The sequence below is a fragment of the Chionomys nivalis genome, chromosome 3 (genome assembly GCF_950005125.1).
Source record: "Chionomys nivalis chromosome 3, mChiNiv1.1, whole genome shotgun sequence".
Taxonomy (NCBI): domain Eukaryota; kingdom Metazoa; phylum Chordata; class Mammalia; order Rodentia; family Cricetidae; genus Chionomys; species Chionomys nivalis.
The window spans coordinates 97,024,697-97,309,139 of record NC_080088.1 but is presented as its reverse complement, the minus strand read 5'-3'; the positions used below and the strand labels follow the sequence as shown (position 1 = coordinate 97,309,139).

General features: G+C 49.6%; 7 protein-coding genes, 1 long non-coding RNA gene and 1 pseudogene across 14 annotated transcripts; 7 read left to right on the top strand and 2 right to left on the bottom strand.

Moving 5' to 3' along the window:
• Positions 1-5,141: 5,141 nt before the first annotated feature.
• Col26a1 (collagen type XXVI alpha 1 chain) lies at positions 5,142-149,379 on the bottom strand. 4 transcript variants are annotated; one of them, XM_057765534.1, is made up of 13 exons: positions 149,217-149,379; positions 111,033-111,155; positions 98,679-98,782; positions 27,726-27,787; positions 20,410-20,566; positions 16,901-16,999; positions 16,197-16,349; positions 13,701-13,784; positions 11,796-11,848; positions 10,891-10,926; positions 9,640-9,687; positions 6,289-6,373; positions 5,142-5,401 (listed from the first exon to the last, which is right to left on the bottom strand). In XM_057765534.1, the coding sequence occupies exons 1-13, from the start codon at positions 149,372-149,374 to the stop codon at positions 5,241-5,243; spliced, it is 1,323 nt and encodes a 440-aa protein (XP_057621517.1). In that variant the 5' UTR covers positions 149,375-149,379; the 3' UTR covers positions 5,142-5,240. The 4 variants fall into 4 exon arrangements, with proteins under 4 accessions (XP_057621517.1, XP_057621515.1, XP_057621516.1 ...); XM_057765532.1 differs by having other exon boundaries at positions 98,679-98,776; XM_057765533.1 differs by lacking the exon at positions 10,891-10,926.
• Positions 149,380-174,159: 24,780 nt separating this feature from the next.
• Ift22 (intraflagellar transport 22) lies at positions 174,160-182,420 on the top strand. Its single transcript, XM_057763425.1, has 5 exons — positions 174,160-174,309; positions 177,791-177,867; positions 177,993-178,082; positions 178,332-178,534; positions 179,712-182,420. The coding sequence occupies exons 1-5, from the start codon at positions 174,271-174,273 to the stop codon at positions 179,858-179,860; spliced, it is 558 nt and encodes a 185-aa protein (XP_057619408.1). The 5' UTR covers positions 174,160-174,270; the 3' UTR covers positions 179,861-182,420.
• Positions 182,421-187,493: 5,073 nt separating this feature from the next.
• On the top strand, positions 187,494-206,258 carry LOC130872136 (uncharacterized). Its single transcript, XR_009056885.1, has 4 exons — positions 187,494-187,732; positions 189,901-189,992; positions 192,863-193,080; positions 200,729-206,258. It is a non-coding gene; the product is annotated as an uncharacterized LOC130872136 (long non-coding RNA).
• Positions 206,259-219,661: 13,403 nt separating this feature from the next.
• Positions 219,662-233,207, top strand: Fis1 (fission, mitochondrial 1). Of its 2 annotated transcripts, none has more exons than XM_057765560.1 (5): positions 219,662-219,923; positions 229,642-229,774; positions 232,159-232,235; positions 232,659-232,764; positions 232,886-233,207. In XM_057765560.1, exons 1-5 carry the CDS (start codon positions 219,900-219,902, stop codon positions 232,981-232,983), a joined length of 438 nt encoding a protein of 145 aa, XP_057621543.1. In that variant the 5' UTR covers positions 219,662-219,899; the 3' UTR covers positions 232,984-233,207. The 2 variants fall into 2 exon arrangements, with proteins under 2 accessions (XP_057621543.1, XP_057621542.1); XM_057765559.1 differs by lacking the exon at positions 219,662-219,923 and adding an exon at positions 228,773-228,929.
• A 1,617-nt stretch (positions 233,208-234,824) lies between these two features.
• On the top strand, positions 234,825-243,635 carry Cldn15 (claudin 15). The gene is made up of 5 exons (XM_057765537.1): positions 234,825-235,254; positions 239,947-240,111; positions 242,346-242,427; positions 242,514-242,630; positions 242,712-243,635. The coding sequence occupies exons 1-5, from the start codon at positions 235,038-235,040 to the stop codon at positions 242,812-242,814; spliced, it is 684 nt and encodes a 227-aa protein (XP_057621520.1). The 5' UTR covers positions 234,825-235,037; the 3' UTR covers positions 242,815-243,635.
• A 4,299-nt stretch (positions 243,636-247,934) lies between these two features.
• On the bottom strand, positions 247,935-254,232 carry Znhit1 (zinc finger HIT-type containing 1). 2 transcript variants are annotated; one of them, XM_057764402.1, is made up of 5 exons: positions 254,066-254,232; positions 251,678-251,848; positions 248,525-248,604; positions 248,234-248,403; positions 247,935-248,143 (listed from the first exon to the last, which is right to left on the bottom strand). In XM_057764402.1, the coding sequence occupies exons 1-5, from the start codon at positions 254,082-254,084 to the stop codon at positions 248,122-248,124; spliced, it is 462 nt and encodes a 153-aa protein (XP_057620385.1). In that variant the 5' UTR covers positions 254,085-254,232; the 3' UTR covers positions 247,935-248,121. The 2 variants fall into 2 exon arrangements, with proteins under 2 accessions (XP_057620385.1, XP_057620384.1); XM_057764401.1 differs by lacking the exon at positions 254,066-254,232 and adding an exon at positions 253,479-253,675.
• Positions 254,112-264,756, top strand: Plod3 (procollagen-lysine,2-oxoglutarate 5-dioxygenase 3). 2 transcript variants are annotated; one of them, XM_057764400.1, is made up of 19 exons: positions 254,112-254,379; positions 254,660-254,751; positions 254,850-254,986; positions 255,067-255,230; positions 255,345-255,457; positions 255,581-255,644; positions 257,516-257,613; positions 257,810-257,911; positions 258,070-258,195; positions 258,305-258,426; positions 258,601-258,705; positions 258,839-258,964; positions 259,205-259,346; positions 259,452-259,565; positions 259,663-259,731; positions 260,863-260,967; positions 261,710-261,856; positions 262,819-262,944; positions 264,152-264,756. In XM_057764400.1, the coding sequence occupies exons 1-19, from the start codon at positions 254,262-254,264 to the stop codon at positions 264,305-264,307; spliced, it is 2,226 nt and encodes a 741-aa protein (XP_057620383.1). In that variant the 5' UTR covers positions 254,112-254,261; the 3' UTR covers positions 264,308-264,756. The 2 variants fall into 2 exon arrangements, with proteins under 2 accessions (XP_057620383.1, XP_057620382.1); XM_057764399.1 differs by having other exon boundaries at positions 259,205-259,565.
• A 3,792-nt stretch (positions 264,757-268,548) lies between these two features.
• Positions 268,549-269,936, top strand: LOC130871398 (2-acylglycerol O-acyltransferase 2-B-like; annotated as a pseudogene).
• Positions 269,937-269,938: 2 nt separating this feature from the next.
• Mogat3 (monoacylglycerol O-acyltransferase 3) lies at positions 269,939-274,809 on the top strand. Its single transcript, XM_057764734.1, has 9 exons — positions 269,939-269,943; positions 270,079-270,206; positions 270,412-270,606; positions 270,815-270,922; positions 271,340-271,410; positions 272,052-272,265; positions 272,886-273,060; positions 274,316-274,518; positions 274,607-274,809. Exons 1-9 carry the CDS (start codon positions 269,939-269,941, stop codon positions 274,759-274,761), a joined length of 1,254 nt encoding a protein of 417 aa, XP_057620717.1. The 3' UTR covers positions 274,762-274,809.
• Positions 274,810-284,443: the final 9,634 nt, after the last annotated feature.

The following is a 284,443-nucleotide window of genomic DNA, read 5'->3' as shown; positions in this document are numbered from 1 at the left end:
AGAAGGCAGATGTTTTGTCTTGAGACGTCATCTCGCTACATCACCTGGGTAGCCTTGAACCCTCAGTCCTCCTGCCTCTGCCTGAGTGTCTAGATGACCAGCGTGAGCCACCGTCTCCCCAGAGCTCATTTTTCACAGGCAACCCGGTCAATCCCGAGCCTCCTCCTGATGTCGTCCTTATCGAGTTCTTATACACCAAGCCAGTACTCCCCTGCTGCAGAGCTTCCCTGGCTAGACGTGAAGCAGGCAGACTAAAACTTGACGTAGCTTAGGATGACCTTGAACTTCTGATCCTCCTGCCTCCACCTCTCTGGGGATGGGATTTCAGCTTGGTTTACAAGGTGTGGAGATTGGACTCAGCCTTGTGTGTGCAAAGATCTGCCAAACCCTGACCTGTGGCTGGAATTCTAAGGGGGCCGTGAATCCAGTCAAGAGGAAAGTGGCGTGGGATGAGGCGACCCAGGCCTGTAACCTCAGCAACTGGGAGCTAGAAGCAAGAGGATTGAAAGATTGAAGCTAGCCTGGGCTATGTAGTGAGTTCTGGAGCACCCTGGGCTACATATAAAGACCTTGAATCAAACAAACAAAAGAACTGTTTGCATCACCCCCTATATACCCAGAGTAACATTGGATCAAATACCGAGGTACTTGGTGAGCCGTATAGAAGGCCACGAGGCCACACTGTCCTCGCTGTGTTTGTTCTGGAGCAGTAACCAATATCAACCCTAGGTACCCGGAACCCTGGAGGAGACGGCGTGACCCTCCTTCAGTGCCGAGGATGCTGGGCACACTGTCGTCCTTTCTCAGCTGGGGAAAGAAGGGACATGTATCCCAGCCATCTACCTCAGCACACGTGATAGGCTCCTCAGCTTCACCAGCCCCCACCGCAAAAGTATTTAGCTTGCCTTTTTACAACGTGCCAATTGCAAGTTAATTAACTGGCAATTGAGAGTTATAGGCGGCATTAGAATTTATTAATAACATTGGAAGTAAATCTCCCTGGGAATTCAATTTTAATTGAAAATCTCGTGAAATTCTCCATAAAGCAGGTCTGCGAGAGCTTGGCAGTTGGAAGTGCAGGTGCTGGCTCTCTGCGGGGTGGAGAGGGCTGAGGTTCTGATGGAGGCTGCTTTGGGAAGCCCTCGTCCCTCTCTCTGCCCACTGCCTTCTCACGGGGCCTGGACAGCAGGTGATCTCACTGCCAAGGCCCTGTCACGTAGGTGTCAGTGATTTGACACAGTGATTCCCTGTGCTGCACCCAGGTCGGCTGGGGACTGGAGACAGGGATGGTTCCTGCACCTGGACGGTCACAGCTGAGTACGGGAGGCTGAGCTTGGGGGTGACTGTTGGACTCAGTGAGTCATAGGTTTGAAAGGGGGACCTTCATCACCCTTGGCTGGGGCCCAGTGCCAGGGTGTTTCCACCCCTTTCCCTCATGGTTTGGGGGCAGTCAAGAAGAGGGGATACAGGCAAGATTACTTAGGGACAGAAGGTCTGCAGTGGGAGGGGATGAGGATAGGCAGGTGGGGCTTCTGGGGTGGGACAAGAAGCCAAGAAGCTGTATTCGGGCCATCAGGCTGTGTGTGTGTGTGTGTGTGTGTGTGTGTGTGTGTGTGTGTGTGTGTGTGAGGGGCTAGAGGAAAGGAGAGGAAGGGATGGAGGAAGAGCATATGTTTTAGCTGGGTGGCGCACGCCTTTAACCCCAGTGTTCAGGAGGCAGCGGCAGGCGGATGGATCTCTGAGTTTGAGGACAGCCTGGACTACAGAGTGAGCTCCAGGGCAGTCAGGGCTACACAGAGAAACTTGTCTCAAAAAACCAAATCAAACCAAAACCCCTTATGTTTCTTTAGCTCTGTCCCTTTAACCAGGGATAAAGGGGTGTGACCATTCTCCATTCTCAAGCCCCCACTTCCTGTCAAAGTCCAGCCTCAAACCCTTGTCCTCCCCCAGTCTCCCCAGGACGGAGTGGTCCTGGGCCAGCTGGTCCAGGACCGTGTGTGCAGAGAGAATCACACACCCACCTGGCTCATGAATGCGGCTGCTGCCTAAGGAGGTAGAGGCATGTTCATCACCTGGAGAGGGCAGGTGACGTCCCCAACTGTCTGTCTCGGTTCCGTTTCTCACATCCTTAGCTTTTGGTTCCAGGCTACGTAAGTGGCCCAGAGTCTCTGCCTTCTACATCTCCTGGGTATTTGATGTCCATCTTCTCCACTGGATTTTAACTCCTCTGGTTTCAACTCTGGTTTGGAGAGGCCCAGGCACGCAGTCAGCGCCTGGTGGTACCGAGGTCTGTAGTGATCCCGCAGCTATTCTGATCTAGGGGGCTTGCTTCTTGAGTATTTGGGTCTCTCTGGAGTTTTAAGGAGGAATTAATTTATCACTGACCCAGGTCTGCACAGGCACAGAGACAGGGTAAGGGAATCTACACTGCCCTGGTATGATGTGAGCTGTCTGCTAAGCCCTAGTCAGAATAACTCCACCTCAGAGCACACCACCTTTCAGCCGTTCCCGTCCCAGAATGCCACAAAAACAAGTCGTCTCTCCCATGACCAGACACTGCTTGCCCAGAGCAGCAGATTCCTTGAAAGGGCAGAAGCAGACTCCACATTAACACATAACATTCCTAGATTCTGAGTCTTTATAGTGTTGTTATTACTTATTGTTATTGTGTATGCACGACGCACTGTGGGATGCACGTGTGGAAGTCAAAGCTGTCAAAGGGCAACACTGTGGAGCTGGCTCACTCCTTCACCTTGATGCCGGTTCCAGGGATCGAACTCAGGCCCCTGGGCTCGTGTAGCAAGCTCCTCTCACCAGCTGCCAAGTCTGGTTTGTTGTGCCTTACATTGTCTGAGCCTGTGGTCACCTCTACTGCTTTGACACTAAGTGTATCCCACACTCAAGCTGGTACAGACTGTGTTGAGACTCAGAACCTGTGAAATTGGAGCGTGGTGGGTGGGTGATTGACACCTACGAAGGAGGAAATGGAGCTGTCTGTATTTTTCCCTTCATGAACTCATCAAATCTGTCAAGATAAGCTTGTCTGAGTCATTCTTTAAGCTGCTGATCTGTCCCAGTTGGGAAGCAGGCGTCAATTATACATATTCCCCTCCCTCACGTCATGTGCCACTTGGCGTCCCTCAGTTTAACTCTCTGCCTTCTACTACTGGCCTGGTGGTGCGTGCCATTAATCCCAGCACTCGGATGCAGGGCAGGCAGAAATCTGTGAGTTCAAAGCCAGTCTGGTCTACATAGTGAGACTCTGGTCAGCCAGGTCTTCATAGTGAGATCCTGTCTCAAAAAAAAAAAAAAAACCAAAACTACAACTTTTTGCCTTGCAGGGCTGGGGCCCAGTTTAAAGTTAGCCTTGCTGAAGAGTGAGACCAATCTTTTCTCTTCCTTCTTTTAAAAATTATTTTTTTTAATTTATGTATACTCATGCGCATCGGAGTGTTTGTATGTGCACATGTGTGTGTGGCTAACTGCAGAGGCCAGAAGAGGGCACTGGACACCCTAGAACTGGAGTTTCAGGTGGTTGTGAGCTGCCCAATGTGGGTGCCACACAGGACCTTGAATCCTCTTGCAAGGACAGAAAACCATCTTAGGTGCTGAGACATCTCTCCAGCCCCATCTTAAAAAATATAGATTATTTATTCATTTGTGTGTAGGGGTGCACACGTGGAGGTCAGAGGGTAACTTGCAGGAACCAGTTCTTTCCTGCCACATGGGTCCTGGGGACTGTACTCAAGTCACCAGGCTTGGTGGCAAGTGCTTTTACCGACGAAGCCTTCTCAGGTACTCCAAACAGCTATTTTTGAGGGGTCCCTTTCCTCTTCTAGCTGAATTCTTGGGTTCCTCTGCCCCAGAAACCTTAAAGTCACCCCAGAGCTGGATACAGTTGTTCATCAGTTCTCTGGCTGGGTGAAGGTCCAGCCTCCCGACAGCTGCCAAGTCACAGGAAGGCCACAGTGGGGAGAGCACCTTTATTTGAAATAACATCACAGGTCTCAGATCACCTCTTGGTAGGGACAGAGAAGAGCCCAGGGATAGCCAACAGGGCCCAAGGGGACAAGGACACAGCCTTGCGTAAGCACCAAGATCTTTAGGGATGGTCACTCCTGCCAAGCAGGGAAACATACCTGAGGGTGGTTCCAGGCCTTCTGCTCTCTGAGTGTAAGGGGTTGTGGCCCAGTGGGAGGAGCACCAGGGTAGGAGGGTCATAAGAAGCCAGCAGCACAAGCCAGAGGCCTTCAGTGCTGTGGGCCAGCTCTGCTAGGACCCAGCCCCAAGGCATGGCCTCTAGCGAGCCTAGGACATGGGCAGCTTAATTTTCAGTCAAGGGAACATGGGCTTGTGTTCCATCCAAACAGAAGGTTCTAGAGACTTCCATGAAAGACTGACAGAGATGGAGGCTGTAGGCCCTACCCTGGCTGGACAGACCCATTAAATGCTCTCACCTTCTCCATGGGGGAGGACAGGTGAGGGCCAGTGGGCTCAGCAAGCCTGGGAGACAGGAGGGAGCACTGCCAATCATATTCAAAAGCCTTTGCTTCTCTCATCCCCAAAGACCCTACCTCTTGGTCCCCAAATCCCCTTGGAAGCTGCCCCTTGTTCCCAGATCTAGGAAGAGACTGGAAGAAGAGGGGTAGGACCAAATCCTGTAGTGCCCCGTGTCTTCTCAGGTGGCCCTGCCTCCCAGCAGCCCCGCTGCCTCAGGAGTGCCCTGGGCCACGCACCTCATGAAGAAGGGAAGAAGCTAGCCAGGGTCGTAAGTCATGGCTTCGGCAACAGAGAGGCCTGGGTTACAATACCATACCCACCCCCACTGATATCCAGGATCTGGTCACGTGTACTCTCCACACCTCGGTCCCCACACTGAGTGGGGCTCACAGACCTACCTTTTAAGGGTTAAATGAAACAGTATAGCGAAAGCACCTGGGCTGGCCCTGGCTCCTAATGGGGGGGGGGGCTCAGCCATTGAGAATCATGATTATTCTCCCGCCTGCCATCCAGCCCACCCAGACCCCGTCTCCAGCCGGGAGTGGGAGGGAGGGGATGGGGCAAAGAAGGGTCCGGTCAGGATGCTAGTCTGCGCTGGGCCTTGCCCCTTGGAGGCAGCATCTGTCCCCAAGGTCCCCAGGCTCCCAGTGTCTTTCACAATTGTCCCTGCCTGATGCCCAGCCCCACATGGGGCGTCTTCAGGGTGCGGCAGCTGTTGAGCCGCAGGGCTGGGCTTGTTCTTACTTCCTGTCGCCAGCACGGTCCACGCTCTTTTGTGCAGGGTCAGGGTTCAGCAGGGCAGCCAGGATGCCATCAGGTTGAGAGCCTCCACGCTTCATCTTGAGATTGGCTCTCAGGGCCGCGTCCTGCCCAGAGCCTCCTTCAGGGGAGGCCAGGGGATCTGGAAGGAGGGCAGCAGGGGTGTTCAAGTCAGCCTCAGTTTACCCAGCGGGCTCTGCCCCCAGAGCCTGGGCAAGCCCAGTGAGAGGAGGCAAGTAGGCCTCGCTCACTCATTCACTAACAAACGCACTCACTGATTTGTTCATTCAGCAGCACACACACACACATTCACCTATTAATTTACTCACCCATTCATACATACACTTCCCCGTCAGCTTCCCCTCCCATTCATCTTCTTTCCCATTCATTCACCCCTGTAGTCAGGCTCATTCACTTTCCCACTGATCCACGTGCTCACCCCTGTGCACCCTTTGGTCCACCTCCTCGTGCCTGCATCCATCCCTTCATTCCCCCTCCCCCCTCCCATCCACTCTTCCTCCTAGTCACCCTCCCATCTGTTTGTTCCTCCGGTCACTACCTCTCGACTCACCCACCCACTTATTCTTTAACCAACAGCAAGTGGCCTGAGCTTCAGACCCTGCAGAGGAACCAGCCACCCCCAGCTTAGATAAGGACTCCCCAGGGTATCAGGAAGATGCTGGGGAAACTCCTTCCATGGTGACAAGGACGATATGGGCGAAGAGGAGGACCCAGGACAGCTTTACCACATTCTGATGTGGTCAGTGGTCAGCAGGTGGAGGGACTGGCCTGGGCAAGCCATAGAGGTGGGAGGCAGCCTGGCTTGTGTAGGCGTGGCTGGCCATCCCCTGTGAGGCCGGGGAGTGGGGTTTGACACTGAATGTCCTTGAGCAGACGAGGGACAGGAGCAGAGGGGTTTAGTGCAGGCCATCTGGCAATAACACGGTGGAGCCTCTGAAGCAGGGGACCACACAGCTTGAGCAGCCCCCACAAGGTCTTGGGAAAGTGGGAGGCCTGGCTGCTACTCACCGTGGACCCCAATCATGTGTTCCAGGATGAGCACCCTCTCTGCCAGGATCTTCAGGGCTTCTCGAAGCTGCTGCACACCCTCACCCTGGTGCAGATGAAAAGCCAAGTTCAGGGTCTCAGTCAGGCTGGGGTGGGACAGGAGCTATGCAGACACAGTGGACACTCCTCACAGCCCTGCCTCTTCTGCAATGTCCACACCACTACAAACAGACATGGGAGCCAAGCACCAGCTGCGTCCCAGGCTGGTGCTCCAAACAGGGTTCACCAACAACCAAGCCAAAACCCAGTCAGCTGGCATCCCCACAGCAACACAGCATGGATTGCGCCGACTGGGGCTTCAACTCTAGACCCATGGGCTCAAGCCTAGGTTCTTCTCCTGCCGTGGTTTTCTAAGGGCTCCTTCCCAGCGTGCCCTATGATGATTTTGTTTGTCAGTTTGACACAAGATAGAGTTATCTGGAAAAAGTACCCTCAATTGAGACAATGCCCTCATCCAGACTGGCTTCTAGGCCAACCCATGGGGCATTTTCTTGATTTCTGATTGATGTGCAAGGGCGCAGTCCACTGTGGGTGGTGCCATCCCCTGGGCAGGTGGCCCTGGACTGTATCAGAAAGCCAGCTGAGGAATCCACGGGAAGCAAGCCCGTAGGCGGTACTCTTCCATGGCTCTGCATGCCTCCAGCTTCCTGCCTTGAGTCTCTGCCCGTCTTCCCCTGATGATAGACTGTAACCTGTAAGCCGAAACGCCCCTTTCCTCTCCACGCCGCTTTTGGTCACGACGTTTATCTCAGCAGTAGAAAGCAAACAGACGAGCAGCCTGTATTAACGGCAGAGCCGTCTCTCCAGCTCGGACTCGTCCTGAGTTCTCGAGAGCCACGGCTGGAGCTCCAGCAGCCCTCTGCCTCCCACCACATAAAAGATCATCTCAGAAAGGTCCTGCAGCTAAAAGCAAGAGCCCAAGCCATAAAGCCTTTAGAAGGAAATGCAGGTGTCGGTAATTGTAAGCTTGGGTTAGGTGGTGGCTTCTTTGATGTAGCACTTAACATACAAAAATGACTGGGACAAAGACCAATCAAGCGCCTTAAACGAGATACTCTTCCCCGATGAGGGAGCTGTTACAATGAAAACTCACTCATAAAATGGGAGAAAACTTTTGCAAATATTGGACACACGATTGGATTGCTTTTTGCCCGGATATACGAAGAACTCTTACAAGCTTTGGCTTCCCTGATGACGGACTGTAACCGGAAATCCAAACGAACCCTTTCCTCCCCAAGTCACTTCGGTCACAATGTTTATCACAGCAACAGAACTCTAACTAGGACACCATCTTGCAGAAAACCCAAGAGGCGGGAGCACGCAACTCCGGACCTGCAGGTAGAGAAAGTGACGGCGCCTGCCTGGACTGTCCACCTGAGAACATTGGCCACAATAGCGTTGTGGAGCAGGCTGAGCCAAGCCAGAAGGAGACTGGAAACAGTCAAGCCTCCCAGAGTGCTGGTAGGAGCCAGCGCCAGCACATAGCCAGAACTGCATTCCACGTGGCTTTGTGTGTGGAGATACCTGACCGTGCCAAGGTAAGCTGCTGACCTTGAGAAGATGGACACCAAGGCCAGCAAACCAGGTGACCAAGGGGCTGGAGTCAGGGCGGCTGTGTGGCTCTGCCTGTGGAACACGGCAGATCTACTGTTCCACTCAGAGTCAAAGAGAGTTCACTGGTTGGTAAGAGTGAAGTCCCCAGCTATGGGCAGGGTCCATGTTTCTTAGCCGGGGAAGGACTCTGGGTGAGGGATGGGGTCTTCAGGGTTTCTCTGTCTGAGCTCCAGACAAGATGTCCTTCTTCCCCTCTCATACCCTCCCTCCCCTCTCCTCCCTCCTCCTTCCTTCCCCTCTCTTTTTACCCCTTTCTTTTCTCTCCATTATTCCCCTCCCCTCCTCTCCATCCCCTCTCCTCCCTCCCCTTTCCTTTCCTTCCTTCCACTTCCTCTCTCTTTTCCTTTCCCCTTTTCTCCCTGTCCTTCCCCTCACCTCTCTCCCTCTCCTCTTCCCCCTTCTCCCATCTTTCTGCTGCTTCCTCTCTCATCTGATTTCCCTTTTCTTCACTTCCTCGTGTGCTTTGTTTCATTGTGATTGTTTTTTACATAGGGTCTCATTATGTAGCCTAGGCTAGCCTTGAACCCATGTCTCTTCTGTCTCAGTCTCCTGAGCACCAGGGTCTCCCATTCCTTAAGCACAGCAAGAATTTCCCAAAGCTCCTATCCCACTCCCCATGCCCTGGCTCAACCTCACCGCAGCAGCCCAGGCCTCCTCTACCCCGCTCCAGCTCCCCCCCCCCCCCCCCCCCCGCTCATCCTTCCACACATACCAGGCACTTCCCTTCCCAGGTGATTTTTGCTCTTGTCATTTATTTGCTTTTTGATCCCCATCCCACTGTACCTCCACCTTCCAAGGTCCCCCATGCTGGCTGAGGACAACCTTGAACTTCATCCGTGCTGGGCAAGTACCCTACCAACTGAGCCACGTTCCCAGCCCTGCTTTTACAGTTTCCCAGGGGGACCCCGGCATGAGCCATGTTCCCAGCCCTGTTTTTACAGCTTCCCCTGGGGACCCCGGCACCCTAGTTCCCTTTTCTCCACCTCCAAGCTCTTGGCCCAGTTTTCTCTTGCTTGCCCCAGGCTTTTCTTGTTCCCATCCTCCCTCATTAGGATCTGAAGTTGAAGCCCCTTCCTCCACCTGTCGCACCTCACATCCACCAGCCACTCCAGAGAAGGCTCCTCCCCTGCCAGACCCCAGGGTCAGTTGCCCCAGATGTGGCATGCCCACAGTTGCAAGACTGTTCACACTGTCACCTTGTTAGGCTGGGAATTACCTGAGGACTAAGAGAGATTCTGTCCTCAGCAGCCAGTACCCAGCTCAGGGTTGGCCTTGGGGTGGCCAGCTTTCACTGCTAGTACAGGATGCTGTGGAATAATTCTTTTGTACATTGTGAAGATGTGTTGCTATCATTGGTTTAATAAAGAGCCAACTGGCCAATAGCTAGGCCAGCTGGTTAGGTGGTTAGGCAGGAGATCCGACTGAGAGAATGCTGGGATGAAGAAGGGCGGAGTCGCGAGGAGACACAGGAAGAAGAAAGATGAACATGCTGGGCTGAAAAAAGGTACCGCCAGAACATGGTAGAACGTAGATAAGAAGTGTAGGTTAATTTAAGCAGTAAGAACTAGTTAGTAACAAGCCTAAGCTATCAGCCAAACATTTATAATTAATAAGTCTCTGTGTGGTTATTTGGAAGCTGGGCAGACAGGATGGAAAATACTACCCACAACAGAAGACACTTCTAACAGGCACAGTTACCTCTGCAGCAGTGGCTTTGTCCTCTTCTTCCTTCACACTGGGCTCACCCTAGGAAGCAAGTCTCATGGTCAAGATATTGGATGACATGCAGAGACTGAAGACAGACAGTCTGGGGTGAGACAAGGGAGGGAGGGCATACATCAGGACATTACTTGTGCAGCCCATCATACAGACGTGTATTGGATCTGAAATGGGGGACTTGGGAAACTCATGTGTTAGCTCTTGTGGGTGTTCATTAAATCGCCTTTGCTTCTGGGCTCTGTTTCTCTGTCTATAAAATGGAACCAGTAAGACTAGCCTCATAGCATAGCATATACATGGCCAATGACTACTTTGTGACTTTGAGAGGGTTGCTTAACCTTTCTGTGCCTCCACTGCTCACCTCTAAAGATGATTAATAATGATACCCATCTCACTGCTACAAAGGGGTGGAGTAGATTAACACTGAGCAGGAGCTTAAACTAGCCTGGGTTCTAGAAGTGTTGCCAAAGCTGTTGCTGCCATTTTTTTTCACTAGGCAGAGGCACAGGAGAAGGTAAGTTTTGGAGGCTGACACTCCTGAGTCCAAAATTCCAGCTGTACTATTGTGTAGCTGTGTGACTTTGGGGGAAATATTTAACCTCTCTGAGCCTCACTGCCAGTTCTGATAGGTCAGTGTAATAAAGTGTTGTCCGGATAGCAGGTAGTGAGCCTTAAACACATGATGGAAGCTACTCCCTGATACTGTGCGTATCGGCACACAGTAGGTATTCAGCAGAGACCATCCTCCACCCCCTGACCCTGATATCAGGCTTGAACATGAAGTATCAGTCTCTTTGGCCTTGGAGACTGGAGCTGAGACCCATAAATTCTTGTGTTTGAGAAGGGACATGGAGGCCAGCTGTCTGAGCACCAGACTCTGGGAGGTCCAGAGAACCAAAGACATATTCCCAATCACACAGATTATGAATTAATCCATACAGTATTAATATAAAACTCCAGACGACTTGGTATATTAATCCAGGTAAGCTGTGACTAGACCTTCCCAGGACAAGTCCAAACTTGAGGTCATTCCCACTCTTGCCACACTCCCTGGCAGGAGTCCCGGGTGACCTCCAAGTCACCCCTTTTCTGTTGGGGCAGCTTAGGCTGTACCTGGTTCTTGCCCTCCAAACCCTCTCCTAGTTGGGATAGACAAGCCTATGTGTAGGGACACTATGGGGTTGAGCACAGACATGGCTCCCAATTTCCCAGTGCCCAGCCCATACTTACAGATGACCTTGCCACAACCCACTCATCTGTCAGTCCCTGGAATAAAAGGTCAGTGGGGCTCTCCTGCCTTTGATGTTTTCTACCTCTGGCCCCACCTATACTGGGTCCCGGCAGAAGAGGAAACTAGAAGTTCAAACTTGGGACCTGACTGTGTCTGCAACTCATCCACAGCAGAAGTCTGACACTGAGTCTCGAGCAAGCTTCTGATCTAATCTCTTATACAGTAAATCAATGCCAAGCATGAGTACTAAGCAGAGGAGGGAAACAGTGACTTAGCACTTGGGCAGAAAAACCTACAAATGGCCAAGGCAGGAAGGGCCTTATATGTGCTGATCTAGCGTTTACATGTGCTGAACCCAGATCTTAAATATGGAGCTGTCTCCTGGCACCCAGATGATAACAATGTTCTCCTCAACCTTTCACCAAATTGGAACCCTAGTTCCCACACTCATACAGTGAGCCAGAGGAACCTTCTAGAAATGCAAACAATTGCATAAGAAATCACTCCCAGCTCAATCAGTTCCACCCATATGACAGAAACCTCCACAGAGATAAGACCCAGACACCTCTCCTGGTCCCACAACCCACTCTCCTTTCATTACCAGCCTTGTCCCTAGATCAGGGCATCAGCACTGTACTCTCTTCTCTAAACTGATGGACCACATGGCTGGAGAGGCAGAGCAATTCTAGGCTTAGGGCCTTGCTTCCTCTCCAATAGGTGATCTCCAGGTAGAAATAGGGGTTCAGGCATTGCTGGGTGACCTGCTGAGAATGTCTATGTGGCTTCCAGCAACATCTAAGCTCTCTGGGACTGAGCTCATCAAAAGAATGAGAGTTGTACCACACTGGGAGATTAACACTGCAGGCTATCCCCTGTACTACACTAGAAATGGCTGAGTCCTTACCTGGGATCCAGGTGCTCCTGGAGGTCCTGGAGGACCATGTGGTCCTGGGGGACCTGTGGGCAGAGTCACTGGTGAACACTTAAGGACAGAAGAGCTCACTGCTCCCCCATAAGATCTGAACAGGGGCATTCCCGGCATTCTGACCTTGCCCTGGGTCTTCCCCCTGCCCACTAGTAGCAAATGAATATTTGGTGAATATCAGAAAAGACTCAGATTCTCCATACCCCTCCCACCCTCAGCTCTCAGAGGCCCACCTCCATCCACCCATCTCCTTCCCTTCCTAACCCACCTGGTCACCCCAATCCTGAGACCTGGAGACTGAGCAGGGAGCACACTCACAATGTCCCAGCCCAGCCTGTCAGACTTCTGCCAATTTGGAAACCTAGAACCAGCCCCTCTGAAGCCCCATCCATTTCGCCTTGGTTACCATGAGCACCCACCCTGCCCATTAAAATCTCATACTTAGAAACACTCTGTCGGGGTCTCTGAAGCCCCCTTGCCCATTTTGAATAGACTTGTTAACTTGACAGTCATCTTGAGAATCATCTGAGAGGAGATGCCCCAATTGAGGGATTGCCCAGATTAGAATGGTGTGTGGGCCTGTCTAGGAGAGTGTCTTGATTGTTAGTTGACGTAGCAGAGCCAAGCCTATTGTGGGCGACAGCACCCCCTAGGCAGGTGGTCCCTGCTGTGCAAGCCTGAACCTGTGAGGGAGCCAATAAGTAGCATTCTTCCATGGTTCCTGCCCTGGTTTCCTTCGATGACAGACTGTGTCCCATAAGCTGAAATAAACTTGTCCTCCCCTAATCTGCTTTTGACCACGCATGGTGTTTGTCAGAGCAACTGGCTAGAAACTGCACCACTCCCAAGTCTCAAGTCAGGCCCTCTTCATCTTTACCCCACAGATACCCTTCTGGAAAGTTCCACTGTTGCTGTTTCTTCCCATCAATTGATGAGCAAGCTCCCTATTAGTCTTCCCTGGTTCTCCTAGGCAGCACTGGCTAAGAGGAACCCCAGAACTCCTCCCCTTCATTCTCCACAGATCTTTGATGTGAGCCAGCCCAGGCTCATGGCCATCATGGGCTCCATGCCTATCTCCCCCCACCCCAGACTTGCACTTCCCAAGCCTCGTGGAGCCCTAACCAGAGTGTGTCAATGTGGCCACTCTCAGGAGCAGACATCCCAGACCACAGCCTAGTTATAAAACAAGTGCTGTCCTCGTATCCCAAACATGCCAGAGACATGGCATGTCACCCAGAGTCCTCAGTACCCCATGAATCGGCTTCCTCGCCACTCTCAAATGTAACCTTCTGTATGGACTCATTCATCTTCTTTCCAAATCTGTCTCTCACCATTGCTTTCTTCTGTTTTACAGAAGCGTGGGGAGGGAACTCAGATCCTTGTGTATGCTGAGCTGTGACTCTACCACTGAGCCACATTCCTACCCCCTCACTGAGCCGTAGCCCCTGTTCCTAGAACAGAGGGGAGCAGGGAGGCAGTGGCCACCTGCATTGCTTGTCTGTCCACTTATGGAACCCGTGGGGCACAACACATGTGCCTCTGTGTACACAGAGGGTCCGTGAAGGATGGGACACAGACCACCCATCTGCCCTTCAGTTGCCCCAAGAACCCTGGGCTCAGTACTAAGGATGAAGCTAGGTAGTGTGCTTGAATGGTTGGGTTCCTAGCGTAACACAGACCAGGTGGAGTGGGACACTTCAGCAATCCCAGAACTTGGGAGCTAGAGGCAGGAGGATTGGAAGTCAAACATTATTCTTGGTCACACAGAGAATGGGAGGCCAGCCTGGGCTACATGTTACCTTGTCTCAACAAATAAATAGCTAACGTAGGAAAAAGACCTTTGTTCTCAGGACAAGCCCAAGAAAGAATCTTCAATCCACTCACCAGGGGGGCCAGGGGGACCCCGGGGACCTGGGACACCTGTCAGCACTGTGTCAACCACAGCAGGGTTCAGCTGGGAGTCTCCATCTGCAGAGAGAGTCACATGATCAGTGATCGGGTGGGGTGAAGGTGGCCAATCTGGAGGCCAAGTCTGAGGGGTTAGTGGGCTCCCCAGAGCTGAGTCCAGCACCCTCCCCCTGTGTGTGAATGGACACCCTACATTTATTGCTCAGAAGCAGTCAGGGTTAGGGGTGGGGAGGTGGATCAGTGGTTAGAGCACTTGTCACACAAGCTTGAAGATCTGAGTTTGAATCCCCAGCATCCACATAAAAGCTGGGAGTGGTAGCACTGGCCTGCAATCTCAACACTGGGGCCTGGAAACACCAGCTTTGTTGACCACCCAATCAGCACGCTCCAGGTGCAGTGGGAGACCCTGTCTCTAATAATAACATGGAGAGCAATGGTGGGGGGCACTTAGCTCAACCTTTGTCCTTTACACACACAGGTACACACCTGCACAAACACATACATAGCACACACACATGTTCATGCATGTACACATGCATGCATGCATACATGTACATCAGGGTGGACCCTCTGTTGGGCTCCTCATGGCTTATGGGTATATTTTAGTGGCCATTATGATCATTACCTGCTTCTCAACATATCTGCCTGTTCCCTAACTAGGGGTATTTCTTTAAGGAAGCCCGAGCTACAGACGAAAGTCAGAACTGGCCTTTGACCCACCTGCGACCCTCTGAATACACCTAGACTCCCATCTGACCTTGGGGACAACCCCAACTTTGACTGTAAGCACTCAGGGACTGTGTGTTTCAACCTCCAGAGTGGCTTCCTTAGGGAGCATGGCTTTACAACTGGGGAAACTGAGGCCTGGATGCAGGAAGTTATCAGTGCAGAGGTGAGGTTTGTGTTATGTGTATTGGAGATGAACAGGGGTCTCCCCCACTCCATTCCTGTGACAGCTAACATGAACGCCATACCATACTGTCAGTCACGGACCCTACCCATCCTCTTCTTTGAGATTTCACTTTGGAAACTGGAAAGATGGCTCAGAGGGTAAAGGCATCTGCCACCAAGCCTGACGACCAGAGTTTGAGCCCCAGGAACCGCATGGTAGATGGAGAGAACTGACTTCTACAAGTGGTCCATCCTATGACCTCTACACGTGAACGATGGCACGCCCCTACTGATAAGTAAATATAGTAAGCTTACTTTAGATTGCTCTTCTTCTGATGCAATTGTTTATTTATTTATGTGGTACTGGAGATTGAGTCCCACGTCTCATGCATACTACATAGATGTTCTACCACTGAGCCACACCCCAGCCCCTCACTGGGGGATTCTAGGCAGGGGCTCTACCACTGAGCCACACCCCAGCCCCTCTCTGGGGGATTCTAGGCAGGTGCTCTAACCACTGAGCCACACCCCAGTCCCTCACTGGGGGATTCTAGGCAGGGGCTCTACCACTGAGCCTCACCCCAGACCCTCACTGGGGGATTCTAGGCAGGGGCTCTACCACTGAGCCACACCCCAGCCCCTCTCTGGGGGATTCTAGGCAGGGGCTCTACCACTGAGCCTCACCCCAGACCCTCACTGGGGGATTCTAGGCAGGGCCTCCACCATTGAGCCATGTGCCCCAGCCCTAATTTTTTAAAAATACACTTAATTTTTTTTCTTTTGAGACAGGGTTTCCCTGTGTAACTCACACAGGCCTGAGTTTGTTATGTATTCCAGGCTGGCTTAAAGCTGGCAGTATTTGTCCTGCCTCAGCTTCCTGAGAGCAGGAATCTAGGTTTGTGATACCATGGCCAGCTTCTCCAAGATTTTAAAATAACCCTAGGGTTAGGGTTAGAGTTATGGTTATGGTTAGGGCTAGATTTAGGGTTAGGGTTAGGGTTAACATTAGGGCTAGGGTATCATTTGGGTTAGGGACAGGGTTATAGTTAGGGTTAGGTTTTGGGTTAGTGTTTGGACCCTATTCAAGCTTGCTGGTCCTTTCAGAGTGACAGACTCCCACCCTCAAAGTAGTCCCTAGACCCAGAGTCTTTGACACCTTTGGGCTGTGTCCTCATAAAGCTGGTATGTTTTGTACTCTTTGGCTCACAGCCACCCTGAGGTCCCTAGGGACCACGTAGATTTATTTCGTCACATTTTGTGCTCAATCAACACTCTTGGGAGTCTCATTGTGATGAGACCTTAGAAGGAAACGTGACAAGGTGCGTCCGATGTGGGCCGCCTTGCCAGCTAATAGAGCCAATTGCAGTTGTAAGTGGGATGTGTCAGACCCAGCCAGGTGAACCTTGATGCCCAGAGCAGGGTTGGACACCACGCCATTTTCTCAGAACAAAGTCTCATGTCCTGGCTGATCCCCACCATGGTGGACTCCCAGCTTCTCTAGGATCCCTAGGGAAAATCTAGTTTTCCCCAACAGACAATTTAGCTCACCCAGTCTCTCCCACCCCGGCACCCAGCACTCACTCTCCTTGTCTGTGGGTGGCTGCAGGGAATACAGGACACCTTGGGGGCTGTTTGGCAAGAGGCTGGGACTGCCTGCTGGGCCAGGAGGGCCTGGTGGACCAGGACGTCCCATCTCTCCTGGAAGCCCGCGTGGTCCCGGTGGCCCCAAGAGACCTACAATGCAGAGCAAAGGGTTTAGGTGAGACTGACCAGTGTGACGTCACAGATGGGTAACCAAAGACCTGAAAGGGCAGAGGAGTGGCTGGGGTCATTTGGGTACTCAGTGACAGGCCTCTGCACCAAAGGAGGGTTAATGAGAAGGGTTCCCCTTCCAGGTAGGGGACACAGGGACAGCAGAGGACAGACATGATAGCATTTGAAGAAGTGGGATCAGGACTCTAGAGGAGTTGAGCTCTGGAGCAAGGACTGAGGGTGGGCCAGTTCTGAGCAGGGCTGGGGTTCCGCAGCACTCAGGGGATCATGGGATTCCTGGATGGTGTTGCGGGTGCTTGGGACAAATCCCTAGTCCTTAGCAGTCCCATCCCACCCTAAAGGCCCTTGTAGATTTTTGTCCTGTGGTACCCCAAGATTGGAGAGGGAGAAGGGTGAGAGGAAATGCAATGGATTTGGGGCTAACAAGCAAGATTGGGGTGCACGGAATGTTACCACTGCTCAGGTACAAAGCAAATCACAGTCTCTTACTCTAGGGGACAAAGGTTCCTTACCTGGAGGTCCCACTGGTCCCTTTTCTCCTGTCTGACCCCGGTCACCTTTGGAACCTGGGGGCCCTGCAGGCCCCGGTGGTCCCATCTGTCCTGGAGGCCCTGGGGGAGAGAATAATGGACGAGCATTGTGGACTCAGAGTGCCATGGAGGCTCCAGTTCTGGGCACATAGATTGTGTGCTCAGATGAGCTGTTAACAGGGGCTCTCCCCCTGAGCCACGCCCCAGCCCCTCACTGGGGGATTCTAGGCAGGGGCTCTACCACTGAGCCACACCCCAGCCCCTCACTGGGGGATTCTAGGCAGGGGCTCTACCCCTGAGCCACACACCCCAGCCTCCTGGGTGGACCAGTCATTAGAGCTGACAAGCTGTCTTTCCCTTCTGGGATCCCAATAATAGCTGTGTTTGTTCTCCTCTTTTCCACATGGGTAAACTGAGCAGCAGAGAGGAATGAACTCCTGCTCCTGACTACAGAGCCAGGCTATAGCTTGTTTTCACATGTCAAATCCGTTCTTCTTTCTTGCTTAAGTAAATCCGTCCTTCTTGCTATCTTTTTGCTTAAGATCCAGCACTTGTGGCAGCTGAGCCCAAGCTTCCCTGAAGGCTCTGCAGGGTCAGGCCTCCTGCCTTGAACCACTATCCTCTTGAAATGTTCTAGAGGCCTGAGAGCAGCCATAGTGCAGGTCCAGTTATCCCAGAGCTTCAGAAGCAGAGGCAGGAGAATCAAACGTTCAGAGATAGTCTGGTGACGGGAACTTTGTCTCACGGTCAAGTCAACTGAGGGTCATTCATGGTGCTCACCATTTAAATTGCATTAGAACCTGGTCCATGAGGAAGAATTTGGCGGTGTGTGTGTGTGTGTGTTCTAAAAAGTGCCTCTTGCTGGGGACTTCCTCAGGTCAGGGAGGCAGGAGTCACCATTAGTAGGGAGTGTCTGCCACCTTCTGGCCATTGCTGGAACTTCACTTTCTCTGATAAAGTCCCAGCCAAGCGCATCAGTGAGTGAGTTTTGAGACAATCCACGAAGGAGATTTGGGGCCTGTGTCCTTGGGGAGATGGGATAAAGGACAGGAGTGTGAACTCGGAGGTGAATCCTGAGATTAGCTGGAAGGAGAAAGAGAGGTGCAAATCGTGCCCCCGGGGTCTTGTGGGGCTGTGAATCACCAGCAAACTGGGTGACCGTGGGGCAGTTATCTCTGTTAACTTGGCTGTCCACAGGCCTTGATAAAGTCAGGCCTGACTGTCTGCCGCTGTAACCCCAGCACTATTGGAGTGGGGTGCCAGAGACGAGGGGACCATGGGGACTTGTGGGCCTCCAGCTTACATCCAGGTTCAGTTAGAGACCCTGTCTCAATGGAGTGAGGTGGAAGGTGACAGACATCCTCCTATGGACCTTGTGTGGGGACACACATGAACTTACGAAAATATCTAGGGACTAACCCAGAGGAGACATTGACCCTGTCAACCTCTAGTTAACTGCCCTCCCCACCCCCACAGACACCCCACAGTCAACACCTGAAGCCAGCACGAGCCAGGTGTCCACCACAGTCAACAGCCTGAAGCCAGCACGAGCCAGGTGTCCTAGCCAGCTTAAATGTCAACTTGACACAGCCTTGAGTCACCTGACAAGCCGGTCTCAGCTGAGAACTGCCTAGATAAGATTGGCCTGGGGCACATCTGTGGGGTTTGTCTTCTTGGTCGACTGAAGTAGGAGGCCCCAGCACACTGTGAGGTGGTGCCAGCCCAAGGTGGGTGGTCTGGTCTGTGTATGAAAGCTAAGTAAGCATGAGTCTGGGAGTGAACAGGGAATGTGAACTGGGAGTGAGCCAGGAGTGTGAGCCTGGGAGTGAGCCAGGAGTGTGAACTGGGAGTGAGCCAGGAGTGTGAGCCTGGGAGTGTGAACTGGGAGTGAGCCAGGAGTGTGAACTGGGAGTGAGCCGGGAGTGTGTGCCTGGGAGTGAGCTGGGAGTGTGAACTGGGGGTAAGTCAGGAGTGTGAGCAGGGAGTGAGCCAGGAATGTGAGCAGGGAGTGAGCTGGGAGTGTGAGCCGGGAGTGAGTTGGGAGTGAGCCAGCAAGCAAAAGTCCTTCACAGTTTTTGCTTCATCTTCCTTCCCTGACTTCCTTCAGTAATGGACTGATCTGTAAACGGAAACAAACCCTCACTTCCCCTAAGCCGCTTTTCCTTTGGAGTGTTTCATCCAGCAACAGGAAAGACACCAGGACAAGCAGGCACTGACAACTGCAACCGAGTCGGCTACAAACGACAGCGCCTTCTGCTGCCTGGTCGCAGAGCCGCGACCTCCAGGGAGAATCTACAGAATGACAAGAAGCCAAGTATGGTGGCCCAGGTCTACAATTCCAGCACACAGAAGGCTGGAGCAGGAGGCTTGGAAGCAGGACACCAGAGCTTAGAATGGATCTATAGGGCTCCACATGTCTTAGGAGCAGCTGAATGCTTCCAGACCTTCCTTTTTTCTTTTTGTTTATTACCATCCTGGGACATGAACCCAGAACCTCACACATAATAAGCAGGGGCTCTACCACTGAGCCACGCCCCCAAGTCCATTTTATACTTTGAGACAAGGTAGTGTTTTGCCAAGTTGCCCAGGCTGATCTTAAATTCACTCCACGTCTCAGGCAGACCTTAAGTTTATAATCCCGCCCTCCTTTTTTGAGATAGGGTCTTTCTGTGTAACAGCTCTGGCTGTCATGGAACTCACTTCATAGACCAGACCAGGCTGGCCTCGAACTCACAGAGATCTGTCTGCCTCTGCCTCCTGAGTGCTGGGATTCAAGGTGTGCAACACTTATCCGGCTCCTCAATTCTCTCCTTCTACCTGTGGGGCTGGAGGACTGAACTCAGGTTCTCAGTCTTGGTGGCAAGTGCCTTTACCTGCTGAGCCATCTTGCTAGCCTCAAACTACCTTTTTAGAAGATCTTTCTGTTGGTCCTGATTGAACCCAGGACCCTTCTCCATCACCAAGTTATACCTACACCCTTCAGCTTATGCTGTAAATGGGATAAATGGTGAATTCTGTGTTTGTGGATTTATTTCATTTAGAAAAAGAAATAGAAACTGAGCAATGGTGGCGCACGCCTTTAATCCCAGCACTCGGGAGGCAGAGGCAGGTGGATCTCTATGAGTTCGAGGCCAGCTTGGTCTACAGAGTGAGTTCCAGGACAGCCAAAGATACACAGAGATACCCTGTCTTTAAAAACAAAACAAAACAAAACAAGAAACCTTATAATCCTCCTGCCTCAGCCTCCCAGGTAGCTGGGATCACAGACCTATGGCACCAGACCTGGCCAGATCTTACACTGTTCTAAGAAGAATGTGAACTCCTGGTGTTATGCTTAATCCACCATTTTTTAAGCAATTACTTCAAGTTTCAACACACTACATGAGCAAATCAGACCCAGGAGGCCAGGGCGTGGCCTATGTGTGGAGGCCCTGGGCGCCCACTCTGACCTCATTCCCTGGCCGGATTCCTCCCCGGTGGGCCTTGCTCACCAGCTGGTCCTGTGGGTCTTCTCCTTCGGGGCCCTGGGTGAGCAATGGGAATGGCATCTGGCAAGAAGTCCTCATTCCAGGTTGGCGGGGTGCTCTGCGGGGGTGGCAGATCATTGTCTGGGCCTGAAGGCTGCTCAGCGGCTTCCAGCAAGAGGACCTAGTCAGAAAACGGAGAAAGGTCAGGCCCTGGCCAGCAAGGAGGGGGTAGATAACAGGCAAAAAGAATGGGGTCTAAGCACACAACAGGGTATTATTCAGCTATCAAGAGGAGCGCTGTTTGCAGAGAGATCGTTAGGCTAAGCAAAATATAACAGACTCAGAAAGACAAATACTGTACATTTCTCTTACACTCAGGATCTCTCTCTCTTTCTCTCTCAATCTCTCTCTCTCTCTCCCTCCCTCCGAGTTGAATACAATTAAAGTACATAAAAAATACTTTCAGACAAATAAAAACATACGTGGGCTGGCCAGATGGCTCAGAGAGTAAACACACTTGCCACCAAACCCGACGACCCGAGTTCAATCCCTGAGACCCACACAGTGCAAGGAGAGAGCCGACTCCTACTGCTCGTCCTCTGGCCTTCAAATGCGCACTGTGGCATGTGCCTGCCCCTAACCCCGCATCCACAAAAAAATAAATAAAATTAAAACTCTTAATGACAATGGAAAGAAAGTTGGGCATGACGGGCACACCCATGTCCTCATGGGGACACCCATGTCCTCATGGGCACACCCGTGTCCTCATGGGGACACCCATGTCCTCAGTATTTGGGAGGTGGCGACAGGAAGATTAAGAGTTTGAGGTCACCCTGGGGTACATAGGAGTTCATGGCTAGCCTGGGCTACATGAGACTGTGTGTGTGTGTTGTTGTTGTTATTGCTGTTGCTGTTGTTGAAGCAGAACAGGGGCATGGATGTGCAAGGACACACGCCCCCAATGGTTCCTGAGACTCAGCTGTCCCCTGAGCAGGGACACATCCTTTGGTAGGTACATCCCTGTCCTTCCTCTCATTAGAGAAGTTGTGACTTTCCGGACCCTCTAGTTCATTCTATAGCCACTCGTCACTGTGACTGAGTGACGCCAAGCTCCCCCTTCACTGACACGTGAGACTGTGAGCATGCACTGTGTCCCCTCTCTTCGTGGCTTGGTGCTCACATTCCTTCACTGGGGAATAACTGAGGATGGATGAATGGACAGACGGATGGGAGGAAGGATGGTTGCTATAGGGATGGGTGGATGGGTAGATGTGTGGGTGGATGGGTGGTTGGTGGATGGGTAAGTGGATGGGTGGGTGGATGTGTGGGTGGATGGATGGGTGGATGTGTGGGTGGAGGGGTGGATGGATGGGTGGATGGTGGGTGGAGGGGTGGGTGGTGAGTGGGTGGGTGGAGGGGTGGGTGGAGGGGTGGGTGGGTGGATGGTGGGTGGAGGGGTGGGTGGAGGGGTGGGTGGGTGGAGGGGTGGGTGGGTGGAGGTGTGGGTGGGTGGGTGGGTGGAGGGGTGGGTGGAGGGGTGGAGGGGGGTGGGTGGGTGGAGGGGTGGGTGGATGGGTGGGTGGATGTGTGGGTGGATGGGTGGATGGGTGGGTGGATGGATGGGTGGAGGGGTGGGTGGAGGGGTGGATGGTGAGTGGGTGGGTGGATGGGTGGGTGGAGGGGTGGGTGGGTGGGTGGAGGGGTGGGTGGGTGGGTGGAGGGGGGTGGGTGGGTGGATGGTGGGTGGGTGGAGGGGTGGGTGGAGGGGGTGGGTGGGTGGATGGGTGGAGGGGTGGGTGGAGGGGTGGGTGGGTGGGTGGAGGTGTGGGTGGAGGGGTGGATGGTGGGTGGGTGGAGGGGTGGGTGGAGGGGTGGGTGGGTGGGTGGAGGTGTGGGTGGAGGGGTGGATGGTGGGTGGGTGGAGGGGTGGGTGGAGGGGTGGGTGGAGGGGTGGGTGGATGCATAGATGGGGAAATGGATGAAGAAGGAAGATGTACATGACCTTTTTGGTTTTGGTTTGTGGCCCTTGGTAACCATCTAACAAAACTACAAGGAGACAGTGGCTCCCCAGTACTCCTTGCCCTTCCCTCTCCCCTCAATGAAGGCAGGGTTCAAAGATGCAAAAACCTGTGCCTGGAACTCTTTCCCTCAATTCACTTTTTAAAGGAATGTATGAGAACGCCACAACAAACTCCATAACTTTATGTGTTGACTTTTAAACAGTTATTTATTTTTATTTTATGTATGTGAGTATTTTTTCCTGCATGTATGTCTGTGCACCATGTGTTTGCTTGGTGCCCACGGAGGTCACAACAGGGTATCAGATCCCCTGGAAATGGAGTTATGGAGAACTGTGAGCCATCATGCGGGTGCTGAAATCCAAACCTGGGTCCTCAGAAATAGCACCAAGTGCTCTTAACTGTTGAGTTATTTCTCCAATCCTTTCGTGTGCGGATTAAAGATCAATAATCAATAAATAAATAAAATTAAAATGTCCAAACCCAGTGGCTCCTGGCTATTCCTGCTGTGTCCAGCAGAGGGTGCGGTGTGTCTGAGCTGAGCACAGGACAACCACTGCTCTGGGCGTTTAGTCTGGAGTCTGGTGGGCCCTCCGGCAGAGAGGGGTACACTTGGGAACGCTGTTACTCCCACTGATGCTGACAATCAAAGGGATAAACAGCCCTCTGGGGCCTTGGCTAGCCTGAGGTTCCACAGGCGGTATGCCTTTCCAGTTCTGCTGTGTGAGACCCCTCTCCACCTGGTACCAGTGCCACTCCCCGAATCCACTCTCTTTGATCCTTGAGCCAGGAAGACTCCCTGGATCCTCCCCATACAAGAACTGGAAATGGAGGCTCAGGGACTGCACTTAACTCCTTTGAGGTCACCCAAGGAGCGAGTGGTCAGACCAAGGCCTTAGATCTCCTGCCCCGCCCGCCCCCGCCCCCTGCCACCTCTCAGTCCGCAGGACAAAGGGAGGGTTCTGAATCCTGCTCCACCCCGTGGGCATCCCAGACCTCTGGCTACTGTTGGGTGTGCTGCAGAGGTGCGGGGGGGGGGGCGGGTAACGGAAGAAATGTGCGTCCATGGATGGCATGAGCTTGGTGACTCAGCGCAGTGCGTGTGGTCATGGCATGACAGGAACCTGAAGCCCCTGTGGCGGATGGTGGAAGGCTGTTCCCCACTTTTGCCTGGGTACTGAGACCATAAAGATCTTGTCCATTAAACAGGGGCAGGCTTGGGGTACAGTTGACAAGCAGTTGGGGTGCACTATATCCCAGTATCCCCCAGGCTTTAGAGATGGGCAAGGGGACAGTCCCAGGTACATGAACCGGAAGTAGAACCACGTGAGAGGATGGGGAGACGTGGGATGGGGGAGGGAACTGGGGCAAACAGCAAGCCAGAGGGATCCAGGAAGAAGTGTCTACCCTGTGTCTCTGAGGATTGACCCCGATACTCTTTCCTGCTAAATTCTGGGCTCCTTCTAAGGGATCTGCCACCAGCTCTTTGCTTTGGCATGAAATGCTTGGCTGACTCCTTCTAGATACTTCCACATGGCCATCATGGCCCACAGAGCCCATGAACCTGGGCAGAGGTGTCCCAGCCTCGGTTAAATTTGAGTCTGCCTCAGCCTGAGCTCCTGCGCTCACGGCTTGGCAAGGCTGACCTCCCATGGGGAAGAATTCCACCTGTGCCCCGGCTGAGTTTAACAGGACTGACATGGAGCACAGTCCAAGAAAGCCAGACTACGGGCTGGTGTGATAGCTCAGGGGGTAGAGGTGCTTTGCTGCCAAGCTTGCCAACATGAGCTTCATCCCCAAGATCCACATGGTGGAAGGAAAGGAGCGACTTCTGCAAGCTGTTCTCTGCTTACACACACAGACTGTGGCATTCGTGCCTGCACTCACGAGCATATGTGTGACCATGCTCACACCCAGTGCAACAAGAAAAAGAACAGTAGGAAGGAAGAGAGAGAGAGAGAGAGAGAGAGAGAGAGAGAGAGAGAGAGAGAGAAGAAGGAAAGAAGAAAGGAAAAAGGGAAGGAAGGAAGGAAGGAAGGAAGGAAGGAAGGAAGGAAGGAAGGAAGGAAGGGGAAGGGAAGGGAAGGGAAGGGAAGGGAAGGGAAGGGAAGGAAAGGAAAGGAAAGGAAAGGAAAGGAAAGGAAAGGAAAGGAAAGGAAAGGAAAGGAAAGGAAAGGAAAGGAAAGGAAAGGAAAGGAAAGGAAAGGAAAGAAAAGCAGACTACAGATCTTGTGAGACAGTGGCCTGATGATGTCATGACAGTCAGGCCCCCACCTTCCTCCATCAGAGACCTGAGTGCTGGGATTTGTGTAAGTTTCACTTCTTGGGGTCCCCCTCAGTCCTTAGGGCTAGTGAAGTGGGAACTGGAAAAGCAGAGGACAGAATGCAGAAGAGGAGCCAGGCCCCTGCTGGCCTCTTGTCTTCCATCCTTGCCCAGGACGAGAGGAAGCCTACCCTAATGGCTGCCTGTCCCTCAACTTTCCCTTCATACCTTGCTCTTGATCTTCCCACTGTGCTGAGTCTGTGTGTGTGGTCCAGAGACAGAAGCACAATTAGATGTTAATCATGTCTGTCTCTTTCTCCTGGGTCGGGGGCTCGTCTTCCTGGCTGGTGACCCCTGGGGAATCCACTGCCCAGGGCTGACCTGTGGGACACTGATTCTGTTGGAGCGCTCGGTCTCACCGAGCAGGGTGATGATGGGAGAGCGTGAGCTGCGGCAGCCGCTTTTAACACGAGGCGTCTTGCAAGGCCGGATAAATTGGGGAGGCAGCGGGGAAGGGACAATGACAGGCACTGAACAAAATCCAAGACATCCAATTCTTGGACTTCCATCTGAACAGATATATGTAGGGCGTCCGTTGGCTCACTTTTGTTGGCTGGGTCTGTTTCTTACAACTTGATGCACCACACAGAAGCTTATTCTGAGGAAACGGAAGCCTCAGGCTCTAGGCTTCTGCGTTGCGACTCTTAGGCAGGCTGCCTCATTAGGCCTGGTTTTATTTTTTTGTTTGTTGTTTTCTTTTGTTGTACCAGGGATTGAACCCCAGGCCGGGAGACACAGGGGCACTGTACAGGCACCTGGGAAATGACACTGACAAGAAGCAGTGTCCTCAGCCCCTACCTGAGCACTCAGGGGTCTGTTTGAAGCAACCTGGGCTGAGGAGCTGGGCTCTGCTCCAGGGTGGGCCCCATGCTCCCCAGATTCAAGCTACCTCCCTGGATCCCACACCCCAAGCTTCTGAATGCTCCACCCCATCTTGAAGCTGGCTATTTCACAATACCCTGAGGTCCCTCTGCCAGCCTGAAGGATGGAGGGCAAGCCTTTAGCAGCGGCTGCTTACAACTGTTGAGACCCTTTGTGGCAGGGGTTGTCAGGAGCGAGGAGACGGGGGAGGAATGGCTCCCAGCCAGAGAGCAGGCATGAGGGCCAGGTGCAAGGGAAGACAGTTGGCCCCCAAAAGCTGTGACTTTTAACACCCAGAATGCTGAACCAGAGCCAGGCCAAATCGTCAGCTTTTCCTCCGTGCCAAACCCTACCACGGCTTTGGAAAGTGCCCATCAGGCCGACTCTCCTCCCTGGCTCTAAAACCTCAGGGGCAGAAGTTCGTCCCAGCCTGGTCCCCTGCATCCTACCCACCCTTTCCAAGGTTGACCTGGTCCCGGCTGGGGAAACCTTCCACCCCAAAGCCCCCAAGAGATCCTGACTCCGGAGGGAACAGAGGACCTCTCAGTCCCCACAATGCCCTGGGCCTGGGCTGGGAGACTCTGCCTGCTCGTATAGGGGTTTGAGCACAGGCGGCTGTGCATGTATAGGGGCCTTGAATATTCTAGGTTCTCCATAATATCCCCCACAGCCTGTCCCTGAACTTCTTTTTTTTTATTACGCAAGTGTGCGAGTGTTTGTACAAGGTGTGTGGTGGTGCACCTGTGGTCAGCAGACAGCTTGAAAGAGTTGGTTCTTTCCCTTCACCATATGCATGCTGGGAATTGAACTCAGGCCATGGGGCTGGGCCGCAAGCTCCCTTACCCACTGGCTCACTGGTCCTCCTCCTCCTCCTCCTCCTCCTCCTCCTCCTCCTCCTCCTCTTCCTTCCTTCTTTCTCTGTCTCTCTCTCTCTCTGGAGCTCAGGTGAGTCCCGCCTAATCCTGCTGGCTCTGTCTAGACAGCCAAGCTACTACAGAAGTTCCTATGCCTTCAAAAGGCTCTGTGACCCCAGCAGGACACACGCACGCACGCACGCACACGCACCACCCCTCCTGCTCTGGGTGTGGTGGGAACAGAGCATGGCCCTCTAAGGGGCCTGTCGTAGGCACCTTTGATTTTGCCCGCTGCTTTCTGGCTAGCGAGGTGCTGTGATTCAGGATGAAAGCAGGGTCGTCACGGGAGAGGGGGACTGACTCTGAAGAAACTTCACCCAGTGTGGAACAAGAGAGGCTGCTGGGCTTGTGAGTTCCCAGCATTTGCTCCACAGTGCCCCCAAGAGGAACCGTAAGGTAGACTCCTATTGCTAACGGGATGAGCTGCCTGCAAGCTGCGCAGTGAGCTCCAGGCTCCCAGCTTTGTGAGCTGTATCACCATCGCTGGGCTTTGGTGATGCAGTTGTCTTTGAGCCATTTCTGTTCCCATAGTAACCCTTCACTTATATTCCTATGAGTAACCCCAATAAAACCCATCGGCTCATCAAGTTGGACTTTGGTGGTAGTTGTTCTGGGCTCCATGTCTAGGGTGAGTGTGTCGTGTCTCCCCAGGAATGCTTGTTACCCAACACACTCCCTAGTGGGACCACAACATGGAGCCTCAGGGTTTGTGCAGGTACCCAGACAGTGAGACAAATGTCCTATGCACAGGGTAGGCACCCAGACAGTGAACACACGTGTCCTATGCACAGGGTTCTCTGCACCCTTAGCCCTCTCCTGGCACAGCGAGAGGGCACGGGGTGGGGGTGGGGGCTCGAGCCACAAGTCCTTAGGTCCCTGGAGCATCCATTGAGAACTTGCCCCTCATCTGACAGCCCCTCCCCCATGTCTTTCCCAGTACCTTCCCCTATGCCCAGTCCCGAGCAGGTCCTCTTAGCTGGGAGGAGCGGTGGGAACTGGGGACAGCGACTCCCTGAGACCTTAATCTCTTCCTATCTTAGGAGGCTGCTCTACTGAAGGCCACTCAGAGCCGCTGGGCCTCAGAAGGTCTCAGTGCCTGAGAACAGTCTGCCCAGGCTAGCCGGGCTCCTGGGACAGGGACATTTTCTAGCCACATCCGGCATGTGTCGCATGTCCCTCCCTCCCCACTCGCTGTGGCTCCCCAGGCCCCCCAGACCATCTAACCTTGGCCTCCAGCGTGGTCAGGCGCTCACTCATATCGCTAAGCCGGGTACAGTTCATACACTCTGGAAAGAAAAAGAAAGAAGAACCAAAGTGAGGTACAGCATAGGACCCCCCATCACCCAGAAGGGGAAGCCCGACGGCAAGGATAGCCTCTAGTGACAGCTGGGTAAGACATGTCCAAGATATCGCCTGGAAAATCCTCCCCATCATCAGGGCCTTGTCCTTGAGACCTATCCCCCTCCTTGCATCCCTCTATGCTTGGGTCAGCCTGGGTGGGGGACAGTCAAGGAGGACATGCTGGAGACAGTGGCATCTAACGGGAGGTCTAAAGCCTGCAGTGTGGTTGATACATCCGGAGACCCAGATGGGAGCAAAACTGTATCCAGCCAGCTCATCTGGGGGCTGGGAGGAGGGGTGGCAATGAGCCTGTCCTCACCCCAGAGGGTCTGGGGGGTAGGTCTGGCAGTGTTCAGAAGCCCATGGGTAGCACTGGAAGGAGAGCTTCAAGAAGGTGAAAGTCGGGTTTGCAGGCTGTAAGGCTCCTTCCGAGAGCTAGGTTAGGGCTCCGCTGGGAGGGAGTGCACTGGCCAGCCAGCCTGCACTGCAAAATCCAGGCATGGTGCAGGCCTGGGATTCCAGAGGACATGCTCAGGATCACCCCAACTGTATATCAAGTTCAAGGCCAGCCTGTGATACATAAGACCTATCTAAAAATAAACAAAACCCCTGTAAATTCTTGGGGTCTGTGCATAGTGGTTAATACCTATGATTCCAGTATGTGAGAGGCTGGGCAGGAGGGTCAGCGAGAATTCCAGGCTAGCCTGGGCTACAGTACAACTTTCAGGCTAGCCTGGGCTACACAGCTACTCTCTCTCTCTCTCTCTCTCTCTCTCTCTCACACACACACACACACACACTACACTCTTACATACATACACACACCTTTTTCTTTCCTATACACATACCCTTCCTTAGACACACACTTCTCTGTCTTACACACAACTCTCTCTCTCTCTCTCTCTCTCTCTCTCTCTCTCTCACACACACACACACACACACACTCCCTCCCCTTCCCTCCCCTCTCTCTCTCACATACACAGCCACCAATAATGAAGCTCCCCAGGCCTTCACCTCTTCTCACTTTAATTATCTGTTTATGTCAGTCTCCCCAGACCAAAGCTCTTTAATGGGAAAACAGACGGTCAAAGCTGCTCCTGAGAGCTTTGATTGCTTTAGACCTCAAGGCTTGTCTCTCGGCTCGGCTCGGTCGCTCTGTGTTCTTTGCCCAGTTCAAAGCCTAGATTTGTAGGAAGGAACCTCCTTCTGGAGAAACAGATGCCCAGAGACATGGGGGGCATTGCGGGCTGACTGAATAGTTGTGCCCACGTGGGTGCCAGCGCCTTGGACACAGGCTGCTGAGAGGTTGCAACCCTCCAGGAGGGGTGTGGTAAGTCCTGGGGTAACGAGTGTTAGGACAAAAGCACTAGCTCTCTGAGTGTGCACAGGCTAAGCTGGGCACCGGCCTGGTGCCCCATTTAAAGAGAAAATAAAATGGGTATAGCACACACTTATAATCCCAGCCCTCCAGAGGCGGAGGCAGGAAGGTCGAAAGTTCAAGAGCAACCTGGGATACAGAAGCCTCTATCTCAAAAAAAAAAAAAAAAAAGTAAAGGCTGGGGAAGAGGCTCAGTGTGCAAGCATGAGATTCTGAGTTCAAGTCCCCGGAACTCTTGTGGGGAGCACAGACAGGAGGATGCTGGGGCTTGCTGGCTGCCAGCCCAGGCAGGAAAACAGCGAGCTCCCGGTTCAGTGGGGGACTTGGTCTCAAGAAAGGAAAGTGAAGAATAGCAGAGCGGAACAATTGATGTCTTCCACAGGCCTCTGCAGGAAGTGCACATGTGTGTGAACCCGCACACGCATGTATACATGTGTCACACATACGCATGCCCCGACGCATGTCCCGAAACAATAAAACAAAATAAGGAGAGTAAAATCAAATGCAAAGAGACGGCGAGTAATAAGGAAAAGCCAAGAGGGGACTTGGCCAGTGCATACCAGGAAGGGAGCAGATAAAGGGGTCACATGCCCCTAAGTCCATCTGTGGCCCCGACATAAACTCTTGGTCTAAGAGGAAGGGTCAGGGCAGGGAGGGAGAGCCATGTATAATTACACAGTTCTGGTCAAGGTGGGGTCTGGGTTGTCACTGTCTCAGTCTGGTTCTGCGAAGAGGTCCAAGGAAGCCTTGTCACTTGAGGGGACAGGTCAGTTCTCAGAAGCAAGCTACTTCAGCACCCTCCTCTTTACGGCTTTGATCTTCATTTTCTGGAATTCAAGGTGTCTGTAGGTTTAGGCTTTTTAAAGATTTATTTTACTTTCATTTATGTGTCTGTGTGTATGACTGTATAAGAGTGTGTGTGCTCGTGAGTGCAGGTACCAGCACAGGCCAGAAGAGGGTGCACTATCTCCTGGAACTGGACTTACAGGAGTTACATGAGTTCTTGGAACTGAACTCTGTCTTTTGCAATGATGGCGAGTGCTAACCACTGAGCCACCTCTTCAGCCACACAACTACAGGTCCACAACAAAGGGACGCTCTGTGGGTTCTGGAACAGGAGGACATAGACACTGACAGTAAGGTGTCTCTGTGACTCTAGTCTCACCCTTCACTTCACTATGAGGGTGATCAGCTAGATCAGGTATCATCTAGTTTTAGATGGATGCCCCTGAGTGACTACTGGACCCATGAGCAAGGGTAGCAGCTGACCCGGGTAAAGGATGAATGCCGAGTGAAGGTGGAGATACCAGGCTTCCAGCCTGCTTTTTCTCAGTTACCTTACAGGCCCAGGTGAGGAGGCTGTGCTTTTCGGCACAAGAAGCTTGAAGTGTCCAGTTGTTTTGTTTTGTTTTTGAGATACTGGATATTGAACCAGAGTAAGAGCTCTCCCACTGAGCCACACCCCAGCCCCTCACTGGGGGATTCTAGGCAGGGGCTCTACCACTGAGCCACACCCCAGCCCCTCACTGGGGGATTCTAGGCAGCTCCTCTCCCACTGAGCCACACCCCAGCCCCTCACTGGGGGATTCTAGGCAGGTGCTCTACCACTGAGCCACACCCCGGCCCCTCACTGGGGGATTCCAGGCAGGTGCTCTCCCACTGAGCCACACCCCAGTCGCTCACTGGGGGATTCCAGGCAGGTGCTCTCCCACTGAGCCACACCCCGGCCCCTCACTGGGGGTAGAGCAAGTGCTCTACAATGGAACTCCTTATTGCAGGGTGGGGGAGGGCTCTAGACAAATGCTCTACCACTAAGCCCCATCCCCAGCTCTCTTTTACCTCTGTATTTTGAAACAAGAACTCATGAAGTTGCTCAGGCTAGTCCTGAACTTATTCTGTAGTCCAGCCTGATCTACAATTTTCCATTTCTTTGCCTCAGGCCCCAGAGTAGCTAGGATGACAGGCGTGTGGCACCTGGCCCAGCTCTAAGTGTCTGCTACAGTAGGATTATGAGAACAGGTGAGTGGGGCTTTGTCCTCCACCTCCTCCTCCACTTCCATCCCCAGGCTCAAGCTGACAATCACTTAGCAAGAATAATGGCGCCCAGGGCACCTTCTGCTCCCCAGCTCTACTTGACTTAGTGGAAAAAAATTGTAAGGCTTGCATGGAGCCTTCCCTGCACCACTCAGGCGCTCAGACACACAAATACACACACCCCAGTTCCTCCCTCCTACCAAGGGCTGTTCCGCATCAGTGGTTTATAAACAGGTTTTAGGAACAAGGACTCTTTCCCCCTCTCCATAAAACCCTGTCGCCCCGATACATAAAACAGATTAAAGATGGAGCGATAAACACGGAATATTAACACAAGCAGAGGAATGAGGATGTATACAGTATCCGAGGCCGAGACCGGCAGGACTTTAGAAAGGAAAAGCAAGTGGGAAGTGGTCTTCTGGTTTAACTTGGCAGATTAAATGCACATGTTCCCTAGAGGGGGAACCGGAGGTAAAGAGAAAAATACAGCAGACGTACAACAGAGCGAAAAGGCCGAGGCTACCTCGGCAAACGCCTGCCGCCAGTGATGTCTTGTGAGACTGAGTGCAGTCCGGCGTTCAAGCTCATCCTTGCAAACCAGTGAGAGCCAGGTCACAGCCATTGGGCCCAGCTAACCCTGGAGCAGACAGGGACAGGTCCTCTCTGGGATGGGACCAGCCAAAAAGGAAAGGGCCATGGACACTGGAGTTTAGGGAGGCCACCGATCAAACACTGGGTCCCAAGAGAGCTGCTTCTTGGGGCGTGCATGCATGTGTGCATGCGTGCGTGAGTGCGTGTGTGGGGCCGTGGGGGTGTAGGGTGTGGGGGTGTGGATTTGGGTGTGTGTGTTACGTGTTGGTAAACTGTGTCTGCAGCAAGAGCAGGGGCCCTGGAGGATTCCTGGTGTCTCTTTCCTCTCTCCCAGCCCAAGATTCCTGGGCCATTTAAAGGAAAACCATAGCAGGGTGGGCAAGACCATCGTCTGTAACTCCAGGCCCTGTCTTGTGCCGGACAGCGCTCTTTGCTCGTCTTTCATCCATTTCCCATGCACCCTCACCCATCCCTCACTGAACCCCCACCCATCCCCCATCTCATCCTCTACCCATCATCTACTTTTTTGGTTTTTTTCCTGAGACAGGGTTTTCTGTAGTGCAGGCTGGCCTTGAATTCATTGTGTAGCCAAGGAGGACTACGAACTCTTGATTCTCCTGCCTCCACCTCCTAAGTGCTGGGACTAACAGCACACACCACCACACCCTACTTGGCCGTTGTTGCGAAAGTGATTTTCACCTTGAACCTTGGCACCCCCTGCCCAGATTGGGAGGTCCCCACCCTACCCCAGGGGGCCACCACAAAGAGCCAGAAAGCCACAGCGGACCTGGGTCGTGGTAAGTTAGTATCTTGGCCCTTCCAGGGTTCTGGGTGAACCGCCCATTCCTGAGGCCTCTAAAGGCTTCTAAGGGCTGTTTCCAGGGTCCGGAGCAACAAATAAGACCCTTCACAGGGGGCAAGGGCAGCCAAGGGAGGAGCCTTAGGTCTGTGGGGACCCGTTTCTGGAAATGTGTTGAGCCCAACCCAGTCTGCTCTGGCTTCGGCTGCTTTGGCAGGTGTGCAGTGCCTTGGCCCTTGGAAGACAGGGTGGGTGAGGCGTGTCTCACGCTCCAGCCTCAGAGGGGTGTCCTAAGAGACCCAGCCAGCTCGGACACCGCATGCCACCAGCCAGAGCAGGCCTTCCACATCTGGTTGGTCTATGGCGCCCCTGGAATCTGTCACCAACAGGCAGTTAAAGCCTGTTTGTTTAACTTGTTCCAATTATTAAGCAGCGTAGGTGGGGACTGGTCCTGTCCCCTGGCTCTGGGACCCAGACAAAGATATTTCTGCCTTGCTCTGTGCCTCGGTGGCCCTCTCAGTAAGATTCAGGCTTTAACTTGGGGGACTCTGAAGATTTGAGCCCATTCTGATTACTGTCAGAAAACACTTAGGCCAGGAGGAGAAGCTGGGAACAAGGACATTCCAGGCATCTAGAACATGGGCCGGGGGAGGATCTGTTGATCCCTGTGAGTTATCAACACCCCAGGTGGCTGGAGTGATGTTCTCAGCAATGAGCCTGCCTTACAAGTATGAGGACTTGAGTTCAGTTCCCAGAGGCCACACAAAAACGACAGGCATGAGGTGGTGCCCACCCGTGGGCCTTTAGGGCCAACTGGTCACCTAGCCTATCAAACTTGCTAAGTTCCAGGCCAGTGAAAAACCTTGTCTCAAAAACTAAGGCAGCAGTGGGGCGGTGGTGGAACACACCTTTAATCCTAGCACTTGGAAGAAAGAGGCAAGGGGATCTCTGTGAGTTCAAGACCAGCCAGGTCTACAAAACGAGTTCCAGGACAGTTAGAGGCACAGAGAAACCCTGTCTAGAAAAAACAAACAAACAAACAAAAACACAAGGTGACAATTGTGGTGGTTCGTACCAGTAGGAGATGGAGAGGTGGAGGCAGGACTGTGAGTTCCCAGGCCAGGCCGGCCAGGACTAACAAGGTGGCTCACTGGGCAAAGGTGTGCCGAGTTCAATCCCCAGAACCCAAATAAAAGTGGGAGAACTGAGTAGTCCTCTAGCCTACACACACACACACACACACACACAGAGAGAGAGAGAGAGAGAGAGAGAGAGAGAGAGAGAGAGAGAGAGAGAGAGAGAAGTACCAGGCATGTTGACACACACCTGTAATTCCAGGGCAGAAGGATTACTGAAAATCTGAAGTTAGCTTGGACTACAGTGGGCTTTGGACCAGCCTGGGCTACATATTGAGAGCATGGGCTTGACCCCTTTCTTGCTCACTGAAGGATGACATCAGCTCCCCCATCTGTAAAAGGGATCGACATTGGATCAGCCCCAGGGCCTTGGTCACGATCCTGAGGTCCTTCTCCGCCCTTAGCTGACAGACTCTGCCTGCACACACCAAGAGTGGCCGATGGGTCCTTCTGCTGCTGGCGTTTGTCCAGCACTGCTGCTGCTGGTGGCTCTACTCTCAGAACTCAGGCCTCACCTCCTATGTGAGGCTGCACTTCAGAGGCTGGGCTCTGAGAAGGGCTTTGTCGATAAGGTAGGAGTTGGCTACTGCAGGGAGCTTAAAGAGACAGCGCAATCTCATTGGGAGGCTTTGTCATAGACCCTAACAGGGAATTTGAGGGGACAGTGATCTTGTTCCCCTGAAGTCAGCTCCCTCTGTTAGAGGCCCCAGAGTGGATGTCAGTGGGCACCGCCAGGGTGCTGTTACCAGTAAGCCAGCGCAACCAAGGACTATTTCCAGGAGATTCTTAGACTGGGGAGACCCTTGTTCCCAGCCAAGACTCCTGGGCCCTGTTGGGAGACGATAGATCCAAAGCCACAGGGAAAGATGCTGCCAGGCCAGGGCGCAGTATAGCACAGTGGCCCCAGGAAAAAGCCCTAGTGTGGGCTCAGTGTCTCCAGTACGACAGGCAGAAGGCAGAATTAGGCCTGTCTTAGCTCACAGGCCCTGGTGGAGGGCAGTGCTTATGATGGACTTGGCAGATCCTACAAGCACCTGTGAGATGGACAGCTGCATATGTCTGAGGGGGTCACCATGGTAACGTTAATTAATGCAGAAAGACCCAGAGTTCACCCTGGGCAGGAGACAGTGAACCAAGCTCTAGAGGATTCCTGGCTGTTTCCTGACAGCTGGGTACGTGAACATCTTCTTCAAGTCCCTGCTTTTGTGACTTCTCGCCCATGATGGTTGTACCTTCAACTGTGAGTCAGAAAAACAAACAAACAACAACAACAACTACAAAACAAACACTCTTGCTTTTGTCAGGGTGTTTTTTTTTTTTATTACAGCAAAGAGACAAAAAAAATGCACATTTGGAAATAAATTTTTTTAAAAAGCGAATAGAAAAGTCAGTAAAGGATTACAGATTTAGGCTTTTGTTTTACAAGATTGGAAGGGAAAAAAGAGTGTGAAAATTGACAAGAAAATAAAAAGGAAATTTGAAGAATAATAGGAGGTCGGCGGTTAAAGGAAAAGGAACCAGACAAAGGGAGTGAAAGGAAGTCACCAAGAAGTTATTGGAAAAGTTTACCTAAAATGGAAATGTTTTGGGGGATTTGTGAATTGAGGGCTGGTGAGACAGCTCAGCAGGTAACGCACTAGAGGCCAATCCTGAAACACTCAATCCCTGGAACCCACAGGGTGGAAGAAGAGAACCAATTCCTGCAAGTCGTCGTCTGACCTCCACATGCATGCCTCCTCCCATAAACATAACTTTAAAAAACACATCAGGGGCTGGAAATGGTTTAGTAATTTAGGGAAATAGCTGCTTTTCCATAAGACCAAAGTTCTGTATCCTACAACCATATCAGATGGTGCACAACCCCCTATAGTCCAGCTCCAGGGGACCCCATGCTCTGTTCCAGTCTTCATACACACACACACACACACACACACACACACACCACAGAGAAAGAAATGAAGACAAATCCTTAAGAAGGCATAGGCATAATATTGCAAAATTTCAGAGTCTCAGAGGTAAGGAAAATACGGTTTCCAAAGATCAAATGAGGCGTATGGAAGATGTCAGAAATCAGATTGGTGTTGGAACCCTGAACAGTAACAAAGAGATGGAAGTAGAAGGTGGGAGCTAGCAGTACTCTTTTGAGAAAGACGGTTTTCTGGCTAGGATTCTATACCCAGCACAACTGTCCTTCAGGATCTGAGACTAGAATGAAGGCCTTGGTTTCAGACACGCAAAGCCTTGAGACACAAATTCATACTCCACATCCCTCCTCTCAGAAAGATGGTGAAGGACAAACATCACCCAAAGGAGAGAGGAAGCTAGAGAGAAGAAAACAAAGCATGAATATGCGAAAATGGGGAGTTCAACTTGGTTTTGAATCACAGAGCCCAGAATGACTTTTTACTCCGGATCCTCCTGCCTAGGTGCTGGGGTCACAGGTGTGTGCCACCCACTGTGGTTTATGCAATGCTGGAGATGATACCCAGGGCCTCAAGTATGCTAGGTAGGTCCTTTACCAACTGGGCTACATCTTCAGCCCCCACTTCTCTTTTATAAAAGTTCAAAGCCCTAGCCAGGTGGTGGTGGCACATGACTTTAATCCCAGCTCTCAGGAGGCAGAGGCAGGCAAATCTCTGAGTTTGAGGCCAGCATGATCTACTGAGCAAGTTCCAGGATAGCCAGGGCTACACAGAGAAACCCCATCTTGAGAAACACACAAACAAAAAATTTGAAGCCTTAAAGAACTGCCTTTTTCTCATATGTGATATAATTTGAAGAATGTTATTTTTGGTTGTTGGCATTTGAGCTCAGAGCCCCGTGTAGGCTCTGTGTGCCATCCTTCCACCCCATTACACACCAGCCCAAGGACACAGTTACTTTTTTTGTTTTTGTTTTTTTGTTTTTTTGTTTTGTTTTGTTTTGTTTTGTTTTTGAGACAGGGTTTCTCTGTGTAGCCTTGACTATCCTGGAACTAGTTCCATAGACCAGGCTAGCCTCGAGCTCACAGAAATCCACCTGTCTCTGTGTCCCAAGTGCTGGGATTAAAGGCGTGCACCACCACTGCCTGGCTCAATTGCATTTTTTTAATGGGAAAAAAAATCAATACTATAGGAAAAGATGTACAAATTGTATCTGTATTGCGAATGGAGCAGGTGGGATGCTCACACTTCACAGCAGTGTACAGTCATTTTTGAATTAACTTATTTTGTATACTGATTATTTGTGGGGGGTATGTGTGTGCATGTCATAGCATCAAGGGCAGAGGGCAGAGGACAGGAACCAGTCTCTCCTTCTACTCAGGGTGTCTGGGGATTGATATCAGGTCATGAGGCCTGATAGCCAACGCCCTTACCCACTGAGCCATCCTACCAGCCCACGGTGCAACCACTGTTAAAAAATGCCCTGCTCGTTTCTAGCAAGTCTAACTGTAAGATAACTTGACTAACATGCCAAACAAAATGAATATATGTATTCGCCAAGACGCATGCGTGCGAAGGAGTGTGGCCGGCTCGCTCGTGGTAGCCCAAGCTACAAATAATTCTGACTTTTTGGCTTAGAGAAACGGCCCAGTGGCTAAACAGCTTGGCTCACAAGCGTGAGGACTTAAGTTTGCATCCCCAGAACCCACATAAATCGGGATGTGGTAGCAGACATCTGTGATCCTGGCTCTCATCTGGTGAGATTAGAGGCAGGAGAACCCACCAAACCTCTCAGGCCAGTTAGCGTGGCTTATACAGACCACAGTCAGCAAAGGACCTGCCGCAAACAAGGTGGAGGGGAGGAATCCTTTCCTGAGGTTGTCATTTGACCTCCACATATGTGTTCCATGGCATACGTGTACTCACATAGATGGAGAGAGATCAAGCAAGAGAGACAGAAACAAGGAAAAAAGATTGATTCCCAAATCAGAACCCAGCATGATGGTTCAGGCTTCAATCTCAGATACCTGGGAGGCTAATGCAGAAGCATGGCCAGTGAGGGGCCGGGGTGTGGCTCAGTGGTAGAGCCCCTGCCTAGAATCCCCCAGTGAGGGGCTGGGGTGTGGCTCAGTGGTAGAGCCCCTGCCTAGAATCCCCCAGTGAGGGGCTGGGGGCGTGTCTCATCAGCAAAATACTTTCTTAGTTATGTAGTAGGCCCTAGATTCAATTCTCATTAAATAAATAATAATAATAATGAATAATAAACATTTCTAACTATAAACACAAGTAGGAGGAGGCTAGCGTGCAGAACGCTAGCACTGTGGACATCCTATTATGTACAAAGCCGAGTAGCAGTAGAGACAGGGCTCACGCCTTGCTCACAGGTTTTCCAGTCAGATCGGCTTTCCCTGTCCCCTCCCAGCAGACCCTCAGCAGACCCAAAGGGTAGCTTGCTTCTCTGAGGCTCCCTGTCCCAGTGTGTCCTGGGGGCTTAGCACTGGAACTTCCTCTTGTGCACAGGAAGTGCCTCCCTGCCCTGCTGCACCCTTCTGTTTTGTCCCCTCGCCCCCCCCCCCCAACAGCTGTTCTCCATTTCCTGAACAGCTCAGGCTGCAGGCACACGGATTAAAGATGGAGATAAAGATCTTTGATAAAGAGGACTGGCGGCCCTCCATCCTGGCTGTGTCGCGAGACAGGAGAGAGCGAGCAGGCGGGAAGGGGGGACGCTCACCCCCAATTGCCCGAGAGGACCCAGGAGCAGCCTAGGCAGAGAGGATACAGGTTAGAGTGAAGGAACTTCACTGGACGATGTCTCAAGTGCCAAACCTATACTCATGCCCCATGTTCAGTGTGAACGCATCTCATCCTGAAAACCACCACTGAGGCCTGAGCCTAGATCAGGCAGCCATGATGCTTAAGGCTGTGGACCACCTAGGTTTCAATCAGGCTGTGTGACATTGGATGGGTTAATTAACCTCTCTGGGCTTAGTTTCACCATCTCTGCTTTCTTGGGTTCTTGTGGGCAGGATGGTCTTGTGACACACACACATGCACAACCACCCATACACACACAACGACTCAAACAGCAGCACAGTCCCACCTGTTGCCTGCTTCCCCCTGCCGGCTAGGTCAGCACTGAAGTCAAGCTGAGCCTGAGCTGTGGGAACTACCAGCACCGTGTACCCTGCCTCCCTCATCACGTGCTGGAGATGTTGGGATTCAACATCTCTGCCAACCCGGTGAGTGTGAGGAGACATCTCCTGTGACTTGAATTTGTATTTTCTTCTTACATGTTTGTAATCTCACTCCCGGGGAGGGGAAGGTGGCAATGTCATAATTTTGAAGCCAGGCAGGGCTACACAGTAAAATCCTGTCTCAAAAGAAGGAGGAGGAGGAGAAGGAGGAGGACAAAGAACCCACAATTAAACAGAGTGCAGTGATTTTGTTTTTAACTATGTATGTATGTTTGCTTGTGTATGTGCCCATGAGTCCAGGTGTCCTCAGAGGCCGGAAGAGCGAGTCAGATCTGGAGCTGGAGTTACAGGCAGGAGGGAGCCACCTGCCATTGGCGCTGGGAGTCAAACGCGGGTCCTCTGGAAGAGCAGCCAGTGCTCTTAACCACTGAGCCGTCTCTCCAGCCCCTGAATCTCTCTTTTCTGCGCTGCCAGAGAGGCAGGTTATCTTCTAACAGTGCGTGAGGCTTTTCTGTTCCCTCCCGTGTCCCTTTGTGTCCTTCAACGGTTTCTCCATTGGACTGTTCTAGTTCCCCCTCACATTGGCTCATAGGTGTTTGCTTTTGTTTGAGACAGAATCTTATGTGGTCCAGGGTGACCTTGAATTCACTATGAGGTGGGATCTGACCTTGAACTTCTGATTTTCCTGCCTCCATCTCCACCATAGGATTATAAACATGTCCCTATAATAAAAAATAAAAAGCCCTGATTGGCTTTTTTAAATGTTTTTTTTTCATTTATTGATCTCTTGGTGTTGTGTGTGTGTGTGCGTGTGTGCATGCATGCATGCATATGTGGGTGCGTGCGTGTGTTTGTGTGTGTGTGTCTGTGTAGGGAGGTGCACTGGGAAGGTCATCCTAAGTATCAATCTTCAGATGCCACCCATCTTCTGTTTGAGGCAGGGTCTCTCCTTAGCCTGGAACTGCACCATGCAAGCTAGGCTAGCCAGCCAGTTAGTTTTCTCTCCAGTTCTGGAATTACAGGTGCAGGCCCCTGTTGTGTGGTTATGGGCTCCAAGCTGTAGCACTGCACCCCTGAGAGAAGCTCCAAGGAAATAAATGACTCAGTCTCTGGAAGTCCCTGAAACTCGACAGACTCTCTAAGGCCCTTCCCAAGGTCAGAGAAACAGCAGGTCCTGCGAGGGAGGAGAGCCTGATACATGGAGCTGCCTGCGAGTTGTTCAGAGAGCGCCAAGGATGCAGCTTTTGTGAGCTGGCACCCAGGTTGGCGAGGGTTTTTCGGCAAGACTTGTCTTGTCCTACGTCTTGTCTTGACCCCTCTGCAGTCATTGATCCACCAGGAGACGGAATCAATCATGTCTTCAGTTTCTCACTGGGAATCTACCTGGGGGCAGGTGGTCTTGGAAACAGCCTGCACCATGCCTGATGCTTTTGTGTGTTCAGAAGATACAAACTTGGGTCCTTCATGTGTGAACTCAGCGCTTTACCCCCTCAGCTTCGTTTGGTTTTTCTTGTGTTTTTGTTCTGTTTTGTTTTGAGACAGGATTGTACTAAGTAGCTCAGCCTGGCTGCAAAATCATGATCCTCCTGCCTCGGCCTCCCAAATGCTGGGGTTACAGGGCTGTGCCACTGTGTCTGCCTTGAAATCTCTCTCCTCCTCCACCTCCTCCTCCTCCTGCACCTCCTCTTCTTCTTCCTCCTCCTCTTCCTCCTCCTCCTCATCATCACCATCATCATCATTATTATTGATTAGCTTATTGGAGAGAGTTCACATGGCCCAAACAGACTTCAAATTCACCATGTAGCCTAGGATGATTTTGAATTTGTGATCCTCCAGCCCCCACCTCCCGAGCGCTGCGTGAGAGCTGTGATCTCCATCTGCAGCCCCCACCTCCTGAGTGCTGGGGTGACAGCTGTGACCTCTGTCTCCATCACCCACCTCTTAAGCGCTGGGTGAGAACTGTGACCTCTGTCTCCATCACCCACCTCCCGAGTGCTGGGTGACAGCTGTGACCTCCATCTCTGGCCCCCACCTCCCGAGCGCTGGGAGACAGCTGTGACCTCTGTCTCTGGTCCCCACCTCCCGAGCGCTGGGAGACAGCTGTAACCTCTGTCTCTGGTCCCCACCTCCCGAGCGCTGGGGTGAGAGCTGTGACCTCCATACCTGATCTGCGTGGTGCTGGGGGTCAAACCCGGGGTTCTGCGCACACTAGGCAAACACTCTACAAAACGAAGCTGCATCTCCAGCTGCAGCACAGCTTCTACAAAGGCAAAACTCCCACCCCAGGACAGAGCGCAGGGACAGCGCGTTGGATCAAAGGCTGCAGGATGCAAGGGCGGTTCCAGGTGCCCTTTGCGCACTGTGAGAAAGGAGGATGAATCTGATGTAAGATACAGACTAGGAATCAGGGAAGAGATGCAGCTTGGTCAAGGGGACACAGCCGGGGTCATGACCCTAGCCAGGCTTCAAGCCCAGCTGGCTGGTGACTCCCACCACCTTCCTCCTGCCTCTTTTCTTCCTTCCTTCTCTTATTTCTTTCATTACTTCTCTGTATGTAATTCATGTGTTCATGTGCATGCATGTGTGTAGATGCATGTGTGTTCATGTGAGTGGAGGCCAGGGATCAACCTCAGGGTTGTGTGTGTGTGTGCGTGCGTGCGTGTGTGCACGCTCATGCACACACACACACACACACACACTGTGGCACGTGTGTGACTCTATCCTTCCACCATGAGGCTCCTGGGGATTGGATGCAGGTCATCAGCCTTGCCCGCAGGCACCTGTTTTCACTGAGCCGTTTCACCGCCATCTTGTTTTTAGAGACAGCATCCCTAACTGGCCTCTGACCTGCTGATTCAGCTGGACTGGCTGGCTAGGGAATCCTAAGGATCCTCTTGTCTCGTCTTACCCAGTCCTGGGATTACAAGCAGGCACCACCATGTTCAGCTCGCCCCACCTGCATGGGTTCTGGAGGTTTGAACTCAGATCCTCAAGCTTGCAAAGCAAGCACTTCAGCCACTGAGCCGTCTCCACCGTCCGTCCGGCAGTAGGTGTCTTGTACACAGTACGGCTGATTGGAGATGGCCTCCTGCCTTTAGCGGACTTTCCCAGGGCAGTGCACAGACAGGGTGACAATGGAGGACACAGGCATTTCCCACAGAGGAGCGAGCACCTCGTCACTCTCAGCTCTAGTGCTATTGTCGGTGATGATCCCAGTGCATCTCCCAGCCCCACACCTCGCCCTGTGGGACAGGCGGCTGCAGGGAACCGTGACACAGCCCGCCTCAGAAAGAACACGACAATTCAGTCTGGCTTCAGTTCCCAGAGACTAAAATTAGGCAGGAGAAATTTAGGATATACTTTAGATGTCCAAAGAAAATAGGGGTGAGGGCCAGAAAATGGATCATAAAAGAATTTGGGTGACTCAGCCCCAGCTGCGGAGCAGGCATGAACTCTGCCTAGGAGAAGGAGCAGCGGATACTCTTCTTCCTTCACAGCCAAAGGAGACCGAAGGTCCCCCGGATCAATACATTCCCTCAACAAGGCCTTGGCTCAGTCTCGTGTCCCAGACAGAACAAGAGATGCTGGCTCCAGAAGGTGCTCCTGGTTGAGAGGAAGTGAGCTGAGCTTTTATTTCAAATGGTCCTGTTTCTTCTCCTCTTAAGGTCGCACAGGGGAGCGAGTCTTACATTTTAAATTATTATTGCGTGTGTGCCAGACACAGGTGTGGAGGAGAGAGAGCACGGAGCATCATTTCTCTCCTTCCACTTTTCTCTGCATCCTAGGGATCAACCTCAGTCCACCATGCTGGCACGGCATGTGCCTGTACTTGCTGAACGGTCTCAGCGGCCCGTGGCTGGGGTCTTGAATGAACTGCTGCTCCATTTGAGCTAAGTGTATCTATTTCCAAAGTCCAGCTGACTAAAAGATAGTTTAGGAGAGAAAGGGAGTTTATTTGGTTTATCCTTCCAGGTTATATCCCATTCTAGCATGGAAGTCAAGGCAGGAAATTAAAGCGGGTTTTTTTTTTGTGTGTGTGTGTGTGTGTGTTCACAGTCAAGAGTAGAAAGAAACGAACGCTCCATGCTGCTGTTCAGAGAGCTTTCTTTAGATCTAGGGAATGGTGCTGCCCACAGGGGCTGGGTCTTCCTACATCAATAAACAATCAAGATGATCCCCTACAAACAGGCCAACAAGACAGTTTGGTTTGGACAATCCCTCAAATGAGATTCCTGTCTCAGATGATTCTAGGATTTAGCACATTGACACTTTAACCGACACAGTAGTCAAGTATCTGGGACTTCGAAAAGCAACCCCAGATGGGTGCACACCTATAATCCCAGCGCTCAGGAGGCAGGAGGATCATTCGCATGCTTCAGGTGAGTTTAGGTCAGCCGGGCTACATGAGTCCCTGTGTCCATAAAACCCAAACAAGAGAAACAAAGAAAGACGTGGAGAAGAGGAGCAGAACGTGAGAAACACAGACCCCACAAGAAGTGAGACCCAGCGAGGAGCCGGGCTTTCTCTTCATCCTGGCATCTTTTCTGGAAGACCCAAGATCTAGATTTAGTGAGAGAGCATAGAACCCTCTAGGACCCCAAGAAGCAGATTCTCTGTATGGGGTGTGTTTTAATACACAAGGCAGAAGGTTTTTGCCGAATTTTCAGAGAAATGGAGTACATGACCCCTGAAGTCTGAGACTATGACCTTGTTTATTTAATTGGACCTGTCCTTTTGTAATTTTATTTGTGTGTGAATGTATGTTGGGGCCAGAAGTCAACTCCAGGTGTCTTCCTCAGTCACAGCCACATTACATTTTTTAAAAGATTCATTTAATTTGAGTATATGCACGTGAGCACAGATGCCCACGGAGGCTTCAAAGCCCCTGGACCTGGCGTTCGCTGGTGTTCACAGGTGTCCGGTGGGCTCCTGACATGGTGCTGGGAACCTAACCTGGGTCCTCTACACGCGCAGTGCACACTCCAACAGCCTGGGTCCTCTACACGCGCAGTGCACACTCACTACAGCCTGGGTCCTCTACACACGCAGTGCACACTCTCAACAGCCTGGGTCCTCTTCACGGACAGTGCACACTCAGCTGCTTGGCCCCCTCTCCGATCCCTCTGGTTTATTTTTGAGACAGGATCTCTCACTGAACACAGAGCTCACTTTTGTTAGTTGTACATGGTGGTACATCCCTGTAATATTCAAGGGGCTGAGGCAGGAGGATTGCCACAAGTTTCGGGCAGTCCAAGCCACACACAGAGTACTAGGTCAATCAGAGCTTTGCAGAAAGAAATCTTGAATGGATGAAACATAGAGAGGAAACTCAATGAAACTAAGAGGAAAACAGGGATTCTTGTACACCTCAAAACATCACAACAGAAGTGGAGAGACAAGGTATAGGATGAGAGGACAAATTAGTCACAGCTCAACAACAACAAAGCAGCTCAATTTAAAAGAAAAGAGTGTGTGTGTGTGTGTGTGTGTGTGTGTGTGTGCATATGCGGTGTCTGTCGAGGCCAGAAGAGGGCATTGGGTTCCTTAGAGCTAGAATTAAAGGTGGTTTGAGCCATCTGACATAGTTGCTAGGGTCTGAACTCAGATCCTCTGAAAGAGCAGCAAGCACTGTAAACCACCGAATCATCCCTCCAGGCCCAAAAGCTCAATTTAAAAATGTTAAAAAGACATTTCTGTATAGATTTCTCTTTAACAGACATATCAAAATCCCCAAAATGTGATGCCACTGACTCTTTAAATTGTCCTCTGACCTTTACACACATGCTGTCTCTCTCACACACACAAATCAAATTTAAAATAAAAACAATTTAGGACAAGACACAGGTAGCAATTAAACAATATACTGGGGTTTTTTTCTGTTTTTTTTTTTTTTTTAACCAAACACATCTGAGTCAGTTCAAATGATTAGTTTTGCACTGTGTGACTCTAACCTCAGTAAGTCATTCTAAAAACCAAGTCTCTCCCTTAGATGAATGATGTTTCAAATGCTTGGAGTTGAGATTTGAGAATGTTTGCCTACACTTTATCAGTTGAGCTTGAAAACCCGAAATGTTCCTTACCCAGGCTGGACCGCTCTTTTTTTTAGGTTCTTCAACCAACACCTTTACCCCACAATCCCTGAGCAATACAACCAGCTTTTTCCTTTAACTAGGCAGGAAAAGAGAGCCATCCAAACTGAATGTCTTAGGCGTTGTTTTGCATGTGTGAGTTCTGCATCAGAGGCAACAGAGAAAGAGCACCTTCCAGAAGAACCAGGGCTTGATGGGACGCAACAGTATTTCCAGTTTAAATGATACTGTTTCCGGCTTTCAATACGGCTGTTTCTGGTTTAAAATCAGGCTACTTCTGGGTTCAAGGCATCCATTTTTGTTCAAAAATAGCGCCCTTCCTCATGTGAGGTTTTATCACTCGGCTCCAGGCTTACACTCCCTGTCAAAGGGACACTCAACAAGCTTCCTAGAGAATTTCACCAGGGCCGCTCCAGGAGGGCAGCTTGTCTTTGGAGCCAATTGACAAAATCTTCATCCCCCAAGGCAGACATTAGCGTGATGAGGCTGTCTGGAGAGGTTAGGGACTCTCCCCTTACCCTGCTGAAGCCAATGGCAGAGCTGGAACTGAGTCCAGGCTTAGCTTCATCTGTCAATGCGACGGCACCTGGCAAGGCAATCTCAGTTGAGGACTTGCCGCAGATCGGACCGTGTGCATGCGTCTGTGGGTGATCGCCTTGATTGCTGATTGACATAAGGGCCCAGCTCACTGTGGGCAGCTCCATCCCTAGGCAAGTGGTCCTGGACTATATAAGGACGGTAACCACTTGCCTAGGGATGGAGCTGCCCACAGTGAGCTGGGCCCTTATGTCAATCAACAATCAAGGCGATCACCCACAGACGGCTTCACCACGCTAATAATATCTAAGAGTGAGCCTGGGAGCGAGCCAGCAAGCAGTGATCCTCTATGGTTTCAGCTTCTAGCTGCTGCCTGAATATCTGCCTTGTCTTCCTTCAATGATGGATCGTGACCCTCTTGGTCAGAGTGTGTCAATGCAACAAATGAAAGCAGAGCACCGAACTCTGTGTGTACAATCCCACAGTCCTCTAGGGACAGTCTTGCTACAACAGCAAAAACGACAGGCATGTCCCTTCCTACCGTGCCTGCCTTACTCTCCTTTCCTTCCCTTCGACTCCAAGCTCTGCCTGCCCATTTGTTTCCCTTTCATCTCCACCCTTAGGTCTTGAAGCAGGGACCAGGAACCCTAAGAGACCAGCATGCTTCCCTGCGTCTCCCCCGGAAGGTGTCCAGAGCATGGGCTAACCCAACCTTTGCAATCAGTCATACTAGGCAGGAACCCAGATTTTAGAACCCATTACCTGGCTGAGGAACCCCAAGCAACTTAACCTCACCCCCAAAGTGTCCTGAGATGTGAAAAATAGGCCTACATATGAAGTTGTTATTGATGCTTTTTGTTTTAGAGGGTTTTGTTGTTGGTGGTTTTTTTTTTTTTTTTCTGAGACAAACTCTCACTAATTCAGTTAGAGAAGTCACCAATGTTCTTTGTGGTGGTTAGTTCATGTCAGGCCTTTGTGTGTATATGTGTGCATTGTGCATACAAGCATATGTGCACATGCACATTGCGTGTGTGTGTGTGTGTGCATGCTCGCACACACATATGGAGGCCAGAAATCTTTCCTCAGGAGCTATCTACTTTGTGTTTTGAGATCAGGTTTCTCTCACACTGGGTCCTAGGGCTGGACAAGTAGCTATGCTTGCTGGCCCGTAAGCTCCAGGAATCCGTCTGTCTGCCCGACTCACAGTGGGTTCACAAACACACACAACCATAACTATCATTTTAAAGTATGGGCTCTGAAGATCAAACTCAGGTCCTTATGCTTGCGTAGCGAGCACAGGCAGCTATTTCCTGCCCCCGGGAGCTGTATCATTCAACCTGCCTTCTGAGATCAGAGGGAATTCAGAGCCAACCAAGGCTTCATCCCTGCAGACATCAGGCTCACAGAGACATCAAAAGGCAATAAAGCTGGGCATGATGGCACATGCTTGTCATGCCAGCATTTGGGAGGCTGAGGCAGGGGGATCCTGAGTTCAAGGTTAGCCCCAATTACATAGTGATACCCTGTCTCAAAAAAAAAAATCATCCCCACAAACAAAAGGGCATATAAGGGCCAAGAGCAGCTGTCGTGGGATCTTTGCTTAGGAGGCGTCCAGAGACTGGGAGCAGCGTGGAGGCAGCTTGGAGGGGTGCTGGGGCTCAAGTGACGAAAAACTTTCTGAGTCTTGAGCTAGAAGGAAAAGTCAGTCATAAGAGGCAAGGTGTGGTGGGGTAGACAGCTCCCAACAGGAAGAACGTGGGAAAGAAGGCGGATGGGAGCTGAAATGGGGCAAAACTATTAGAGCATTTGTAATGGTCAGGCCCTACCTATCACGTCGTCTATCCACTATCTATCTATCTATCTATCTATCTATCTATCTATCTATCTATCATCTATCCATCCATCCATCCATCTATCTATCCATCCATCTGTTATCTATCTATCCATCTATTATCTATCTATTATCTATGATCTATCTATCTATCTATCTATCTATCCATCTATGATCTATCTATCTATCTATCTATCTGTCTATCTATCTATTATCTATCATCTATCTATCAATCATCTATCTATCTATCATCTATCTATCTATCATCTATCTATCATCTATCTATCCGTCTATCATCTATCTATCTATCTATCTATCCATCTATCATCTATCTATCATCTATCCATCTATTATCTATCTATCTATCTATTATCTATATATCATTTATCTATTTATTATCTATCTATCATCTCTCTATCTATCACCTATCTATATCATCTATCTATCTATCTATCTATCATCTATCAATCACCTATCTATCTATATCTATATCTATCATCTCTCTCTATCTATCTAGCAATCAATCATCTGTCATCTATCTACCATCTGCCTATCATCTATTTTCAATATATAGATCTATCTTCTTATTATCTACCTATGTATCTATCTACTATGTATACATCTTCTGTTTCTCCACATATTACATCAATACAAAAATCTATACTTAATAATAATTACCATGTGAATTGTGCTAATATTAATAAATATAATAGTATATTCATATATTAGCATATTTAAAACACACACACAAATATATATACATCACAATGCAGTGAATGGAACCCAGGGCTGGCCAAGCACCTACTAGTTAAGTGAGCTTCCACTGAGCTATATATACCCCAGACTCTTGAGGCCTATTTTAAATACTTCACAAATATTCACTCAGAGGAACTTCACCACGGCCCTATAAGGAGGTATTACCAGTATTCCCATTTTATAGCAGAGGAAATTGATTGCTCACAAGGAATGCAGCATGGTGGGACCGAGGTTTGTTTGTTTCGCTCTTGTTTTAGACAGTGTCTTACAGTTAGTACAAACTGCCCTCGAGCCCCCACGTGCTCACGGATCACTTTGATCTTTGATCTTTCTGCCATTGGGGTGTGAGATTTTTGGGTGTGCACCATCAGATCCAGGTTATGCAGTGCTGGGCAGAACCCAGGTTCTCCTGAATGACAGGCAAGTTCTCTATCAGCTGGATCGCAGCCCCATCTCTGACGCTAGGGTTCTGTCTCTAAAGTATTGCACGTGCTTATCTGCCATGTGCTTACGCCTGTGGCGAACCAGCAACAACTCCGGGTCATTGGAAGAGAAGAGGTGAGTGGGTCCCAGGCACCGACTCCGTAGGACTGGGCCTGCACAGTCCCCTCCAGGTATCATGGATTTCTGTGGTCATTACTACAGCTCTCCAGCAGATGGCAGCCTTGCACCTCTGGGGGGGAGCTGTCTTTTCTTGCGTTGCACAAAGACATCTGTGTCCTAACGTAGTTGCTGTTTGGCTTGTAGCCAAACGAGTGGATCTCCACTGCAGGGACTCCAGTGGAAGAGTGGGATGGCTGGCTTTCCATTTTAGACAGTTCACTCTTGATGGGAGGACGCTGTTATGGCTGGGAGACTTAGCCCCACCGACAGCAGAACAATAGGCTAGCAACTGAGAAGGAACCAGGGCTTTGAGATTTCAGATTCGGTAGCCAATGGGTTAGATTGGGTGGTGCGGGTCACCAAGCAAGATTTAGAAATGGTTTTAGGGAACAGGGTGGAGTAACTTGTTTGTTTTGTTTTTATGGGACAGGGTCTCAAGTAGCCCAGGCTGGCCTTGAACTCACTGTGTGTCTGAGGAGGACCTTGAACTCCTGATCCTCTGGGATTGTACGCCTGTGCCAACATGCCTAGTTTTACGTGGTGCTAAGGATGAAACCCAGAATGTGCTAGGGAGTAGCTTCTCAAATGTGGGGGATGAAGGGACTATGGAACACCCAAGAAGGATGCTCAGAGGAGGTCAGGATGCAGAGATCTGAATCTTTGCTCATGGTGGTTGCTAGCTGTCTGAAACTTCTCAGAAGTCTGCTGCAAGTTCTGCAGCCCAAATCCAGACTCAGACAGAATGCCTTCCCATCCTGCTACAGTGGGACTCCAGATTGCTGTCCATTTTCTGGCCTAAAACCTTATTTTGCATATGCACACACATATGTGTTCACCTTGCTTTTGGAAACAGGGTCTCATACTGCACTGGAACTAAGTGGATTATGCTTTCTGGCCAGTCTGCCTGTCTCTGCCTCCCCAGTGCTGGACTTATAAGCACACACGGCCATTCCTGACTGTGTGTGGGGGGAGGGGTTAGAGGGGAGCACCTACTACGTGGGTGTGGTGTATGTGCACACGTGCATGCACGCGGAGACCCAAGGACAGTGTTGTGGGTCTTCCTTTATTACTCCTTTCTGTATTTTTTGAGTCAGAGTCCATCCCTGAACCCTGACACTTGTGTTGTTTTTACAGCCAGGCGAGCGTCCTGCAAGCCCCAGCGATCCTCCGCGATGCTCGAGTTAAAGGCGTGCACAGGACCATGCCTGACCTGTTATGTGGGATTCTAACCCAGGTCCTCATGGTTGTGAGCAAGCGCTATTGCCCACTGAGCCGTCTCCCCAGCCCCCTGGCTCAGGGTCCTTTAATACAGTCTCTCCATGGAGCCCTAGTGTCTTGTGACTGAAAAGGGGCTTGCACTTCCAGAAGTAAACTGAGTCCCCACCACCATCCTCACCAGCCCCTGTCTCCCCAGGAACTCCTTCTGCAGTATGGGGCACAGACTGGGACAGCAGAGGAAAGGGATCCAGTGTTGCTTGGACAGAGACCCCAGGCTGACATTGAAAACCCCAGCTGATAGACCAACCACGGTCTGGGGGAGCCGCTCTCTCAACCACTTCACGCTGGAGCCACTGTCCCAAGAGACAGGCAAGAGTGACTTGGTTTCTGCTTAGAGTCTCCCACCAACTCTTTGATTAGCAGCCAAGACGCGTTTCTTTCCAGGTCTGAGCGAAAATAAAATAAAGCATGCTAGAGAGTGCCTCCCTCTCCTCGGATTCATTTTAATGTGGTTTTCAGCGCCGGCTTACTGTGAATAGGCCTGTGTGCGTGAGCACATGTGCTCGCAATATGCCTGCGACCGAGGCCAGGGGCCCGCGAGCAGCAGGAGGAATCGGCAGGAAGGAAGTTAGAGGCAGGGCTTGGAGGATCAGGACACTGAGGGCCGAGGTATCTGTCCGAAAGGCTGATAGGATGGGAGAAGGATGGACAGATGGACGATTCAAGAGCCATGGCCTCCAGGGTAAGAAACAGCTCACGAGTGTGGTTTCTGTTCACTTGTGAAGTCTGGGCACAGGAGTGCGCCTCTGTACTCCCGTCCCCTAGGTGAGAAGGGAGGCAGAGACAAAGGGACCCCTGGTCTAAGCCTGGCAGCTTAGACTCTGTTTTAGACAAGAAGGAAGGTGAGGAAGTTATCATCTGACTTTCACGTGTGCTTTGTTGCCCGTGTCTGCGCATGCACACGCGTACACACACACAAACACACATACTCACACATACACAAGCACTCACAAACTTCTTAGAGCCATGAGAATCAGCAAGGCAGGCAGGATGCTCCCCTGCAGAGGTGGCTTAGGGTCTGGCATGTCAGAACACTGGGTCATCTCAGGCAAGTTCCTGTCCATCCCTTAGTTGTTTGGCCTCAATTTCTCCACCCTTAAGAGTTACCTGTTGGCTTTGGAAACCAGTATGGCAATTTCTCAGAAAATTAGGAAACAACCTACCTCAAGACCCAGAAATATCACTTTGGGGTGTATACCCAAAGGATGCTCAATCATACCACAAGGACATGTGCTCAACTATGTTCATAGCAGCATTGTATGTCATAGCCAGAACCTGGAAACAACCTACATGCCCCCCCCCACCAAAGAATGGATAAGGAAAATGTGGTACATTTACACAGTGGAGTACTACACGGCAGAAAAAATGATAATATCTGAAATTTGCAGGCAAATGGACTAAGTTAGAAAACATCATATTGAGTGACCCCGGAAAGACAATTATCACATGTATTCACTCATAAGTGAATTTTAGACATAAAGCAAAGGAAAACCACCCTACAATTCACAATCCCAGAGAATCTAGACAACAAAGAGGACCCTAAGAGAGACATACATGGATCTAATCTACATGGGAAGTAGAAAAAGACAAGATCTCCTGAGTAAATTGGGAGCTTGGGGATCATGGGAGAGGAGGGGAGGGGAGAGGAAAGGAGGGGAGCAGAGAAAAGTATATAACTCAATAAAAACAATAATAAATAAGTAGACTACATCTCAAATAAATAGATAGATAAATTAATTAATAAACTTAAAAGAGTTACTTGTTGGTGAGATGGCTCAGTCGGCAAATGCGCTTGTTTCCCAGCCTGTCAGCCCGAGTTTGATCCCAGGACCCTCGTGGAGGAAGGAGAGAACCAACACCCACAAGCTGTCCTCTGACCTCCACACATGTGCTGTGGCATTTGAGCCCCCAACACACACAAGTACACTAAATAAATAAGTGGATAATTTAAAACTTTAAAGAGGTATTTGGCTTAGTTTTTAAATTTTTCTTTTTTTCTCTCTTATTTTTTTAAGTTAATTTTTTATGTGTATGAATGTTTTGCCTGCATGAATATATGCATGCCACATGCATGCAGCGCCCAAGGAGACCAGAAGAGGGCATCAGATTCCCCGGAATTGGAGCTACAGAGGGTTATGCGCCACCATGTAGCTGCTGGGAACAGAACCTGGGTCCTCTGGAAGAGCAGCCAGTACTCTTAACTGCTGAACCATATCTCCAGTCCCTTCTTTTGTGCATATGTGCATGTGGGTTTGTGCACACGTGTGTGTGTGTGTGTATCTCAGGAACACTATCCTCTTCTTTTGAAAACAGCTCTTTTATTCGCCGGGAACTCACCACTTAGATTATGTGGTCGGCCAGTGAACCCAGGGTTCCAACCGTCTCTGCCTCCTTGGCCTGTGTACGACCATGCTCAGCTTCTTACTTGGTGCTGGGATTGAACTCTGCCCTTGTGTTTGCAAAGCAAACATTTTATTGACTGAACCATTCCCCCAGCCCCTGTTCCTCCCAGTTTCTCACAGTCTCTGCCTTCCCTAGGTGGGGGGGATGAGGGTAATTTCAATGCTATTCTGTAGCACTGTAGGGTGCCTTAGATATCACCAACACCCTCCCCGTGTGTTCATTAGCTCTTTGTCAGTTTCTCCCTCCCACTAGCTTGGTGTCTCTGGAACCTGAAGTTCTTGCCTCTCTGGGCCCTAGCCAAAGCTTCTTTTAGGCCCATGGCAAACAGTAGGTTCCTCTGGAGAAGATGGTGGAACATGCTTCTGGGTCATTACTCGTGTGTGTGTGTGTGTGTGTGTGTGTGTGTGTGTGTGTATGGGTGGGTTTGTGGATGGGTGAGTGGATGAAAGGATGGGTAGATGGGTGTGTGGGTGGATGGGTAGATGGGTGGATGGGTAGATGGGTGGGCAGGAGAGTGGGTGGGTGGGTGGATGGATGGGATGGGTGGGCAGGAGAGTGGGTGGGTGGATGGGTAGATGAGTGTGTGGGTGGATGGGTAGATGGGTGTGTGGGTGGATGGGTAGGCAGGAGAGTGGGTGGGTGGATGGATTCTGTTGTATGGGATTGAACCTAGGACCTCAGGCATGCCAGGCAAGTACTCTGCCACTGAGTCTGTCCTGTTGGTGCAAGCTTGGGTTAAGAATGTACTTAAGGCCCAACCGGTAGAACTTAGTGGGATTCTGTCTCAAAATAAAGTTTTTCTTAAGAAAGCTGAGATAGTTTGGCTCAGTGGTGGAACGCTTGCCTAGAATCCCCAGCTGGCGTGTGGTTCAGTGATATAGTGCTTTGCCCAGCGTGCATGAGACCCTAGGTTCAATCCCCACCACCACAAAAGAAATAACTAAAGAATCAATCCCAGCTCGGGCCTTCACAGGCACTGAGTGGGTCATTGAATTCCTCTGAGCTCAGTGGCCTCATGTTTGAAACGAATAAGTAAAAACATCATAAAAATCCTCCCTGCCTGCTGGGCCTCCTGAGGCTCTGCAGAAGGATGGAGGAGATGACAGGAGGGTGTGTTTTATGCATCCCAGACCCCCATCATCATGCCTCTCAGCTACAGCTTCAACAGATTCCCCACATATGGGAACGCCGGCAACTCAGGCTCGGGGAAGGGCAAGGTGCGAATCTCAACCCAGAAACTCCTCAGGTGAGAGAGATGGCTCAGAGGCTAAAGGTGCTTGCTGCCAAGGCTGATGAGCTGAGTTTGGTCCCCAGGGACCCACGTGATGGAAGGGAAACAAAACCAAACCCGTGATTCCCAGAAGTTGCCCTCTGACCCCCACACTTGTGCCACGGCACACGCACCAAACTCCACCCCAACCCAAAGTAAATAAAAATGTAATAGAGAGGGCCTTTGTCCCGAGTCCCAAAGAGACAGGGGTGGGCTGTGGCGGAGAAGGTGGCTGCCTTACGTAGGGCCGCAAACCCTCAGTGACCCAGGCCTCTGTGCTCTGGAGGAGGCCTGCAGAGTAAAGGCCTGTCGGGCGGAAAGCCGCCTGAACCGCAGCTCTCCAGCTGCAGAAAGGCAGGTCAGACCATCTGTATGATCCATGTCTGAGAACCCTTCCAAATGCCCATATCATAACACGACTGTTGATGGGCCCCTGTTGTAGACCCGTTGTGCCCATAAGGTTTCTACCATGCTATGGGGCTGTGTTTGGTATAGTTAAGGCAACGGTCTCTCCAAGGAGAAAGATGGATGCTACCCTCCCACGGCCTTTGCCAGGGGCCACCTCTCTCTTCTCCAACCTGCCCCGGTGGTTTCTCACAGCGAGAGGCCCAGAGTCAGCCTAGAGGTACCATACTGACACCTTGACTGCCCTCCCCCCACCCCCCCAACCCCCCACCCCCGCCCCGTGTGGTCCAGACCAGTGGCACGTGCTGGAAGCTGGCTAGAAATGCAGATGTGGGATGGGGTGGGGTGAGGGTGGTGCAGCCTTTAGTCCCAACCCTTGGCCCTCAGGAGGTGGGAACCAGATCACAAATCTCAAACGCCAACCTCAGGTAAGGTAAGGTTTAGCCAATAAAGCCCTCACAATGCATGTTTGCATGACTCGAGTCTGATCGCCAAGTAAAAGGGCCACTGATTCTGCAGTCACGTGAGCTCTAACTCCTGCATGTCCATGTGTCCCCTGTCACACACATGTGATTATAATAAAGTTTTAAAAACTTTAAAAAAAACAAACATGTTGGAGCTGGGCACAGCGGTACCTGTCTGTAATCTGGTTGCTGGGGAGGAGGGGATGGGAGGTTCAAGGCCGGTCTCAGCTCATAACAAGTCTAAGGCCAATCTGGGCCGTGCGCAAACCTGTTTCATAACAAAACAAGCAAAAACCCGTAACAACAAAACCAAACAAACTAAGAGAGACTGGAAGAATTTGCTTTGCAAGTATGTGGACCTGAGTTCACTCCCTAGAATACAACAAATAAACAACAACAACAAAAAAATCACGGGGTGTGGGAGTGTATGCCTGTGATGCTCGGGAGGGGAGACTGGGTCCCTGGGGCCCACAGGCCAGCCTGCCTGCCCACTTGGTGAGCTCCAGGTCACTGAGAGATCCTGTCTCAAAAACAGCATAGACTGGGATCTAAGGGACAACAACAGCTGAGGTTGTCCTCTGGCCTACACACACACATACACACACACTCACATATACACACACGCATACACACACAAGTGCACACACACTTATGCACTCCCGCATGCACACACCCACTCACATACACACACGCACACTCACATACACACACACTCACAGACTCACTCACATACACACACTCACGCACACACCCACTCACATACACACACACACACACACCAACAATGGCAAATGCAGGCTCCTAGGCCTTGCCCCCGCCCTACCCACTCTGAATTTTGTCAGTGGCTCTCTTAGGTGATTGCTGTGTAAGGACAGTTTGAAAGGCACTGTCTCATGTGTCATTTTCCAGCCAAGAGATGCCAAACCGGGAGCGTGGAAGAGACACTCTCCTGTTTCAGGGACAAATGGGGTGTGGACTCCCCAGAGACCTGACAATAACATTCCACCTTGTTTGAGATGAGCTCCCTGCTTTACAGATGGGGAAACTGAGACTCAGAAACTCAGGAAGGTGATGACTGACACTGGGTTGTCCTCTGACATCTACAAGTGTCCTGAGGCATGCACACACATCTGTATTCACACACACACGTCCCAAGTTGTTTGTCCCCATTCCATCTGGGGCTCTGATTCTAGAGGTTCTGCTACTACCTTTTCTTTGCTCGACTCTAAACAGGATCTCTCTCTCTCTCTCTCTCTCTCTCTCTCTCTCTCTCTCTCTCTCTCTCGTTTCTGTCTGTCTATTTCTATCTCTCTCTGTGTCTGTCTGAGTCTCTATGTCTCTTTCTGTCTTATTCCTGTGTGTTTGTCTCTCTGTGAGTATGCACACGTGAGTGCAGTACTCCTTACGACCAGAAGAGGGCATCAGCCAGACCCCCCCCCAGCTGGAATTACATGTGGCTATAAGCTTCACAGTGTGGGTTCTGGGAACAGAACTCTGGTCCTTTGCAAGAACAGTAAGCACTCTTAGGCATTGAGCCACCTCTCCAAGCCCCTAAAAATAATATAAAGTGGGGTTTTGTTTGTTTGTTCAGTGCTGGGGATTGAATCCAGGGACTTGGAGCCAGGGCCTCACACGGTGCATGTTTGGTGTCCTAGCTAGCTTCAGCTGTCAACTTGACACAGCTCAGCCTCATCTGAGGGAGTCCAGTTGTGCAATTGCCCAGATCACACTGACCTGTGGTCATACCTATGAGGAACTGTCATGATGGTTGATTGATGTCCAAGCCAATATGAGCGGTGTCATCCCTAGGTCATACCTATGAGGAACTATCTTGATGGTTGATTGATGTCCAAGCCACTGTGAGTGGTGTCATCTTTAGGGAGAGGGTCTGGGTTGTTTGAGAAAAGATCTCTGTGGTTTCTGCTCTAGATTCCTGCCTTGATTTCCTTCTGCCCCAGCTTCCCTCGGTGCTGCCCCATGACCTGTGGGAGTGTAAGCTGAAGTAAACCCTTTCCTTCCTTAAGCGGTGCTTGGTCATAGTGTTTACTCCTGCAATAGAGTGCCCGAATAGTAGGCAAGTACACTGCCCACATCCTCCATCTGAACAGGACCTTAACGTCAAGATTAAAGGGGAGGAAAGCTACAGATGGACCATGTGGGGTGACCACTGTCCTGCATCTACCCAGGGAGCTCCCTCACCCAGCAGCCTCTTCCTCTCAGCCTTCCTTGCTCAGCCCGTCCTCCTGGAGAAAGGTGCCCCCAATCTGGAAAGCATTGAGAGCGAATGGCTCCATCTCAGGCGCAATCATTACAAACCCCCTGGAGAATGTGTCTCCAAAATGAAATCCCCTGTCAAAACTTTTGTGAATGCTCCCTCCGTCTTTGTACTGGGATTGGCCTACGTTCACATTCTGCCAGTGAGCACTTGATGGGGACCAGATTCTCAGGGTGCGGCGCAGAGGGTAGCCAACCCCCAAGCCTCCTTCCTCCCTCTGCAAACCCTTGTGAAGCCTGTCTTCAACCTGGTCTCCAAAGGACAGCCTCTTCTGTGGTGGGGACTTGTCTCAAGCAGTAACATCATGTTCAGAGTTCAGAACGCATGGCTACTTGCTTGAGATAATTTCTCAAAAAAAAAAAAAAAAAAGAATCTCTCTGTGTGTATTGTGTTCTTGTGCGTGAGTGTGTGCTGTACCACACACGGAGACGCCAGAGGACAACCTCAGGTATTGGTTTTCTTTTTTTTTTTTTTAATATTTGTTTATTTATTATGTATACAATATTCTGTCTGTGTGTATGTCTGCAGGCCAGAAGAGGGCACCAGACCTCATTACAGGTGGTTGTGAGCCACCATGTGGTTGCCAGGAATTGAACTCAGGACCTTTGGAAGAGCAGGCAATGCTCTTAACCACTGAGCCATCTCTCCAGCCCCCCAGGTATTGGTTTTCACCTTCCACCTTGGTGGGAGACAGAATCCTGGGTTGTCCGCCACTGTTTCGCCAGGGAAGCTGGCCTGTGAGCTCCCAGGGGTCTCCTTTCGCTGCTCTCACCCCACCCCGAGAACACTGAGATTGTGGGCCGTGACTTTACGTGGGTTCCGGGATTGGGACTCAGATTCTCATGTCCACACAGGAAGCTTTCCGCCCACGTAGCCATCTTCCTAGTCTTCAGATGTTAGCCTTCCTGAAGGTGACTAAGGACAGAGAAAGTGACACTGGGTGTGATCCAGGGTGTGTACTGTGGCCAGGGTTCTGTGATGACATCACACAGAGGCCTGGGCTACTCAGCAAGTCTTAGGGAGTGCCAGACGGTCATGAGAATCTGGGTGGTCCCAGGCCTGGGAGCGGGGCTAGAATCATCTGTTAGAGTCCACGCTCAGATGCACTCTGCCTTAAGTCTCTAGGAGCGTGTGACATCACAGTCCACACCCCTACCTAGGAAAAACCCACTTTGCAGTTGGGAAGACTGAGGCATGTGGGTTCAGGCTGAAGATGAGTTCTATGGGGTTCCCTGGTCTGCTGGGCACGCCCAGGTCTCTGTTCTTAATCTCCCTGACATAATTTGGATGGTCCACAGGGGTGGGGGAGGAGCTGCTGTGTAGCCATATTCTCTGGATTGAAACATGTCCCCGTGGAAGGAGACTCATCAAGGCTTAGGATGTAAGAACTGGAGAGATGGCTCGTGGTTAAAAGCACTGGCTGCTTTTCCAGAGGACCCAAGTTCAAATCCCAGCACCCATATGGTGGCTCACAATCACCTATAACTCCGGTTACAGGGGATCTAACACCTTATTCTGGCCTTTGTAGGTACCTGGCAAGCATGTGGTGGACAGAAACCCGTGCAGACAACACACCTCAGATAGATAAAATCAAATAAAAATGTTTTAAAAGACTTGGGAAGAAAATACAACTCACAGGCACAAACAGAACTGGTGAGTTCAGGAAGTTCTGAAGCCTACAGGAGCCCTCTCTTTGGGAGATGATGGTCACACTCCCCAATAAGTCACCCGGACCTCTAAAGTTGCTTTGGCTTTGCATTTTGGGGTCAACTACAAGACAAACTAAAAGGCTTGAGGGAATTCCCAGAGTAGACCCCACTACGCACACCATCACCAGTGCACCCCACCTTCTTGGATGGAAAGGGAGCAGTGACCACCATTCACCCCCGAGTCCCTTTCCTGTCCTGACATCATAGACGTGCTCCAGGCCTCTGCTACACCCTAAGCTCTGCTCTCCCCACTGTGGTTGGGGTGCCCAACAGGTGTCTACTGCAGCCAGCCTGCACTGGAGGGGGCACTGTGAGCCCCATTTCTCCTGAGCATCCATGGTACCAGCCGATGTTGCCTACTACTGACCCTGCGGCCCTGGGCCACAAGTCCGTTCACTCGAGTCTTTTCCCAGCGGAAGCTCTCTACTCTGGACGGTAACAAAACCCACCACGGCTCCCAGGGTCTGGGCTTGTCTTGCAGACCTGAGCCATCCTTCTGGTTATGCACGAGTCCTTCGAAGTATCCAAGACAAGAGTGACCAGATATGGTGACGGCAAGTCCCACACAACCCGCGGTGGCTAGCTGCTTCCTGCATAGAAAATCTGTAGAGCTAAGTGGTTTCTCCTCATCATCAAGGGAAAATCACGGGGCTGGGGGAGACAGCCCAGTGGGCAATGCGCCTGCTGCCCACGTGTCAGGACCTGAGTTCTGATCTCCGGCACCCACTAACAAAAGCCAGGCATGATCACACATGACTATAAAACCCCAGCACCATGGGGGCGGGGTGTAAGCAGGGACAGGGTAATCCCTAGAGCTCACCAGCCAACCCGTCGAGTATAACCGATGAGCTCAGAACAGTGAGAAGACCCTTGGCAGAGGATGCTCAGTGTTCATCTCTGGCCTCTGCATGCATAGCTGAGAACCCCCTGCCCTCTGCCCCGAACAGAGAGGAGAAATCAGGTCAGCGTGCTGGTCTCCCTGGTGTCTAGGCTGTGTCACGGTAGACAGCCTCATAACCCGCCATACTCGGTGATTGCAGCCAAGAGCTAATGGTTCCTCTTCCCACAGTCTCTCTGGTAATCCAACGTTCTCAGCGAATAGTGTAATGCCTCTTTAAGACAATAACACTCCAGGTCTCTCCCTGGACCCCACCCCCAGAGTAGCATCAGGTCAAGGACTTTCTTAAGCTGCAGCACTTTCTTCTGCTGCCCTTTCCAGAAGGGGGGTCTGAAGCAACAGGGTCAACCCAGGCATGCAGAAGCCAGGCTTCTTTTTGCCAAGGGGAAGGGTCACAGCCATTTGGGGGGGAGGGGCAGCACAAGGTCGTGCTTGCAACCTGTGGAGGTGCTGCTTATCACCCACATGGGGTAGAGCCAAGTCACGTCAGTCTTACTAAGCAAGCGCAGTTGGAAGAGCCGGGCCTGGCCCCCTGCCATACTTTCCTGGACTTAATTCTCTCGCTCTCTCGCTCGCTCGCCCGTTCAGCAAACCCGGGAGAGCCGGCCTGTCTGCAGCGCACAAACTGCGCAATATTTGAGTTACTGAAAATACAAACAAAAGCCTTGAGGGACCCCGCCTCTGGAACTCAGGTTCATAGCTGGGGTTCGACGGGGAAGGATCAGGGGCTGGTGAATACTAGAGACTTAGCTCAGTCCCCAAAGTGCTCGCTTGCAAGTGTGAGGTCCCGACTTCTGTCTCTGGTACCCAGAGAAGATGCCAGGCATGGTAGCTGGTAGCATGCACCTGTAATCCCAGCACCAGGGAGGCAAAGACAGAGAGATCCGGGCACTAGAGGTCTAGGTTAGTCCCGTTGGTGAGCTCCAGGCCAATGAGGTCCCTGTCTGAAAAGAGGAGGATGGTGTTCCTAAGGATGGCACCACAGGGTTGTCTCTGGCTTCCACTTACCTATGCATGTGTGCTCATGCATACTGCACACATGGGCACATACAAACACACATGCAGAATACATGAACAAATAAATAAACCAGGGGCTGGTGAACTTGAGGAGAATTAGAATTATGGGTCTGAATTGCAAGGCTGGGGGAGGGACTGCATGTGGGAGGTCCAGCCTGGGCTACAGAGAAAGTAGCAGGTCAGCCTGGGCTACACAAGAAAACCTGGTCTCAGGGTTAGGAGCCCATTAGGAGTGTAGAAGGCCCCACCATGTACAAGACCCAGGTGACGTCTGTTTTCAGGACAAATGCAAGGTAGCCTGACTGCTTGGAGGAGCCACGAGGGGAACCTGAGCCTGCAAATCCCGGTCCCTTCTTCCCTATTGCAAAAAAAAAAAATGTACTTTTCCAACAAAACGGCTCGGACACGAGCACACACTGCCTGCACTTCTCTAGCAAGCCCTTCTTGTCATTCACTTCTTAAAATTTCTCGTTATAGCTGCACTTTTCCTGAACCAAACAAAAGCCCCCTTCTTGGAGGAATTGCTCCATGTACCCCTAAATACCTGCTTGCTACACCGAGGGTGCTTGCACCCTCCATCTCCTCGCTCCCCAGATCACTGAGGGACAAGGCCGTTGTCACCTGCCTGTGATCTCAGAGGAGCCTTTGTCTTTGTCTTTCTCTCTCTCTCCTTAAATTTAAGGGTAGGGAAAAGAGAGGAGGAGAGACAGAGGAAGAGGAAGAGAGATAAAGAGAAACAGAGAGAATAGAACACACACATTTACAGGTGCCTGGGGAGGCCGAAAGGAGCACAGGAGCCCCTGGAGCCAGAGTTACAGGCGCTGTGAGCTGCCTGACATGAGTTTGAGAACAGAATCTAGGTTTCTACAAGAGCAGCAAACACTCTTAGCCACTGAGCCCTCTTTCCAGCCCCTAAGGCTGGTCTTCTGACCTTCCTGAGACTGTATCTTCCTCTCTAGGCAGTGTTCATAGCCACCTACACTTCACAGGTATATCTCAAGGGTCAGCACGAGTGGATGTCGGTGTGGCCACAGGCATGAAAGGCAGGCTCCCTGTTTGCCTGTCTGAGCTCAGAAGCACAGTAAAGCAGTTAGTGAGACGGTCTCAAGCTGTCCCCGTCTGCCCCGCCCCCACACGTGTGTGTGTGTGTGTGTGTGTGTGTGTGCGCATGTGAATGCTTTTCCTGTGTGTAAGTGCACACGAGAGCACACCTATGTATACACATGTAGAGGCTAGACATCAACCTTGGCTCTCATCCCTCAGGTGCTATCCACCTTGCTTTTGGAGGCAGAGTCTCTCACTGGCTTGGAACTTACTGATTCAGCCAGGCCTGCCAACCAGTGAGACCCAGGGACCCACCTGATTCTGCCCTCTCAGTCCTGGGATTACAGGACCATGCCGCTACGTCGGGATAGTTTCATGTAGGCTCTGAGGATCTGACCAAACTCAGACCCCCCACACTTGTCAGGCAAGCATGTGACTGAGCCCTCTCTCCAGCCCAAGCCCCTTTTAACTCTGGCCAGCTGACCCTGAAATACTGTCACTCACTCCTAGAGTGGCAGAAGTGGGGGTATTCTCTGGTACCCGTCTTCCTAGAATGCTGTGACAGCTGAGAAGGCTCCACGCCTTGTGTCCCCCCGCCCCCCGGCTGAGGAGGTCTGGGCTCCAGCCCAGCTGCCTCACTTCCTCACCTGCCATATAAAAGCCATGCCTGCCTGTTGAGACCGGTGCCAAAGAAAGGGAAGATGCAGGCCGGTCCTGTCCCCAGCTGCCTAACTACGTGCTCTGTCCTACAGCTGGAGACTTCCCCAATTTGGAGATTAAAATGCTGGCCCTAGGCCAGGTGAGGTGGTGCCTGTCTGTAATCCCATCACTTGGGAGGTAGAGGCAGGAAGATGAAAAGTTGAAGGCCAGCCTCTTTAATGTGGAGAATCTGAGGCCAGATGGGGCTACATGAAACCCTATATAACAAAGTCAAAATCGGACTGGAGAAAGGGCCCGGTTGCTTGCCTTGCAAGCTTAAGAACCTGAGTGCATTACCCTGAAGATCTGAGTTCGGGTCCTAGAGAGCGGCACAAACACCAGGTAGTCCTGGAGGACCACCTCAGAAGGTGGAGACGGAATCCCCAGATCAAGCTGGCTACAGAGCCTGGCCGTCCCAGCGAGCTCGTGGTTTGGTGGAGAGACCTGCCTTGAGGGATAAGCTGGAAGAGCTGTAGATGATGGTTTCTGACATCTGCCCGAGGTCACCACATGCCTTTACACACATGTGTGCATGCACCTACACACACACACACACGAGCAAGACATATAGCTCTCCCATCTGAAATGAGCAAACACTAAAGTTTTGACCCAGTTTCTCAATTAAAAGCGGGGCAGGGCCTGGGAGATGTCTGTCACAGTCCACAGGCCAACGCACAGAACTATGGGATCGTGGATGCTACAGGAATGACAAAATGAGCGAATGAGTAGATGCAAAACAGGCGCCTCCCTCCGGGGCGCAACCAAGAACATTCCACAGGATGCAGTTAACAGACATGCATTCAGACCAGGGTCGCACACAATGATTCTGACATTTGTACAACTTCACAGGCTTATAAAATTGCTAAAAGACCATAAAAGGAGGCGATAACCCTAGAGGGTGTGCTGGAGAGAGAACATCTGGTAATCCTCCCCCCCTTTAAAAGTTTAATCAGGGTGCTAGGAACATCCTGGAGACGGCCAGTGGTGACAGTTGAACCCACAACGCAAAAGCACTCGATGGTACTGAACCACACACTTGAAACGAGCTAGCTACATTAATTCTCAGAGTGGGAGAGATGGCTGAGCGGTTATGCGTGCTTGCTGGTCATGTGGAAGACCAAGCTCCATTCCCAGCTCCCACGCTGGGCAGCTTAAAATCCGCTGTACCTGAAGCCCCAGGGGATCCGACAGAATCTTCTGGCCTCTGAGCACACCAGTGCTTCAGGGTACACACCCCCACACAAATACACACAAGTTCGCGTAATGTACAATAATTCAATCAATCTGAAAACCAGCTGAAGTGATCAGTTTTATCTTCTCTTCTCCCTGCGTGTGCCTGTGCCTATGTGTGCCCGGTACGCACACTTCCAGGGGCCAGAAGCCAGCCTCGGGTGTCAGCCTTCAGTCACTGGCCACAGTGTTTGGAGACAGTGCCATTAACTGACCTGGAACTCACCCAGTAGCCTAGCATGGCTGCCCAGGGAGCCTCGAGGCTTGTCCTGCCTCTGGGACCCCAGCATTGGAGTTACAAGGGCACATCACCATGCCTGGCTCTGTTTTGTTTGGCTTTTGACCTGAGTTCTGGGAACTGGTTCACCAGTTGAGCTCCTTCCTCAAGTTGGTATGGCTGTAGGCAATTTCATCTTACACAGCACTATTAAAGAGAAACTGGGAATCTCCTCAGCGGGCAAAGTGCTTGCCGTGCAAGGGTTGATGGCTCAGTGGTTAATAGCACTGACTCCTCTTCCAGAGGACCTGGTTCGACTCCCAGCACCCACATGGCAGCTCACAAGGTCTGTAACTCCAAGATCTGACACCCTCACATAGATATACATGCAGACAAAATACAATGCACGTAAAATAAAAATAAACAAATTAAAAAAAAAACAGTTCGGATCTTCCAGACCTACAAAAAGCTGCACACAGTGATAAACGTCTGTACTTTCAGGACTCCTATAAAGGGATGTGAGACCAAGACCAGGAGAAGCCAAAAGACCAGCTATCCTGGAGGGAGGAGCAGGAAGGCCAGCTATCCTGGAGGGAGAAGCCAGAAGGCCAGCTATCCTGGAGGGAGAAGCCGGAAGGCCAGCTATCCTGCAGTACTCACCAGCTAACAAGAGACCTGGTCTCAAACAAGGTGGACCTCCAACGTCTACACGTATGCCATGCCCCATGCACCTACAAGCACACTATTTAAAGAAGAGATAGCCTGAGTTCAGTTCCCTGTACCCACCCGGAGTGGCTCACCATCCCGTGTGAGTCTAGCTGCAGAGGATCCATGGCCTCCGTGTGCACCTGCACCTGTGTGTACACTCCTGTATTAAATTAAGTACATGCACATTAAATAATAATATGGGACAGGACACACTGCCCCTATGCTGCCTGGTGGTACGTAATAAAACCCTTCTCTCGGTCTTTTCCTGTAGTAAGTAGCTGCGGGCCTCTTCCCACAGCCCGGCTCATGGTTGCCTGGCTAGCTTATGCCCCAAAATAACGACACACAAACTCTATTCTTTTAAACACTGCTTGGCCCATTTCTGTTCATGTATGTAGCACCCCAAGGTGCGCTTACCGGGAAGATTCTAGCCTACGTCCATCCTGGGTCGGAGCTTTATCGCGTCTGCCGGGGAGAGGGGAGCATGGCGTCTGCTCCAGAGAGGAGCTGCCTTGCATCTGAGTTCACTTCCTCTTCCTCCCAGCATTCTATTCTGTCTACTCCACCCACCTAAGGGGTAGCCTATCAAATGGGCCAAGGCAGTTTGTTTATTGACAAATGACCTTCCTCCATCATTTCCCTTTTTTCTGTTTAAACAAAAAAAAAAAAAAGGAAGGCTTTAACTTTAACATAGCAAAATTACATATAACAAAACAGTTATCAAGTAAAAATTACAATATTTACATCTATTTTATCTTTATCATAACTAAGGAAAACTATAACTATCTATCTATTATTCAACTCCATCAAAGACTCCAGAAGAATACAATATTACCTAAGCAAACAAAAAGTAAGCAACTTCTAAACTCTAGAAATGACAGAGACATCTCACTGCCTGGACAGTCACCCAAAGTTCCTCTGTACCGTTGGGGCATCCATCTTCGGCCTAAAAGTCCATAGTATCCAGAGACGTTTCCATGAAGCAGGAAATTTAAAGGCAGTTCAGTCACTATCTGCTGTGTCCTGCAGAATGTCTTGCAGACTCTTTCATGAATCAGGAACCCCGAAAGATCATCTCACCTTTAGGCAAGTTCAGCAGTCCTCTCTCTGCGGGTTCTTTGTGTCCAGTTTATAAAATAGTCCAGGCAAGAGCAGTTTCTTGCCCAAATGGCTATCAAACTCCATAAGGATCCTCTTCGATGCCCATCTTCTTCTTGAAGTAGATTGGTGCTGCCAGGAGCAGAGTGTCTCATTGTCATGAAAAACCCTAAGTTATTAAAACATTTAAAATACCATATTCTCTAGCCTTTGAAAGATATGATGAATGCCTATCTGAAATATATGCATGCACATCTAGAAAATCTAACTAACATGACTACAAGCTTGACTATTATTGATAATTATCTATTAACAACCTATACACATTACATTTTTAAGTGAACTACACAATCACAATACCTTAATCAATATCAGAAATACATATACATATAATAAAATTGACCTTAAATTAATGTCAGTAAACCAAGATTCATATCAATGCAAATTATTCACATCTATATCATCTCCCTCTTGAAATGTAAAAGAACATTTATAAACAATATTTGGGAATATGGGCGCAGTTTTTTCTCTCCAAACTGCTTCCTGCTGAATGGGGGCGCTGTTAATCAAGTCTTTCATGGTATAACCTGTGTGCTAGGTTCCTCTCAGTCGGCAGTTGAGCAAAGTAATTTTTTGAAGGTGTTCACAGCAACCCTTCAGGAGGACGTGGTCTATCATACCATATCGTGATCAAAGAAGCAATCCACAGTGTCTCATCTTCTGTGAAAACAAAAGAAGAAACTCTTTTCCAAAGTATCATATCCTTAGATCCAAATTCTGAAGTCAAGGTATTTTGAAAATATCTATCTTGGATTAGTTCAGCAACATTTATAAACAAATATCTTTTAGCAGCTGTTGCTCCTTCCTCAGCATTCAAACAATTCAAAGAGAGCATAATAGCATACAGTATCAAGATTCTCATTGTATTTTCCATCTTTGTGCAGCTTTATTTTAACCTCTATTTCGTTTACTTTTACTTTTATTTTATATTTTATGTATATCTTCGTCCTGGAATAACTCTTTAGACCAGGCTGTCCTTGAACTCTCAGAGATCAGTTTGTCTCTACCTTCTAGGCACTGGGATTAAAGGCGTGTGCTACCACACCTTGAAGTCTCAGAGGTCAATCTCCCTCTGCCTCCCAAGTGTTGGGATTAAAGGTGTGTACTACCACACCCAACTACTCTCTTTCTTCCTTATTTTACTTTTAGGAACTTTAACTTTCAGCCTGCATATATTTTTAAACACACTGTAAATCATTTAAAGTTTTCTTTGTCTTTGAATCTCTCTTTACTGTATATCTCTCTTTTTCTGACCACATGAGTCTTTAATTTACCAAGCAATATCAGTAGGACGAAAGCCGTGGCTTTGACAGCTGGATTCAGCACATTCCTTAGCTTTCCAGCCTCATGGCTGAGGTACTGGCTGTAGCCATGTTTATCACCACAACTCTGTGGCGTTTCAAGGTCCTTGCCAGCACACAAGCTACAACACTCAAATGCTCTCTCTGTAGCTGGCCCTCCTGCCTCAAAGAATCAGAGTTTGCCCTGGCAGGGCGGCCCAGAAAGCCGGTATTTTAAAACAGCACAACTTTTTTCCTGCTACGGCTGAAAACAAACAAGCATGCAGTCAGCTTTTATCAATACCATTTAAGTGTTTCTTGGCAGGAACTCTTAATGAGCTGCAGGATTTTGCAGCTAAAGCTGAGTCAGGAAGCCTCTCTTAGATGAGAGCGCTTGCTTGCTTCTAGCAAGCAGGGCAGACCCAAGAAATTGCTGCTACCAAGAAAACATGTTTTACTCTATTCTTTCCCAAGCTTTCTCAGGCTTTCTGTGGATGCAGTTATCCACGTGGGCGCCATCTGTAGTAAGTAGCTGCGGGCCTCTTCCCACAGCCCGGCTCATGGTTGCCTGGCTAGCTTATGCCCCAAAATAACGACACACAAACTCTATTCTTTTAAACACTGCTTGGCCCATTTCTGTTCATGTATGTAGCACCCCAAGGTGCGCTTACCGGGAAGATTCTAGCCTACGTCCATCCTGGGTCGGAGCTTTATCGCGTCTGCCGGGGAGAGGGGAGCATGGCGTCTGCTCCAGAGAGGAGCTGCCTTGCATCTGAGTTCACTTCCTCTTCCTCCCAGCATTCTATTCTGTCTACTCCACCCACCTAAGGGGTAGCCTATCAAATGGGCCAAGGCAGTTTGTTTATTGACAAATGACCTTCCTCCATCATTTTCCTGTGGTTATTGTTATTAGATTTCTGGGGCTTAACCTCAAGGGCTCATGCCTGCCAGGCAAGCAGTCCACCCATGACCTCCATCTTTGCCCTAACGCCTCTAATTTTCTTTAGGACTGGAATTGGCTGAGCTGGAAACACAGGCAAGGAAAAATGATGACAAAAGCCCACAGTGTAAAAAACACTTGATAGCCCAACAGTGACAAGTAGGTCTGCTTTGTGACCTGCCCCAGAATCTCTCCTGACCCCCGCGACAAAGATGATCTTCCTTTAGACGGGAAGTGACCAAGCAGGGGACTGGCATACAGAGGGCTGAGGACTCTGGGGACAGAGTAATGGGCCTAGGGTCTCAGGTCTTCATGTGAACAGGATGTCTTACCAGGACCCCACCCTCCTCATGTCACAGAAGCACCCCAAGCGGTGAGTGTCATCGAGAGTTCCAACTTCCACAACAGCCCCTTTGGGTGTGTCCGAGGAGTCCAGGGTAACTAGAGAGAGTACTGGGTACCAGAACATGAGAAGAAAGGTTGAAGGGGTGGAGAAGGGGGAATCCCTTCCCCCCAGGGCCACATCTGTCAGTGGCCCCTCAGATCTGTTTGGTCTCTGTGCTCTGGCTCAGGGCAAGATGGAACTTTGTGCCGCCTGCATCTTCAGGGCCCGCTCAGAGAGACTGCTCAAGGACACACACTTCTCCTGGATGTGGACGGGCTATCTGCTACCTATGTTTCAGCCTCTCCCTCACACCCTGTTTCTGGCCTCAGTGCCCCACTGTCAGCTACGGCCTGGGATGAGACAGGAAGATAACCCCCACTGGGCTGGGACGAAGGCTCAACCGGGAAAGCACCCGCCTCAGAAGCATGAGAACCCGAGTTTAATCCCCAGAAACAAAGCTGAAAAGCCACAGAGAGTGGTCCATGCTTGTGATGCCAGTGCTGGGGAGGAAAGACAAGGGGATCCCAGTCCTTAGTAGCCAGCCAGCCTAGCCGGAACAGCGGGCTCCAGGGCCGGTGAGAGACCCTGTCTCTAAAAGAAAGGTGGCTAAGGAATGGAGGACGACATCCCAACTTAACCCTCTGTCCTCCACACTTAGACACACACACTGCACACCACACATTCACGGACACACAATGAAAAGGGACAAGGAGAAGGGTCACTGCTTAAAAAGGTATAGGGGCCACGCCACTATGGCTGGGGACACACTAGGCAATGCATTCCTTCCGCCCACAAGAATCTCCCTACCCATGTCTGTCTGTCTGTCTGTCTGTCTCTCTGTCTCTCTGTGTGTGTGTGTGTGTGCATGTGTGTGTGTGTGTGTGGTGTATGCATGTGCACTTGCTCACAGCCCATTTGGAGGCCATAGATTGACACTGGTGTCCCCTTCACTTACTTCCCACCTTAGTTTTTTGAGACAGTGTCTCTCCCAGAGGCTGGAGATGGCTCTTTCAGTTAGACAGACTGGCCGGTGAGCCTCAGGGACCAGCCTATCTCTGCCTTCCCCAGCATTGGGGTTACAGATGTGTGCCCCCAAGGCCATATTTATGTGGGTGCTGGGGGATCAGAACCTAGTCCACAGGCTTGTGCAGCCAGACTTTACCCACTGAGCCTTCTCTCCAGCCCCTCCGGTGGTTTTGGGAGTGGCATCCCACTTCAACTGTGCCATGGCACCTCCTCCCTGCCCAGGACCTGTATTCCAAAGGCTCCTTGTCCTTCTGCATCCCCTGGCCTCTCTGCCCACGTCTGCTTGGAATTCCCGTCGAACTGGGAGTTGTGGATGTGGGCTTTCTCCCCCGCCCCCCGCCCCCCGCCCAGGGACTGTGCCCAGGTTTCTGATACCGCTGTGATGACCAGGGGGTGAACATGAGCTGGATATTTGCCCAGAGACTTCAAAATGAATAGCCACAGAGTCTGATTCCAAAATAGCATACATTAACAACCTGGAATCCATTCCGTCCTGATCCCGTTAGGCAGGAGGAAACGCAGGCTGAAGCCAAATAAAAGGCATCCTGGAACCCTTACGGTCTCCTCCGTGGAAGACAAAGGCAGCGCGGGACATTATGGGATGGACGTGCCTAATAAACGACGTGTTGGCATCTCCCTTCCACGGGGACGCGGATTAACAGCAGATGTTCTACACGCATGCCGACTTGTATGCTAATGGAAAACAACTGTGAGGCTCTGCAGACAGGAATTCCATACATGCAGACCAGGGCCCGGTCCTGCAGCTGCCGGCGGGACAGCAGTGGAGGCAGAGCAGGCCGAGGGGGGCTCAGGCCCCAGCCCTCCCCTGCAGGGCTGCTGATGGGGTTGGGGGACCCTTAGCTCAGGGTCAGTGATGATCCAGTTCCTGCTCTGCTCCGAATGGGGACCACAGACTTCAAGGGGATGGAGCAGGACGCTGAACGCCTTGGGTTCCCGGGAAGGTGAACCAAGAATTCAATTTGGTTCCTCTAGGCTGTGTTTGACAACTCCTTCGGAGGGGGTCAAAGGACCCTTTCATGGGGGTCACAGATCAGATATCCTGCATATCAGATAGTCATATCACGATTCATCACCATAACAAAATGACAGTCATGACGTCCCAATGAAAATAATTGTATGGCTGGAGTCACCACCACAAGACGAGCTGTATTAAAGGGTCACAGCGGCAGGAAGGTTGAGAACCACCACCACTCTACTGGATGGATTGGAGAAGACATCCTGGCATAAACTCTGTCCTTCACATGTGTACAGACAAGTGAGCACACGCATACACTACACCACACACACACACACTGGGCATGAACACACATCACACACGCATACGTGTATGATGACTGATCTTAATTGTCAGCGTCATGGGATTTAGGGTCACCATGGAAACAGACCTCTGCACCTGTCTAGGAAGGATTATCATGGTTAGGTGAGTTGAGAGCTGGTGAGATTGTTCAGAGGGTCAAGGCACTTGCCGCCAAGCCTGACGACCTGAGTTCAGTCCCTGGGACCCACAGGGTGGAAGGAGAGAACTGACTCCCACAGGTTGTCCTCTGACCTCCACAGGTGTGCGTGTGCACACACAAACACAGACACGCAAATAAAAATCAATGTGACTTTTTTTTTTTTTTTTTTTTTTTTTTTACAAAATTAAACAGGCAAAGTTGTTAAAGTGGGAAGATCCATCCTAAATGCGGGCTGGGGTTCTGAGCTGCATAAAAACGGACAGAGTGATCCGAGTGACAGTGATCCTCTCCACCCCTGCGCTTCCGGACTGCGGGCACCCCTGCCGCTGTGCCTCCCCGCCATGCGGAGCCTCGCCCTCAAAATGGGAGCCAAAATCAACCCACATTTCTGTAAAAATTCATTCATTTCTTGTGTGTATGATATGGGGTGTGTATGTGTGTGCGCATGCCACAACACGCACATGCAGGCTGGAGGACAGCTTTTGGGGTTCAGTTCTCTCTGTCCACTGTGCGTTCTGGGGATGAGACTCAGGTCTTCGGGCTTGCGTACGGAGCAGACGTTTTTCCCCCCTCAGCCACCTCTCCAGACCCTTTCTTTCCCTACGGTGATTTTTCAGACATTTCCTTACAACGAGAAAAGTAACTAAGCATGCTAGCTGGTCCTTTGCCAACTTGACACACAAGCTGGAGCTGTCTGAAGGGAGGGAGCCTCAATTCAGAAAAACGCCTCCATGGGATCGGGCTGTAAGGCATTTTTTAAACTAGCAATTGATGCAGAGTTTCCTGGGCTGGCAGTCATGGGTTCAATAAGAAAGCGGGCTGAGCAAGCTATGAGGAGCAAGTCAGTAAGCAGCACCCCTCCATGACCTCTGCATCAGCTCCTGCCTCCAGGTTCCAACCCTGCTTGATCGAGTTCCCGTCCTGATTTCTTTCAGTGATGTGGTCGTGTAAGCCAAACAAATTTGGTCACGGTGTTTTGTTGCAGCAACAGAAACCCTAACTAGGACACGGAGTTAGGACTCTTGAGGGTGCAGATGATGAAATAAAGTCACCAAGGCGGTTATCAGACACGAGCAGCCGCAGGGAAGGAGGATGAGAGTTAACAACAGGCTGGGACGCAAAAAGATAAGCGGGGGACCACAGCCTTCCATGAGCTCTCAGGCCCAGGTCCGTGGAGAAGTTTGGTGTCTCCTGCAGTCACTCACACTGGTGCACTCGTGTGTGTGCGCGCGCGTGTGCGCATGTGTGTGCGCGTGTATGTGCACGTGTGTGCACGTGTGCAAGCGTACTTGTGGAGAACAGAGGAAAACTTTGACCATTGCTCCCCAGATACCATCTGTCTAGTTTTGTGGGGTTTCGGGTTTTGTCTTGTACTTCGCTTGTTCTGTTTTTGAGACAGGGTCTTGTTAGGTATCCCTGGCTGGCCTGGAACTTGACATGTATATCAGGCTGGCCTTGAACACACGGAGTTCTTCCTAGAACTGGGATGACAACTGTGTATGACCACGCCCAGATTTTTTTTTAAAATGTGGATTCTGAGGATGAAGCTCAGGTCACCATGCCTGCAAGGCAGGTTCTTTATCAGCTGAGCTATTTCCCAAGTCCCAAATCTACTCCTCAAATAGATGCCTGACTTTGGGAAGTGGTTCTAGACACGTATGTGATCTCGTAAGACAACCCTTGGCTGTGTAACTGATTCAAAAACAGTGTGTCCTGGGCAGGGAAGACGGCTCAGTGCACACAGCGCTCACAGCGCGTGTCAGGATTGGGGTTCAGATTCCAAAAGCCTGGTGGAAATGGCCGCCTGCTTGTAATTCATCGTTCAGGAGGTGGAGATGGGGGTGGGGTCCTGGAGCAGCTGGCTAACTACACCATCCAAATTGATAAGCTCTTGGTCCAGGACGAGACCCTGCCTCTATCAATACAGCAGACAGTGACTGAGAAAGTACCGGATGCTGACCTACGGGCTTCATGCACATGTACTTAGGTGCACATGTTCACACACACAGGTGAACACACACATGCACACATGCACAGACACACACAGAGATGGGGAACACACATGGACATATGCACAGGCACACACACACCACATACATATGAAAATAATTATATTCTTGGTTGGACTTACTGGTGCATAACGGCACTCCCAGCATGCTAGAGGCTAAGACAGGAGGACCGTGAGTTTTAGGGCAAAACTCTGTCTCAGATAAACAAGGATTATGGTGTAGTTCAGCGGCAGAGCAGTTTCTCAGCATGCGCAAAGCCCTGGGTTTGATCCCAGGACACAAGACACACACTCCAAAGATTATTACATTTACTGTGTGTGCGCACACGCATGTGAATGCACACACGCACACACATGGAGGTCTGAGGACAACTTGGAGTCAGTTCTCTCCTCCAATCATGTGGGTTCTGGGGACAGAACTCCAGTCGTCAGGCTTGGTGGCAAAAACCTTTAGCCAGTGAACCATCTTCCCGGCATGGAATTCAAAGATAGCCTCGAGATGCAAACAGATGAGTACATGGACTGACTGATACACAGACAAAGCATCATGAATCTACAGACACCAAAGACAAAGACAAAATCTGACAGATTAGCAAAGGACAGAGTTGCCTCCAAAGACATTCTCAAATGCCTCTGAAAAGCAACTACAGAGGCCAGAAGATAATGGCATAATGTCTCCCAAAGGACAGAGAGAAATAGCCATAGACCAAGAGGGTGGCTTTTATTCTTATTTTTAGACTTATTTGTTTTATTTTCTGTGTATAAGTGTTTTGTCTGCATGTATATATGTGTACCATGTGCACACCTGATGTGCACAGAGGTCAGAAGAGGATGTCAGGTTCCCTGGAACGAGAATTACAGATGTTTGTGAGCCACCATGTGGGTGCTGGGATCAAAGCCCGGGTCCTCTACAAGAGCAGCCATTGCTTGTAACTGCTGAGTCATCTCTCCAGCCTCTGAGCACGCGTTTTTTTTTTTTTTTTTTTTTTTTTTTTTTTTTTTTTTGGTTTTTCGAGACAGGGTTTCTCTGTGGTTTTGGAGCCTGTCCTGGAACTAGCTCTTGTAGACCAGGCTGGTCTCGAACTCACAGCGATCCGCCTGCCTCTGCCTCCCGAGTGCTAGGATTAAAGGCGTGCGCCACCACCGCCCGGCTGAGCACGCGTTTTTATACATAGCTAAACTATCATTCAAGAGTAATGGTACAATTCAATAATTTGGAGATAAACAAGACTGAAAGGAGCCAAAATTTAAGTTGTATTAGAAAAATGCAAATTTCAAAATGAGTTACAATCTCTCATCTCTGAGTTTGCAAAACTTAGTAAGTCTGGGCCCAGTGAGAGGCTCAGCAGGTAAGATGTCTGCTGTCATGCCTGAGGACCTGAGTTCAATCCCCAGGACAGACACGGTGGAAGGAGAGAGCAGACCCCCACCTGACCCTCACATGTGTGTCCTGACGTGCGCTCCCACACACATGCACACACACAAAAGCGAATAAATACAATTTAATAGAAAAAAAATAGGAAGGCTTGGTGGTGGTGGCACACACCTTTAATCCCAGCGCTTAGAAGGCGAGGCAGGCAGATCTCTGAATTCAAGACCAGTCTGGTCTACAGAGCAAGTTCCAGGACAGCTGGGGCTACACAAAGAAACCCTGCCTCCCCCCCAAATATGAAGCCCCACACCACCAATTACTGGCCGGGCTATGGAGTGATGGAGAACTTTGTTCACTGCTGGTGGGGTGGAAGTTAGAACTCTGAGCTTGGAGAAGAACCGGCAGCATCTACCAGAGTTAGACAGGGGCTGGCAAGACGGCTCGGTGGATAGTGTCTGCCACACAAGCGTGACACCTGCTTGCATAGCTTTGGTACCCATGTCAAAGACAGCTGTGGACGTGCGTATCTGTGATCCCAGTGTTGGGGAGAGGAGAGAGGCGGCTCTCTGGTACTCCCTGGCCAGCCAGTCCAGCCAATCAGTGACTCAGGCTCACTGAGCAACCCTGTTGCAATCAATAGAGATAACCTCACGCCAACCTCCGACTTTTGCATGTGCACACACACACACACAACACATGCACATACTCGTGCGTACATACTCACACACGTTTACACTTGCGTGCACACATACACACGCCCTACATGTGTGCACACAAATCCACACACATGTGTGCATCACACACACATGCATATACACAGACAAACTCATACACACACATTGTACAAACATAAACACACAAAAAGTCACAAAGAAAACATAATAGTGGTTTAGTCTTGGGAAGCTTTTGTTGATGAGCACAAAGCCCCAAAGTTGAGCAGGCACATTGGTGAATCCCAGCATTTGGGAGGAGGAGGCAGGTGAATCTCTATGAGTTCGAGGCCAGCCTGGTCTACATTCTGAGTGCCCAGACAGGTAGGGCCACACAGAGAAACCCTGTCTTGAAACAAAAACAAGAAATGCCCCAACGTTGCTCCCTGAAGTTCCACTCACAATTGTAAGAAAACATTTGCCTTTCGTAAGCGTCAGATAAACAAACCGGAGTGCATGCGTGTTGGGAATGTTATAAAGCCGTTAAATGTCAGTGGGTGGAGAAAGGACTTGTATGGCTGGGCCTCACGAATGTCTGATGTGAAAAGACAAGCTGTGCCGACAACGTCAGCAAAACTTCACCAAAAAACAAAACAAAAACAGGGTCTCACATACATCAGGCTGGCCTTAAACTCCATCTGCAGTCAAAGATGACCTTGAACTCCCAGCGCTTCTACATCCACCTCCATATCACTCATTGGGATCACAGGCACGCCGTGCCATGCGTGGCTCAGTTATACAAATTTATATACAACACAAAAGCACAAAACTTAGCCTGAGGAAGATACACACTAACCATAAGTTAGTGTTATGCTTAGGAAGGAAAAAGAGGAAGGGGGGGGGGGGGCTGGAGAGATGGCTCAGTGGTTAAGAGCACTGCCTGCTCTTCCAAAGGTCCTGAGTTCAATTCCCAGCAACCACATGGTGGCTCACAACCATATGGAATGAGATCTGGTGCCCTCCTCTGACCTGCAGGCATACACACAGACAGAATATTGTATACAAAATAAATAAATAAACATTTTTTTAAAAAAAAAAAAAAGAGGAAAGGGGCCAGCAAGGTGGCTCAGCAGGTAAAGGGGCTTGCTGATTATACTGAGAGCATGAGTTCAGTCCCTGGGACCCACATGTGGAGGGAAAAAAAATTCCTGAAATTGTCCGCTAACCTTTACAGGGATGTTGTACACACGGGGGAGGGGGGCGGAGGGAGAGAGGGAGGGAGAGGAAGAGATATGGGGTTGGAGACATGGCTCTTAGCCACTGAGTCACGTCTCTTGTTGCTCTTGCAGAGGACCTGGGTTCAATTCCCAGCACCTACAAGGCAGCTTAGCTCACAGCTGCCTTAACTCCAGATCCAGTTCTGACGCCCTCTTCTGGCCTATGAGGGCACTACATGTACGGAGGGCACAGACATACAAGCAGGCAAAACACCCAACCACATAAATTAAAAATACATACATCTTTTTAAAATAAAAAGAAAAGAAAAAGCATATAGAATATGTTTATAACTATACGGCTTGGTCTACATAGCAAGACCCCGTCTCAAAAAGAAGAATACATTGCCCTGGACTTTTTCAAAATAAAAGTCAAGGAAACAGTGAAGCAAATATGACTTAATGCTAACAGCTATTTAATCTCAGCGGTTGGTATATGAGTATTTTATGGGGTGTTTTATTTGCTTCTTAGCTCAGAAATATTTCTTACATAAGGTTTAAAAATTAAGAGTTTAATATTACCGTCAGGATGTCAGGAGGCTGGCTAAAGCTGACTGTGCCCGCCTGCCCTGTGTGGTGACCTGCCTCTGCAAGGGGGCATTCCATGGTTTTCTTCTAGGCTATTTTTGGCACAGATGACAGATACTACCACATGAAGCCCAACTGAAGGGACAAAAGGGACTAACTTTTAAAGACAGAAATCCACAAAGATAAAAAAAAAAAAAAAAAAATCCAACACAGAAACTACAGAAAAACAGGTGCTGAGCATGCCCAGTCTGGGAAGGCAAAAGCGGGTGCACTGTGCGCACCCGCAATCCCAGCTCAGAGGGTGGGACAGCATGGTGTGCTTGAGGGCATCCTGGTCTACACAGTAAGACAAGGACTGTAGACACAGGTGGAGTCAGAGACAGGGACAGAGACAGAGACAGGACTCAGCAGGTTAAGGTGTCAGCGGCCAACTCTGATGACCTGAGTTCAATCCTTAGGACCCACAACTGATTCCTGAATGTTGTCCTCTGACCTACACACACACACACACAACCTATAAAAACAACATGCTTGCCGGGCGGTGGTGGCGCACGCCTTTAATCCCAGCACTCGGGAGGCAGAGGCAGGCGGATCTCTGTGAGTTCGAGACCAGCCTGGTCTACAAGAGCTAGTTCCAGGACAGGCTCCAAAACCACAGAGAAACCCTGTTTCGAAAAAAAAAAAAAAAAAAAAAAACAAACAAACAAAAAAAACATGCTTCTCTCAGTAGAAAAAGAAGATGAGCAGGAATTGGGGGGTGAGGGGGAAAGAGAGAATGAGAAAGAAAGAAAGAAAGAAAGAAAGAAAGAAAGAAAGAAAGAAAGAAAGAAAGAAAGAAAGAAAGAGAGAGAGAGAAAGAAAGAAAGAAAGATGGGGAGGAAGGGGACAGCAGGAGGAAAAAGGGGAGAGGAGGAGGGTGCCCTGGTTTGGCAGCAGGAAGGGCTGATAAATTCTGGACCCTGCAGAGCCCGGTCCCTAGTGGCGTGTGGCATGGACTTGGACTTGAAGGGAGAGAACACAGAGGTGCTGAGTGCAGACCGGGTTCGTGCGGGAGGACATCCCTGGGTACTGTCCTCTCCTCGGGCAGAAAACTGGACTCTCTGCGGAGGGCAAAAGCAAATCGCTCACTACTGAAAGAAGCCAGCCGTGGAGAGGATGGAGAGTGTGGTGAGACCAGCGAATGAGGTGTGAATTGATGCACTGACTTGCCGGATGGTTCCCACCCTTCATTCTCCCGGCTCCGCTTCCAGATGGCCGGTGGCCAGACACACCCAGCAGGTACAGTTAGACACATTTCCTGAGGAATCTGTTCACGTCAAGAGGAGGTCTTAACGGCTTGTTACACATACACTAACTACACACTGCACCTCCACGCTCTCACGCACAGACACACATGCCGATGGACAGGCACTGCTCCTCAGCTTACAGTGAGTTTACATCTCCACAAATCCTTCATATGTTGAAAATACTATTAAGTCAAAGGATGTTAAATATGGCTGGAGTGTAGCTCAGTAGTAAAGTGCTTGCCTGGAATCCCCAAGTCAGGGTCTGAGGGTGTGGCTCGGTGGTAGAGCATTTGTTTGTCTGAGGGAGATGCTGAGTTCAACCCTCAGCGCTGTGGGGGCGGCGGCGGGGGTGGAGAAGGTCCCAGCAACAATTAAAGAGCAAAGAGAGGCTATTCTCTCGGAGGCTGACTAGTTGGGAAGACAAACACACAGGCAATTAAGACAGCAGTAAGAAAACTGCAGAGCTATAAAGGAGTGTGGAACAAGAGGCCCGGGCAATAAACGATTGCATTATAAAAGGCAGAGCGAGCACGAAATTCTGGAACATTCCAAACCCACATCGGGAAATACAGGCAATATTTGGCCATAAAGAACATTGAGGGGATTCTTGTGTGAGCTAGGAACCAAGAGCCAAACACATTCCCTGGGACACAGAGCTAGAGACTCTTCTAGAAGCCCCTGGAACACGTTAGCTGGGAGGTGGGAGGGTCTGAGCCATGGATTCCAGGATTTAAGGACTCCAAGGAGCATGTGGGCACACGTCATGAATTGAAATGAACAGTGGAAGAGTCGGCTGGGAGGAAGCTGTCCTCATGCTCTCTTGGAGGGGACATGAGAGACGATGACCTCAGACACAAGATTCATGTGAGCTAGAATCAGGTAGTCCCGTGATTGATTGATCACACCCACCCACATGTGACCACTGTGAGACTTCAACCACCAGGTCCAGATGGCCCTGTCATTCAGCCATGGGCATTGCCGGAGCAAAGCTCAAGGCCTGATGACAGGAGAAAGACCCCCTAGGTGAGACCTCATCGGAGGGCAGAACCATAGCATGCCTCTCTATTAGAGACCAGCACCTCCTCCACCTTTTGACTCAGAGCTAATGCTCACACAGGAATCTTTTAAATCTTGGGTTGTTTTTTAAAAGATTCTTTTAAAATATGCATGTGTGTGCTTACATGAGTGTTGTGTACCATGTGTGTGCAGATGCCTGGAGAGGCCAGAAGAGGGCAGCAGATCACATAGAAATAAGAGTTACAGATAGTTGTGAGACACAGCAAGAGTTCTCTTAAGAGCAGCATTGCTCTTAAATGCTGGGCCATATCTTTAGCCCCTACTTATATTAATATTTATTTATTTGCTGTGTCTAGAGAGAAAGAGAGTGTGTGTGTGTCAGGGCACATATGTTGGAGTCAGAGAACAACTTGTAGGAATTCTCTCCTTTCAATGTATGGCTCCAAGGACAGACCTCAGGTTATCAGGCTCGGGAGCAGACACCTTTACCCACTGAGCCATCTTGTTTGCCATATTTATTGCATATATATACATATATAGTATATATTGTGTGTGTTCATATATACAAGCATATGCATGCATGTGGGGGCCAGACGTCTGCACTGAGGATCTTCCTCAGTCACTCTCTGCTATATTCTTTGAGACGAGGTCTCTCACTGAACCTGGAGCTCACCATTTCTGTGAGGCTGGCTGGCCAATGAGCTCCAGGAAACCTGTCTCCGCCTCCCAGGTTTTGGGGTTATAAGTGCATACCCCCATGCCTGACTATTTCCTATGGCTTCTAGAGATCTGAACCCAGGTTTTTACTGCTGCCGGGCAAGCAAAAATGCTGAGCCATCTCCCCAGTCTTCAAGGGTAGCATCTTTATGATACACGGGAATAGCGAACACAAGGTCAACCTTTGCAAACTGTGCTGCCTAGTCTTCACACCAGTTTGACACAAGCTAGGTTCCTGTGGGAAGACGGGATCTTTTTTTAAAAAGATCTATTTATTTATTTATATTTATTTATTTAGTATACAGTGTTCTGCCTTTATATGTGCCTGCAGGCCAGAAGAGGGCACCAGATCTCATTATAGATGGTTGTAAGCCATGTGGTTGCTGGGAACTGAACTCGGGACCTCTGGAAGAGCAGTCAGTACTCTTAACTGCTGAGCCATCTCTCCAGCCCAAGATGGAATCTTAATTAAGAAAATGCCTTCATAGGATTGGCCTGTGTGATATTTTGTTTGTGCTGTAACAAATAAAGCTTGCCTGAAGATCAGAGCTAGCCACTAGTTAACTACAGAAGCCAGGCAATGGTGGCACACACATTTAATCCCAGGACTTGGGAGACAGGCAGATGGGTCTCTGTGAGTTCAAGGCCACCTTGAGCTAAACGAGATTGAATCAGTCTAAAAGAGAAACAGAGCTCACACATTTGATCCCAGCACTTGGGATCCCACCCTTTTAATCTCAGCACTTGGGAGTTGGAGTCAGGAGTGATGTGGCTGGGCCGAGAAAGGAGTATAAGGCAGGAGACAAGAGCTCACAGCATTCAGTCTGAGGATTCGGAGGGGCAGGCAGTCCTGTCCTATGGCCTGAGGTCTGGTCCTTTAGTCTGAGGATCCAGTAGAGGTAAGAACTAATGGCTGGCTGCTCTGCTTCTCTGATCTTTCAGCTTTCACTTCCTAATATCTGACTCCGGGCTCTTATTACTAAGACCAATTAGAGTTTACGCTACAGGCCTGTAGGCAAGACTGTGGAACATTCTCTCGATTGATGCCTGAGGTGGGAAGGCCCAGTTGTTGGTGGTGCCAGCAATGGGCAGGTGGACCCAGATGGTACGAGAAACAAGCTGAGCAAACCATGAGGAGCAAACTGAGGAGCAACCTAAGCTGTGCTCTTCCATGACCTCAGCATAAATTCCTACCCACCAGGTTCCTGCCTAACTTCCCTAGACGATGGACCACAAGCTGTAAAGTGGGGGTAGGGGGAAGACTTCCATCTCTAAGTGGCTTTGGTCACGGTGTTTAATCACAGCAATAACAACCCTAACTAAGACACATCTGTTGCATGATAATACATAGAGAGAGACGGGCACGGCAGTGGTTGGAATCTCAGCCTTGGGGGAGGCTGAGTGAGAGGGTTCTCAAGTTCAGTGTCTGGGCTACACAGTGTTCCAGGACAGTTCGGGCTATGGAGCCAGACGTTACCTCAAATAACATTCAGGGAGTTCTTGTGGGAACCAGGAACCACAACCCAAATCCATACCCTAAAATGCAGTGTTCGAGGCTCCCCAGAGGCCTCTAGAACATTTCAGGAGTTAGCCACCGGATGTAGGGGCCCGAGAATTGAACTATCATCCTCTGGAACAGCAGCAAGTGCTCTTAACAATCGCTCCATCAACCTACCTTTAGGGCGGGTCTTTCTAATCAATTAGCCTAATCTAGAAGCCCCTCCTCGGCATGCCCAGAAGCTGTCTCCTGGGGATTCTAGATTCTGTGAAACTACCAGTTTGATACCAGAAGGAAACATAATGCTGTTCATTTCTTTGTTGTGAGAATTCCTTCAGCCAATAGCCTTTAAGATACCCGTGTCTTGACTACTGACAAAATGCATGGTGTCCAAACTGGACAAGCAGGATACAAGCAAAAATGACCACCAAACCTTGCCAAGATAGGGTAAGACAGCTTTCCAAGTTTTCCTGCCTGTGAAAATGGTCTGTCAGGTACTCTAGGCCTTAGCCAAAGTGGGTTGCCCCAATGTTGCAAATGAGACTTTGGGTGATTGCCTAGGTTGTCTCTGTCATTTCTTGTACCTTCTAGAAGTTGCTTGAATGTACTTCTTGTTTACTTATGTAATATTAAACCCTTCTCAGGTCTGTGATGGGGTTGAAGACTAGATAGTCATAGTTACTTTCCTCTCATGACTTAGTCAAGCTATTTTTAATATAAGACTTAGATGCTGCCGGGCGGTGGTGGCGCACGCCTTTAATCCCAGCACTTGGGAGGCAGAGGCAGGCGGATTTCTGTGAGTTCGAGACCAGCCTGGTCTACAAGAGCTAGTTCCAGGACAGGCTCCAAAACCACAGAGAAACCCTGTCTCGAAACCCCCCCCCCCAAAAAAAAGACTTAGATGCCTTAGGATTGGATAACTATTAAAACATTTATTATATGTTTCTTGTTTGATGTTGCTCATACTAGTTGTAATTCTAATTTTTATGTACGTTTTTGCCTCTTCTTTTCCCTGGACAATACTTAATATTTGTTATCATTGTATATAGTTTTGTATTAGGTTTAAGAACTCCCTTATTTATACATAAGGGGGAGGTGTTGTAGGAACTCCTTCAGCCAATAGCCTTTAAGATGCCGGCCCACTTTGGGTGTGGTCTCATGTGCTATAAATGCAGATGAAAAGCATGGGCGGCCCTCCTTCTTTTTTTCTCTGCAAGATTTGGTTCCAGGTCCCAGCACACACCGAGGACTTCAGATCACTACCCTTACTGTGAGCTTATCCCCAAATGAATACACCTTTGCTATACTCCATTCCAGGCTATTGTGGGACTCTGATACGACTACATATCTTTATCTATAAAGATATTCTTTCAAATGCCATATGGAGCCTTCAGTCTTTTCAGAGAAGGGGAGTCTAGACTCGCTGAGACTGATCTTCACATAGTTGCTTGGTCTTCACAGCCTGCAAAGCCATTTCTGGGTCTTGCATGTTTTCTGTCACCTGCCCACGGCAGGCTTTAGTCTCCAAAACAGCATTCCTTACAAGAAGTGGGCCTGTCTGCCAGAGTACTCTGCCGGGTCATAGAGGATCAGGAGATGGAAACATTTGGGCTGCAAGATTCTTGCCCCAGTCGCAATTTTATGGATAAGGAAACTGAGGCTGGGGTAGACTGTAGCAAGCTTGTCCCTGCCAGGCCTACCCATGCAGCAGGTCTGAGCTCCAACCGTGTGTGGACACTGCCACCCCGGCAGAAGCTCCAAGCTGAGACCCAAGCCATGGCCAAATGCTGAGGGCTGCATGTCCTTGTGGCTTCTGAACCCCCATAAAAGAGGAAGTCAGGGCTGAGAATATGGCTTGGTGGTAGAGCACTTGCTTAACACGTGTGAGGCCTTGGGTTCAATTCCAAGCACTGTAATAAGTAAATTATATATATACATATATATGTGTATATATATATATTGAGAAAGAGATGGATGATAGATATAGATGATAGATGGATAGATAAAATGGATAGATAGATAAACAGATAGATGATAGATAGATAGATAGATAGATAGATAGATAGATAGATAGATAGATAGATAGATAGATATAGATGATAGATAGATAGATAGATAGATAGATAGATAGATAGATAGATAGATATAGATGATAGATGATAGAAGATAGAAGATAGATAGATAGATAGATAGATAGATAGATAGATAGATAGAATAGATGATAGATAGATAGATAGATAGATAGATAGATAGATAGATAGATAGATAGACAGACAGACAGACAGACGGAACTGGGAGGTAGCTCAGTTGGTAAAGTGCTTGCCAGGCAAATACAAAGATCGGGGTTCAGTCCCTAATACCTATGTAAAAGGCTTGGGCATGATGGTGCATGCTTATACTCCCAGTGCTGGGGATGCAGAGACAGGTGGGATCCTGGGGACTTGTGGTCAGTCTGTCTACCTTAATCAACAACCCCAGGCCCCAGTGAGAGTCGTTTTCTCGAAGAACAAAGTAGATGGCTCCTGAGAGAGACTATCTGATGTCAACTTCTGCCTTACACACACACACACACACACACACATACAAACACACGCACACACACACACGGGAATGGAAAGGATATGCTTGAATTCCTTTCCCCCAGGATATCTTGACACAGGACTCTATAAAGAGAGTTCGAGGTCAGCCTTGGACGCATGGAACCCTGTCTCAAAAAGAAGGAGAAGAGGGAGGAGGGAGAGGAACTGTGGTTCTTGAAGCTTGAGGTGGAGACACATACCTATAAACCCAGCATTCAGGAGGCTAAGGCAGCAGGGTTTGAGTTGGACGCTAGCCTGGGTTACATAATGAGAGCCTACTTTAAAAAAAAAAAAAAAAAAAAAAACAGCTACGACAAAATACTATACCACAAAGGCCCTTCCTGATGGACATGGGCAAGGTGTAAATCAGCACAGAGCCCCTGAGGAGCGGCAGTGGCTTAGGGACACTAACATCCTCTGAACCTCACTGCCAACCCCAGGACATCCTTGTCTTCTGCTGAAGTCTCCATCCTGGAGTGGCATGGGCTTGCTGGGCAGTGAGGACACACACAGGCAGGGGCAGTGATCTGCCCAGAGTCCCCCTACCCTGCCCCGCTGAAAAGCCCATTGCCAAGTGCGTGGCTGAGGGACGGGCTAAGAGTGTTCTGGACGTGCAGACAGACCAGAAGCCACACAAAGTGTTTCGTGAGCTGAACAAGAGCTTTCCAGAAAAAAATCAGGCAGCTGACACATGCAGGTTCATGTGCCACATGGGGCTCCATGGTGGCATGGCTGGAGGTGAGCAAGGATCTGATAACAGAACTCCATCCTGTGCCTGGCCTGGTTCTGGGTGAGATGGGGTTATCACAGGCTCAAGGTGAGATGGGGGTATCACAGTCTCAGCATGAGATGGGGGTTATCACAGGCTCAGGGTGAGATGGGAATATCACAGGCTCCAGAGCTCTTCCATCAAGTCAAGTCAGTGTCTTCAGAGTAAAGGCAGATGCAACGAGGCAACTGAGGCCTCAGCTCATCTCCCACCCCCACCCCCGCACCCCCTCAAACTGGCCCTCTGTCCTCACCATGGCACAAAGTCTACCAGAGATGCTAAAGAAGGAGGTGTCAGAAGTGGGTGTAGGAGGAGCTAGGGTCTTGACACAGAGGCTAGACCAATTGCCACATAGCATGAGGACCTGAATTCGAATTCCCAGGACCCACATAAATACTGGAGGGTGTGGCAGCCCCCCTGTAATTCTAGCCTGGGGATCCTTAGAGAAAGCTGGCTAGTGAGACTTGATATATTACGGGCTGGCTCTGGGTTTGAGTGAGAGGCTCTGTTCAATGAACAAGGTGGAAGAAGGGTTGAATATGATTCCTGATAGCAACCTTGGACCTCCACATACATACACACTTGCAAAGACACACAGATACATGCACATCGCATATGCACATACACACACAAGAAAAGAATTTAAACAAATGTTGTGGCAGCTGGGGGTGAGAGGCGGCTTCATCCGTAAAGTGCTATCATACAATTGTAAGGACCCAAGTGTGATCCTGAAAATACATGTGAAAAACCAGGTGTGGTAGGGGACATCTGGGATCCCAGCACTGGGGTGCAGAGACATGGCCTCATGGGTTGGAAAAGATTCTGGAAGGCCAGAGCCTGAGTCAGGGAAAGCAGAACAGGCTCACAAAAGGGCAGAGAGCAAAGAGGAGGCAGTACTAAAGGTGATGGAGAGTCAAGCTGATTTTTGTAGTTTGAGTTTGAGGCACTGGGGACAGAGCTCAAAGCCTGGTCATGCTCCTCACTGGGGATTCTAGGCTCTACCACTGAACCACACCACACCCCCTCACTGGGGGATTCTAGGCAACTGCTCTACCACTGAGCCACACCCCAGCCCCTCACTGGGGGATTCTAGGCAGGTGCTCTACCACTGAGCCACGACCCCAGCTCTGAAGATTCTTCTCTTGATGGTAAGAAACACTAATGGGAAGGAGCTAGAGGGAAAGAGATAGGAATTTTTTAAAAAAGACGTTTGGTAATATCCAGGAAATAGGGTCCCGTGCAAATAAGTAGAAGCCATAGAGCCAAGTCTGGAGTTTCGAAAACCCTACTCACCAATCTCTATCCCCTGTGGCTTCCGCAGTGTTTCAAACACACAGTTCTTTCCCAGCACTGAATCCTCTTCTCAGCTGCCCAGGTGCATCTTGCAACCCTGCATCTGAGATATTGTGACACATGCATCCAACACAGTGCCTGGAACTCCCTATGTCTGCCATACATTTTAATAAGTGGCCATATTTGCCCAAATCCCACTTCAATGGCAGCCATGAAAGACAAGCCATAAAGACTTCCTAGATTCACTGGGAACCATTTCCCTAAAACCCTGAGCTCTGCAGATTGACCAGGGGTGGCCTCAGCCCCTCCTAGGAGAATTCCTTCTAGCTTTGAACCCTCTGCCATTCAAAATATAAACAGGCTCATACACAGAGCGTATAAGCAGGGTGAAAGGGCAACCTCATTTGGACTCAAATCAATCAGCTCCACACTCTAAGGCACTGACTAAACACCTCAGCCCCAGGCTTTCCTTGCTCCTAAAGAGACTCTGGGGATTTGTTTCCTGCCTTCCCAGGTTTATTTCCAGCTAGAAACAAAGAAAGAAAGAAAAAGAACAATTCCACACTTAGGTTCAACTTACCTCCTGCTGGTTGAGTCCTTCAACTTGTTACAAGTCTTACAAATCCCTCAGACACTCTTGTCAGTTACTTTTCTGGTTGCCCTGACCAAATACCTGACAAGAAGCTCTTTAGGACAAGAGGAGTCTGGTATGGGCAATCCTTTGTCTATGTGTTGCTTTTATTGGTTAATGAATAAAGAAACTGCGGGGCCTATAGCATGGGAAAAAGAAGGGGGAAGTCACAGAGCTGCCATGGAGCTGCCATCAGAGATAGACATGCTGGAACTTTACCCAGTAAGCCACTGCCCCGTGGCGATACACAGATTAATAGAGATGGGTTAGTTTAGGATATGAATTATCCAGAAACACACTTAAGCTATTAGCCAAACAGTATTGCAAATAATACAGTTTCTGTGTGATTATTTCGGGTCTAAGCTAGCTGGGCGGCTGGGAAGAACAAGTAGCCTCCCTGCAACAGGTATCTATTCCGGCTCATGGTTTCCAGCGACAGTCGCTAGAGGAGAGGAAGGCACAGCAGCAAGAAACTCCATGGTGGTAGGAGAATGTGTCGCTAGGAATCCCTGCCTCCTCCCTTCTTAGAGGAACAGGAAGCAGAGAGCAGACAGTAAGTGGGCTGCAAACTTGTTGCATTGCACTATCTCAGAGGCAAACAAGCACCTTCTTCACAGGACCATTGGCGTGCAAAGTCATCACAGCTGGGATTGGTGCAAAGAACAATATGGTGGGGAGGGTCACTTCCCCCTGACATTATGCCCTAATTTCATGTGACCATGGGCGACTCAGGGAAGGGGCTAGGGTACATAGGCTCAGAAATCACATCCACGCTGGTCAGACCTTCCAGTAAAACTGCTTTAGGGTTCCCTACACTCTAACCTCTGACCTCTCTCTCATTCATGATCTGTAAGTAAACTCAGCAAACTCATTGGTTCCCCAGGATGAACTTCGGTGAAATGGAACTTTACTTTGTTATTGACACCTCACAAGGTAGGGGGTAGACATTGCTTAGTCTCCCCATTAGGGAGAAAAATTTTACAACAAACCCCCAAGCCCACCCCACCCACCCACCCCATCTGACCCCACCCCCCATCTGACCCCACCCCCATTATTCACTTCCTTCATCAAGTCTCCACCTCCTAAAGGTCCCACAATCTTCACAGTGCCACCAGCTGGGACTCCTGTCAAAACACGTGAGCCTGTGGGGGACACTTCCTATTCAAACTATGACAAGCCCCTAAAATGGGACTGATTTGCTTGCGAAGTCGCTAGGAACTGTATCACTGTGGATACCGGGGAAAGCCAGGTCCAGGCTTCGGCTAGGATGGCTTTGGGGAGATTTCCCTAAACCTTCAAACTTCCAGGCAGCGAAAAGAAGCTGAGTTGATGACAGTCGCTTAAAAAAAAATCCCACACTAGCTCAGAATTGAGAAATAGACGGTTATTTATTTAGGGGTAGACTCACAAATCAGAATCCTCTGCTGGAACGGAGATCAGAAACCGAAATCCGTAACTGGAACCGAAGAGGGTCGGGAAAAGAGGGCGGAAGCCGATTCTGCATCAGCATACATGGTATAGGAGGCCACGCCCCAGTGGGCGGGTAACCACAAGCTGTAAGACTTCCTACAGCACCGAGTTCCAGCTCTGTACCGGACACTCATTAGTTAGGTGACCTGACGAACTTGCTTCTACCTCAGAGCTCTGGTTTCCACAGCTGTACAATGGCAGTATGCGGCACCAGGCTGGAAGATCTCTCTAAATTGTATCACATGCAAGGCAAGGGACATGGACACCACTAACCGGAGGGACACCTGTTAGTAAGACACGGGATTTAATTTTTAGATAGATAGATAGATAGATAGATAGATAGATAGATAGATAGATAGATAGATGGATGGATGGATGGATGGATGGATGGATGGATGGATAGATAGATAGATATTAAAAATACATATTTAGTTTAATATATTAAATATACATTTAATTTTATATTTTTAATTTATATTAAATCCCATGTCCTACTATGTCCTACTAGCCATATATATATAACTAACTATATACACACATATACATATGTGTTATATACATATATGTATATATGATTAATATACATGTATTTTAAAGATATATATGTGTGTGTATGGAGGTGTGCACATGTGTTGTATGAGCTCTCCAAGAGGCCAGAAGCATCAGATGTCCTGGAGCTGGAGTTATAGGCAGTTGAGAGTCACCAAGTATGGGTGCTGGGAACCTAACTCTAGTCCTCTGTAAGAACAGCAGTTGCCCTTAACTGCAGATCCGTCTCTCCAACCCTATGGAACCACTCTTAAACCAGACCTAACAAGAAAGACTAGAGCCGTACTTGTGCACTTGGCCTTGACAGAAATCAGCATCTGAGTTCAGCACAAGTCAGAAACTTTAAAAAAATGTCTTTTGGGGCTAGGGGCATGCATGGCTCAGCCTATAAAGTGTTTGCTGGACATGCATGAGGACTGTAGGCCCATATTTCTACATGTTGTGACAGCCAGGCTCTCAAGACATAGTTTGTAACTGAAGTGGCCATGTAACCTTCCAGACAGGCTGTGGCTACCCTAACAAAAGGTCAGGATGTTGTTTTGCTCCTTTCTTTGTAATTTGGAGGATGCCTGAATAGAAGTGCTAATTCAGCTTACATGACAGAGCTGGTATACAGAGCAGGAAGATGTGACAGCAGGCACAGGTAGATGTGGAGGTGACTAAAAGCCATTTACCTGGTTACCTAAGAAACAGAATGCTAATGAATTTACCCCTCAGTTTACGTTTTGGTATAAAAGCTGTTTGGAGAATAAACGAGAGGAGTTCTCCAGGATGTGAACTCAGGACTTCATGAGGGACCACTGAGAATCTCCCTCCCGATAAAGCCATGTGAGTTGTGTCTTTATTCCCGCACCTCCATGCCAGTCTAGAAAGATAGTTTATATTGGGAACCAGAGAGAAATAATTTATGGTTGGGGCTATCACCAGACCCCGACAGAGGACCCATGTTGGGTCTCCAGCACCCATGTAAGTGCAGCATGAATAATAAAAACCCAGAGACAGATATTGGAGTTCAACCTGAAGACCAGAAAAGGAAAGCAACCAGCTACAAGGGCACAGTGGTCTGAGCCAGACAATTTCATGGTAGAAAGAAAGGTTTGTTGGGGATCAAGGGATGGGGGGAAAGAAGAGCAAAATGGGGGATAGCAAGCCGATTTTATTATATCGACGGGGGGGGGGGTGTGGTGGCGCAAATGAATGTAGACAGATTATATAGATATATACAGCTTTAATAAGGAAATAGACTTACAGGACCACAGGTTTCCGCGGAGCACTGGAAAAGCGGAGCAAAAGAAAAGGGCTGCTGGGCTCACGCCCGGCAGATTTATCCGTAAACATTAGCCCGAGGCGAACACGCCCCCAATGGGTGGGGCTATGTCCCTACATCTCCCCCTTTTGTCTAAATAAGATAGAACCAAACCAAATACAACTATATACAATAATAACAAATAATAAATATAACAAACAATATTGAGAACAAAACTTTTGCTAAACATTTTATCTCAAGGAGTCTAAATAACATAGAGAGTAACTACAATTATATAATCTTTAACTCCGTCAAAGATCTGAGAAGGGAATAAATATTACTTAACAATCGAGAGATATCCAAAATGTGCAACAATTGACAGAGACAACTGACTACCTGGGCAATCATCCAAAGTCTCGTTTGTAATGTTGAGTCAACCAACTTTGGCTAAGGCCTAACATAACTGGCATACCATTATTAAAGGTAAGGAACTTTCTTAGGACTATCCTACCCTGTCTTGGCAAGATAAGACAATCCTGTTTTATCCACTTAGGGATATTCTGTATCTTTGGGCTGTTGAGGGTTGACCAGGATTAGATGTCCCTGCCTAAGGTAGTTAGTTGATCTTCGGGCAGGATCAAGAGACATTTCTGGTAAACAAACTCAGAGTTTGGGCCTCTGTTTACCCAGAAATAGTCCTTCTGTGTAGGGCAAGTCACCAGCACTGCCATTGTGGGGGTGGGGGAGGGAGAGCCTCTACCTCAGACTGAAATGGCAATCCTGCCTCCATGGATCCACTCGATGAGACTAAGCCTGAGACCTGACTCCTCCCATTTTATATTCCTCTGTAGTGGGGGGATTAAAGGTGTGCATCACCACCGCCCGGCTTCTGGGGCTAACTAGTGTGGCTACTGGGATTAAAGGTGTGGCCACCACTGCCTGGTCTGTAAGGCTGATCAGTGTGGCTGTTTTACTCTCTGATCTTCCTGCAAGCTTTATTTATTAAAATGCACTCCGTTTCCCCTTTTTGTCTAAAATAAAAAAAGGTTATAACTAATATAAGAAAAGCTATATACAATAAATGTAATGACTATATACAACATATACAGGCAACAAATACATCAACAATGTCTAGTCCATTTGCATTTGACAAATTCGGAGAAAATACTCCATATCTATCCTATCTTGGTGAGTCCAAAGTCTTGTACTTAATTTACTTTCCATCATAACTTGCTTTCTACACTAGGTAAACAAGGAAAACAACTATCTAGTCTTCAACTCCCTCAGAGACACAAGGAGGAAATAATATTAACTGAGTAAGCAGGAAATGCAAGCAAGCAACTTCCAAAAATTGTGGAAAATGATAGAAACATCTGGCTGCCTGGACAGTCACTCAAAGTTCCTCTACAATGTTGGGGAACCCATCTTCATTCAGCCTTCAGGCCTAGAATATCTGACAGACTTTTCTATAAGGCAGGGGTTCTGAAAGACTGTTCTTGCCTTGTCTATGCAAGGTTTGGAAGTCACTCTCTTGTGTCCTGCTTGCCAGTTAGGACTGCATACTGTCAGCAGTTGAGGCAGGGGCACTTTCTTGCCCAGTGGCTTACTTTTGCCACAAAGAAAGTAAACTCCATGTGGAGTTCTTTGATGCCCATCATCTTCTCTGAAGTAGATTGGTGCTGCCAGGATCAGACATGCCTCATTGTCATAAAAAAAAAATAAAAAAGAACTTATGTCATTAAAACATCTTAAATGCCATATTCTGTAGAACTCTGAAGTGTTTGAAGTGTCTACCTGAAATGTATCATTGTTTGACCTTAAAAACATCCTTAATGTGACTATAAGTTCATTTATAATAAGTGATTAACTACTAACCTTTATTTCCTTATCCTCAATGTTAGTAATAATATTTTTCAAGAATTAGAAATTTGCATTACATTGTTAAATGTAATAGGTACAATACCTTGAACAAGAGTAGAAATGTATGTACACTATGTTCTAACAAAATTAATCTCAAATTTGTATCAATATATAAAAATCCAATCCAATATAAAACTAATAGTTGCTTTTTAAAAGTAGACTCAATAATCTACCTTATCTTATATCTATATCCTCCCTTCTTACTTTTCAAAACAAGAACCTTGAATCTAATATTCCTTTGTTTAGCTTCTTTCCTGACCATTACCAATAACAACTTGTATCAATCCCCTAAACAATGACAAATATCCATAACCCATTGAACAACCAAAAAACACCCACCCCAACTCTTGGGAACGTGGGCATCATATTCTTAAATTTACTTCCTACTGTCTGGGGGTGATGGTATCTTTAGGGGGTCCTGAAAAGAAAAATTTGGGTTAATTGTCAAGTCCTGGAAGAGGTAGCTGTATCATTTGTTGTCTGGTCTTTGCATAATAGGAAAGTACAGAGCTTGTGCCAAGTCCTGGCTAGAGCAGTCTGTGAGGCTGAATCATCTCAGCTAGCCATCTAGAAATTGTTCTGAGCACTTCGCAGTTCAAAGCTGAACTTTTTTGTAACTTTTTGTTGTTGTTGTTGTTGTTTTTCAAGACAGGGTTTCTCGGTGTAGCTTTGGAGCCTGTCCTGAAACTAGCTCTGTAAACCAGGCTGGCCTTGAATCACAGACATCCACCTGACTTGCCTCCTGAGTGCTGAGATTAAAGGTGTCCTTAGCTGGTGTTTTTCAGCTAGTGGTGTTATCATAGTCCTGGAGGAGTCGACGTTGTGGGACCCCATCCTCCTTATGGAGGCTTTCAAAGGTAAAAGAGGACACCATCTAGGCAATTGAGAAGGCAAAGGAATGCCAGACTGTAGAGAGCCTTTTGGCTGAATCACCTTGTTAACAGCTCTTAGATCTGTTACCATTCCCAGATTTCTTTTTACAAACAAATACAGGCGAATTCTAAGGGCTGGTTGATTCTTCAACATGCTGAGCATCTAGTTGCTTCTGTACCAGCTATTCTAAAGCCTGCAGTTTCTCTATTGTCAAAGGCAATTACTTAACCCATATAGGTTTTTCTGTCAACCATTTTAAAGGTAAGGCTGTTGGTGCCTTTGGAAGATCAGCAGCTGTTGTACCCTGTTCTTGTACAACCTGAATGGTCAGTGACTGTTCTTTATAAAACTTTATAATATTTTTCCTGGAAACTTATGTTAATTTATGGTTTGTTTTTAAGATTGAGGGACTGATAATCTGAGTATTCCATTGCTGCAACAAATCACATCCCCATAAACCCATGGCTATGTTAGCTACATATGGCTTTAATATCTGTCTCAGTCTTTACATTTGCCAATCTTGCACTCTGCTTTACCTGAGATAAATTTCAAATCCCTAAAAAATTGAACATTTACATCCTGAAGGATCAACTTGGATGCTAAGATTCTGATGAAATTATTGTTACATCCACATCTGTGTCTACCAGACCTTCATGACAATGACATTTATTCATATTTTTAATTTTGGTCTTTGTTCATGTATAAAGTTTGCCAAAATACTTACTTTATGGTTTCTCCTGAAGTTTTTGTTTTATCTTCTATAGCTGCTCTATTATCTAGAGCGGTATGGTTTCTTACACTAGTCATTAGGTTCTTTAATTGCCCTGGGAAGGAGCTTCCTCTCCTATGGCAGGAAACAATTGAACTGGATTTGGTCTAGGGGCCTGCAAGAGGCCTCTCATGGAGTTTCCCAATGGCAAAAGAGTACCATGAATATTCCTTGTTGACCTACATTCATTAGTCCAATACCTGCCTTTGCTACACCTTCCACATAATCCAGAAGGGAGGGGTGTTCCGAACAGACTATTCTTATAAAAAGCATTGTTTCTAGGAGAGCCCTGTCTACAGTCCCTTTAATGGTGATGTTGCTTGCCACAGTTATAACACTTGACATTTCCATTTTTCCTCAAACCTCTGGAAATCACCTCTCTATCCATGTATCATCATAGTCATGAGATTCAGTATTGTATCTCAGACCCATTCCTCCACAGGTGCTGCCTTTGCCTTTACCAGCCTAATTATCCTTTTTGCATAGAAAATTGACATTTTCAAAAGCCAGAGATTGAATTGTTATTTGCCTAGTTTCTAAATTTGATATTATTCTATTTACTGCTGAAGTCAATCTTTGTAAGAAATCCATAAAGGCTTCCTTTGGGCCCTGTATAACTTTAGTAAATGACTCAATTTTTCTTTCCTATTTCTTCAGTTCTGTGCCAAGTATTCAAAGCTGCTGTGTGACATAAATCCAGGGTGTGGTCATCTTATACAGCTTGCCTTTCTATGGTAATATAATCTCCTTCTCGAGAATTTGATCTTGGGAGATTTCCCTACCTCTATCTTTACTCTGTTATTCAATAGTCTTAGTCTCTTCTCTGAAACAGGCACTCCATTGTAATTGTGGACCAGGCTCTAAAACAGCTTTAACCAATTCTATCCAGTTGTTAGGAATAATTCTATCACAAACTGCCAGAGTTTAACATTTGCTTCACAAAAGGTGAATACAAGCCTCATGAGACTATTGCTTCCCTGAATCTCCTTAAATCTAACACTAGCACAGGAGTCCAGTTAGCTGTAACAGAACCCCTGCCATTTGACAATTCCTGTAAGGTTACAGGAATATATTATGGTTGGTTGTCTGAAAACCTTAGGCTGTTCCTCTCTGTTCTTACAATGTAATGCTTAAATTGGGTCTCCATTAAATTCCTCTGTCTAGATTTGAATATTTCTTGGATCTGTTTTATTAGGTTTTTCTAAAGCCTGTATCTTAGCACCCAGATTAACCAACTTTTTTAGTGATAAGACAAAAATGATAAAGTTGATAATGTTTTCAATTCACATTGCATAAATCCCATCTAAATTAGATATCCTCTCATTTAATTGTCCCATCTTCAAACTATCTAGTATATTATCATACAGAGACCTAAATCCCTCCATTATAATGTTTTTCCCATTTTTTAAAATAGGAAAAGCTCTCTCTTTTAACTAATTCCTCCCTTTAAGAATTCCCAATTGTCTTACCAAATCTGCTAACAATGTTGATGAAGATATGAGGCTTATTGCTGCTGCATAGAACAGTTAAAAATCTGATTGGATTTCAAGGTAGTTATCTAGTTTGGCAGCAGCCCATGAAGGGGGTTCAGGGAGAGCCCTCAACCCACCCTGGAGAGAGAGGGAGTAAGAACTGGTTGTCTGAAAAACTCACAGGGCATTGAGAGGTTTGAGGAAAGAAGAAAAGAAAGCCTGGCCAGATGGGGCTCCAGCCCCACCCACAGCTCAGGCCTGTGCCAGTGACTAAAACATCTCAGGCAAACTTTTATTTTAATGAATTTATACTCCAAACATTGGGTGCCAAATGTAGCATGAATAATAAAAACTCAGAGACAGATATTGGGGTTCAGCCTGAAGACCAGGAAAGCAAAGCAGTCAGCCACTGGCTCTTACCTCTACCTCAGTCTGAAATGGTGATCTTGCCTCCAGGAATCTCAGAATGAGACTGTGTCTGAGAGCTGTCTCCTCCCATCTTATATTCCTCTCTAGGGCTGGGATTAAAGATGTGTGCCATCACTGCCTGGCCTGTATGGTTGACCAGTGTGGCCACTTTACTGTCTGATCTTCAGGTAAGTTTTATTTATTAAAATACAAATTAAATAGCACTACATGTATGTATAGCAATGTGCCTGAAACCCCACCACTGCAGAAGCAGAGACAGGGATCACTGGGGCTCATGGGGCGGTAAATCTAACAGAAACAATGAGATGCAGGTTTGGTGATAGACCCTGGCTCAGAAATAAGGTGGAGAAAACCTGGGGAGGACACCTGGAATCAGTCTCTGGCTTATGCACATGCACACCATGTCATCCATATTTTGGATGTGAGAGGAAGCACAGACCAATTGTCCCTCAGAGCCTGGCTGGTTTTATTCAACATGAACTTCTGTTCCCCAGTCATTTCCCAAAAAATGAAACCATTTCATTCTCCTTTGTGGCTCAATAAAAGTCCCTGTGTGTACAGGCGCATCTTCTCCATCCCCTCATCTACTGTGTGTAGAGTCGCCTTCTCCATCCCCTCATCTACTGTGTGTACAGGCGCATCTTCTCCATCCCCTCATCTACTGTGTGTACAGGCACATCTTCTCCATCCCCTCATCTACTGTGTGTACAGGCACATCTTCTCCATCCATTCATCTACTGTGTGTACAGGCACATCTTCTCCATCCATTCATCTACTGTGTGTACAGACACATCTTCTCCATCCCCTCATCTACTGTGTGTACAGGTGCATCTTCTCCATCCATTCATCTACTGTGTGTACAGGCGCATCTTCTCCATCCATTCATCTACTGTGTGTACAGGCGCATCTTCTCCATCCCCTCATCTACTGTGTGTACAGGCGCATCTTCTCCATCCATTCATCTACTGTGTGTACAGGTGCATCTTCTCCATCCCCTCATCTACTGTGTGTACAGACACATCTTCTCCATCCCCTCATCTACTGTGTGTACAGGCGCATCTTCTCCATCCATTCATCTACTGTGTGTACAGCGCATCTTCTCCATCCATTTATCTACTGTGTGTACAGGCGCATCTTCTCCATCCATTCATCTACTGTGTGTACAGGCGCATCTTCTCCATCCCCTCATCTACTGTGTGTACAGGCGCATCTTCTCCATCGGTTCATCTACTGGTGGGCACTAGGTAGACTCCAGAACTACGCCAATATTCTCTCAACTTAGAATCAACTGTGTCACCCCCTCCACTGCTCAGGGAACACCGCAGGGGAAGGGATAGAAAGAAAAAGTTGGAGGGAGGTGGGAAGTGTCCCAGAATTCTGTCTTGTAGGCATGACACAGCATTAGGACTCAGACTCTCAGCAGCAGTCAGGTAGACTGGGCCCATCAAAACCCCATCCTGGAGGAGGGAGGGACTCAGGAAGCTCCACCCTCCCTAAAGATCTCTAGGCAGTGTGGTTGCTGGGGAGGAGAGGCATTTTCTTCTGTGTTGTAGCCACTAGTGAGTTGTCCACACCACTGTAGGTATCCTTACCATGTTCTTGTAAGCAACCTTAAGGAAACTCATTGACTCCCCCAAGCCAGCAAGCACAAGACAGAAAGACAGCTGGGGCTCGTAGGCTTCTGGTCAAACCAAGCCAAGAACACATGAGATGAGCCTCAGATTCAGGGAGAGACCCTGCCTCAAAAGAGCAGGCAGAGCAGGCTAGAGAGATGGCTCGGCAGGTAAGAGCACTGGCTGATCCTGCAGAGGACCTGGGTTCAATTCCCAGCACCCACATGGCAGCTCTCCAACATCTAGAACTCCAGTTCCAGAGGATCTGCCTCCCGTTCCTGACCTCTGTGGGCACCAAGTATGCACACGCTGCCCAGACATGCATTCAAGCAAAACACCATACACATTAAAGAAAATTCTGAAAAAAAAAAAAAAGTTTTAAGGTAAAGGGTGTCCAGTATCCTCTTTAGACCTCCACACTCACACACAGGCAATGCACCCCACATACATATGGAGAGAGAGAGAGAGAGAGAGAGAGAGAGAGAACTAAATAAACATATGTGCATTATAAGTATATGGGAAATTTATTTTTTAAAAAAGATGTTTATAGGAATGCTATGAAAAAATTGGAAATAACTCAAATATCTTATAATAGGAGTTCAGTTATAGATGATGTGTGCTCCCGTCTCCCCGAACCACTGAAAAAGGCATTGTAGAAGACCGTTTGTCCACAAGAAGGCATGGCCTTGAATGGTTGTTCCATAAGCACAAAAAAAGGTCTCGAGGTTTGCTGTTGTTGCCGCTTTTTGGTTCTATTTTAATTTTTTGCCAAAGGAAGACTCGAGGCTACTTTGAAAGAGGCATTCTAGGAGTTTCTACACTTCAACACTGAGCATAAATAGGTGCTTTCTGATTTATAACAGGACAGTGCCCAAATATACGCTTCATAAATTTAAAATGTCAAACATGCACTTGAGGGGCTGGAGGGATCCCAAGCCTTGGCCTGAGGACCACTAAGCTGGATGTGTTGCTTGCACTGGCTGCCATCTCCACACTGGGGAGCTGGAGACTGGGGTATCCCTGTGACCCATTGCCCAACCAACCAGCCTACCTTAATCAGTGAGCCTCAGGTCCCAGTGAGGAACCTTGTCTCAAAATGATGAGGTTGATGGTTCCAGGGTCGACTTCTGACCTTCACAATATTCACACAGCCATGTGTACCTACATAGTCTTGTGTGTGTATGTGTGTGTAATTATCGTATATTAATATATAATATACATATGTATTAATATATGTAATATACATTTATTATAGATAACATAACGTGTATATTATATATATATTTATAGCACCATGTGTTGTGGGAATATTTGTTCACTACGTGAAAATGTGCTGTTGTGATTAGTGTAGTAAAACGCTGAACAGCCAATAGCTAGCCAGGAGTAATAGGCGGGACTTCTGGGCAGAAAGAGAACTCTGGGGAAGAAGGTGGAGTCGCCAGCCAGACACAGAGGAAGCAGCAGTATGGAGAGATAAGATAAAGAGCTACGCAACAGAATGTAGATTAAAATAAATGGGTCAATGTAAGTTGTAAGAACTGGTGGGACAAGCCTAAGCTAAGGACATGCTTTCATAATTAATAATAAGTCTCTGTGTCGGTATTTGGGAGCTGGCAGTACAGAGAAAGAGTCATTGCACATGTAGGCACCAGAGCCCAGGCTGTGCCAGGACCCTGAAGCATTGAGAAGGAAGGACTGAGCCTGGCCAATCTATCCATTTTTCCACTGAAACTGAGGGAAGCCAGGCACAGCTTGGCACCCTGGCATCTGCCTGATTGTACCCAGTTAAACTTTATCTGTATTGGTTTGGCCACAAACAACTAGTAGTACCTGCCCCGGTTCTGAGTGTGTCAGAGCCAGAAGAAGAGGAAACGGGCTACCACTCATAAGGCTCCCCCATCACCCAGTCAACCAAGGCAAATAGGAACCCACGTCACGACCCACAAACATGGTGGACCTCGGCACCCAGAGCACTGGGCTCGGGGATCTTTAGGAAAATAAAGAAGGGCATTCTCAAAGTCCGCAGAAAGGGGAGCAGCTGGCACAGGGCAGTTGGGGATGAGGACGGAAACACCACCGCCCCTCCAGCCTAGATGATGGGGCCCCATCCCCTACTTACCCTCCTCACAGTTGCTCCCAGTAAACCCAGGGCAACACCTCCACTCCAGCGCAGTCACCGTGCGGTAGGAAACCCGGTAGGTCGGTCTGATGAGAGTTCTGTAACTGACACAAGGACGAGGTCAGTGGGGATGCACTCGTGCCTGTCCACCCCAGACCGGCTGCTGAAGGTACTGTGCCTGCTCAGAGTTCAGGTGGTCACCAGGACAGTGGACACATCGCCCTGGCTTTGTGTTCACTTACTCTGTGGCTCTAGACAAATCACCAGCCCTGGAAACCAGGCAGGGATCAGAGACCCTTCCACACCACTCTGCTTCCTCAAAACCCCTCATTGGAGGATACTAGGCAGGCACTCTAATACCCTGAGACAAGTCCTCATCCCCACCCCATCCCAGCCCCTCACTGGGGGGATCCTAGGCAGGGGCTCTACCACTGAGCCACACCCCAGCCCCTCACTGGGGGATTCTAGACAGGGACTCTACCACTGAGCCACACCCCAGTCCCTCACTGGGGGATCCTAGGCAGGGGCTCTCCCACTAAACACCCTCAGCCCTCTCTTTAAGACAAGGTCTTACTAAGTTGCCTAGGCTGGCCGTGAACATATCCTGTATCTTCCTAGCCTTGAACATGCAATCTTCTGGTCTCTGCCCCTGAGTATCTGAATTGCTCGTTGTACTGGCTGGGTTTGCGTGTCAACTTGACACAAGCAGGAGTCATAAGACGAAGGAGCCTCAGTTGGGGAAATAACTTGATGAGATCCAGATGTAAGGCGTTTTTCTCATTTAGTGATCAATGCAGGAGGGCCCAGCCCATGGCGGGTGGAGCCATCCCTAGGCTGCTGGTCCTGGGTTCTATAAGAAAGCAGGCTGAGTAAGCTGTGGAAAGCAAACCAGTAAGCTTGCTCCATGGCCTCTGCATCAGCTCCTGCCTCCAGGTCCCAGCCCTGCTTGAGTTCCTGTTCTGACTTCCTCCAAGAAACCCCTTCCTTCCCTACCTGCTTTTTGGTGGCGGTGTTTGGTAGCAGCAGCAGTGGCCCTAACTAAGACAATCACCCAGGCGTGTACCGCAGAACCCGCTCATCCCTTCCTTTCTCTAGCTCTCCAAATACATCTACTTGTTGAGGGGAGATGTCTCAAATTCTTGAGTCATCCTGGAGTTGTACTGTGGGCGTTGCAGGTGTTCACCCTCAGCAAATGCATTTCAATTAAAACTCGGACAGCCATGGTAGACAGTTGGAGCTGCTAGACACATGAAGAAGGTGAAAAGCAGGGCTGAGGGAAGGAACAGCCTTGTCGGTAAAGTCCTTGCCTTGCACATACAAGATATGAGTTTCATCTGCAGAACCCGCATTCAAAATCCCGGTGTTGTAGTGTGTACTCATGATCCCAGCTCTCAGTGGAGACAGGAGAATTCCCGAGACTTGCTGGCCAACCAGTCTACCCAAAACCGTGAGCTCCAGGTGGAGTTTCGCAAAGTGAGGTTGAGGGGCTGGTGTAATGGTGTGAGGGGTAAATAGGTATTTCCTGCTAGGCTGGTGGCCTGAATTTAACCCCCTAGACTCGCACAGGAAGTAGAGAACCAACTCCCAGTCTGCCGCTGCGAGTGCACTCTGCATACATGCATGTATGTGTATGCACACTCGAGAACACGCACATGCGCCCACACACACGCACACACACACACAAAGAAAGGTTAAAAATGAAATCCAGCTCAGTGTTATGGTGCCCACCTGTGATCCCAGTGCCTGGGGAGGCTGAGACTGGAGGACCTCATTTCTGAGGCCAGCCTAGGCTATTCACAGTGGGACCCTGCCTCGAAGAGAACACCTATATGGTCAAAGATCACAAGTCCGGGTTCATGTGCGTCACTTCAGCGCTCTCCCCAAACATGTCTGCACCAATCCCCCTTTCACGGAAGGCTACATGACTTCACCAACACTTAAATCCACTGACACGGGGTGACTCAGTTGGCAAATGGAGAGATGACGAATTAATTGGTAGCAGCATCTGGAGCTATCCTGTTGACAGGAAAACACACAAATCACGGCCGTTTCTAAAATTGGATTTCAGAAATAGAGCTTGGCTTGTAGGAATTCTTGAGCGTCCCCTCCAAGTTATGTTTTAGAAGCACTCCAGGGCTTCGTTACAAGCCCCTGCTTTCCTTGGGGTGGGACAGCCCCTTCTACAGACTGTGACACACACTGCCCCCTCTCTCCCAGCCTCTGAGCACCTCAGAGGTACTCCATCCAGTCCAGGTCTTAAGTGATGATGCTAGTCAGAATTCAAGTACCGGACTGGAGGGATGGCTTAGCAGGTAAGGTGCTTGCTGTTCAAGCATGAGAACCCAAGTTCACATCCCCAGCACTCATGTAAAAATGCTGGATGTGGCAGCATGCATCTGTCATCCCAGAATGAGGGAGGCAGAGATAGGAGGACACTTGAAGTTCACTGGCCAGCCAGTCTAGCCTACTTGTGAGTTCCAAGCCAGTGACAGACCCTGTCTCAAAATAGGTAGCCAGAAGGCTGGAGAGTTGGCTCAGTTGTTAAGAGTATTTGTTGCTCTTTTTTTGACAGGGTTTCTCTGTGGTTTTGGAGCCTGTCCTGGAACTAGCTCTTGTAGATCAGGCTGGTCTCGAACTCACAGAGATCCGCCTGCCTCTGCCTCCCGAGTGCTGGGATTAAAGGCGTGCGCCACCACCGCCCGGCTATTTGTTGCTCTTACAGAGAACCCAGGTTCATTTCCCAGCACCCGGCTCACAGCCATAACTCTGGTTCCAGGGATCAGGATCAGACTCCCTCTTCTGGACTCTGAGGCCGCACACACATGGTGCACATATACACATGCAAGCAAAGCACTTGTATACACGAAATAAAATACCTTTTAACATTGTTCTGAGGGGCTTTCGGGTGCCTCAGTGATTAAAAATATGCACTGCTCTTCCAGAAGACCCAAGTTTGATTCCAAGTACCCACACTGGGCAGCTCACAACTGCCTGTAACCCGGCTCTGGGGACTCAATGCCTCTGGCCTCCACAAGCACCTGAACTCACGTGGACATACCTATACTCAGACACACACCATACACTTAGTTAAAAACAATTTTAAAGCCAGGCAGTGGTGGCACACACCTCTAATCCCAGCACTCCGGAGGCAGAGGCAGGCGGATCTCTGTGAGTTCAAGGCCAGCCCGGTCTACAAGAGCTAGTTCCAGGACAGGTTCCAAAGCTACAGAGAAACGCTGTCTTGAAGAGGAATCTAAAATGGCTGAAAGACACTTAAGGAAATGCTTAACATCCTTAGCCATCAGAGAAATGCAAATCAAAACAACTCTGAGATTCCATCTTACACCTGTAAGAATGGCCAAGTTCAAAAACACTGATGACAACTTATGCTGGAGAGGTTGTGGGAAAAGGGAACACTTCTGCATTGCTGGTGGGAGTGCAAACTGGTACAACCCCCTTGGATGTCAGTGTGGTGATTTCTCGGAAAATTAGGAAACAACCTATCTCAAGACCCAGTAATACCACTTTTGGGTATATATCCAAAGGATGCTCAACCATGCCACAAGGGCATGTGCTCAGCTATGTTCATAGCAGGCTTGTTTGTGATAGCCAGAACCTGGAAACAACCTAAATGCCCCTCAACCAAAGAATGGATAAGGAAAATGTGGTACATTTACACAGTGGAGTACTACACAACAGAAAAAAATAATGACATCTTAAAATTTGCAGGCAAATGGATGGATCTAGAAAACATCATATTGAGTGAGGTAACCCAGACCCAGAAAGACAAATATCATATGTACTCACTCATAAGGCTTTTAGACATAAAGAGAAAAAACAGCCTATAATTCATAATCCCAGAGACCCTAGACAATAAAGAGGACCCTAAGAGAGACATACATGGATCTAATACATGGAAAAAAACAAGATCTCCTGAGTAAATTTGGATCATGGGGACCATGGGAGAGGAAAGGAGGAGAGGGGAGAGGAAGGGAGGGAAGCAGAGAACAATATATAGTTCAATAAAAATAATTTTAAAAAAAGAAACCCTGTCTCAAATAAAATATTTTTAATCTTTAATTGTTTTTCTAAAGTGGCCAACATCCAAGTGCATTTGCACATGAACACAAAAATAATTATTATTACCATACAGAACATTTAAAAACTATACAGTATTATTGTGCAGAGAGGGCCTTGCATGTGCCAGAGCACACACACAGTGGCCACAGGACAACGTTCAGGGGTCGGCTTTCTCCTTCCATTGTGTGGGTCCTGTCCTTGGGCAGCAAACACCTTTCCCCTCTGAGCCATCTTGCCGGCCCTAATACAGTAAGTCGAGATTCGGTAACAGCCAGTGGGATACCGTAGCAGATGGTTTACATAAACAAGGCAAGAGGCAGAGACCATTACCGTTCCAGGCTTGCACATGAGGAAACTGAGGCGGGAAGATGTTAAGAAACTTTCATAGCAGCGATGCTACAAGTCCGTGGCCCTGTGAACTGAGTCGGAGGAACCGTTCCAAGGCCCAGTTATTCCATTCAGGCTATCCAGTGCCAGGGAACACTTTTCCTTCCAGAAGCTGCCCGAGGCTTCTGCTTTCAGACCCCTGGACTGCAGGGGGAGAGCTTGTCCCTCCAGTACAGCTTCCCTCTGGTCCCTATTCTCGGGGCTATGCTGCTGACTGGTGGCACTCACACATCCAGAACTCTGGGCTCCTAGCGGATAGCAATGTCAGACACAGGCTCCACCAGTGGGTGGCGCTGTTTCACCAGCCTGACCAACCAAAGCTCTTTGCCGGACAACTTTGTCTCCTGGATATCTAAAAGGCTTTGTGAATTTGTGAGCCCGCGGAAGATGGAACCTGAGGGTGCTTCACTCTTCTATATAAAGCCTCCTGCTCCTGGTCTTGCCCAAGAAGGTTCCCCTCTGTATATGCCTTTTCTTCCTCTTCCCAAAGACGCTTCACAGTGAAGCTCAAATGTCCCCTCGTCTATGAAGCACCTCTGTCCTCTGGGCAGAGACGGCAAGCTCCCTCCTCTTCCCTTTCTACACTTCTTGTGAGAGAGCTTGGTTATACGTCATTCCTGCTGTCAGTAAGCAATTACCAACAGCCTGCTTTGTGCAGGAGATGGGAATGTCAGTGAACAAGTTGCCAGGCACGGCTGTGTGCACCTTTAACCTCAGCACTCGGGAGGCAGAAGCAAGCGCATCTCTGTGAGTTCAAGGCCACTCTGATCTCCACAGCAAGTTACAGGTTAACCAGGGCTACACAGTGAGACCCTGGCTGTCCTGGCTAGGGTTTCTATTGCTGTGACTAAACACCATGAACAAAAGCAAGCAGGGGGAGAGGGTTTGTTTCGCTTACACGTCAGCATTGCTGTTCATCACTAAAGGAAGTCAGGATGGGAACCTGGAGGCGGGAGCTGATACAGAGGCCATGGAGGGGAGCTGCTTACTGGCTGGTTCTCCATGGCTTGCTCAACCTGCTTTCTCATAGACCCCAGGATCAGCAGCGCAGGGGTGGCCCCACCCACCAGGGCTGGGAGCCCCCATCAATCACTAATCGGGAAGAGGCTCTACAGGACTGCTCACAGCCTTATCCTATGGAGGCATTTTCCTAACTGAGGGTCCCTCCTCTCAGATGACTTTTGCTTGTGTCAAGTTGACATAAGACCATCCAGCGCACGGGCCAAAGACAAAAAATAACATACAAGGCAGACAGAGAAAAGTGAGGAGCCAACAAATTCCAACTTTCTCCAGTTTTGTTTGAGTATGTGTATGGGTACAAACCACTGAATCTGGGGGTGGGGGGGCCACAAAGCAACTTGTGGGAGTCAGTTCTCTCCTTCTACCACGATCAGAGGGCGAACTCAGGTCCTCAAGCTTGGCGGTGGCAAGCACCCCTCCCTGTGAGGACCCCGTCTGCAGACCTCCACCTAAGGCCAGACAGGAAGGGAAGAGAAGCATGGAAGGGAGTCAGGGTCTGCTAATTGAGAAACAGGGACCCAGCAGGGACAGACAGACAGATGGACAGAAGAAAAGTGACACCCAGAGGAGAATGAGGTCAGACTCAAGGTAGCATAGGTTTGACAAACTCAAGCCCCCAATGGGACCAGCCAGTGTGCACGTGTCTGCTGAGTCATGTATCAAGACTCTCAGCTGGAGTCCTGGGAGGGGACTTTGTGAGGAAGAACACTTTTTGTACAAACCTGAGGACCTGAGTTCAAATCCCCAGTATAAAGCCTGGGCCTGGCTATATGTGCCTATAACCTCAGAGCTGTAACGAGTCGAGACGGGCATTGCCGGGACCTGATGGTTGTCAGCCTAGCTCAGGATCGAGTGGAGATCCTGTCTCAAGGGAATAGGATGGAAGTGAGAGGACAGGACACAACACTCTCCTCTCACCTCCACACTGGACCTGGACCCTGAACAGTCAGAGAGGCCTTGCCTTCTGCAGCAGCCCCCAAACCTGCGGAGACCCTCTGCGGTAGTTCCTGCTGATCGTCAGCTTTACGGGGCCTAGAGTCACCATGGAAACAGATATCTGGGCATGTCCATCTTAGAGTTTCTAGATTAGGTCAATGGAGGTGGGACACCCCACCCTGAATGTGGGTGGCACCCTAGACTGGGGTCCTGGACTGAATACACAGAAGAAAGTGAGCTGAGCACCAGCGTCTGTCTCTCCCTGCTTCCTGCCTGTGGACGCCACGTGACCAGCTGCCACACATTCCTGCTGCCATGTCCCCCACCGTGGACCATACCCTCTAACTATGAGTCACAAATCAAACTTCCTCCCTCGAGTTGCTTTTGTGGGGTATTTTGTCATAGCCAGGAGGAAAGCAACTAATTGTGCTGTCGAATTTTATGTCAACGTGACACAGACTAACATCATTTTGGAAGGAAGGGCCTTAATGGAGAAAATGCCCTCACTAGATGAGCCTTTAAGTAAGCCTAAGGAGCATCTTCTAGACTGATGACTGACTAGTCTAGGAGGTCCAAGCTCACTGTGGTGGTGCCAACTCTGGGCTGGTGGTCCTGGATGCTGTAAGAAAGCAGGCTGAGCAAGCCATGGTGAGCCCGCCAGTAAGCAGCACTCTGCAGTGGCCTCTGCATCAGTTCCTGCCTCCCAGTTGCTGCCTCTGCTCATGTGGATGGGTTACAAGCGGTGATGATGAAATAAGCACTGTCTTTTCCGCATTGACCTTGTCATGGTGTATTCTCACAGCGACAGAAACCCTACCTAAGATACTAATACACCCTTCGAGGATACACGAGTCCTCCAAAGAAATGGTCCAAATCACAAGAATGGGGCATGAAGGGAACTCTGAGGGGGTCTTGTTACAGGCCCACAGCTATGCAGTGACTGTCCTGGAAGGCTTCAGACATGCCCAATGTGTCCCCAAAAGTAGGCTGCATTAAAAGAGATTAGAAGGGCTGGTGAGATGGCCTAGGCAGTAAAGATAACGGCTGCCAAGCTTGATCACCTGAGTTCAATCCTCAGGACGTGCCTGGTGGAAGGAGAGACCCGACTCCTGAAAACTGTCCTCTGGCCTCAACATGTGTGTTATGACACACACACGTACACACACACACACATTTAAAGAAAGAGAGATTTGAAGGAGGTATTCCCATCAGGCATAAGATACCTTTACACTAGAGATAGATGAGCAGGGGCCATAACCCTCGGCCCTTCGAAGGTGACCTCCCTATAGTAACATAAGGTCTCTTAATGGGATCCTGGATACTACATGATCTAGAAGCCACTGGCTCAGGCCTAATTCTTCATCCAAAAGAGTCTGACGTCCGTATCTCACTGGGAAGGCCATCCTTCCGGGCTCCCTGGCTTGCATGGGCCCCTGCTTCTTCAGCAGAGAACACAACGAAGAGGAACAGGCTGGGAGGTAGCAAGGCAGGAACCGGGAGGCAATGCTGGGAGGGGAATTATTTATCTCCCAGCTAACAGCAGAAGACCAGCAGGGAGGGAGGGGTTCCATTGCAATACTGAGGATGGCAGGATTGTCTCTGGCCTCTGGCACTCCCCAGTGTCGGATGAAAGGGGCAACCGGCCAGTCAGCGTGGCTCACTTGCGAAATTGAGGCAAGAGGATTGTGAGTTTGAGATAAGCCAGGCTACCTAGTGAGTAGGTAGGTAGGTTTCATCTCAAACAATGATGGAATCAGGAGGAGGCTGGAGAGAGAGCTGGGTAAAGCCTGAAAGGATTAGGATCAGAACCTGATCCCCGGTATCCACGTGAAAAAAGTTGGTCATGGGCCAGCAAGATGGCTTAGTGAGTGAAGGGCTTGCCACACAAGCCTGGAGACCTGAGTTCAATTCCTGGAACCCATGTAAATGTAGAAGGAGACAATTGGCTCCGTAAAGTTTGCCTTCTGACTGTCACATTAACACACACACCACCACCACCACCAGCAGCAGCAACAACAACAACAATATTTAAATGTCAAGGTGGAGACAAGAGGATCCCTGGGGCTTGCTGGCCAGATAACCGAGCCAAATTGGTAAATTTGAAGTTACATGAAATATCATATCTCAAAAACCAAGGTGGAAACTCTAGTACGGCCTGAGATAGAACTGAATACCTGCACACATATTCATGCATGTGCACACATGCGCACACACACACACTAAGATAAACAGGGAAAATACAGTAGACGCAGCACACAGCTTCTTCCATTTTAGCTCAGGTCCACAGGGGTGGGAGACATCGCCCAGACATGGGGGGGTGGGCCTCTGAGTTTCCACTTCACAGTCAGGGTGAAGAAGAGGAGGAGGAGGGACAAGAAAAATGAGGAAGAATGGGGGAGGGATGAAGAGGAGGAGGGACAGGAAGGAAAGATAGCATCTTAAAGTATTTAAATCGGAACTCCATTTAGCCCAGCAGGCATCAGCCCCCTGAGTAGCAGGCAACCCCACCAGAGCAGGGGGCCGGCCAGCAGGGGATCGTCTGGCAGAGGAGGAATGGGGAAGCAGATGACGCCCTAGAGAGTTCCTACAAAGACTTCCACTCTGCACATCTGGAAGAGGTTGGCTGGAATGCCATCAAAGACCTCCACGGGGCTGAAGAGTCCGGCTGCCAAGGGCAGAGGAAGCCTGGTGGAGCAAAGCTACCCACCCCTCAGTCCCTATGTGACCCAGGTCTGGCAGACCTCCTGAACCCAGCCCACCACTGCCAGTGGTTGACTGAGGGACCGGGTGGAGGCACTCAAGGGTGGCATCCATACCACCTGACATTCACCGCACAGAACAGACACAAGCCTATTCTCCACTGCAGCGCAAGAGAGAGGTTAGGGGTCGTCTCCATGTCCCAGCTGAGAAACTGAGGCACTGAGCAAGGAAGCCCAGATAGTCCATCCTGTCTCCAGGTCCTCCGTGGGTGCTGACCCGTAAAGGGAGGAAGGGTTGATCTGGGCTCACAGTCCAAGGGCACAACCCATCAGGAGAGAGCAGTTGAAACATTACCTCCACATTCAGGAAGATGTGTTGAGCACTAGGGGTGAGCTTGGCTCACTTTCTCCTCGTTTTAAATTTTTACTTCATTTTATTGATTCATCTCTCCCTCTCCCCTGTGTGTGTGTGTGTCTGTCTGTCTGTCTGTGTGTGTGTGTCTGTGTGTGTCTGTGTGTGTGTGTCTGTGTGTGCATGCGTGTGCAGGTACCACATGCATGCCAGAGGTCAACCATCCACCTTGGTTTTGTCTTGGAGACAGGTCTTTTACTGGCCTGGGGTTTGCCAATTCGGCCAGGCTGGCTATAGGTGAGCTGGCCAGTGAGCCTCAGGACCTGTTCGCCCCTTCCCCGAGCTGGGGTTACAAGTGGGCACCACCACACCCTGTTTTTAACCTGGGTTCTGGAACTTGAACTCAGGTCCTCAAGCTTGCAAGGCAAGCCCTTTTACCCACAAAACCACGTCCCTCAGTCAGGCCCAACTCTTTCTCTGTTCACAGGAAAATCTCAAATCCTTACTTCCTCACCTCACCTCATTCTTATTTTCTCCCGGTTCAATGCCATCCCCATGCCTACCACTTCCCCAGAAATGCACTCACTGCTGTCCAGCAACTCACAGTGCTATACCCTCTGGTATTATCCCCCGAATGACCAGAGAGCACCCAGGAGCCACCTTCTTCTGCCTCCCCAGTGCTGGGGTTACAGGCATGTGCCACTGTGCCCAGCTCTTTTACATGGGTTCCGGAGATGAAACTCAGGTCTCTTGTTTGTACAGTAAGCACTTTACCCACTGAGCCATCTCCCAAGCCCAGATTAATTACCTTGAATAGAGCATGAGACTCTTAATCTCAGGGTCGTGAGTTCAAGCCCCACACTGCGTATCATTTGTAGGACAAGTTTTCCTATGCTGGCAGCCACTCTCAAATAACCACTCAGAGTCTTATTATTAATTATAAGTATGTGGCCAATAGCTCAGGCTTATTACTAACTAGCTCTTACAACTTAAATTAACCCACTTCTATTAATTTATGTGCTGCCCCAAAGCTTGGGGCATTTACCTTTCCAGTACATCTTGTTTACTTTCTGGCTGGCTGCCGACTTCTCTCTCCACCCCTCTTCCTCCCAGCATTCTCCCTGTGTCAGGCTGTCTTCCCCAGTCTCTTCCTGAACAACTATCAGCCAATCAGTTTTTTATTATCATTAAGAGCAATACATACTTACAGTGTACAAAGATTGTTCCACAGCATCAATGTAACCCAGGTTGGCCTGAAGTTCAGTCTCCCTGCCTTGGTCTCTTGAATGCTGGGATTACAGGCACCCAAACAACCTTCCTTGAGGGTCTCTTTCTCTCCTTTTCCTTTTCCTTTTTTCTTTCCTTTTTTTCTTTTTTACTTTTTATTTATTTATTTTTTTGAGACAGGGTCTCATGTAGCCAAGGCTGGCCTGGCTATGTGGTGGAGGATAACCTTGAACTTCTGATCCTCCTGCTTTCAGTTCTCAATACTGGGATTCTAAGCATGCTCCACCATGCCTAATTTATGCAGCGCTGGGTATGGAAGCCAGGGCTTTCTGCATGCTAGGTGAGCACTCTACCAACTGAGTCACGTCCACAGCTCCTTACTGTCTAGGGCTGACCCAGGCTTGAGAAATTGAAGCGATGTTACTACCATGGAGAAAGCACACCAAGAGAAGCCCTTTGCCTCAGATCTCGGGCTTAGTGAAGTGGGTTCTGTATGTATCCTGTTTTCCCCACCGCGGTTCTATGCCAGCCCAAATCAAGGCATCCAGGAATGCATCAAAGGATGGGAATAACCAAAATTGGGCCCCACACAGCTTCAGAAAAACGGGGAGGAGAAACAGACGAGAAATACGGAAACCTGAACGCTGCTGTGTAAACGCTGCGGTTGAAACGTGGCCAGCCTCGCTGAGCAACTGGGATCCTCAGTGAAAGAATGGGCCCCGAATCCGCTCAGGGTAGGGTGGGGGTCCTCCTTCCCTAACCTCAGAATGAGGAATGCAGGCGCACAGCTTGCCCAGGCCTGAACCGCACCAGGAGCTGCCTGGGGGCTGAGCGCCTGGAGTTGGCTTCTAAGCTCTTCGCCACACATCAAAAGCAAAAGCCTCCGCCTCCGAGTTGATTAGAAGTCAGGTTCCTGCGGGACTTCCAACATGGAACCTCATCTCCTGCTCCAGCAATATCTTGAGGCAGTATTCTGTTTCCTCCACTTTACAGTAGGGAAACTGAGGCCTTGCAGAATGAATCTTAGCCAATGAGACATCGAGAGAAATCTCTGAGCAGGCTGGGTTGTGTGGGAAGGTGGAGCTGTGAGAGAAATGGGAGGAGGACGGCTGGGAGGGGGCACGCTTGAGGGGGTGGGGCCAGGGTAGGTGTGGCTTTTAAGGGGGCGTGGTTGTTGGCGGATGTGGCTCTGGCTAAGAGAGTGCAGACCCTTGGGAGGACATGGCTGTTAGAGGCGTGACTGTGGGAAGGTTTGACTGTGAGGGGGCGTGGTTGTGGGAGGGCGTGGTTGTGGGAGGACGGATTGTGAAAGCCTCAGCAGCAGTTGTACTAGCGCTGCTAAGGGGCAGCTCTAAAAGCTGGATTTTCAAGCCCCGCAATTTAGTTTTATTTACTTTCTTCCTTAGCACTACCCTCACCATCTCCTCTGACCCCTCCTGCAAGCATCTATAACAATCCCGAACGATGACACTGTGTCAGGTAGGAGCACATCCCTCTCTTGGTGGTACGGACACCTCACTCCTCTGGACACAGAATCAGCGCTCACCTCTCCTCTCCAGGCATCAAGCCTGCCAACCCCAGAGCTGTCCTTGGGTCATACCATACAAGGGAACAGAAAGACAAGGCAGGGCAGGGCACCCCGGGTGCCTTTACCTCACGAGGTTGGCACAGGGCCCAGGCCACCGGCAGCTCTGGTAGACTCGCTGGACCACCGTCTCCGAGCCGTTCTGCACCTGGCAGGACACTGTCCTTGTCACCGTGTGATGGCACCAGTGCCTGTGGGGACAGCAACAGTTGCATTAGCCTTGGCCGTTCTCAGAGGGTCCAGCAGCATTCTAGAAGATTGTGCTGTGGGGAAAGGGGTACTGTCAAAATAAAATACCCAACAAAAACAGCTTAAGGAAGGAAGGGTTGATGTGAGCTCAGACTCTGCGGGTGTGGTCCATCCATCATGGCCAGTAAAGCATGGCAACCAGTCACATGGCAACCACAGTCAGGAAGCAGAGAGAGAGATGGATGCTGGTGCTCAGCTCGCTTTCTCCTTTTTAGTCAGCCCAGGATCCCAGCCTAGGGAATGATGCTGCCCATTTGGAGTGGGTCTGTCCACTTTGATTAACCTGACCTGGAAACATACTCAGAGCTATGGCTCCTGGGTGATTCTGTATTCTGTCAACTTGGCAATCAATATTAACCACCATCATCGGGCCTGGACCAGATCTGCCTGCTGTGGGACTCTTTCTAGAAAAGGCATCCAATACCAAAGAGAATGGAAGAGAGGATATGTTGCAGGTCTGTAGGAAGCACAGCTTAGAGTAAGCATTGGAGAAACCAGGATTGGCAATCACATGGGTGTAGCTGGAAGCTACCCGCCAGGTCCTGCAGCCACTTATAATCACTCAGAGCCTTAATATCAATTATAATCATTTGGCCAATGGCTCAGGCTTATTACTGGCTAGCTCTTACATTTAAATTAACCCATTTCTAATAATCTGTGTATCCACATGACTTGGTGGTGTTACCTGGTCTCTAGTACATCTTGCTGCTCTGGCAGCTATCTGACTTCTCTCTCAGCTCAGCCTTCCTCTCCCTGTATCTCTGCTTGGATTTCCCGCCTAGCTATATTCTGCCCTGCCATAGGCCAAAGCAGCTTTATTCATCAACCAATAAAAACAATACATATTTGCAGCATACTGAAGGGCATCCCACATCCCTTAGGCCTATTATCTTCAAAGAAGAATGACTGGCACCTGGTCACCTGGAATGCCGGAGTGAATGTGGTCAAATGACACATGATCCTTTGCTATTCTACTAGGAGCCAGCCCCCACTTGAAGCCCTCCCCCAGTATCCTGAGCATTGTTTAGGCTCTAATCCCAAGCAACACCTCTCAGTGAGTAGAACCCATCCTTATCAAAGAGGTCCCATGCACTTGGCATCCTCCACCAATAGAATTCATCCTTAAGTTCATGACAGAGCCTTCCTCTAGGCCCTATAGCTGAGCTCATACATCAGCCAATAGAATTCATCCTTATAATAAATAAAGTGCTTTGCTACTTTGCTAGAGAGTTTCTATGTAGCCATACCTAAAGCTTTGTGGTGATACTATGTTTAAATGTGTAGCAGTATACCATGAGGTCAGATGCTGGACGTTTTTGATCCAGTGTCTACAAATATGGTACTGACTTGAGTTTCCCTCTTCCTCTCCCAGCCAGCTGTGAGGCTTATGGAGTCTCCAACACCAGTGGACCCAAGCCAGGACAGCCCTTGAAAGGCTTCGATCCCTGATCCACTTTGTCTTCTCACATTATACTCTAAAACCACACAGTGGGGCAGGCAAGCGAGGTATTACAGTCGCACACGTGGCAGTCAGCAGGTTGTGAAGGGCAACGACCCGCTGTATTAGCCATTTCCCCAGGTCATTCTGTTCCCGGTAGCGAGCGAAGTCACGCTTGGCAAATAGGCAGGGCAAGCGGCGCTTTAAGCAAATCAGCAAATAAGTCAGTATCGAATCATTGGTATTTTCTACTTTTCTACTTCATTCTCTTTTCTTCAAATCCTTAGCTTCTTCCTACTCCCAAGACACAGTCTTGCTGTGTAGCCCTAGCTGGCCTGGAAGTTACTATGTAGACCAGACTGGCCTCCCACTCACAGAGAGCCCATGTCACCGCCTCCACCAAGTGTTAAAATTAAAGGCGTATGTGGTAGCCCAGATGAACGTCAGTTAACACTGAGCTGTGGCGGTTCATCTTTAGAATCATCTAGAAGACACCCCCTGGAAGTGTCTGAGAGGTCTCCTTTGAGTGGTGTAATTGAGGTGGGGAGGCCCGCTCTGAATATGGGTGACACCATCCGGTGGTCGGTCTGGAGTGAGGAACAGAGAAAGCAAACTGCCTGCCAGCACTCACCTCTCCCTGCTTCCTGACTGTGAAGACAGTGTGGCCAGCTACCTCAAAGTTCTGCCCACACATTCACCTGAATGAACCCAGACTAGAAACTCCCTCCCAGAAGTGTCCACAGTTTTGTTTCCATGTGATTCTAGATCTTGTCAAGTTGACAGCATGAACTACCAGAGACCCCATGTCAGGGACTGAAAGGAAGGGAGAGGACCTCGGGCTCTGAGCCCTGCTTTTATCCCAGTCACTAACCTGTGGATCCCATGAAGGAGGCTCAAAAAGCTACTCTAGCGGGGATGACAGAGAAGGACAAGGTTACAGCACCAGAACACAGGGGAAGAGGTCCAAACACCTGATGAGCACAAGGAGCTATAAAAACAGAGGAGGGTCAGTTCTAGGAAAGGCTACCAGCTAAGCACGGAAAGATCAAATTCATTAACTGCAGTTATATCAGTCACCAAGGGACAGCATTAGTACAGAAGGGTAAGTGTGGGCCAGCAAGTGTGAAAGAGCCACAAGCATGTCAGAAATCCCTGTGGAACTAGAAGTGTCCCTGAGGGCACAGACCTCCTCTGGAGGCTAGGGCCACTCAGTAGCAGGGCACCTGCCTGGAATCCCCAGTGAGGGGCTGGGGTGTAGCTCAGGGGTAGAGCACCTGCCTAGAATCCCCCAGTCAGGGGCTGGAGTGTGGCTCAGTGGTAGAGCACCTGCCTAGAATCCCCCAGTCAGGGGCTGGGGTGTGGTTCAGTGGTAGAGCCCCTGCCTAGAATCCCCCAGTCAGGGGCTGGGGTGTGGCTCAGTGGTAGAGCACCTGCCTAGAATCCCCAGTGAGGGGCTGGGGTGTGGCTCAGTGGTAGAGCACCTGTCTAGAATGCCCCAGGAAGGGGACAAGAGTATGACTCAGCAGGACAGTGACTGGCTACAGGAAGTAAGAGGAAAGGAGAGCTGAGCAGAGGTGGAGAAGGGGACAGAACAAATAATATGAAGATTAGGCTAAGATGTCCAGCAGGAACATGCTCCCATCCCCTCCACCTACCACCGTATCCTAGAAAATTCAAAGCTAAAAATAAGTCCCAAGTCATATTAGAAAATGAGAAGCAGTGGGCTAGACATTTTGAGGCTTCCAGGAGAGACGGAAAGCAGATGGGAGCAATTTGGAGGAGGAGAGCACAGCCGGAAATATGCAGCCAACAGGACCAGCACTAATGATGGGGGCAGGTCAGGAGCAACACATGTGGCCAATATGGAAAGGAACCATCCCAGGTGACTGTCAGACGGTAAGGCAGGGGACCACACTACAGCGTCAGAGGGTAAGCCAGGGACCACACTACAGCGTCAGAGGGTAAGACAGGGACCACAGCATCAGAGGGTAAAGCAGGGACCACAGCATCTGAGGGTAAGGCAGTGACCACAGCATCAGAAGGTAATACAGGGACCACACTACAGCATCAGAGAGTAAAGCAGGGACCACAGCAGAAGTGGTAGAGGGCAGGAGTAAGAACCCATATCGCTCTCTATCCCTGCTGGTATCAAGAATCAAGCATCGTAGCTGAGAGGAGTGATACACACCTACAGTCTTAGTATTCGGAAGGCTTTGGCAGGAGGAATGGAAGTTTGAAGCTATCTTGGGTTTACACAGTGAGTTCAAAGCCAGCTGATAACCTTCAATACACCCTCAAATCAAATATCTGAAGTCTTTTACACACTTGTTCCCCGTTTTTCACCCATACCACTAGTGTACCGAAAGTCAAGGTGTCCTCATGCAGTTATTGGGGCACGCTTTGAATCCCAGCACTCGGGAAGCAGAGGCAGCCAGATCCCTGAGTTTGAGTCCAGTCTGGTCTACACAGCAAGTTGCAGGACAACCAGGGCTATAAAGAGAAATCCTATCATGAAAAAAAGAAAAGAAAACAATCTCAAGGAAACCAGGTGTGATGGCACATACTTGTCGTCTTAGCACTTGGGTAAGTAGAGGCAGGAGGATCAGGAGTTCACAGTCATCCCCAGCTAACTATCGAGTTTGAGTTCAGCCTGGGTAACATAAGACCCTAACAAAAAGAAGCAGTGAGGGAGAGGGGAAGAGAGGGGATGAAGAAAAGAAAGACAGAGACAGAGAATACAGTAAGAAAAATTTACTGGAAGCTGGGTAGTGGGGAGGCAGAGGCAGGCAGATCTCTGAGTTTGAGGCCAGCCTGGTCTACAGAGCAGTCCCAGGACAGCCAGCGCTAACAAATCTTGGCAGTAGTGCTGTTTTGAAAGCTTGTGGTGACTTCAGAATGAAGGACCTAGCTAAAGGAAATAGGTCACCAGGGATGCAGCATGGGAATTATAAGTGGTTATTTCCTGTCAGTCTCTCCTTCCTGGTTGGCTATGATGTGGCCCCACAGTGATGGATTAAATCCTCTGAAACCACCAGCCAAAATGAACCATTTGTCCTTCGCTGTCCACTTCAGCTGTTATGGCCATGGTAAAGCAGAGGTGACTTTAACACAGACGGGAAAGCGAGTCCTGAAGTTGTGTGACCTCCACAGCTTGGGCGGACATTATGGCACACCTGTAGAGGTCAGGCAGCAACTTCACATGGGTCCTAGGAATTGAACTCAGTCAGGAGAGCCATCTTTACCAGCTGAGCCATCTCATCAGCCCCTTTCCCTTCATTACACTATAGCATGGGTTCTACATCACCACTCCGTGTGTGCTGCCCAAAGGGCACAGAGCTGTGGTTCTCAAATGATCTACTGCCAATCCAAGGACAATACCCAACCTTGAAGCACATCCCGCGGACACTAGAACAAACAAAGAGTCCAGCCACCTCTGGATCACACCAGGTTGTTTCCACAGGGAAATGAACTGCAAATTGGAAAACATTTTCCAATGGTTTGAATCACCCTTTGCAGACATCTGATGTTTTCATGGGCTGTCGATGGCTTCCAGCAACCAAAACCTGGCCCCAAACGATGAAGACAGGAAAACGGAGACACAGAAAGAGGGCTCTGGGCCTATCCAGATAGACTTCCAAACTCAGCGCATCCGTGCTGGGGAGGTGGCTCAGACAGTGAAAGAATTGCCACGAAAGCACGAGGACCTGAGTTTGGTACCACAGTATCCTTGTGGAAACCGCCAGGAATGGGGCACACCTGTAATCCCCAGCCCCGGGGAGCAGAGCTGGGAGGGCCCCTAGGGCTAGAAGAATCAGGGAGCTCTAGGTTCAGTGAGAGAAATTATATGAAAGCAACAGTGTGGAGAGCAGTTATGGAAGGCACTGGACATTGACCTGTGACTCCACACTCACATGCGCGCGCGCGCACACACACACACACACACACACACACAAATTAAAGAGAAATAAGACATTTCATTCTAGGGTCTCATGGTTTGAGGCCCTTCCCAGGCTCTGGGTCCTGTATTATCACGCATGTCCATGACTTCCATTCACTGGGGGGCATGTTCCACCACCTGCCCACACATCCCAAGTCTGTCTGTACTGCAGAATAATTCCAGCCAGAAAGGTTTGGCAAGAGAGGTGTGGCTCCTTGCTGACATCCCTTTGAGGATAGATCCAGACACACAGAACTTGTAACACACACACACACACAGTTAAAATCAAAATAGGACTGGAAAAATGGCTCAGGGGCTCAGGGGTTGCTTGCTGCTCTTAAAGGAGATCTGACTCCTGTTCCCAGAACCCATATCTGGCTGCTCACAACTACCTATAAATCTAGCCCTAGGGGATCTGCCACCCTCCTCTGGCCTCCCATGGTACTGCACAGCACTTATGTGCATATACCCCATGCAGACACACATCTGTACACATAAGATAAATCTTTAGAACTTGGTGATGGCAAGCTGCTCCTCAGGCTAAGAAAAAGATACACGCTAGGTTGAAAGAAGCAGGCTGACACTCTTTTTGACATTATCCGAGCAAAATATGTTCCCTATGTCCCTGAGCATGTGAACTGCAGCTCCCACACCTGAGAGCAGGGAATGCAGCTGAGCTGCAGCTCCCACGCCTAAGAGCAGCGAATGCAGGTGAGCTGCAGCTCCTATACCTGGGAGCAGGAATGCAAGTGGGCTGCAGCTTCCACAGCAGGGAGAAGAGAATGCAGCTGAGCTGCAGCTCCCACACCTAGAAACGGGGAATGCAGGTGAACTGCAGCTCCCATACCCAGATACAGGAGCCCACATAGGACTTAGAGATCCACACCAACAAGAAGTTCAGTGTGAGACCACAGAGTTGTGGCCTCCAGAGAGCCAAGGCAGAATCCAGAATCAAGACAAAGAAAGATGGCTCAGTGGGTAAAGAGGCTTGCTGCCAAGCCTGATGACCTGAATTTGAACCCCAGGCCTCACAGGGAAGAAGGAAAACTGACTCCAAGTTTGTCTCGACTTCCACACGCTCACCGTGGTAGTTACACCCACACTCATGCATGCAAACACACAAAATGAGTAAGTAAACAAAGAACTAGATATTTTAAATTGTTTATATGTATGGGCGCTTTTCCTGATTGCATGTAAGTGTGAAGTGTGTGCCTGGTACCCAAGGAGGCCAGAAGAATACAGCAGACCTCGTGGAATGGGAGTTACAGATGATTGTGAGCCGTATGTGGGTGCCATATGTGGGTGCAAGAGCAACCAGGGCTCTCAACGGCTGGGCCATCTCTCCAGCCCATAATAAGTAAAAATTGTAAGCCTAATGTGGAGAATAAACCGTGCTCCCCAACACACACTCCACCCATGAGTGCTGGAGGCTGGGATAGACCACTCAGATGTCCCGTGTCACTGATGGGATAAAATGCCTGACAAAAACACTGCAAGGAAGAAAGGGTGTGTCTGCCGTGGGGTGTGCGTGGCAGTCAGAGGATGACGTTTGGGACATGCTTCTCCCCTTCCACCTTGTGGGTCCTAAGGCTCCAACTCAGTCATCAGGCTTCCCCAGCCTCTACCCACTGACCCATCTCAACACCTGGCTCACAGCTTGAGGGTACAGTCCACTGCAGGAGGAAGTCGTCATGGCAACAGGAGGGTGAGGTGGCCGGTCACATCGCATCCTTAACCAGGAAGCAGCGAGAGATGGATACTCAACTTTTGTTTCTGATCTAGGATCCCAGCCCATGGGATGGTGCCAAACCTCTCCAGGGTGCGAGTATGGTTAGAAGCCAGAGGTCAACCCCACCTGTCATTCCTCAGGTCCCAGCCATATTGAGTTTGCTGTTGTTTGAGGCAAGGTCTCACTATGCAGAACCAGGCTGGCTACAAACTCACAGAGATCTTCCTGCATCTGCCTACCAAGTAGTGGGATCAGAGTTGTGTGCCAACATGCCTGGCCAAATGACATCTGGAGTCAACCAACTGTAGAACCTAGAATCTTCTGACACAGTCAGACATACTACCCGTTGCATGCTAACCCCCTTGCTTTGATGTTTAAAGACGGAGTCTCTCACTGGTCTGGGACTCATCAAGTAGGGTAGGATGGCTGGCCAGTGAACCCTAAGGAGCCTCCTGACTCCACCTCTCCAGCTCCCGGATTACATCCATGGGCTGCCATGTCTGTTTTTTTTATTATTATTATTTTTTAAGTTTGTATTATTATTACAGAGCAGGTGAGTGTACACATGATGTGTATGTGTGGGCATGTGTGTTGTGGAGTTGTTGTGTTCAAGGGACACTGTGGAACTGGGTCTTTCCTGCCACCTTTACAGGGCCCGGGGATCAAACTCAGGGGTCACATGATTGTAAGGCAAATACTTCTCCAACTGTGACCCAGCCCAAACTGTTGATTTTAGATTGATGGGGTACTGATCTGAGACCCCCATGGTCACTGCTCAAATCTCCTGGCAAAACAAGAAGGCAATAGCATGGCGCCTGGATTCCGGGAGCCGCCACTGAGCCCTGAAGGATGAAGAACATGTGTGGAATTGTGTTCCGGAGGGGTCACACCCTTGCAGTGACCCTGCAGAGAGAGCAAGCTATGTGCCTTCCTCCTGTCCTTTCATTGTTCCATGTGTTCATTCACCAGAACCTTCCACGGTGAGAATTCCAGAGCCTACTCCATAGGAGTGAGCCCTCCACGAACCATCAGCTCATCCCCAACATGCTGGTCAACCCAGAAAGATAGTTAGGGCCACTTAGGAATCAGACTTCCTGTCCAGCAGGGCCACAGAGGGGTTGTACGATTAGGACAACGGATCTTCAGCCATTCATAGGTATGTCAGGGAGGAGCACGGGGAGAAGAGGGAGCCGAGTGCTCTCCCCTGGGATCAGCAGCCCCTGTGACACATTCAGGACTCTGAGGAACAGGTGCTGGCTGGATCTGGGCAAAGCCCACAGAACTGAAAAGCTGAGTAGCTGTTTCTTGTTTTTAAATCCTGGACCCAGAACCCAGTGCTCTAGTACTGAGTCATGCCCCTAGCCTCTCACTGGGGGATTCTAGGCCCTCCTCTACAGGTGAGGCACCCACTTAGGTGGGAAGAGGAAGGGGGTCTGCGGGAGTGGGAGGGGTAACCAGAGGTGAATATTATCATGATACACTACATAAGCTTGAAGCGATCGCTTAGTACGCAAAGCCATGCAGATGTGAGGGCCTGAGTTCAAGGCCTCGGAACACGTGTAAAAAACACAGACAGACAGTGTGAGACTCTGTAATTCTAGATCTCCTACAGGAAGGTGGGAAGTGGAAACAGGAGAGTCCCCAGAAGCCCACAGGCCAGCCTGGACTATGCAGTGTAGAGAAAAAGAGACCTATCTCAAACAAGACAGACGGCTGGGACTCTCCTCCTGCTTCCAACGCACACCTCCATGGCAGGCCCATTAACATACGCTAATGAAGAAAGTTTTAAGAACCTTAGAGCTGGGCGTGATGATTGACACATATAACCCCAGCATTTGGGAGGCCGGATGGGGCAAGAGGTGATGAACCAATCTACCTCCATTTTGGGCTTGAAAGTCATCTTACGGTGAAGACAAACTAGATTCGTTCCTGTTTATGATTAATCTGTTTCTTAAGGACTGGGCTGTGCCCGACCTATAACTTCACTATAAATAATTCTGTCCTGCCTGATCCAGGAAGTGGCAACCATGCCTTTGTTTCAGGAGATGTTTATGACCGATTTGTTGTCCTTATGGTCTGCTTCTGTAACCCCACCTATTTACCTGCAAAATCCCCCATTTGGAAACTCCCTACCTCTGACCTATAAAAACCCTTATCTTCCCCATATCCGAAGCTGACCTTTTGAACCGCACCTTAAAGGGAGGCAGCCTAGGTATGCAAATAAAAAGCTTGCTTTAATTAGTTCGGCCATGATGATTTGGGATGGTGGGTCTTTCTCCTCACTTCTTTGCGATTAGTAATTAGCAGAGGATCAGGAGTTCAAGGCCAGCCTGAACTACACAATGAGACCCTTGTCACAGAACAAAAACATCCAGCAAGATGGGTCAGTGGGTAAAGGAGCTGCCAAGCCTGACTGCCTGACTTCAATCCCTGGGACACACTTGGTAGAAGGGGAGAACCGACTCCTGTAATTTGTTCTCTGAGCACGCGCACACTAAAAACATGTGTTATTAGTGCACCCAGGATCAACACGAATAAGCAAGCGTGCAAGCACCTGTAAATTGTAAAGGGTCCTTAGCAGTCCCCGCCACACCAGTGAGTGGAGATTAAGTCAGCAGCCATGTGCCCAACTGCTGAACTGGGAGGTACAAAGGCTCTAGAATGTTCTCTGAGTGCCTGGTGCTTTGGAACTAAGTATGCCAATCTCCGCCATAACTGTTCTTCAGAGAACCAGATGTCCGTAGGTCTGGGGCAGTGAAGAGCAGGTCTCTTATCCTCTGATGAAAGCAGAAGAATGTGTCTTGTTGTTTCCTGGAAGCTTTGTGTTGTGGACTTGGGTGGAGACAAGAGAAGGCTTTGTACTGCAAGTCTTTGGTGGGTGGTGGAGGTGGTGATGGTGGAGGTGGTGGTGGAGGTGGTGGTGGAGGTGGTGGTGGAGGTGGTGGTGGAGGTGGTGGTGGAGGAGGAAGTGGTGGTGGTGGTGGAGGTGGAGGTGGTGGAGGTGGTGGTGGTGGTGGAGGTGGAGGTGGTGGAGGTGGTGGTGGAGGTGGTGATGGTGGAGGTGGTGGTGGAGGTGGTGGTGGAGGAGGAAGTGGTGGTGATGGTGGTGGTGGAGGTGGTGGTGGTGGAGGTGGTGGTGGTGGTGGAGGTGGTGGAGGTGGTGGTGGTGGAGGTGGAGGTGGAAGTGGTGGAGGTGGTGGAGGTGGTGGTGGAGGTGGAGGTGGTGGAGGTGGTGGAGGTGGTGGAGGTGGAGGTGGTGGAGGTGGAGGTGGTGGTGGTGGTGGTGGTGGTGGAGGTGGTGGTGGAGGTGGTGGTGGTGGTGGAGGTGGTGGTGGAGGTGATAGCAGAGGTGGTGGAGGTGGTGGAGGTGGTGGAGGTGGAGGTGGAGGTGGTGGAGGTGGTGGAGGTGGTGGAGGTGGTGGAGGTGGTGGTGGTGGAGGTGGTGGTGGTGGAGGTGGTGGTGGTGGTGGTGGAGGTGGTGGTGGAGGTGGTGGTGGTGGTGGAGGTGATAGCAGAGGTGGTGGAGGTGGAGGTGGTGGTGGTGAAACTGTTGAGATGCCTCAGTGGGTAAGAGCACATCCTGCATAAGCAGGAGTACCCCAGTTCAAATCCTCAGCACCCGTGTAAAAAGCTGGGCATGGCTGAGACCAGCTGTGTACTGGCTGGTTTTGTGAGTCAGCAGACACAAGCTAGAGTCATCAGACAGGAAGAACTCTCAGTTGAGGAAATGCCTCTTTGACATATAGCTGTAGGGCATTTTCTCAATTAGTGATCAATAGGGAAGGGCCCAGCCCATGTTGGGTGGTGCCATCCCTGGGCTACTGGTTCTGGGTTCTATAAGAAAGCAGGCTAAGCAAGCCAGAGGAAATAACCAGTAAGCAGCACCCCTCCACAGCCTCTGCCTCAGCTCCTGCCTCCGGGTTCCTGCCCTGTCTGAGTTCCTGTCCTGACTTCCTTCAGGGATGAACAGCAGTGCTGAAGTGTGAGCCTAATAAGCCCTTTCCACCCCCCTGACTAGGAAAGGTGCTGACCCAGGAGGACCATTGGGGCTCATTGGCCAAGATCCTGTCTCCAGAGAATAAGGTGGAAAACAGGACACCCCACACACACACACATGCACACACATCTGCACATGCTAACACATTGGAAAAGAAAAAAGGTTCTCTTGCCTCACCCCCTCCCTCCTACCCTCTGTCCTTCTTTCCTTCCCTCTCCTTACTTGTCTTGGGACAGAGTCTCGCTCTGTAACCCTTGGCTAGTCCTAAACTCATGATCCTCCTTTTCCCACCCCCCCTAAAAACTGAAATCACAGGTTGCACCCCCAGGTCTGGCTCCAACCTCCAACAGGTGAGGAAAATCAAGACCCCGAGAAGGAAATGGCCACCCATAGTGGCCCAGCAAGCTGCGGGCAGAGTCAGCAAAACCCAAAACTGTGTTTCATTTTCTCGCCATCTATCCCCTTGCGATCAGCAGGCAGACTGGTTCCAGTGTTCACTAGAGGGAAAGAGAGACCTGATAAGAATCTGTGGAATGCGAGCGAGTGCTGAAGGGGGGGCGAGGGGATGACCACAGAATTTGGCATCGGATATCCCGGGGCTGCTGAGGCTGCTGGGAAGGTTGCAGGGAATGGCAACCAGAGTATCTCACCATGAGCAGTGCACCTCCTGGTCCTGAATCCAAAATAACGCATCTACAAATGTAGGTATGTGTGTACCCTACACGCCTACAATCCCAGCACTGGGGAGGCAGAGGCAAGAGAATTCCTGGGGCCTGCCAGCTAGCCAGTCCAAACAAACCAATGCTCTCCAGGTTCAGGGAGAAATACTATCTGGAAAAACTAAATAAAGGTGGGTTTGGGGAAATGGCTCGGTGGTCAAAGCACTCGCCACCAAGTGTGGGGACGCATACGACTGAAAGAATGAACTCAAATCCCAGAATCCGCCCCGCTGACTCTGACGCTGGCTTTCTGTGTCTCTCCAAGCCTGGATTCTCTTCCCTGCCTCTTTGAGGTGGTCATGGCTTGTAGTTCCCAAAGTTCCCAACTTGTGAGTTCAGACGAAGCTGAACACCTTAAGACCCCACAGCTGAAGATGAGGAAGCTGATTCCAAAGCCTTGGGTGAGGATCGTGCTGTGGAATCACTGACTTTGTGTGGGGCGAGCCTTCTCCGGGCTCCAGGGTCCAGGCTCCTTCTCATCTGCTAGCAGCCCACGGAGAGGAAGGACAGCCTTGAGGCTGGGAGAGCTTCAGAGCCCTTCATGCTGATGTGCGGATAAAAGGCTGGAGCGCTGTGGCAGCTGTGCAGGTGTCTCCCAGCAGCTGTGCCGGTGAAAACCAAAGCGGCCAAGCGAATAGTTGTCTGGGGGCCAGTTTCCACTGCCCCCAGGGTTCCTCAGACAGGGACAGCCTCGGGCTTACCCTGGCAAGATGAGGTCATCTCTAGGTCCGCAGGGACTCTGAGATAACTTCCAGCCAAGTGGTGTCAACTAGAAAGGTACATGTGCTGGTCGTGTTCCCTTGTCCCTTCCTTCCAAATGTCACTGCTGGTGGGCAGATCCCAGAGTTCTGGTCCCCAGCTCCCCAGCCAAGGGTGGCTTAGGATACACATTGATAAGAACACATATGAAGAGAGAGGTGGACTGGTCTGCAAGAACAACACCCATCCTCCGGAAATCATCCAGACTGAGTCCTGGTCCTTTGGTAGCTCCTGTCCTGAAACACAGGGTTCCAACGTACACACACACACTCTCACACTCACACACACGCGCGTGCACACACTCAGGCTGAGCTGGACCCACATTCAGACTTTCATCCCATACAGACTCTTCCAGAAATGCCCCTGTGCCTCTTACCACCCTGACTCAGTGGGACACCTCCTCCTCCTCCATGGTTTCTCAACAATAATGACCCAATTAACCAGGGTTCCCAGATCAACAAAGTCCACACCCCTCCTTATGTAAGGAGTCCCTCTGAGCATGCTCAGTGCCACTCTGAGAGTGATGACAATGGAGGTAATTGAGTGACTTTTGAAGACACAGAGAGGGTGACTAACTCATGCATGTTTTAATCGGGGTGACAGTAAGTATGTGTAAATACGCATGTGGGTGCGCTCGCCTGCGTGAACGCATTGGAGACCAATGATCGATGTCAAAATGGCTGCCTCGATCACCCTCAACAATATTTTCTAATTCCACTGAAACTGGAATTCATCGAGCCATGCCCTCAGCCTTTCAGTGACATCTTCTTGACAAACACTGTATAACTGACACACACCCCCAGCCCCTCACTGGGGGATTCTAGGCAGAGCACTTAAAAGACCCTGAGTTCCATCTTTAGTACTGCAAGATAGACAGACAGATGCATGTGCATAGAAGCATGCCACATTTTTCTGAGGACCGCCCTACTCTACCTTTCAAAGATAAGAATTTGGAAAAACTTAAAAGCCCCAGAAGTGTAGGGAACAGCTCTGAGCGGCTGGAATGACGGCGTTGAGGGGGTGAGAAGTGAGGTTGGGGCGGGATCAGAAAAGAGCCAATCAGAGAAGGCCACTGGGCCTGAGCTTGGACCGCTGGCCTGAGGCGGTAGGAACCCGTGTAAGGGCATTTAGGTAAGGCCTGGACCTGAACTGATGCAGAATTTTTTCTCCAACCCCCTCCACAGACACTGTGGTCCGGGCAGCTGAGACCCCTGCCCCCACTGCAGCAGACTGCGGAGAAATCCGAACTGCCCTCAGCCTGTTACAGGCAATTAATTGCCCCCCTTTGTTCTCCCGCATTGATCAAAGGCAGATGTCCCCCTAGTGGAAGGGTGCAAGGAGCCCACCTCTGCTCTCTCTCTCTCCCATCTCCCCAGACTGCCGCGCCCAAGTCCTGCAGGCACGGCGGGGGCCCGCCACCATTAGACCACAAGAAAGACCCAGAATCACCCAGAGGATCCGCAGCTGTTTTAAGTTCTTGATTTGTCCCTGCAGAGCCATCCTCCCTCCCTCCCATGCCACACACCCTGCAGTCTCACTGATTAAAGGGTTTTCCTTCCAGGAACCCCTGCAGACCCTAGCAAGGGAGATTCCCACAGAGCGCCAGAGAAGCCCCGACTTCCGCACCTAGACCCGGGAGCCACCGCCGCGCTTGCTTGTGGGTTCCTCTGTGGGATCAAACAGAAAATTAAATCCATCGCAGGCTGCAGAACGAGCCGAATTAGGCTCATCCATGAAAAATCTGAACGCTAATGACTTGCAGTTGCCTTACCAGAAAGGTTTCCTTTAATCAATCCTGGGGTGGGTTTGCCAGGCTCTGGGCTAGAATTCCTGGGGATAAGTTTCTCTCCCTGTGGAGGGGAACCGCACAATGGGACATTTGAAGCAGTGAAGTCTAAAAAGTGCCCTTTTCTTCCTCCTCCTCCTCTCCCTCTTTCTCCTCCTCTTCTTCCTGCTCAGCTCTAGCTTCCCTGAATAGTCACCGGTGCTGGGGTGGACTTTCACTGATGAGGAGGAGACCTTTGAGTCACCCCATACTCCTGTAAGGAACCCCAAGAAACTCACTAGTTCAGCCGTTTGGACTATGGTGGTGTCCTTTTCTCTGGTTCGTCAATGGTTCCTAGCTTTGGTAAAGAGGTATTTGTGTCAAGTCTCCCCAGGAACAGCGGCACACGACACCAGTAAAGAGGGTCACTGCTGTACCCCAATAACTACATTCATGATTACTTATCTTTTATTACAGTTTCACTTTTTATTTATGTGTGTGTGAGTGTGCACATGGAGGTCAGAGGACAACCTGCAAGAGTTTCCTCTCTCCTTCTACCATGTGGGTCCCAGGAATTGAACTCAGGTCCTGAGACACATCAGCAAGTGTCTTTACCCTCTGAGCCATCTCTCCGTCCCCTGCTTGCTTCTGCATAGGCGACATTCAACATGGGCTGTCATGGAGTCCTAAATGTTAACAAGGTCTCTAGCTTCTAGAGCCTCCATGCGGTAACCTACGTCCCGCACACATACATGGTGACATGTTTTGTCCTAGACGACCCAGCAATGCACAGCTATGGTTTGAGTCTGGAATACCCCACTCAGGTTCCTGTGTTACATACCTGTCCCCAGCAGGAGACCAAATTCAATTCCCAGCACCCATTCAGACAGCTCTCAACAGCCTGTACCTCCAGCTCCAAGGGGTCTAATGCTCTTCTGGCTTTGGGGTACCTGTGTTTATGCGCGCACGTGCACACACACAATTAAAAATAAATCTTAAGAAACTAAAATAACACCCTTACCCACATTGATCTCATGCCCCTTGCTTTCTACCTGACCCGAGGCCATGACTCTGTCCCCTGTGTCACACCCCTTCCTCTTGAGAGGTGTGAGTAACAGATTCCTTTATGGTGACATGGTCTCTGGATATGTAAATGTTACTGTACCTCACTTTTCTACTCATCCAGCAGTGTGTGTGTGTGTACGTGCACATGCGTGCATGTGTGTGCATGTGTGCACTTGAGAACATAAGCACGTGCCATCCAGAGGTCAATGTTGAGTGCCTTCCCCAATTTCTTTTCCCTCCATTCATTCATTCATTCATTCATTCATTTTTGAGGCAGGGTTTCCCTGTGTTGCACTGGCTGACCTGGAACTCACTCTGTAGTTCAGGCTGGCCTCGAACTCAGAGATCCACCTGCCTCTGTCTCCCATGTGCTGGGGCTGGGATTAAAGGCGTGCGCCACAACAGCCTGGTTTTCCACCTTTTTAAAACAGAGTTTACCTGTTTGACTAGCCAGTTACCTTCAGGGATGTGCCTGTCTCTGCACCCCACTGTTGTGGGATCTTTTGGTACACTGTGAAGAAGTGTCTCTGTGTACACTGCCTTCTGATTGGTTTAATAAAGAGCTGACTGGCCAATAGCTAGACATGAGAGAATAGGCAAGAGTTCCTGGGAGAGAGGAACTCTGAGGAAGGTGAGGCCTGGGGAATCTGTCAGTGGACCACAGGGAAGTCAGACATACAACATGGTGGAGAGGTAGTGAACCACATGGCAGAATGCAAATTAATATAAATGAGTTAATTGAAGTTTCAAGAGCGAGCTGGGAATGAGCCTAAGCTAAGGCCAAGATTCCATAATTAATAAGAAGTCTTTGTGTCATTATTTGGGAACTGGTGATCCAAAGGACATCCAGCTGCACCCCACCCCACAAGTGCTGAGGCTGGAGACAAGCAGAACTACGGCCAGCTTTTACAGGGTGCTAAGGATCCAGACTTGGGTCCTCATGCGTACACAGCAAGCCCCTCACCCATGAGCCGTCTCCCTAGGGTAAGGATACTCTGCACTTTAGGATGGCCTGCCACCCCATCCACCCAGATGCAGACTCCGAGATGAAGAGAAACAGAAGTGGTACCGAAGCCAGAAAACCCAGGCTCTGAGCTGGGCTCAGGGCTTGGTTGGTAGAGTTCTTGCCCAACGTTCATGACACCCCAGGTTCCATTCCCCAGCACCACATAAAGCAGGAGTTGCGGCAAACACCTGCGTTACCTCGCTCTAGAGGTGAAGGCAGGAGGTTCAGAGGTTCAAGACATTCTTGACTACCTAGTCAGCCTGAGCCTACATCCCCCATACACACACACACACACACACCCCAAAACCCAGGTTCCAGCTCTTCCTGGCCCAGCCATTCTCTAGCTGTAAGACTTTGGGTAAGTCCTTCCTTGTCTTTTTCTTGAGACAAAGAGCCCGTATTCTCATAGCAAGGGACACACAGCAGCAAGCAAGCAAACAAACAAAAAAACTAGAGCAGTGGGAGTCTGCAAATGTTTCCGTGGAGAAAGGTGCTTGCCACCAAGCTTGACTCCTTGAGTTCGATCCCCAGAACCCACATGGTGGAAGGTGAGAACCAAGTCCTGAAAATCGCTCTCTGTCCTCCACAGGCACGCCATGGCACCAATGTCCACACACATACAAGCTCATCAAATAAATGAATAGATTTTTTTTTATCTTAAAAACTACAGCAGTGAGGTACTGTTTCCAAACTTCGGCCTGTAGAATTCTGTAGGTCTTGAAAATGTGTAACTATAAATAGAGTTCAAACGCAGAAACTGCCCCCTTCTCAGGTCTCAGAGAAGATCAGTAAGGATGGGGGAAGATGCAGCTTTGCTCAGGGAATTTCCTGGGCCCAGCCATCACTCAATGGGACCTTAGCTGATGGTGCACTGGATCCTTCAGGCCTCGGGGTGGGTCATGGCCCCTGCCCTGGAAAAACTGACAGCTCCGACCAAACCAGATTCTGGAGAACATAAACAAGGAGGCTCTCCTCCAGGCTCCGGTACACGGCCAAAACAGAGAAGGTGACCTCCAACTCTGTCCATGCAGTCATATGGGAGTAAACTCTACAGCCAGAAACACTCCAGCCTTGCATTGGGACCGGATGCCCCAGAGAGGCAAACAGACTCTTGTTTTTCTTCACCATCTGCTGTGGCTTTCAGAGGGCTGAGGCTCTAGCCCATCCCCCTTCCTTCCTGCTGGTCTGTCACCAGCCTGTGAGGGTCCAGTTACCACAGCCAGGCAGTGCGCTGACCTCAGGAAAAAAGGCTTTGGTTACTGGGTCAAGCTAGAGGGACAAATCCCTGGAGCTCAATGGCCGTAGCCAATTGGTGAATTGGATTCAGTGAGAGACCTTGTCTCAAAAATAATAATAAATAATGTGGAGAGGAACTGAGGAAGACAGCTCACACCCACTTCCGGCCTCCATGTGAACGGTCACATGTGTGCATGCGTACCCACACGCACAAGTGTGCGCACACATGTACAGCACACAAGCACAAATAATGACTCTGGAAGGTAACACACAGCAGACAGGAGCCCTTGAGATTACAAACCTGTTGTGATATTTCATTTGTATTTTAATAAGTAAAGCTTGCCTGAAGTTTAGAGAGTAAAACAGCCATAGTGGTTACAGACCAGGCAGTGGTGATACACAGCTTTAATCCCAGTAGCCACACTAGTTAGCCATAGAAACCGGGCTGTATTGGGAGGCAGAGGCAGGTGGATCTCTGTGAGTTCGAGACCAGCCTGGTCTACAAGAGCTAGTTCCAGGACAGGCTCCAAAACCACAGAGAAACCCTGTCTCGAAAAAACAAAAAAAAAAAAAGAAAGAAACCGGGCTGTAGTGATGCACACCTTTAATCTCAGCACTAGAGAGGAATATAAGACGGGAGGAGGCAGCTCTCGGTCAGTCTCATTGTGAGATTCCTGGAGGCAGGATCGTCATTTCAGACTGAAGTAGAGACAGTAGCTGGTGGTCTTGCTTTTCTGACCTTTGGATTGGCTTTACTTATTAACATAGAAATAAAATATCAGTACACAAACCTGCCCATGGTGAGGAGCAACGTCTGACAGCTGGGGGAGGCAGGGTGGGTGTGGAGTGTGTGTGTCGGGTTCGTGCTGATGTATTCAAGTTCTCCACTATGGTGTTGGTCCTTTCGTCCTCGCCTGTCACTGGCTGAAGTGTCTTGTTACGTGGATTTTGACTCAAGGTCTCACTTATCCTGGGCTGGCCTTGAACACATTGTTTACTGAGAATGGCCTCCTGGCTCCGTCCCCCAAGTACAGGATTCCAGGTGTGTGCCACCATGCCCAGTTTTAGCAGTGCCGAGGATGGCACCCTGGGCTCCACACATGCCAGGAAAACGCTCTACCCATCGTACCACATCCTAACCTTAAGAGGAGGCTTGCATCCCTCCGCATTTTGGTTCTTTGATCTTGTGGGTGTCTAATCCCCAGGCATCTGCCTCAGACACCTCATAGTCCCGAACACTCAGAAGACAACTCCCCCAAATACACACACACATACACAAACCCACTGCAGAGAATGTACACCCCACAATCCCCAACACTCAGAAGACAACTCCCCCAAATACACACACACTCACACTGCAGAAAATGTACATCCCACAGTCCCTAACTCTCAGAAGAAAACTCCCCCAAACACACACACACATATACACACACACACACACTGCAGAGAATGTACACCCCAATCCCCAACGCTCAGAAGACAACTCCCCCAAACACACACACACATACACACACACTGCAGAGAGTGTCTGAGGCAAGCTTTCCCATCCTGGGATACTGGGGAAAGAATCAGATCAGCATCTTCCCTGGGTCGACCTCCTCGCCTCTATTTCATTTGCCAATAGAGCTCTTCCTGGCCCAGCACGATGAATGATGCCGATGAAAATGTACAAAGCTGGAGAGAGGGCACAGCACAGTGGTTAGAGCACCTACTGCTCTTACAGAGGCTCCAAGTTCAGTTCCCAGCACCCTCATCAGCTGGCTCACAACACCTAGTTCTAGTGGACATACAAGTATACACACACACCTTTAATCCTAGCACTCGGGAGGCAGAGGCAGGTGATCACAGCGAGTTCTAGGCCAGTCTGGTCTACACTAGCAAGCTCCAGGCTAGGTAAGGCTACAGAGTAAACCTCTGTTTCAAAAAAAAAAAAGTTAATACATACTTATATACCACACACACACATTAAAATATGCATAGTATTTACTACATGGATAAGCTGGCAAGGAAGGAGGTAAGGGCTAGCAAGGTGGTTCAGTGGATAAGTGTGTTGGCCACCAAACCTGACAACCTGCATTCAATTCCCTAAAACCACAAAACCCTGGGTTCCTCCCCATCGCTACATAAAACCAGACATACTAGGCAGTCAGAAGCAGGAGGATAAGAAGTTCAAGGTCACCCCTAGCTACTTAGGGAATTCAACACAGCCTACATCAGACTGTGCCTCAAAAAAAACTAAATCATAGTTAAAGCAAGAGTTCAAGTTATGAGTGAGCGCTGTGACGCGGTATGTTTAGACACAGCTCTGTTTATCATTTACCTTTAATTCCAACACAGAAATGATGTCGTGTGCCTCTGTCTCTCCAGATCCCTTTATGCTACTTAGATCTTCTTTCTGTGACAAAGGACCTGAGACGATAACCCTGAAAGAAGGGAAGGGCTGCGCCCTGGCTCAGTCAGTGAGGTGCTTGCTGTGCAAGCGTGGAGTTCAAAGCCCCATATGAAAAGCCGGGCACAGTCAGGCAGGGGTGGCGTACACCTTTAATCCCAGCACTCGGGAGGCACAGGCTGGTGGATCTCTGGGAGTTCGAGGCCAGCCTGGTCTACAGAGTGAGTTACAGGACAGCCAGGGCACACAGACAAACCCTGTCTTGCAATCTAAAATAAAAGTACCGGCATGGTTGTAATCTCAGCCCTGGGGAGGTGCAGACAAGAGGATCCCTGGAGCTCCTTGGCCAGCCAGGCCAGCAAATCCATGGGCTCCATAAGTGGCATCTTTGTTTGGTTGTTTTTTTTGTTTTGTTTTGTTTTTCGAGACAGGGTTTCTCTGTGGTTTTGGAGCCTGTCCTGGAACTAGCTCTTGTAGACCAGGCTGGTCTCGAACTCACAGAGATCCGCCTGCCTCTGCCTCCCAAGTGCTGAGATTAAAGGCGTACGCCACCACCGCCCGGCCATAAGTGGCATCTTGTCTGAAGAGACAAGGTGCAAAGGCTCGGGAGATGTGCAGTCCATGAGATGCCCAGCCAGATGAGGGACCCTGTGCAAACAAACCAACAGTGGAAAATGCCTGCAGAATGACAGTCGAGGTAGTCCTCCACCCTACACACACGCGTGCGCGCACACACACACATACACACGTGCACACACACACGCATACACTCACACACACACACGCACACACACATACACACACGCACACCAGAAAAGTAACTCAGCTGGGTATGACCATGCTCATTAATTTTTTTTTCAAGACAAGGTTTTTCTGTATAGCTCTGTCTGTCCCAGAACTCACTCTGTAGACCAGGCTGGCCTCGAACTCACAGAGATCTGTCTGCCTCTGCCTCTCAAGTGCTGGGATTAAAGGAGGGCGCCACCACTGCCCAAGCTCACTCTTATTCCCAGCATCTGGGAAGCTGTAGCAGGAAAATACTGGTTTTGAGGCCAACCTCAGCTACACACAGAATTCAAGGCCAACTTAAGCTACCAACATAGTCTAAAAAAAGAAGAACAAGGAGAAAGAAAGAAAAAAGAAAGAAAGAAAGAAAAAAGCAACTCCAAATAAGCTAAAGGTCTTAATGCAAGACCCCAAATACTCCAGCTCCTAGAGGAAAATGCAGGGGAGAATTTCATGACATTGGATTGGGTGAGAGTTTCTTGGCTATGACACTAAAAACACAAACAACAAAAGAAAAAGCAGATACATTTGATTATGTTAAAATTGAAAACATGTGGGGTCTGGGGAGACAGCTCAGTCGGTGAGGGACTCGTTGCATCTTGAGCATGAAGCACCCATGTATAAAAGCCAGGCATGGTGGCGCGGGCTCGCTCGTTACCCCAGCATTTGCGGCAAGGTGACCAGAGGATCTCCAGCGCTTGTTGACCAGCCTTATCTAATCAATCACCGATCTCCTTATTTAGGTAGAGATCTTTAAAAAAGAAAAAAAAAAAGTAGATGGAGAGTGATGATAGAGGAAGACACCCAGAATCAACCTCTGGCCTCCACACTCACGTGATAACACACACACACTTCATGTACGCTATATATATAGTCATCTTTAATTTCTATTTATTTGTTTATGCACATTCACATGCACACACATATACTTCATGTGCACTGCATGCACAGTAATTTTTTAATTTGCATTTGTGATGTATCTTGGTGTTTTGCCTGTATGCACATCTGCATACCACTTGCATAGGTGGTGTCTGTGAAGGCCAGAAGAAGACATCGGGTTCCCTGGAACGGGAGCTACACTTGTGAGCCACCATGTGAGTACTGGGAATTGAACCTGGGCCCTCTGCAAGGATAGCAATGCTCTTATCCACTGAACCATCTCTCCAGCCCCACAATTTTTATTAAGAAGTAGGTAGCTTTAGCTGGGCTTGATGATGCATGTCTATGATCTTAGCATTCAGGAAGCTGAGGCAGGAGGATTCCGAGTTCAAGGTTCACCTGGACTAGAAAGTGAGGCCTTATCTCAAAAGGGTAAAATCAACCAAAAAGACAGAAACAGCTGACACAAAGCTCTTCACTGTTAATAGGGATGGATTCTGTCACTGCCACTGTGAAGTGGATCCTCAAAAAACAACAGACTGGTGCTGTGGTCCAGCAATTCTGCCCCTGAACTTGTACCCAAAGGAGCTGAAGGCAGAGATGAGAAAAGATGTTCACCCAATTGCAGTCTTAGCAGCAATGCTATGACAATCAGAAGCACATGGCAAGATCCTGTTTTACACACACCACACACACACATGAACACAGGCATGCACACATGTACATGCACACACACACATCCACAAATACATGTGCAACACACACAGGCATGCACAGAGCTGCAGGTTTGGACGTTACTTCAGTAAGTAAGCAAGCAAGAAGGACATTAGTTTGATCTCCAGAACCAACGTAAAAAAGTTAGGAGGAGTGGGGTGCACTGGGAATTCTCAGTGTTGGGGAGGCACAGATGAGCAGATTCCTGAGATTTGCTGACCAAACAGAATAGCTTATTCAGTGAGTTCCAAGCTAGCAAGAGACTCTGTCTCAAATTAAATGAATGAATGAATGAACGAATAAGTAAACAAACAAATAAGTAAACAGATGGAGAGGGGAAGGGCTAGAGAGGTGGTTCGGTAATTAAGAGGACAATTGAGTTCTCAGCACCCACACCCAGTGGCTTGCAGCCACCTGTAACTCCAGTCCTGGGAGATCTGCCTCCCTCTTCTGGTCTCTGCAGGCGCCTGCATGCAAACAATGCGCATACAAGCAAGTAGGCATACACACAAACACACCAAATGCAGGCACGCATTGCGCGTGCAAGTGCATGCACGCGCGCACACATGCGCACGCGCACAAACAAATAAATAGATATACAAATAAATAAAACTTTTCTTTTTAAATACAAGGTGTAGACTCGAAAAACAACACTCACAATTGGCCACTGGTCTACACCCACTGGTGTGATCGCGCATGCGCAGTGTGCCAGCGCTTTTAAAAATAGACGAGCGAGCCTCACCCCCACAGCTGTGCTGGCCCCGGGAGCCTGAGCCCTCACAGCTGCCTAGCCTGCAGAGCCGCAACACCCACCAGCTTCCTCTACCTGACACCAACATTTGGCTTCCATTTCTGGCCCCTCACATCTTTCTCAGAGACCAGCTTTTGCAGGGTTTCAGGTCGAGCGGAAGCCAGAGGCTCTTGGGAGAGTCAGTTTGCATCTCAAGGGGTGGGAGGTGGATTTGACTGGGCCAGCCAGTGAGCTGTCTTGCCCAGCCACCCTCTGGCGCCCCCAAATCCCATCCATCCTGCAGGCTCCCCACCCGCTGTCAACAGGGCAGGCACACTTCCTGGTGCAAGGTAACCCTAGCCGGCTCTGCTCCCCATGGGCTTGGCTGGGCTCTGTTATTAATCTCCGGCAGATCCTGTGTCCTGAAGCTGAGACAGCTGTCCCCATGAGCAGCTGTTCCAGGACCAAAAACAGCAGGCAGACAACTTCTAATGTTATCACTTTTATGGAGAGAGGGGGAAAAATTACAAAAAGTAGGTATGAGCCATTCGTTCTGCAGCAGCCTGGGCAGACCCTCGCACTGTCAGCGTGCTGGGGCTCCTGGCTCCGTGCTTAAAACACATTTCCAGGCTCAAGAGTTCACGGATGCTCGTGCTCAAGATATTCTTCTCAGGCGGAAAAGTGGACGCAACAGAATTCCATTGAAATTGAATCAATAAGGGATTGTTGGGGCTGGGATGTAACTCAGTGATTGAGAACTTTCTTGGAATCCCCCAGTGAGGGGCTGGGGTGTGGTTCAGTGGTAGAGCCCCTGCCTAGAATCCCCCAGTGAGGGGCTGGGGTGTGGCTCAGTGGTGGAGCACCTGCCTAGAATCCCCCAGTGAGGAGCTGGGGTGTGACTCAGTGGTAGAGCCCCTGCCTAGAATCCCCAGTGAGGAGCTGGGGTGTGGCTCAGCCCCTGCCTAGAATCCCCCAATGAGGGGACGGAGTGTGGCTCAGTGGTTACCTAGCACACATAAGACCTGGATTTCATCCCTAGCACCACAAATGACAAACCAGAACAGGGCATTGCTTTAGTCCATGCCCTGCTCAATCCTGCATTACCTGCTATGGTGGGTGGCTCAGGAGGTAGAGTGCTTGCCCAGCATGCATGAAGTTAGATTCATATGCCACATTAAACTGGGAGCTGGGGCAGGAGAGATGCCTCAGTGGTCAAGAGTACCTACTGCTCCTCCAGGAGACCTCAGTTCAGTTCCTAGCACCCACGCCAGGCGGTTCTCAGATGCCTACAACTCCAAATGTAGGGGACCCAACACCCTCTCCCCACAGCTTCATTCACGTACACAGACAGACAGACAGACACACACACACACACACACACACATCTGGTTGGGCGTAGTGCACACACCTCTAATTCCAGCACTGGGGAGGCAGAGGCAGATGAAGCTATGAGTTCCAAGCCAGCCTGGTCTGCATACTAGGTTCTGGGATAGCACGGTCTACATAGACAAGTCTCAAAAATAAATGAACAAATAAAAAAATCCATTAACTAACTTAGAAAAGAAAAGGTAGCAGGGCTGGAGAGATGGCTCAGTGGTTAAGAGCATTGCCTGCTCTTCCAAAGGTCCTGAGTTCAATTCCCGGCAACCACATGGTGGCTCACAACCATCTGTAATGAGGTCTGGTGCCCTCTTCTGGCCTACATACAGAGAGAATATTGTATACATAATAAATAAATATTTTAAAAAAAAGAAAGAAAGAAAAGAAAAGGTAGCAGTGGGATTAGACCCGGGTCCCTGCACCCAGCACTCAGGCCACGGCAGGAGGGTCGCAAGTTCAACTTGAGTTGCTGGGTCTACACCAATTTTCTTGTGATCAGATGGAGTGTCCAGTCCTGGGTCAAAGCAGGCTTTGGCACACACTCGCACACGCATGTACATACGCACGCGCGCACCCACACACACACAGGAGATTATAAGACTTTCCTAAAAGCCCTAGAAAACCACCTGGTAAAACATTAAAACAATTAAAACAATTTCTCAAAAATAGTCTGGGTGTGGTGGCATATGCCTTTAATCCCAGCACTCAGGAGGCAGAGCCAGGGGAATCTCTGTGAGCTGGAGGCCAACCAGAGCTATATAGTGAGACCCTGCCAAAAAAAAAAAAAAAAAAAAAAAAAAACAAAAAAAAAAAAAAAAAAAACCAACAACAAAAAAAAAACCCAACTTTCTATTATTACTGTGTGTGTGTGTGTGTGTGTGTGATGGGGTGGGAGGCCACATGCTTCCTTTGCATGTGCTGGTCAGAAAACACCCCCTATGGAGTTGGTTCTCTCCCTTCACCTTTATGTGAGTTACGGAAATGGAACTCAGGTTGCCAGGCTCGAGGCATAAATAGTTTCACGATTTAGAAGTGAGGCGATGGCTTAGTGTGCAAGCGCACTTGCCATTGCAAGCACGAGGACCCTGAATCCAGCTACCCGGCCCCTTTGTGGAAAGCCGGGCACGGCCATGCCCACCTGCACCCCCAAGGTCACGTCGGTGGTGAGACAGGAGGCCCACTGGGACTTGCTGGCCGCCTCCCTAGCTCCAGGCTCCGTGACAGGCCATCTCAAGGAAGTCAAGTAGGGTGTGGCACAGCAGAGCACCTGAGGTACCCTCCGGGCCTCTGCACGTGAGCACACGAGCCCAGGCACCACACACACGTGCGCACAAACAAGAAATCCTCAGGGTCTGAGTGAGCTGTCACCAACAGCTGCGGAACGAAGGGGAGGATGTGGCTGACACATTCCAGCAGCCCAGGATCACATCACCCCAGAACCGGGTGCACAGGCAAGCCAAGACCTCTTCGACTCCAGGACCAGCCTTATGGCCAAGTCAATCACAGGGGCGGGGGGGGGGGGGGTAGAACCACAGACAGGGTCTGCCAGGGGAGCAGGAAAGACAAACGTGTCAGAAGCCCGAAGTGACACGCCTGGGTGTAGAGTGGGGCTCAATCAGGAAGAAACTGCTGCACTCAAGCATTGGGGTGCCCACGAGGTGTGAATTGTCAGCATGCCCAGGCCCCTCCGGTGGTCATCAGGGAAGATCTGGCAACATTCTCAGGACAAGGAAAGAAAGCCTGAATCATCCACAAGGCTCCCAGGAGGAATATGACTCAGTGGATAAAGCACTTCCCATGTGATCATGAGAACCTGAGTTCAAATCCCCAGAACCTTCAGAGAGCCAGACAGACATGGTAGGATGTGGCTGTCACCCTGGCGTTCCTCTGGTGAGATGGTAGGTGGAGACAGGAGAAGCCCAGAATCTCCAAGGCCATCGTCTAATCTACGCAAGCATACACATGCACGCGTGCGTGCACACACATACACACACATTTTTCATGTTAGATTAACCAGGAGGCTAATCAGCTTGCACTCACTTACAGCCTTATGAGTTGCTGCCATGCATCCTACCCAGAGCCTGTCTGTGAATCTTTAATAGTTGCCCTTGCCCATACCTGAACCCAGGAAAGAAGTTAAGACACTGCTCAGGTTGCACCCATCCTCCTGGGTGATTCGGAGGTCCGCCGCTATCCAGAGAGGCAGACATCCTACCCAGAGTCTTTCAGTGAGTTTATTTACAAGTGTCTGGATTCCAGGAGAGTGACACGTGACAGTCTCGCTTCCCCCCCCCCCCCCCCCAACGAAGCTTCCAGACCTCAGGTTGCCGGCCCTGAGGCATCTGAGGATTAAATCATATCCTGGGACCAGGATCTTACAGAACACTGTCTAGAGCTGGGATCCAGGCTCAGTCTCCTTGTCACACCCTCTCTCTTTAGGAAGAAAACCCTGCAGCTTTGAAATGAGGACTTCAGCATGTTCTAGGAAACCACGGCCCCTGCTCCAACAGCCCTCAGCTCACATCAAAGCGCACAGGGTCTTGGAAGACCTTCATGGCCACCCCTCTTAAGAGCAGCTGAGTATAGCTGTCCTAGCATAGCTGTCCTATTTAAACGGAGATACTTTAAAGAGACACTGGACCCCTTCCTTTGGCTATCAGGCTATAGACAATGGTGCCGGTGCCGGAGAAATTGGAATTTTCCCAGGAATTTCACGCTAAGAGAAGGAAAGAGCTGAAGCCTGTTGCCAGTCAGAGGTGGGAGCTATACTGAAATCTCCTCTAACTATATGAAGAGATTTCACATAGTTCTGATGACATATCAGACCATCTTGGAGAAGAAACAGGAGCCAAGACAATAGTGGGCCCGTGGTAGGCAGAACCACACCTTGACCGGAGCTGCTTAGCTGTGGATACATTTTGCCCTAACATAAACCTAAAGCTAAATGTTAGGATACCAAAGAAAGACTTTGGGGTGGAGGGATCACTGTGTTCCTCTTCCCAATGTGGTCAACGTGACCAGTTGAATAAATCTCTTTCTTTTCATATGGTGTGTATGTATGTGTGTGTGTGCATGTGTGTATGTACATTCCATGACATGTGTGGAGATCAAAGGACCATTTACAGGAGTCAATATTTCTTCCCACTATGTGGGTCTCAGGGTTTGAACTCGGCTTGTCAGTCTTGACAGCAAGCACCTTTGTTCGCTGAGCCATCTCACCAACCCTGAATTAATCATTTCTGTTTTCAATATTGAATTGTCAGTTAAAAAGACAAAACCCTGCATATGGCTTATTAGGCACTACCAGCACCTAGGCCCTGACCGTGACAATTCAGGTAACAGCATCAGAGGAGAAGATAAGAGAAGCCAGAGGATTCACTTTTGTCCTTGACTGTGACCCATTAACCTGGACCGAAGGTTGCTTATTCCAAAGGGAGAGGCAGCCAGAAGGGCGGGACCCCCGTCCCCCAAGAGATTCAGAGAACAGTATATGATATGCAGGTTTGCCATGAGGCCACAGACCGTCCTCCCCAGCCAGGCACATTGTGCGAACATTCCTGAAAATCCTCTAACAGTTCCTTATGGAGGTTCGGGTCACTGCCCCAGGGGCAGCTGGTCTGCGTCCAGATCACACATTCTTCCAACAGCAATGAAGTGTGCGGCCAACCAGAGCCAAGAGAAGCTAATGGGGATTTCTACTGCCACAGCAATTCGTTCTCTGGGAATCAATCTTTAAAATAACGGACAAGCTGTCAGAAGAGAGGGACAGGACGAGAGAGAGAGAGAGAGAGAGAGAGAGAGAGAGAGAGAGACCCCCTGGGGCTTTGCAGGAAGGTTCCCCACCTCCCTGCACTCACACGCATCCATGAAGACCGTCCTGTGTGATCCCGTCTGTAAAGTGCTTGCTGAACACATATGGGGACCTGAGTTCAAGACCCAAGTGGAAAGCCAAGTGCCCTGCATGTTCCTCTAATACCAGCTCTGGGCAATGCAGAGGCAGGAGAACCCTTGGGGCTCACCAGCCAGTCTAGCTGAACTGGTGAACTCCAGGCTCAATTAGAACAGTGCCTCAAAAACTAAAGTGCCAGGCCCATGAGACATCTCAGTGGGTAGAGGTGACTGCCACCAAGCCTGACGACCTAAGTTCAATACTCAGAACCCACAGGATAGAAGAAAAACAAATCAACTTCCACAAGCACCATAGCATACAAGTTCACATGCATGCACACATAAATGGAATTGAAATTTTTTAAAATCTGTGCGTGTGTGTGTTTATATGTGTATGGATAACTGAAGGAGCCACAAGAGGGCGTCAGATCCCCTGGATCTGGAGTTACAGGCATTTGTGAGCTGCCCCACAAGGATGCTGGGAACGGAACTCCTGTTCTCCACAAGAATAGCCAGAGCTCTAGACCACTGAGCCATCTCTTCAGCCCCCAGTAAAAGTCATTTAAAAAAAAGGAAATAGGTTTTTAGTCCTAGATGAGAAGTGTGCATACCCAGGGCCCCTTCTACCAACTCCAAGGTATTTCTGCCCATGTGCAACCCACTAACTGGGGTTATGTTCCCAGCGGTCAAGGGCCCCAGGCTCACTGTGGGAGGCCCATACAGAGAAGTCCTGCCAGATGTCTCGGGCTCTCCAAGCCACCAATAGTATCACAACTGCTCTGCAATGCAAGGGACAAGCTGAGGGACACAGTTTCCAGCAAGACACTCTCTGAGTGTGCCCTGGCACAGCCAGCTTAGGGCAGAGACCACAGTCAGGATGCCCTGAGTTGAGAAGCCCATTCCCTTATCTGCCTGAACCACACACCTGAACCCCAGCAAGATGCAGGGGCAACTGGCTCCAGTGGGGGTGGAGAGGAGACACCAAGAAGGGTTTGAGAGGCTCCACGGTGGAGAGATTAGAAACCTAGTTCTTGGGTAGAAATTTTCTCCAACTTCAGAATCCAACTTTGCGATTCAGTAAGTTCTGAAGGGAGACTCCTTCGAACTCAGGAAGTAGACAACACACAAGTCTTGGGAAGTCCCTGAAACTTAACAGATTGACAAAGTTCCTCCCCACTCAAGGTTATATAAATGGTAAAGACCACGGAGGAGACGCTCCAGCCTGCAGGTTGTAGAGAGCTACATCTTTTATGAGCCATCACCCATGCTCTCAGGGATCCAGCTGCTTTGAGACATCCATGTTCCTATGATTAACTCCTCATACATGCTCCTGTGAGGAACTACGGTGAACTCATTAGTTCACCAAGCTGGACTTTGATGGTGTTGTTGCTTCAGTCTCTGCTGGTTCCATATCTTGGGTACGTAGATGATGTCTGTTCATATCTCCCCAGACACAGTGTCACACAACACCATCCTAGAAAGGCCAGGAGGCCGTAAGAAGTAGTATATCTCCTCAGCTGGTTTCAGACCATCAGAGGGTATTCCGTTGTTCCATCAGATACCACTTACAGAGTTAAAGATAAGAACACTGAGTGGCTGGGCAGATGGTTCAGCCAAGAAAGTGCTTACCTTAAAAGACTGAGGACTTGAGTTTGATCCCCAGAACCCACGGTTTTAAAAAGCCAGGGGTGGGCAAAATAGCTCAGCAAGTAAAGGCACTTGTCACTAAGACTGAGGATCTGAGTTCGATACCTGGGACCCCCATGGTGGAAGGAGAGAACCAACTAGTCCAAGATGATCTCCACCTTCTGAGAGTGGGATCCTGACTGGGAAATACTGGACTGTCCTGGAAATTATCCTTGATGCAGGCTCTTCCTGAGGCGACATAAAGAAAGGGTAGAGAGGGAGAAGGAGACAGAAAGAGCAGGAAGGAGAGGAAGTGAGGAGGGAAGGGAAGGGAAGAGAGAAGGGGGAGAAAGAGTGGGGACATAGCCCTGTCATCACGTCAAGGCTCAAAACCTTTCCCAAACAGACCTGCCAGACACTTTCCCAGTGGGCTACAAAACGGTTTCAGGTTCTGCATTCGCTCTATCCATCTGTACAGAGGATGGTCAGAAAATGGGCAAAGACTTTGCACATGGAGCCAAGAAGTAATTGAGTTTATTTTTGTGAGAAAGGAAATGTTTCTGTGTATATGCAATGTGTTTGCATGTATACGCAATGTGTTTGCGTGTGTATGCAATGTGTTTGTGTGTGTATGCAATGTGTTTGCGTATGTATGCAACGTGTTTGCGTGTGTATGCAACGTGTTTGCGGGTATATGCAACGTGTTTGAGTGTATATGCAACCTGTTTGCATGTGTATGCAATGTGTTTGTGTGTATGCAATGTGTTTGCGTGTATATGCAACGTGTTTGCATGTATATGCAACCTGTTTGCGTGTATATGCAACCTGTTTGCGTGTATATGCAACCTGTTTGCGTGTATATGCAACCTGTTTGTGTGTATATGCAATGTGTTTGCATGTATATGCAATGTGTGTATGCAATGTGTTTGCGTGTATATGAATGTGTTTGCGTGTATATGCAATGTGTTTGTGTGTATATGCAATTTGTGTGTATGCAATGTGTGTATATGCAATATGTTTGCGTGTATATGCAATGTGTTTGAGTGTGTATGCAACGTGTTTGCGGGTATATGCAACGTGTTTGCGTGTATATGCAACCTGTTTGCATGTGTATGCAATGTGTTTGCGCGTGTATGCAATGTGTTTGTGTGTATATGCAACGTGTTTGCATGTATACGCAACCTGTTTGCGTGTATATGCAACCTGTTTGCCTGTATATGCAACGTGTTTGCTTGTATATACAATGTGTTGCATGGATATGCAATGTGTTTGCGCGTATATGCAATGTGTGTGTATGCAATGTGTTTGTGTGTATATGTAATGTGTGTGTATGCAATGTGTTTGCGTGTGTATACAATGTGTGTGTATGCAATGTGTTTGCGTGTATATGCAACGTGTTTGTGTGTATATGCAATGTGTTTGTGTGTATATGCAATGTGTTTGCATGTGTACGCAATGTGTTTGCGTGTGTATATGCAACCTGTTTGCTTGTATATGCAACGTGTTTGCTTGTATATACAATGTGTTGCGTGGGTATGCAATGTGTTTGTGTGTATATGCAATGTGTGTGTGTGCAATGTGTTTGTGTGTATATGCAATGTGTGTATATGAAATGTCTGTGTGTATATGCAACGTGTTTGCATGTATATGCAACGTGTTTGTGTGTATATGCAACGTATTTGTGTGTATATGCAACGTGTTTGTGTATATGCAATGTGCGTGTATATGCAATGTGTTTGCATGTGTATGCAATGTGTTTGTGTGTATATGCAATGTGTTTGCATGTGTATGCAATGTGTTTGTGTGTATATGCACATGCAAGTGTGGGATCCAGCAACAGCAAGCCTATTGTCTCTACTCCACATGGTGCTGGAGTCATAGGTGCCTGCATGACCATACTCAGCTTACTGTGTGGATGCTGGAGACTTGAACTCAGGTCCAAATGTTTGCTCAGCAAGCATTTTAACTCACTGAGCCATCTTTCCTACAACTGAGATTCCATAGGAACAAACACCAAGGTCTTCCCTGCGGCTTCTCCTCATTTCTGAAAGATGAATGTGGGACTCGTGCCCCCCAAACCCTAACTGTGTTAGACACAGAAACCATAACAGCGACGGCAGTCAGCCGTTAGGACTTAGAAGAGTAGGTAGCACTCCTGTGACCACCTCCCCCAGGAGGGGCTGCTCAGCCTGCAGCTGGCAAGGGACAATGAAGAGCGGCAGGAGGCAGCGGAGGCTATCTGTCTCAGATGAGAGAAGGGTTGAGCACAGGCTAAGCCCTTCTGACCCTCCTGGTTGCAGCTGTAAACAAAGAGCCACAGGTAGTTCAGGTTGTACATCGCTTGTCCGGCATGGAGAAGGCCCCGGGTTCGTCCCCAGCAATGCATAAACCAGGTGCCGTGTACACATTTGCAATCCCAGGAGGATCGGGAGTACAATGCCATCCTTGGAGACATATTTTGAGGCCAGCCTGGACTTTATGAGAGGGGACAGATGTGGCGGTATATGTTTGCAGTTCCAGGGCCAGAGACAGACAGTACCGGACAGCCAGCCTAGCCTGTTTGGTGAGATCCAGGCCAGTAAGAAACCCTTTCTCAAAATGTATCTCAGACTTTGTGTGTCAGTAAGGATGCACAAAGTCGTCCTCTGTCCTGCACATATGTGTGCATTTGCACGCACTTATGAACTCCCATAGATATCAGCATGTGAGTGCTCACGCCACCCCCCACGTGTAAACAATAAGGAACCTATAAAAATGAATGAGGTTAGATGGGTATTTTGCAAACCCCAAATCCTTGCATCCCTTTCTACTCCCAGCATCTCATGACTATTCTGGTCTCTATGAGAGTCTTATCATATGAACCAGATCCTGGTCTCTATGAGAACCTATCATATGAACCAGATCCTGGTCTCTATGGGATCTTTATTTATAGACCGGATCCTGGTCTCTATGGGATCCTTATCATATGGACCAGAAACCAGGCTCTGGGAGATTAAACATCTTATACAAGACTTCTGTCGGGACAAGACCAGCTGTCAAGGCTCTTGGGTGAGCTATCAACAGACCACTAAGATAGTACTTGACATGGTCCTCAAAAAAAGGGGGGGTGCTGGAGAGATGGCTCAGAGGTTAAGAGCATTGCCTGCTCTTCCAAAGGTTCTGAGTTCAATTCCCAGCAACCACATGGTGGCTCACAACCGTCTGTAACATGGTCTGGTGCCCTCTTCTGGTCATCGGGCATACACACAGACAGAATATTGTCTACATAATAAATAAATATTTAAAAAAAATTAGGAGACTTCACTGTAGTTTCATCAGAGCAACTTCAACACTGGATCCATGCTGGGCTTCTTACAGAGGTGATCAAAGAGAGTCAACAACGGTCAGGTGACTGGCTCATGAGAGCTCCAACGTCATAATAGATAGATCATTCCAGTTTCATAGTTTGATGATGGGGTTTGGTGGTGAGAGAGACCAGAGAAACGGGATTTCTCGTACAGGGACCCAGGTGTTCTGTCCTGAAGTTACACGACAAACTAGGGCTGGAGAGATGGCTCACTGGTTAAACACTACCCCACACACATAAGGACTGGCATTCAGATCCCCAGAACCCACATAAAGGTCAGGTGGTCAGCCTGTAGACAGCACTGGAAGACAGAGACAAGGGATCTCCAAACCCAGCTAGGTAGCCAGAACAACCACATCAGTAAGCTCTGGATTTGATTGAGACACCCTGCCTCAGTGAATAAGGTGGAAGAGTGGTTGATATGATTCCTGCACCAACTTCAGCCCTCTCTCTGCATTCACATCCAAGTGAAACACACACCCATTCACGCTGCTGCTGCTGCAACCCAAAGTTAGCTTGATGCACAGGTACAAGTCCCTAGATTTGTATGGGGTTGTGTGACTCTGGTCTTGTCTTAGGACTCTCTGTATAATATTTAATGGCTCAAAAAAAGAGTATCACACACACACACACGATTATTTTCCAAGCCAGACACCATAATCCCAGGTACTTGGGAAGGATGAGGCAGGAGGCCAGCCGTGTTACACAAGCAAGTTCAAGTCAAGCCCAAGAATCTTAGTGAGGCCCTCTCCCAAAAAGAAGTTTTAAAAGGAGCTGGAGAGAAAAGGCTCAGTGGCTAAGGGGGCTTGCTGCACAAGCCTAAAGACTTGAGTTTAAATCTCCAGTGCCCATATAAAAAAAAAAAAAGAAAAAGACCTTGGGAGCGCACCTCTAAGCTCAGCACAGAGGGAGCAGGGGGGACATGAGCAGAGATAGGAAGGTGTCTAGGCATTAGGGCTGCAGCCCTGTTCCCGGTTCAGTGAGAGGCCACCTCGTGGAAGAACAAGGCAGAAAGTGATAGGGGACAGCACAGGTACAGAACACTCCCTCTGGCCATCACATATGCCTGCAAAGAGATACGTATCCAAACACATGTGTACACATACCACACATACATATATGCCATTCACACACACACACACCAATTAGCTAATAGTTTTTTAAATAAAGATGAATTAAAGGGTGGGGCTGTCACCGTGGTAGAATCCCTGCCTGATGTATGCAAGGCAGTGGGTTCGATCCCAGAACTACATGGTTATAGGGGGAGGGGTGCTGTGTAGAATTATTGTGTTCCATAAATGACATCACACTATACAGACCATTCTACAACTTATGAAGCTTGCTTACTGCTATCTCCACATCTGGAAGCGTGCAGAGCACACACTTCTGTGCATGTTCCGAGACCTCTCCCAGCAGAAACTTCTAAAAAGCATTTCTGAACAAATTGCAAGCGATAAAATCATAGACAAACATCTGTGTGTGTTTGGAGAATCCTTCTATAATCCTTTTTTAGAAAGCATCTAAAAAATATTTCTGAACAAAACGAAGGCAGTTAAGTTCCATGTAAACTTGTGTTTGTGTGTGTACACGTTTCTGTGTGTGTGTTTAGTTGTACATCCCTTGTGTGCACACAGGTATTGGGCAGAAGTCAAGATCAGATGTCTTTACCACTCTCACTCTCAACTTTACTTCTTTGTTTTTGTTTCTCGGGACAAGGTCTCTCTGCACAACTCTGGCTGTACTGGAACTTGCTCTATGGACCAGGCTGGCCTCAAACTCAGAGATCCGCCTGCCTCTGCCTCCTGAGGGCTGGGTCTAAAGGCAAGCGCCACCACCGCCTGGCTTCAACTTTACTTTTCTGAAGTAGGGTCTCTCACTAAATCTGGAGCTAATGACTCTGCTGACCAGCAAGTCCCAGAAATCCTCCTACTTCGGCCTCCCAAGCACTAGCACTGCGGGCGCACATTGAAGACCCATCCAAACCACCTCCCATACCCCAGCAAGCAAATTTTGGCAGAGGAAAAGGATCCACTATCCACAAAGCATCCGCAGCTCCCAGCACAAACTGTTCCGGTCTCCTTGCTGTAAAATGCTGATAAAATTCTTGTTCATGGTTATTGGGTCTAGTATCTACTTATCCAAAGTTGGCTGAATCCAAGAGATGCAAATCTATACATGGGAGAGGTGTGTGTGTGTGTGTGTATGTAACTCCAGACCTCTGGTTTAGTCTCAGGACTCTGTATAACAGTTAAATTACACACACACAAAACTACTTCCCAAGTCAGGCACAACATACATGCCTTACTGTAATTCTAGCTACTTTGAAAGTTGAAGCAGGGGGAACAGAAGAGTGAGGTCAGCCTGTGCTTTACAAGTTAAAGACTAGTCCACACACTTTAATGAGACTCCATCTCACTAAATTTTAAAAGGCTTTAAAAGGAGCTAAAGAGAGGGCTCGGTGAATAGGAAAGCTCGCTGTACAAGCTTGAGGACCAGAGTTTGAATCCCCAGCATCCATGTTCAGTTGTTCCAAAATGAGATCATGGCTCACACTATACAGAATGTTCTTCAACTTTTAACGTGTGTTTCCTGCTATCTTCACAGATGGAAGTGTGCAGAGTCTACACTTCTGTGGGTGTTTGGAGATCTCTCCCACTAGAAGCTTCCAGAAAGAATTTTCCAACAAAATAAAAGCAATAAAATTACAAACAAACTGGCAATAGGACTTGGGACCTAGTTCTTGGCTTTCATAACAGGGGAGGGGAGCAATAGAACATGTCCGAAGAAAGAAGATGGGAGTCGCCCCTGCGTGCTGCCAATGAAGTTAGAGAGTGAGGACTTCAGTTAAGAGACAGGGTGTGGAAACCCTGTCTCGAAAAACAAAAAACAAAAAAAACAAACAAACAAAACAAAAAAAAAAAGAGAGAGAGAGAGACAGGGTGTGTGTGTGTGTGTGTGTGTGTGTGTGTACACGTGCATGTGAGTGCAGTTTCCTCAGAGACCAGAGGAGGGCCTCAGATGCCCTGGAGCTGGAGATACAGGAGATTGCGAGCCCCATGCCCTGGGTGCTGGGACCCCAACTCTGGTCTTTTATTAAGAGCAGTAAACCAGTACTTTAATACTCTCTTGCGGCTCTTGAACTGGTGTAAGGATGAAAACATATGTCGTGGCGCCGATACAGGTGTGAAGATTGGCGATACCGTCAAATGGGAACGCTAAACTCAGTAAGATGTGCAAACACGGCGGTCAGTAACATTTATTTGGTTGCTTTTCGTTTTCTTTGGGAATTCAAAAGCTTGCAAGACTCAGCGTTAAGCCATCAGGGGAGGCCAGCGCGCCACCTGGCGGTAGATGGAAGCAGCGGGCGGGTCCAGGCACCGAGGGTTGAGTGACCCCGTGCCGCCTCCATCCCCACACCGAAGTCTTGGGATCCAGGCGGGTACCACGTCCCGGAGTGAATGGGAAGTAGCAGCCAAGGTGGCCTCAGGCCCCCAAAGACCAGATGAAATAGCCTCTTTAGTGTCGCCAAGTGGCCAAAAGGACTCACGGCCTTGGTAACTCTGGAAACTGTGGAACACAAAGCCAAGGCCACGCAGGTGAGCCTGGTAACTTTGTGGAGGCTGAACCTCGAGTCTTGTGAGTGCGAGGAATTCTCTCTACGACTCCCGTATGCAAGTCGGTACCATCTCCATTCGAAGCCCCGGGCTGAGGGGCAAGAAAAGCAGGAGGGGTGGCGCAACTGGAGACCACCAAAGCCGGGGCGACGCTTCCCAGCACCCCTCTAACACAAGTTGGCGTCCAGGCCTCCTTAGGCCTGGGGTCCACAACACAAGATCGCAGTATTCGCTCCCACCCCCTGAGCCTCACCACAAAGCTTCTACCGTCGTGCGTTCTGGCCATTTCGAATACACAGGCCTGCATCAGCAGCACCGGTGTCTCGGAGGCCACCCCACTGTACCCTATCTCGCTTTCAGCCTCCGCACCCCCAGGCCTCGTGCTCCAAGCCCGATGTCTCTCCTTCCCAATCACTGGGCCACTACGCCTCATAATCTCCGTGGTGCGTTCCCAAACCCGGAGAATTCGGTGTGGAGTCACAGCGCCTTGGATCAAGCGCGCACTGGCTCCAAGTCTCACGCCCCCGTGTCCTGAGTTCCCCGACACCGAACCACCGCGCCTCGAAGTTCTCACTATCCCTCGATCCAGCTCCTGCGTCCCCAGCACCCAGCCACCGCATCTTGGAGTTCCCACTGTCTCGCGATCCATTCCTGCAGAGCCCCCAAGCCCCGTCCCTTGAAACCCCAACAACAGGCCACCGCTCCTCAGATCTCCTGTTGTCTCTCCATCCGGCCCTCACGTCTTCTGTTCTTCCAACCCTCGACCACAACTTCTCTGTGACCCTTAGTCTCTCTATGCAGTCCTTGGTCCTCTATCCCACTCCCCACCCCAGCAGCGGGCCAATGCTCCTCACAGTCCCCGATGTGCCTGAATTCAGTTCCCCCGCGCCCCTGAGGCCACTGTCGTGTGTCCCCAATACCCGACCACGGCTCTTGCAAGCTCCGGCTGTCTCTAGAACCAGCCATCGCTCCCCCAGGCCCGGCGCCCGGCGTTACTCACCGGCGACTCGAGTAGCTGTTGCCGGGGGAGCCGGCGCCCTGCTCCGGGTAGCCGTGCTGTTGCAAGGCTGCTGCCGGGAACGGGTAGAGGAAGCCGGTGGCCAGCGCCGACCCGCACAAGCAGCAACACGCCCATGGTAACAGCAAAACGAGCTTCATTTTGTGCCGCTCGCCCGCGGGGACCTGAAGTCCCGGGAGCTGGGGACAATCAGGCGTGCCCCGGACGGCTGGACCGATCCTGCGGCCCCAGGCTGGAGCACAGGGAGCCAGCCGGTGATGGTGTGAAGGCTGGGTCTGAGGTGGAAGTCGTCTGGGGGTCGCCCACGCCTCTCCAGGACCGCCTTTTCAAATTCAACGAGGTGGGCTCTGCGCAGTTAAAGGGGGCGTGGGTCTTTCTTTTTAACCCTCGGAGGTCCAGGGCTGAGGAAGCGTCTACCAAGCTGGGGGCGCCCCAGGAGGCGCATCCTTCTGAACACCAAATCTTACATCCCGGGGACCTTAATACACATTTTGAACTTTTCATACCCAGGTGAGAAAGACATTCAGGTTTCCATGGAGCCGCACCATCTAAGATCCTTATCGTCTCCATTTTTCAGAAATGGAACCTGAGGCTCAAGGAAAGTTAAGTTAAGCTAGGTAGATGGCTCTGTGGGTAAAAGTGTGTGCTACAGACCCCAAGGACTTGAGTATGAACCCCCAACACCCATGTTAAAAACCAGGCATGGCCCCTGACCCCATCCCGCAGCCCCCAGTCTGAAGAGTGGGAGCAGGGGCTTTGCCAACTTCTGACTTAGCTCCAGGTTCAGTGAGAGAAGCCCTGTCTGAAGGTAATGAAACTAAGAGGAACAGGGCAGATCACCTATGCTGTTCCCTGGCCTCCACACACCCATGCGTGCGCACTGCATCACACACACACACACACACCTTCAGCAGAGACTTTACAGACTGATGGTGAATTTGGGGGTCAGCCTAAGCAGCAAAATGAGCCAGAAAAAACAAATGGAGTTCCTTCTTTCGCTGTAGCATCCACAGCACAGACCAGCTGACAGCAGCGTGGAGTTTTCCTGTCTTCTTCACTATCCTAGGAGCCAAGGGAAGGCTGGAAGACAATGACTTTCAAACCCAGGGGAGGAGGGGGCTGTGACCTAACTATGTATTGGACTTAGCCAGTGCCCACAGAACACACTTCAGTTTTCTTTGGAAGGAGTCACTGGTACTCCCCATAATGTAGGTTCTCCAAATCCATCAGGACTGGGGGAGAGATGGATGGAGAGTGTAAGAAAGGACACTAGGTCTAAGTCATTAATCCCACCAAGGGGCTCTCCATTCTGCCATGACTAACCTGGCCTCCAAGACTATCGCGAACTCGGAAAGGGTGGACGTTCCACAGAATAAGACGGAGCTGGGTTGAACATGGTGGTGCTTGCCTGTGATCTCAGTACCTGGGAGGCAGAAGCGGGAGGAGCCTGGTCTGTAGCAAGACTTGGTAACAAACAAACGAAACAACTAAATTGGGATTTGCGGAATCTCAGGAGACAGGATGGGCAATTTAGGAAAGAAGATGAAGAGAGATGAGTGTGATATATTTGGGTACCCACACAAGAAGGTACCTATGGGTTATGTATCTATGGGATAATATTGGACCAGATAGCAAGTGTAATGTGAATTCTAATTGGTCTTAATAAGAAAAACCCAGAGTCAGATATTAGGGGGTGAAAGCTGAAAGACCACAGAAGCAGAGCAGCCAGCCACTAAATCTTACCTCTACTGAATCCTCAGGCCTAAGGGGCGATCCTGTCTCTGTAAGTCCTCAGACTGAACGACTTGAGCTCCTGTCTCCTCTGCCTTATATTCCTCTCTCTGCCCAGCCATATCTGGTGGAGCCCTGCCTGTCTCCACCTTCCTAGTGTTGGGATTAAAGACATGTAACTCCCAATTACTGGGATTAAAGGTATGAGCCACCACAGCCTGGCTCTGTTTCTCTTTGAAATTAGATCAATCTCGTGTAGCCCAGGGTGGCCTTGAACTCACAGAGATCCATCTGCCTCTGTCTCTGCCTCCCAAGTGCTGGGATTAAAGGTGTGTGCCTCCACTCCCTGGCCTCTATGGCTAACGTGTGGCTAGCTCCACACTTGGATCTCCAGGCAAGCTTTCTTTGTTACAGCACAAACAAATATCACCATAAGCAAGACACCCGAGTGGGCTGCCCACCATATTTCCTTAACAATTGTGCTATAGCCAGATGATGAAGTGATGCTAATTCCAACCTCAGGCAATGGGGATGAGATTTTGAGTCCAGCCTGGGCTATACAGCAAGACCCAGTCTCAAGGAGGGCACTGAAGATGTAGCTGCTATCTATACAGAATCCCCACCCCCATCAAGGTGCTGGAATGTGATAGAGCCCCTGCCTAGAATCCCCCAGTGAGAGCTTAGGGGTGTGGCTCAGTGGTAGAGCACCTGCCTAGAATCCCCCAGTGAGGGGCTTTGGTGTGGCTCTGTGGTAGAGCACCTGCCTAGAATCCCCCAGTGAGGGGCTGGGGTGTGGCTCAGTGGTAGAGCCCCTGCCTAGAATCCCCCAGTGAGGGGCTTTGGTGTGGCTCTGTGGTAGAGCACCTGCCTAGAATCCCCCTGTGAGGGGCTGAGTGTGGTTCAGTGATAGACTGCCTATTTAGCATGTACAAGGGTGTAGATTTGAGCCCTAGTAACACACATGCACAAATACACACACACACACACACACACACACTACAATCCTTTTACAAAATCTACTGTAATACCTTAAGCACAGGTGTGTTCTGCAGCTTCTCTGTCGCAGACACCTTACAGACTGGAGGTTACCTTGGCAGGGTCAGAACATTTCAGAGCTTGTTTAACCCTCAGGACGCTACCAGGGGAGCCAGTAAAGGCTCCCACCCTGTGGAAGCAGAGCACAGGCCAGGTTTCCCGTCCCATCTGGTGTCATACAGAGTACAGTCCCACACAAATCAACTCAGATGAGACCTGGAACCCAGTGTCTCCATCTGTAAAACATGGGATTGGGGAAGGCAAGATGGCTCAGTGGATAAAGATATGTCATGCCAAGCATGACAGCTGAGTTTGGTCCTCAGGTCTCACACAGTCGATGGAGAGAAGTAACTCCAGCAAGCTGTCCTCTGGCCTCCACATGTGGACCATGGCACACTCGTGTGTGCACGCACACACACACAATTCAAATGCAACTAAAAATAAGGTGTAACGCACTAGAGGAAGGCATCTACCATCAACCTCTGGCCTCCACACACACAAACACATCCACAGGAGCACACACAGGCCACACGCAGAGACTCAAGAACAAGCTTTTTAGGTAATCTTGTAACTCAGTTGTGCCGTTCTCCAGCATGGACTTAGTCGATAACAATGTCATGTTTTGACATCAACCGTCTTTTGTCTCCAAGACAGCTGTGGATGCACACAATGATTTAAAGTTGCTCCCCCTCCTGTCTCTCACCGTTCCCAACGCCAAGACAAAGAGTTCTCTGTGTAACCCTAGTTGTCCTGGAACTAACTATGTGGCCCAGGCCGGCCTTGAACTCATATCTCCTGAGTGCTGGGATTAAAGGCATGCACCACCACCGCCTGGGTCTGGCATTGCTCCTCCTGAAGGAGGTTTTCCAGATGCAGCACCAGCCAGCAGCGGGGGATGGGAGAGCGGGGAGACATGATGACATCTGCCTGTCTGCTCTCCCTCCCCCAAAGAGAACACCTGCTGTTGCACCCCCTGAGTGACTTTAGACCAGTCTCTCAACCTCTCCGAGCATCCTCATCCAGGAAATCGAAAGACTAATCGCAGTAGTTTTGTGCAAATGTCATAATGAAATCCATGATTTTGTTTACCAACTGATAAAAATTAACTTAGAAAATTCAGAAACTAACAACAACAACATTGGGCTGGGGCTGCAGCTCAGTAACTGACGGCTTACCTAGCATGCACATAATCTTGAGCTGTGGTCTCCACACTGCATGAGCTAGGCGTGATGACACATGCCAGAGAAGGAGACATGCCAGGCTTAGTAGCACACAACTTTACTCTTGGCACTTGGGAGGCAGAGGCAATTGGACCTGTGATTTCAAGTCCAGCCTGGTCTATAGAGCTAATCCCAGGACAGCCAAGAATACACAGAGAAATCTTGCCTCGAAAAACAAAAAAACCAAAGGAAAGAAAGGAAAGGAAGGGAAGGGAAGGGAGGGGAGGGGAGGGGAGGGGAGGGGAGGGAGGGAGGGAGCGAGCAAGCAAGCAAGAAGAAATGGAGACGAAGACAGGAATGTCAGGAGTTCAAGGTCATCCTAGGCCTGCCTGGGTTACATGAGACCTTTTCTCCCTGAAGCAAAAATAGTATGAACGCATCTAATTTATGAATTTGCTGAAAGCATTAAATGAATTATTCAAACGATGTACTTGGAACCATGTGTCTGAAATACTACAACCATTCATAAATACTAACAAGTATTAATTAACAGATGCACACCCGGTTTCTCAGATCCCCTGGATGGGAACAGACAATAGATTCATAGGCAGAACTCAGGCTTTCTCTCTCAGAGGACCAAGCTCAATGCATCTTTTGTGTGTGCACGGTACTGGAAATTGAACGCAGCAGGGCCTTGTTCATGCAACACAAACACTCTATCAGTTGAGCTATATCCCGAGCCCCTGGTACATCCGTGTTGCTGGGTGAAGAATAATTTAAAATAAAATTTTGTTTTGGGGCCGGGCGGTGGTGGCGCACGCCTTTAATCCCAGCACTCGGGAGGCAGAGGCAGGCGGATCTCTGGGAGTTTGAGGCCAGCCTGGTCTACAAGAGCTAATTCTGGGACAGGCACCAAAGCTACAGAGAAACCCTGTCTCAAAAAAATAAATAAATAAAATTTAAAAAAAAATTGTTTTGAAGAAAACACAAGCCAGGCATACTGGTACACATCTGCTGTAATCTTAGCGCTCAGGAGACAGAGGCAAACACAACGCACAAATCCTATGGAGGAGAAGATGCGATTCGTATGACTTTCCGTGTTCTTTTTCTTTCCACCATGTAGCTCCCAGGCATTAAGCGGAAGCGGGCAGGCTTGATGGCAAACACCTTTATTCTATGAGCCACCTCTCAGGTCAGAATTCTATTAAAAGATAAAGTAAAGCAGTGTGCGGTGGTGCATGCTTGCAATCCCAACACTTGGGGGTTGAGAAAAGGTCAGGAGTTCGGGGTCAGCCTCAGGGACACAGTGAGTTCAAGGCCAGACTGAGCCATGGAGGACTGTCTTAGAAAAAAAAATTTTAAAAGTAAATTAAAAACTTTAAAAATTAAGAATAAACTCTCTAGGGGTGGGCAGAAATTTAGGGACATTCCGGCAGCCTCGGAGTCCAGCACTCCTTAGAGAAGCCAGCAAGAGACAAACGCATTCTCTAAACTAGAATGTTCACAACTGCTGTTGCTACAGCTGCCGTCTCCACCCCCGCAGGGCTGCCCCAGGGGCCTCTGATCAGTTCTCCACACGGGCATTTGTCTGTGTTTCAGAACTGTGTTCCCAGCATTCCTGAGATACATGGGAAAACTTCCTGAGAGGCGGAAGCCATTGTTCATTTTCCAAGAGCCCCAGAAATCTAACAGCCCAAGTCTGGAGCTGAGACGCGATCGGAAGCTGGCTTTGTCCCTGGGAACCCTCTGTATTCACTGTCCGGGAGTTCACCATGGGCAGAGGGAGAAAGCGCCGCTGGTAACGTGCTTGCTTTAGGAGCATGAGGAGATTACCCCACCAGAAAAGATGGCTTGGTGGGTAAAGGTGCTGGCAGTCAAGCCTGACATCCCGGGTTCCATCCCCAGAACACACAGGGTGGAAGGAGAGAGCTGGCAGCCATGGATTGTCCTTTGACCTCCACATGTACCCCTTATACACACACACACACACACACACACACACACACACATGCCTTAATAAATACAATGTGATTAAAATAAATAAAATCAGGGTCTGGTGTTGCGCAGCTGCAATCCCAGCATTGGGCAGGAGGATCCCTGGGCTGGCTGAGAAGCCAGTCTAGCCCAGGTCCCAGTGAAAGACTGTCACACAAAAAAACAAAGTAGACAGAGTATGAGAAATGTCATACAGCCATCTGGTCTCCAACACACACATGTCCATGTGCGTGTACACCTGTTCACATGTAAATACGCATCTGCATCTAGACAAAGGCTTTCCCTTACCCCTAGATCCTCATTTTCTCACAAGGTTCTGTGAAGGCAGGTCAGAGCTTGCAGAGTCGCTATCTGACAGATGAAAGTGACTTGTCCAAGATCTACTGCTCCTCCCCTTCCATGGTGGACAGGCAGCTGCGTGTGCAAAGAGGGGTTGGGGCTGGGATCATGACCAGGGTCTTGAACATGCTGGACAAGAGCTCTTTGGGAAGCCTGCTTTGCCTGTTTCTGGTCCTAACTGGGCATGCAGCTCCATGGTAGTGTTTTTGACTAGCACATACATACACAAGGGGTCTGCCTGGATTCCCTGCCCAGCACCACAAGGAAACAGCAGTGACAAACTGCTAATAGCTTTTGACCTAGATCTGGTGGTGAAGACCTGTCATCCCAGCAATCAGGAGGCTGAGGCAGGAGGCTCATGAGTTCTAGAATAGAAAAAGAGAGAGAAAAAGGAGAGGGGGTGGGAGGAGAAGAGCTGAAGAAAGGAAGGAAAGAAGGAAGGAAAGGAGAAAAGCAAGCTATCACAGAGAAAGCAGTTTTTGCAAATCTAGTTTGCTAGCTCTTCTGATAAGAAAATCTCGTCAGCAGCATCCTCTTCAGCCCACAGAAAGCAACCCTTCACTTCTGCTGAAGTCAGCAGTGCTGCTGAGCGGAGAAGTAAATAGAGAGCAAGCCGAAGCCAAGGTAAATAGTGACCTCTTGGCATGATAAATCTTCCTGTTAATCTAAAACAGGAATCTCTCCCAACCACCGCCACGGGCCCCAGATTGCCCCATAACAGGACATGGATTCTGCAGGTCTCAGGAAGGCGGAGGGAGGAGGCTAGCTAGCACTCTTTCTCCCGACACACCGGCTCCCAGCTGTTTCAGGTCCCAGAGTAACAGGAGAGTGATAAGGAGCACACTTGGGAACAGCAAAGCCGGACCCAGAGGACTTCTTGCTTTTACACCAAGTCCTCCGTGCTTGACTGTGGAAAACTGCAAGCTGTCTGTGGATATCACAGAAGAGCCTGGCTTGAGTTTTCTTCTTTATCTCTACTCCTCAAAATTCCACCCAGCCTCTCTGAAAGCAATGGCTCCTTTGCTGAGCACATCTGCAAGTAGAAATCCATTGCCCTAGTGCTGCCAAGAGGCAACCAGAGGGTCCAAAGACGGCTGGAGAGGGATTGGGGTGGATCTCAGAGAGTAGCGGATGTGCCTGGCATGCAGGAAACATGGGGTTCCATCCTCATACACCAGGCATGGCAGCGCACACCTCTAATCCCAACATTCAAGAGGTGGAGGCAGGAGGATCAGATCAGGGTCATCCTTGGTAGAAATAACAAGTCCCAGGCCTGCCTGGTCTACAAATGAGACTCTGTCCCCCAAAGAAACAGAATGAAATTAAATAAATAAATGTAAAAGATCTGTCTGAGACGCTGTCTCAAAAAGAAAAAAAAATACAAAGAAACAAGAAGACAGTGAATTGACTGACCATTGTTTTGGTTACTTTTAATTGTCAAATTGACACAATCTAGCTTCACCTGGAAAGGGAGTTTCAATGAGGATTTTCTTGATCAGGTTGGACTTTGAGCATGTCTGTGAGGCATTGTCTTGATCAGTGAGAAGACCCAGCCCACTGCAGGTGGCACCATTCCCTGGACAGAGACCCTGGATTATATCAGCATGGAGGAAGCCAACTGAGCATCAACTTGCATGTCTGCATGCATGCATGCATTCATGCATTACTTACTCTCTGATCTTGTCTGTGGTTGACATGTGAATCTTCTCTCAAGCCCCTGCTGCGCTGGCTGTGCTGGGCTGAAATCTGAAATTTTGAACCAAATAAGCCCTTTCTTTCTTAAGTTGCTTTGGTTGGGGTATTTTATCCCAGCAACAGATAAAGTAATTAATACAGCTGTCCTGGACTACCTAGCAAGACTTCGTTAGTTCTTTTCCCCCGTCCCCCCCTCCTCTCTCTCTCTCTCTCTCTCTCTCTCTCTCTCTCTCTCTCTCTCTCTCTCTCTCTCTCTCTCTCTCTCTCTCCTGCCCCCCCCCCAGTTTTTTTTTTCTCACACTGAAAGGTAGTTTTGGTGATTCTGCATCTTTTTCAACTATAAAATTTAAAGTCATTAAATAATAATCTGACTGGAAAAGCATCTATGATTAAGTGTCTGCCATCAAGTTCTCTATGGATTTATGGCCTAGACATCATTTCTTTGTGAATTTGTGTTGCTGATGTTGTTGTTGTTGTATATTTGTGGTCTATCTTCTAGCTTTTTTTCAAAATTCCTTCAGAGTTAAATGTCTTCAGTTAGTAAGGTTCTACACTGACATTACTTCAGACTTTTTATGAGACAGGATCTTATGCAGCTCAGGCTGGACTCATTTTTACTCTGTAGCCAAGGTTGACTGTGAGCAGCTCTTTCAGACCAAACATAACCTCTTAAGAAAAAAGTTTATTTTCGTATGTGTGTGTGTACATGCGTGCGCGCGCTCCTGCATTACCATACCCATGCAAGAAAGTACATATGGGTTGTGCACCTATGGGACGATACCGGGCCAATTAGCAAGTCACCAAAGTAGGATTTTCCCGCCACGCTCTTCCTGCAGCATTTCTGCAGCCACATGGTGTAGTGATCTGTGATCCTGGCCCTCTGGAGGTCCAAACGATAGGAACCAGACTTTGAGTGCTACCTTTGGAAGCTAGAAGAGGGCATTCAATCCCCTGGAGCTGGAGTTTCAGGCTGTTGTGAGCTTCCAAACACAGATGTTGGGACCTGAACTCGGGTCCTCTGAGAGAGTGCACAGTTGTCTTAACCACCTTCCAGCTCCAGTCACAATCTCTTAATTTTGACAAAAGTATCATGAGTCTGTGAGATTTAATATCAATAAACAACTGGGGGGATAGATGAGAACACTCTGTACCTGTTTTATGACTTTTCTGTAAAGCTAAAAATTATTGAGAAATAGATAAACATGGTATCCAAGGGCTGGGGAGTTTGCTCAGTGGGTAAAGTACCTGCCACATAAATGTGAAGGGTTAAGCCAAGATCCTTAAAACCCATGCAAAGCTAGATGCTGTGGCTCACATCTGGAATCCCAGCATTCCTGTGGAGAGATGGGAGGAGATGGGAGAATCCTGAAGACTCACGGGCCAGTACAATGATGAGCAAGAGAGATGATCTCAAACAAGGTCAAAAGTGAGTACCGGCCCCTCAGGCTGTCCTCTGACTTCCACGCATGCCTCAGAGCACACCTGTGCCCACAGTCACATGTTCACCTATGTACACCTGCATGCATACACACATGCACACATGCATGTGTGTCTATGTGTATGTATGTACATATCCAAACACAATCAGTTGCCTTTGCTCAAATCTTAGTTTTGAATAAAGCAACAGAAAGAATCTTGATGGCAGAGAAATTTGAGGTCAGACTTGATATTGAATAACACTAAGACATCACTAACCATTTTATTAAGTATGATAATGGTGCTGTGCTCATGTGTTCGTCTGAAGCATCTCTCTGGTAAACACAAACATCTAGTCCTAAAAATAACATGATGTCTGGGATTTGTTTTCAAATATACCAGAGCTGGGGGCCCAGTAGGAGTGCATGACTTAGTCCCAGCACTTGGGAGATGGGAGATGAAGGTTTGAGGGCCAGAGGTTCAAGGTCAACTGCTCAAGGCCCACCTGTCCCAAACAAAAACAAGCAACAACAAGAAGAAATAAACACCAGAAAAACAGAGAAGCTGATGGTAGATAAATAAAATGAGACTGAAAGAGACTGGACATTGATGAAGTAGTTGACTGTACACATAGTTTAACTCTGGGCCACTGAGATGGCTCAGTGGTGAAGGTGCTTGCCGCCAAGCCTGATGACCTGAGTTCAAGGCCCCAGAACTACATGGTGATGGAAAGAACTAACTCCCAAAAGTTGTCCTCTGACCCCACCTCACACACAGGGGGCAGGGAGACAGACAGACAGGCAGACACACAGACACACACACATGGGGGGTGACGGTCAGAGTACTACCTGAATGTTTAGGGATTTGGAAGGCTGGAGAAATGTGGTTAACAGGTTATGCTGTTCTCCCAGAGAACCCAAGTTCAATTCCCTGCACCCACGTCAGGGGGCTCGTAACCACCTGTAACTCCAAATCCAGAAGCTCCAATGCCCTCTTCTGGCTTCTCCACGGGCACCCACATCAGGGGGCTCATAGCCACATATAATTCCAATTCCAGCTTCAGAAGATCCAATGCTTTTCTGGCTTCTCCGCGGGTGCCCACTCTCACATGCACATAACCACATACAGACACACAAGAGACAAGAAGTCTGGGAACAAGTTTAATGGCGCAAGGAGAGAACCGGGCTCTACAAAGATGCTCTCTGGTCTCAAAAGGAGGGTTGTAGCATGTTACATGCACACATGCATGCGCATGCACGCACACACGCACACGCACACACACACACCATAATAATGATTTTTTTTTAAGTAGAAGGAAGCTAGGCATGGTGGTACATGTTTTTAATCCCAGTGCTTGGGAAGCAGAAGCAGGTGGGTCTCTGTGACTTTCACGCCAGTCTGGTCCACAGAGTGGAACCCTGTCTCAGTCAACAAAACAAACTGGAAAGGAAAAGGGAGAAATTTAGAAAGGAAAGAAAAGTTGGGAGCTGGCAAGGGAGCTCAGTGGGTAAAGGTACCTGTCACCACACCTGATCCCTGGTTCCTGACTGTTAATTCCTGGAGCCCAGGTGGTGGAGGAGAGAACCCACTCTGGAAAGCTCTCCTCCGATCCCCATATGTTCTCCATGGCGTGTACACATACACACACACACACACTGAATAAATGTAAAACTTTTTTTACATACACAGCACCTGAGGAACAACTCCTGAGATTGTTCTACATACGTGTGTGTGTACCACACCCACACAAACATATACCATAATGATAATACCTACTGCACAGGATGTTGACAATTTTAAATGAGAGGCCAGGAAAATGGCTCCATGGGCCGGGCGGTGGTGGCGCACACCTTTAATCCCAGCGCTCCAGGGGCAGAGGCAGGTGGACCTTTGAGTTTGTGGTCAGCCTGATCTACAGAGCAAGTTGCAGGATACCCAGGGCTACACAGAGAAACCCTGCCAAAAGAAAGGAAGGAGGGAAGAAAGGAAGGAAAAAAGGAAGGAAGGAAAAAAGGAAGGAAGGAAGGAAGGAAGGAAAAGGGGAAGGGAGGAAGGAAAAAAGAAAAGGAAAGGAAAAAAGAAAAAGAAGCAGGGAAGTGGAGGTGCACACCTTTAGTCCCAGCACTTGAGAGGCAGAAGCAGGTGGATCACTGAGTTCGAGGCCAACCTGGTCTACAAAGTGAGTTCCAGGATAGTCAAGTCTGTCTCGGGAAAAGAAAATAGCTCAGTGGGTTAAGGTGCTTGACGACCCTGAGGTCACTGCGACCCACAGTGGTGGAAGGAGAGAACCAACTTTGTTGTACACGTGTGCACACACACAAACACAAATCAATATTTTTCTTCAAGACGGGTTCTCTGTGTATACTTGGCTGTCCTGGATCTTGCTCTGTAATTCAGGCTGGCCTCGAACTCAGTGCTGACTGCTTCTGCCTCCCGAGTGGTAGGATTAAAGGCATGCGCCATCACGCCCAGCTATTTTGAAATTTTTTAATGAGCTGATATGTGCAAAGTGAAGGCAAGACGCAAACCCTTCCACAGTTCTCACGGCCGTTGCACAGATACTTTTGCTCTGAACAAAGGCTTAGCTGCCACGGCCCGCACATGCTGATGGCCAGGGAGCGCTTACGTCCCTGCCTCTCCTTGGATCCATAACGCATCCCATATGAACGTTACGAGTCGCCCGCAGCCATCTGGCCAGAACTGCGCCTTTTCGTCTATCCCATGCTCCTCATGTTCAAATTAACGTCTCTTGTTTTCACGGTCATTGTCAGAAGCAATTTGACGAATCCTTTTCACGGCCTCGAAAGACTCCGCTGAGGAATCCCTCTTGCAAAGAGCAATCCGCCAAAAATTGACAGACAGCAGATAGAGCAGGATGTGAATTTCCAGAGGTTCATTTCATGGAGGGGGGAGGGGAGCGTCTGTCTGTCTGTGCATCCTTCACGCTGGGTGGACACTCCCGATGTCCATGTAAAAGAGAACATGCCTTGAATTACGATCTGTCTGGCATCCTGGAACTCTGCATCCTGTCTATCCTTACAGCTGGACCACGGGCAGAATGGGGGATGTTCAAAGAAATTCTCTCCTAACATATGAAACCTCCCCAGAGCACACCAGCTCTTCGCAGCATATTTAGCTAATTGGTTTATGTTTGATTGTTCTGCACAGTGCAATCAAGCCACTTCCTGGCTCTCCCAAGCTTCTAATTCGCAACGATGCAACATGCTTTTCTTTGGGACCTTTCTATTCTTCTACAGAAAGACTGGTCCAGGAATACAAACACATGCTATTGGACTTGGACCAAAGTTTCACATTTATAAAAATCTAATGTGGAGTGGCTGGAGAGAAGGGTCAGTGATTAAGAGCGTATACTGCTTTGCAGAAGATGGGTGTGGGGTCAGTTCTCAGCCGCAAATCAGCCAGCTCACAACCTCCTGTAACTCTAGATTGGAGGGGATGGGCACATCTGACGCCCCCTTCTGGCCTCCTTGTGCACCTACACTCACATGTGCATACACACAGGCACACAAATAATTAAAAATAAAATCTTTTTTAGAAATCTAAAGTGTGGAGGAGGCTGGTTAAGAGAGCTTTCTGTGCAGACACAAAACATTCAGATTCCAAAACTCACGTAATGAATTGGTGTCCTGTCCAAGCCTGGAACCCCAGCTTTGAGGTGGTTGGAGACAGCTGAGGGGGCTTGGTGACTTTCAGCTTAGGAGAAAAATCAAAGTGCCAGTTTCAGTGAGGAACCCTACCCCAAAGGAACAGGTACAGAATTATAACAGAGAACGATATCCCACATCCTCTTTTCGCCTCTGGGGACAGACAGATGTGCTCAACTCCACGCCTTTAATCCCAGCACTTAGGATGCAGAGGCAGGCGGATCTCTGTGAGTTCGAGACCAGCCTGGTCTACAAGAGCTAGTTCCAGGACAGGCTCCAAAACCACAGAGAAACCCTGTCTCGAAAAAGCAAAAAAAAAAAAAAAAGAAAGAAAGAAACTTTTTCAAGTGACTTCATCCACACCCTGGTCCATAAAATGCTGACAGCTATGCAGTTTCAACATGTGACTTTGCATGAGGTGGTGGCACACACCTTTAATCACAACTCTTAGGAAGCAGAGGCAGGTGGATCTCCATGAGTTCGAGGCCAACCTGGTCTATGTAGCAAGTTCCAGGTTAGCCGGGACTATGTAGTGCACACCTTTAACCTCAGCACTCTGAAAACAGAGGCAGGAGGACCTTTGTGGGTTTGAGACCAACCTGGTCTACAGAGTTGAAGATACCCGGAGAAACCCTGTCTGAAAAACCAAAAGTAAACAAAACAAAGCAAGGTGAAAAAGAGATTCAGGAAGACACTTTGTAACAAGTAGAAGATGATTAAAAGGAAAAGATACATAGAAAAACAGCATCAAAGCAAGACAACATCCAGTAGAGAGACAACTGGAGTCGCCTACCTGGGAGAGGAAAGAAAGGGCCCGTGAGACGGCTTAGCCAGCAAAGGCGCTTGCCCAACTTTGACAACCTCAGTTCTCTTCCCAGGACCCACATGGGAACCAGTTCCCACAAGTTGCCCACTGGCCCCGAAGTACCATAGTGTGCACGGCCACACATACACTGATAAATCAAATGTGATTTTAAAATCACTGTTCTGTATTTGCTCTATTTTGTTTTAAAGTTTTGTTTTGCACGTGTGTATGTGACTGTGGGTGTGCACACACGCATGTGCAGAGGTCAGAGGACACTTCCAGGAATCAGTTCTCTCTTTCCATCATCTGAATCTTGAGGATTGAACTCAGGCTATCCGACTTGGTGCCTTTCTGATCAGCCGTTTTGCCCAGCCAATCAGTGTCTAAGTGAGGGAGGAGGGCTGAAGGGACATTTTGGTCTGGACCTGGTGGTATAGCCTTTCCTTTCAGCTCCTCAGGAAGCCGAAGGAGGAGGATAAAAAAACTCAAGGCCAGCCTGGGCTACAAGGGTGAGGTCAAGCAAGTCCGGCAACTTACAGAGCTCGTGTCTCGAAATGAAAAGTGAGAAGCCAGGGTTGGAGAGATGGCTCAGTGGTTAAGAGCATTGCCTGCTCTTCCAAAGGTTCTGAGTTCAATTCCCAGCAACCACATGGTGGCTCACAACCATCTGTAAAGAGGTCTGGTGCCCTCTTCTGGCCTTCAGGCATACACACAGACAGTAATAAGTAAATAAATATTTAAAAAAAATAAAACACAAACAAAATATCACTAGTTTTTTCTTAAAAAAAAGAAAGAAAGAAAGAAAGAAAGAAAGAAAGAAAGAAAGAAAAGTGAGAAGCCAGATATGGTGGCACAGGGAAGCAGGTGGATCTCTGTGAATTCAAGGTCAGCCTTGTCCACATAGTTCCAAGACATCCAAAGTTATAAAGTTACATAGACCTTGTCTCAAAATAGATAAATTAATTTAATTTAAAGCAAAGGAGAGCTAGGAGTGTAACAGTGGTGGAACCCCTGCCTAGAATCCCCCAGTGAGGGGCTGGGGTGTGGCTCAGTGGTAGAGCCCCTGCCTAGAATCCCCCAGTGAGGGGCTGGGGTTGGAGCTCACTGATAGAGCATCTACCTAGAATCTTCCATTCTCTTACTCCCAAGTCAGTTATCTTTCCAACATGTACTGCTCCTCCCAGTACCCTCATTCAGAATAGTGCCAGGTTCTAGGGACTAATGAAACTTTTCCATCAGTCTGTTGGGAATTTTTTTTAAGTTTACCTTCAATATTTATTTCTTTTCATTGCAGGTTTATTTCAGGACAGTGCAACTTATCGAAGAGCCCATAAAAGGATCTCCTGACCTGAATTTCTACTTCAAAATTAATGGACTTCCTATACTTCTGAAAGGCTCAAACTGGACCCCAGCTGACTCATTCCTAGAGAGAGTCACTCCCGAACTGTGAGTGTTGGCTTCTTTGCCTGTCCTTCCCCTACCTAAGCTCAGAGTTCAAAGTTACTCACATCTGTTTCTTTCACTCTGTTGGGAAATATTTTTATATGAAAGTTTCATAATGAAAATTGATGAAAGTTTTCTTTTTTTTTAACTTCATTAAGTTTTAATCCAAAGCATATATTTCTGGACCTGGTTCCTCTTCTGCCTTTTGGCCTTGCTAGAGATGGAACTTCGGGCTTTTTAGAGAAATTCTAAGGCAGTATTCTACTGAAAAACCACGATCCCTAACACCGAGTCACGTCTCCAGGCCCTCTCTGGGGGATTCTAGGCAGGTGCTCTGCCACTGAACCAGGCCTGTGATGGTCTGATAAAAATGGCCAGCGTAAGTCCACAGGGAGTGGAAGTATTAGGAGGTGTGGCCTTGTTGGAGTAGGTGTGGTTTGCTGAAGGAAATGCATTGCTAGGGGTGGGCTTTGAGGTCTCAGAAGCCAGACCTAGCGGTTCACATTCTCTCCCTACTTCATGCCTATCCGGAGACAAAACCCTCAGTTCTTCCTCCATCATATCTGCTTGCGCGCCATCGTGATTCCCGCCATGACGATAATGGACTAAACCTCTGGACCCGCAAGCCGGCCCCAGTGAAAAGTCCTCCTTTATAAGAGTTGCCGAGGTCATGGCGTCTCTTCCCAGCGATAGAAACCCAGACTAAGGCAAGGCCCCCATCACCCCCACTTTCCCTTTATTTGTAGAGGACAGCAGATGTTTATAGAGAATGGAACAGACCCAGGTTCCAAACAGCTCCACGGCCATTCTTATCGCTGAGGGCTGACGTGGATAGACTGAAAACCTTTGTGTTGCACAAAGAAATTCTTGAAGGTCGTTTTTATTCCCGTGAATCACAGGAAATCCACAAGTTTTTTTTTTCTTTGGTTGTAAAAATAGCATGTGTTGTCACTGGGGCCGTGGAGGATCAGCTCAAACGATAGACTTTTATGACTGCTGGTTATATGAAATCTTTTCAACAATTCATAGAAAGGATTTAAAATATGTCAAACTTATTTCTTTCCTTTTTTTTTTTTGTCAAGTGAGAGATTTTATTGCCTTGATCACTGAACGGGGGGAAATGAGTTTTACTCCCTGCAGCCCTTGTCCCTGCCAACATCGCACTGCCCCTCACACTGCCCAAGTCTTAAACTGCAGCAAGTCAACCGCATCTGAGTAAATGAAAGCCTTAAAGTATTTTAATAATTTATGATGATCATAATAATCCCAGGTTTAAATAGTGCATATAGCCAAGCAAAACAAAACACTTCACGTTTTTAATTCTCTCACCTGGAAACTGAAAACCAAAGCGCTTTGGCGAGACTAAAGTGGCAGCCACTGGCTTAGACACTTAGATATATAAAGGACAAGTGGATACGTGGGCTGGTGGAGGGCTCAGCAGCTCTGAGTACTGACTGCTCTCGCAGAGGAGAGCACCCACATCAGGCGGCTCCCAATTGCCTGTAATCCCAGAAGCTCTGACACCCTCCCTGGCCTCCACAGGCACCTTCACTCACATGCACAAACACACATGTACACACATGTACACATATAGACATATTCAAAAACAAAGCCAGTGGTGGCAGAGGTACACACCTTTAATCCCAGAGCTTGGGAGGCAGAGGCAGGCGGATCTCTGAGAGTTCGAGACCAACCGGGTCTACAGAGCGAGTTCCAGGACATCCAGAGCTGTACAAAGAAACCCTGTCTCAAAAAAGGAAAAAAAAAAAAAAAAGCACATCAACAACAACAAAAAAAAAATCATTGGGGGGGGTGTCTGTGTGGAAGTGCCTTGAAAGAGACAAAAAAAAGAATTTGTCTGTATTGAGTAACTGTAGATCAGATTGGCCCGTGGCCTTGTCTGTGAAGCTCTTTCTTAAATGCCGGTCGATACAGGAGGGCCCAGATCACTGTAGATGGTGCCACCCCTGGGCAGGTGGGCCTGGGCCATGTAAGGACAGCTGAGCAACCCAAGGTAGCAAGTCAGCAGTTCCTGGCTTCAAGTTCCTGCCGTGGCTTCAGACCCGTTGCACTGCCATGCTCCAAGACTGTTGATAAAGTGAACCTTGAATCAGGGGCAGAGTCAGTGACGAAGCCGACCGGAATTAAGACATCTTGGAGGACCCAAGATGCAGTGGAGAGGCACAGGAAGGAGTAGGAAGGGGCCTTAGAAAGATTCAAGGGCTTTTTCAGTCTTGAAAGTGTGGAGAGAATGTCGGTTGGTCATTCTTCCCCGCTTTCTTTTTATTTATTTATTTCATGTATGAATGCTCAGCATGCATACCTGCAGGCCCCAGGAGAGGGCATCAGGTCCCATTAGAGATGGTTGTGGGCCACCATGTGGTTGCTGGGCATTGAGGTTACGTCCTCTGGAAGAGCAGCCAGTGCTCTTCCCCACTGAACTATCTCTCCAGACCCCTGCTTTTTTGATCTATCAGGTTTTTACCACAATATCTGACTCCTGAGTTTTTATCAATAGAACAATTTAGATAAACCCTTTTCCTACTCCACCTTAGTTTGGATCCAGGTTTTATCTCAGTGATAGAAAAGCAGACTAAGGCAATGTTCACACACATACACACACACACACACACACACACACATGCACGTGGGTGCAGGTACTTGAGGAGGACAGAAGAGAGAGTTAAATCCTCTGAAACTGGAATTATAAGCAGTTGGGAGACACCCCAAGTGGGCGTTCGGAACCAAACTCTGGTTGTCTTGCAAGAACAGCAAAGCACTCTAAGCTGCTGAGCCATCTCTCCAGCTCCTCTGCCTTATTTGTTGAGGCAGCATCTCTCCATGAACCTGAAACTCACTGCTTCAGCAAGATTGGATGGCCATTAGCTCAGGGGATCGGCTCCCTCTGCCTCCCAAGCAGTGGGATTACAGGAGTACTCGCTGTCACCCCGACGTTTTACGTTTTACGTGAGTGCTAAGGATTCAAACTCAGGTTCTCCTGCATGTGTGACAAAATTTTCACTCTGAACCATCCCTGCAGCCCCTTGTTTGTTTGGTGGGAGGGAGGTGTTGTTTGAGTGTTCAGCCGGAACCGCCAGCTCCCTCCTGCTCTATCCAGAAATTCCCATTTCTCTCTCTCCCTCCCTCTCTCTCTCTCTCTCTCTCTCTCTCTCTCTCTCTCTCTCTCTCTCTCTGCAAATCCTGTCCTCTCAGAGAATCTCCAACAAAGAAGAGGCACCAAGATGTCCAGTTCTGCATTCTTGGCAGTGGTGGCAGCTACTTCCCTGAAGCTGCCAGCAACCCAAGACCCCGCCTAAATCTGTCAGTGTTTGACCATACTTGGGCACAAACCCAGCTTGTGCCATCAACCCCTCACCTACATAAGCTTCCTGCTTTAGTTCAGGTGTGTGACTTCTCCAGCCTTCTGGGGCTGGAGGACTCACCCGGGAGTTGCTTTACTCAAATAAACCTGTTCTTTTGCTTTTCTCAATTTGACTTGATCGGGCTTACTGCATCAGCAAATAAACCTATTATCGAGTTACAGAAAACCTATTAATGAGGTCTTGTGCAGCCTAGGTTGACCTTGAACTCCCGATCCTCCTACCTCTACCCCTTAGTGCCAGGATTACCCAGGCTTGCACATCGTGCTTGGTTTTTTCTAGAATGTCAAAGGATAGAAGACAGCAACTTCTTCCCAGTGTGATAAACAAACCCCCAGGCTGGGCTGTGAACCAAGCCTGGTGCAGAAAAGAGGCAAGCCATTTCCACACACAAAGGAAACAGGGCACCTTTGCATATAAAGGGGGGAATGGGAAGGCTGGGGTGTGGTTCAGTGAGTAATTGCGTATCACACAAACGTGAGGACTTGAATTTGTTCCTAGAAGTCATGCAAAAGCATACATCAAGACAAGCATCCATTGTCTCAGGCCTGGGGAGGCGGTGACAAGGAGACGCCTGAAGCTTGCTGATCAGTTGACCTGGTGAGATCCATGTTCAGTGAGAGATTCTGTCTCAAAACTTAAAGGGAAGGGACTTGAGGGTTGACTCAAGGGTAAGAGCACTGGTTCTTAACTGGGATTTGATTCCCAGCACCCCTATGGCAGCTCCCCCCAGTCAACAGTCAACTCCAGTTCCAAGGGGATCGGATGCCTTTCTGGCCTCCTCGGGTACCGCATGCAAACAGTGCACAGTCATGCACGCAGGCAAGACATCCATCCATACATATAAAATAAACGTCAAAAGATCTTTTTTAAAAATGGTGGAGCTGGGCGATGGTGGTGCACATCTTTAATCCCAGCACTCAGGAGGCAGAGGCAGGCAGATCTCTATGAGTTCGAGGCCAGCCTGGTCTACAAGAGCTAGTTCCAGGACAGGAACCAAAAGCTACGGAGAAACCCTGTCTCGAAAATCAAAAAAAAATAAATAAATAAATAAATAAAAATGGTGAGGAGTGCCAGGCGGTGGTGGCACACGCTTTCAATCCCAACCTGTGGAGACAGAGGCAGGTGGATTTGTGTGAGTTCAAGACCAACATGGTCTACAGAGCGAGCTCCAGGACAGCTAAGGCTACACAAAGAATCCCTGTCTCAGATCTCCTGAGTAAATTGGGAGCATGGGGACCTTGAGAGAGGATTGAAGGGGAGGGGAGATGCAGGGAGGGGAGCAGAGAAAAATGTGGGGCTCAATAAAAATCAATAAAATTTTAAAAAAGAAACCCTGTCTCAAAACCAAACAAAAGGTGGAAAGTTATAGGAAACACCAAATATGTACCCCCTAGCTCTGTACACTGTATACATACATGTGCACAAACACACATGTATATGTACCTTCATGGGCACACACATCTACACAAAAATGCATACACATTCAGGAACACACAGAGAAGGGAGAGAGGAAAGGTGGCTGGGCTCTTAGCCTGTTGTTCTGTCTTCCTTACTGCTACCAATTTAGTCACAGACCCCTTACACTGTGTGTTAGTTGCATTTATGCCATGTTATAGTGCCCAGACTACACAACTTATGGGGGGAAAGAATTTTGTCTCAAAGAGTTCAGTCTGTCACGGTGGCAATTCAGTCCACACACAGAGGCCAGGAAGCAGAAAGCAAGACAGGAGTGTAGCCAGGTATAATATACCCTGCAGGGCCTGCCCCGGCGACCTCCCTGCTTCAGCTAGGCTCTGTCCCCTAGTGTTTGCAGAACCTCATAAAACAGCACTACCAGCTGCAGAGCAAACATTCCAAACCTTGATGGAGGAAGGTCATTGGTTAAATAATAAAGAAACTGCCTAGGCCCATTTGATAGGCAACCCTTAGGTGGGTGGAGTAAACAGAAGAGAATGCTGGGAGAAAGAAACCGAGTGAGGAGTCGCCATGATTCTCCCACTCCAGACAGACGCAGGTTAAGATCTTTCCTGGTAAGCCAGCTCGTGGTACTACACAGAATATTAGAAATGGGTTAGATCAATATGTAAGAGCTAGCCAATAAGAGGCTGGAACTAATGGGCCAGGCAGTGATTAAAAGAATACAGTTTCCGTGTAATTATTTCAGGTAAAGCTAGCCGGGTGGCGGTGGGAAGCAGCCCCGCCGCTCATATTACAACAGAGTGGCACCCAACGTGCTAATGAACTCCATGTAAAACCTGAGAGGGCTTAAAAAGGATACAGAGAGAATTTAAGACAGATTTTTGCTGTTTGTGGGTTGCGTGCGGCAAAGAAATTGTCCTGACTCAGCAACAGGAAAAAACTGGCTGTTTTAAAATGCCGGCTTTCTGGGCTGTGCCGCCATTGCAATCTCTGTCTGGCTCCTGCGGGAGATGGAGCATTTGGAGTAAAGTGCTACGGCTTGCTTGATGGCAATGTGGACTGCTGTGTGCCTGGAACTGTCTGTGGCTCAGGGGCACCAAATGGCTCTGAGGCAGGAGCGGCTCAACTCCGCCATGCTGAACTGTGCTGGTCTCAGGCAGGAACTACCGTAATTACCATAATAACAGCGCAGTTAAGGTTTAGACTGAGCCGGACACAGGTGGTACCGTATTACCCCTATATGGTGCAACTTAAGTTTTTAAGAACTGCTTAACATTTTAAGAAATGCTCCTGAAAAAAAAAATTACAGATTCACAATAAAACAGATTCAGACATAAAAGACCTCTATGGGTCACAGTGTTGGATGAATGTACGTAGGCTTGAGAGAGAGAAAAAATATATATATAGAGAGAGAATAAAGTTAATGCCCTTAAAAAGGGGGATAAAGTCTTTAAAGAGACAGAGTACAGATAGTTATAGATTAAAAGAAATAAAGAAAAATAAGCCACGTAAAAATGGAAAATTCACAGAGAGTCTGGATTCTTTGTATTATTGTGTTTTCTTTAAAATTTTTGACTGTAAAGGAGCTAAGTGCAGAGAGACATTTCATTACATGGGCTGCCAAGCTAAACCAGAATGGATACAAGGGTATTATGATTTCAGAATATGGGTCTAAGGATATGATGCTTTGGAGAGGGTCTTCTTTTGTTTTCACAGAGGATGCGACCCTGTGGATTTCTTCTATCCCAATATGGTATGATAGACCACGCCCTCCTGAAAGGTTACTGTGAACCCCTTCAAAAAATTACTTCACACAACTGCCAACCGAGATGACCCTGACACACAGGTCACACCATGAAAGATCTGAATAACAGCGCCCCCATTCAGCAGGAAGCAGTTTGGAGAGAAAACTGCGCCCATGTTCCCATATATTGTTTATAAATGTTCTTTTTTACATTTAAAGGGGGATATGATATAGATATGAATAATTTGCATTGGTGTGGATTTGAAGGTCAATTTTGTTATATGTATATGCATAATTCTAATCTTGATTAAGGTATTGTGATTGTGTAGTTCATTTAAAAATGTAATGTATAATTAAGAAATATAGATTAATGGATAATCATCAATAATAGTCAAGCTTGTAGTCACGTTAGTTAGATTTTCTAGATATATAGAGATATATTTCAATTAGGCATTCTTCATATCTTTCAAAGACTGCAGAATATGGCATTTAATGTTTTAATAACTTAGGGCTTTTCATGACAATGAGACACGTCTGCTCCTGGCAGCACCAATCTACTTCAAGAGGAAGATGGGCACCAAAGAGGCTCCTTAAGGAGTTTGATAGCCATTTGGGCAAGAAACTACTCTTGCCTGGACTGATGCATAAACTGGACACAGAACCCACAGAAAGAGGACTGCTGAACTTGCCTAAAGGTGAGATGGTTTTTCGGGGTTCCTGACTCATAAAAGAGTCTGCAAGACATTCTGCAGGACACAGCAAAAAGTGACTGAACTGTCTTTGGAATTTCCTGCTTGATGAAAATGTCTGCTGGATACTATGGGCCTGCAGGCTGAAGATGGATGCCCCAACGGTACAGAGGAACTTTGGGTGACTGTCCAGGCAATGAGATGTCTCTGTCATTTCTAGAGTTTTGGATTTCTTGTTTACTTAGGTAATATTATATCCTTCTGGAGTCTTTGATGGAGTTGAAGAATGGATAGATAGTTATAGTTTTCCTTAGTTATAAGATAAAATAGATAAGTATTGTAACTGTAATTCTTGCTTTATAACTGTTTTGTTATATGTAATTTTACTATGTTAAAGTGAAAGCCTTTTTTGTTTAAACAGAAAAAGGGGAAATGATGGAGGAAGGTCATTGGTTAAATAATAAAGAAACTGCCTAGGCCCATTTGATAGGCAACCCTTAGGTGGGTGGAGTAAACAGAAGAGAATGCTGGGAGAAAGAAACCGAGTGAGGAGTCGCCATGATTCTCCCACTCCAGACAGACGCAGGTTAAGATCTTTCCTGGTAAGCCAGCTCGTGGTACTACACAGAATATTAGAAATGGGTTAGATCAATATGTAAGAGCTAGCCAATAAGAGGCTGGAACTAATGGGCCAGGCAGTGATTAAAAGAATACAGTTTCCGTGTAATTATTTCGGGGCATAAGCTAGCCATGTGGGCGGCTGGGTGCCGGGGACGCAGCCCTGCCGCTCCTATTACAACAAAACCTGAGCAACCAGGAGGTTCCTTAAATTAAAGCGCACACCTTGACTTTGGGGATTAGCGTAGGCCAATAAAAACAAGCCTCTAGGGACTGAGGAGATTGCCATGCAAGCGCAAGGATCTGAGTTCTAATCCCTGGCATCCACATAAAAGCCTAGTGGCAGCACCAGAGGGGGAAGAGGCCATGGGATCCCAGGGAGCTGCCAACCTAGGAAGGTGGAGAGTGATAAAGATACACAGAGTCAACCTCTGTGCTCCACTAGAAGACAGAGAGACAAGCACACACACACACACACAGTGCATGAGCGATTCTACAGGAATCTACTTGGCAAGGGGAAATGCACTCTATAGTTTATCTCTCATCAGAAAAGGAAGCTCAAGATGGGAAAGAAGCTAAGGAGTTCCATCTCTGAACCCAGCCTTGCCCAATGGCCTGGCACCAATTTCTCCTAAAACCCAGGTCAGTGACTTAAGTGTTTCACTCCAAAAGTTGGAGTCGGGAGCACAAAGTTCCCTTCAATTTTTCCACATTGTATAAAGGAATAAATAACTTTTCTGAGGGTCCCTGGTCTTTTGAAACTTTTAATTTTTTAATGCATGCAAAAGAATGTGCGTAATATACGGCCGCAATGAAGCAAAAGCAATAAAATGAACCACCTGGGACCAATATAATGATGCCAAAAAGTATGAAAGAGGGGACTGGAGAGATGGCTCAGTGGTTAAAAGCACTTGCTGCTCTTGTAGAGAACCTGAGTTAGGTTCCCAGCACCCAGTTTGGGCAGCTCACCTCAGCGCGCTAGAGAAGCTCCGGATGGCCAAGAACAATCTCAGCATCGAGATAAACAATGGCAGGGCTGGCAAGTGGCTCAGCAGATACAGGCCCGTGCCATCTGACCTGAAGACCAGAACTTCATCCTAAATGTGTGTGGTGGGAGGAGAGAATTTACTCCCATGGGTGGGCCTCTGAGCTTCACGTGTCTGTCATGGTAGATGCGAGAGATAACGCGCGCGCACACACGCGAAGAAAGAAATATAACTTTTTTAATTTAAAAAAAAAAGTTGGAGGTCGAGAGTGGTGGCTCACGCCTTTAATGCTGGCACTTGAAAGGCAGAGGCAGAGCAAGTGATCTCTGTGAGCTCGACCAGCCTGGTCTACAGAGAGAGTTGGACTGGGGTGTGGTTCAGCAGCAGAGTGTTCGCCAAGACTTCATGAACACCTGAGTTCATTCTCCAGCACCCACGGAAAACAACAACCACCTTTTAAAATCGGCACGAGCTGGACTGAGGTGCAGCGCAGGCTAACACATATAAATAAGACCCCGGGTTTCAACCCTCAGTACGAGGAATGAAAGGGAAAAAAAAATCACAGTTCTGGCTTCCAGTCCAGCTTAGCAGCTCCCCGACTCCCTGGAACGTTCACGGTGACCGGGAGAAATAAAGCAGATTGGAGCCTGATCATTCCGGAACCCCTTCCGTGTCCAGAATGCAGCCAGCAGACCCAGCTTTGCTTTTGTTTTTTGGTCCTCCTCGGCTTCCATAGCAGACCCACTGTTTCAGACCCCGGAACTGGCCGAGTTTCCTAGGTTTCTGCGCAGCTGTCCCCCGGTCACCGTGGAAACCGATCAGCCAATCGGAGCGTGTGGCCCTTCTGGCTGACGCGGCGGGATCCAGCGTGCATTGGCGGTGGGCTTCCGCGGGTTCTGGATAACGGACAGCGATGCTGAAGGCCAAGATTCTGTTCGTGGGGCCCTGCGAGGTGAGACCGGCCGGGTTCGGGAAACTCCTAGAACTGGGGTTCTTTCCAGGAGGTGCAACTGGGACCAGCGTCCCCACTGGGGGCTACAGCTGGCCTTACGTGACCTGCGGAGCTGCCAGGCCTTGATCCAGTTCACCCCACCCTGGTAGTGGAGGAGAATCTTGAGGTACCCAGGTCTGAAGGCCAACGGGAATGAGGGGCATCTCATGACTCCCCTTCGAACCTTCCCCGCAAAAGGAATCTGTCAACGGGATGAGAAAACTAGATTTTTTTCAATATAGAGTCCTGGAGCAAGTGGCTATTGATTATGAGGGAATTACTACGTAGGTGATGCACACTATACACCAAATTAAAACTCAGATGGGCCAAAACTAAACATGCAAATGAGTTCACTGTAGAAGAAGCTAGGTGTATTGGCACATACCTGTAATACCAAGACTCCAGGAGGCAACAGGGGAGGATCATCACAAGTTCAAGGACAACCTGGGCTACGTGCTGAGTTCTGGGACATTCTGGGCTGCAATGTGAGATGCTGTCTCAAAGTAACAAATTGTGTGGGGGGGGGAGAGAAAGAGAAAACAGAAGATGAATATGTGAATATGTAAAATCACCTAGCTGGTTTATTAAAACTCAAATCTCTGAGTACCAGCTCAGAAAGTTATCTTATGTTAAGTTTTGTTATTTGGTGACAATGTAGTTCAGGCTGGCCTTGAACTCAAGACCCCCCTGCTTCAGCTTCCCAAGTACTGGGACTATAGGCCTGTATCACCCTGCCCTGAATAGCCTAGTTATTGCTCCTGAGTAGTTCTGGGAAGAATGTCGAAATTCAGATTTTGTACATTGGTCCATAGAACCACTGAGAACCATTGTGCATTCATGGGTGAATATATGGCAAAGATGAGGTCTTAATCTTAAATTAGGAGGCTGGGAATGTGACTGGATGATAGAATGTTTGCCTGGCATACGGGAATCCCTGGGTTCAATCCTCAGCACCACATAAAACTTTCGTGGTGGCACATGCCTCGATTCCAGTATTTGGAAGGTGGAGGCAGCATGATCGGGAGCTCGAGGTCACACTCCTGGCTACGATAACAAGTCTGAGGCCAGCCTGGGATACATAAAACCTGTCAAAGAAAGAAATTCTAATCCCGAGTTAGGGAGGAGTTCAACACACACAGAATCTAGGAAGGACTGAGCCGTGCATTGTGCTCAGACCTCAGCACGCAGGAGACTAAGACAGGAGGATTGCCACAACTCCGAGGCAGTCTGGGCTACATAGGGTTGTTGAGGCTAGCTTGGGGCAGAGAGGAGGAGAAGGCGGCTCAATGGATATGACAGCCAGGACTGGAAAGAAGGTTTGGGGTTAAGATCACATAGAGCTCTTCTTTTGCACAGATCTTCGTTTGGTCCCCAGCACTGTAGCTGTTGTTTGCTTGTTTGTTTACTCTTTGGGGGCCACCACCAGCTCCCTAATAAACAAACGGAGACTCCTTCTTATGGCTGCCCGGCCTTAGCTTGCCTTGTTTTTCTACCTTTCACTATCCTGTTTCTCTTCTTCTGTCTTTTGCCGCTGGGCTTCTTACCTTTCTTTATGCTATATGCCTTTCTTTTCCACTCTGTGACCGGCTGTGTGCCTGGCCCTGGTGTCCTCCTCACCACCTTGTCTCACTCCTCTCCCTTTTTGCATCCATTTCTAGCCTAGATTTCTCCAGTTTATTTTCTCTGCCCACCATTCCCCCATCCCTCTCCTGCCTAGCTATTGGCCATTCGGCTCTTTATTAGACCAATCGGGTGTTTTAGGCAGCTAAAGTAACACAGCTTCACAGAATTAAACAGATGCAACATAAAAGAATGCAACACACCTTTGTATCATTAAGCAAATGTTCCACAACTTAAATAAATGTAACGCATCTTAAGCTAATATTCCACAACAAGCTCCCGTGCCAGCTAACTCACAACTGCCCATAACTTCCAGTTCCAGGAGATGTGACAGCTCAGGCACTCAACACGCACAGACACATGCACAGACTGGGCATAATGGTACATGTCTTTAATTCCAGCACTGAGAAGACAGAGACAGGTGAGTCTGAGTTGGGGGCCAGCCTGATTGATATAGTGTTCTAGGCCAGCCAGGGCTATATAGTAAAACCCTGTGTGTGTGTGTGTATTAAATTTAAAAGAGAGCACAGTTGTAGTTTGGAAAAAGTTTGCAAGATTTGTTACAGATCTAGGTTTGGCGATAGTGGTAATTTCATCATTTTGAAGGCCGAGGCAGGAAGATTGACCATTGGTACCCAGCTTGGGCTACATGACAAGTCCTTACCTCAAAGCAAGTGGTTTAGAGAACAGAGTTTAAGTGCAGAGAGGTTTTTGGGGGGATTTGTGCTTGTCTCTGTTTTTCTTATATGGCTTTTGGGTTTGCTTGTTTGTTCATTGAAACAGGATCTCAGGAGCCTAGAATGGACCTGGCCTACTAATCGTCCTGTCTCTTCTCGCCACCTCTCCAACCCTTCTCTCCCCCTTCTTCCCTTTTGCCTTTCTCCTGTCCTGTGGAATTTTGCAGGGGCTCTCTCAGATTTAAGCCACTGGCTTCTGAGGAATAATTTTATTTGTTTTATATTGAGGCCTCTGCAGTATTTGTTCAGTGGGCCATGCAAATACGCAAAGAAGATCTGAAAAGCAGACCATGGCTCTGAGGAGGGAATGGGTGGGTGGGTGAGAGGGTGGGTGGATGGATGGATGGATGGATAGTGTGAGTGAGTAGCTGAGTACATGGATGGACGAGAGGGTGAGTGGATGAATGGGGTGAGAGGGCGGTGAGTGATGGAGGAGTTAGTGGGTGGTTGGTGGATGGACAGCAGGGTGGGTGGAAACCTGCTTTGAGTAGAGGGCTCAGAAAGGCTGTCTTACAGTCCTGTTGACTTTTTACAGGAATGTTGATTACTTACATAACACATGAAAAGAGGCAGACTGCTGACCTGTGACCCAACCAGCAATGGTCCACAAACCTGGGTCTCAGCCTTGACCTTGGTCCTCTTCCTGACCTCGTAGCTGTGACAGACTGATTGGCTAAAGCTGTGGAGAAAGGCAGGGGAGGGTGGCGGGACACACACTTACCTGGGTCTGTGTGGTGTTGTTTGTTTCTGGTTTTCTGTTCTCAGGTAAGTTAACTGAGGACCAGCCAGACTGTCGGAAAGGCTTGCTTGGTCCCAGTCCAAGCTCTGTCCACTGCCGCTAGGGCAGGGCAGCATTCTTCCCAACAGTGAGAGCTCTGTCCTAGAGATCTCAAGGAGTCTTGGCCAGTACTTCACCACACCTATTCCCAGGCTGGCCTCAGCGTCTCCCTATGTAGCCCAGGCTAGCCTGGTACTGGCACTCTTGCTGCCTCAGCCACCTGAGTGCTGGGGTTACAGGGGTTACATGGTGGGTGAGGGCTCCTGTGTGGTTTATTTCTCGGCTCCATTTGCTCTTACTTTCACAGAGTGGCAAGACAGTGTTGGCCAACTTTCTGACTGAATCTTCAGACATCACTGAATACAACCCAACCCAAGGTGTGAGGTGAGCCTGTCCAGTCTCTGTATCTAGAGCAGTTGTGGAACACTGTGCATCCCCTACCTCAGGAGCTGTGCATGTTCCAACACGGCTTCCTAAGGAAGGCCCTGCTGCCCTCTTTGTATTTTCAGGATCCTAGAGTTTGAGAACCCACATGTCACCAGCAACAACAAAGGCACGGGCTGTGAATTTGAGCTCTGGGACTGCGGTGGCGACTCGAAGTAGGTTTTCCTTAACATAGCTCTGCTTCGACAGCTGCCTGACAAAAAGTAGAGTCGGGGTTGGGTGCTCAGTGGTAGAGCCCCTGCCTAGAATCCCCCAGTGAGCGGCTGGGGTGTGGTTCAGTGGTAGAGCAGTTGCACACGTGTAAAGCCCAGAGTGCAGCAATAATAATAATAACAAGAACAACAACCACATTGAGAAGCAAGGATGTCCTACCATTGTCTCTTGACTTCCTTCCCTCTTGGCAGGTTTGAGTCCTGCTGGCCAGCCCTGATGAAGGATGCCCATGGAGTGGTGATTGTCTTCAATGCTGATATCCCAAGCCACCTAAAGGAAATCGAAATGTGGTATTCTTGCTTTGTCCAGCAGCAGTTCCTCCAAGACAGTCACTGCATGCTCGTGGCCCACCACAAACCAGGCTCTGGAGGTGACAAGGGCAGCCTGGCTTTGTGTAAGCACCCTAGACTTCTTTCCTTGCTTTTGTCTCCACTGTTTCAAGCATTTCTGGGGGAGGGGTATGTGTGCACGCACGCACTCCCATGCACAAGTGCACAAAAGCATAGTTCTATGTTTATTTGGAAATCATAGATCAACCTTAAGTCTCATTCTCAGAAAAGCCATTCACCTTAGGTCTTTATTTTTTTAATTTAATTTTTTTGTCCTTACTTATGTTTTGTGTCTGCCTGTGTATGCATATGTACCTCATACATACCAAGTCTTCATAGAGGCATGCATTAGCCATAAGGTGCTTGCCTCAAGTCCCCAGTAAGGGGCTGGGGTGTGGCTCAAGGGTAGAGCACCTGCCTAGAATCCCCCAGTGAGGGGCTGGGGTGTAGCTCAGTGGTAGAGCACCTGCCTAGAATCCCCCAGTGAGGGGCTGGGGTGTGGCTCAGTGGTAGAGCACCTGCCTAGAATCTCCCCAGTGAGGGGCTGGGGTGTGGCTCAGTGGTAGAGCACCTGCCTAGAATCTCCCCAGTGAGGGGCTGGGGTGTGGCTCAGTGGTAGAGCCCCTGCCTAGAATCCCCCAGTGAGGGGCTGGGGTATGGCTCAGTGGTAGAGCCCCTGCCTAGAATCCCCCAGTGATGTATTAGGGAACAGCTCTGTTACAGAGCACCTGTCTGATATGCATAAGGCTCCTGGTTCCTTCTGAAGCACCATAGAAAAGACAAAAACAAGAACCTGCCAGTACCTACTTGGGTATCTTTCCTATTGCCAAGGGGCAGTTTCAACTCTTTGTTAGGTTTGGTTTGATTTTTGAGACAGGGTTTCTCTGGTAGCCCTGGCTGTCCTGGAACTCATTTTGTAGACCAGGCTGGCCGCCAGCTCACAGAGATCCATCTGCCTTTGCCTCCCGAGTGCTGGGTTTAAAGCCGTGCACTGCCACCGATGCCATTCCCTGTGTGTCAAGCAGGTTAAAGTTTGTAAGAGTTCAGCATGTCACGGGTGTGCTAGCACATGCGTGAAACCTCAGCACTGGCAAGACTGAGCAGGAGGACCAGGTCCTAAGCATGCCTAGCAGGGAGGGAGGGTGGAAGAAAGTGGTACTCCAGTAGCATGGGTTGTTTCGCACTAGAAAGAGCTTGTTCAACCTTGAAGCCTAATTAATTAGCCTCGTTTCCCCTGTGGAGCTCCCCCCTTGAACAAGCTGAAGCTGGTGCACTCGAACCTGGAGGAAGATCCCGAGGAGGTCCGAGTGGAATTCATCAAGTATTTAAAAAGCATCATCAACTCCATGTCGGAGAGCAGAGACCGCGAGGAGATGCTCATCATCACCTAGTGGCCCTGTGCCACCACCTCCCAGACGATGCTGACTTCCCCAGGCAGAGCTGACACCCCACCCAGCTGCTGACACGCCCTTCTCCCTGTGGCTATAGACGCGTTCCTTATCTGCTAAAAGGTGCCAGTAAGAGTCAGGCATGGTGGCACAGGCCTGTGATCTCAGCTTGTAGGAGGCTGAGGTAAGAGGGCTGAGAATTCAAGGCCAGCCTGGGCAACAGGTGAAGCCCTTATCACAACCCCTCTCCAGAAACAAGAAGTACCCTGCCTGTCTGTCTCAGCTGTCACACCATAAACACATCCTTCCAGCAACCTTCTTGGTGCTGTTTTCAGGTTGAGCTGTTTGTTGGTGGTTAAGGGAATGAAATGGCCAGGAGCAGAGAGATGATGTGATCTCTGATGTCCCTGACAGCAAAAAGGATGTGGTGTTTCTTACAGAGAACCCAGCTAGAGCTGCTACTTCCGGACTTACAGACAACAGTGCTGTGGGCTATAAAGGAATCAACAGCAGGGACCATTGAGATGGCTCAGTGGATGAGCGCGCTTGCCGCCAAGCCTTACAACCTGAGTTCAATCCCCAGATCCCACTTAAAGGTGGAAGGAGCGCTCCGCCCCATTCAACCCCCCTCCACACACACACACACACACAACACAATCGCACTATATAGAACTTTAAAAAGGAATGGGCTGGAAAGACGGGTCGGTGGTTAGGAGCACTTGTTGCTAGTGCTGAGGACCTGAGTTTGGATCCCACATTGGGCAGCTATGTCTGTAACTCTAGCTCCAGGAGATCCAGCCTTTTTCTGGTCCCCATGGGCACACACACACACACACACACACTCTCAGACTGTGTTAGCTACTTTTCCACCGCTGTGGTAACACACCATGACCAGGGCAATTCTAAGAAGAGTTTATGTGGGCTTCAGGTTCCAGAGAGATAGTAGTCCATCAAGACAGGGAGGCATGGCAGCAGGGACAGGAAACAGAGGCTCATATGGAACTGTAGACATACACCAGAGAGAGCAGACAGTGAGTGGGCCCCCTAACCCACCTCTAGAAACATAGTTCCTCAAGCAAGGCCACACCCCCTAGAACTCCCAAACAGTGCCACCAACTAGGAGGCAAGTATTCAAATGCCCAAGGCTATGAGGGAATCTCTTTCAGAACACCACACAAACACAAATATACACAAATAAGTCTTTTTTTAAGGGAGGGGCTCGGCAAAGGACTGGGCCAGCTGTGGGGCTTCACAGTAGGGCATGTGCTTGAGTCCCCCAGCGGATTAGAAATGGATCACTGTTTAGCATGTAGGAGACCTTCAGTTCCATTTCTAGAAAAAGAAAAAACTCAACAATACAAAGTGTCTTTGGTTTTTCGAGACAGGGTTTCTCTGTGGCTTTGGAGCCTGTCCTGGAACTAGCTCTTGTAGACCAGGCTGGTCTCGAACTCACAGAGATTCACCTGCCTCTGCCTCCCAAGTGCTGGGATTAAAGGCATGCACCACCACCGCCCGGCTACAAGGTGTCTTTTTAAAGAAATACAAGGGGTTAGGGAGATGGCTCAGTTGGTAGAGCACTTGAACTTGCAAGCATGAGGACCCAAGTTCAATCCCCTAATCGAGTGTAAAGATGCTGGCATTGTGGCATGTACTGGGGAGCCAGAGCACTGCTGGCCAGCCAACCTATTCTGTTCTGTGAGCTTCAAGCCCATGAGAGACCCTGTCTCAAATAGAAGGTGTGGGCTGAGTGATCAATCCACTTGCCACATGAGCAGGTGGTGAGGACTGGGTTTAGAGTCTCGGAACTCATAAAAGTCAGGCAAGTGTGACCGCTTGATGTAATCCCAGTATGGGAGAAGCAAAGACAGGACCCCCCCCAGGGCAAACTGGCTGACTGGACAAGCTGGGATCAACCAACTCTGGGTTCAGCTCAAGACCCTGACTTAGTAAGTAAAGTGGATCAAGGAAGATGTCTCTCATCACCTTTGGGCTCTGATGGCGCACGCACTCACACACACACACTGAGGCATGTACACAGAAAAGTGGATGTGCCTGAAGGACTGATCACCAACGCTGTGCCCTGGACTTCACACCCATGTGCACACACATGCATCATACAAAGGAAACTGGTTATCTTGGCACATGCTTGTTGTAATCACAGCTGGCAGGAAGTAGAAGCAGAAGAATAGGGACTTCAAGGCTAACCTGGGCTACTTAGACTCTGGATCATTTCTAAACAAGCAGACACCGTGTGCATGAGATAGATCACTGGTGAAAATGTGACAGGCTAGCAGGATTGGGTCCCAGCGTTCACCACGGTCACCATTCTGGGTAACTTGAAGAAACGTTGTTCATGTCGACAAGAAAAGGCTAGTGAGATGGCCCAGCAGGTGATGGCGTGTGCTGCCAAGCCTGGTGACCCGAATTTGATCTGCAGAATCCATACGGTGGCAGGAAAGAGCCAACTCCTGCAAACTGTCCTCTGACCTCCACATGCACACCCCGCAGCACGCTTGCAAGTGTCCTCGGGCACACACATAGTCACAGAAAATAAAGTATGATTCTTGCCTTGGTCTCTTCTCATTTTAAGGCTCCACTCTCAACACTAGAGGTCAGAAGTTCAAAACTGATACCTACTGAGTACAAATCAAGCCGCTCCCCCCCAGGTCATAATCACTCTAGATGATTTCAGAGAATTATTGTTTGTTTGCTTTGTTGTTTGGGGGCCTGACTTTGAGACGAGTCTCTGTGTAGCCCTGGGTGGCCTGGAACTCACTTTTTAGACCAGGCTCGTCATGAACTCACAGATGTCTTCTGCCTCCCCAGTGCTGGGATTAAGGGTGTCCACCATCACTAAGGCTGTTGCTGGTTGCTACTGGCTTCTAGTAGCTGCCCGCATTCCTGTCTGTGGCCCTATCCCCCCTGTAGTCCAAGGAGACCCAGCAAGACAGACAGGGATAGGGTTGGATCCCAGACCTCTGCTCTTCCCTCCCTCCAGCTAGCGTGGATTTTTAAGTGTCGCCCTCAGGGACCAGAACTGGTAAAGCAATAGTCACCACAGTGCTGCAGTTTGAACTGTATGAAACTTTTTCTTTGGGGCCACCAACCAGCTCCCAAATCAAGCTGCGGAGACTTAGTAGTTATGACGCTTGGCCTTAGCTAAGCTTTCATTTCTTGCTAGCATCTACGTTTTTGCCTCAGGGCTTTTTACCTTACTTTTTTTTCCAAGACAGGATTTCTCTGTACAGAGCCTGCCCTGGAGCTAGCTCTGTAGACCAGGCTAGCCTCAAACTCAGAGATTGTCTGCCTCTGCCTCCCGAGTGCTGGGATTAAAGGCGTGCGCCACCCCCACCACCTAACCATTTTGCTGTTCTTTCCTTCTGTGTATCTTTCTTTTACTGCTTCTCGTGCCTGGTTGGCTGGCCGCTGCCTGGCTTCTGGCCCAGGGTATGTCCCTCTCTTTTCTCTCGAGCCTAGATTTCTGTTTCTACTTATTCTCTCTGCCTACCAGCCCTGCCTATCCCTCTCCTGCCTAGCTATTGGCCATTCAGATTTTTATTAGAACAATCAGGTGCCTTGGGCAGGCAAGATGCAACAAATGCAACACATCTTTACATAATTAAATACACATCTTACATCATTAAACAAATGCAGCATAAACAAATATAAACACACCTTCACATAATTAAAGTAATATTCCACAGCATAAACAAATGTAACACATCTTTGCCTAGTTAAAATAACATTCCACCACATGGAACCTTCAAAGGCCCAAGTGTTGGAAGCTTGATCATTGATCTGGTGCCATTGGAAGGTGGACATCTCTGAGATGTCAGTCCTAATGGGAGGCCATGGGGAGCATGGCCTTTGAGGGGACCATGGAATGCCAGTCTTTCATATGCTTCTCAGTGGCCACGAGGAGGGAGATTTGCTCCACTCTGCTTCCACCATGGTATGTCTCTTTCCACAGGCCTTTACACAACCCACCGCCTACTTAAACCTGGGGGACCACAAGCCAAAGAGCGACCTTCTTTCCCTCTCTCAGAGGTCACCTCAGGTATTTTGTTACAGTAACTGAAATCACTGCCACCACTGGGGTCAGCCATGAGGAAAAAGCACCCAGTCAGAAAGTGGCTGGAAGGGGTCCAGGAAGAGCAAGCATCATGTTTCCTTGTGTCAGGTGACAGGAAGTGGTCTGAAGTACAGCCCATTGGACAGAAACCTGTGCCTGGTTTACATGGTCATTTGAACATCCATTTCTTAAAATTGATCAGGCAAAGTCCCTGGAGATTACTATATTCTGTGTTTAGGGTCAGATAATTGTTCTAACAAAATTTTTCAGGTCACAGAGCACGCAGATCCATGTTGTGTGTGTGTGTGTATGCGTATGTTGTATATACACGTGGATGCAGGTAGGCAAGCTCGTGTACACACAGAGGCAAGAGGATATCCCTTGGTCTCGTATAAAAACCAAAACGAAATGGTTGGAGATGACTCAGCCACATTGGCTGCTCTGGCAGAGGACCTGAGTTTCCTTCCCAGCACCCCCCTGGCAGCTGGCAGCTGGCAGCTTACAGACATCCGTAACCTCAACTCCAGAGGGTTTGATGCCCTCTTCTGGCTTCTATGGGCACTGCATGCATACTATACACATACATGCATGCAGACAAACACTCTTACACATAAAAAAAAAAAAAAAGTTGCCCTGTTGTTGACAGAGTTTTCCCAAGCCACTAGCAGCTTCCCAAATAACCTACACAGAGGCTTAATATTAATTATAAACACTCGATTGATAGCTGAGGCTCGTTACTAGCTAACTCTTAAACTAAATTAACCCATATTTCTCATCTGTGTTTTGCCATGTGGCTCATACCTTCTTATCTCATTTTCTACACTTCCTGCTTCTTTGGCAACTGGCTGGCATCTCCTGACTCCACCCTTCCTCATCCCATCTTTCTCAGTTTGGCTTTCCCACCTAACTCTATCCTGTTCAGCTATTGGCCGGTCAGCTTGTTTATTAAACCAATCATAGTGACACAGTAGACAGAAGGACTATTCCACAGCACCTGGTCTACAGAGAAAATTCAAAGCCATCCTAGACAACTTCGTGAGATGCCGTCTCAGAATGAAAAGGTGGTGGAAGATGTGGCTCGGGTAGAGAGATTGCCTAGAATCCCCAGTGTGGGGCTGGGTGTGGCTCAGGGTAGAGAGATTGCCTAGAATCCCCAGTGTGGGGCTGGGTGTGGCTCAGGGTAGAGAGATTGCCTAGAATCCCCCAGTGTGGGGCTGGGGACAGCTTCAGCTGTAACCAGCGAGAGGCCCTAAATTCAGTCTGTAGCAACACACACACAGGGAAGGCATTCTTGCTTTTAATATGAAGAAGACACTGTGGTTCTGATGTGACTGCCTGTCTCTCCGTGTGTTAAGACGGGAACCATTTTCCTGCTGAAGTTGCAGCAATGGCGGTGTGCAGGCCACCTGTTCCCACCACAGAATGAAAAAGCCCCTGGTGCTCTGAGGTGAGAAACATCTATTATCATCCACTCTGCACTCTCAGTTCATTCTAACCAGGCTTTTGGGTTTTTTTTTTTTTTTTTTTTTTTGAGTCCTGTGTAGCCCAAGCTGATCTCAAACTCCCCATGTAGCAAAGGATAACTTGAATTCCTGCTCCTTCCCCCTCCACCTCCCAGATACTAAGATTACAGGCATGCGCTCCCATGCCCAGTTGATATGATGCTGCAGATGGAGCCCAGGGCTTCATGTTAGACAAGTACTCTGCCTGCCAAGCTCCAGGCCTCTGTCCAGTTCTTTCTTGGGACTATGAAAGCCCCCCCCCCCCCCCCGCACCATTTCTAAGGCTCGGCACAGACTTACTCTTCAGTTCAGGTCTACTTGAAGAGTCTAGACACCCAAACCTGTGGGAATCAAAACAAGCCTCGTCTCCTCGTCTGAATTTCATGCTAAGTTTCTATTCCTAGAAACCTGTTTCAGGGGACTGGAGAGATGGCTCAGCGGGTATGAGCACTGGCTACTCTTCCAGAGAACCGGGATTCAGTTCCCCACACCCACATGGCAGCTTACAGCTGTCTATAACTCCAGTTCCAGCCAAAGGATTTGATACCTTCACAACAATGCACATAAAGAAAAAAAAAACCTGGCTGTGGTGGTGCACACCTTTAATCCCAGAACTCAGAAGGCAGAGGCAGGCAGAACTCTATGAGTTCGAGGCCAGCCTGGTCTACAGAGTGAGTTCCAGGACAGTAAGAGCTGTTATACAGAGAAACCCTATCTTGAAAAAACAAAAAACAGTATATATCTCTTTGGGAGTTGGGGAGATGGTCCAGTCAGTACAGCATCTAATCTGAGAGCAGGGGGACCTGAGTTCAGACCCGTAGCCTCCACGTACAACAACCTGGTAGGGTGGTGATTCCTGTAACCTCAGAGATGGGCAGATCCCCAGCACGTGCAGGCAGCCAGTTAGCCAATTGATGTGTCTCACGCACGATCGATGGACATACGGAGAGACGGCTTAGAGGTAAAGTGAGGAGCAGAGTTTGGATTCCCAGCATTCACACAAAAGCCAGGCACTGAGGCACTCGGGGGAGGGGAAAGGGGACAGAGCCAGGAAGGATCTCAGTAGCTTGCTGGCTAGCCAGGTTAGCAAACTACTAAGATGAAGATCCCGTGAGCCTGGTCGAGGCAGACTAGTGGCATCGTGCACCTGCACACACAGGCCAGAAGAGGGCGTCTGATCCCTTGGACTAGTCATCATATTATATAAGGGAGGGGAAGAAAAAGGCCATCGGTCATCCAAACTTTAGTCTTGCCCCTCTGGTCAGATGATTTGCATTGTCTTTTGAGAGTCCACTCTCCTTAATTATTGTCTCTCAATGTGTAGCAGGAGAAGGGTTCACATACCAAGGCCTTGCAGTCTTCTTGTGCCTAGAGAGAAGATTTAGATTGAAGAGAAACTGAGAACAAATAAGCCGATAGCAATTTTTAAGATTTATTTCTACTGAATTGTTTACCAATAATAGACGCTATGAAGTGTGTCTATTAATTCTACTATCCACGGGTTACTTTGAGCTACTTTTGTGCTCAACAAACCTGAGAAGATGGCTGGAGACAGGCTAGGCACGTACATGCTCTACTTAGGAAAGACAGAGTCTGAAACACAGTCCCGAGGGTTGACATAAGAAGGGACTTATGAGTACTAATTACTCTAAGTACTTATGAGGCAAATTCTGTGTCAAGAATCTAGAGGAAGAATTTTTATCCCCCTTAAATGTTTGGCCAGTGATCAATGGACTACATTTCCCATAGCTCTTGAGACAGTTTCGCTTATGCTTCCCAGAGGGCTGTTCGTCCTTTGCTCTGTCCCTGAGCATCGGTGGGAAGACAAAGAGGCGCTGTACTCGTCAGCATTGCTTAAACCACATATTGTATTCTGTCCTTCCTCGTTCCTCTAATCTGGATTCTGCTCCTTTCGGAGCTCAAATAATCTGGGAATGGTCGGTCTCTGCGGTACCAGCCATGCCTGAGCATTCTGGGAATTGTAGTTCTGGTTCCCTTACAGGCTGTAGCTTGTCTTGCTCCGCCTCCTCCCGCACCAAACGTGGGCGTCCGGTGGCGGCGAGCGCGTGAACAAACGGGTGGCAGCTATGAGGGTTAGTGACAGATCTGCCTAAGAGCACCATGCGGGCCACCGACGACCGCGGAGCCAGTGAATTTCCTGTCGCGAGCCCCGTGCGGTCACCGGCTTGCCGCTGAGAGCTCTGGGAAATGTAGTTAAGCGCGAGCAGCCGCCGTTAGCTGCGGGTCTGCGGCCGGCACCGCAGCTCCGCAGCTGCCTGCGGCTCGGATCGTCCTCCCACGGTGAGGATTTTCAGTCGGGAAATCGGGACCAGACCCGGGTTGGACGCGCGGGAAACCGGGCCCTCAGCCGGGTGTCGTGTTCGTCACCTTGCCGGTCTTGAGTTCACCGTTCAGGTTCCTTCGTTTTGCCTGGAATAGCACATGAGTCCTGGTGATCAGAGCGAACCCATAGGAAGGGCCAGAGTGGAGCATTTAAATGCGGTCCTTGGGCCGGGGAGATGACTCAGGGGGTAAGAGCGCTTGTTGTGCAACCATGAGGACCTGAGTTCGAATACCCAGCACCCATTTTCAAACAAACAAGCAAACAAAAGACCAGGAAACACAATAACAAAAACCTGGGCATGGACACACCCATCAGTGACGCCAGCGCTGTGGGGTCAGAGACCAGAGGCTCCCTGGGCTTTTGGGCCGCCAGACTAGTCTAGCTGCAGGTTTAGAGAAGGGCCTGTCTCTAGGGAATACGGTTGCCAGTGATAGCCTCCTCTGTCCTCTGCAGATGCACACATATGTGAGCATATCCCACACACAATACCAATAAATGACAAGTTTTGTGGGTTGCTTTTTCTTTTCTTCTTTAAGTATGTGGGGAAAGCATGTAGAAGTCAGAAAAAAACTTGTTGGGATCCGGATTGATTCTTTCCATTGGCTTGAAATGTGGGTCTTGGGGCTTGAGCTCAAGTGGTCAAGGTTTGCAGGGATCACATTTACCTGCTGAGCTATCTCACCACCTATCTTGATTTTTCGGGGGTTGTTGTTTGTTTGTCTGCATAGCCAGGACCACCTAACAAAGTCAAGCAGAACGGGGCATGCCTGTAATCCCAGTGCCATGCTGGGGAAGCAAGACAGGCAGACCCCAAAAGCTGGACGGCCAGCCACCCCCGCCAAGTCAGGGATCACTAGGCTATAGAGACCAGGTCTCAAAAACAGGGACAGGGACAGAAGGACACCCAAGGTTGACCTCTGGCCTCCACATGCACCTGCGCATACATAAACACGAGAGCCAGCATTTGGGCCTGCGTTCTGACTTGGCCACTTGACTGGACCGCCCCGGCACCCCCCACACCCTCACGTATATGCAGATTACATAGCCTTTAAAGCTTTCTAGTTTTTCAAACCTTATTAAAATCTGAATAATTGTAATTTAGACTATCTCTGAGAGCTAAGGATCACGAAGGGCATTTCTGTTATACATTCTCCAGTGCAGGCGAATCCGGGGCTTCCACCCAAGTGTCTAGTAAAGCTGCAGGAACCCTGTCTTGGCACATTTGTATAAGGCTCTAAGTTGTTATTGCTTAGTAGTGGGTATTTGTAGTAAATAAACATTGATTTCCTAGCCAGAAAAGCTGTTAAAAAACAAAACAAAACAAAAAACCCTAGGGGCAGAGAAATGGCTCAGCAGTTAGGAGTGTATGCTGTTCTCACAGAATATCTAAGTTCAGATCCCAGGACCCACTTCGGGTCCAGGGGATCTGCCGCCTTCTTCTGGACTCCATATATGCACATATATTCACACAAACATATGTATGCATAAATAAAATAATAAAAAGAAAATCCTTAAGAAAAATACACTGAGTGGGAAGAAGCGTGGGGGTGGGACACAGTGGCTCACCCATTATTCCAGAAACAGCGGTACAAGTTCAAGACCAGCCTGACCATCATAGTGAAAGGCTATGTGTAAAGACCCTCTGAAAGAGAACTAAAACCACGCCAAGCACTGTGGCACACACTCCCAGCAGGCAGCTCTCTGAGTCTAATGCCAGTCTGGTCTGTATTTGGGATCTAACAAATTTCATTAGAAGAGGAAGCAGGGCTGGGCACGTGCAGTGAGAATGCTCACTGAGCACACCAAAGCTCTGGGTTCGTTCCACAGCGCCACACTAGGTGGGATGGTGTCTGCCTGTAATCCCAACACTTGGAGAGTGGAGGCAAGAGGATCAGGAGTTCGAGGTTAGCCTCGGCTACATAGTGAGTTCAAGGCCAACCTGGGCTATATAAGACAGACAAAAATCCTTCAGTGCCTGAAAGTCAAGGACTTACTTAGGTAAACCCTGAGAAGTGGAGAGAGAAGAAAGAGGAGGGGAAGGGAGGGAAAACACGGGCTACATAGCCCCCCCCCCCCATGAGGCGTATTTCTTTTAGGGTCCCTGATGTTCTGTTATTCTTCACAGTCCACAGTTCAGGAAGCTTCTGGAACACACGACCCCTCTGCAATGGAAGCAAGATCTGCATCCCCAGCTTCAGACGTGTTCTTGGAGCCCTGGTAAGAACTGGACCTGCAGCATCTGTGCCTCCTTGCCAGGGCTGAAAAGCTGTTGAACCCCACTCCTCAGCTTTGAGATCTACATGGAGCTGGTGTGGTCCTCATGCTACCTTATGACCCCGGAGGGAGCGCAGGGTCCTCCTGTCTGCTATCTTTAAGTGGCTTGTGTCCTCCATCCCATGAAGAGTTGCTTTAGGACCACTATTAGGCTCTTCCCCATTGTCAGCTGATGACTTTCTAGGCAACCCGCATGTGGCACTGTGGCTCCTGAGCAGATGTGTGGACAGTGGCATTCCTCGTGGACTCAGTGTCCAGGCGGTATCCCCCTGGGCTATCCAGTTCCTTTCTCGGGAATCCATGGGAGAGCCTATTCCAGGGAAAGAGGGGCTGCAGATGAACACAGTAGACCCAGCTGGGTGTGGGGCTTCACACCCGTGACCCCAGCATCTTGGGAGGCAGAGGCCGGGGCGTTGGCGGGAGTTTGAGGTCAGTCTGAGCTATGTAATGCAATTCCATCTGAGACAAAGCTAGCTGAGAGCCTCTTTAGCCACGCCCTCTCAGCCCCAATCCATGGTTCAGCAGCGAGTGGTGGTCAGGACCCTTCTCCATCACTGGAGCAGCGTTTGTGTGTGGAAATCTCTAGCTTCTCAATGATTTTAGTGTCATATAGCCGTTCTCCACCTGCCCAGCCCAATGATGTGCAGCCACCAAAATTAGCTAGAGTCAGGCTTTGGCTCCCTGTGTGCAGCAGTACAGGCTGGGGCAAGCCCTTTTGCTTCTCTGAGCCTCTGTTTCTCTGTATATGGATATCAGATAAAATAACAGATGAGGATTGGGAATGTGCCATGATGGTCACCAGCCTAGAATCCCCCAGTGAGGGGCTGGGGTGTGACTCAGTGGTAGAGCCCCTGCCTAGAATCCCCCAGTGAGGGGCCGGGGTGTGGCTCAGTGACAGAGCTTCTGCCTACACACATAAAGCCTTTTGTTTGATCTTGATGCCCAGACGATATATGAAATAAGTAGTAAGTTTAAAAGGACTTTATAAATTACAGCGTGCTACACATGGAAGTTCTTTTGGTTACTGTGTGTGTGTGTGTCTGTATCTAAACAGGGCTTCGCTGTATAGATGAGGCTGACCCCAAACTGTGGTCCTTCTGCCTCAGATCCTGAAGCTTGGGGTCACAGGTGTTAGTCACCCACTCAGCTCAGTCTTATGTGCTTGCTCTTTGCCCAGCCACAGCCTCAAGCGCAGCCTCCCTCCCGCTCCTGCCCTTATCTTCTTCCCACAGTTGCCCCTGTCTCCCTACAGCTGCCCCTGAAGTCCTCCCAAGCTCTGGGCAGCCTCCACCCGTCTCATAACCGCAGCTGCTACCTGCCTGGCCAGCAGGACTCTGCCCTGGGGCATCATTAATCAGCACCCCTTCACGTGCCCGTCACACCACCCAACACAGCTGTCAGCCACACCCTCCACTTGGTGGTCAAATTAGTGTTACCAAACCGCTCCTACCTCCCTCACCCCACCCCAGCGGTGTGAAACAGTAGCTGGTGAGCTTTCCCAGGGGCAAAAAAAAAAAAAAAAAAAAAAAAAACAGATGAACCTAGAAAGAGAATGGAAGAGAGTCTCAAGCTCACTGAGATCCTCGTAGTTTATAACCGGCTCTGATACTCAGCCGGGTGTGGTGAAACTGAGGTAGGAGGGCCCGGGGTGGAAGGAAAAGAAAAAAGGGCCTGAAAAGATAACCGAGTGGTTAAGAGTTTCTATTACTCAGTAATGAGGAGCGTAGTTCAGATGTCAGCACCTACGCAACAAGCGGCATGTCACACTCGGGCCTGCAACCCCAGCCCCAAGGGGTCAGAGACAGGAGGATTACCTCCCAGGCTGAGGAATCATGAGCCCTAGGTTCAGGGAGAGGCCCTGCTTCCATTGGCCTCTATACATACACTCAGGCACAAACGCACGCAATATTTTTTAAGTTTTTTTTTAAAGGCATGGTAGATTGTGCCTTCAATCCCAGCACTCAGAGGCAGAGGCAGGCAGATCTCTGTGTGTTAAAGGTCTACCTAGAGAAGTCTAAGCCAGCCAGGGCTACACAGTCATACAGTTTCAAAAATAAAAGTGTTCATCTCTTGCTGTGGCTGTGGCCTAGTGTGGGTGGATCATCAAATAACTAAGGCCCTGAGCTATAGTTCACACGCTGGAGTGTTTACCTAGTGAGTGCAAATCCCTGGTTTCCACACCCCCAAGTACTTAAACTGGCTGTGGAGGTGCACACCTGCAGTCCTAGTGTTTGGGAGTTAGAAGCAGGAGAGTTGGAGGCTCACAAGCACCCTTGGTGCTGAGTGGTGGTGGCACATGCCTTTAATCCCAGCACTCAGAAGACAGAGGCAGGAGGATTTCAAGGCCAGCCTGATCTACACAGTGAATTCTAAGACAGCCAGGGCTACTGAGAGAAACCCTGTCTTTCAAAAAAAGAAAAAAAGGAGCATCCTTGGCTATACAGAATATAAGGCCAGCCTGGGCTACAGGAGACCTTGTCACAAACCAGCAAGCAAACAAACAAACAAGAACTCGAATTCCTTAAGATCATAACACTTACCATTAGTAGTGGCGATCCGAGCACTCAGGAAGCAGAGGCAGGTGGATCTCTGTGAGTTCGAGGCCAGTCTGGTCTACAGAGAGAGTTCCAGGACAGCCAAGGCTTCACCAAGAAACCCTGTCTCAAAAAACAAAACCTAAACAAAAAAAATTATACAATTTACATCTCATTATTGTACTGTACTCCATAGTTCCTCGGTGGGTCCAGAGGGGAAAGGACTTAGTCATGGACCCTGAGGTAATAGATCTCATTTGAATGTTCTCTGTTTTTAAGACCAAAGAGTTCACCTCGAATTGGGAACCTTCTGAAATATACCCGCGAGGGACCTCAAGTAGAACCTCTGGAGAAGCTGTGCAGCACCCATGCCAAACAATACCACAGCGCGTTCAGGGACCCTCCACTGGCTTCAGGATCTCCTGGAAGAAAAACTAAGCCATGTCATTCCAGGGAAAGGGGCTCCAGACAGGACGGAAGAGGGAAGAGCCATCCAGGTAAGTCCCGTGCTCCAGTCAGAAGCGTGTAGGCAGAGGCTCGTGGGTGTTATGTGTGTACCTAAGGCCAAATAATGAGAAGGTCTGAGGGAAAAGGTCTGGCTAAGCAGGAAACTCTGATGGACAGCTTGGCTGTAGTGGTCAAAAGAAAACAGCCCTGTCTTCAAGGGTGCCGCTCCTCCGCTGGCCGGCAGAGAAAGCTGTGAGCCATGAGTGTAGATTACTTTTCTTGTCCCTTGGCCAAAATACCTGACAGGGCTGGAGAGACGACTCAGCAGTTATAAGCACTTGCTGCTCTCGCAGAGGACCCCAGTGTGGGTTCCAGCACCCACATTGGTTGGCTTACAACTACCTGTAACCCCAGCGCCAAAGGACTTGACACACAGTGACCTGCACACATACACACACACACACACACACACACACAGAGTTTAAAATTTGTTAGACAGCTAAAGGGAAGAAGAGTTTATTTAGGCTCATAGTTTATTTTATTTTTTTTTATTTTTTTATTTTTTTGGATTTTCGAGACAGGGTTTCTCTGTGGTTTTGGAGCCTGTCCTGGAACTAGCTCTTGTAGACCAGGCTGGTCTCGAACTCACAGAGATCCGCCTGCCTCTGCCTCCCAAGTGCTGGGATTAAAGGCGTGCGCCACCACTGCCTGGCTTAGGCTCATAGTTTAAAGCAGTGGTTCTCAACCTGTGGGTCACAACCCTTTAGGGGGTCAAATGGCCCTTTCATAGGGATCACATATCAGATCTCCTGAATATCAGATATTTACATTATGATTCGTAACAGTAGCAAAATCACAGTTATGAAGTAGCAAAGAAACAATGTTACGGTTGTGCCAAAGGGTTACGGCATCAGGAAGGGGGAGAAGCAGGGTCTGGAGGATTCAGTCCATCACAGCAGGAAGGCAGGGCAGAGCTCAGGGTAGCAGGAGCGTGTGGCAGAGACTCCTGTGGTGGTGGATACCGAAGGTGGACTAGCCAGAAGTGGGTACAGTCCTCAGAGGCCTGCCCACAGTGACCTGCTTCTGCCAGCCAGGCCTCCACAGCCTTCACAAGAGCCAGGGGAGCCTGCCCCGCCGCTAGAGCACTTCCTGCTCCTAGAAAAGAATGAGTTTGGTTCCTAGCACGCATTCAGACGTGAGCCTCTGGAGGACATCTCAGATCAAACAGTAATGCCACGTATTGTGAGAAGGCCTTTCTCCCTTCCGCTGTCAGACTTGACGGGAAACCACCCTTGGGAGTGATCTGCAGGGACTGAGCAGACTCTGTGTTCGTGGTCAGTCCCTGAAACACCCCACTTGGAATCTGCGGGCAATTCCAGGCTTATCATAGGCTTGGCTCGAAGCTGCACCCACTCCACAGGGAGCTTTCAGAGAGACGCATGGAGAGACCATAGCTGGTGCCTCCTTGCTGAGAGCTGCATGTGGTTTCGTGTCGCAGTCCTAGTACCAGGGAGGCAGAGGCAGGTGGATCTCTGTGAGTTCAAGGCCAGCCTGGTCTTCATAGTGAGTTTTAGGCCAGCCAGAGCTACATAGTGAGACTCTGTGTCCAAAAGAAGGGAAACATAGGTTGGGGGAGAAGAGAAAAGGAAAACTGCTGGGAGCCAGGCACGATGGTACACACTGTAACCATGGCACCCAGAAGGCTGAAGTAGGAGGACCACAGGTTTGAGGCCTGTCTGGGCCACATAGTGAGAAAAGAAAGCCGGAAGTCAAGGATTTCCCCTAATGACCCGGCTCCATGGAAGATGCCACAGACCAGAGACCTCCCAAGGTCAGTCTGTCTCAGATGACAGGACTCCAAGCATCAGAAGCCAGTTCCCTGTCCCTTTTACTGTACCTGGCCCTGTGACACAGCAGGTCCACGCTGATGGAAGATTGACCCAAGCCCTCTGATCCAAGACGATGCCCTCTGAATGACAGACTCGTGCTGATAGGTACTGGCAAGGGTTGGGCAAGGAAGCCTGGCCTTGGCTCCAGGTCCCCGCAGAGGTGGCCCGGCTCTGACTCACCTTCATGACTTATGCTTGAGTATACAGCTGCCCTCAAGCAAGCTTGTTTCCATTTACGTGTTATTTGATTTAATTTGATTTGGTGTGTGTGTGTCTGTGCGTATGTATCTGAGAGAAAGATAAAGACACACATGTGCCGTAGCACATGGGGAAGCAGAAGACAACTTCCTTCTCGTTGGGGTGTCTCTTGCCCCTGCCATGCTTGTGGACCCAGGCTAAGTGGCCCCTGAGCTTCCGGCCAAGCTTCCTTCCTGTCTTCGGCCTCTCATCTTCTCTCTGGCACTTACAGACGTGTGCACACCACCTTGCTGGGCTTTTTGATATAGATGTCAGGGGTCAAACCCAGGTCCTCAGACTTGTGCGACATCTGAGCCATCTCGCCAGCCCCCCCCCCCTCTCTCACACACCCACACACACACATGCACTTTCTAACAACCCCCCCCCTTCTGAGCCATAGTTTTCTATGTAGCCCCAGCTGTCCTGAAATTCACACTGTAGCTAGACCAGGCTAGCAAACTCAGACTCACAGAGATCTGCCTGCCTCTGCCTCCCAAGTACTGGGATTAAAGGTGTGCACCGCCACCACCCGGCCACAACAGCACATTTTTATGTTTTGTATAATCGTCTCTGTAACTTTGTAGGAAAGATGTTTTACCATGTGATGCTTTGGAGGGAAGTCGAAGACCACACAGGAAAGGCAACCCCTCCCCTTGGCAGGTGTGTAAGCTGAAAGGACCCAAAGAACACAAAGGGCAGCCATTCATCTGGAATCTTAGCCCAGTTTGGAAGGAAGGGAGATGGAATCTGCCGGAAGGGTGGTTTACGGGCCAGCATCAGCTCAATCTCAGCAGCTGGCTTCCACTTAGGAGCCCCCTGAGTCACTGTTCTATTGCTTCTGACCTTTGTGTGTTTGGGGATTGGTGGTGGTGGTGGTGTGTGTGTGTGTGTGTGTGTGTGTGTGCATACATGTCCCTCCAGGCTTGCACAGGACAGCTTTTGGGTGTTGGCTCTTTCTGCTATAGGTCCCAGGAATCAAATTTAGGTGGTCACACTCACACACCAAACACATTTACCCACTGAGCCATCTCACCAGCCCACATCTGCTATTTTTTAAAACTTTGTCTTACAGTTTTCCTATTAATAACTAAAGTAAAAATAATAATGTGGGAAAAGTCTAGTTTGCGATGGTGAAGAACCATGGGTGACATCTGAATACCTTTGGGACACTTGCTGACAGATGAGCATGCGCATGTGTGTTTGTACACTTTCCTCACTGATGACCTTTAAAAGTGGAATCTCAGGCCGCTAGCTTTATCAGCAGGCCAGCTTGCTCTTCTAGGCGATACTGCATGCAGACACAAGGGGGCGATATGTGTCCATGAATGCCCTTTATTAAACAGAGCCTGCTGCAGACTGCAGCCCAGGAACCTGATGAGATTGTTTTAACCAGGTCACCCCGAGCCACTCGTGGCTCACTCTGCTCTCTGTACCTATAAGAAACCTTGGGAGTTGGGATCGGAGCTCACGCAGTGGCAGAGGCAGGTGGATCTCTGGGTTTGAGGCAATCCAGACCGGCATAGAGAGTTCTGGGACAGCCAGACAGGGGTACATGGTGAGATCCTATTGGGGTTGGCGGGGCGGGGGGGGGGGGGGGGTAGAGGTGAGAGGATATTCTTGTTGACTGGCTAGCTCCACTGGTAAACTGCTTGCCTTACAAGCACAAAAACCTGCACTGACTCCCCAGAAACCACACAAAAGGCCAGCCTGGGGCCTCATGCTTGTAATGTCAACAGAGAAGTGGGGCAGGAGAATCCCTGGGGCTCACAGCCTAGCCTAATGGCTGACCACTTAGGGACCCTGCCTTAAAAGAGACAAGCTCTGAGCTGGAGAGATGGCTCAGTGGTTAAGCACACTTGGCTGCTCTTCCAGAGGACCTGGGTTCAAGTCTCAGTACCCACACGGCAGCTCACAACGGTCTATAACTAGTCCCAGGGATCTGACACCCTCACACAGACACACATGCAGGCAAAACACCAACACATCTAAGATACGTAAATAATCTAGAAGAGGAGAGAAAAGTGCTTCATGTCTGAGAACAATCCCCAAAGTTGTATGCGTGTGCTCAGGCACGTGTGCGCGCGCACACACACAGAAACCTTGGCTTGTGAGGAAGAAGAGAATTCACTCATTAACTGATGTTGCCTGCATTTGACAGATCTTCCTTCATTTTGCAACCTTGGGCTTTAACAATAGGTTACAGAGCCACTCAGACTGCTCCCCTCAACCTCACGCCCTCCACTGCCTCCAAGGATTGAGTCGGAACACCTTACCAAGGTCACTGGGACACGCAGACAGACCCCTCCCCCTGTTTGCTTTCTTTGCCTTTTGGATTTGGTTGTTGTTGGTGGTGGTGGTGGTGGTGCTTTGTGTTTGTTTAAGACAGGGTCTCACTCCAAAGCTCTGGCCTGGAGTTTGATAGCCTGCCTTCTGCCTCTGCCTCTGCTGGTCCTGGGTTCCAGGCTTGCACCGCCATACCCAACTTCCTCTATTTCCTGATCACCGTAGGCTTCCTTCAGCAGCCTCCACACTTGTCCCGCAATGTCAGGTCTGGCCAGGCACTTCCTGGAAGGTTCTCTCCTTGCATTTCACCAGATAGCACCTTCCCAGAAGTCTCTGCGGACTTTGTGGTGTCAGATGATGTAATCCCCTCCAAGCTCCCCTGGGGCCCAGCACATCCGCTTTCAAAACACTTAGCAAGCTGGACTGCCTGCCCCGCTTCTAGAATGGGAGTCCATGGAGAGCCTGGGGTCAGACCTGTCTATTTCCCCAGCACCACAGTGCCCGGTTCCCCTGTGGGGGTCGGGGGAGGTGCTCTAAGTGGGTGCGTGTCTGTTTCACCCTTGACCTTCTGGTTCACAGGGCTCCCTACTGCCCCTGGAGTCTCTAAAAATACATCCCGAGTAGCAGGTGATGTCACCAGTTGTGCCCCTTGTCCCCTTTGGTGTTAGAGAGGCAATGTGGTTTGGTCTAAGACAGGTATGGCTTCAACAGCTTCCAGTGTGGGCTCTGCCACATATGATTACACGCGTACTTAGTTTCTTTCTTTGGTTTGGGTTCTGTATCTGTTTTTGTTTTTGTCTGGTTGTTGTGTTTTTTAAACAGCGTCTCATATAACCCATGCTAACCTCAAACTCATGGCATAGCTAATGCTGGCCTTGAACCCCCAACCTCCTCCCCTACAGTCCTGAGTGCTAGGATTACAGACCTGAGCCACCGCTCGCTCTTGACTGCAGCTCAGACTGGCCTGGAGCTCAAGATTTTGCTACTTCAGTCTCACCCAGTGCTGGGATTACAGCCCGCATCGCCACACGCAGCTTTATCTCTGAGAGGCGCGGAGTCCGCAGAGTCCGTGGCTGGGCTTGCAGGGATGCCATGAGGAATAAACTCAGCCTAACACACAGAGGGCAGCCATGGGGCCACAGTTCTCCCTCCCTGCTCAGGCAGTTCTCTCTTCTACATCTCTTTCTGCATCCTCTGGACACAGGTACCCCTAGAAGCCCAAGACCACCCGGCCACTTGTAGCTGACACTGTCTTCTTCCTTGTCTTGTATCCCAGCACCAGTACTAGATAGGACAGGTGCCCTGAAGATTTTGTCACAAGTGAGCCAGCCATAGCGACAGCTTATGGAATGCACGGGCAGTCAGGCCTTCCTGCCTATTGCTGGTGGGCAGAGTACCTGGAGTTTGGGGTATTAGGAGCCCTCACAAGGCCTAGACAAGGGACTAAGGAAAGGGCCCGAATCTTGCTGAGAGATAAAGAGGAGAGAGGGGCTATGAAGAAAGCATGTAGCTGGATTCTCCTCTTCTATACAAGGGTGGGGGACCCTTCATGGCCCCCCAGAGCTCGCCTGTGCAGGACCGTGAATCATCTGAAGATCTCTGCCCCAAAGGCACCGTTACTCCTTTAAACTCAGCCTTTCTGGTTCTGCCCTCGCCCCCTCCCTGCCTGCCAGCATTCCGGGCCTCACTCTGTGTAGGCATAGATGACCTTGAACTCCCGATTCCCGTCTCTGCCTCCCAAATGCTGCCGCTGCCATCACAGGAATGCATCCTTAGGCCAGTTTGTGTGGTGCTGCTGAGGGTACCCAGGACCCTGTGCCTGCCAGGCAAGTGCTCCACTAACTCAGGTTCCTTCCTAATTTTGAGGCAGAGTCTCTGTGTAGCTCTGGCTTGGCCCAAACGCTCTTGAAATTAATTCATTTATTTACTTACATTACTTTTTTTAAAAAATTAGTTATTTATTGGGGGACACATCTGCTGTGTGAGTGTGAAGGTCAGAAGACATCTTATTGTCTCGTCTTCCTCCTAGTAAGACCCAGCTTTGGCCGTGAGCACCTTTTACACACTCAGCCACCTCACCAGCCCCTCTCAAACCCTTGATCCTTTTGCCTCGGTCTCCCAAGTGCTGGGATTGCAGGCCTCCACCCCCACACCTGGCTTTCTGTCACATCCGCTGCTAAGAGCATGAGGGTTGTCGAGACCACTTTCTAAATCCGTCTCCTCCTGTGTGAGCACTTTAGGTCGTAAGTGCTCCAAGCTCCATCACTGCCCTCCTTGGGCCCCATCTTTGCTATCCTTGTCTTGGGAGATGGGAGCGCCCCCGGAGCTTCGTCACTGATGACAAGCATCCACCCTCTTTCCAGCCGGAACCTTCAGCTGATGAATAAGGCTTGATTTGTCCCCTGAACCGTCACCACCCCCGATTCATTCCATTCAAAGGCTTTCACTCCAAATGGCTCATCTGATGCTTCTGGAAGCGGTGGGGCCCCCTCGGAGCTCCGCTTCCACATGTAGAGAGTGCGCTGTCTCCTGTGACGCTCTCTGGAGTGATGCGCTCTGACGTGGGTTCGAGTCTATTCAGGTGCTGTATCCACCCTGTGATTTTCCCCTCTCTATGGCTGCTCGCCTCCACCCAAGGAGCGTCCTCCCTCTCTGCATTCATTGGGAGTCTCTCCAGTATGAATTACGGAGTGAATGGAAAATTTCCCTTATTCACGGCATTCAAAGGCCCGCTCAGCCACGCAAATGTGTTGGTTAGTTACTGCGTCCCATCCAAACATCTGGGCAGAGCGAGACCCAGAGGGGCTAGGCTTTGTCTTCGCGTGTTTTCTGTGCCTGTTGTGAATACCGCGACCAAAGGGGACCTAGGGACAAGAGTCCACTGATTTGTCCCAAGGTCCAGTCCATCATATAGGGAAGCCAGGGCTGGAATGCAAAGCAGGAACGTGGAGGCAGGAACTGAGGCAGAGACCGTGGAGGAGTGTGGCTTGCTTGCTCTGATTTATTCAGCTACCTTTCTCATACAGCCCAGGACCATCTGTATAACGCAGGCTAGCCTCAAACTCGCCATTCCCCTGTCTCAGTCTACTGAACAATGGAATTACAAGTAAGAGGCAGATGCCTGGCTCTCTGCCCATCTTTCAAGCCTGCCTAAAGACCCCCTCTTCTTAGAAGCCCTCCGGAGATTCTGTGGGCTCTACACACTGACACATTTCTGTGAGATTTGATGTCTGCAAGTGTTCCCTTCATCTACGATCTATTTATACCGTATTTTTTCCTTCTCTGACAGATCTAACATTTGAAGGTGAGCCACATCTTGTCCTTTGCGTTCTCCATGGAGCCTTCAAGGACGGTGCTGGGGCTTGGTAGCTGTGTCGCTATGGACACTGTGGCATAAGGAGAGGGCTCTGGCCATTGGCCTTGGAAGATGAAGCTCGCCTTTTCCAGACGGTTTCCTTTCTTTCCCTCAAGGTCGCACGGGGAGGAAGGGAATTTCTTATTGCTTCCTCTTCCGCCCTATCACCCCACTCACCAGGCCCTGAAGATCCCCCGTGAAGTGACAGGAGCCCCGTTGCCTCCCCTCTACCAAGGAGACCTCACTGCTTAGTGGGCCTTGTGCTCAGACAAAGGAATGACCTTGGGAAAGGACACTTGATGCGTAAACAAGAACAGGCACTGGTGTGTCTGTTTACCACACCCAGCTTGTGGGGGAAGCTGGCTGGGCTTCTATGACACCTAAGCAGATTGTTTATGGCAGTAACACACAGAATTAGTGAAGGAGGGTACTGAGCTGCCCGGCCTCCATCCCCGTGTGAAGGTCACTCCCTTCCTTTCAGTATACAGCTGAGATGGGGTCTATCTTTGTTGCTTGTAAAAAATCTCTTGTGTCATGGATGAAAAGGGGGGGTGGCAAATGTCTCTAAACCCAAGTTCTCGTATGGCCACTGCTCCCTTCTAACCTTTTAAAGCGAGTACCTTAGGGGATGGGGGTGTAGTTCAATTGGTAGGGTGCACGCTTAGTGGGCCCAAAGCCCTGGGCTCCTTTTCTCGTGTTCCATAAGCCAGCTGTGGTGGTGCATACTTGTAATCCCAGCACTTGGGGACATGTGGAAAGGCCACACACAAACCCGTTTGTCTCCAGCATTCCATGCTCCTGTCCTGGAAGTGCACTGCTAGAATGTAATTTGTACTGAGTCTCTAAAACATTCTCTCTAGTAGCATCTATAATGACTGTCCCAAGGCCACTTCAATAAGAAATGGCACAAATGGGTAGAGGAGGAGACAAAAGGAGAGGAAATTTAAGCTCGGCTCTTGAAGGAACGAAGGCCTGAAGTGAGAGTACACCCTAACCTGGACACCCCAGGGAGCTCTGAAGTCTGCCCTAAAGGGGGCTTCTAGGAACCTGCTCAAGACAGTGTCTAAAGATTTGTGCAGATGCCCCTGGCTGGTCTTGGCAGCGCACACACCAGTGCCTCAGCAACAAGGCATTCTCAAGTTCAAGTCATCCTTGGCCTCAGAGTGTGCTTGAGGCCTGCCTGGGTGACATACTCAAAATCCTTTTTGTTGTTGTTGTTTTGTTTTGTTTTTCGAGGCAGGGTTTCTCTGTAGCTTTGGTGCCTGTCCCAGAACTAACTCTTGTAGACCAGGCTGGCCTCGAACTCCCAGAGATCTGCCTGCCTCTGCCTCCCAAGTGCTGGGATTAAAGGCCTGCGCCACCACCGCCCGGCCTTGAAATCCTTTCTGAAGAATAATTTAAGTGTCATGCTGGATTCCCCTTCACCCTATTTCCCATTCTGAGATCACCAGCAGGGCTCCCAGCCATTCTTGAGGTCCCTGACTCCCCCGACACACTATTGTTTTGTGGTTTTATTTGTTTGTTTTTCGAGACAGGGTTTTCTCTGTAGCTTTGAAGTCTGTCCTGGAACTAGCTCTGCAAACCAGGCTGGCCTCAAACTCACAGAGATCCACCTGCCTCTGCCTCTGAAGTATGTGAGAGATGCTCTTTTTCTTCTCTTTTTTTCCCAAGCACTGTAGATAGAGTAAGGGAAGCTCTTAACACTACCTAACCTATTAGTGCTCACAGTGACCTGGGAGTCCCATGCAGTGTCTCGTTTAATCTTCTCAACAATTCTTAGAAATAAGTCTTTGGGCCATGTGACAGCTGAGGGAAGCAGGCGTGGGGCTTTACTCATCTCTCAAAGCCTCGCAGCTCCTGGGTAAAGGAGCCCGGTGCCCGCCCGGACAGTCCCCATGTTGCTTGCAGGAGATTCCGTTTCGTTCGCTGGGATAAGTAGCCCGCTTCCAGGACTCTGGCCTGTTTCTACAATCTCATCTTCAGCCTACCCAAACCTGCCCAATCCTTTGCAAAATCATCTGCTCCCCATTGAGAGACACAAGCTCCCAGCCAGCAGCAGACACTAACTTATCTGATCTGGGTGGAAACTGAAGGATTCTTGAGTTGGGGCAGATTCAGAAGCCTCCGGTTATGCCCTCGACTCTACAAATCAGGCATTGTTAGGGTTGATCTTGGCTCCACTGGGATCTCCTGGGATTGGCTGGAGATCATGGACATGGTCCAGGTAGGGCTCTGTGTCTGGAGCCTCTACTATGTCTTCCCTTTGGGTTCATCTTCTCCCACCTGGGGCTGGGATGCCGGAAAGGGCTTTGGCGGGCAGGTGCCTGGTGCCTCTACCTTTTTTATGTGTCCACTCTCTTCCTCTTGTGCTGTCTGGGCTGTCCGAGCCCACGCTAGGACTATCCCTCTCCACTGCACTCCACTTTACCTGGCCTCTCTCTAGCCAGTGCCACCTAAGGCAGTCATATACGAAAAGATTCTGCCTCTGTGCATGAGTTCTCTTCTTTGGACCAGAATCTAATGCAGGCTGGTCAGCAACTTTTAAAGTCATTTGACTGAAAAACGGAAGGAAATCCAGTCAGGCCGGTTAGATTATCTTGGAATCTGAACCTGAAATCTGACTCACGGACAGTATGTAACAAGGTGTTATGACGGAAAGTAGGGCTTTGATGGGCTAATGTTCTGGCCACAATCACAATGGAGAAAGTTAGTGAGGAAATAGGAAACAAGTCTGTGATATGGGGAAGATCCACTTCCTGTGGAACAAAGGAAAAGGAGAGAACGCTCAGAGCTGGCCATGACTAGTGAGCCGCCTGCCTCACTGCCCTGTGCCCCACCAGGCCCGTCCTCGCCTGTCTGTGTCACTGGAGCAAGCTCGTATTGTTTGCTTTTGCTGTTAATTGACTTAGAAGTGGCCGTGCGATTCAGTTCTGCTAATAGACTTATGGGGAGACCAGGATAAGATGAGAGAAGGAACCTGTGGTTCCTGACGACACTGTTGAGCCACCACACCTGCCTGCCTTAGGAGACTGCCCTCCCGAGTCCCGTCCTGCCCCTGTGGCCTGGAACATCCCTCAGCTCTTCACAGAACTTCGCGGCCTCCCTGCCCCTCCCTGTTGTTCTGTGGGCCTCTCTGAAAGGAGGAAACACCCCCAGCTGCTTTTCTTCCTAAATGTTGGGAGAAATCCGGCTCAGATGGTAGAAAATTGACAGGAACAAACCAACCTCCGCGATCAGTCATAACCCTTCAGGCTTACTGGACAAGACCGGGAAGGATAAACAGTTCTGGAAATTTCCATAGGCATGAACCCAAGTCTTCTCAGACAGGGCTGAGGCATAACTTTTTAGAAGAAAAAAAAAAGACACTGGGGGGGGGCAGTAGTGGATGTTAGTGCCTGAGACCCAGAATGGACCGGGCGAGTGACCTCCGACGGCAGTGTCAGTACCTGCAGCTGTTGTTAGCAGTGCACAGGAGCTCGGGAGCAGTCTGTGGCACCTGGAGCCAGCAGGTGCAAAGGCCGTGGTCAGGAGCCAGCCCGAGTGTTTTCAGATGGTCCTCTTGGGAGGAACAGCGCCAACCGGTGCCTGCTGCCCTTCTCTATGCTCGGGTATATGTCATCTTCACTCCTCACCTCTTCTCTCTCGCTCCCTTTTTTCTTCTACCTTTTGTTCAAGTGATGAAGGCAGGAGCCAGAAGTGTGAGCCACCAACCTGCATCCCTTTCAGGAAGCTAAGCCCTGGGAGATGGGGAGGCTGGGGGTGTGGTTCGGTTGGCAGAGTGCTTGCCTAGCTGGCACAAAGCCCTGACTTTGATCCCCAGTACCACATAAACTAGGCATGGCTGTATGGGCTTGTAATCCTACCCCTTGGGACTGGAGACAGCAGAGCAAGATCAATGGAGAAGCTGGATTCAAGGCCTGGCCCCTCCCCCTTGAAACTGTGTTTTCTAAGTGAAAGGGCTAGGCTTCTGGTGCCTGATTTGAAGATGACAAACACCCATTGCCCCGTTACAAGGAGACTCTAGCAAGAGCTGCTCTCTCTCTGGGGCATCAGTGAGAAGCTGTGACATAGACTGACACCAGCCCTCAGGGCGTGCCTTGTGCACCCCAGGGAGCGTGTGGAGCCAAATGCCGAGGCCAGTAGCTCACAGCTGTCTAGTGTAGACTTCATTCGCTCGATGAGAATAGACTAAAACCAGCCAAGTGAATCTCAGCTTGTAAAAGGGACAAGGAAGGTGAGTCACACAGAGGGAAAAAACTCCTGTGAGGCAGAAAAGGAGCAAAAGCTTGGGCTGGGAGTGAAAAGGCAAAAAAGAAACGTTTAAATGTGTCCCCCTCCTCGATAATTTTTTGTATATATAGTGCCAGAGATTGAACCTTGGACCTCACACATTCTGGAAAGTTTTCTCTCACTGAGCCATGCCCTGGTCCCTCACTAGGGGATTCTAGGCAGGGGCTCTACCACTGAGTCACACCCCAGCCCCTCACTGGGGATTCTAGGCAGGTGCTCTACTGCTGAGCCTCTTTTGACTGTTGATTTTGAGACAAGGTCTTATTGAGTTGCCTAGGCTGGCCTGAATCTCACTCTGTAGCCCAGGCTGGCCTTAGACTCACATCCTTTCTCCTGCTTAGCCTGCTGAGTCACTAGGATTAGATTTGCCTCAAGACTGCAACAGACTCACCAAGCTATTGCTGACACTTGGAACCCAAAGTCTCCCCCACTCCCAAACCCAGGAAGCCTCCCTATAGAGATCACAGCTTTGTATTCTCCTACATCCAATAAAGGGAAGCATCAGCTTTCCCTGCTTCTTCACACAAGGGCTTCATGCCATGAGGTGATGTGGTTAAGGCCCCCCCCACCAACCTTTATGGGTGCCATTTCATTCCTGTGCATTCTCTGATGAGAAGCCCAGAGCCATCCCTGCAGGCCAGTTCCTCTTGCAGCTTCCTCTCCAAGCAAACAGCCACCCTGAACACGCACCCCCACCAGCTTCTCCTAAGGGTATTGTCATAGCCCTTAGTTATGACTGATTTAGGGTTCAGATGACTTAGCTGATAGTGTCTGACATGAAGTAGCCCGCACAGTCTGTAGGTTAGGATTCTGACAAAGGCTCTTCACCCCTCATTATCTCTCCAGGGTCTCTGTCTGCTACACAATCCCGGCCGTCTAATTAGCTCCAAAGTACTAGGGAAAGGGATTGATTGACATACCTTCCCTAGCGTAGGGCTTTTCCCCAGTGTGAATTCTCTGACATTGAATGAGTTTCCTGATCTTGAAAGCCTTCAGGCGGTCACTGTGGTGGGTCTCTGTTGAGTGGAAAGGAGTGAGGGTACATGGGGATGCTGACTGGTGCCTCCCACGTCCACAGGATGTTCTCCAAAGTAGATGTAATGATGTTCGGAAGATTGGGAGCCTGCATGAAAACTGTTTTGTGTTTACGACAGTCACTGCTGTTCCCGCCAGTACCGACACTGTAATACTGAATAAACTCGATCCAGACGTGAGACTCAGCTTCACTTATTTCTAAAAAATGTATTTGGCCTTTTGTGGAGGGTATTGTGTGGTGTGTGTGGATCATGGGTCACATGATCTTCCTCCAACACAATCCACATTGTCTCCTGAGTCATCGTTTTTCTCCAGTTCAGAGCTCACTGAGTAGACTAGGCCTTATGGGCAGTGCAGCCCTGGGGATCTGTCTGCCACCATATGACCTACAAGGACATGCCACCAGGCCCAACTTTCTTACGTGGGTTCTAAGGATCAAATCCTGGTACTTGTGTGCACACAAACACTTTACTGAGCATCATGGCTGCCGTGTTCCTGATCCTCCTGTCTCGACCTCATTTGTGCTAACGGCTGTGTGCCACCATGCCCAGCCTTCCTATACTTGTGCACATACCCCTCATGCTTTATTTTAATTAATTTAAAATTTCTTAACTTTATTAAAGAACTTGTCTAGAATCCCCCAGTGAGGGGCTGGGGTTTGGCTCAGTGGTAGAGCCCCTGCCTAGAATATAAGGCCTGGCTTGGGTCCAGGTAGAATGAGCACCACCTCTTTCCCGCTCTCCAGTGATTATCCAATTGTTTCTAATGAATCCCTCTCTACCCCGCTGTTTTGAAATTCTGCCTTTATTGTTAGATTCTTGTTCAAGTTGACTGTTAACCTTGAATCTGCTTGAACCTTCTCCAGCACTTAATTATCTCACTGTATAATTTGCTTTGATATCTGATTCAGTTGTTCTCCCTCTTTCTGTTTCAATATTCACACAATGAAAAACAGGCAGCTAGGTTGGAGCTGATGAGAGTTACTCTGAGGTTGAAAAACACTTCTTAGCTTACTCTTGTCTGTGGCCAGTCGTCCAGAGGGACAAGATACTGGATATGGTGAAGGGCTGAGACATACTGTAACTGAAGAAAAAAAAAATGCATTCCCCATGTTAGGAACTGCACAAGATACCACAATATAGACAAGAGTTGGACTGTCTCTCGTCTTAAGCAGTGATTCTTTTCTCCACAGTGTATTCCTGAAACCATTTGGTGGTGGTGGTGGTGGTTTTTTTTTTTTTTTAATCATGTTGTCAATAATGACTCTGGATGAGAAACTTAGTTTCAAATGAGATTTTGATTTCCACCCATTATACAGTCCTGACGTTAGGTCATGTGTCATGGCTCTGTCTCAGGACTGGAGACTTCACAGACCTCGGTACACTGTGCCACAATGCCCAGACTGTCCTGTCTTTCTGCCTCTTCTAGAAGTAGCCCTGTGACCGAAGCCAAACAGAGCCTTAGCCATTGTACTCCCTTTCTCGGGCTCTGATGGAATTGTGAGCAAATTATGTCTCAGCTGCCCATCTTTCATAGAAAACAAAAATGGACCTTTGTCATCTGACAAGGTTCCCTGAAGCCAGCAGGAGCCTTTGGAGTTATTCCAAGGGCCTGTACCATTTGAGGATATTCTCTGTCTTCATAGGGACAATAGGTTTTGTGTTGTTTTGTTTTTGACGGAGATTATTTTTATTTGTATGTATGTTTTGCCTCCATGTGTGCATGAGCACGGCATGCATACCTAGTGCCTGTGAGAGACCAAAAGAGGGCACCGGATCCCCTGGAACTGTAGGTATGGATGGTTGTGAGTAGCCATGCAGATACTGGGACCTGAGCCTTGGTCCTCTGCGAGAGCAACATGTGCTCTTGTTGGCTGCCCCCGGGACAACAGTTTTGAGTACACCAAGCAATTGAATGTGTGTGTGTGTGTGTATGTCTGTGTCTCTGTGTATGTCTGTGTGTGCATGCGTGAACACACGTGAATGTCATCTGTGCATGTATGCATTTGCTCCTTTCCTCTCCCCTCCCCCTTAATTCTCCCTGTCTTTCTGTTCTACTTCAGCTGGCCCCACATAACTCACATGGAAGGATTTTCACAGTTAGGATTTATTTCAGCAGATACATTCAATGCAGGCACAGCAGGAAAGAGATAAAAATAGCTGGAAGGTGGCGGGGTCAGGCGCACGCTTTTTGCTTCAGGAGCAAAAAGCAGAGGCTGGTTTGGGATGTCCTTGTCCTGGAAATCTCACTTGAGTCCTAGCATTAAAATTCTCTACAGGAATTGGTCACATGCCTGTTTTGTGACTACCACGGTCCCATACAAAGCGTGTGACCACCACGGTCCCATACAAAGCGCCCGGTGAGTGTGGTGAATCCCCATGCCTTCTTAAAACAGGCTGGCAAGCTGGAGAGATGGCTCAGTGGGTAAGAGTACTTGCTGCACAAGCAGGAGGACCTGAGTTCAAATTCCCAGGCCCCACATAAACCAGTCAAGGGCACATTGTAACCCAGTGCTGTGGAGGCAAAGACAGGTACTGGGGGCTTGCCAGTTGCCAGCCTAGCTCCAGATTCCCTGAAAGACCTGGCCTCAAGGGCATGAGGATGAAAGGGGCAGAGCAGGACCAGCTGTGTTTGCAAATGTGGGCGCATAGCATATGCATACACAAAGAGCTAGTGAGAAGTGGCCAGTAAGTACTGGCATCTATCACCAAGCCTGGTGACCTGAGATTGATTCCCTGGGATCACATGATCACATGAAGAAGAGATCTGGCTTCTGCAGGTTGTCCCCTGTCCTCCTTATACAGCCATACACAATCACATACACACACACACACACACAATTAATCACAGTTTTTAAAAACTACACCTGCTGTGTTGGCTGTTACTCTGACAGAGTAACTCTGTGGCTCTGGGGCAGCCAGCCAGAAGAGGAAAAGGTTATTGGAGCTCTGGTTTCAGCCCAGTCTCCGGGCTGCTGTGCATCTCTGACAAGGTGGGAGGAATGCCAGGAAATGGGGGATGGCAAGGCTGATCATCTAATGGCGTCTGAAAGGCAGAGAGGAAGAGGAAGGGGTGGGGATGGTATGAGTACTTCCAGGTCTGACAGTGATGGATTCCTCCAACCAGGCCTCACCTCTGGAAGTTCCCATCACTTCCCAGTCTCGCCATCAACTGGGCACCCAGTCTTCAACACGTGAGCCTTTAAGTACGTCCCGAACCTGAACCAGAGCTGCCAGGATGGCCTAGCTCATCGTGGCGTTAGGTTTTCCACAGATGCGTTTGTTGCATGTGTTCACGTGTGTGCACAGCCGCACATGCCCATGAGGCGAACATCAGCAACTCCACCATATGGCCTTGACACAAGGTCTCTCATTGCATCGTATTTGGAGCTAGACTGTTGGCCAGCAAGTCCCTGAGAATCCCGTCTCTGCCCCCCTCTGCCCTGGAGTTACAGGCATGTAAACGGTCATGCTCAGTGTTTTACACAGTGTTGGGGGTTCAAGCTCAGGTCCTCATGCTTACATAGCAAGTACTCGTGCCACGGAACCATCTCTCCGGCCCTTAGTTTGTCTTTTTCTGATACACGGTTACATGTAGCCCAGGCTGGCCTCCTGCTATGTAACCCAAATGAACTTCTCCTCCTGCTTCCACCTCCCAAGGGCTAAGATCACAGGTGTGCTCCTCTGTGCTGGTTTGCAGCCGGGTTCGCCTTGATTCTATTTTGGGCACAGAGAATAACTCCTTCTCAATAGCTCTGTGAGGATGCTCGTTCGGTTTTCAGAATGTGACCAAGGGTCATTGCCATGGCTACAGGGATACGTGGGACTGCAGCAAAACAGACTTGCTGCGTTAACTCTATCCTCACTCCTACAAAGGAAATCTCCAGGCCAGACAGTTTCACTGAGGGATTCTGCTCATAAACACAGTGCTGCAAAGCCATGATTCCAGGTCTCTAAAGGCAGATAGGAGGACCGGAAGTTCAAGACCAGCCCAAACAATGGATGAAGTTTTTGTTTTTTGTTTTTGTTTTGTTTTGTTTCATTTTAGACAGGCTTTTCTATGTAGCCCTGGCTCTTCTGGAATTCTCTACGTAGATCAGGTTTGCTTCAAACTCAGAGATCCACCTGCCTCTGCCTCCCTGGTGCTGGGATTAAAGGTGTGCACCACCACGACAGGCTTGTCGGGGTATTCTCTCACAGTGACAGAAATGATGCAGAGAAACAATCCCCCAAGTGACTGGTACCACACTCAGCATATGTAAAGGACAGGCTCCAAAACCACAGAGAAACTCTGTCTCGAAAAACCAAAAAAAAAAAAAAAAAAAGAAGGGGAAAGAAAAAATAGGGATAACAGAGAGCAGGGAGGGGAAGGGAAGGGGGTGAAACAGACAATGGACATGATGAGGTATTTACTTGAAGTCATATATAACATTAATATGATTGGCCGTTAGGAAAACAGCAATTGAAGTCACAATGAGGTAACACTAAGCTTGTATTCGAATGACTAAGATAGCTTGGTGGTGGTGATGGTGCACGCCTTTAATCCCAGCACTTGGGAGGCAGAGGCAGGCGGATCTCTGTGAGTTCCAGGACAGCCAGAGCTATGCAGAGAAACCTTGTCTCAAAAAACCAAAACCAAACCAAAAATGACTAAGGCAATAACACTGATAATTTCAAATCCTGGCAAGAATGCAGAGAAACTGTAGTTCTCAGTGCTTCTAGTGGGAATAATGTGACCAGGGCTGGGGTGTGGCTCAGTGGTAGAGCCCCTGACCAGAGTCCCCCAGTGAGGGGCTGGGGTGTGGCTTAGTGGTAGAGCCCCTGACCAGAATCCCCCAGTGAGGGGCTGAGATGTGGCTCAGTGGAAGAGCACCTGCCTAGAATCCCCCAGTGAGGGGCTGGGGTGTGGCTCAGTGGAAGAGCCCCTGACCAGAATCCCCCAGTGAGGGGCTGGGGTGTGGATCAGTGGGAGAGCCCCTGCCTAGTCTATCCTGATTGGTGAACCCCAGGCCAGGGAGAGACACTGTCTCAAAGGAGGTGGATAGTGTTCTTAAGGATAACACCTAAGGTTGTTCTCTAGGCTCTATTCTCTCTCTCTCTCTCTCTCTCTCTCTCTCTCACACACACACACACACACACACTGGGGCCTGGAGAGATAGCTCAGTTGTTAAGAGCACATTCCGCTCTTGCCTGGCACCCACACCAAGCAGCTCACAACCACCTGTAACTACAGCTCCAGGGTAAACAACAGGGCTTTCTGGCCTCTGGGAGCACCAGCATCCGTGGGCACACACATACGCATGATTTTTCTTAAGAGGTCTTACATGAAGCTTCCGTTAGCTGGAGGTAGGATACTTGAAGTGTGAGATGCTGGGGTCTCAGGATGAGGGAAGGTGACCAGGGACCAGCACCCTGGAAACTGAAGCAAAGGGACTGTGAATTTAAGGCCAGCCTGGGCTATGCAGCAAAAGCCCACATTGAGAATAAAGAGAGCCTGTGAGATAGCTCAGCAGGGGAGGGTCCAGCCACCCAAGTCTGATGACCTGAGTTTGATCCCTGGCACCCACTTGGTGGAAGGAGAGAGAAGACTCCTACAAACGGTCCTCTGACCTCCATACATATGTGACGCACGTGCGCACAGTCTCCCCAACCACCCACGCACAATAAAACAAAGAATAAAGGGTAGAGGAGGGGAGGAAGGGGGACGGGGGAGGTGGAAAGGAAGCCCTAAATATAGCCTATTATGAGGAACCTCAATTAGGACTTCACTCTGTGACTTTGGGGACAGAAGTCGGGGCACCATTCTGCCCGTAACACACAGAAAGCTCGGGGTGGTTTTGTTCCATATTGAACAAAACCCTTCTAAATATATAGTGGGGGTGAAAAAAGCTTCATCTAATGAGAGATTTCTTTGCAATTTTGTACTGACTTCATCCCATCTTCAGCTGGGTAAATCAATAAAAGTCTCCGCAGTTTAAAAATACTTGGGCAACTTTGACACTGAAGAACACTGAGTGCCTAAGCGAGTTCTCAGACTCGCTCGGCTTGCTGGAATCTGCTTTTCCAGAGGAAGCAGCCTCCACTTAGCTCTTAGTCATAGTTGGCCTTCTAGAACATCCTTCCTTAGCACCTGTACATTTCCCAGCGGTTGCGGGTATCTGGGGCATTTGGGGTAACCTGAATATGTTAGCTTTCCTCTTCATGATGAGTTCCCCAAGTTTTCATAGAAAAAAAAACCAAAAAGCCAAACCAAACAAACATCAACAAAAGCAAAACAGAAGTAGTTAAACTTGCATTGCAGCGACTTTTGGTTTTCTAAGATTTATTTCGGTTTATTTGGGGGGTGGGGGAAAATGTGCAAATGAGTGTAATACCTGAGTAGGCCAGAAGAGGGAGGCAAAACTCCTAGAGCTTCAGCTACACCTGTGACTGGCTGTGAGCCACCCAACATGGGCATAAACGTGGTGTACAGACATACCCGCAGGCAAACCACTCATACACATAAAATATTTAAAAGGAAGAAGAGGAGGAGGGAGAAAAATGAGATGGGGTCAGGGATATAGCTCAGAGGGTGAAGGAGCTTGCCACCAAGCCTGACAACTTTAGTTCAATCCCCCAGATCCCACATAGAGAAAGGGAAAGACTGACCCCTGTGGGCTCTCCTCTGACCTTCACATGCATCCCGTGGCATGCATGTGCTTGCAAACACAAACGCACATAAAAAATTGGAAGAAGAAAAAATGATTGCACTAAAGTGTGAATCTAAGCACATATCTGGAAACATTACCAACCTGGTGTCGAATTGTCACCCGGGAGAGCACGGGCTCCAGTCTGAACCCGGTTGTGACCGAGTGTAAGGGCTCCAGCCGTGAACCCGGGAGTGACCGAGTGTACAGGGCTCCAGCCGTGAACCCGGGAGTGACCGAGTGTACAGGGCTCCAGCCGTGAACCCGGGAGTGACCGAGTGTACAGGGCTCCAGCCGTGAACATGAGGATTTGCAGCCAGAGTTTGTTTGTGTTGCTGTGACGAAATACACAAGATTGGACGTCTCATGAAGCAAAGAGGTTTATCCAGCTTGAAGCTGGGAAGGCTGAAAGTCCAGGACTGGGCTGGGCCTCTGATACACACAGGAGATGACATGTGAGGGGGGCGGCACAGGTCGTCTGGTAAAAGAGGAAGAAGACCTTAGAGTCAGGCCATGCTCACCTTTCTTTTTACTTTCTCTTTATTTATTCAATGTGTCTTTCACATCATGCATCTTTTTTTCATTTTATTTATTCTTATTCTCATTTGCATTGGTGTTTTGCCTGCATGTATGTCTATGTGGGGTGTCAGACCTTGGAGTCACAGACAGTTGTGAGTTGCCATGTGGGTGCTGGGAGTTGAACCTGGGTCCTCCGGAAGAGCAGTCAGTGCTCCCAACCTCTGACTCCCAACCGCTGAGCCATCTCTCCAGTCCCCACATCATGCATCTTGATGCCATTCATTTCCCTGCCCCTTCACATCGGCCCCCCCGCCCCGGCAACACTCCTCCCAAATAAAACAAAATCAAAGAGAAAGGGGGAAAGGAACAAATTAAAAGTCCCGTCACGGCAGCTGCAGTGCGACACAGTCACGCAGTGAACCCTTTGTCCATGCATCTTTACTTGCAAGTGTTCATGGCTGAGTCAAAGGTGTAGTTGGAGGCCTCTGGCTTCTACTGCACTACCAATCCTGGGCCCTCACGGGGGCTCTTCTTGGCTAGCCTGTTGTTGCTCTGTGCTGTGGAGATCCGGCAATTTGGGCCTGCAGGTCAGGCCCCTTCCCGTGCCCCAGCAGATTATAGATGAGGTAGATACTGGGGTGTGCCAAGTCATAACCCAGGTTCTGGGCCTGGGCAACTGTAAAGTTGGTCTTCATCGCCAGGGTGAGCTCGCCAGCATTGCCCCCCCCCCTCACTAATTCACTCTGGCAGTGATGAGGGAGGGGTGGGGCCAATTCTCCTGCTTTCATGCCCTCAGGGTCAGCTCTTCCACCTGTCTCAGGCCAATGATGGGCAAGAGGTGGGGTGCGGGGGAGGGTATCCCTCCTCTGTCCATGCTGCTACATGTCAGATGAATAATGGTGGCAGCTCTCTCTTGCTCCCAACACTGGGGCTTGGTCACCCACACCTCCCACAACAGGGCCAGCTCTGCTGAGCTGCCCCGTGAGGAGTGAAGAAAGGAGACGGCTAGTCTGTGTCCTGGCCATCCAGACCCTAATAATCACACAGAAACTATATTAATTACAGCCCTGTCTGGCCAATGGCTCAGGTGCATTCCTAGCTAGCTCTTTTCTTAAATTAACCCATTTCTATTCATCTGTGCATCGCCATGAGGCTATGGCTACCAGTAAAGGTTCTGTGAGATAGGAGGGTCTTCTATCTATCTGTTTCTTTCATTGGTTAATAAAGAAAACCGCTTGGCCTGATAGGTCAGAACATAGGTAGGCGGGGAAGACAGAACAGAATTGTGGGAGGAAGAAAGCAGAGACAGGCAGATGCCATGATTCCCCTTCCCGAGACGGATGCTGGCTAGACTCATGCTGGTAAGCCACGACCTCGTGGTGGCATAGATTATTAGAAATGGGTTAATTAGGACGTAAGAGTTAGCCAAGAAGAGGCTAGATATAGTGGGCCAGGCAATGTTAAAATGAATACAGTTTCCATGTAATTATTTCAGGTAAACCTAGCCGGGCGGCGGGAAGTGGGCCCGCTGCTCCTTATTGCAACAGTTCTGGGCATCTTTCTCCTTCAGCCGCTACATGGCATCTCTTTGACTCCACCTGCTCTCTCTCTCTCTATCTCTGCTCTGATTTCCCGCCTGGCTTTACTCTGCTAAGCCATTGGCCTAAAGAGCTTTATTCCTCAACCAATAAGCACAACACATATACAGAGGGATGTCTCACATCAAAGGAGCAGGGCCTGCTTTTCCTGAGTGCTGCAGTTGGCAATGGGGAAGGTCATCTCAAACATCTGTTGCAGGCTGTAAGGATTGGGGGGATGGAGGGAGTTAATGGGGGCATCTCTCTCCCACCCACATGGCGGAATGACAGATGAGTAGTGGGGACAGTTCTCCCAAGCTTACAACTTCGGGGCTGGCTCACCCACACCTCTGCCAACAGGGACATCCAGCCCTGTGGGACTGAGCAATTTCTAGATCCTTGGACTTTCCATTTATAGTCCTCCATTGTTGGATTAGCTACACTGCAGCCTGGAAGTCATTCCAATAAATTTCTTAAATAGATCATGATCACCTATGACTCCAGCTCCAGGGGCATCCAACACCCTCTTCTGGTCTCTCTGGGTACCTGCATTCATGTACATATAACACACACACACACACACACTAAGTAAATATCTTTTTAAAAAGAAAGGCCAGGTGTGGTAGCGCACACCTTTGATCCCAGCACTTGCAGAGGCAGGTGGAGCTCTATGAGTCTGAGACCAGGTCAGCCTGGTTCACACAGTGACAATCAGACCACCCAGGGCGAGAGGGCGGGGAGAAGGGGAGAAGAGGGGAGGGGAAGAGAGGAGGGAGAGAGAGGGAGGGAGGGAGAGAGAGGGAGGAAGGAAGAGGGAGGGAGGGAGGGGGGGAGGGAGAGAGGGAGAGAGAGAGAGAGAGAGAGAGAGAGAGAGAGAGAGAGAGAGAGAGAGAGAATGGGTGGTGGTGGCACACACCTTTAATTCCAGCACTTGTGAGGCAGAGGCAGGCGGATCTTTGTGAGTTCGAGGCCAGCCTGGTCTACAGAGCAAGTTCCAGGACAGGCTCCAAAGCAACACAGAGAAACCCTGTCTTGAAAAACCAAAAAGAAAAGAAGGAAGGAAGGAAGGAGGGAGGGAGGGAGGGAGGGAGGGAGGGAGGGAGGGAGGGAAGGAAGGAAGGAAGGAAAGAAGGGAGGGAGGGAAGGAAGGAAGGAAGGAAGGAAGGAAGGAAGGAAGGAAGGAAGGAAGGAAGGAAGGAAGGAAGGAAGGGTAAGAAGACAGGTTTTTCCACATACGTTAACCTAATCAGGATGGCCCCTCACAGACTGCTCAGAGGCCCTTCTTCCAGGCAACCTGTGGCATTGACAACTAACCAATCATCACACAGGACAGGAAGCAAAGAACAAGGAAGACCCATCCTTGGTGGCCTGCTTCCTCCAGCTATGTTCCACTTCCCAAAGTGTTCAGAACCTTCCAAGATGGTACCCCCAACTAGGAACCAAGCTTTTTGGTCAAGTTCAGATCCTACTGGCCTCTATGTGTCACTCCCAGATAGTTTGACTCAACATAAAACAAACAAAAAACCAAAAAGGTGGCGGTGAAGGGTCTGAGGAAGCCACAAATAATGTACGCTGGAAAAGACTTTGTGTGCATGTGTGCGTGCGTGCGTGTATGTGTGTGTGCTCACTGTGGAAGTGGAAGAGCAGAGAGCTGAGGCTAAGGAAAGGAGCCAGTGGCTGGCTGTTAGGTGCACAGTCTGGGTTCATTGCACTGGGCTTTAACCAGCAGAGCCCCTGGTACTTGGCAGCTATGGTCATCTTTGGCTTCTAGCAGCAGGGGGTGGGGCGTCTGAGAATCGTCTTGAAGTTTGGGGGCCCTCAACTCTTAGAAGAGCTAGTTATAGGAATGTGTTAGAATCCAGCTTCTGGAGGCTGGATACCTGCAGCGGTGCACGCCCCCACCTGACAGGCACCCTGTGGAGACGTTGTGAGTCCCTAGATGACACACTACAGCTACCAGGATCTCTTCCCCAGGAGTGGTTTTGGGTAGCCACACATCCTGCTCCCCACCCTCCTGCCTGGGAATCAGAATCTCAGACGTTGGCTCTTCAGGCATGACAAACCCCTGAAGTGCCTCCAGTGACTGGTACCTGTGTTCTGCTTTGTTTTTAAGATTTGTTAATGTGTATTATGTGTGCCTGAGTGTATGTGTATGCACCACATGTGTGCAAGTACCCGAAGAGGCCAGAAGAGGGCGTTGGGCCCTCTGGAACTGGAGTTGCAGGCAGTTGTCAGGGGTCAGGTGTGGCTACTAGGAACCTATTGTGGAATATTAGCTTAAGATGTGTTACATTTGTTTATGCTGTGGATCATTTGTTTAATGATGCAAAGATGTGTTGCACTCTTTTTTTTTTTTTTTTTTTTTTTTTTTGGTTTTTGGAGACAGGGTTTCTCTGTGGTTTTGGAGCCTGTCCCAGAACTAGCTCTTGTAGACCAGGCTGGACTTGAACTCACAGAGATTTGCCTGCCTCTGCCTCCCGAGTGCTGGGATTAAGTGTTGCACTCTTTTATGTGGTATTTGTTTATCTCTGTGAAGCTGTGTTACATTGCCTGATTGGTCTTCTAAAGACCTGAACAGTAAATAGCTAGGCAGGAGAGAGAAATAGGTGCAGCTGGCAGGAAGAGAGAATAAACAGGAGGAGAAATCTAGACTAAAAAAGAATGAGAAGAAAAGAAAAGGGGAGGAGGATGCCAGCCACACATACACACAGCCACACAGGCACATACCCACACATCCACACAGCCACATAGACACATACCCACACAGCCACATACCCACACATCCACACAGGCACACAGACATGTACCCACACATCCACACAGACACATACCCACACATCTGCAAAGACACATACCCCCACACACACATAGACACATACCCCACACAGACACACAGCTAGTCACAGAGTAAAAAGGAAAGAAAGTATAGAATAAAGAAAGGTTAAAAAAAAAAAAGCCCAAATAAAATTTAAATTAGAAAATCTGGCAAGAAATAAACCATGCTAAGGCTGGGCATTCTTAAGTAAGACTAAATCTCAGTGTATTAAAAAACAAAACAACGACAAGAACCACACTCAGGTCCCATGGAAGAGCAGCAAGTGTTCTTCACTGCTGCCCATCTCTCCAGCTCTCATAGTGGCATTTTTTAAAAGAACAAAAACCTTCAAGACCAATTCTCAGACGCCCCACCCCCTGCCGCTAGACGCCAAAGATGACCATAGCTGCCAAGTACCAGGGGCTCTGCTGGTTAAAGCCCAGCGCAGTAAACCCAGACTGTGCACCTAAGAGCCAGCCACTGGCTCCTAAAGCCTGGAGCTACAGGCCCCTAGTTTTCACGACTTAAGTTCTGGGTCTGTCAGCATTTAAGAACTTCTCCTCGCCCACCCACAATTCCTGTCCACTGGCAGAGCAAAAGAGCCCCAGCCAGAAAGCTATGACAGCTTTAAGTAGTTTATCCAAAATCCTCTAAAGGTAGCTTCAGGTCTCTTAGTTATCGTAGGGAATTGCCTGTGAGCCAAGGCCTGTGATCTTATCTCCACACAAGAGATGCTTAGTTGGTAACCGGCTAGTCATGCGAGCATGAAGACCTGAGTCTGAATGCCCAGAATCCACGTAAAGAGCTAAAGAGCTCTGCATGGTGGGGCAGGCATTTGTAACCCAGTGCTGGAGAGCCGGGGGCGGGGAGGAGGGTCCTGGGGCTCGCTGGTCAGGCAGACTATTTGGTGAGCTCCAGGTTGGAGGGTTAATTACTGCAAAGCCTCAGATGGACAGGAAAGTTGACTTGCCTGATAAGGAGCTGATCCACATAGCAAACCCACTAGTATCTACCACTTTGACACTACAGGGAACTGACCTGCAGATGGAACCCTCTATCCGCTAAGGGCTCCCTTCCCATCCATGCCATTCACACTGTCCCGAGGAGAGACTGTGTTCAGCTGTTCTGGCTAAAGAACACGTAGGCTTCTGGAGATGCCTGTCACTTCTATCAAACACAGGTTCAGTGAGAGAATTTGTCTCAAAAAAAAAAAAAAAAAAAAAAAAAAAAAAAAAAAAACAAGACAGACGGAGAGCAGGCAGGCGGGTCTGTGAGTTGGGAGCCAGCCTCAAGTACACAAGGCATTCCAGATCGAACAGGACTTCATAGCGGGACCATCACAAAAACAAAAAGAGGGACTGAAGAGGAAACCCAAGTCGGACTTCTAGATTCCACAGGCATTCACACACGTATACACCACACACACACACACACACACCCTAATTTAAAATAATAATAAATCATTTTTATTACATTTTATATTGTGTATGTGCACACCACAAGGTGCATGTATGGAGATCAGAGAATAACTTACAGCAGTCAGCTCTCGCCTTTGACCATGTGGCTCCCGGGTATCGAACTCAGGTGATCAGGCTTGGCGGCAAGCACCTGTACCCGCTGAGCCATTTTGTGGGTCTGTAAAAATAATCTAAAAATCTGATAGATGGAGAGACTCTCTTTCCAGCATCCGGTCGCGCCCCGCCCTCTTCGCTCCGCCCCGCCCCCTTGTAGGACAGCTTGTGCTCACTGGCCATTGTGGTCCTCTCGCTCCGCCCTTGATCCCGCCTCCCTGCGGAGGACAGCGACTGCGCAGACGCAATGACTTCCTCTTCCCAATGGAGGGGCTCCCGGTCCTCCAGATCACCAAGCCGGCTTCCTAGAGCAGCCCCTGCAGAGGTGCCACCCGGAAGTTCAGACTCCCAGAGGGGACCCAAGCGTGCTTTCCGTAAAGCTCGCCCTCCTCCCTCTACCCTGAGGCTGGCCTCAGGTGGCTGTCCTTTGACAGGAAAGATGAACGAGGCCCATTGGCTGTCGCATGAAGGGTCGCAGGGCTGCGTGGTAAGGGATGAACCCCCCAGAGAGCCTATGGAGAACAGCCTGGGCCTAGCCCTGGCTCTAGTTGATCGCTACGGATAAAATCAAAGGAGGCTGTTATGAGATCATCCTCGGGTGCAGGGTACCTGGATGCCCAGAGATGAAGCTGCAAGGGTAAGTGGGGTCGATGCTGAGGGTTGAGACATTCAAACATTATCTTGAGTAGCCTTTTATTTATTTATTTATTCATTCATTCATTCATTTATTTATTTATTTATTTATTTTTTGAAGCAAGGTCTTGCCATGTAGCCCAGGCCAGCCTGGAACTCAGGAATCCCCCTGCCTTAGTCTCCCAAGTGCTAGGGCCATAGGCATGCATCACCACTACTCTCGGCTGTAAACGGTATTTCAATAAGGGCATTGGCGCTTCTATTTTGGCCACGAAATGCAGCTCGTGCCAGACTGGGTTGGACTGTGTTGACTGGAAGCAGGAACTATCTGATTATATAAGTATTAGCTATTCTGGCTCTTCCACGACGGTGTAGCTTCCATGAGAACAAGGGTTCTCTTTTCCTACCTAGCATTGAGAAGAATGCCTGGCACATAGTAGCTGCTTAATAAATAGTGTGGGTGGTTTTACTCTAGATGCTACATCTTCAGTTACCGCATTGCCAGAGCAACTGAGAAGTAGAAGAAAGGTAACTGAAGGTTGGAAGATATCAAAAGCGGCATCCCTCTCAGGAGGATTTGCTGAGCATCCTGAACTGACCCCTGGCACAGGCTCCGGATGAGGTCAAGAGAGGGGCCCAGAGCCCAGAATCCGGACCACAGCTAAATTTAGTCTCACCGACCTTCAGTGTCCCTGTCCTTTGTGCCCACACCCATGCCAGTGTTGGAAAATGTTTTCTTTTTTTTTTTTTTTTAATGTTACCATCTACAGGTGCAAAGCCAATATGCTTGTGCTGTTTAAGCCGTCTGTAGCATCATTTAATCATTTAATAAGACCATTTGCTATGGTTTCCCGCTCAGTCGATGCAGGATGAGTATCTTCGTGCCTGCCTGTCCTTTTCTTCCCTTTCACTGAACATTTTCCCAAAGAGTATATTACTTAACCAAATTATATTGTCTTACTGCTTCTTAGGTTACTTCCTGTGTATTAACTTTCTAGAAAGTTAATAGTGATGATGAGCATTCCTATAAATAGAAACAAGGCGGGCTGGAGAGATGGCTCAGAGGTTAAGAGCATTGCCCGCTCTTCCAAAGGTCCTGAGTTCAATTCCCAGCCACCACATGGTGGCTCACAACCATCTGTAATGGGGGTCTGGTGCCCTCTTCTGGCCTGCAGGCATACACACAGACAGAATATTGTATACATAACAAATAAATAATGTTTAAAAAAAAAATAGAAACAAGGCTTCAAAGCTGACCTGGGTATTGGGACCCTGCCTCCCATATATATGTATACGTGTGTGTGTGTACACATGCATGTATGTGTCTGTACATATACATGTTGAGCAGGTGAAATGTCTTTGTTCATAAAGGCACTTGTCAAGGCTGGTGACCTGTGTTTAATCTCCAACACCCACATAAAAGCCGTATTCTTGTGCACATCTGTAATCCTAGCGCTGGGGGTGGGGACAGGTAGATCCAGGGCAAAGTAGCCAGTCTACTGGGTACACTCGGGGTTCAGAGAGAGAGACCCGGTCTATAAGGTTGGGGGCAGTAGTGGAAGAGATTGGATGCCAGCGTCTGGCCTCCACATGCACCCACACACACACACACACACACAAACACACTCTCTCTAATAATAATTTTTAAAAGTTAATAATGAGGGGGTGGAGTTGGCTCATAGGTTAAGAGCACTTGTTGCTCTTGCAGAAGACCCAAGTTCAAGTCCCAGCACCCACATGGTGATTCACAACCATCCATAATTCTAGTTCCAAGTTATCCAACACCATCTTCTGACCTCTGAGGGCACCAGGCCTATATGTGATACACATTTACACATGCACATCCGTACACATAAAATGAAAAACAATTGTTTCTAAAGTTACTAATGACAAGAATCTGTCTCCTCAATAATTACGGCTTGAGTGTCTACTGGTGGTAGGCACTGAACTGGACTCGGGAAGAGCAGACAGATGTAGATCCTGCCCTCGGGTACCACCCAGCCTAAGGCAAGAGGCCAGGACTCAGCCCATGATCAACACAAGTGGCCGATGGCACACTGAAAAACAGCACAGAGCAAACAGCCACTAGCACTGAGGATGAAATCAGATTTCAGTTTCAGGAGAGGGGGCAATGGTGCTGGGGAGTAATTTTAGAACTGCACCCCCTTCAAAACCGGTTCTTTGCGATGGCTTCGCCTGGGTTGGGTTCTGAATTAACATTCACTGTGACTTCCTTCTTCCCCTCTAGTTGGAGACAGTGAACAAGTACTTCCAAACTTAGGGACCAGTGAGATGGCTCAGCGGTGTGCTGGGAACAGGGAACTGCAGTTGAGAAAATGGCTCCATCAGATTGGCATGTGCAAGTCTGTGGGGCATTTTCTTGAATTTCAATGGGAGAGGGCCCAGTCCAATGTGGATGGCGCCATCCCTGGGCTGGTGGTCCTGGTTCTATAAGAAAGCAGGCTGAACGAGCTATGAGGGGCAAGCCAGTAGGCAGCACAGCTCCGTGACCTCTGCCTCTGGGTCCCTGCCCTGCTCTTCCCCCCAGTAATGGATGATGTTTGGGATGTAAACCAGATAAACCCTTTCCTCCCTAAATTGCTTTTGGTCACGGTCTGTAGCAGCAATAAAATGTAACTAGGAGGCACGGGTAAAGTGCTTGCCACGAAGCCAGACAACCTGCATTTGATCCCGAGACCACGTAGTGGGAGAGAGAACTGAGTCCTCCTGCAGGTTTTCCTCCGACCTCCACGTGGACATTATGACATGCGCACCTGCTGGCCATGGTGGTGCACACTTTTAATCCTAGGAAAGCAGAGGTAGGTGGATCTCTGTCAGTTCGAGGCCTTCTAGATCAAACAGGGCTACATAGGAAAAGAAAAACACAAAAACGGAGTATAGACTGAGGCATACACTTTGTTATAGAGGAGTAACTGTACGTAACTGACTTTGCCTCCTGCATGGGCTCTAAACACATAGATAGCCCCTTCTGTCTTTTCTCATCTAAAGTGTCAGTAAGAACCAGGTGCAGAATTGAAGGCAGCTTTGGTTCAAAGCAAGTAGAAGAGGAGATGGGGGTGTTGCTCAGCCAGTAGGGTGCTCACTACGCATGTGTGAAATCCTGCATGAACTCCTGCATTCCCCTCCCCAGCACCACATAAACCAGAAGTGGTGGTACCACACCAGTAATCCCAGCTCTTGAGAGGTGGGAGCAGGAAGATCAGACAGACGTTCAGAGTTAGCCTGAGCTACCTAGTGAGTTTGAGGCTAGCCTGAGCTAGAGACTGGGAAGGAAGGAAAACAAGCCGGGAAAACATGGACTGAGAGAATGAAAACCTCCTTTAAGGCACAACTGAGGTTAAAAATCCCAGGTCCGGGGCGGAGAGATACTGAGTAGGTGAAGAACTTGCTGAACAGGCCTGACGCCCCAGTGATCCCCTCCACCATGTTAAGTGGGAGAACCAACTTTACAGAATTGTCCTCCGCTCTCCATACTTGTGTTACGGCCTTTGTCATGCACATTAGACTCCACGTGAGAACAGTAACTTTCTAGAGCCTTTTTTCTTATGTCTCAGAGGCCTATCCCAAGGAGGAGTTGAAGGGTGTCCATCAGGTCTGCCAAGACAGAAACATCTGTCAACCTGGTCTCCTCTCACAGTTTCGCCAACTCCCTCTGGTCAGATTTCCTGAAGTCCTTGTGTGTTTCTGTTCAGTGCTAGGGATAGAACCCAGGCAGCTGCAAATGCTCTACCACTGAGCCACACCCCAGCCCCTCACTGGGGGATTCTAGGCAGGGGCTCTACCACTGAACCACACCCCAGCCCCTCACTGGGGGATTCTAGGCAGGTGCCCTACCACTGAGCAACACCCCAGCCCTCTCTTGGGGGTTAGCCAGTGCTCTGTGACCAAGTTATATCCTCAGCCTTCTTTTTCATTTGTTTGTTTTTGAGATAAGGTCTTTCTAGTTAGCTCTGGCTGGCCTGGAACTCACTGAATAGACCAGGTTGGGCTTGAGCTCATAGAGATCCTCCTGCCTCCAATTCTTGAGTGTTGGGATTAAAGATGTGCGTCACCGCACCCAGCTTTAGTTGTTTGTTTGCTGTTTATTTTTTATAGTTATTTTATTTGGGGCAGGAGAATGGTTCCACAGTTAAGATCACTTGCTGCTCTTACAGAAGACCTGGGTTCAGTTCCCATCACCCATATGGTGGCTCACAACCTTACATAACTCCAGTTTTGAGGGATCTGATCCCCTCTTCCAACTTCCGATGGCACTAGTCATGCACACGGTGCACATATATACATGCAGACAAAACATTCATGCATATAAAATAAATTAATTATTTTATTTTTATTATGTGTATCTGTGTGTGAGTGTGTGCACATGACATGATGCAGGTGTCCTTGGAGACCAGAGGTGTTTCACATCTTCTGGGACCATTGTGGTTGCTGGGAACCAAATATGGGTCTTCTGCAAGAGAATTAAGTTCTCCTAACCACTACCACTGAACAACACACACACACACCTTTCATTATTTTGAGACATGGTCTCATTAAAGTTCGCTTGGCCTTGAATTCATTCTTTGATCCTGGTGGGCCCTTAGCTTGTGACCCCCTTGCCTGCTCCTGCAGTAACTAGGATCTGGGCTCACAGCCTCCAGGTCCAGAGTGCCCTTGCCCTTGTCGGCCTGGAATTTGCTCCCATTTGCCTGCTTTGGTCCTTCCTTCCCATTGTTACGCCAGAATCCCGCTTCCTCTGAGCGCATCACTGCGTCCTACAGCAGCTTCCTTTCTTTGGTCCCTTTTCTGTAATGTTTCATTGCGCCTTCATCTCCTGTGTGGGTTCTGGTTTTCTTTCCCTTCTTTCCCTCCTCATTTGTTCATTTATAGTGGAGGGGCTGAGTGTGGAGGCACCAGGACAGCTTAGTGAAAATCAGCTCTTTCCACCAGGTGGGTGCCAGGGACCAAGCTCAGTCATCAGCCTTGGCAGTTAGCACCTTTACCGACGGAGCCGTGTTTTTGTGCCAGTGATCAAGCCCTGGGCTCATGCTTACTAGGCAGCACCCTGCACACTGAGCTACAGCCTAAGCCCCCACTTAAACGAGAAAACGATTTCTCTCCTCTCAAAACCTCACACAAACTTGGGTTCAAAATTCTCCAGATCCCAGGTGATTCTCCATTTTGTGGACCCTATCTTGGGGTCTCCCCTATGCTGGCATCTGAACCCACAAGTTACAGCACTCAGTCCGTCAAGACATTGCCTGCTTCAGATGGCCCTCATGAGCCCCAGGTTGCCCCTGCACCTCCGCGTGCCTAGTTTTCAGGTTGAGCGCTGTGACAGCTGAGAGATTCAAGGGAGCGCTGCCATCACTGCTTTCTTAGGGAATTACAACTCAGGATGGCCAACTGGAAGACGTGCGTGGGCATAGAGGGTAATTCATGCATGGCCTTCATGATACTTCCACGTGATCACCAGCTCAGAAGCCCTGCACTGCAGTTGAGAGCCTTTTATGGCAGCTTCACTCCCCTAATGAACAAGGGGTAGGTAAGGCACAGAGATTCAAACTTTTCATCTGGGCTGTGGTCTTCTGGAGGGGCTTCTGTCCTGAAGCTACCTAGGATCCACCAGAATCCACCTCATGAGAATGAAAGAGTTCTCATTCCTCAGGAAGACCCAAGGGATTCAGGACTAGGATGTTCCTGTGACACCCCTCAGGGATTTTATGTGGGCATGGTAACCCACACCTTTAATCCCAGCACTTAAGAGACAGAGGAGGTGAATTTCTATGAGTTTAAGATTATCCTGGGAGCCGGGCGGTGGTGGCGCACGCCTTTAATCCCAGCACTTGGGAGGCAGAGGTAGGCGGATCTCTGTGAGTTCGAGACCAGCCTGGTCTACAAGAGCTAGTTCCAGGACAGGCTCCAAAGCCACAGAGAAACCCTGTCTCGAAAAACCAAAAAAAAAAAAAAAAAAAAAAAAAAAAAAAAGATTATCCTGGGCCATGTAGGCCATTCAGGGACAGCCAGGGCTACGTAGTGAAAATACTGCCTCAAAAAAACAAAACCCAGGGATCTTACCAACATTGCGTCAGAGTGATCTATATACATCTATCACTTTGTCACCCTGTTTGGGGTTTTGTTTTTTATTTTTAAAAAATTTAATTATGTGTATATGATGTGTGGAGAAACCCCCAGAAACCAGAGGCATCAGATCCACAGAACTGGAGTTACAGAAGGTTGTAAACCATCTGACATGAGAATTGGGAACTGAGCTCAGGTCTTCTGGAAGGGCAGGCTGTTTTCTTCGTTCTTTATTTTATGTGTTTTGGTGTTTTGAGACAGGATCTTTCTGCATGGCTCTGGCTGTCCTGAAACTCACTCTGTAGACCAGGCTGGCCTCAAACTCACAGAGATCCACCTGCCTCCCAAGTGCTGGGATTAAAGGCCTGTATCATCACACTTGGCCAGACTGTTTCTTAAGTACTAAGCTATCTCTAGCTCATTTTTCTTTTTTCTTTTTTCTTTTTGGTTTTTCGAGACAGGGTTTCTCTGTAGCTACGAAGCCTGTCCTGGAACTAGCTCTTGTAGACCAGGCTGGTCTCGAACTCACAGAGATTCACCTGCCTCTGCCTCCCAAGTGCTGGGAGACAGGATCTTGACCTGAACCCATAGAAGTAAAGGTGTCATGGGGCAGGACTGGGAGTGAGAATAAAGAAGACAGACAGCTGGGACCGGGAGGTGCTGCTGAAGTTGGTGGCTTATGCTGAGCCATTAAGAAAGAAATACAGCATCTTACACAGTATTTGTAAGGGGAGAATGGGCCAAAGTAGCAGAGAGCTAAATCAGACGATGCTGGCAAAGAGAATACATGATACCTCAGACACGTACATCTGCCCAAGGACTGATAGCCACAGCCCACGGGGAAGAACAGGATCCCAATAAGCTGCAGTCTTCACTCCTTCGCCGCATGGGCCCCAGCCTCAGACCTACCAAGCCTGCTTCTGGACAATGACACACAAATAACCTCCCCTTTGTCTTTTTATTCGGGCCTCCGAGAAAGCCTTGGATTCTCAGTCTCCCGACAGGGTCTCGTGTACCCTAGACTGGATCTGAAGTAGCTGTGTAGCCAAGGATGGCCTTAAACTTACTGATCCCCCTGCCAGTGCCAGGATTTTAGGCCTGCACCACCATTCTCAACTCTGCTTCTGTTTATTTTATGCCCCCAGTGTAGATGCATGGGGACGGGAGTTTGATTTCTATCGGGGTCAATCTCGGTACTTAGTGAGCAGCGTATAGAAAGTACTCATCATGAACGAAGAGTCAGCCAGTAAGCAAGGGGCAGGGGTAGAAGGAATACCAGGGGCTGCACGTGCAGAGGGCCTCTGTTCGTTGCAGGTTTCAGAATCATAGGGCGGGGCAGTGAGTGTGCCAACCAATCTATCAACTCGACACACAAGCTAGAGTTATCTGAATGGAGGGACCATCAGTCGAGAAAATGCCTGCATAAGATCCAGCTGTAAGGCATTTTCTTTATTAGTGATTGATGGCGGAGGGCCCAGCCCGTTGTGATTTCTGGACTGGCGGGCCTGGGTTCTATAGGAAAGCAGGCTGAGCAAGCCAGGGGAAGCAAGCCAGTGAGCAGCATCCTTCGTGGCCTCTGCATCAGCTGCAGACTCCCAGGTTCCTGCCCTGCTTGAGTCCTGTCCTGACTTCCTTTGATGTTGAACTGTGATGTGTGTGTGTCAGCCCAAGGAACCCTTTCCTCCCCAGGCTGTGCTGTTTCATCACAGCCATTGCAACCCTGACTCGGGCAGTGAGAAAATCTGTCTCAAAAAACAAACCCAGGTGGTTGGCACCTAAGGCGTGATATCTAAGGCTGACTTTGGGCCTCAGGAGCATGCGCACACACGGAAGGGAGGGGGAATTTGTGCAGCCACAAATAGGGTTTTGGTAATTACTTTCTTCATATTTGGCAAAAATGCATTAGGCTGCTGGGTATGGTGGTATACAGCTTGGGAGGCAGGGGCAGACAGAGCTCAGAGTTTTAAGGCAAGACAGTGCAACATAGGAAGACTCTGTCTCAAAAAACATAACAACAGAAAAGGGTGCTGAATCTTTGAGTATTAAATTCCATTGTGGGCCTGAAGGGCAAGATGAAAGGCCCAGACTGTTTACCACGTACTGCACCTAATACTAAAATACCAGAAGTTAGCACGCATCCCTTCTCCTCAGGCCGAAGGCCTCGGGTCCTCAGTTACCCCAAGAAGATAGTTTGGCTAAATTACATTGGAAAGATCTGACCCTGCAAGAGCTAACTTTTATTTTTAATTATGTGCATACCTATGTGTCTGCATGAGGACACATTGCACAGGAGTGCAGTTATGGGGGGGGGGGCGTCAAAAAAGGGCACTGGATTCCATGGAGCTGGAGTCACAGGCAGCTGTGAGCCAGTGTGAGCGCTAGGAGCTGAACTTGGCTCCTCTGCAAGAGCAGTATGGGCCTTTGACCCCTGCACTGTCTCTCTTGCCCCATCAGCTTTTCTTCATATTACTCTTAGTATCCACTGTGGTCATGTGCCCCAAGTCTGTGGGGAAATAGTTACCAAATCCTCTTGTAGTGTGTAAGCCAAGGCCCTCGGGTCCCTGGTACCCATTAGGATTTTGTTGCAAACACTGAAGATAAATAGCTTCCAGGGGTCTACGGATCCAGCACAGTGAGGGGCTGTTAGACTGGTCGCTAGGATAACGTGATCCTCCAAGGAGGTAGGGTCTAGCTAGGGTACCAGAGGAGGCCAAAGGCAGAGGAACCCAGCGTAGGCGCTAGCGCCACCGCCCGCCCCGGCACAGGAGGAAGGGGCGGGGCCTCCACAGGTCGTTGCCGGAAGTGCCTCTCCGTCCCTGACACTGGACCATGGAGACCGTGGCCCAGTAGAGACCTTAGTGTGAGGCTTGCAGGCGCAGTGGCCATGGAGGCCGTGCTGAACGAGCTGGTGTCCGTGGAGGATCTGAAGGTGAGGCCTGGGACATAGGAGGAGAGCAGATTCGGCAAGGGCAGCTCCTGAGGAGAGCTAGCCGAGGCGGAGCACTACCGGCTTCGACTTGTTGGGGAAGCTGGACTACGGCTCCCAGCAGCCTCTGCGGTATCCTGCTTTTTGTGGGTACCTGCGCTGTGTTCCTCGGCCTGGTGGGAGTTGAAGTTTCCAGGGTTTCGGCACCTCAGCCTTGAGGCCTTGAGTCTTAGGGGGCTAAGTGTGATGCAGAGTTGGGAATTTGGAGTACTCATGCAGGCGATGAGGTAGCATAGTCACCGGCATACGCTTTTGCTAGTGTTGAGTCCGGCATGGTTCACTGCATGACTAGCCTTCGTCCTTGCAGTGTCGTTTTCTTTCCTCTTCTAGAACTATAGTGAGGCAGATCCAGGTCCAAAAGAATGGGGGTGGAAAGGGACCAGCAACCGTAAGCGAAGGTCGCGTAGGAGGTCATTTAGCTGCTGGGGCAGTATGTTTACTGTTCAGCCTCTTGGGGTCAGCTAGTCCAGGAGCAGTGCCCGCAGCTGCCACCAGGTGGCATCTCCACTTGGTACCACTAGGGGCTGGGTGCAGGGACCTTCAGAGGGGAGGGCACAGAGCCTGGGTACCAAGGATCTGCAAGGGGAAGGTGGTTCAGCTGGGGAACGCTGGATGCCCTTTGCTTATAAATGATGTCTTTTCTCTCTAATGACAGAATTTTGAAAGGAAATTTCAGTCTGAGCAGGCGGCTGGCTCAGTATCCAAAAGCACACAGTTTGAGTACGCCTGGTGCCTGGTGCGAAGCAAATACAATGATGACATCCGTAAAGGCATCATGCTCCTGGAGGGTAAGGCGCTGGGTCCCTTGACCTCACCCCTCCAGGATCCTTTTCAACATGGAACCCTCACCCCATGGCTCATTCGTCACCCAGTAACCACCAGTAACTTCACCGCAGCAGAGGACTAGGTTGCTCCTCTGTATCCCCAATTTCAACATCCAGACATTCATTATGATGTAAGATGCTGTGGGGAAAAAATACATGTTCTCAGGCAACTCAGAGTGCTTCTGTGCAGGTATGAAGACCTGAGTTCGAATCCCCAGCTCCCATGGAAAAAGCTGATAGTTGTGGTTGCAAATGTCTGTATAGAGAATAGAAATGAGGTATTGCTGGGGGCTTTCTTGCTGCAGTCTTAGCCCCGGTGCAGAGGAAGACTCTTTCTCAAGGGAATGGGGTAGAGAGTGCCTCTGGTCTGTGTGTGCATGTGCACACAGCTACACGTACATAGCACACACACGGTATCCACGTAACATTTCTTGTTCGGTTATTAATTGCTGTTAATGTAGCATTTATATTGTGTTGGTTAGCTGTAATTAAGAAAGTTCTAGAGATTAGAATATCTGTGGGGCTGTTGTATTAAGGGCATGTGATCCCAGCGCTCCAAAGGTGGAGGCATGGGGACGTGACTGCAGAGATGAAAGCAGGAAGTTGAAGGCCAGAGTCAGCTACGTACCGATCAAACTCGAGGTCAGCCAGGGCTACCCCCGAGCTCCCTGTCTTAAAAAGGCATCTTTGGGGAATACAGCTAGGTTCTAAGCAAATACTGTTTAATTTTATATAAGGGCCTTTATATCTGTAGGTTTGGGAATCTGAGGGGCATCTTGGGATATTGCCAGAGGCAATCAAAGAATAATACTAACAAAGATGCCTGTGTCATTTAGTTTTTGATTTTGAAACTTTGTATAGCTTGGGACGCTTCCACGTCTGCTTCAGCCACCTTAGTGCTGGGAAGTGATCTGTGAGGTCCGGGATCCTCGTAAAAGCAAATGCTGTCCCCTACTTGGATCAGTTCGGATTCTTCAGGTTTCTTGTGTAGCAGGACACAACAGGAAAAGTGGTGTTGGAGTGTCTGAGTCTCATGAGCGGCGCAGTGCAGACACCGAGAAGGTCTCAGCACCGTAAAACTTGACCTCAAAGGACGGATGCGTGCACCTGTAGCTCCAGCGCTCAGGAGCCCCAGGCACCTGACAGGGTTTCTCTGTAGCTACGAAGCCTGTCCTGGAACTAGCTCTTGTAGACCAGGCTGGCCTCGAACTCACAGTGATCCGCCTGCCTCTGCCTCTGCCTCTGCCTCCCGGGTGCTGGGATTAAAGGCATGCGCCACCACCGCCCGGCTGTCTGCCTACTTTTAAGACAGGATTTCTTCTTGTAGTCCAGGCTGTCCTGGAACTCACTCTGTAGATCAGACTAGTCTCAAACTCACAGAGATCCTCCTGCCTGTCTCTCCAGTACTGGGGTTAAATGTGTGCACCACCATTGATAGCTCTGAGTCCTAATCTTAACTCCTCCCTATCCCACACACACGGAGAGAGAGAAAATTAAAAAAAAAAAAAAAGTCAGGTGAGGGTCACTCGGAAAATTAAGAGAAAAGGATGTGTTGTAGTGGTGTGTGTCTTTAGTTCCAGGACTCAGGAGGCAGAGGCAGGTGGGTCTCTGTGAGTTCGAGGACAGCCTGGTCTACAGAGTGAGTTCCAGGACAGACAGGGCTACACAGAGACACCCCATCTCGGGGAAAGGGGAAAGCTCAATCAGCAGAGTGCCTGTCTCCTATGTACGGGACTGAAGCACGGTCCAGTTCCACCCCCCGGGCACCGCAGAAACCAGGTGTGGTCCTGAACTCAGGAGGTGGCAGCAGGAGGGTTAGAGTTCTGGTCGTCCTCAGGTAGCTGACACAAAAGAGGGAATGCAAATGTCAGGCAGGAGTGACCTTGTGGTGACCAGTAGCTGACCAGTGGGGATGCGCCCTTCCATGCAGACTGCAGCAGTGCGGACCAGGTCGCTGGTTCCCAGCATCCACACGGGGCTGTAACTAGAAAGCAGAGGGTGATAGAAGCTGATAATGGAGGTCTAGGACAGTGACCTTCCCAGCTTCCGCACGGGGGTGAGTCAGCGTGGCAGGACCTGTGGGGCGCAGTGTTAAAAAGAGAATCCAGGGGCTGGAGAGACGGCTCAGCAGTTAAGAGCACCAGCTGCTTTTCCCAAGGACCTGGGTTCAACTCCCAGCTACCACACGGCAGCTCACAATTATTTATAACTCTGGTTCCAGAGGATCTGAGTACCCTCACACAGACATGCATGCAGGCAAAACACCAGTGCACATCAAATAAAATAAATATAAATTTAAAAAACAAGAGAGAGAGAATCCATCTTTCTCCTCTCCCTTCTCCCTCTAGAGCTGTTGCCCAAAGGGAACAAAGAGGAACAGCGGGATTATGTCTTCTACCTGGCAGCGGGCAACTACCGACTCAAGGTAAGGCGCAGAGTCCGTCTTCCCATTGCTCAATCCGCTTGAGACCCCCCCAGACAGAGCCCTGGCCCTCAGGAAGTTAGCAGCGGGCAAAGGCTGGGGCTGGGGTGTACGTGCATGGGTATACAGTAATTCCAGGACAGACTCTAAGGGAGGATGAGAGAGTATCAGGGTGTGGAGATCATGGTGACGTCAGGATTGGGGTGCAGCCCCATGCCTGTAGCTGTTATCTCCACTAGCTTATCACCCCCCCACAGCTGGGCTGTTTGTGGACTCTACTCTGTGGGGTGGGGCTGTAGCAGGAGTGGGGGAGGAAGATGAGCCTGAGCTGAGGCCCGCGAAGGACTGACGGCTCTGGGTGGGGGCTGGCGGGCAGCATCCTGAGGAGCGAGCACGTGGTGTGAGGCGCTCTCCCTCTGACTGCAGGAGTATGAGAAGGCCCTAAAGTACGTGCGAGGACTGCTGCAGACTGAGCCCCAGAACACCCAGGCCAAGGAGCTGGAGCGCCTCATTGACAAGGCTATGAAGAAAGGTGACACCCCCCCACAGTTCTTTATCAAACCTACCCCCCTCGAGGGTCCCTGGAGCCCCAACCCCCAGACTCTTCTGTGGGGGGCAGGACCAATCTGCTCACGGCCCCCTCTCTTTTTCAGATGGACTAGTGGGCATGGCCATTGTTGGTGGCATGGCCCTGGGTGTGGCGGGACTGGCCGGACTCATTGGACTAGCTGTCTCCAAGTCCAAATCCTGAAGACAGCCTCACCCACTCTCTGCCCTGGCGCACCCGGGAGCCTGGGGGCCACTGGAAGAGGGTCCTGTCCATCCTCACCATCATCTTCCCTTTTCCTCCCCACCCCTCGTCATCCATCTCTGCAGTCTCCGTGACCTTCAACCTCTCATCCCCCAGCACCTGTTGTTTAGCCCTGAGTCAAGCTTTGCAATGAGTGTAAATAAAATTGGGCTGCGGCTTGGGAACCTCTGTGCCGGAGAGTCTGTTGAGGGAGGAGCGAGTTCACTGGGTGCACTGTGGCCCCCGCTACCCCCCTCCAGGTTCCTCTGCCTACATCCCAGCCCACACCCTTCCTTCCTCCCCTATCCTGAATGCACAAGGCAGGAACAGGGAACAGCTCGGAGTACATGGCCTTTCCATTGCCCCAGAATCCTGGGAGAACAGCAAACAGAAGAGGGAACAGCAGCCTGGGATTTATTACCGTGGTCTCCTCTGACCCACTAAGCCGCCTGGAGTTTTCCACTGCAGGGGGCCCCCACTGGGCTTCCTCCGAAAACCTCCGCCCTTCCCTCCCTTTGTCTTCCTGCCCCCTCCCCTTCCTCTATCCAGTCCTTCTTAGGGGGGCATGGATGGGTGACGTAGTATGAGAGAGGAAGCCCTATGAAGATGCCAGGGGCTGTGGGGGTTGTCGGGCACAGGATACCCCAATCCCAGCCTGTGGGACGGGAGGCAGAGAGCTCACAGATCTCACCCCACGCCCCCTGTGCCAGGCTCTGCGTGGGCCTGTTTGGCTTCCCGGCATACTTATCATTCCACAGCCCCTGCCAGGCTTGCTGGGGGGCGGGGTACCTGGGGGGAGCACGGAGGAGTCTGATGCAGGAAAAGGGTGGGGGTGTCAGAGGGCATGGCTTTGTCTCACATACTCCAGAAAGGGAACCCTGGTGCCAACTCACCAAGCGAGACGTGGTCAAGAAGGAAATCTTTATGCTCAGACAGGTGCGCAGCCAGGATGGAGTTGGAGGACCCAGAGACTTCCGTTTATCAGGATGAATTAATAGAGCTGGTGATAAGTTCCCAGTAAGTGAATAGGCAGAGAGATCAACCAGAATCATTTCCTAGGCCCGTGATCCATCCCCCAACCCTGGGCCCCTGGGCCCTTGGCAGCGAGATCAAGCTCAATACCGAAGCGTCAAAGGTCAGCTCCGGGAGGGACAATTCAGGAAGTTTGGAGGAAAGTAGTATTTGGTGGCCTCACCTCAGCCTGCGGCTTTCAGATCCAGGGCAATTACCAACTGCTGGGGCGATGGGAGTGTGCCGGGAGCTGTGATCTGTGGTCCCAACTCCCATTACAACCTAAGAAGCCAATAATGTTGTGTCAACAAGGCTGAGAGCCAAAACCTCCAGCCCTTTGATAATGCTGGAGTCTAGTGGGAACCAGGTGGCTGGGTTCCAGAGCTTCTGTCGCCCCAAAATCAACTTTCCTGGTCCTCGGGGGATATAAGTGTCCCAACTTGGGGTCTTCAGTGACTTGGGTTGCTCTTGGGGGTCTCAATCCATCGCAGAAGCCCGTGGTGGGCCCGTTGGAAGTTTTCTTCTCTCTCGACACGCTGATCTCTCAGCTACTGAAAACTCTGTCCCTCTCATTTCGTTCCCCGACCCTGGTGACAGCTGAGTCAGAGACAGGCCACTTCCCCTGGATTCCTGATGGATCCCTGGGGGCTGCTCCTTCCTTGGCTGTATCCCTGAGTCTCCTAGTAAGTCCAAGCTCCCCCCCTCCTAGGGCGGGGAGTCCCGGGCTAGGCCGGGGGAGGGGGTGGACTTTTGGCCCGTTTATTCCCTCCATCGCAGTCAACAGCTGCTGAGCAGAGCAGGCTTGGCTCATTCCTCTGACCTGCCAGGAAGGAGAGAGTCCCAGAGACTGAGCTCCAGGAGAAGGCAGACAGGGATCGCAGCTCCACGGCCCGTCCTACACCCTCCTCCCTCCTTAGTCTCCAAAGCCCCCAGAATTCACCTGGAGGTGCCACATCTATCCCAATCCCTGGGGCTCCAGCCCCTTGGGGGATCTACATCCCAGCATGTCGATAGCTGTGGAGACCTTCGGCTTCTTCATGGCAGCCCTGGGACTGCTGATGCTGGGAGTGACCCTACCCAACAGCTACTGGAGAGTGTCTACCGTCAATGGGAACGTCATCACCACCAACACCATCTTTGAGAACCTATGGTACAGCTGTGCCACCGACTCCATGGGAGTCTCCAACTGCTGGGAGTTCCCTTCCATGCTGGCCCTCTCTGGTATGGGGTGAAGGGGGCTCTAGGGGACAGAGGGAGATTGGGTGGCTGGCTGGAGATATCCTAGAGGACAGGTTGGAGGTGGTTGCCGTTGGTCTGGCCTTGGGCACCATAATGACAAGTTCAGGTCAAGCCCTCGGTTCAGGGCAGCTGCAGCAAAGAGTCCTGCATGACCCAGAGCTATACATGGCTCCCTGTCCTAACATGTGACCCTCCCTAGCTAAGTCGAGCTTCCAGGTGCAATTCAGGCCTTTGCTAGCTCCAGCCCGCAGATGAACAATGGTCTTGGATGATGAATTTGGTCTTGGCCATCCGCAAACTAAGAGCAGTCACGGTGCCGGTGCGCGAGTGGTCATGAGGCCTCTAGGCAACAAAACTTGCGGGCGTGAATGGGACGTTGGCTATATGTATTTTAGTGTTTTATTCTGGGGAGTGTTTGCTCAGTTGGCAGGGGTGAGACCAAGACTCCATCTTGGTTGATTGACTGCTAGCCCCAGTAACCCTCTGGACACTAACGGACTGTGGTCTACCTACCCTGCTGAACTCGAGGGCCCTCGACGCAGCTCACTTATTGTGGAGGAGAGTCTCCTGAAAGTCTGGGTGGATGTTGGAGAGGTGGTTATGTGGACACACATGTATATTTGGGGCTCAGAGTGTGGCTTTTGTTGTTTTGTTTTGTTTGAAGATGTTAACATGCTACCGCATGCAGCTCTAACTTGGGCCCTGGCGTTCCTTTGCTACCTGCATTGCCTGCCCCTTGCTCCCCTGCACAGTAACCCCTCCGTTGCTCCCCGTGCTGTCATTTCCCCCAAGGGGTCCACTTGGGCTTCCTAGTCTCCTCGTGCTACAGAGACCAAGAGTCGATGACCGCGAACCCTCCCCGGTTGCCCCTGCCGTAGGTTCCGGTCTTGCCTTCCGAGGAGTCCGACTGTAGATGATGAGTGGGTGGGAGGCTCTGAGGCCAGCCCAGGGGGGAAAGTGGATGCTGGGAAATGGCCCCATTAGTCTGGAAGGTGCCCTGAGCAGTGATGGTGTCTGGGTGGATCACAAACTCAGAGCAGTAAGTGCTCAGAAGGGACCATAGATGTGGGGCAACTCGGCGCCCAGCCAGCCTGCTGCATCCCCGGTGTGCAGAGGGCATTTGGTTGTGAGCCTAGCCACTCAAGAGGGGCTGCTCACCGTGTTGCTGCTCTTTGCCTGCAAGAGAACATGAATTTGGAGGAAAATCACATGGGAGGTTGCTGGGGGTGATGGAGGATGGAAAGCCTTGAGGTCTCCAGGGCTGTAGTCACTTCCCTTTCGTGTTTTTGGGTTTGGGTTGTTTCGTGGTGTGTGTGTGTGTGTGTGTGTGGTATTTTAAGGCATCGTGTTGCTATGTAGTTCGTTCCCCAACCTCACTAAGTGGTCCTAGGCTGACCCTAAACTTGGAAAGATCCTCTCGCATCGGCCTCCTAGGTGCTGGGATTACAGGTATGCACCACCGTATCTAGCTCTTCCTTTTTTTTTTTTTTTTAAATATTTATTTATTTATTTATTTATTTATTCATTTATTTATTTATTATGTATACAATATTCTGTCTGTGTATATGCCTGAAGGCCAGAAGAGGGCAACAGACCCCATTACGGATGGTTGTGAGCCACCATGTGGTTGCTGGGAATTGAACTCAGGACCTTTGGAAGAGCAGGCAATACTCTTAACCTCTGAGCTATCTCTCCAGCCCTAGCTCTTCCTTTTATACGGACACTGCCCTTCCCCCATGTACATCTGTGCTTTTCAGAAATATTTGCATCATTAGCTGGACCACTCTGCAGAGCTAAGCACCCCGCCTAGAGGCCGAGGAAGTAGAGAGGAAGCTGTGATTCTAATCCACTGTGTCTGGGCTGAGGACCAGTTTCTTCCTCTGTGGTCTGCTGAGTCCCAAGAGGGATCCTATCTGTTTGCACCCAGTACTAGAGGTTAAACTAAGGACTATATGCATGCTAGACAATACCCTCTGTCCCTCACTGAGGGATTCTAGGCTGGTGTTCAAGCACTAAGAGCCACCCTACCCCAGCCCCTCCCTGGGGAATCACAAGCAAATGCTCTACCCCAGAGGTAGAGCCCCAGCCCTCTTCTTATTTATTATTTTCATTTTATTGGGTTGTTTTGCTTTTTGTTTTTGTTTTTTAGGCAGGGTTCTCTGTGTAGCCTTGACTGTCCTGGAACTCACTCTGTAGCTGTGATTCTAATCCACTGTGCCTGGGCTGAGGACCAGTTTCTCGAACTCACAGAGATCCACCTGCCTCTGCCTCCCAAGTCCTGGGATTATAGGCGTGCGCCACCACCGCCCAGCTTTCTTTTTGTTTTTCATTTTGAGACAATCTTGCTGAGATGCCCAGGCTGGCCTTGACCTTGCAGCCCCCTTGCCTCAACCTCTTGGGTACGGGGGTGATTTCCCACATAGCTCACCAAGCCAAGCCTATTAATCAATGACTTCACGCCTGTGCCACCCTGCACTGTGACGCTGGACCCACGGACCTGTAGGTCCTTCAGTCATCTTTCCTTTCTCCATCAGCATTCTCTGCACATTAAGAATTGGTGGGTCGAGACCTCTCGCTCCCATTCCAAACTCCCTTTAAAGAAACAAAAAAACAAAACAACAACAAACAAACAAACAAAAAGAATTGGTGGGTCGGTCCTGGAGAGATGGCTCAGCGGTTAAGAGCACTGACTACTCTTCCAAAAGACCCTGGTTCAGTTCCCAGCACCCGCATGGCAGCTCACAACTGTCTTAACTCCCCGGGAACTGACACCCTCACACAGGCATACATGCAGGCAAAACACCAATGTACATAAAATAAGAATAAAAAAAAAAAGAAGAACTGGTGGGAAGCCAGGTGTTAGTGCACACCTTTAATCCCAACACTCAGGAGGCAGAGGCAGGTAGGTCTCTGTGTGTTCAAGGCCAGCCTGGTCTGCAGAGTGAGTTCCAGGACAACCAGGACTGTTTCCGAGAAACCCCAGTCTTCGAAAAAACCAAACCAAACAAAACAAACAAACAAACAAAAATGGTGGGGAATTCTAGAAGGTGTGGCTGGGAGTCATAATGTCCTCTCAGAGAACTTTGTCCCTCCTCCTTCCCTCGTAACTCCACCGTACTTTGGGCCCCACCCGGGAAAGGGGTACAAGGTCCCCGAGAGTGCTTGACAACCATCAAAAGCAGGAGGAGCTAGCAGCTTTCCTCATCTTTGAGAACAGGGAAACTGAGGCACCAGAAGATTATGAGCTGAAGTGACTGGGATGAGTTCCTCCGCTCAGGTTTCCCAGCTCCCCATCCCCCAACCACCCCCCCCCAGCTCTAGACCATCTGCCCTGAGTCACTACTGCCCCCTGCTGGTTACTTCAGAAGAAACTCAACTCCAACCCAGAGTGTCCATGGTGTTGGAATGTCGGCACAGGCCTGTAATCCCAGCAACACAGAGGCTGAGGCAGGAGAATCAAGAGTTACCTCAAGATCATCCTTGACAACATAGCCAGTTTGACCTTGTCTCAATCAATCAATCAACCAATAAACAAACAGGCAGGTGATGTAGCGCCGCCTGTTGGTAGAGTGCTTGCCTAACATGCTGAAGTTCTAGTGAGATCCGGTATCCTTGCTTGCTAGGGTCCTTCAGAGAGGCAGGCTTGTGGACTGGTGACATTCTTTAAGGAGAGGATGGGAGGAGGCACGGAACCCTCACCCCAACCTCCCAGTCACCCCTCCCAACCATTTGTTTGCAATTCTACCCTAATCGCATGGGTGTCTTAGGGAGAGGCTGGAGTGTGTGTGTGTGTGTGTGTGTGTGTGTGTGTATTTATCTATGTGTGTATGTATATCTCCCCTCGAGGGGACAGCTAGGAGATGCTATGGGAGCATCATCCACGCCGGATGAAGACTGTTGTGGCTGCTTTGGGTCGGCCACCCTTCTGCCAGTTAAGCACTCTCTGTGCTCTCTGTGAGGCAGCCCAGTTAACTAGCTGGTTCCCCCAAGGTGGTATTTGGTGGACTCCTATTTTGGTTTGTTCTCCTGGGACCTCAAGAGGAAGGAGTAGACGTTGGTTATATTCACCCAGGGAAGGAATTTGGCAACACCTGGGTTGAATCCCCAACACCAGATAAACCAGATCTGGTTGTGTGTGCCTGTCATGCTAGCAGTGGAGACAGGGGTGGAGGGATGGCACACGGACCGACGGACTCAACACAGATGGACATGGGACGACGACAGAAGGATCAGAAGCTTTAGGTCACGCTCAGTTATTAACAAATATGAGGCCTGGGTTTATGTTTGTTTGTTTGAGTGTTTTGGTTTGGTGTTTGGTTTTTTGAGACAGGGTTTCTCTGTGTAGCCCTGGCTGTCCTGGAACTCACTCTGTAGACCAGGCTAGCCTCAAACTCAAAGAGATACACCTACCTCTGCCTCCCAAGTGCTGAGATTAAGGGTGTGGGCCACCACCAGCGCCAGCACCCCTCCCCTCGTTTTTTTTAAAGTTTCGACAGTAGCACCCTAGCAGGGAAAGGAGGGGTGCAGCACGAGGGAACCAACAGGGAGGCTGATGTGAATCCCGGAGGGGAAAATTGCTAGGAGCTTTAGGTGCTAGAGACCAGTGGGAAAGCATGGCGGCCGAGGGATGTGTGGAAGAGAAACACTGACGGCTTCACCCCGCCCGCTCCCCAGGGTATGTCCAGGGTTGCCGCGCCCTCATGATCACTGCCATCCTCCTGGGCTTCCTGGGCCTCTTTCTGGGCATGGTGGGGCTGCGCTGCACCAACGTGGGAAACATCGATCTCTCCGTGAAGGTCAAGATGCTGGCCATTGCAGGAACCTTCCACATCCTTGCTGGTAATGAGGGAGTAGGGGGTGCATGGGTTAGGGAGGCCCTCGCCACAGCCCCCCGCGGCTTCTCTTGTCCTCCTCTCCTGCTCTCAAGTGTATCTCACCTTCTCCTCCTCGCAGACCCCTGCTGTCTCTTGTCCATCTCTCCCTGTTCCCTACCCTGTCTGTACTCAGCAAATCTCTAGACCACAACTTAGTGTCCAAGAGTAGGGTTGCCCCGCACACAACTGAGCCATATCCCTGCCAGGCCTGAGAGGCTATGTCCTCCAAAACTTACGGGGGATCAGAGTCAGGGTGTACACACACACACACACTCACAGTAACAACGCTATAGATGGCCTATACTTTACTGTCCAGCTTGTTACATTTCTGCACACGTTCTTCATAATAAACCATGTAGAACTGGTAAGCGAAGAAATGGATTTTGTGGTGACCCAAGATTGGTCCAGGTATCCTCAGGGTGGATGGGAACAACCAACTTCTGAAAGTGAGCACCTATACTCACACACATACCCCCACACACCAATAATAGTAAAACAATAATATTGATAATAGTCATTTTTAAAAATCCAGACAGGATGGGTATTTCCCATTTTCTAGATCTGAAGGTTTGGAAAGGTCCCTCAGCCAGCGTGACAAGTGACGGGTGATAACCCACAGGGATGTCTGTCGGGGCAGGAAAGACTTTCTTGACAGCCAGGCTTTCAAGACAGGGGTCGTGATCATTTTCTCTGCCAGTTAAAGACTTAAGAGGCAGGGAAAATCTCAAGCTGGCTAGGTGGCAGAGAGAAACTTTGAACACCGCAGATGAATCAGCAGGTGAGAAAAGGCATTTATCGGGGATGAGGAGACACACAGAAACACTCAGCAAGGCAGAGGGGAAACTGAGAAGCCAAAAGTCCAGGATCTTTTGAAGGCGGGACGTTTAAGTCTGAAGAGCCTTTCCTCTTTAGCGTTGGTCAGTGTGAAGACAACATGACTGACTGGCCCGCAGCTGTTGCGTAACATGTCCTGATCCAGCACTGAACCGATGAGCCAGTTCACCCATGGGCAGGAGAAAAAAAAAGCCGACAATGCCCTTGTTTTAAGCTGCCAGGCTTTTGTTCCAAGTCCAGAAGGGAGGGGGAAGCCAGCCATCTTAGAAGTTCACCATCTTCATGACCTAGGCATGGCCACTCTCCTTGTCCCCCAGGGACTCTTTCAAATCCTAGCCCCTCAGTATATTTGAGGACTAGCAGGCATAGAGCCATGTGACCAGCGATGGATGATAACCCACCGGGAGGTCGGCAGGAATTACCTGCTGATTCATCTGCTGTGTTCAAGGTTTCTCTCTGCCACCTGTCCAGCTTGAGATTTTCCCTGCCTCTTAATTCTTTAACTGGCAGAGAAAATGAAGCCAATCATGACCCCTGTCTTGAAAGCCCAGTTGTTCCATCCCCAGCACTGAGTTAACTCTGTGTGGTAGCTCATGAGGTAACAGGATCAGGGTCATGCCAGGCTACGTGGTGAGTTCAAGGACAGCCTGTTAGGAATATTTTCTAATGTGAGCTCTCTGCCAATGCAAAATAATCCCAATCAAGCCAAATCAGACCAGATTAAAAAATATCCGGATTTAATTAGACACCTTTGCTCCTGGGTGGCCCCGAAGGGAACAGGAAGTCGCCAATGCGACCACTGGAGAGGAAAAGGGAAAACCACATGTTTATTTTTTGTGGAGTAGTTTAAATAGCCCGTGGGAATGGTCTTGACCTTTCCTGGGGAGGGGTCAAGGTTCAAGGGGCACAGAGGAGGGGCCTCCAAAGATGGAGGCTGGGTTTTACACAGCCTAGGCTTCATAAGATTATCTTTAAAAATGTAAGATATCCCACTGAGCAGTGGTGACATACACCTTTAATCCCAGCACTTGGGAAGCAGAGGCAGGTGGATCTCAGTGAGTTCGAGGCCAGCCTGGTCTACAGAGCTAGTGCTGGGATGGCCAGGACTGTTACACAGGGAAACCCTATCTTGAAAAACAAAATCAAACAAAGAACAAACAAAAAAAGTAAGATATCCTAGAACTCAAGAGGCCTAAAGGCTGCGTTTGAATGTGTCTGGGCCACAGGCTGTGTCTGGGACAGAGGGAAGGGACTATTTCTCTTGGACATGACGTCCAGTCCCTCAAACTCCTCAGAGCTCTCTTGCTTTGAGAGGTTGTGGCTGTGAGAAGGGCCCAGAGGACCACCCTCCACCCTTTTCTCCAGGTACCTGCGGGATGGTGGCTATCTCCTGGTACGCCGTCAACATCACTACTGACTTCTTCAACCCCTTGTATGTTGGAACCAAGTAAGTGAGAAACCCTGCCCTTGAGGACAACGGGTAGGTTTCGGCCTAGCCCCTCTGGGCTGGCACTTACCTCTTCTGCTCCCTAGGTACGAGCTGGGCCCTGCTCTCTACTTGGGCTGGAGTGCCTCCCTGCTCTCCATTCTGGGTGGCATTTGTCTCTTTTCCACCTGCTGCTGCGCCTCTAAGGAGGAACCAGCCACCAGGTGAGGAGAGGGAAGAGGATGGAGTGAGGATGGCGACATGCTGTGACCACCTGTGACCCTGCCTTCCTCTTATTTCCGCAGGGCCAGGCTTCCCTATAAGGCTTCTACGGTCGTGATACCCAAAACCACTTCGGACGAAAGCAATGTCAGCTTTGGCAAATATGGCAAAAACGCCTACGTGTAGGAGCTCTGGCCTGGTGGACACGGTTTCCTGCCCTCCTCCTCCAGCGGAAAAGTGTCCCCAGGATGCTCGGACCAGGCTCCAGTTAATAACCTCAGGACAGGCCATTTCCAGGCGCCACCCTGTGCCTGGAAGCCATGACCTGCTCTGGGTATACCTGCTCTGGCACTCCAGCCTCCCCCAGGAACAGAAGCTGCGGGGGGCAACTCGCATGGCCTCCTACAGCTGGACCCAAGGGGACAGAGGTGTCTGCAGCTTGTGATGCCATATAAATACATGTATAAATAAATGTATATTGTGATTGTTCAGGGGCTTCAGGGGCCATGAAGTTGCAGCTGATTGAGGGGCTCACTCTCAAACCACAGACTGTCAATACTGTCCACTTTTGAGCTGTCTTGTCCAGTGAGGATCTGAGTTCAAATCCCCAGAACCCATGTAAAAAGCCAGGCAAGGTCACACTCCCATACCCCGCGCTGTTGGGAAGGCTCTCTGAGGCTTACTGGCTTCCAGCCTAGCTCCAGGTTCAATGTGAGACCCTGTCTCAGAGGTCTAAGGTGGAGAATGATAGAGAAAGTGCTGGAAGCCCTCCTCCGACCTGTGCAGGCACACAGACTGTGCACAAACAGCTTGCACAGGTTCTCAACAAAAGGCACTGCCAGTACCCACCTCAGGGAATTATTGCTAGCTGGGATGCCCCCAGCGTCTCTCTCTCTTGACTCTTAACCTGTGTTCTTCCAGCTACATGGAGGAGACATTGATCCAGAACAGGTGTCTGTATGTGTGTGTATGTGCGTGCGAACTAGATTTGGGGTTTAATAAAGATATTTTAAAAGATGCATTATTTACATGTATGTGTGTGTTTCTGTGTACCATGTGCCTGCAGGTACCTGAAGAGACCAACAGAGGGCACCAGATCCCCTGGAACTGGAATTACAGGTGGTAGTGAGCTGACATCTGTGGGTGTTGGGAGCAGAACCTTGATCCTCTGTCAGCTGCTAGGGCTCTTTTTTTTTAAAAAAAAAATATTTATTATGTATATAATATTCTGTCTGTGTGTATGCCTGCAGGCCAGAAGAGGGCACCAGACCCCATTACAGATGGTTGTGAGCCACCATGTGGTTGCTGGGAATTGAACTCAGGACCTTTGGAAGAGCAGGCAATGCTCTTAACCTTTGAACCATCTCTCCAGCCCCAGCTGCTAGGGCTCTTATCCACAGAGTCATCTCTTCAGTCCCTTAATAAAGATATTCTAATATAGATGGAAGCTCAAGTGTCAAGAGAGGACCTCATAAAAGTGATAGCTGCTGGGCAGTGGTTGTGCATGCCTTTATCTCAGCTCTTCGGGGAGGCAGAGGCAGGCGGATCTCAGTGAGTTCGAGGCCAGCTTGGTCTACAGAGTGAGTTCCAGGACAGCCACGACTGTTTCAGAGAGAAACCCTGTGTCAAAACCATACACCCTCTCCAAAAAGATTCGGAGCCCACCTGCCTAGGGATGAAAACACACATTGGGCTGGACCTTCCCTCATCAATGAGCAACTAAGAACTCCCCACTCGCCAATCTGACCCAGTCAGTCCACCACTGAGACTCCTTCAGATAATTTTGGGCTGTGTCAGTTAACAGCAGAAGTGAACCAGAACACCCACGGTTGTTTTGCACCTACCATGTACACAAATACTTACACACACATACACACACATCAAAAGAGGAAGGAAGGAAGGAAGGAAGGAAGGAAGGAAGGAAGGAAGGAAGGAAGGAAGGAAGGAAGGAAGGAAGGAAATGAAGCCACTAGACAGAAGTCTCTAGTCCAGTGGTAGGAAGGAACGGGCTCCTGACTGGTGTCTCCTGCAGCTGAGTGGTGACCAGGCAGGGTCTGCCTCTGGGTTCTGCCAAGCAGCCCTTTCTTTTTCTATAACAAACCTACTCAATTGCATCGGCTCCCCTGCCTGCCTCTTCTTTCCTTTTCCTTTCAGAAAGCCTGGGCCGAGCTGCACAACTGCACACTTAACCGTATTGAACATGACCGTTGGGCTGAACTTCTGTTTCTTCAGTCACTGTGTGGTCACATAACTATAAAAGACAAAAGGCAACTTTAACAAAACAAAACATCCCCCCATTTTTTGAGAGAGTTTCTCTGTGTAGCCCTGGCTGTCCTGGAACTCACTCTGTAGACCAAGCTGGTCTCAAACTCAGATCCACCTGCCTCTGCCTCCTGAGTGCTGGAATTAAAGGCGTGCGCTACCACTGCCTGACTAACGAAAACATTTAGGTACTTTGTGTGTGAGAGAGAGTACACACACGTGTGCCAACCATACATGCAGAAGTCAGAGGACAACTTGTGGGAGTCAGTCCCAGGGATCGAACTCGGGTCCTCAGACTCAGCCACAAATGCCTTTACCCACTATACCTAATCTTACCAAAATTTTAGTGAGAACTTGTCTCAAAGAGCAAACCAAAAAAGAAAAAAAAAAAAACCTCACAAAAACTTTGCTGGATCTCATTAGTAGCTTATTAAGGTCATTTGTTCAACAACTACTTAGGACACAGCAGGGTAATTTCCAGGATTACGTGATTACAGCTTGCAATCCACTTAGAGAAGCAGTGATCTGTAAACGCCATGTCAGTCTCAGCAGCCAGCACCATCAGCAAGGGGACCTCTGACTTCCCGGGAACAGCTCAGTCGTATGCTGTAGTAATTCCACACACACTCCACTTCTGACATCCTAAGGACAATCGTCCCTGCACACTGGGAGCATGGGGATAGGACAAACACCAGCCTGACTGATCCCACTTAGTTAAGTGTCAGACAGAACTGGTTCCCTCTCCTATCATTTTGCAACGCTCCTCAGCCCTCGCTCCACTTGCCCAGGTACCCAGCCCTTGAAGCTAGCTCAAAACTGCAAACACACGAAGGGCTGGTGATAGTGCAGTCTGTAATCACAGCTGCTGGGGAGGCAGAGGCAGGAAGATCAGGAGTTCAAGGCCTGCTGGAGCTAGAGCGAGGTCAGTCTGGACCACCTAGTGAGATCCTGTTTAAACTGCAAAATAAAAAGTGAGCTGGGGTGGGGGAGTGTAGCTCAAGGGTGGAGTGTTTACCCAGAACCCTCCAGGTGAAGCCTGTTAGGTGAGGTTCTGTAGAAGAGCTTGGGCAATATCTTAAACTCCATAAAAAAATAAAAAAAGAGTAAGAGAGAGAGGAAGACAGAGAGAGATGCAAAAGAGGAGGGAACAGGAGTAGAGGGGAGGAAGGGAGGAGAAAGAAGTGAAAATAGGCTCAGAACCATAAAGATTAAAAATATCTCCTTCCAGGGCTGGGCAGTGGTGGCACATGCCTTTAATCCCCAGCACTCAAAAGACAGAGGGAGGTGGGTTTATTTGAGTTTGAGGCTAGCCTGATCTACAAGAGCTAGTTCCAGGACAGCTAGGACTATTACACAAAGAAACCCTGTCTTGAAGAACCAAAAAAAAAAAAAAAAAAAAAGAAAGAAAAGAAAAAACCTCCTTCCAAGCTGGGCATGGTAGCACATGCTTTAAATCCTAGCACTCAGGAGGCAGAGGCAGGCGGATCTCTGAGTCTGAAGCCAACTGGTCTACAGAGTGAGTCCTAGGACAGCCAGGGCCACACAAGAAACCCTGTCTCAAAACAAATAAATCCAAAAACCCCACTTCCTTCCAAACTAAATTCCTAAGAATAACTAAGAAATAGGGCCAGTGAAGATGGTTCAGCCGGCAAAGTTATGTGCTGCCAGGGCTGGCAACTTGAGTCTGACTCCTGGAACCAGCGTGGTGGGTACACACACACACACACACACACACACACACACACACACACACACGCTGTTAAATCTTCAAAAACAAGGGAAAAACTCGAGGCAACCAATAGGAGGTGAAGAAGAGGGGTTGTATCAGGACACTAACTACCAGGGTTGATGCAGCCGGCCTCGCTGGCTGGCTGGGATCCCTCCCTCCTTAGCCCCTCTACAAGTTTCCAGAAGCTATGACCTCTGGTGAAGAGATGCCTGCCCCCAAGAGGAGGAATTTTTTAACTTTTATTGTTTTTATGTATATGCGTTTATTGTTCTAAGCATGTGTTATTGTTTTATGTATGTTTATTGTTTTATGTGCCTTTATTGTTTGTTTATTGTTTTATGTGTTTGTTTTATGTGTTATTGCTTGCTTATTGTTTTTATGTGTTTATTGTTTTATGTATGTGTGTTTTGTCTTCACATATGTCTTTGTACCCCAAGCATGAGCATAAAGCACCCTCAGAAGGAGGTGTCAGATCCCCTAAAACTGGAGTTATAGATTGTAGTGTGGGTGCTGGGAATCGAATCTGGGTTCTCTAGAGGAGTAACCAGTACACTTAACCACTGAGCCATCTCTCTAGCCCAGCAGGAAATTTTTTTCCAAAGGTACTCAAGTGGTTGTTGTTTCTTGGGGTCCATCTGTAGCAGGCTATATAGTCCTCAGGCTTTGCAGCCAACAGACATGGGCAAGGGAGATTGCCGGGTGGGTAAGGCGGTGGTACCCTTGAAAGCCTGATGACTCACGGTTGGTCCTTAGCCCCAACACGTGCCATGGCTCCTATCTGCAATCCTAGCACCTCTACAGCAAGATGGCATGTAGGACGCTCACTTGGAAGCTCATGGAACAGCTAGCTTGAAGCCCACTGAGGGGAGACACAGTAAAAATCTTGTCTCAACAAGGGAGAAGGAGGGGCTGGAGAGATGGCTCAGTGGTTAAGAGCATTGCCTGCTCTTCCAAAGGTCCTGAGTTCAATTCCCAGCAACCACATGGTGGCTCACAACCATCTGTAATGAGGTCCGGTGCCCTCTTCTGGCCTGAAGACATACACACAGACAGAATATTGTATACATAATAAATAAATAAATATTTAAAAAAAAAAAAAAAAAAAAAAACAAGGGAGAAGGAGAACCGAGTCCCTCAAACTAAAGCAGTTGCTACTAAAGGCAGAGATGAGTTAAGCGTAGCTGGAGATGGGACATAAACCCCACAACACAGAGGGCAGACAACGGAAGGCCAGACGAGAGAAGACAGTACACATGCAGGAGCGACAGTCACCTCCAAACACCTCAGAAAAAGCCGGCAGGTTCTTTTAGCTGGGCACTTTTTAATATTTACACCTATTATAACTCTGTGGGTTAGATCAATCCCACACAGTCCCTGGGGTCCGTGTGGTCTCCGTTGGTTGGCAGGACACAGCTTCGCTGGGTGAATGGATGGTTCTTCTCTCTACCCTTTGAGGATGAGCTGGGGGAAGGGTTGGGGGTACTTCCTCTCCTGATGCAGGTTTACACGGTCCACTTCAGACACCTGCAGAGAGAAAAGAAGCCCGTTGGAGGCGGAGAGAGGTCCTGGATGCTGTGTGGAATGGCGCTAGGGCATGGTTAGAGTCGGGCTCACCTGGTCTCCTGGTGGGTGCCCAGGCAGCGCACTGTGCAGTACCGGGCACCACAGCTTACACAGGTATACGGGGATGGGAAGCCACATACAGCACAGAAGGGGCGCTGGGGTCGGGATGGGGGACCTGCACAGGCTGTCAAATAGTTGGGACCCTCAGACGCACTCAGGTTCTGCAGAGACATGAAGGGACAGGCATCTTGAGTGCTCTCATCTGCCATGCAGCTGATGTCCACCTAGGACCCTTTGCTTTCTAGGGAACCACCACCACCACCAGGCCAAGGACTCTCTCACCTGCTCCTCCAGCAAAGCCTGGAAGTTTTTCCGGAAGCGAAGCTTGAAATGGTCACCTCGAGTTTTCTTCTTTTTCTTTCCTGGGGGAACCAAGGACAGGGAGCTGCTACACAGCTGCTGTGACACTTGGGGTCTGCCTGTACCCTGACATCTCCAATCCTGGTAGCCCAGACTGGCCATGAACTCACTATGTAGACAAGGATGACCTTGGACTGGTCCTCCTGCTTCCACTTCTCACATGCTGAAACCACAGGCGTTTCGCTGTTTTGACACAAGGTCTCATTACATACCCCAAGCTGACGTCAAACTCACGATACAGACCAGGTTAACCTTAGACTCGTGGCAATTCTCCTGCCTCAGTTTTTTCTGTGTGTTGGTGTACACACCATCATATCTGGTGCTCCATCTTTTTTACTCCACATGAAGACACGCAGGCACAGAGAGGGGAAGACAGTTGCTCCCAGCACAGGAACTAGTCATTGGCAAAGACAGGACTGGTTCCCAGCCACCCTCTGCTGGACCCGTCCCACATGGGCCTCCACAGCCTTGACTTCTTTTCTTTCCCAATGACAGGGATAGTTTTTTTGTTTGTTTATGAGACAGGATTTCTCCATGCAGCCCTGGCTGTCCTGGAACTAGTTCTGTAGACCAGGGTGGCTTTGAACTCAGAGTTCTGCCTGCTTTTGCCTCTCAAGTTTTGGGATTTAAGGTGTGCACCACTACCACCCGGCCAACAGGGATACTTTTATTTATTATGTATGTATGTATGTATGTATGTATGTATGTATGTATGTATTTCAAGACAGGATTTCTCTGTAGCTTTGGAGCCTGTCCTGGAACTCACTTTTGTAGACCAAGATGGCCTTGAACTCACAGAGATCTGCCTGCCTCTGCCTCCTGAGTGCTGGGATTAAAGTCATGCACCACCACTGCTGGCTTGGATACTTTTATATTCTGTATTAAAAAGACATACTTGGGGCTGGAGAGATGGCTCAGAGGTTAAGAGCACTGACTGCTCTTCCAGAGGTCCTGAGTTCAATTCCCAGCAACCACATGGTGGTCATCTATAATGAGATCTGGTGCCCTCTTCTGGCATGCAAACATACATAGAAGGAATGCTGTATATATAATAAATAAATAAATCTTTTATTAAAAAAAAAAAAAGACATACTTGAAGCCAGGTGGTGGTGGCGAATGCCTTTAATCCCAGCATTCAGGAGGCAGAGGCAGGTGGATCTCTGTGAGTTCGAGGCCAGCCTGGTCTACAAGAGCTAGTTCTAGAACAGGCTCCAAAACTACAGAGAACTCTGTCTTGAAAAAAAAAGCAAAAAAAGCAAAAAAAGCAAAAAAAAAAAAAAGAGACACACTTGAGCCAGCAAGATGGCTCCGTGGGTAAAGAGCTTCCGCCAAGTCTGACAGCCGAGTACAATCCCCAGGACTCACATTACAAAAGAGGGAACCCAACTCCTGAAAAGTGTCCTGACATCCACCCACATTCCATGCCACGGCATGCATGTGTGCACATATGTGCACAAATAAAGCAACAGAAATTGTTTAAATTTTAAAAATCTCTCTGAGCAGTAGTGGCATACAACTTTGATCCCAGGACCTGAGAGGCAGAGGCAGGAGGATCTCTGTGAGTTCAAGGCCTATCTGGCCTATATAGAGAGACCCTTTCTCAAAATATAGACTGTAGTTGGCTGTTTTACTCTTTTGCTCTTTAGCTCTTGTGGGGGGCCCACCACACAGCTCCCAAATAATCATATACACGGAGGCTTATTCTTACTTATAAATGCCAAGTCTTAGCTTGGCTTGTTTCTAGCCAGCTTTTCTTAAATTATCCTGTCTACCTTTTGCCTCTGGGCTTTTATCTTTCCCTATTTCTATATATCTTTCTTTACTTCTTACTTTGTTGCTTGCTGTGCAGCTGGGTGGCTGCCCCTGGAGTCTTCCTCTCCTCCTTCCGCACTCCTTGATCTCTCTTGTTTCCTCAACCCTCTTATTCCCCTTCTGTTTATTCTCTCTGCCTGCCAGCCCCGCCCATCCTTTCTCCTGCCTTGCTATTGGCCGTTCAGCTCAGCTCTTCATTAGACCAATCAGGTATTTTAGACAGGCAAAGTAACACAGCTTCACAGAGTAAAGCAAATGCAACATAAAAGAATACAACACATCTTTGCATCATTAAACATATATTCCACAGTATAAACAAATGTAACACATCTTAGAATAATAGTCCACACAGACATACAAAATCCTCCCGCAATAGGAAGAGCAGAGAAAGAACAGGCATGTACATTTATCACAAGCTTAGCGCACACAGCTGTTGATGGTTTTTTTGTTGAGTTAATTCCACCCCCCCAGTCCAGGCGTCCTTGGAGGACAAAGGTAACGCCAGCAGACACTAAGTTACTCAGTGGTTCAAAGTGCATTAGCCCACCAGCTCAGACATCCACAAAATGAGGGACAAGATCAAGGGATGACAATGAGAGACACAGTCACCACAAGTCTCAGAAACGTGACACAGAGGGGAAAGACTGGAAGTCAGTCAATCCAGAATGACTGACAGCCTTTTGTCTGTGTATAACCTGCTGACTGAAGATGTATTGTCTTCTCAGATTGTCAACTCTCTGAATAAATTGAAGTTCTGAAGAACCAGGGGCTGGCAAGATTGCTCAGCAGGAGCTGGAGAGATGGCTCAGTGATTAAGAGCACTCACTGTTTGCTCTTCCAGAGGTCCTGAGTTCAATTCCCAGCAACCACATGGTGGCTCCAAACCATCTGTAAAGAGATCTGGCGCCCTCCTCTGGCATGTGGGTATAAATGGAGGCAGAAAGTTGTATACATCATAAATAAATCTTTAAAAAAAAAAAATCAGCAGCTAAGGGCACCTGCAGCCAAACCCAGCAACCTGAGTGACTTAGTTCAAACGCTGCTATAGGGTGGAAGGCAAGAACCATAAGTTTCTGTCTGACCTCCACATGCATGTGCAAAACTACACAGACACACACATGCATAAATACACACGCACACTAAAGAAATGAAAAAATACAATAAAGATTCAATTCCCATCTCTGCTCCATGGCATCTGTGGTAACAGGTTGCCAGGAACTTCGCGACACCATCTCATCCTCTCTCCCACAACGCCCACCACACCTGTGTCTGCATCGTCGTCAAACTGAGGCAGCCTCTTGCCCAGCTGGGGGAGGCCTGCGTGGGGGTCATCCTGGAAATTGTCGTTCTCCAAAGCCTCGAGCTGTCGATTGATCCGCCGCTGCCGGGCTGCCCGGTCCAGCACCCGCCGCTGTCCAGGGTCCTGGGAGCGAACTGGATGGGACAAACAAGAGTTATGTAAGACAAGAAAGGAAGGCAGCTGGGCTGGCAGGACAGAGAGCCACAGTCTCCCGGCCTCGCCCCATCACTATGCTGCGGGAAGTTCCCAGTTCTTGACCCTGCTTCCTTTCAGCTGGGGGAGCCGACTTCAGCCTTTCATGCTCTTCGTCCTCAGTACCAGCAGTAACTAGGGACACAATGAATTGCAGCTAGAGAGATGGTGCAGGGGTTAAGAGCACTTTCTGCTCTTGCAGAGTTAGAGTCCAGTTTCCCAGCACACAGGACTATCAACCACCAGGGTGATTCACAACCATCTGTAACTCCAGCTCCAGGTCCTCCGTGGGCACAAACCCCTAGCCTTTATCTAGCATTCCATTCGCACATAGCAACACACACACACACACACACACACACACATATAAATTTTAAAAAATAAGGGAGTGTATGTAGAGGATTGACACTATGTTGACCTCTGGCTTCCCTACTCAACACACCTGTGACTCTGCAGGGCCAAATCCAGGGTATGTTTCTAGAATGTTCCTTCAGCCTGAGTTGCATTTCTATGCCCTGTGACTGCTCTGAATACTTTCCTTAAACTAAGAGTCTCTGTTCCTTGGCGTGACTTCCAACTGTCCTCCTGTCGCAGCCGGTGTGCTTTCCAGTCCCGCATCTTGGCCCCCCTCTTCAGGCCACCTCTGCTTGCCCTTCTTCTATTAATAACCCCACCCCCCCAACCTTCAGTAGGGTCTCAGGAGGCCCAGACTGGCCTGGAACTTACTACGTAGCTGGGCAGGACTCTGAATGACTTCTTGTGCACCACCACGCCTGTGGTTTATGTGGTGCTGGGGAATGAAACAGAGCTTTGTGCCTGCCAGACAAGCCCTCTACCAGCTGAGCCAAATCCCTAGCCTCTTTCTCTAGCATTTCATACTTCAAAAAGTTCATTTATTTTATGTGTTTCTGTGCGCATGTGGATACCACAGTACACGGGTGGAGGACAGAGGACAATTTGTGGAATTTTTTTTCTCCCATCATGTGGGTCCTAGGGACTGACTTCGACTCAGGCTTGGCAGCAAACACCCTTACCTACTGGGTCACCTGGGCAGCCCATTCCTGGTGCTTCTAACGCAAAGAAAGAGCTGTGTTCCACATAACATGATAGTCTCAAGCCAGAACCCTCTCAAACCACAGACCTGGTTACGAGACATCGAGAGGCTGAGGCAGGACCAGCCTAACTACATAGGCAGCCTAGGGTACAAGTGAAACTTGTCTCGATAAATAAAGAACTTGGAGAGTGGCGTGCGTGGTGGTGGGGAACCTAAAGCCAAGGCCTTTGATTTCCTAAGCGTCTCCGTCCACTCCATCCAGAAGCTGGGGTGGGTACAAATGCTCATTGCACCCAGGCTTTGTCATGACAAGGCTCTCCTCTCCATCTCTGGCGTCTAGCTTACGGCAAACATTCACCAAAACATTCACCAAACACGAATGAATGGTTGCGGGGCTTCCCCAACGCCGGGCGAGAGGGCCTGCAAGGGGATTTGACAGGAATAACCGGACGGGGTAATGTTAAGATGGATTCGAACTTGAGATGCAGAAAAGGGCGAACCTCTAAAGGCTCACGTACCCGAGGGTTTCTTCTCCACCATTTGCGCAAGTTGTTGGAAGAGCCTACTGCGCACGCGTATTAACCACCCACTCTCAGCCCAAGCGCATCCCTTCCGGTGGCGTGCACAGGGCGCGTGCGCAGTCAAGTCCCTCCTACTTGAAGTCAGGCCGTGATGTTCCCTTGGAGACCAGAAAGCTTTTCCGCCATCTTTGATAGGGGCAAACCTACTTCCGGTCGCGGTGTGGTTGTTTAAAAAAAAAAAAAAAAAACAAAACCTAGGAGCTCCTGACCCCCCCGCCAAGGGTCACTTTTAAAACATGGTGCGGGAGGTCTGCGGGGTCCCGGGGCGTGTCCCCGGGCAGCGGGGAGGCGTGGTGGGCAGGTTCGGGGCTTTGTGGAACCCCCGCCCGCAGCGATGTCCGCGCGATCCCGCCTCTCCGGGCCCGTCGTCCCCGCCGCGCGCCCTCGCAGGCCTCGCCGTCAAGTCCTCCTCCGGGTCCGGACTGCGGCCAAGATCCGCCCCCGCGTCCCCTGGACCCTCCCCGGGGGACTCGGTTCCCCGGCTCCTCCCCACCCCCAGCCCGCGCCCACGGGACAAGCCTTGCCTTGTCTCGCCGTCTGCATCTCGGGTTTTCGGTGGCCTCGGGTTACGCCTTTTTTCCAGGGCGGAGTCCCAAGCCCAGCTCCTCCTCACAGCGGGCTCGGCTTCCCTTTTCCCAGAACCTTCTCCGAGAGTCGGAATCCAGGCGCTGAGCTTAGCCCCGTGGCGGGCCCGGGTGTCGCCTGAGGGTGCTGCTGACCATGGCTGCTTCGGGCCCGGAACCCCGGTTTTTGCTCCTGCTGCTGTTGCTGCTGCCGCCGCTGCCCCCTGTGACTTCTGCCTCCGATCGACCCCGGGGCTCGAACCCTGTCAACCCAGGTGAGAACCCGAGAGGCCGAGGGGGCAGAGACAACACGTCTGCCAGCCCGGGAGGGAGTGCCCATTCTTGCCACGCTGAACTAGGGGCTTCCAGTCTCCCCAGACAGACAGGAACACCCCAGCCCCCATTCCTGTTTCTCGACTCTTCTGGAGACCAAATGTCCCTGAGCAGGAATTAAGGAGGGAACGGGAGAGAACTTAAGTGAAATAACAGGGAGATGGAGGGGATACACAGGGATAAACACGTGGGTCCTAAGTGCTAATTCCTTGGCTGTGTCAGACAAATTGCTGGTGATCACTGTGGCTACAGCAGAGACAGAGGGATACCGGCGTTTTCTGCAGTCTGCGGAGTTCTTTAACTACACTGTACGGGTGAGTGGAGGACTCATGGGAGAAGTTCAGTCAGGAGTGGGCTGGGAGCTGGTCGTGTTGCCTCACCTTGATCTGTGGGGGTGGGTTCTCTCCTGCAGACCCTGGGCCTGGGACACGAGTGGCGAGGGGGTGATGTCGCTCGAACAGTTGGTGGAGGCCAGAAGGTCAGGTGGCTAAAGAAGGAAATGGAGAAGTACGCGGATCGGGAAGACATGATCATCATGTTTGTAGACAGGTAAAGAGGGTCTGTCTGGGTGGAGAGAGAGAGGGAAAACGGAGGAGCAGAGAGAAAAAGAGACCCTTTTCCTCGTCCAGCTACGATGTGATTCTGGCCAGCAGCCCGACAGAGCTGCTGAAGAAGTTTGTCCAGAGTAGCAGTCATCTGCTGTTCTCTGCCGAGAGCTTCTGCTGGCCCGAGTGGGGGCTGGCCGAGCAGTACCCTGAGGTGGGCACGGGCAAGCGCTTCCTCAACTCTGGTGGTGAGTGCCAAAGTGCCCTCAGCGGCGAGGCATTGCATGCTTCTGGTTCTTGAGGGTTGGAGAGAGAGTGGGATCCTGGGATCCTTGGGGGTCTACTTCTCTTCTGTCCCCCAGGATTCATTGGCTTCGCCCCGACTGTCCATCAAATTGTCCGTCAGTGGAAATACAAAGATGATGATGACGATCAGCTGTTCTACACGCGCCTGTACCTGGACCCGGGGCTGCGGGTACGGAGACTCCGGACAGGGGCATCCCCTGACTGAATGGGAGGGAAGACATGAGGGGAGTTGCAGAAAGACACGGTGTCACTTGTCCCCTCTTCGTTCACTGCTCCATCTCGTGCCATCTAGGAGAAGCTCAAACTTAATCTGGACCATAAGTCCCGGATCTTCCAGAACCTCAATGGAGCCTTAGGTGAGGAAGAAGATGGTTCGAAGTAGGTGATGAGGGACAGGTTCCTGCCAGGACTGGGCTGGTCTACGGACGACCAGTGTGCCAACCTATCCAACACCTAAGTGTATTATGTTGTGTTAGCAATAGTGAGACTGCGAGAGAGGCCCTGCCGCAGAATGCTGAAGGTTTGCCAGAGAGGGGCTGGGTGTGGCTCAGTGGTAGAGCCCCTGCCTAGAATCCCCCAGTGAGGGGCTGGGTGTGGCTCAGTGGTAGAGCCCCTGCCTAGAATCCCCCAGTGAGGGGCTGGGGTGTGGCTCAGTGGTAGAGCCCCTGCCTAGAATCCCCCAGTGAGGGGCTGGGGTGTGGCTCAGTGGTAGAGCCCCTGCCTAGAATCCCCCAGTGAGGGGCTGGGGTGTGGCTCAGTGGTAGAGCCCCTGCCTAGAATCCCCCAGTGAGGGGCTGGGGTGTGGCTCAGTGGTAGAGCCCCTGCCTAGAATCCCCCAGTGAGGGGCTGGGGTGTGGCTCAGTGGTAGAGCCCCTGCCTAGAATCCCCCAGTGAGGGGCTGGGGTGTGGCTCAGTGGTAGAGCCCCTGCCTAGAATCCCCAGTGAGGGACTGGGGAGCGAGGAACTCAAGGCTAGAAGGTGTGCCTAGCATACAGAAACCCTAGGTTCAGTCCCCAGCACCACCCACATATCTATCTAGCAGACATACGCTAAGGTCCCCAGTCAGGGACTCTACTACCGCTGTGATTTCATTAACACAGAGCTTCTGCAAAGGGAGTGTTCCCTGACTTCCCACCTTGGAAGACCCTTTGGCAGGTGAGAAAACTGACTCCCTTAGGGACTAGTGAGTCACCCCAGGTCAGGTAGAGTGACCTCTCTAAGGCGGCAGCAAGCCTGGACAGACTGGCAAGGCAAGGATGGTGTGAGTTCCCTGGTCTCAGAGGCAGGAGGACCTCGAGTTGCAGTCCATCCTGGGCTACATAGCGGGACCCTATCAAAGGAAAGAAAAGACTCACAGAAAAACTCCAAAAACTATTGTTTTTCTCATGTGTTTGTTTTGGAGTGGAGCACTCATGCCCCGGTGCGGAGTCAGAGGAGCTCCTGAGACTGCTCTTTACTCCGTGTGGTTTCGGGCGCCAGGCTTGGTGCCCATTGCCTTTATCCGTTGAGCCACCCCACCAGTCCCAGTTGGACACACTGTATGATGATTTAAAAGAATAAAATAAGCTGAGCAGTGGTGGCGCACACCTTTAACTCCAGCACTCGGGAGGCAGAGAGAGGCGGATCTCTGTGAGTTCGAGGCCAGCCTGCTCTACAGAGTGAGTTCCAGGACAGGCTCCAAAACTACAGAGAAACCCTTTCTCAAAAAAACCAAAGTAAAGCCAGGCGGTGGTGGCGCACACCTTTAACCCCAGCACTCGGGAGGCAGAGAGAGGCGGATCTCTGTGAGTTCGAGGCCAGCCTGCTCTACAGAGTGAGTTCCAGGACAGGCTCCAAAACTACAGAGAAACCCTTTCTCAAAAAAACCAAAGTAAAGCCAGGCAGTGGTGGCGCATGCCTTTAATCCCAGCACTCGGGAGGCAGAGGCAGGCGGATCTCTATGAGTTCGAGGCCAGCCTGGTCTACAAAGGGAGTTCCAGGACAGGCTCCAAAGCTACAGAGAAACCCTGTCTCGAAAAACCAAAAAAAAAGTAAATAAATATAATAATAATGTTTTTATAAGGAAATCCCAGCCCAACAACAGCAACAAGAGAAAGCACTGCCCTGATTGAGCTGTAGTCCAGACCATTGGGCCCCCACACTGTTCTGTCCACTAGAGGAGTTGGGACCCTGTTGCTCTGTGGTTCCCAGATAAAGGAACTCCTGAAAACCTCCTTTCCTCCCCCAGATGAAGTGGTCTTAAAGTTCGACCAGAATCGTGTGCGCATCCGAAACGTGGCGTACGACACTCTCCCTGTTGTGGTCCATGGAAACGGTCCCACCAAGGTGCCTCTGGGGGTCCTCAGCCCCTGCTTGTCTCGAGCCCTGGGTACCCCATCCCTCCTGGACCATCTGGTCCTCCCCAGTCCCAGTAGAAGAGGTGCTGGGACAGCCGCCTCTCTTCACCCTGTGCTGAGCCCAGCTTGCCTTTCATGTGTCCCCAGACATGTACACCTCAGCTACCTTCCCTCTGTCTCAACAGCTCCAGCTCAACTACCTGGGGAACTATGTCCCCAATGGCTGGACTCCCCAGGGAGGCTGTGGATTCTGCAACCAGAACCAGAGGACACTCCCGGGGGGGCAGGTGAGGAGAGAGATGAGAAGTAGGGGACGACAAGCTGGGCAGCCCCACTTGCCGGGCTCCTGGGCGTCCTGATCTGGCAGCGTGGTCAGTGGCTGGTGAGGGCTGTGGGGCAGAGAGAGGCCCGGGCTTCTGTGAGCTTTGTCCTGTGGTGTCCTCAGCCTCCCCCCCGGGTGCTTCTGGCCGTGTTTGTGGAGCAGCCTACCCCCTTCCTGCCTCGATTCCTGCAGCGCCTGCTGCTCCTGGATTACCCCCCAGACAGGATCTCTCTCTTCCTTCATAACAACGTGAGACATGGGACCTCCCTACCCCCATCCGTCCTGCCCTGATTGCATCTCTGGGTACCACCTCTCTGCCCAAGCTGTCAGTCCATCCTCCTCCCTGTCCCATGTTTAGGAGGTATACCATGAGCCTCACATTGCAGACGCCTGGCCGCAGCTCCAGGACCACTTCTCAGCTACGAAGCTAGTAGGGCCAGAGGAAGCCCTGAGCCCCGGCGAGGCCAGGGACATGGCCATGTGAGTGAATCTCCCTCATCTGCCACAGACGGTGGAGCCCCTGGGGAAGGAGACACGCACTGACTCTTGTCTTCCTCTCAGAGCTGGGAGAGCCCACTTGTCCCACCGTTCCCGTTGCCTTGCCCACACGTCCCATTTGAACTCCTGTCTCCGTTTGTGGGTCTTCCCCTCCAGGGATAACTGTCGGCAGGACCCTGAGTGTGAGTTCTACTTCAGCCTGGATGCTGATGCTGTCCTTACCAACCCGGAGACCCTACGCATCTTGATTGAACAAAACAGGTGACCAGCCAACCCTATGCATCCATGAAGCCCCAGGAGGGCCTAGGAGCTCCACCCCTCCCCTGGGTGAGACGTAGCCCTGTCCCCTCTTGCTCACTCCCCTCTGCCCAGCCTTCACCTCTGTCTTATCCAGGAAGGTAATAGCCCCCATGCTTTCCCGCCATGGCAAGCTCTGGTCCAACTTCTGGGGTGCCCTGAGCCCCGATGAGTACTATGCCCGCTCCGAAGACTACGTGGAACTGGTGCAGCGGAAGCGAGTGTGAGTCCTACCCGTGTGTACCATGCAGGGACCAGAGCCTTTCCTGGATCCCCACTTAGTAGCATCTTGTGTGGTCATTAGACAGGCCACAGCTGTGGGTAGGGACCGGCAATGGATTGGGTGGTGACTTCCCATCAGTGCTGTTATGTTCTGGGGTACCCTGAGGGACGGAGCTTTTACAGTTAATAAAATATAATCTGAGGGGTTGTCTGCTTGGCTAACGATACTCGGTGTCTGCAGGGGCGTGTGGAATGTGCCCTACATATCCCAGGCATATGTGATCCGTGGGGAGACCCTGAGGACAGAGCTGCCCCAGAAGGAGGTGTTCTCAGGCAGTGACACTGACCCAGATATGGCTTTCTGCAAGAGCCTACGGGATAAGGTGAGTGGGGTGGTTGGCATGGGTTGCCAAGTCTGGGGACTTGATGCTGTGCCGACAGCTTCCTGTGGTCCTCCTCACACATGCCCACCCTTTACCCCACTCCAGGGCATCTTCCTCCACCTCAGCAACCAGCATGAGTTTGGCCGTCTGCTGGCCACTTCTCGCTATGACACTGACCACTTACACCCAGACCTCTGGCAGATCTTTGACAACCCTGTGGTGAGAAGGGCCACCTCCGTTGCCCACCTCGGGGAGTGGGTAGCCCAATGGGGAGAGTATAGAAGGTGCCACTCAAATGCCACAACCCCTCTTGCAGGACTGGAAAGAACAGTACATTCATGAGAACTACAGCCGGGCCCTGGATGGGGAGGGGCTGGTGGAGCAGGTAAGCTGCCCCAGAACCACGCCTATGTGACGCGCCCACCGCTGGGACTGGTGGGTTCCAAGCTGAACTCCCAAAGACTGAGGGTTTGCTGTTTGGACAGGAGGGAGGCTGATAGCCACACTGAGTATAACACTGTAATCCTAGCGGTCTGGAAGCTGATGCAGAAGGATGGAAAGTTCCAGGCTAGCCTGGACTGCGTAGTGAGTGTCATACCGTCAGGTGGCTAGACCAAGTCTCAGTAAAACAGATGGGGCAGAGGAGACGACTCTGTGGTTAAGCGCTTAACACGTGAGCATGAGGACCTAGTTCAGCTCTCCAGAACCCAAGTAAATGCTGCATGTGTGGTAGCCTGTCTAATTCCAGCATTAAAAGGCAAAGACTCAGGATCCTCAGCAAGCTGACTGGCCAGACTGGCTGCATCAGTAAGCTCTGGTTGAAAAGTTGAGCAGTTCCTCATGGCAAACTCAGAACCTCACATACACACATTTGAGTATGCACGCCTCTACACAGGTGTGCCCACGCTCACATGAAGACAAACAGAGGTGTGGCGCTTGCCTGTAATCCCAGAATTCAGGCAGTGGAAGGAAGAAGCTAGGAGGGTTAGGAGTTGAAGGCCAGCCTCAGACACATCCTGGATTACGTAGTAAGACCTTGTCTAAAACTAAGAGAAATAAAGGGGCTGGGGATGTAGCTCACTCGGTAGAGGACTTGCCTGGCATTCACAGAGCCCTAGGTTCTGTCTTCAATACCATATAAACCGAGCACGGTGTTGCAGCCTATGAGCTCAGCACTTAGGAGGACCAGAAGTTCAAGGCCAGCCTTGGCTACACAATGAATTTGAGACTAGCCTGGGCTACATAAGACCCTGTCTCCAAAAAAATGGGGGTGGGGGCAGAGCAGGATCATTGTCCTAGATACTGGGGCTCTAGGCACCCTATTTCTGCCCTTCTCTGACCACTGGAAGCTGATGCAGAAGGATGGAGGCCTCTTCGCTGACTACACCCCAGCAGCTGCCTAGAGGGCTCAGGTTGCCCTTCCATAGATCCTCTCCTGTATGTCTCCCTCCCCTGTCCTGTCTCCTGTCCCACCCCTTGTCCCTCACCCTTGAGTTTCACCGTGCTGTGTCCCCAGCCCTGCCCAGATGTGTACTGGTTCCCACTGCTGACGGAGCAGATGTGTGACGAGCTGGTGGAGGAGATGGAGCACTACGGCCAGTGGTCTGGAGGCCGGCACGAGGTGAGGGCGGAGGTTCCCAAGGGGACAGTGGGCTTGGGGTGTGGAGGGAATCCCAAGGGTGGGGCTCATTCAGGGCGTGGCAGTCACTTGTCTCATTGCTGTGACAAAGTATCTGACCAAAGCAACTCGAAGGAAGGGCTCGCAGTCTGTGGGTTCAGCTCATCACGGCGGGGAGGAAAGGCGGCAGGAGCCTGACACAGCTGGTCACATGGTATATGCAGTCGGAAGCAGAGAGAGATGGGTGCTGGTGCTCAGCTGCTGTTCTCAGGACCTTGGCACGTGGGATGGGGCTGCCCACAGTGGTCAGGTTTTCCCGTCTCTGTTAATGTAGTCCGAATGAGGCCCATCAAGTTGACAGTCCAGGTTAGGTCTTACACAGAGGGTGCTTATTTCATGGGCTATGGCTGTTAGATAGCATGGCCAGATAACATGGGAAGGCCAGAGCGATTCATAGGAGAGCTGACAACACCAGAGACTGAAAGCTCCAGCACAGTGACTCTGGCTGGCAGTGGTGCCTTAGCTTTTAGTCCTAGCCCTTGGAGACAGAGGCAAGCGGATCTCTTGAGTAGTTAGAAGCCAGCCTGGTCTACAGAGCGAGTTCCAGGACAGCCAGGAATACACAGAGAACTCTATCTCGAAAAACAAACAAAAAGACTAGGAACCAGCAAGAAGAGGCTGATACTGTCCCTGAGGAAGAATGGGCCAGCCCAGATGTGAGTAGCTCAGTGTCTGTTGTCCACAGGATTCCAGGTTGGCTGGAGGATACGAGAATGTGCCCACCGTGGATATCCACATGAAGCAGGTGGGGTACGAAGACCAGTGGCTTCAGCTGCTGAGGACATATGTGGGGCCCATGACCGAGTACCTGTTCCCTGGCTATCATACCAAGGTAGGATATCCAACCTCTGTACCCCAGTCTTGGAAGGCTCCACATGGAACCCCCTCTCAGTCCCTGTAGCAACTCAGGCTCCATAGACTTGGGGCTTGGGATTGAGGTGGCTTGGGAAGAAGCCAGGTCTCCTACTTGGGCTGCTCTGTCATTAGAAGAGTCCCTGGCCAGGCATGCTGCCACCTGTAACCTCAGCACTTGAGAAACTGAGGCTCAAAAATAATAATAATGATAACAATAATAATAATGTTTCATCAATAAAATACACTTAAAAAAGAGAGAGAGAGACTGAGGCTCGAAGAACAAGGGTTTGAGGAGACCATGGGCTGCTCAGTGAAACCCTGTCTCAAAACAGAAAGGAAGGGCTGGGGATGTGGGTCAGTCGATGCTTGCCCAGCGTGCACAGAGCCCTGGCTTTGTCTCCAGCACTGTGTAAAATGGTGTAGGACAATAATACAGGACTGTTATCCCAGCACTCAAGAGGGAGAAGCAGGAGGATCAGAAGTTCAGGGTCATCTGTAGTCACACAGTGAGTTCAAGGCCGGCCTGGGCTACATGACCTTGTCTCAAAAACCAGGAGAAATGGGGCTGGGGAAGATGGCTCGGTCAGTAAAGTGTTTGTCATGTAAGCCTGATGACCTGAGTTCATGTCATCAGCTCCCATGTGACAAAGCTGAACATTGCGTTACACATCTGTACTCCCAGTTCTGGGGAGGAACCTAAGGTGGAGGAGGACAAGTAGACCCAGGTGTGATGGCACACACCCGTTATTGTAGCACTAACGAGGCAGAGGCAGGAAGAGCTCTGTGAGTTGAGGCCAGCCTGGTCTACATAGTGAGTTTCAGGACAGCCAGGGCTACACAGTGAGACCTTGTCTTGAAAAACAAACAAAAGAATATGAGAAAAGGAAGAGGCGTGGCTTCCCTTGCCTGTCTTGTGGCTTCCACCACATATCCCCACAGACACGGGCAGTGATGAACTTTGTGGTCCGCTACCGGCCAGATGAACAGCCCTCACTTCGGCCGCACCACGACTCGTCTACCTTCACTCTCAACGTCGCCCTCAACCACAAGGGTGTGGACTATGAGGTGAGCCTGGGTCCTTCCCGTCTCAGGACACTGTACACACTTCTCCCGGCAGCCATGTCTCAGCTCCTTTCCCAGCCTCTGGCTGTATCAGGTCATGGCTGGACTGCTCACAGTCATGGAGGGACAGGACAGGAACTCCAGCAGGGCGGGAACCTGGAGGCAGGAGCTGATGCAGAGACCTTGGAGGGGTGCTGCTTTCTGGCTTGTTCTTCATGGCTTCATCCACGGTGGGCTGGGTCTTCCCCCATCAATCATCAGTCAAGAAAATGCCCCACAGGCTGGCCCAATGGAGGTTTTACCTCTGTTGAGATGACCTCCTCCCTGATCCCAGCTTGTGTCAAGTTGACATAAACTCAGCCATTACAGCTGCCTCCCTACGTCCTCTGGCTGGCCATGTCTGAATTGGTTACTTTTCTGTTGTGGCCACAAACTTCCTGACAAAAGCAATGAAGAGGAGGGAGGGAGGGAGGGAGGGAGGGAGGGAGGGAGGGAGGGAGGGAGGGAGGGAGGGAGGGAGGGAGGGAGGGAGGAAGGAAGGAAGGAAGGAAGGAAGGAAGGAAGGAAGGAAGGAAGGAAGGAAGGAAGGAAGGAAGGTCTGTTTTGGTTCACATTCTGGGAGTACGGTCCCTCATGGTGGGGAAGGCATGCTGGCAGGGGGGAGGCTGCTAGCTACGCTGTATCCACAGTCAAAAAGGTGAAGCCTGAAGCCCAGCTTGCTTTTTCTTCTTTTTTTTTTTTTAAATTTAATTTAATGTTCATTGGTGTGTTTGCCTGCATGTGTGTCTGTGTGAGGGTGTCGGGTCCCCTGGAACTGTAGTTACAGTTGTGAGCTGTTGTGGATGCTGGGAATTGAACCTGGGTCCTCTGGAAGAGCAAGCAGTGCTCTTAACTGCTGAGCCATCTCTCCAGTCCTTACTTGCTCCTTTTGATCAGTCCTAGATGATGAGATGGCACCATCCTTCTTTGGGGGGTCTCCCCCTCCCCTCTCTAACCCGTTCTAGAACTCCCTCTCAGATATTCCCAGAGGTGGGTTTCTGTGGTGGTTCTAAATTCTGTCAAGTTGGCATGCAGAGTAACCAGCACATAGCCTCTCTTGCCTGTCTCAGCAGCCTGTTTGATTGGCACCTCTCCCGTGCCTGTTGCCCCCTGCCCCCCACATCCCCATGTCTGCTAATCTTACTTTTTATGTTCTCTCTCATCTCCCCAGGGAGGTGGCTGCCGCTTCCTACGCTATGACTGCAGAATCTCATCCCCGAGGAAGGGCTGGGCTCTCCTGCACCCTGGCCGCCTCACACACTACCACGAGGGGCTGCCTACCACCCGGGGCACTCGATACATCATGGTGTCCTTTGTTGACCCCTGACACTCACCCAGTCTGCCAAACCTTCTCTGCCATTGTGCCTTGATGGGCTCCGGGGGTGCCGTTCTCAGAGAGAGGGGCCCAGCTCTTCTCATTTCCTGAGTGTGTCTGTGCCTGGCACTGAATGTTCTGCCCTCAGGAGGTCCCTGGAGTCTGCCACCTTCCCACCGACCCAGTGGACTCAGGGAGAGTGGACTTTCGTTGTTGTTTTATTTTTTGTTTTTTTTCGAGACAGGGTTTCTCTGTGTATCCCTGACTGTCCTGGAACTCACTCTGTAAACCAGGCTGGCCTCAAACTCACAGAGATCCGCCTGCCTCTCTCTCCCAAGTGCTGGGATTAAAGCACCACCGCTGCCCATGGGAGTGGACTTCTGAGGGTTCCCTGATAAATTATTGAGCTTCCTCAGCCTCACATTGAATAAAAGGGTCTTTGTAGCTCTCGAGTCCATGAGTCATATATGTAAAGTCAGGGTCTCACGTAGCCCAGACAGGCCTCCAACTCACTATAGGGATTACGGTTGTGCACCACACATCCAGTTCATGCGGTGCTGGGATCAAACCCGGAGTCCTGCGTGGTGGCAAGTTCTCTACAACTGAGCTACATCCCTCTCCTTTATTCTTGTTGTTTAAATAAATTGTGTGTGTAAGTGTAGGTGTGTACATGAGAGTGAAGGTGTCCATGGAGGCCAGAAGATGGTATCGTACCCCCTTGGAACTGGAGTCACCGGTAGTTAGGTTGAGAGCCACCTGTCTTGAGTCAGGTGGGAACCAAACACTGGTCCTCTGCAAGAGCAGCAAGCACTCTTAACCTCTGAGCCATCTCTCCAGCCCCCACCCCCATTTATTACATTTATTCAGCGTGCGTGCGTGCGTGCGTGCGTGTGTGTGTGTGTGTGTGTCTTATGGGAGTAGGTTTTCCACCCACCCACATAAATATTCTCTAAAAGTTAAAAAAAAAATCTAGACTCAACTAGACTTGATCACCAGCAGTTGTACATACCTGCCTCATCACGCTTCCATGCTCACAGCAAGTCCCTTCTCTGCCCAGCATATGAGCTGGTGATATAACCGATCCACACATGGTTAAGGGAAGGTCTTTATTGTAGATATGAGAGAGGACAGTCAGAGGCATCGGGAGGAGTCCAGAGCAGAGAGGGAATATAGACTGGACCTGGCTGAGAGAGAAGCAGAGCAGAGGGAGAGAGGAGGACAGTGCCGGCAGTAGAGAAGACAGCAAACTGGTGCCGCATGCCATTGACCCCAGCTCTCCGGAGGCAGAGGTAGGCGGATCTCTGAGTTCAAGGCCAGCCTGGTGTACAAATCGAGTTCCAGGACAGTTAGGGCTACATAGATAGAGAAACCCTGTCTTGAAAAAACAAGCAAACAAACGAGAGAGGAAGAGAAGAGAGCACGGCTGAAATAACAGGGTTATGAGGAAAATGTGCCGCTCTGGGGAGGGAGGGAAGCTCCTGTGGAGGAAGTCAGGATGCCAGCATGGACTCTGAGACAGTAACAGGTCTTTGTGATACCGAGGGAGCCTGGAGCCCCCCCCCCCCCCCCCCGCATACGCTTTGCTGTGCCGATGGGCACTGCAGACAACCATTTGTTCTTTCTGCCAGTGGTAAGGGAACTGGCTCCTTTGGTAGAGGGGAACCAGCGGCACGTGGATTGCTCAAGGAATGCTGGCTTTTGCCTAACTGCCGGAATTTGGGGAAATGGAGTTTGCCTTGCACCTGACACCCAGGCTCCTAGGAAAACCTTCCTGGCGGTGGCAGATAACCTACACATGGTTTGAACACTTTTGCCAGAGTGTGTATGTTTGTGCTGGGTGTGTATGTGATGCCTATGCAGGCTAGGCGGATGCTCTCCCACTGATCCACACCCCCAGCCTCTTACTGGGGGCTCAGCAGGAGCCCCACAGCTGAACTCCATCCCTTGCCTTGGGCAGAGCTCTGTCCCATGGATGGTAGTGATCTGAGCAAGGGGGTAGGGGGAGGGACTTTGGCAAGGTCCCTGGAAGGAGCAGTCTACATGAGCCAGAGGCTTTGCCTGTCTGCCTGGGGCCCAGAATTTTGTATCAATCACCTCCGGCATGTTGGCATTCGGTAACTTTTCCTGGAGGGTCGATTTCTATTCATTAGAGAGAGACGGCAAAAGGAGCTGGGAATGCAGCTACGTTGGTAGACTTTGCCTGGTGTCTTATTTAGGGTTTCTATTGCTGTGAAGGGTCACCATGACCTCGGCAACTCTTATAAAGGAAAACTTTTGTTTTGATTTGGTTTTTCAAGACAGGGTTTCTCTATGTAACAGCCCTAGCTGTCCAGGAAACCGCTTTTAGACCATGCTGGCCTCAAACTCACAGAGATTCCTTGGCCTATGTCTCCTGAGTGCGGGGATTAAAGGTGTGCACCACCACATCTGGTCGAGGAAAACTTAAGCTTCAGAGAACCTGAAGCCTCTGGCCTCCAAGGCTCCTGCATTCACCCTCCCACCCTGAACACACATACACATGATTTAAAATAAACAAATAAAAAAAATCTTCCTGTAAAATATTTATTTTTTTATTTGCATGTGTGTTCATGTGTGTGCACACGTGTGTCCAAAGGCATGCAGGTGCCTGTGGAGGCCAGGAAAGGGCATCAGGTCCCCTGGAGCTAGGGTTACAGGTGGTTGTGAGACAGCTAACAAGGGTGTGGGAACCAAACTTAGATTCTCTGCAAGAGCAGCAAGTGCTCTACAGGGTTTCTCTGTGCAGCCCTGGCTGTCCTGGAACTCGCTCTGTAGACCAGGCTGGCCTCAAGCGCACGGGAATGCACCTGCCTCTACCTCCCGAGTGCTGGGATTAAAGGTGTGCCACCCTGACCCGGCACAGTCAGTGCTCTTAACTGCCCAGCCATTGCTCCAGATTCTCTGCACCCACCCCTTTCTGTGACCGACAGTCATTGCGCCAAATTGTGTGTAGGGCCTGTGCGTGCTGTCCCAGCTGGTTTCAGGAAGGCCGAGATCCTGTGCCTGAAGACAGCGTACCCCGACAGCGGGGCACTAGAGCCGGCAGCAGGCCCTACAGCTGCCTCTTGATGCTTACAGCCTTGGGAGTTTGACCTTAATTAGATTCGGGCACTGACTATGGGATTTCCAAACCTGTTCTTGTAACGGCCCATGGGGCCTTACAGAGTACATGTCAGATCTCTACTTCAGCAGAGACCAGAGGCCCTGACCGCTCTGGAGTTCCAACGCCTTGCTCTAGGCTCCTGGCCACGCCCTGGGTCATTCCCATTTGATACTATTGGTCACTCCTGAAAGCTCGGGGAGAGATAGCTTTGCCTTGCCCCTATTCACAGTTCACTGTCCACGTGGCTCAATGTGTGGGTCAGAGCAAGGGGGTAGAAATGGGGTGGGCCCAGGCTTGGGGGTCAAAATCAGAGGAGTGAGTCAAGAGGGGGGTGTACTTAATCTGTGGGTTGCCCCTCTGCAATTCCCTTCTAAAGTATGGAGGTCTCACCCAGCCCCCTGCTTCGGAGTCTTCAAGTGTTTGCTATGCTTCAGTGGGTCTTTTCATTCCTGGGACTTGATGAGTCCCGGAATCAGACAAACCTGGCTATCGGTGCTTTTCTTCCCCCATGATCCCAAGGAGACAGAGTAGGAATTTCTGGGGTCCTAACAGGAGTCTGGGGCTTGAATACCGTAGGACTGGGAGAGTGGGCCAGTGGGGAGAGAAGGGCTTAAATGTCTGGGCTTTTTTTTTTTTAGTTTTTTGAGACAGGGTTTCTCTGTGGCTTTGGAGCCTGTCCTGGAATTTGCTCTGTAGACCAGGCTGGTCTCGAACTCACAGAGATCCTCCTGCCTCTGCCTCCCAAGTGCTGGGATTAAAGGCGTGCGCCACCATCGCCCGGCATCTGGGCTCTTTTTAAAAATATTTGTTATTATGTGTATTTATTTGTGGGGAGGCATGTTCATGCCTTAGCAAATGTGTGCAGAGCAGAGGGCAGCTTGAAGTAATCGGGTCTGTGATTTCATTATATGGGACCGGGGGATCGAACTTAGGTCACCAGACTTGACAGCAAGCACCTTTACCATCTCAGCCATCTTACTGGCTCTAATACTTGGGTTCTTAGCATGCCTCGCTATCTGGTCCTGCAGCCCTGCTGTGCCTGGTGGCCTTGGTTCTAGGATCCCTAGGGCAGGCCTGGATCCTTGGGGTCCTCTACCTGACCTGGCTCTACAGAGACAGACACACACCCAGGATGGGGCGGGGGGGGGGGAGGAGTCGCCGCACTGCCTGGGTCCGGAACTGGGCAATCTGGAGGTATTTCCGAGACTACTTCCCCATCACGGTGAGGGTCCCAGAAAGTACGCTGGCTTGATGGATGGGTGGGGTTTCAAAAGAGACAAATGTGACTACCCCTCTCTCCCCACTTCCGATGCTGTTCCTCTTTGGGAAATGGGATACATCCATACCCTTTGTTCTCCAGCTGGTCAAAACGGTCGAGTTGGATCCATCCCAAAACTACCTTTTTGGTTTCCATCCTCACGGGGTCCTGGTTGTTGGGGCCTTCAGCACTTCTATACAGAGGCCACAGGCTTCTCTCGCTTCTTTCCAGGTCTTAGCCACACCTACTCATGCTGCCATGTTGGTTCCAAGTGCCTTTCTTCTGAGATTACATCATGACCAGCAGTAAGGAAGCCCCTTCTCGAGATCCCCTGGCGCTGAATGTTACCTAACCTTTCTTATCCTGGGCTGGGGGAGGGGGTGCGGGCGCCTGAGTTCACCTCTATCTTGGTGTTATCCATGAGACCCAGCCTTTGTCCTTCCCACCCAGGTTTAGTCTCTTCTGACAAGGCTAGCGCTTCCTATCTCTTGACCCACCCCGAGGGTGGCCAGGTGGCCATCCTGGCTGTGGGAGGTCCTCTGGAGGCCTTGGAGGCAAAGCCAGGAACAGTGAGTTTGCGGCTCCGGAATCAGAAAGGATTCATTAAATTATCACTGGAACACGGGTGAGGAGTGGGCGGGTGGCGGCAAGGTTTATCCACGAGAACGGCTCTGCTAGAGAGGAGGAATGAGGCGCCAGGTACCTCCAGGCCCCAGTCCGCCTCAGGCATGTCTCTTCCTGCACCTCCAGGGCTTCGCTTGTGCCTGTCTTCTCCTTTGGAGAGAACGAGCTCTTCCAGCAATATCCTAACCCGCCAGGCTCCTGGGTGCGGAGGGTACAGGAAGCTCTTCAGGCGATGCTGAGCGTGGCCTTGCCTCTCTTTCACGGTCGCCTGGGTCTCCTGCTACTCTTCCGTGTGCCCGTCCACACTGTGGGTGAGTCATGTGGGTAAAGCCTGATGTGCTAGCTCCCTGGTCCACGAGTCTGGCATTTATTCCCCCAAGCTTTTTAGGCTGATCCCCAGTTAGTGGGAGATTTAGAGACACCTCAACAGTCAATCTCCCCTCCCGTTCAGTCCTCAGTGGGCGCCCCGATTCCAGTCCATGCACGCGTTGTATGTAGAGCGTCTCACACAGCTGTTTGAGGAACACAAGACACGATTTGGGGTCCCTGCTGATCAACACCTTGTTCTCACCTGGGCTCCTCCATGTTCCCGTGTCCTGGCCTTCCTGAGTGACTGCAAGGGATGGGGGAGGGGATGAGGATGCGGTAGGAAATGAAATTAAATGTGAGAATAGACAAGAAGCATGTGTGTGTTTGTACAAGTTCAGGGGAGGGAAGAGAAGCCTCAGGGCAGGGGGACCCATTGTCCCCACTGATCCTGATAGCCTCGACCACTCCCAGAGACCTGCAAACAGATTACATCGTCAGTGCCTGCCTGCCTGCCCATGTGTCTGGGTCCTCCTGCCCCCTTGCCTGTATGTCGGAGATGAAAGTCTCCGGTTCCCGCATTGTCCGGGACCTGCGGGCCAGTGGGTACCCGCTTCTTGCCTGCTCCCCACCTCAATGCCTCAGTCACCAGGGAGGCGAGGGCTGTCCCTTTTCTACCTCTCTTTCCCCACTTAGAGCTCCTCCCAGTAACCTGCCCAGACTCATTGACCAAGGAAGTTCAAAGGTCAGTCCAAGAAGGAGCCTAGAAAGTTCTGGGACTCCAGGTCCAACATCTGATCACCTCAGAGGTGATCTGCTCCCTGAAGATCACACCCCCAAACCTTCACCCTCTGTTTCCTGGGTCCTGGAGTCCTGGTGACACAAAGTCACTAGAACCGCTGTCCCCACATCCCCTCTCCTCTCTCACCATGAAAACACCTCAGAAGCAAAGGCTTGAAGTGATAGGCGCCTATCAATATGTGGTCACTTTTCTCTTCATGGGTAAGTGTGACTGGGGGGGCGGGGGGAGCCCAGAGACAAGGGATCTAGGAAAAGGCCATATGTCTGGGCTGTTACCATTGTGGGCTCCAGGCACCAGGAAGGGGCCACAGGAGACCACAGGGCTGCTCAGCAGGGGGAAAGGGAGGAGCAGATTGTTTTGACTGACTGCATGACAGACAGAAGCCCAGCCTTCTTTCCTTCTCACCAGGCCTTTCCTGCACCCTTCTGGTCTTCTTTCTCCATTTTACTGGGCTCTGGTCCTTCTCTGTTCTCTATTTCGTGTGGCTGTACCTGGACTGGAACACACCCATCCAAGGTAAGTCTGGGGCAGAGGTCTCCGGTCATGAGATGTGTGTTTCCACTGTTCGTGTGTGTGCATGTGGGCCGTTTGTTTTTATATGTGCACAGGTGCTGCTGGTGGGAACCAGAGGTTGATTCCATCACCCATCCACCTTGTTCACGGAAGCAGGGTCTCTCAATCAAACCCAGAGCACACTGATATGTGGCTGTTTTTGCTAGCCAGCATGCGCTGGGGGATTCCTGTCTCCTTCTGAGACTGGAATTGCAGTGACTTCCATGCTCACCTGGCAGTTCCATGAGTTCCGGAGATCCGAACTCTGGTCGCTTTGCTTGTCTGGCAAGTGTGTAACCCTTGAGCCACCTGCCCCTGCCCAGAAGAGATGGTTTTCCCTGGGGGAATTCTTTCATCCCGGCCCCATCTCTCCATGTGCAGGTGGAAGGCACAGCAGGTGGATGAGAAAGTGGACAATCTGGAAACACCAGAGAGATTATTTCCCTATCAAGGTGACGAGTTCAAACTCCCGAAAGAGACAGTTGGTCTCCTTCCTCTCGAAGGCCTACTCACCTTCCTGCCTGCTGGAGCCTGCGCTGGATGTCTGAGCTGGGGGATGGGGTGATATGTGAGAGTGACCCCCCTCTGCCCTTAGTCCCATCTTAGGACCTTGAACTTTGAACTCCGGTGGGGAAAAGGGCAGTTCTTCCCAGCAGTTACCTTGTATTCTCTTTTATTTTTATTTACTTTTTTTTTTTAAATATTTATTTATTATGTATACAATATTCTGTGTGTATGCCTGCTGGCCAGAAGAGGGCACCAGACCTCATTACAGATGGTTGTGAGCCACCATGTGGTTGCTGGGAATTGAACTCAGGGACCTTTGGAAGAGCAGGCAATGCTCTTAACCTCTGAGCCATCTCTCCAGCCCTTTTATTTACTTTTTAAATTTAAAAAAGTAAACTTACATTTTACTTGTTTGGAGGGTGGGGAAGGGGCTTGTGCAGGCCACCACGTGCTGGTAGCAGTCAGTCAGATTTCCCATCACGTGGGTCCCAGGGATTGAACTCAGGTTGTCGGGCTTGGTAGCAATCTCACCTGGCCCTCACTTTCTGTGCCTCTTCCTCTGTGTATCTCCCCGAATACCTCAAAGCTACTGAAAATGCCAGAGCTGCCGGCTGACCGGAATTACGTGCTGGGTGCCCACCCCCACAGGATCATGAGCACAGGAATCTTCTGTAATTTCCCCACGGACAGCAACGCCTTCTCCCAGGTCTTTCCCAGGCTTAGGCCTTGGGTGGCCACACTGGCTGGACTCTTCTACCTTCCTGATCTTCCTCTCTATCGAGACCACCTCATGTTCAATGGTGAGCCTTCCTAGCCTTGTGTCGGCTTGACACAGCCTGCAGCCATTTGAGAAGGACTCTCAGTTGAGGGATTTCCCGGATCAGGTTGGCCTGTGGCTCTGTCTGTGAGGCACTGTCTTGATTGTTAGTTGACAGGGACACACACACACACACACACACACACGTCCCAGTCCACAGTGGGCAGCACCATTCCCTGGGCCTGCATAAGAAAGTTAGCTAAGCCATGAGTCTGCAAGGGAGCGTGTGAGGAGCGTTCCTCCGCGGGTTTTGCTTCAAGTTCCTCCTTGGGTTCCTGCACGGACTTCCCACAATGATGGGCTGTAACCTAGAAGCTGAAACAAACCCTTTCTTTCCTCTCCTAAGTTGCGTTGGGTCACAGAAAAACACAGTAACAAAGATGAAAGGCGGAAGTGCCCATGGATTATAGGGTATCCCCTCTGACTAACAAGATCCTTACTTGGTTCAGAGAACTGGCTTGGTCCTACTCAGAGGGGAACCCCAAGTGTGGTGTGCAGGATGCAGGGGACGCAGGACTCAGAAGGGTCAGGTACTACAGAGTGGAGGTGGGAGGGCTAGAGAGCTGGGGAGAGGGTGGTGAAGTGGCCCACTTCTGTCCACAGGGCTGTGTCCTGTGAGTCGACAGAGTCTGGACTTCATTCTGTCACAGCCCCAGCTTGGCCAGGCAGTCACCATCCTGATTGGGGGTACCCAAGAAGTCCTGTATGCGGTTCCAGGGGAGCACTGCATCACACTGAGGACGCGGAAAGGCTTTGTGCGCCTGGTGCTAAGGCACGGGTGAGCGAGGCTACGGGTTCTTCTCAGGTTAGGTGTGCTTTATAACAGGGTCTTGTTGAGCAGAGGCTGCTTGTTTGTTCCCGGTTGCCCAGACTCCCAAAATAACCACACAGAAACTGTATTAATTACAACACTGCTTGGCCTATTAGCTTAGGCATATTTCTAGTTCACCCTTACCTCTTAAATCAACCCGTTTCTATTATTTTATATTTTACCACTAGGCTTGTGGCCTACCAGCAAAGTTCCAACCTGTGGCTTGCGTCTTTCTCCTCTGGCAGCTCCATGGCATCTCCCTGACTCCGCCTACTCTCTCTCTCTTCTATATATCTTCTATATATCTCTTCTAGCCTGGCTATATTCTGTTAAGCCATTGGCCGAAAACAGCTTCTTCATTAATCAATAAAAGCAACACATATACAGAAGGACTTCCCACACCAGGGTCTCAAGTAACCCAGGCTGTCCTTGAACTCACTGTGTCGCCAAGAATGACTTGGAACTTCTGATCCTCCTGCCTCCACCTCTTGAGTGCTGGGATTACAGTAAGTGTGCACCATCATGGCAGGTTTATGCAATGCTGGGATTAGAGCCCAGGGCTTCATGCATGCTAGATGAGTGTTCTACCTGAAAGATATAGATATATCTATATTGCATACACACCACACACGCGCGCGCGCGCGTGCATGCGCGCACACACACACACACACACACACGCATGCACGCACGCACACGAGGCCATAAGAGTGCACCAGGTCCCTTGTCCAGAGTTACAGGCAGCTAACTGTGAGCTGCTCAGCAAAGGGACTGGAAACCCAACCCTGGTCTTCAGTCATAGCAGCAAGTACTCTTGTCTTTAATTTTTATGTGCATGTGTGTTTGCCTGCATGCATGTTTATATGCTATGTGTGTGCAGTGCCCAAGGAGGCCAGAAAAGGGTATTGGATCTCCTGAAGTTGGAGTTAGAGACAGTTGTAAGATACCATGTGAGTGCCGAGACTCGAATCCAGGTCTCTCCAGCCCCATCCTGTGCATCTGGATTTTAAAACCCAGATTCTGGGATTCAAGCTCAGGTCTTCAACATTCTGCGGCCAGCACTTCACTGTCTGGGCAGTATTGCCTTCAGCCCATCTCAAGGTGATGCCTTGGAACCAGGTGTGGTGAGATAGGCCTCAAATCCCAGCACCCTGGGAGACTTAGGCACGAGGAGACACACATACTAACCGCAGCACGCCCTTCTTCCCTCTCGCCACCCTTCCAGGGCCTCCCTTGTGCCTGTGTATTCCTTTGGGGAGAATGATATCTGCAGAATCAAGTCTTTTGACCAAAACTCCTGGCAGCGTCGGTGCCAAATTGCCTTCAAGAGACTCACGGGATTTTCTCCCTGCATCTTTTGGGGCTGTAGTCTCTTCTCGGCCAACCTCTGGGGTCTGGTACCATTTGCCCAGCCCATCACTACTGTGGGTGAGTGCAGAATCCCTGGGGAGGGGAGCTGCTGTCGGTTTCATTTGCAGCAAGAGAGCCATGCCACCCATATCTCCCCTCCCTGCAGTGGGCCGCCCCATCCCTGTGCCCCAGTCCCTCAAGCCCACCGAAGACCAAGTGGATTGTTATCACTGGCTCTACATGAAGGCTCTGGAGCGGTTGTTTGCAGACCACAAGGAGGCCTGTGGTGTCCCTGCTTCCACGCACCTCACCTTCCTCTAGACCTGAGACTCTGAACCCTGTTCCTGGAGAGTTCCACCGTGCCAGACTCCGCTCCTTCATAAATGCTAATTCTGCAGGCAAGCATGTCCAGACACGGCCACCTCCATCCCGAGAGGCTACAGAGTGTGTTCTGCCCCATTCTGGGTCCCTCCCGAACCCTGAATCTCTTCCCAGTGAGTCCTGGCTGTTTTTTGGCCTTGGATACATCATTACTCTAGCTGCTTAAGTTTTTATTAACATAATAGGGATTTCGTGGGCCTGGAGATGGCACAATAGTTAAGAGCACTTGTTGCTCTTGCAGAGGATCCAGGTTGGAGGCTCACAGCCACCCACAACCCTAGTTCCAAGGGAGCCATTGTCTTCTGAACGCCACAGGCACCAGACAAGCGCATGGTGCACACACATTCATGTAGGCAAACAGTCATTCACATGAAATAAAATAAGTAAATCTAAAACTCTTAACTATTGGGGTTTTTGTTTGTTTGTTCTGTTTCATTTTTATTTTTCGAGACAGGGTTTCTCTGTGTAGCCATGACTGTCCTGGAACTCGCTCTATAGACCAAGCTGATATCAGAGATCCGCCTGCCTCTGCCTCCTGGGTGCTGGGATTAAAGGCGTGTGCCGCCACCACCCGGCAACATTTTCATACATGTATATAATTCATTTCACCTTACTTATACCCATGACCCTCTCTTGTTCCCCTCCTTTCCTCTTTCCAACTGGTCTGTCTTCTGCTTCCATGTCTTTTTTTGTTTGTTTGCAGGGTTTAGGGATCCAGTGAGTTTCATTAGTGTTGTTTACAGGCCTGTGAGCACCTCTCCAGTGGCTCCGCTGTAGCAGAGAATGTCTCACCCCCACTTCCACCCCCCTTAGCAAGCATCAAGCTCCACCCCATCCCCCATTTTGGAGCCAGAGTCTCTGGCTGACCTGGAGCTCACTGTGTAGACAAGCAGGCCTCTCAAGTGCTGAGATTAAAGCTGTGACTACCGCCACCTCTTTTTTGAGACTGAGTCTCCTGTGGCTCAAGCTGGCTTTGAATGTATCCTATAGTGGAGGTGGGCCTTGAATCCCTGCTCCTTTTGTCTCCATGCCCCAAGTGTTGGAATTGGAGTTGAGTGTTGCTGAGAGGCTGTAATCCTTGCTGAGAATTTTGCTCCTTCTGTAAATGAGGCCAACAGTTTAGCCAAGAACTGCCAGGTACCCAGTGGTGGTGCACGCTTTTAATTCTAGCATTCAGGATACAGAGACAGGTGGATCTCTGTGAGTTTGAGGCCAGCCTGGTCTACAGAGTGAGTTCCAGGACAGCAGCAGTACACAGAGAAACCCTTTTTTGGTGAAGTGGGGGAACGGGGAGGAGTTGGAAAACTGGTGGACTACAGTGCAGAGCTGTGTGGAAGGTTAGCTTTGAAGGGTGAGCAGAATTTTGGAAGTAGGAGAAGTGAGGGTAGGTACTGGAATACCATGAGCAAAAGCTAAGCTTGGGATCTGTCCTGGTGTGCACGCCTTTGTCCCCAGCACCTGGGAGACTGAGGCAGGAAAGTCATGGCTCCTACAGCGAGATGGGAGGAGGAGACAGTCGACTCCCCGAAAGTTCATAGGCCAGCTAGCCTGACATATGCAATGGCAAACCAGAGACCCTGTCTCAAACAAGGTGGACAGTCGGTACTGACGTCTGAGTGTACACCTGCATTCACACAAACACTCCCACACAGAGACTGAAAACAAAACAGGAGAAAACACATGCCTCGTACTAGTAAATCTGGCCAGGAACCAATAGTCTGGGGGAGCTCGTAGGGGCCAAGGGCGAGCCTGCTACTATCCCATTGCTAAATGGACAGACCATCAGAGGGTTCACTAAATCCGTGTATCTCCATACCCACAGATTACCGCGGCTCTCAGACCTTCTCAGAAAGCTCCCTTGTGTAACGGGCAATGGTGAAGGGAGAAACGTAACTAAATAAAGTGCAGAGACCAGGCGTCCGTGCAGTGCTCAGCCCCGGAGGGACACTTCGAGGTGCAGGGACCATCTGGGAAGAGGGGAGCAGGAAGACTGTAGGAGTCGGAGGTCAGTGCAGACAGAGTGGCTTCTGGCCACAACAGGGCACACCAACTGCAGTTGCCTGTACAAGATCAAACCGGCGTGGAAGGGGAGGGGCACACAAGACCCTCTCCCTACCTGAGCCACTGTTGACAGAGGCTTCTGGAGTAGGGAGAGGCAGTTTTCTTTAAGGGTATGGGCCGTGGCAAGTAGACCTATTCCAGTGGATACATCCATACCCATGAGTGTACGGGCACCGCAAAACAGAGTCAGTGAGCTATAAAAGAGAGTGTGTGTGTGTGGGAGAGAGAGAGAGAGAGAGAGAGAGAGAGAGAGAGAGAGAGAGAGAGAGAGAGAAAGAGAGCAGTTCAGAGGGGATGAGGAGGGTGAGGGATGGATGGGGAGAAATGAGGAATCAATGTAATTGAAATAATTTTTATTCATGTATAAAATTTCCTCCCCCAAATTAATATAAAATATTATATTAAAAGAAGATTTAAGAGCTTAAAATAAGGGTGGAGACCAAAGTAGGGTTAATGGCACAGATAAGATGCGGGGTATGATCTGATGTCTTCTGAATCCTGTGGCCACAGCATCCTTTCTTTCACTTTGCCTTCACCTGTTTGCCTGCACCCGGGACTGAGACGCAGAAGGACTCGTCAGCGGGCGTGATGACTCATGCCTGATCGGCTCCTGTGTCAGAAGACTTCTTTCCTGGCCCAAGTAATAATAATAATACCAATTTGTCTGAATGTGAACCGAATGCAACTCTATTTGTCATCACTGTCCTAAAAATATATTCAGGGGAAGAATTTTCTCGTATCTCCAAGCAAAAATTTGGGTAAATTCACAACTTTTGTTGGTCCTCTTCAGATAGGAAGTTGTTTTCTTTTCTTTTTTTTTTTTTAAAGACAAGGTCTCATGTAGCCTAGGTTACCTTGAAACTTTCTGAGTGAGGAGAGGGTGCCTTTGAATTCCTGATCTTCCTGTCTGTGGTGGGGATGGAATCCAGGGTTATTTTGTGTGTGCTACACAAGCATTCTATCAACTGAGCCATCTCTCCAGCCCTCCTGATATTCTGTTGTGGTGTGTGTGTCTATGTGTGTCGGAGTGTGTGTGTCTCTGTGTGTCTGTGTGTCTCTGTGTGTCTCTGTGTGTCTGTATGTTTGTGTGTGTGTCTGTGTGTGTCTGTGTGTCTCTGTGTGTGTGTCTGTGTGTCTATGTGTGTGTGTGTGTCTGTGTGTGTCTGAGTGTCTGTATGTGTGTTTGTGTGTGTCTGTGTGTGTGTGTCTGTGTGTCTATGTGTGTGTCTTTGTGTGTCTGTGTGTGTTTGTATGTGTCTGTGTATGTTTGTGTGTGTGTCTGTGTGTGTCTGAGTATGTGTCTGTGTGTGTCTGTATGTGTGTTTGTGTGTGTGTCTGTGTATGTCTGTGTGTGTCTGTGTGTGTGTTTGTATGTGTCTATGTGTGTGTGTCTGAGTATGTGTGTGTGTGTCTGTGTGTTTGATAGTGAGATAGCAAGGCTAGAGGACACTCAGCATCCTCTATTGCTCTCGCCCTGTTCTCTTCAAACAGGGTCTCTCATTGAAGGTGGAGCTCAGTCGCTGGCCAGCAACCCCAGCAATCCTTCTGTCTCTGCTACCCTTGGGCTGAGGTTACAGGTATGTATGTATGAAGCTTGTCAGATTAAACCCTCGTGGGCTCCAGCCCCATGGGCCTTGCCTCCTACTGGTTCCAGTTCTCCAGGGCCTGCCTTGCTACTTTGTTACACGCCTGGAATATGCTCATGCCCCCATGCCCCGCCTCATGCCTCCTGAATCCGCCCCCATTCACTCTCATCTCTCCCCACTTCTTCTCTCCTCTTTTATCTGAGACAAAGTCTCAGGCAGCTCAGGCCTTGAACTCGCTGTGTAACTAATGCTCCTCTTGAACTCCTGTGGCCGCCTTCCAAGTTTGAGATGACAGACTCTGCCTCCATGCCTAGCTCATAGTAAATTCTCTCCAGAAAAGGGCAAGTGCCAGGTGTTGTGGGATAGTCTTTTTGTACACTATGAAGATGTGTCTCTGTGATTGGTTTAATAAAAAACTGAACAGCCAATAGCTAGGCAGAAGAGAATAGGCAGGACTTCTGGGGAGAGAGAGAAGGCTGGGAAGAAAGGGATTTTTGCCAGCAGACTTGTAGGAAGTCAAACGTGCTGTACTGGGAAAGGGTAAAAGCCATGTGGCAGAAAGTAGATTAATTGAAACAGGATAATTTAAATTCTAAACTAATTGGAAATAAGCCTAAGCCAAAGGCCAAGATTTTATAATTAATAATAAATCTCTGTGTCATTATTTGCTGACTAGAGGTCTCAATGGAGCATGAACCCATGACCCTGGGATTAAGAGTCCAATGTAGCACAAATAATAAAAACCCAGAGACAGATATTGGGGTTCAATCAGAAAACCAGAAAAGCGGGGCTGGAGAGATGGCTCAGCAGTTAAGAGCACTGTCTGCTCTTCCAGAGATCCTGAGTTCAAGACCCAGCAACCACATGGTGGCTCACAACCATCTGTAATGAGATCTGGTGCCCTCTTCTGACCTGCAGGTGTACATGCAGACAGAACACTGTATACATAATAAATAAAATCTTAAAGAAAGAAAGAAAGAAAAAGAAAGAAAGAAAGAAAGAAAGAAAGAAAGAAAGGAAGGAAGAAAAAAAAAAAACCAGAAACGCAAAGCAGCCAAGTCACTAGAGAAGTCTTACCTCTACCAGGGCTGGGCAACTGCAGACTAAAAAGACTAAACCTCTTTCTCCTCTCATTTTATATTCCCTCTACTGCTGGGATTAAAGCCATATTACTCCCTAGTACTGGGATTAAAGGTGTAGGCCACCACCACCTGGATTTGTTTCTGCATTGATCTTGTGTAGTTCAGGGTAGCCTTGAACTCACAGAGATCCACCTGCCTCTGTCTTCCAAATCCTGGAATTAAAGGTGTATGCCACCACTGCCTGCCCTCTAGTGGTTTAACTTGCCCTTCTGATCTTTAGGCGAGCTTTAATATTAAAACATAAACAAAATATCACTATAGTCCCATGCTCTACTGACTGATACCTACGACATACTTCTTTCTGAGTGGCTCTTACCCAAGCTCCCTTCCCTTCAGTGGGTCAAATTCCTTAGACATCCTGGCATGGCTGTTCCATCTAAATTAACTTATAAGACTAGCAAATGTCTTTCATTTGATCAGACATAACCTGCCAAAAAGGCTGGGGCAGGGTTTTGTTTCCAGGAGAATAAAAGGGCCTAACTAAAGAATCTAAATACCACTGGACCAATAAGATGTCTGAAGAAGAAGGATGAATCATCCAGAGAAAATGTCCCAAGAAAAAGAGTAAATTGGCCTAATGGTATAGCACATTTCCAATAGGAAAAAAATTCATAAACCTTCCCAAATGTTTGTTTCTGCCGTTCTCTACAGATGTGTAAGGCAGATGGTCTTTTGGTGGTCTCAACTCAAAAATTAAACTGGCTGTGGAGTTGGAGTGTGACTCTCTCCTTCTCTTAAACACAAGCATGTTTGTTAAAGGAAAACTCAAAGTCTTTGTCTCATGTCAGAAGAGCTACCTGGTATGGGACGGGGGAAAAAATTAAGGGACTATTCTATTGCCACTAATCTCATCATCCCTTGGTTTTATTTTAACTCTTTAAAACCTTTCTTAAGGTATAACTATTATCTCAAAATTTGTTATATATATATATTTTTTTCTGTCATGATATTAATGGTTGTATAGAGTATTGACTAATTCTAAAAATAGGCTTCATCTAGCTAGCTTCCTGCGTATAATTATATAATTTTGGGTTGACTCTGAAGCAGGTAATTAGGAATTAAGCTTATGTATCCCAGGTGTATTTAATAAATTGTGGTCCTTTAACCTCTCCAAGGTCTGCTGCATATGACATTCAAAATGTTTAAGTTTTCTGCAGTGAACCATGACCAATCCTAACAGCAACCTTTGAAGTCTCCAAAAGGATGATAGGGCCCCAAGTGACGATTCTACCTGGTTTGTGGTTACACCACTAAGTTGACAATTAGCTTTGGACTACAAACTGCTCAGGACAGTTCCAAGGCAGTTAGCTAAGGTGATCCAGCCTCACAGACCACTCCAGTCAGAACTTCAGCTAAGCCCTGTACTTTCCCATCACATCGAGACTGGGTAACAGCTAACTCTCCCAGGACTTGGTCTTTATCCCAATTTTTTCAGGGTCTTCTAAAGATGCCATTGCCCCCAGACAACAGCAAGTAGTTTTAAGAACGTGATGCCCATCTTTCTTTCTTTCTTTCTTTCTTTCTTTCTTTCTTTCTTTCTTTCTTTCTTTTCTTTTTAAAGATTTATTTATTTATTGTGTACACAGTGTTCAGCCTCCTTGTATGCCTGCAGGCCAGAAGAGGGCAGCAGATCTCATTACAGATGGTTGTGAGCCACCATGTGGTTTCTGGGAATTGAGCTCAGGACCTCCTGAAGATCAGCCAGTGTTCTTAACCTCTGAGCCATTTCTCCAGCCCCCATATTTCCAAGAGATGGATTTGGTGGTGTTTGGTCATTTGGTGGATGTTTGTCATCATTTAGGAGGGATTGGTTACAAGTTGCTATGGGCCATGATCATGGAGGAAACAAAGCAAAGTCTATTAGATTCAGGAGTCTCATTATGAAAAAAGGGGGTATAGGAGTGATAAGATAAAAGGGGAGATTATTGAATCTACTTTTAAACTAAAAAGGCAACTACTAGTCTCAAACATTTTATATTGGTATGGATTTTTGTATATTTCTACAAATTTAACACTATTTTTGTTATACTGTATATATGTTCCTACTCTTGTTTAAGATATTTTTGTATATTGATACAAATTTAAAGTTATTTTTGTTATATTCTTGTTTAAGGCATTGTACCTATGTGGCCCGTTTAAAAATATAATTTAAGGTTCTAGTACTTGAAAGCTATTAGGATAATAAAGGAAGACAAGTTGGTAGTTAGTCTTTTATAGCAATCAAAGTTACTGTCATGTTAGGGATATTTTCAAGGGCAAACAAAGATATATTTTAAATAGATAGATGGTCTTCAAACACTTCAAAGATCTATATATTATGGAATTTAAACTGTTTTAATAACATGGGATTTTCATGACAGTGAAACACATCTGCTCCTGGCAGCACCAATTTACTTCAAAAAAAGATGATGGGCATCAAAGAATCTCCATATGGAGTTTGCTTTCACTGTGGCAGAGTTAGCCACTGGGTAAAGAAACCACCCCTGCCTTGACTGCTGACAGTGTACTGTCTAAATTGGACAAACAGAACACAAAAGAAGATGACTGCTGAACTTTGCCAAGACAAGCTATGACAGTCCTTCAAAATTCCTGCTTCACAGAAAGGTCCGTCAGATATTCTGGGTCTGTAGGCTGAAGATGGATGCCCCAACATTGCAGAGGAACCTGGGGTGACTGTCCAGGCAGCCAGATGTCTCTGTCATTTCTATAGTTTTGGAAATTGTTTGCTTTGCATTTCCTATTTACTCAGGTGATATTAAATCCTTCTCAGGTCAGGCCTCTGATGGGATTGAAGACTAGATAGGTATAGTTACAGTTTTCCTTAGTTATGATAGAAAGTTGTAGAAGCCATTTCCGGCTTCTCCTTTCTCACATCTCACAGGGCCTTGAAGCGAAAATCTTGAGACAGAAAACTCAAAGTTAGCCAAAACATTCGTGCTAACTGTGGAGACTCAAGCTCTGGAAAGCACCACAGAGTGTCTTCATGGCTTGCTGCTTATCACTAACAGCAGGTGTTCTAGCCACTGACCTTGCAACTGCCCTGCTTAGCTGCCAGACTGCCCCGCTTAGTTGCCTAGCTACCGAGCCCCTCCTTTCCTTCCCCCTTATCCTCCCCCCTTTCCTCAATTCCCCTGCCCAAGCTCCTCACTGAGGAGTATTTAAGACATGAAACTTGCTTCAATAAACGGATACCTTGACAAAATACTGCTTGGCGTCTGTTTCTCTTCCCCCCCAAGTCTTTTATAGAGTGCCTCTTCAAGACCCTGGAGTAACTTAGGACCTGCTGGGCAGGTCAGAAAGTAAATTAGGTACAGAGCCAATACAATGCCTAACACAAATGGACTGGACATTGTGAATGTAATTATTACTTGATAATTGTTCTTATTGTATATAGTTTTACTATGTTAGAGTTAAAACCTTTCTATTTAATTTAGACAAAAAGGGGAAAATGTTGCGCGATAATCTTTTATATGCTAGAAAGATGGGTCACTGTGATTGGTTTAATAAAAAGCTGACCAGCCAGTGGCTAGGCAGGAGAGAATAGGCAGGACTTTGAGAGAGATAGAGAATGCTGGGAAGAAGAAAGGAATTTTTGTTAGCAGACTCAGAGGAAGTCAGACACCCTGTACTGAGAAAAAGTAAAAGTCACATGGCAGAACATAGATTAATAGAAACAGGTTAACTTAGGCTTAGGAAGAAGCCTAAGCTAAAGCCCAAACTTTCATAATTACTGATAAGTCTGTCATTATCTGTAAGCTGGCTGTTCCATCTGGAAAGTGCGGCTGCAGCCAGGTCTATAACATTCCATGCTGGCCTGTCTTTCCTTTCAAAGGTGAGATCTCAGTATGTAGCTAAGCTATCCTAGAATTCACAAGCATTGCTGAGGACTGAGAATACAGGCATGTTCAGATGGTTCTGTCCCTACTCCCCTTCATTCCCCTCCTCTTCCCTTCTCCCCCTTCTCTCCTTTTCTTCCCCTCCCCATTCCTTTCCATTCCCTCCCCTCCTCTTCTCCCTCCCTTCCTTTTCCAGAGCCCTGTATCCTAGAGTTCATAGCTGTTGTGGATCTTTTCCTCACCATGCAGTGAACAGTTCTCCCTGTGGTCTGGAAGACAATGCTCTTCCTGCCATTCTCGAAGTGGCCACCAGAGGGTGATCTCTTTTCACAAGGCAAATCTGTCCCTCTCCAGTTTAAAACCTCTGGCTGCTGGCCAGGCCACCTTACTGAGAGGATCCAATGGGCAATCACACTTAGTCTCAAACTCACAGAAATCCACCTGCCTCTGCTTCCAGAGTTCTGGGATTAAAGGCGTGTGCCAGCACTGCCTGGTTCTGCTTTTTTGGATTATTTGGTTTTAGCCTTTAAGACAGGATCTTACTTTGGAGCACAGGCTAGTCTTGAACTTCTGAACCTCCAGCCTCAGCTTCCTGAGAGCTGAGATTACAGGCATGAGCCACTATACCCTGAAAAGTGCACAGAGCAGGAGGCCTCTGAGCCCTGGGTTTCCCTAGAGACCAGGTGCCTACCTGGAGGGAACACCTCAGTGCAATTCACAGTTCGTTTCCAGAGGGGCTTCCCAGGCCTGCAACCTGCCAGGTGGCTCAAGACCTCCCTTCAAGATGCCCCTCATCCCATTTACTGTATTAGATTGCAGTATGTTAAACATGCCCCCAGCTAAAAGTAAGGACTTGGGCTGGATGAAGTGGAACACATTGGTCACCTCGGCACTAGGGAGGCCAAGGTGGGAAAATGGTGAATTCAGGGCCTCATAGTGTAAAAAATAACCATATATATAATTATAATTATGTATATAATATATATAATAAAATAAA

Coding starts and splice junctions, on each gene's coding strand:
- Col26a1 (XM_057765534.1), bottom strand. CDS start 149,374: ATGAAGCTCGTTTTGCTGTTACCATGGGCGTGTTGCTGCTTGTGCGGG. Junction 111,156..149,216: donor AACAGCTACTCGAGTCGCCG/GTGAGTAACGCC, acceptor CTGTCCCCACAG/GCACTGGTGCCATCACACGG. Junction 20,567..27,725: donor TGACCACGCTGGAGGCCAAG/GTTAGATGGTCT, acceptor TTTTCTGACTAG/GTCCTCTTGCTGGAAGCCGC.
- Ift22 (XM_057763425.1), top strand. CDS start 174,271: ATGCTGAAGGCCAAGATTCTGTTCGTGGGGCCCTGCGAG. Junction 177,868..177,992: donor AACCCAACCCAAGGTGTGAG/GTGAGCCTGTCC, acceptor TTGTATTTTCAG/GATCCTAGAGTTTGAGAACC. Junction 178,083..178,331: donor GACTGCGGTGGCGACTCGAA/GTAGGTTTTCCT, acceptor CCCTCTTGGCAG/GTTTGAGTCCTGCTGGCCAG.
- Fis1 (XM_057765559.1), top strand. CDS start 228,885: ATGGAGGCCGTGCTGAACGAGCTGGTGTCCGTGGAGGATCTGAAG. Junction 228,930..229,641: donor TGTCCGTGGAGGATCTGAAG/GTGAGGCCTGGG, acceptor CTCTAATGACAG/AATTTTGAAAGGAAATTTCA. Junction 229,775..232,158: donor AGGCATCATGCTCCTGGAGG/GTAAGGCGCTGG, acceptor TTCTCCCTCTAG/AGCTGTTGCCCAAAGGGAAC.
- Cldn15 (XM_057765537.1), top strand. CDS start 235,038: ATGTCGATAGCTGTGGAGACCTTCGGCTTCTTCATGGCAGCCCTGGGA. Junction 235,255..239,946: donor TTCCATGCTGGCCCTCTCTG/GTATGGGGTGAA, acceptor CCCGCTCCCCAG/GGTATGTCCAGGGTTGCCGC. Junction 242,631..242,711: donor AAGGAGGAACCAGCCACCAG/GTGAGGAGAGGG, acceptor TTATTTCCGCAG/GGCCAGGCTTCCCTATAAGG.
- Znhit1 (XM_057764401.1), bottom strand. CDS start 253,500: ATGGTGGAGAAGAAACCCTCGG. Junction 251,849..253,478: donor GGTGGAGAAGAAACCCTCGG/GTACGTGAGCCT, acceptor TGTCCCATCCAG/TTCGCTCCCAGGACCCTGGA. Junction 248,144..248,233: donor GGCACCCACCAGGAGACCAG/GTGAGCCCGACT, acceptor TTCTCTCTGCAG/GTGTCTGAAGTGGACCGTGT.
- Plod3 (XM_057764399.1), top strand. CDS start 254,262: ATGGCTGCTTCGGGCCCGGAACCCCGGTTTTTGCTCCTGCTGCTGTTG. Junction 258,706..258,838: donor ATCTTGATTGAACAAAACAG/GTGACCAGCCAA, acceptor TGTCTTATCCAG/GAAGGTAATAGCCCCCATGC. Junction 259,732..260,862: donor GGGAGGGGCTGGTGGAGCAG/GTAAGCTGCCCC, acceptor CTGTGTCCCCAG/CCCTGCCCAGATGTGTACTG.
- Mogat3 (XM_057764734.1), top strand. Junction 270,207..270,411: donor TGTCCGGGACCTGCGGGCCA/GTGGGTACCCGC, acceptor TGATCACCTCAG/AGGTGATCTGCTCCCTGAAG. Junction 270,923..271,339: donor CTGGAACACACCCATCCAAG/GTAAGTCTGGGG, acceptor CTCCATGTGCAG/GTGGAAGGCACAGCAGGTGG.